The sequence below is a fragment of the Lepisma saccharinum genome, chromosome 20, assembly GCF_977018435.1.
Source record: "Lepisma saccharinum chromosome 20, izLepSacc3.1, whole genome shotgun sequence".
Classification (NCBI taxonomy): Eukaryota; Metazoa; Arthropoda; class Insecta; order Zygentoma; family Lepismatidae; genus Lepisma; species Lepisma saccharinum.
This window is the reverse complement of record NC_139248.1, coordinates 49,094,343-49,338,135: the sequence shown is the minus strand read 5'-3', so window position 1 is coordinate 49,338,135 and position 243,793 is coordinate 49,094,343. Positions and strand designations below refer to the sequence as shown.

Here is a 243,793-nt window from a genome sequence, read left to right as displayed (position 1 = left end):
TAACCTATGTAGTGCAAAATATGAATTTTCACATTCTTCACTTTATTTATAAAGCCTATTTAACTTTCTTTTCCATAATGCAATTTCAGTTTGTGTTCCATTTCTGTTACGCAAATTATGATCAAATATTTTTGTGCAGATAATAGAAAATACACTGAGAGGATTACATTAGTTGCACAGTACATATCTATACTTAGTGTATGTATAATTATTACAAGGAAATAATGTGTATAACCATGGGCGTATATAAGGGGCATTCAACGGGTCCATAGGCGCCGACTCCATGGAGCTTGGGGGGGCTCGAGCCCCCCCAATGTTAATGATGTGGGGGCAGAGCACCCCAAATAATTTTGCTTAAGAGGATCTAATGTATTATTTTGCTTCTCTTGTAAAGTTTACTCTGAATTGTGCCACATGAACTTAACTTTAAATACACATTTGAAATGTTCTAGACCATCAACTTTGGGGCTGAGACCGCTAAACCATCAACTTTGGCGGGGCTATGAACGGAGACAGAAAAACACATGACTTATTACTATATACTAAGTATATAATTATGAGTATTGTTAACATTTTTACTAAAAAGAGTTTCAAGATAACGAGGTGATGACAATTATACCAATATGTTGTTTAGTGAATTCTGAACAATTTGAGGTCGAATACACGACTTTCAGGCAATATTGATATGTACGATATTTAGTTATCCTCGAAATCTCTTCCTCTAGTCCAAAGAATAAGGGAAAAATAATTCTAAAGTCTTTGAGTTTATTCAACACTGGCTTGCAGTAAATTACGCAAGGAAAGCTTATGAAAAGTCTGTATTGCGAAAGCGGGAACGGCTATGATCAAATTCATTATTGCTAAAGCACGGCGTGCTATGTGTTTATTTATTATTGCAAAATTAAATTTAAAAAGTAAAATATTGTAGCAAGAACAAAAAAGTAAAACTATTTGCCTGCGATTTGTGTTAGCATTTATGTAAATAATTAAATAAAACTGTTAAACATTGTAAGTATTCGCTATTTTTATGGGTACGTCAACACTAAGGTTCTTTGCACCCGTCACATGTCCTTTCTTTACAAGTCTGTTGCGGACATTAAAACACACCCATGCCCTCGCCGGGACTCGATCCCGAGACCTCCGGATAAAAGCGAGTTGAGCCGACCACCCAACACGCTCGGCTACCGAGGCCGGCATAAAACTGTTATGTTGGCCTCCTAATGTAAATACATAGCCTAGTTTTAAATAAAAATATTAATTGTTATCTAAAAAACAAATGAGCAGACACACGTTTTTCATGTTACATTTCATTTGCATGACAAATATAATAGCTGCTTAAGAACTGCTATACGAAGACGTAATTTTTATTTTTAAAAAAGGGAGGGAGTGAGTCATTCATTCATTTATTTCAGTGATCAGAGCCCCCCAATAATTTTGACAAGTCGGCGCCCCTGAACGGGTCCGACCCCCCTCTTTTTTTGGTTCACTAAAATTACCAGTTTCCTTGTTCTATCCGCTTGTTCATAAAAAAAATTCCTTCGGACTTATTTCATTCTCTTAAATTAGAGACGTATAGGACGGGATACGGATGGGAAGGAAATTTCGTAATTCCACACACCAGATGGGACTGCAGACCAATATATGCAATTTCCTGATAGTTTCGTAATTTCTGCGATAAGAAACTACATTGAGACTGTCAAATCAGTTATTTTTTCCCCCTCGAATCATATTAAAGAAATTTGGTTCTTAAAAACGTAGTGACACAAGATGAACAGAAAAGTATCAATACTAATAAGTAGTGTGACTACTACATACACACAACTTTGTCGGGTCCAGCACCCCTCCCCCCCTGCTCCCCAACAAGCTTCCGGCCAGCAGTGTCCTGGATTTTCACTTACGAAATAAAGCAACACTATTCATACCAAAAGTTGATCCATCCCTCCCCCCGTGAACTATATATATGCCCATGTGTATAACAATATCCCATACTGAAATAGTACGATATAATTATTTTGAATTTTGTACTGCGAAAAAAGCCGCCTCATCTCGTTACCCCGAACGCATGAATTGGATGGTTCACAACTTCACCACTAAGGATCATATCGAGACGAGACATGGCAGCCTTGGTCTCGTTCTCGTTGAGAGTTGTAAATGTCTGTCTCGTGTTTATTTGTAAATGTCTCATTGACAGTCTCGTCTCGATTTATAAACATCCGTCTCGGTTTGGGAGGGCAATTCTCGTTCTCGTCTCAAGTCTCGAAAAATATAGAATTAACAACGTATGCAAAGGCTTATCATTATAAATACAAAAAAAAAACACATTCTTAATTTTTTTTTTTGACTCCTCGTTTTCAAGGTACGAGCCCTCGAAAACTGAATATTATCCTGCTTATATATGCAAACCAAACCGCAGATTCAGAATTACCAGGAAAGTACTGGCGTTGTAATTATTATACACAAAATTCATGATTTATCTGAGGAAGTCGCATGTTCCAGGTTTGACTCTCGACCTGGGCATGACTGTTTCCTTGTGAGTGACATTTCATTGACCTGGAAATTGTTACATGGGAGGATGTTTGCTAGAGACTTTGGAGATACCTAGGGGGTTGCTTTTATTGTTAATGTTAGTGTTGCTCACGAGACGAGACATTTTCCGTCTCGTCTCAGAAAAGGAGATGGGACAGGATAAGTGAATGTTTTCGAAATGAGATTGGGACAGAAGAAAACGTTCGTCTCGTATCGTGGCAGGTTGGGCGATACTTAGATTGTGCTTGTTGGTGGTGGTGGTAGTGTGTGTGTGTGTGTGAGGGGGGTGTCCTCCTGCACCCCGACTTCGAATACTGCTTGTAGTCATTCATCTTCATTGTAGCGATTAGCCAAAAGTGGGAAGAAATGTGATGTTAGAGATGATACATAATAAATTAACCATGCGTTTTCATCGTTGCGGTTAAACAAAGTGAACGGAAAAGCGACGTAAAAGTAGGCTAAATACAAAAATTTGCAATATATATTAACTGAAGAAAACTGTCATTTACTGCAGGAAATTTAAAAACTCACCGTACCTTTTTATATCGTATCAGCTCTTATATTGCAGAAATTGGCGTGTAAACCAGTGTGTTCTAAAAATATTATCTTAAAATTTGTGAAGAAAATATTATGACGAAAATAATTGTAATTCCAGAAAAGACATTCCTATAACATTAAGTTCTTGCCAGTCAGAACTAACCTATGTTTTCGCAATGATCAAGGCTGTTCACGTGTTCAGCCATTGACTGTTACAAGGTTTGCTTTGTCACCCTAATGGAAAAACCCTCTTCCGAGTGGCTGAATTATAGTAAATACTACTATACTGCTAGAGCATAAATCATCTCCAAGAAATGGAGCACAGATTTTTGCACTGGAAGTGGTAAGATACTTGTTTTACACAGTAGCAAGTGAATTTTCTGTCGCTTCCGCGGCTCATGCTAAGTTGACCGGACGAGCAGAAGACCCGCTTGCACGCATTTCTAAGTGATGACGTCAGAGGACCTCCTGTCTGTGGAGAGGACGTTTTGAAATCCGTGACGTAGTAGGTGAATTTCAGCGATGTTTGAAGGCGTGTTTCACGAGAACCGAAACAAATATCGTCGAGATATTTTGCACATCTCATGTTTGTGTCATTATCTGTAAAATGAATGGATTTAAAACGTTTTTCATGTCAAAGTGGAAATGTCCATCATGATATTAACATGGAAGTGTTGCTTGTTCCAAATAATAAATATTAAATATACACCGTAGTTTTGGAAAGTTGTGCAAGGGTGTGAAAATGAAAATTTCGACATTTTTGTTCACATCAACTATTCTTTTCAACCCCGAAATCTTGTCCACTAGACGCAGCCACATTGATCACAGATTATTCAAAGGCACTGATATTTTGATCAATGAGCAAACAGCGTCAAGTAAATGATCTGTCTGCTCAACGAGCGAAAATCTTGCTCAGCGAGCGTCGCTCATATAGTTGACGGGCCCCAGAACACTGCTCGTATCCGGAGCATGTGTGGTGGTCTCTTTATCGCACAACATTAGAGCAATGCTAGAGCAACCTTGCGTTTTATTAGCATAAATACACTGAAATGTATTATTTATGCTAAGAGAACCAAACCAACTAGCATAACCTAACAACATAGGCATTTTAGTGACGTCACAACGCAAAGTTGCTCTAGTGTTGTGCAAAAAGGGAGACCTAGCATTTGTGTTTTTTGCTCCATTTGTTCGTCCTCATAGGGATGCACGAACTCGAGAATCGATACTTGCTAATCGAGAGCGTTCTTACTTTATCGATTGTTGAGATCATAAATGGATTTAAATCTCTTTACACTATATTTCTAATAACCTTGTGTTTACGTGCTTAGTACAGTTAACACAGAGAGCAGGTTAAGATGTTCATGCTTATGATAATTTAAAATTACTTGCTTTGCTTCACAGAATGATTGCTTTGTAGGGTACAGTGCAAGGACTAGTTCGAAAATATGTATTAAGTTGAAATCTAAACTGTGTTCGTAAAGTGCGTTACGTCCCTCTGCTTTAAAGTTTTCAGTATCAGGACAGCTGTTAAATTAAAAGGTACTTAGTTTGTATGACTATATTGTAGAATGTAATTTTCTATTGTAGTTAATCGAGTACAGACAAACTTTTTCTGTATTAGAATATAATATGTTAGCTGTGGTTAATTCTGTTACCTGTTTGTTGCTCTTTGTTACTGGGCTCATCTGTATTTTCGATTCATTTCATTTTCAGTAATGATTTCATCATCATCGTAGATTTTTCGTTACTTGTTTACTATCCGTCGGACAGATTTCTTCATTTCTACAGAAGAAACTACTTACCGTAATAAGTTCCTGTAGTATTGTCTAACATCGGGAAGGTGTTTTGTGTGAAATTCAGGTAAGTTTTCCGTATCCTGGAATCGGATTTCTTCAAATTTAAAAAGTTTGGGGCTCATTTGGGGGCAGGTGACTCCAGCCAATTTCTAACATGCCTTTAACAGGGAGTCTATAGAAAAAGCCGGGGAGCCGGAGCGGAGGTGGGGCCACGTTAGCGGTTGGATGCGGTAGGTCAATTAAAAATTATTTTCGTTTGAAATTTTTGACTTAAATTTCCCACCGATTCCGGGCTCCGCCCCTGGGGTAATTAACCTACCGCCCCCAACTGCTAACGTGACCCCGCCTCCGCTCCACTCCGGCTCGCAGGCTGAATTTCACACAAAACACCTTCCTGATGTTAGACAGTACTACAGGAACTTATTACGGTAAGCAGTTTTTTTTTTGTTTTTTTTGTTTTTTTTGTACGCATTGCTTGCATGATACTGTTTTCTTATGCTTGTAATAACCGTAAACTACAGGAAAATAAGTAGTTTCTTGTGTAGAAATGAAGAAATCTGTCCGACGGATAGTAAACAAGTACCCGTCGAAACACCGGATACCCAATGAACATGAACAAAACACAATCACAATGCGTGATGATGCAGGAAGGTGTACGAGGAAAGTGTACGCGCAGCAAAGGCTATTCTCCGTCGGAGAATTAATTGTCAACAAACAACATGAGTTTCCGCTCTGAAACATTCCCACATACACAAAACACCTTGCAGATGTTAGACAATGCTACACGAACTTATTACCGTAAGTAGTTTCTTCTGTAAAAATTAAGAAATCTGTCCGAGGACTATCAGATTAGTACCATTGGGCATTTCTTGGGTTCCGAAGGTTGAAACACTGCATAACAAATGAAAATCGACAAAACACGAGCACGACGCGCAATTACCTAGAAAGGTGTACGTGCCATATTGTGTCTCAGGCAAGCGGAAAGACTACGAGGAAAAAGTACTCATAATGTGCAAAATTGCAATAACTTTCATCAAAAAAACGTGAATGCACCTTCAAGAATATTCCGCGAAGCAGATAGATAAGTACGAATGTCAAAAATTGACAAAACGAAAAAGTTATAGGTGTCCGGGGACTATCAGATTTCTACCATTCTCATAACACCATTATACACATGCGATTTGCACATGGATCTAATTCTGTACATGCTTATAAGCATATACTGCTTTTTTATTCTTTGGTAACAGTTCGTTATATTGGAGAGACATTGAAATCGGATATTTTGTGTTTCGCATGGTTTGTACTTACCAATTGTGTATTGTGGAACATAGTACAAGGTGCCGTTATGTTTTTTACACGAAAACAAACACAATTTTTCACATACAGAGTGATTTTTTTATTCCTTTCTTCGCTTCCGGAACACACAATATGGCAGGCACATCTTCTCTGAAGTTGTGGGTATGCAGTGTTTCAACCTTCTTCACCGTAAAACACCTCTATCGTGTTTGTCACCGGTGGAAATTATACATTATGCACGGGTAGCTGACGATAGCCCAGGTAGCTGACAGATAGCCCCACGAACCATTTCCATAAGGTTGGGTTAGGCAAGCATAGTAAAAAAAAAAAAAAAGGAGTTTGAAACACTGACAGTGGGTTACGTCCTCGAACGTGCAGAGCATTCAGTTCACGCATAGGAAGCATGGCAATTGTGTGTCGGTGGGATATTTCTCTTGAAGAATATATGATTTTCCAGTCAAATAGATTCCACGATGAAAGAAAATACCTCCACGCTTGGAAAGCTTGGAGAAACTCATTTCCATAAGTAGTTTCTTCTGTAAAAATGAAGAAATGTGTCTCCGATATAACGAACTGTTACCAATTCTTTAAGTGAATAACGATTTTTTAATACTGTTTTTATCTGCTTATTTAGTAGGTTAGTCAGGTCAGACTAAGTGCTCTTAACATTAAAATTACCCTATGTGCATATGGCGTTAACTATTCACATGTTTTAAGTAGGTTAGGATCGTTAGGTTAAATTGCCTTAGTATTTCAGCACTTTCCTTCAACTCTTCCGCAAGAAAAATGACACTTCAGACAACATACTACTTACAAACATATATTGGTCCAAATTCCTTTTGTTTTATTTCGATTTCATCATGCTACGAATGCAATTTTTACATGGTTCGATATCGATTTACGTCTGTTTTGTTCAACATATGTTTTCGTGGTTAGGTTTAAATGCACAAATTATTTTCTCTGATTCTCAAGCTTATTACCACAATAATTTGTACCTTTTGTTCACCTTGACAAGTTGAGTTTTAGAAGAGCTTAACTTAAAGATTGCAAATTCACATCTGTCATAAAAAGAAGGATGGCCCTCTTTAACATCAGTTGTGACTGGACCCAAGCTGCTGGGAGGCAATTTCATGAACACACAGACAACAGAAATTGATTCTTTCAATAAACAGATATATATATATATATATACATAACTACCCAAAAGGGCTTTAGATTACATTGATTTTGTAAATTCCCATGCAAAGATAACAAGTCATTTCGCATCACTTTAAACTGTAGGTTCAGTCCTAATTAGCTTATCTGCACATAAAGTGAACTAAACACAAAAACTCATGCTCAAGATTTCTCAAATAAGAGAATCTCCACAATTAATACAGACTGTTACTCTTCAAGGAATAATCACTAGGCCTATCACCAATGAATTAGCTTGAACATTGTATTTAAAATGAAAAGATAAAGGAGCCTTTAACCCACTGTACCCTCTTGAGAATTATGGTGAATTTTTTTTCAATCAACAGATTTCGATGTTTTACGTAATAAAAAATTGGTTTCAGCATGTGGAAAACACAAATAACGGTAATACTTGATCCCAAAATATGACCTGCATAAGTAAAAACCTGCCATCTCTGAGAACTTTCGATACTTTTTATTATTAAAAACCATTGAATGCACACTAAAATAGCGAAATAACATGTTAGAAGTTGCTATTGACTTCTAACCTAACGACATAACATTATAGCTGATGTTGTGGCATGCTGTGTTGGGTGCTATATTCACTTCTGCGAAGAATTCAGGCTGTTCTGCTTCATGATAAGGTAGCAGACTTACTTTATTTCACAATAACACATCTCCGCAAACTAAAAACAACAGAGAACATTCATAAACCATGCAAAATATTTCACTTTCTCGAGAGGGTCAAGGGTACCAAGTTATAAAATTTGCATGAAAAACATTTTAGTAGTTTTTGCGCTCCATTTTTCATGCCCATAAATATAAGTACTTCACAGCAACTTTATTATACTCATAAAATAATATACACATTTTGCTTTGAAATATTAAATTCATTTGAGACAATCAAAATATTAAAATATTTGTCACTTAATCACAAAGAATCACATTTGTTCTCAATTTAATTACACTTATATACTTTGCATAATTTTAAGTTTTCCTTATCACAAATTGTATTAAAAAAGTATTGGTAGAATTGCAAGAAAAGCAGGGTTTTATGAATTGATAACTTTTTCCGATAGAAAGTGACATTTTTGGAAAAAAATACTCCTTTTTTATTATTTTGGTAAATTGCAGCTAACCTATCTTACATGTAGTGCCAGTTAATAGTTGAGAGATTGTACCTGGTGTAGCAGCCAAGAGACAGATATTTGCCATTTCTTCTAGTTCCTAATTTGTTTTTTGCCATATGTGTGTTTGTGCCTACCCAATGGCACAGTGACAACACTGTTGTCTTGTAATCAAAGGGTGCCATGTTTGATCCTCTATGGAGACATGTTGCATAGTGATCCGAATTCCATTTTAAAACTGTAGGCCCAGTCCTGTTTAGCCATTCTGGCCATAACTGAACTTAAAACAAATTTTCACGTGCTTGTGCCGTTGATATCATAAAAAAATTAAGCAAATGTTAATATTAAACTATTAGATGTTTCAGGACAGTTAATGCCTTATTATTCACAACACTCAACAACGATGTGCAGTGAACCGTGGTATATGCTATGATTTGTAGTTTTAAGTCCACTTTATGCACAGAATGGCATAATCAGGACTGGACCTACAGTTTAAAGTGAGATCCGAACTACTGTGCCATGTGCCTCCACTGAGTATCGAACCCAGGACTCCTTGATTACAAGGTAACAATGGTGGTATATGCAGGCTGTTACTGCACCTGCGGTATTGCCACATTCAACGCACGTTGCTACTCTGTGTAAAAAATAACTTTTACAATGGAGTTTACAAGACCAAGATCATATTTCTAGGACTACACAGTACTAAGAAAAAGTTAATTCACAAAATTGGTATGAACTTTTATTGGGCCAAATAAAAAATATGTGAAAATTACAAATTGTACGCCTACTTGAAACCTCTGTACCCGCACCATATTTAAATTTCATCGTTATCGGACCACATGTTTTTTATTTATATAATTTCAAAGAGACTGGTTGTTTGGAAAACACCAATGAACTGGTACTTTTTGTTCTCAAGATGATAAATTTGAGTGCATACCTGAAAAAAAATGTGATTAACACAGAATTAAATAAGCTAAATTTTGATGTAACTCGTTTTCATTAAGGTGTACTGGTCAGTTTTTAATTTTAGTCCAAACTGAGTATCTGTAATTTTCAATCCGTAGGTTTTGTATTCCCCTCATTGTAGAATGATGCCAGCTGTAATCAAAACGAAGTGTTCACAACTTCTATGACATCACAGTTTTCAAGGAAACCCCCACCAGCAGGTAATTTTTAAGATTCAGGAAGACAAAAAATAACTTGGTGCTACATCTGGGATGTAGGAAACATGCCAAATGTTCTGTCTGTGTCAAATCTTGTGATGAGCTCTTATATTTCGACTGCATTGTGTGACCAGGCATTGCCTGCAACTTAATATCATGAGTAAGCAATCCATATGTCCTGGCTGGCACAAATGACATAGCTTACAATGAGGGGAAAGTATGTAGGATCCATTGACAGTTAAATAGTTTGACAATTACTTTTTATTTGTTATTTTCTGGATACACTTCATGCACATTATCTAACTAACTAACTCTCTAGCCTTCTTAAACCCGAAGGTTTATGGCTGCGGTAACACAAGCTTTCCATCTGTCCCTATCCTGAGCAAGATCAATTCAATCTTTACCATCCTTACCGATTTCCTTTAGATCCATCTCAACGTTATCCCTCCATCTTCGTCTTGGCCTTCCTACTGGTCTCTTACCATCAGGTTTCCCAACAAGAATCCTGTAAACTATTCTTTACTCTGTCATTTGTGCCACATGACCTGCCAACCTAAGTCTTCTTGATTTAATTATTCTAATAATATCTGAACATAAATACAAATTATGAAGTTCTAAATTATGTAACCTTCTCCACTCACCTGTCTCCCTATCCCCTTTTAGGTCCAAATATTTTTCTAAGGATTTTATTTTGAAATACTCTTAATTTGTGTTCCACTTTTAATGTAAGGGATCATTATCACCCATTATCAGATTATTTCATGTAAGCCTACTTGATTGATTTGTTTCAATTTACTTCTTCTTGACAGTATTGGATAATCATGAAGATGAGAATGAAAGGACAGTCTCAATTTGAGACTCTCAATCATGCATGGATTGAGATCATAGTCTGCCAATTGCATTCCAGCATGTACTACATGGAAGAGGGGTGCTTTCTGAAGGGGTCACCCTTTATACCCTGTAAGCCTACTTGCGAATTAATTTCTGATTTTAATTTCTTTCAGCACCATGGCACAGCCTTCTGTTGATTGCATACCTACTTCCCCAAGTTGGAAACGACCTGATGAGGTGATGAGACTACATGCACTGAAGAAGAGAAAGAGAGCCTTGCAAGCTCGCATGAGGGGAAATAAAGAAGATGCGTCCTCGTCAAACAAGACAAGTGATGATGCGGATAAATTTTCACCAAATTTTTTGGGGAATGGCAAAACTGTAAATCCATTCAAGTAAGTCTTATCATTTTTTTTATGCATAGATTGTTAACTCTTTGTACTTTCATCCATTAAAATATTATACTAATCAGTGTATTTTAGAGACACAGTCCAGTCCAGTCTGACTACAAGGGGGTGGGGGTAGAGGCAGCTGGATCCTGAAATTGAGAATGTGGGAGCTTTACTCCCACATCGCTCCATGTTGCAATGTGCAGGGTATAGCTTTATCTTTACCTTTTTAATAAGTATATATTTATTTAAGTGTAACATAAAAGTTGCAAAAACTAAACCTGATTTAGTTTAAACTTAAATTGGATTGTAGTTTAAGATGTAATGGACAGCTACCAAATTCATAAAAGTGAGTTATATATTCAGAGAATACAGCACATAAATTATAACAATGTGATAATTAAATCATATTTTGGGAAATGAGATTGCAGTTGTCAATAATTGCAGAGAACCTTAGTAGTACTTATGTTTTCCCGCAAAGCTGTTTTTAGTTTGTTCTATTAATTTCGGTGGCCACTGTCACTATCATCATTTGAGCTTGTTACTTTGTCACTTGGCACGTTTCTGATGTTCTTTATGTTCCTAGATTGGCCCTAGGTGCGCTGTTGCTGCCTATCTGCCTGCACCTATGTTGTCTGCCGTTCACTGGTGCTAATTGCTGCAGTAGGGGAATCCATGAGTGGTGTTTTTGTCCACTATCAATGTTCAGTTCTGGTTGGAAGTGCATGAAGGCATGCATTTAGTGTCTGTGAGGGTGTGCACATTGTGTTTGACATGTACTTTATCGATTTTATGGCAACCAGGTGTCTATGATGCAGAGTGTGAGTGCAAGGCTCATTACATTGGCAGATTCATCAGATCAATTAAATGAGAGAATTCCACAGTACCTAACAGATCTAAAGAAAGCTCAACCCACTGCTGGTCTTGCAAAACATGTAAAATACAACAGCCATAAAATCGAAAAAAATACATGCCACGCACAAAACGCACACTCATGGACACTAACATCAAGGAAATGCATGCCATCAGGCACTTCTAACCTGAACTGACCAGCACACCATGCATGGATTACCCTACTGCAGCAATTAGCACCGGTGAACGGCAACCGATGCAGGCACAGGCAGATAGGTGAAAACAAAGAACAACAGAAACGTGATAACCAACAAAGCAACAAGCTCCAACGAGGATGGTGGCAGTGGCCACCAAAATTGATAGAACAAACTAAAAACACCTTCTCGAAAAACATGAGTACTAAGTTTCAGTGTGATAATTAAGGGGCAGAAACACTGGCAACCTCAGGTGAATGACTCAGCCTGAGTCATAAATGTACAAATTTTGAAAAATACTGCTTACGTATTCAAAGAAAGTTATAATTCCATAGAAAAACCTATTTAAATTTTTCAAATATTCAGAAGTAGGATTCATCCGATTCCCACTGATACTTGAAAATTGTAAGAATTGAAAGTTATTCAAAATATTGATTAATGTGAGTGTGGAAGTATTCTACTCCATTAATATGCATCAATTTGCCAAGAATTTTGATTTAAAATATATGAAGAATTACATCAAAATATAAAAATACCTGTTATGTAATCACAGAATTCAGTATTTCATGCAAAAGTGGTGCAAAATAAAGAAAGTTTCAAGTTTTCAGGATAATTAGACTCCGCAAATTGTTGCAGCAAATTGTTGCATGGTATTTTTGCAACCCCGTGAAACACCAAAATGCCGGAAAATGGTTAACTGGTATCAGTAAATAAATTCCAACCATTGTCTTCCAATATCGACATCATTGATATTGGCCGGTACCAATGCATCGGTATCAGCTCACTCCTATTCAGAAGTCAAGGAGGAAGGAATTATGTTATTTTTGTACAATTTGAATCAATGTCATCTGTGTATAAATTTGGAAGAATTGTGAACTTTATTCTTTTAGTGAACATTATTTATTTGGAAAGTATTAATAAAATGAAACGTGCAAGAAAAGGCATTTGAAAATGAAAAGTGTTACAGAAACCTCAAAGTAACTGGTAGGGACAAGAATTTTTTATCAGCAGAGTACCTTACTGTACAGTACACATTTAAAAAAATGCATATTTTTTCCTCCAAAATCTTTTCTGTAACATTGATGTCCTCAGTAATTACTGATTATGACATTATCACATTGTAATCAAAAGTGCCCCAAATTTGATTTCTTACTGTGGCATATTTTGGTGAGTTCTGTTTCTCACAAGACTATAGTTCTTTGCACCTAAAATGAATTCTCAAGTAACGCTGAACAGCTTTCACCTTTTCCAAGTTTTATAATGACTTCTCACTCTTCATCACCTTCTGGTTTCTTCATTTTTGGTTGTTTGGCACTATTTGATTTCCTTTTGTTTTTTCTCTGGCATCACTTTGCTATTGGTGTATTTTTAATCCTGTATGTGGTGATTTATTTTCCTATTATTAACATATGTACAATCAGTTCTTAACTACCATTACAGAGTGCAGCGTGGCTACTCGCTGGGAATTCCTGGAATTATGCATCCATTATTGGCTTCGGGAATTATGCTTGAATTTTTCCCCGTAGACTTGAAAAATTGCAACTGAATCCCAATTCCATTGAATTTATACATATTTGTTAATGCCATGAGGCAAGATTTTCACAGTTTATCCTTTATTTTTATCAAGGAAGAAAAAGAAGAGAAAGCTGTGTGGACAATTAAACAGAATTCTCTCACTCTGTTTGCTTTGTAAGTGTCTTTTGCAGAACAATCTTTCTGACAGACTGAAGATTATTGCAAGATAAAATTTCTTGAAGTTGATTAGTTAAATGTGAGTTTGAAATTCTTACACAATTAACAATTTTCGTATATTACTATATCAAGTAACATTTGTGACTTGTGTTTGTGGATGTATATCTAGTCTGAGTATGTAAAATGAAAAATGTAATCTCCACACCTTGAATGAAATATATATATACCATTCAATTGAATTGAATTATTCATATAATTTTCGAATATATTGGAATTGCACAGATGCCTTATATTGTTAATATATCTGTGTGGGTGGTGATAGACGGTAGTACGTAAGTTTGAAATAGAGAAAACACCTGCTCGCACCATTGAATTTTTGGAAGGTTCGCCTTGAAAACCGGGAATTATAATCGAATTTCATCCTGGTACTAGAGTAGCCACCCTGAGAGTGATACTTTTGAGATTTCAGAAAAGTAAACTCTTATGTACAGAGATTACTGTACATATCTCTGAGCAGTTTGCTGTAATATAAGCAGAAGGGATGTAAGTTTCGAGTGAGTGGAAGTTTACAGACTTCAGCTGTGTAGTGGCACTAGAATGCATGGCTGACAATGATGCTGCATTTGATTGGTTAGATGCACACTAGCACTGCCACGTGGTTGAAGTTTGTAAACTTCCACTCACTTGAAACTTACATCCCTTCTGCTTATACAGCGTGTCCCGCTTATATGTATAATAAAATAAAAAATCACAACTTTTTTATTTACCAATATTTTTTGTCCAAACTTTGTACAAACATGAAACAACTCAGAAGTTTTTTTACAAATCAAGAAAACTAGCGCACTTCCACATGTGAACCGTTATTGGCACGGCAAATGTCAAACCGGTTGTCAGCCTCAAGCCACACGTTTTGAAGCATGTGCGGGGTAATGTTGCTTACTGCAACCACAATTCTGTCACGCAAGTCTTGCAAATCTCTAACCTGTGTACAGTAAACTTTATCCTTAACACACCTCCACAACAAAAAATCACACGCAGTGAGGTCTGGTGACTGTGGGGGCCATTCAATAAAATTCAAACCTCTTCCTATCCATTTTCCATTGAAATGCTCGTCCAGGAAGTCTCGAATGAAATTTGAGAAATGAACCAGTTTCGCGTAACTGTTTTTCCCATTTGTTTATTGAAATGTATGATGGAACTAGTACTTCTTTACCACCCAAACCATAACATGCACAGAATCGTCTCTGCACAAGTGTCACAGACTTCACTTCAGACAACGTTAAAACACAAAACACCTTTTCTTGTGGCGACCACATGATGAATGGCTACTGAGAAACTGATAATATCAGTTTTCAAGACATTCTGGCAACTGCGCATGCGCAACTACCACTGAATGTGTTGCTAAAAAAAATTCTGAGTCATTCTTTAAAATGAAACAACAATCACATCATTCTGACAGTTTGTTTAGAAGTTATGAATTTTTCTTTTATTATACGTATAAGCAGGACACGCTGTATTACAACAAACTGCTCAGAGATACGTACATTAACCTCTTGTATGTAAAGGTTTACTTTTGTGACATCTCAAACGGATAACCATGTATAATGTGGAAAACGTTAGAATCAAGAACTGTGAGAATTTTGTTTGAAAAATAATATGTAGGTTACCTGTTTAGTTCAAGATTTATTTCTTATGTGTATCATTTAAAATTGTACTTAAGCGTAAAATACATTTCACAATATTAGCTTAGGAACTAACTATTCTCAACTTTTTTTTTTCAGATGTAATTTAACCAAAAAATTTAAAGAAGATCCTGCAAATATATACGAACTTGATGCATCAATGGATGTAACTTTGTTCCAGCTATTAAATTCTCCAACAACAAATTCAGAAACTGCCAGTCAGACATCCTTTTCTAGTATTTTTAGTCAGATAACAAAGGATCATCCAGAGAAGGTATGCTCCTGCAGAGTTGTTTTTAATTATTATTATTATGGCTCTGCCAATATAACTTTAACGTCTAGATGCCAGACCTTTTGTAACTCTAGAACTAATTGTCGTAGACAGATGAAATTAGTTTTGTTTTCTTTCTTAAAAACAGGGCTTTTAGCAGAGGTAAAATTTATACATTGTGCCTCCCAATAATTAGTGTTAAGGGAAGAAGAAGAAGAAAGTTATTTTTTTAAAAAAAACAAGGGGAGGGTGCCTCCTTCAATAGACCGAACTGAATAAAAAAAAGTTGTAGTATTAGCGGTGGTACATTCCTACAACCATGCAAAATTTTGTTGAAATCAGACTGATACTTCTTGAGCAAAAAATAATAACATTGTATAAAGTGGCAGTGTTGCCAGCTTTGGGACAATGCCCGCAATTTTACTTCTAGCGTTAGCCCTATGGACGCTGGATATGAAGGGAAGCATACCAAAAAACCACTCTAAGAGGATATGTAATGCATGTGCTGCAACTGTGTATAAACCGGAAATTACGGGGCTCTGAAATTTTGCGTAATTACTGAACATTTCGAACTGTGGGCCTTTGCTTCCGCTTCCCTCCTAGATCCTTAATTGTCGGATGTTACTTAAAATGTTGCTTTTTACTCATTCTTACATTTAGAATTTAAATTGTTTTAAAAAATACAGTGGTTGAGAAGTTAACAGTGTTTTATCTTCAATGTATCGACAATCTGGCCTTTGACCACACGTCCCCATAAATCCATAATTGTCGGACGTTGCTTAAAATGTTGCTTTTTTACTCATTATTGCTTGTAGAATATGATTTTGGAAAGAGATGCAGCAGTTTAGATGTTATAACTAGCCACTTTTATAAATCTATCCCCAGTAACAAAGGGAAAAGAAGGACTTTTTCAAAATTCACTTGTTAATGGTAGTAACAATGGATATATTGTTTTGTAATTTGACTATGTCATACCTTCATGTGTATACTAAAGATAAAAAAAGACAGAATTGAAATATGATGTATAGTTTTCAAGAAATGGCATGTTAATTGCTGCTGGCCAAAATATCGACCATCCGTTCTCAATGGGTATACATGTGGCAGTCAAAATTTCGACCATTCGGATGCTAAAGATGCTACTGATTTGGGTTTGTGCTGATATGTGTACTTTTATATCATAGTGATTTGCAGTATTCTGAAATAGTTAAGGATGTGGTAATATGAGGGCATTTTGAAAGTTTTGTCTCCTACACAGTAACGTCAATAATATGTAAGATACTTACGTGAACTATATGTCTTCTTAAAGCTTCCACATAGTCACCATCTTTGTCCACACACAAATGCCAATGTCGGACAAGTTGTTGCATCCCATCGGCAAAGAAATGAGGCATCTTGTCCTAACATTAGTGATGCACATCTGCTTGCACCTCCGCATCACTGGTTTAATGGTGTCCCTTCAGGTGCTCTGTCAGTCTTGTAAAAAGGAAAAGTTGCAAGGTGCGAGATCTGAGCTGTACTGCGTGTGGGGTTAAATCTCTTGGAATTTGAGACACTGCAATGCATCCTGTGTTTGGCGACTTGTGTCTGGGGCGAGTATTGTCATGTTGAAGAATTGCATCCTTGCCAGGCCTAACTCGCAGTAATCATCCTTGGAGTTTCTCCAAAGCCTTCACTTACCGATCTGAGTTTACATTGGTTCTGTGCTCCAAAAATTCTGTGTGGACTATGCCGTCGCAGTCCCAAAAGATGGTCATCAACACTTTCCCTGTCTATCCGTGGCTGTTACGGGTCGTCCACCGTGGACCTGATCATGCAGGCTCTTTGTGGCTTGATTGTTGACTTTCAGATTGCTTGCCCACCTCCTGACATCCACACAAGAGTCGCCATAGACAGCACTCATTTCTCGATGAATGTTAATGGGCGCACAACCCGCTCCTGTGAGGAATTCAATAGCAGCACATTGTTTCAACTGCATGTCCATGTATGTTGCCATTTTACTCACTATTGTGCACATGTGTGATGTTGCAGGCTAACGCCACTAGATGTTGCAACAGTCAATGAATCAGCGATTATTCTCGCACCAATTTCACGTGTGTCTGAGCAGTGTTGCCAGAGTTATTGCATAGGAAGCAAAACTTTTCAAAAAGCCCTCATAGAAATATTAAAATTGCAACTATACTACATCAATGTATCAAGAGGTAATAAGAATATTTGAATAGTGGTCACTTAATCACAATTTTTGTCTTCAAGTTTTGCATAACCACAACTTGCAAATTATTAAATAAAAGCACAGGTTTTACTTACAATGTTTGGCATAAAATTAATTAACTTCAGTACACAATTTTTACCCTAGATGCCTGATGGCTTTAACGCTTAACCCATAAATAACATGGCTGTCCTGCTGATGTTTGCTCCAAGTATGTTTTGAGAGGAAAATTTAAAATTCAGCGAGGTTTTAAATATATTCTATAGCTTGGAAACTGCAGATTAGGCTACAAACCTATGGTTGAAAAACCCAATTTTTCTTTACCAAAGATTTCAATTAAAAAAAGAAACAAATTTTTTTTTTGAGGAATTTAAACTTTGTCGGGCCCCCACATTGGTATCACTGGTACATGAGTGTTCCAAATGGTAACTGAATATTGCCCGATATATGTTCATTTCATGGCTAAAATTTCATACTTGCTGCTGATACTTTCAGAGAAAAAATATTTTCCAATGTAAATATAAAAAGTCACAGCTGCACAAAAATACTTTTTTTCTTACCTTGACCCCCATTTGACTGCCATGTGATGGCACCAAATTCTGAATCTGTTTTTCATGCATCCAACTCCACGTCGATATCACATGTTGACAAACTAGGTCTTTTTGTCGTCTTGTGTACTTTACTCTTTGTGGAGGAGAAATGTACACCAATGAACCACACATGACTGAAAGTCTCGTACAGACATGCTACTGCCTGTCAGCAATTTCTTTCTTTATTGTTCAAGTGGCTAAATATAGAATAGCTAAGCCAGTTCCTCCTTCCCAGGGCAACTTCGAGAAGTCATTTGGCTTCTGGTGCCATGATTTCAAAGTGCAAGTCCAGCATTGTCAATCATTCTCTGCGGGAAACAGGACTTTTTCCTCCCCTCCCAATCTCCCTGCCCTCACCCCCATCCATTAGCACTCCCATGTGAAAAGGAAACCCAGAAGACCCTCACAGGACCTACCCTTCCTTGGAAAACTTGTTTCAATATCCAGAATTGAGAAAAGAATGATGTCAAAATTCATAATGGAAAAAGATGGCACATTATCTTCAGGACTTTTTGCCCAAAATATAGCCTAAATCATATTAAACTTTATTAATTCCTTATGTCATACCTCAAGGCTCATTTAGCACTCAAAACATGTATTTCTGAACATTACTGAGCCACAGTATATTCCAAAAGTTGCATACTACATGAAAACGTTCTTTGTGACACACAATGTCACAGCTCGGCATTTCTGGGTTAAGTGGCCAGCAATACATGCCTGTCATTTGTCCAAAACCAAAAATGATATTTCAGTTCTGTCTTTTTTGCTAATTTATATACATATGAGGGTCCAACATACTCAGAATCCAAAACAAAATTGTAATTGTTTGTACAGTGGAACCCTGATTTTACATTCCATTGTTTTATATTTTCCTGAATTATACATTCAATCTTGATGGTCACAATACATCAAAATGGTACAAAATTTTCTTCAATTTTACATTTTCCTGCATTTTAAGTTCTATCACCTGGGACTCCTGAAAAACATAAAATGGAAGTTCCACTGTATTTTTAAGAGATGCTTTTTAATGAAGTATATTTTTCAAAGAAAAAAAATATGCAATTGTATTTAAAGTGTAAAATATGAAAATTGAGTAGAATCATATCTAAATGTTGTACCTGATATAAGTCTTACTAAAAACATGCTGATAAATTCTTATCTTGCTTAAAATTTCTCTAAGTTTTTTATTGCATGGAATTTCCCGTATGTTATTTTAAAACATAATTTAATCTAAAATTTAATACAGGAAAATTTGCTGATGAAAGAATTAAGAAAGATTACCAAATTAAACTGTCAAATAGATTTGATGTTTTGCAGGATTTAAATGATGATGAAAATATAAATGAAACAGATGTAAATAAGAATTGGGAGCACATACGTAACGCAATAGAGTCAGCAGCTAAAGGAAGTATAGGATACCATAAACAAGAAAAAGTAAGCCATGGTTTGATAATGAATGTCATAATCTAATAGAAATAAGGAATCAGGCTAGACTTAGGTGGTTAAATAACTCTGATGATACAAATCTAAACAATTATAATAGAATAAAGCGAGAAGTTAACCGTACGTTTAGAAGTAAAAAAAAGAGATTACTTGAAAACCAAAATTAACGAAATTGAAACAAACAGCAAAACCAAAAATATCAGAGATTTATATAAAGGTGTAAATGAATTTAGAAAGGGGTGGCAACCTAAAGTAAACTTGATAAAAGATAAAGACTGTGATTTTCTAGCTGACCCAAGCGATATTCTAAATAGATGGAAGAACTACTTTAATGACCTTTTAAATGTTCATGTAGGAGATAAATCAGAAGTAAATGAAGTGCACACAGCAGAACCTTTAGTTCCAGAACCTAACTTGACTGAAGTTAAAGATGCTATTAAAAGGCTAAAGAATAACAAAGCACCTGGCATTGATTTAATACCAGCTGAGTTAATTAAATATGGTGGAAATTCGTTAATATGTCAAATTCATAAATGAATTTGTTTAATATGGAATACAGAAGAAATACCTCAACAGTGGAAAGAATCCATAATTGTTCCTGTGTTTAAAAAAGGTGATAAAATTAACTGCAATAATTACCGTGGAATTTCTCTACTCTCAACAACATATAAAATATTATCTAAAATCCTTTAACAAGACTAACCCCATATGCTAATGAAATTATAGGTGATTATCAATGTGGATTTAAACATAACAGATCAACAACAGATCAAATTTTTCACATCACACAGACACTTGAAGAAAAGTGGGAATATAATCAAAATGTCCATCAACTATTCATTGATTTAAAAAAAGCATATGATTCGGTCAGAAGAGATAAATTATATAATATATTAGTAGAGTTTGGAATACCTAAGAAGCTTGTTAGTATGATAAAAGTATGCACCAGTGAAACAGAAAGTAAAATTTGTGTGGGTATTAATGTGTCCGACAAATTTACAATTCATGATGGGTTAAAACAAGGAGATGCATTATCTCCATTGCTGTTTAATTTTGCCTTAGAATATGCTGTTAGGAAGGTAAAAGAAACTAACGAAGGACTAAAATTAAATGGTATGACTCAGTTGTTAGCATATGCAGATGATGTAGACTTATTAGGGGATAATATAAATACAATTAAGAATAATGCTAAAATATTTTTCAAAACTGCTAAAGAGATAGGTTTGGAAGTTAACAAAGAGAAAACTAAATATATGCTTACAGGCCGAAACCAAGTGTTAGGTAATAATCAAAATCTAATTATTGATGACAACTCGTTTGAACCAGTTTCCAAATTCAAATACTTAGGGGTAATATTAACAAATGAAAATTATATTAAAGAGAAAATAAAAAGTAGGCTTAATTCAGGAAATGCAGGTGGGCAGGCCATGTGGCACGAATGGGAGAGGAAAGAGGAGTTCACAGGATTCTTGTTGAGAAACCTGATGGTAAGAGGCCAAGACGAAGATGGAGGGACAACGTTGAGATGGACCTAAAGGAAATCAGTAGAGATGGAAAAGAGTATATAGATCTTGCTCTAGATATGGACAGGTGGAAGGCCTGTGTTGCTGCAGCCATGAACCTTCGGGTTTAAGAAGGCTAGAGAGTTAGTTAGTTATTTTAAACCACAGTAAAATGTTGTCGAAAGTAGGGCCCGGAACTTTATCCTATAAAACTGTAAAAGATGTATGTAATTATGTCAAAAAATTAAAAATATGTAAAAAATGCAGAAATATTCCCAGTAAAGGCAAAAGTATGCACAACGTTACTTTCGAATTTCTCATTATACGGGAAGTCAGTATCTTCCAGGGAAGATCGACTAGGGAGGGGGTTGGATATGAAATGAAGTCAGAATCCCTTTAACCAAAGAATGTAGTGGGAAAATGCGGAAAATATCTTGAATTTCACTGCAATTTTTCCAAAGTTCCGTTTACTACATCAGATTTATACCGTTGTGGAAAGTAAAGCATAATTGACAGCTCGCTACAGCTCTGGTAAATTTAGGCAATCAATACCCAAACAACTTTTTTTATGCAGATTTTAACTACAGTATGTAACATTGTTATTCGTACACATAGAATTTCCAAGGAAAAAAAATCATATCTACTAGTAAATATAATCATTTTCATATGTCCTGGAAATTATGTTAATGAAGGTTTCACCAACAAATGTCAATAAAAATGTATCTTCAAAGTGTATAAACAGAGCATATAATTCGTGTGAAAAGAGAAAAACACACTGTTTCATGCAACATTGTTATTCATACAGGCAAGAGTTTCAATCTTCCTCGCATACAGTGCCACCGCTATTCGGGCAATTTTGTGCAGTTTGCAACTTCGTAGCAAGTTTGAACATGCAGGAACACTCCCCATCAAGCGGAATGCTGGCGTAGGTATTGTTGTAGGCCTATCGTCTATCTATCAGCATGTTCGAAATGGGCAAGGTGAAGGAACTTGTTTCCGATCTGAAGGATGTTATTATAAATTTGACCCTTAGAGGATATTCGTTAAGAAAAATTGGACAAACAGTCAATAAATCACACTCCACAGTTTACACAGTAAACAAATTTAAAGAGGAAGGTTCAACACAGAATGTGCCAAGAAAACCAAACGAGAGACGGTTGAATAAACGTGATGAACGTTTTATTTTAAAAAGAGTGCGAGAAAACCCCCGACTAAGTGTTCCTCAGTTACGACCGTTAGTAGAAAATGTTGCTGGCAAGATGATGTCCGATCAAACTGTCCGACGTGCCTTGTGGAAGCATGGATATCATGGCAGAATACCACGAAAGAGGCCGTATGTAAATAATGTGAATAGCAGGAATAGACTTTCATTTGCGAAACAGCACATCCACGAGGTCCAGGAATTTTGGCATAGTGTTATATGGTCAGACGAGTCCAAGATTAATATATATGGGTCAGATGGGATAAATAGGGTCTGGAGAAAATCAAATAAAGACAATGATCACATTAACACAGTTCCAACAGTTAAACACGGTGGTGGGTCATTAATGATTTGGAGGTGTTTGTCGCCCAAAGGTGTTGGTACCATCCACTTTATTGATGGTATCATGGATGCATATGTCTATTTGGACATATTGAAGAAAATGTAAAGCAGAGTGCCCAAAAAATGGATATGCCACCTATCTACAGATTCCAACAAAACAATGACAGTAAACATAAGGCGCGAGTTACCATGAATTGGCTAATATGGAATGTGCCCAAACTACTACAAACACCAGCTCAAAGTCCAGACTTAAATCCCATTGAGCATTTTTGGCAATTTTGAAGAGGTAAGTCTGTAAAGCAGGCGTCAAGTTCAAACAAGAGTTGAAAACTGTTGTGCAAGCCTTAGCAAAGTAATTCCCCTCCAGTTTTTACAGTTAGTTGTATCTCCCTTTTTTGACAGCTTTACTATTAAACCTTCACTCCATTCTAATGGAACTTTTTCTTCATTCCATATTTTCTTTAACATCGGTTGTAATAGGTCAATGGAAGTTTCCACATTAGCTTTAATTAGTTTAATGTTATCCATTCTAGGAGACTTGCCATCCTTAATTTGCTTTATTGCTAGTCTAACTTCTGCTCTAGTTGGGGGCCCTAATTTAATTTTGGCATTTTTTCTATTTCCTTCTGTTCTTGTTTGATTACAAATTTCTTCTTTTCTTTTCCCCTCTCTATTCAATATGTCTGAAAAAATATTCTCTCCATCTTTCTATTTTACTCTTCCTGAATGTTTTTCTGAATAATTTGTTAGTTATGTCATATAACTGTTTTAAGTCGCCTCTCTTTTCTGCCTGTTCTGCATTTTGTGCTAAGTCCTCTACCCATTTCCTCTTATCTCTCGTCACACATTTCTTCACCTTTTTATCTATTTCCGAGTACTCTGTTTGCGCTGCTGCTTTCTGTAATCTTGTTCTGCTTTGGTTCATTTTTTGTTTTGCTTGTTTCCTATTTCTTATTACTTCCCAAGTGTCTTCAGACATCCAGTCTTTTTGTAGTTAATTTCTAATTCCAAGTACCTTCTCCAATTTTTAAGTAGATTCTCTTCACATTTTCCCAATTTGTTTCAATATCTGGTTCACGCTGTGTACTTTCCGAGAGAGCTTGGAATCTATTATTTATTTCTAATTTAAATTCTAATTTAAATTTCTCTGTCAATCTTTGAACATTAATTTTCTTTTTTCTTCCTTCAAACTTCTTGGATGTTGACATTATTTTTAGCTTAAATTTGGCTACCACTAGATGATGGTCACTGGCTACATCTGCTCCTCTTTTATTTCTTACATCCTTTAGCGATCTCCTAAACTTCCTGCTTATTGTTATATGGTCTATTTGGTTTTCTGTAATGCTATCTGGTGAAACCAAAGTTACTTTGTGACAGTTTTTATGAGGGAAGATTGTTCCTCCAATGACCAATTTGTGATATGCACATAGGTTTACCAATCTTTCTCCATTATTGTTTATGTCTCCCAAACCATGTCACCCATGAGGATCAAAATATATCTCTTCACATTTTTTATTGTGTCACTTAGTTGTTGGTAAAATTCATCTTTCCTCTCAATTTCTGTCGTCTCTGTGGGAGCATAACATTGTATTATAGTTATATTTCTAAAGAGGGTTCTAAACATAATTATATTATCTAAAGCGGGTTCTAAACCTAGCTGTAATAATTTTGTCGGAGATCGGTTTCCATTCTATTAGGCTCTTCTTTGCCAGTCTGTTTAGCAGTATCCCTACGCCATTCCTGTGTTCTGCATTATCTCCTATTTGTCCTGAATACAAAATTGTATTTCCTTCTTGTGTTGTTATTTCACCAAAGTCTATCCATCTCGCCTCACTCAACCCACGAATTTCTAGTTTGTATTTTTCATTTCTCTTTCCACTTGTTTTAGTTTTGAACTTTCTTCAGAGTTCTGATATTCCAACATCCTATATTTGTTTTCCTTTTAACATCAAAGGTTGTCGTCAAAGCATCCGTTCGGTTTCGTTTCACTTTAGTTTATTTAATAAGCAATTTAAGATGTGCAGGTTATTGGCCTACAGCACCCGAGCTTGGTGGTGGGGCTGCCACCTGAAGCATCCAAGCACGCTGTTTTCTGTCAGGGTTGTCTCCCTTAGCCTTCGAAGATCCCTCTTCACCACAAGGCAGTGGTTCCCTTTTTATTCAACCCCAGAAGGGAGGGTTGCCTCTTTCACCTTCTGCGCCATACCAAAGGACTCCTTCTCCACCTTATCAGCCGTTAAGGTCTTCGCCGTAACCCTGGCAAGGGGCCCTTACAAGGTGCTACCATCCGGAGCTAGATGGACCAAGGTTATTTAAAGAGATATTACTACTCTTGGTTTTCCGCCTCCTTCGCCATTGAGATGGTGATTCATCTTCTTCCGCCTTTGGAGCCGTTAGGTTGCTTCTTAGTCTGGCTCTTCCTTGCCAGCCTTCCCGGCATGGGTGACCCTACCAGTAGCAATGCTACTGCCGTTTTAGCCTGACAAATCACTAGAGCACACAAGCCCCACCATGAACTACAAGATCAATCAACCACTAGGTGGGGTTCTATCTCCGACAATATTTCTGCTAGTACTAGATGCAGTTATGAAGATGTGTTGCAGGAAAAGGGGAATACAATGGGAACTCAAAGATGGACTAGAAGATTTAGATTTTGCGGATGACATCTGCTTATTAGCTCAAAGACTTAGCAACATGAAGGAGAAACTAAAAAGACTACAGGAGGAAGCAAAGATAGCAGGACTCACTATTAATGTGAACAAGACTAAAGAAATGAGTCAATGCAAGAGGAAAAGAAAAATTGAATGTTTATCACGAGCTGGTTGAACAAGTAGAGTCATTACATACTTAGGAAGTGTCATAACAAGAGAAGGAGGTTCAGATGAAGACATACAAAATATAATCAACTGGCATTTATACAACTGTATCTCATTTGGAAAACCTGCAATGTTTCTAGAAAGACAAAAATAAGGATTTTCAATACAAATGTAAAATCAGTTTTACTGTATGCTTGCGAAACATGAAAAACCACACAGCTAACACGGAAAGGATACAAACCTTTATTAATCACTGTCTCAGGCATACCCTCAATATAAAATGGCCAGAAATAATATCAAATGAAGAACTATGGAGAGAAACTAAACAACAGCCAATTGCAACCCAAATAAAAAGAAGAAAATGGAGTTGGTTAGGACACACCTTAAGAAAACCAGCTGGAGCAATAGAGAAAGCAGCCTTGGACTGGAACCCCCAAGGAGCCCGGAAAATAGGACGTCCGAAGAGATATGGAAGAGAACAGCAGAAGAAGAAGCAGCAGCCGAGAAAGGAAAAACATGGAGAGAGGTCAAGGAGTTGGTACGTCACAGAGCCAAATGGAGGCGTTTCACTGAAGCCCTATTCTCCTGATGGAGCAAAAGGAATTAAGTCAAGCCAAGCCCATATGCTAATGAAATTTTAGGTGATTATCAATGTGGATTTAAACGTAACAGATCAACAACAGATCAAATTTTTCACATCAGACAAACACCTGAGAAAAAATGGGAATATAATCAAAATGTCCATCAGCTATTCCTTGATTTTAAAAAAGCATATGATTCAGTCAAAAGAGATAAATTACATAATATATTAGTCGAGTTTAAAATACCTAAGAAGCTTGTTAATATGATAAAAGTATGCACCAGTGAAACAGAAAGTAAAATTTGTGTGGGTATTAATGTGTCTGACAAATTTACAATTCATGATGGGTTAAAACTAGGAGATGCATTATCTCCATTGCTCTTTAATTTTGCCTTAGAATACGCTGTTAGGAAGGTAAAAGAAACTAAAGAAGGACTAAAATTAAACGGTGTGACTCAGCTGTTAGCATATGTAGACTTACTGGGGGATGATGTAAATACAATTAACAATAATGTTAAAATATTTTTCAAAGCAGCTACCGAGATAGGTTTGGAAGTCAGCAAAGAGAAAACTAAATATATGCTTACAGGCCGAAACCAAGTGTTAGGTAATAATCAAAATCTAATTATTGATAACAACATGTTTGAACCAGTTTCCAAATTCAAGTACTTAGGAGTTATACTAACAAATTAAAATATTAAAGAGGAAATAAAAAGCAGGCTTAATTCAGAAAATGCATGTTACTTTTCTCTTCATAAACTTTTGTCTTCTCATTTAATATCTAAGAAACTAAAAGTTAAAATATACAAAACCGTAATTTTGCCTGTAATATTATACGGATTCGAAACTTGGTCCCTTACATTGAAAGAGGAACATAAATTGAGAGTATTTGAAAATAAGATTCTTAGGAAAATATTTGGGCCTAAAAGGGATGAGGAGAGAGGTGAGTGGAGAAGGTTACATAATTTAGAAGTACATAATTTGTATTCATGACCAGATATTATTAGAATGATTAAATCAAGGAGACTTATGTGGGCAGGCCATGTGGCACGAATAGGAGAGGAAAGAAGAATTTACAGGATTCTTGTTGGGAAACCTGATGATAAGAGACCAGTAGGTAGACCAAGACGAAGCTGTAGGGATAATGTTGAGATGGACCTAAAGGAAATTGGTGAGGATGGAAAAGAGTATATACACTATGTTGCCATTCCTCACCGGACACCCCATACCAGTATGTTAATCCGGTCGCAGCACCACATCAGTATCGTGTAGGGCTACCTTTTGCCGCAATGACGTCCGCAACCCTTCGAGGAAAACTTTCCACCAATTTGCGATACGTGTCGATGGGAATCTTGCCCCATTCCTCCTGCAAAGCGGCAAACAGCTCAGTGGTGTTTTTTGGGTGGCATGGCCTGGCTCTCAAGTGGCACTCCAACTCGTCCCAAAGCTGTTCACTGTGGCTGGCCAATCAAGTTTTTGCACACCCATGTCCTCGAACCACATGTTGATAATGCCTGCCGTATGACATGGAGCATTGTCGTGCTGAAACAGGTATTGTTCCCACAATATCGGTAGCGCAGAATTGTCCAGAACTTTTTGGTACGCATTGGTATTCATGTATCCCCGAACTAAAAAAAGACCAAAACCATACCATGAAAAGCAGGACCACACCATGATACCACCTCCTCCGAATTTCACTGTGGGTGTGATACAGTCCTGTAAACTGCGTTCATTGTGCATATGCCACACCCACACATGTCCATCGGACCACCACATCTGGTAGCGCGATTCATCACTCCATAGGAAGGATTTCCATTGTTCGAGAGTCCAATGGTGGCGTTCCTTGCACCACTGTAACCGACTAGTCACCTTGCAGGCTGTGATATGCGGCTTGTGAACTGCTGCGCGACCATGAAAACAAAGTGCGACGATCTCCCGGCGCACAGTAAGCTCACTTGCAGCACTACTGGAAGCCGATCGAAACTCCTGTGCCACCATCTGTAACAACGCCTTCCAATTTGACTTCATCACACGTTTCAAACATCGACGGTCACGATCTGTTAATATTTTCGGTTTACTGGGTCTGGGTTGGCATGTCATGACCCCCTCTCGCTTCCACTTCACGATAACATCACTCACTGCCGACCAGGGTATCTGAAATTTGTTGGAAATTTCACGGGTTGAATGCCCAAACCTGTGGGCTCCAATGATCATCCCTCGTTCCGCCTCACTCAGTTCATGTCGTCTGTCCATATTGACTGCTGTAGGTGGTATGAGTTTGTTCTCAACTGGCAACGCCTTTTATAGGTTGTATGTGTACATACGATCCCAAGCACTTTTTGAGGGGTGTCCGGTGACGAATGGCAACATAGTGTAGATCTTGCTCAGTATAGGGACAGATGGAAGGCCTGTGTTGTGGCAGCCATGAACCTTCGGGTTTAAGAAGGCTAGAGAGGTAGTTAGTTAAAGTAGAAATGGTTAAGTGGAAGAAAAGGCTTGTGCCTTAACTTTGTCATCCAAAACAAGAAATAAATAAAATATGCAGACTCAGATAGAAGTCAAAAATGTTTTCAAATTGCGCTTGTTAATAATAGTAACAATAGATACATTGCTTTGTAATTCGAATATGTTATACCTTCTTATTTATATAAATGAAATACAGAAATGAAATATCATGTGTAGTTTTGAAGAAATGGCACATTAATTGCTGTCACGTGGGTCCAGAGGGCAATACATGCAGTGTGATACATATATCCCACCTGTCCGTTAAAGGTTAAAACAAGCTTTTGACAGTAAACATTATCATCACTTATATCTTATGCATGTCCTTGATCTTCTCCTTGAACACCTGTTGACCTCCCCGATGGTGCAGTGGTTGCGTTGTCGCCTTGTAATCAAGGGGCCCAAGTTTCAAAGCCGGTGGAGGCACATAGTGGTTCGGATCTCACTTTAAACTGTAGGTCCAGTCCCGATTAGCCTTACTGTGCATAAAGTGAACTTGGAACAACAAATCAATCAATCAATTGAACACCTGTATCCCAAGTATTGAGGATGGGGGTAAAGAATGGTAAAATTTTCCCATTACACCCTCCCATGAAGGTACATAGGAAGTGTGGAAGTAGGACTCCCAAACATTCTCAGTCTCCTCCATTAGGAAGTGATGTGACCAGCACCTCTTTCGCCCCTGCCATAGATGCCCAAGGTACTTATTTATGAGCAGTTATATGTGCCTTAGAACTGCTTATGAAAGAATATTTATTAATGACAGCATTGAAAAGCTGATAAAATATCACATTATAAGCCTGAAAATCTCTCATAAATGAGATACATTTTTATTATTTATAATAATGCATCACAGTTTGTAAAGCCATAAAATATATGCATAATGTGTTTTTAAAAATATATTCATTGCATATTCAATATTTTAATTCTCACATTAAATGTTTGAGTATTTTTCATTTTGCAAATACCAATAAATCTTCCTCTATATTTAAATCATTACATTTGCAAATTGTAATATTATTTCAAGTTTATCTTATTCAATCTGTACCCAACTATTGCTTTTAAAGTAGTAATGATTAACCTTCACTGTTGATTAAAATGAGAAATTAAAACCTTTGTTAAAAACAATTGATTTCAACCTTAGTTTAAATAACCAACCCTACTCTACACCTACTTTTAGTCATTTCTTGGCTGTAATTCAATGCGAAGTGCTGCCACACGACAGTTGAAGATCATGCTAATGTGTTCTAACACCTCCTTTTACACAATTCAAACTTGTGGAAAGATCCTTCCCATGTTACCTCCTGTAGGAAACTTTTGTTTAGAAATAATGTAAATTTAATATGTTTTATCTTTCTTAAGCGTAGAGTTTCCTTTTATTTTATATTTCTTATAACCAAGATATAGGTGTATTAGGTATTTATTCCATTATTGCCTAAGACAGAGACATCTGTTGGTTTGCTGTTGAACTAACGTATGTTTGTCTAGTCCCTCTATTTTGATTTGGACTGCAGAAACTATCTGCAAATGTTTAAGTTCGTTTTTCATGTTTGTGTTGTGAAATGAAAGTTTATATCTTTTATTTTGGCTTCTTGGATGAGTATATATCTGCCTCATGATACTTGGAACTAGACAAGAATATTTCAAAATTGGTATAAATTATTTGTACTAATGCAGTTTCATAATTTTCTGATAGGTACATGAAGCATCACGAACAAAGCAACCATTTGTAGCAATAGATTGGACACTAAAATCCAAAGTTCGATTTATTTCACCCAAGCCTTTTGCGTGGAACCAGAAACTAAAGGTAAGTAAAGATAAATGATGTTTAGTTAAAGCATGGCTAATGTGATTTCATTTCAGGATTTAACATAAGATCTCATAGTAATAGTCTGTCATTTCGGTAATTGTACATGTAGATGCACATATTTTTGGTAAATAGAAAAGCAACATTTCTATAAAAAAACAGAGCCAATTTTGGACTCAAAAGCGGTAAATAAATTTTTGGAGTTATAGTGGTGAAAAATCAGATCAAAAGCAGTATATTAAATGACATTTTGGTTTTTAAATTGTGAATATAATCCTAAATTTGATTTAGAATCTGCACTTATTACACAAAATAAACATATGCCTTTTAATAGCACATTCATGTAGTTACCAGAGTAATTAAGTTTATTCCTGTATAAAGGGATCCATTTTTCCTTCTCAAATATTTACAGCAGAATTAATCAATTTTCTGTGATTTGCATAACACACAATAATTCAAACTTCAGAAAGTGTCGCGTCGGTAAATAAACTCTTTAAGTTTCGCATTTTCCAGTTCATTTCGGATCATTTCGTGACAAAACTGGGTAGGAAAATGGATCTCACACCTCTCAAAAATATCAAAAATCAACATTGCAGCACGTTATTTCACATTTCTTGTTTTCGTCAAAAACAAAATATCCATTCCTCTATGCATATGCAATGCATGAACCAACCACCTGTCACATGACACACATTGAAGTGTCAATCAATTGCATCCCATACACTAGTGAGCACATCTGTGCCAATGTTAGTAATATCTAGGGACACCAATTGATGCTAAATAAAAACTGGGGAGAGTGTAATAAAATGTTAGATTGGCGGTATATACCAGCGGTGAATTCTTTTTTTTTTTTTTTGACACACTCTTTTGCACGGTGAGAGGAAACATCATACTTTTTGTTGTTGCTCTAAAATAAGTTTTGACAGGGTGGCGACAGACCTGGAAAACCTGGAAAACCGGGAAAAGTCAGGGAATTTGAGGTGTCAAAAAAAGTCAGGGAAATGTCAGGGAATATCATCTTCATTGACTTCGAACACACTTTTGACGAAAATCGTTATAACTTGGGCACTATGGGAGCAATCTACTTCAGATAACTTTTGTTTTGCAGCTAGAATATTAGCGCATACAACCGTGTACAATTTAGAACACCGGGCCGAGGAAGGGGGCTTGGGGGCATGGCCCCCAAATTTCAATAGAAAGAACAAAAATCTGAAGTTTGCCCCCTCTTCTCCCGTTATTTTGGGGAGAAGGCACAAACGTTAGTACTCTTTTCAAAGAATGGACATTTCTCAAGAGAGTGAAACATGTTTCATGTTCTTGGGTGCCATACAAGTTGAATAAAAAGCCAAAATGTGATTTTTTTTAACGAAAAATAGGTAATATGCATTTTTGGAGGAAAATTGTTATAACTCGGACACTATGGGAGCAATCTACTTATGATAAGTTTTGTTTTGCAGCTAAAACATCATAGCATGCAACCGTGTACAATTCAGAACGCCGTACCGAGGAAGGGGTTTGGGGGGCACGACCCCCGAATTTCAATGAAAAAAACCATAAAAATCTGGAGGTTGCCCCTCTTCTCCCGCTATTTGGAAAACAGGCGCGAACTTTAGTATTCTTTTCAAAGAATGGACATTTCTCAAGAGAATGAAACATGTTTCATGTTCTTGGGTGTCATACAAGTTGAATAATAAGCCAAAATGTGATTATTATTTTTTTTTACGAAAAATAGGTAATTAGCATTTTTGGAGGAAAATTGTTATAACTCGGGCACTATGGGAGCAATCTACTTCAGATAAATTTTGTTTTTCATCTAAAACATCGTAGCATGCAACCGTGTACATATCAGAACGCCGAACGATGAAAGGGGTCTGGGGGCGCGACCCCCGAATTTCAATGAAAAAAACATAAAAATCTGGAGTTTGCCCCCTCCTTTCCCGCTATTTGGGAAGAAGGCGCGAACTTTAGTATTCTTTTTAAAGAATGGACATTTCTGAAGAGAATGAAACATGTTTCATGTTCTTGGGTGTCATACAAGTTGAATAATAAACCAAAATGTGATTTTTTTTTACGAAAAATAGGTAATTAGCATTTTTGGAGGGAAATTGTTATAACTCGGGCACTAAGGGAGCAATCTACTTCGGATAAGTTTTGTTTTGCAGCTAAAACATCATAGCATGCAACCGTGTACAATTAAGATCACCGAACCGAGGAAGGGGGTTTGGGGGTGTAATGACCCCGAGTTTGCCATTACTTCGTGTTTTTATATTATTATTATTATATTTTATATTATTATTATTAGTATTATACAGCTGATGATTCATATATATATTCATAAATATATTAATGCCTTCAACCAATTTTCTAATATGGCCGCCTTTATAATCAAAATTATACACATATCTACAAGTATGAATAGCGGCAAATTTAAGCAATTTACATAGTTTCAACATTAATCATTTCATTTGCTTTTAAATGTTCTAAGGAGTGTTATAAGTTTCATTTTGATCAGTGAATTGAAGCCGAAGTTAATAATTTCTGAGTTAAATTCCTTATATCTATTTGTTGTTTCATGTTTCTGGCAAACGCCGTTCGTTTCTCTTATATTTTGAAAGCCATTGTTGATTTATTTAAACTCTTGTGGTGTGAGAAGATCACGTGCTTTTCATTGCATTGTTGCCACCACATACCTAAATTCACTGTGCCAGATTACTGTACATGTCTAATATATTACTGTTGGCTTTTATCGAACTTCCTAGTATTAAAAGGTTATTGTGTCTGGTAACACTGTGTAACTGAGGAGGTGTTTTCGCCTTCCAGGAAAACGGTTAGGAGTCGCGCGGAGAGATTTGAAGTAGCCAGAGGTGGTTCGCGTTACGGAAAAGATAGGCTTACGCATCTCGTGCTGTACCGTTCAAAAGTATTTGAATTGTAATTTTTAGTCTGACATGATATACGTGCGTGTCTAAAATAAACGTAAAGTTGAACATATTGCGGTTTTTCTTTATCTCGAAAGTGTATTTCGTACTTGTGGATACCTGCATCAGGAGGACAACCTCGTGGGTTGTCATTGGACTTCACCTGTGGATCCAAGGGGAAGGAACGCAGTATCTCAACCCGATCCCTGGGATTATCCAGCATGCTCTGCTGAGCTTATATAGTAAGTGTACTTGTGAAGTGCACCGCTACGCGGGACGTAGCAGGGGCATGACCACCGAATTTCAATGAAAAAAAAATCTGGAGTTTGCCCCCCCCCCCTTCTCTTGCTATTTTTGGGAGAAGGTTCAAATCTTAGTATTCTTTTCAAAGAATGGACGATTCCAAAGAGATTGAAACTTGTTTCATGTTCCTGGGTGCCATACAAGTTGAATAATGAGCCAAAATGTGAGACTATTCGGAAATGTGTCATGGATATGTTGCGGAGAGGTGGGGGGGGGGGGGAGGTTGGTCATCAATATGAATTTACCCAGGCTTGCTCCAGACCTGTGTCAGAGTTTCAACCCAAACAGAAGAGTTTGAGGGTCCAAAAAGACCTTTCATTTCGTGATCTGCACCATGATACCATATGGTTTCATAAGGCCAGAACGACCTTACTCTGATGATACCATATAATATCATCGGGGGAGTAAATGTTAAGCCTCTAAATATTACGTGGAAAATGCATTGTATTATAATTTTTTTCTTGTCCGTATGGGAGTAGTAAGGAGACAGAACTGTCAACAGATGGAGGGGATGGGAGCGGGTGGCGCCGTCCGATAGTTGTCGGATGTCGTAGTAAGCAAACTGAAGGAACATGGAAACAAATAGGTTCCATTAATACATACGATTGTGGTCGAATATCGCCACCCGACAAAGTATCTCACTACAACATGTGACAGAAATTGCATGCATGGGACTCTTATGATTTTTGTTCGATGTCTTCAGACTGCACATCCAACAAAAATTGTATGCATAAACAAGAAGAGCTTTAGACTGCAAATGTGCCTCTGGAATTTTATTACTCTTCTGGCTCACTTCACCTCATTTAATGTAGCAGTGCTTACAAAGGTTTTCTTTAATCATCCTGATGTATTACTGGTTTCGCACAAGTTAACATACGTTTACAATCACATTGCACTATTCTTAGATATCAAGAAGAATCCAACATAACTGGATATATATTGAATACTATCACGAAAAAGTGAAACATAAATCTGCATTGGTGAACGTTATAAGAATTGGCAAGTGCATGCTTCCAACCTCAAATTTACTGCAACACTAGTATTGTGATGCAATTAACACCATTCTCTGTCCTGTCTGTTTAAACTCGTGATAGATGGTCATTAATCTCTCACTGAGTAAGGTTAATGTCCAATATTATGAAATAAAATACTAATAATAAATACGTAAATATTTTAATATCATATTTACTCGAATCATTCAATCATAAAAGCAAATCACTTTCTTCAAGAATTGACTTTTCTCTGCCAGCCCTGCTAAATTTTCACTTTCCATCTACTGATTTATACGAGGGGTGGCCAGAAAGTAATTTCCGATTGATTTTTCGCAAACGCCAAAACTGTGAAAAATGGTAATTGCTGCGAAGTTATGTTTAGGAATGTGCAGTTATGTCTGGACACATTTTTCACCCTTTATAAATATAGAAATAATGCGAATTTGGCATAAAACGTCAATTGTTGGCGTTTTTGGCGATTTTTTTTAAAGAAATGACCTTTAACAACAAAAAAATCCATGAAATCCAACATTCTTGTCTTTTCTAGGCCATGTTTGTGTACATAAAACATGCAAGTTTTCCAACATTTTACTCAAGAGTAAACTATTGAGTTATACTTACATGGAATAATTCCGACAGGCACATTAAATCATGTATTTCCCACGATTTTTTCAACTTCTATCAAAACCATTTGCATCACAGAGCAAAATGGCAGGGTTCTAACAGGAGATCGAGTGCGTATCTACTGTCACACGGGATCCACATCCTCGTATTTGTCGCACGAGATATATTTTGAATGTCGATGTCGATCCCCTGCGGGGGAGAACCGGGATGTTTTCCACCTATTCAAACTGCTTTGGCACCCACCCAGCATCATATGAAGCTGGTACCTTGCGGAAACTTCGAGGGATAAAGGTAGCCAGGAGCATGGTGCTGGTCACATCACCCCCACCTTTAGCCATGATCAAGAAAGTGTGGGGTCCTAACTCCACACCCTTATACACCTTCATGGAAAAGTTCAGGTGAGCACTTTACTTTTACTTCCTCAAAAATCTGTTCCAACATATCAAACTGTCACGAAAATACATAGACCATGTGATCTACAATTTTAAATAATCGTTTAAAAGCACAATGGATTATTAAGTTTCGGAATATTTGGCCGATAAATGTTCTAAAACAAAAACGCGAATTTTGGGAAACATAATACTGTCAAGTCAAAAAAAGATAATGCCAATTTTTGGTGCCATAATATATCGGTATCTGTCACGTGAGATTGATTGATTTTAATTTTTTGGGTGCATTGCCACTTATGGTCATTCAGTATATATGGGGGAAATTCCATTATCTAAAATTCTTACCTTAAAATTAAAAAAAAGATGTATGGAAAATAACTTTCCCAAAATAACTTTCAAGATAATCAAACTCTCACGAAGAGGCGTAGGCCATGTGACTTACAATTTGAAACAGTAGTTTAAAAACACCATGAAGGAATAATTTCAGATATTTACCAGAAAATGCGCTAAAATGAAAATGTGAATTTTGAGAAAAATAACACCGTATAGTAAAAAATAAGAAATAAGAAAATACACCAATTTGAAAAAAAATAACAAAATATCAAGGTCCCTACCGATTAGGCATAAATAAAACAAGAATATCAGTTGTAATTTAATGCATTAGTAACAGTGAGTCTTAACCTAATTTTCGGCATAATCACCACCGTTATTCTGGCATTTGTAGTAGCATGCCACTACATTTTGTATGCCCATTGTATATGTGTCTTGACAGCAAAGACTGGAACTATCTCTACCGCAGTGTAGCTGTCAAATCCTTACCCTGCCAGAATCCTCTTCAGTTAAACAAAGAGATGAAAGTCGGTACATGCAAGGCCAGGGCTGTACAGGGAGTGGTCCAAGAACTCTCACCTGAAGTGAAGCGAAGGGCACGTGTGTACTCAGCTGTATGGGGTTGTGCACATTCGATTGGCCTTCCGTGAATTGTCTGCACCATCGTCTGACCATATGCGACGTCCTGTCTGACACCTCACGCAATTGCTGGTTGCTCTGTGCCAAATTCTGAGTGTGCATGGTAGGCTAGGCTCGGTGGAAGACTTTATGACAGCTGCAATCTTTAACCTAGAACTGTCCTAAAACGGCTGCATTGCAACTGTACCAGATTACTGCTACATGTCACTTCTTCCTGCCTGTATGGATGTGTGTCTATCTCTGACCACCAGTGATGCGTATAGGCACCATTGGAGCTTTTTTCAGGATGTCCCTCGTATATGAACTTTCAGAAGCTTTTATTATTAGAGTGTTCTTGTTTTAATGTGTGGTTAGCTAAATGAGGTACCTATACAATGCAATTCTATAAATTCTTCGCGTTAAATTTCTAATACCTACATACCCTTTTCGACATCATTAATGGTATAACTGCATGTTGTCAGTTTCACAGTACTTCACTTGGATATACTGTACTGAAGCAGAAATCCCATTGATAATGTAAGGAAATATTACACTTTATTTTGTTCGATTCAATTGTTTCACTTAACATGCAAGAGTTAAGTTGTTTGCTTTACAGAGAAGAGAGCTTTATGCATTGAAAAATGAGTCCGCATTCATGGTTCTTGCCAGCATTGGGTTCCAAACCTCACTGGAAATATCAACATATAGTACCGAGAATGTATAAGGAGACTGATAAATTACAAATTGTATTTCTTAAATCAATTACTCTAATTTCATTTAGTCGTAACTTTAAAAATAATCAAGTATTTTATTTTAAACTTACTGTGTATGACAAAATTCCGAAATCCTTCCCTAGCTTGTGAATTGTAATAATTTTCCAAATTCACTATTTTGCAGTTTGAATTCAAATCATAGAGAATAGAGAAATTGAGTCAATTTCATAGAAGATAATATTGGTACTTAACAAAACCATACGTGGATCTGTATGAGTTTATTATTTCCATTTGCAAAAACATCGATTTAGTTTAGTTTGTAATTGTCAGGGAAAAATGTAAATTTTGTCCTGGAAAACCTGGAAAAGTCAGGGAATTTCATTTCTCCTTGTTTGTAGCCACCCTGTTTGAAATCAGCACTTGCGTGTGCCTTATTAAATTTTCGAAGAAAATATTATTGCAAACTGGGGAGATGGCACAGGATGTTAGAGTGGCATACAAAGTTCTTATCTATTCAAGCCATACAATGAATCTATTCAAAATGGTGAACATGCTTAGTTGCATATAAGGGGGCTTTTAGACCCAAACGACAGGTGACACATGTATCTTGCAAGCAAACTTTTAGAAATAAATGCAACTTTTCGAACAGACAACACGACAAGTTGCATTTGTTGCTCGGGCTGGGTCATTTTCTCAATAAGGTAGTGCATCATTTCACTTTAGTCAGTTTGCGCATGCACAATGAATGTTTTGCTTTAGACTGAAGGGGCTCTTGTCGCTTGAGGATTTCACCAATCAAACTCAGGCCTTTGCAGCCTCCCATACAGTTACGGTGTTAAACGTTGTTGTTGATCGGTTCAATCTCAAGCGACATATGTCACTTGTTGACTCCTCGCCTTTTGTACTTTTAGCCACTTTTCTTTCCATTTTTAACTTTTTTACCTTTTAATGTGACTTCATTGGATAACCCTGAGGAAGGATCCGGAAATGGACGAATGGACCTGAAATGTCTGTTCTGGAAAGAACCTTATAAGCCACACAGACCTAAAAATCTGTATTTCTTCTTCTTCTTCCTCTTGCAGGTCTCTGTAATCGAAGCCCATTCTGTGACTACAAAAAATGATCATTCCATCAGGGATATGATCATCCTAAATTTATTTTTCCTTTTGGCTTAATTTAATAATTTTTAAGGCAAATAGCTATTAGCAGGGTTGGCAAGGTTGTTACTTGTTACGTTTTTGACGTAAATTATGCATAATTTACTAGTAATTTACTTTGTGTAGAAAACCAGTTTTTTACGCAGATGTAAATAACTAATTTTGTTTTGTAAATTAGTAATATAAGAACTACTTTAATTATATTATATTTTAAACTTTAATGTTCTTACGTATTTCAACACAAGATCTTTATTTTCTGAAGATTGTTTATGCAGCCACCTCACACCCTCACTAATAGATTTTTAAAAATAGAACTGTTCTTTCACATACAGAGAAACCTATTGATATATCTGTCTTGCACATAACATAACAATTAACAAGAGTTTATTTGTAATTGATTTTAAAGTTTCAGTAACAGCTTCAAATTCATTTTCCATGCATATTGAACACTTGCATATGCTAATTGTGATGTGAATGTAAATATAGTAGTTTAAAAATCCAATACAAGAGCACATACAAATTCGGAAGGAAAGTTTTTATAGGCTTTTTTTGTTTTCTGCCACTGCCAACTGTCATACATAACAATAACCATCGCAAAAAAATATTTTTTCTTTTAATTTTTATGTTTTATTCTAGTTTTTACGTATTACTTTTTTTTTACATATTTTACGTGTTTTTTACACGTAATTGCACATCTGGCATCCTCAGAACATGTTCATTCCACTTTAACTGATATTTTTGAATTTTTTTCACCATTACTTCTCCTTTAATTTAATAATTGGCAACAGTGGTTATGTGAACATTTAAGTAATTGCTCTTGTGAAATTGTGACAGAGCTAAATCATGCCAAAATATTGCTTCCTGTAATTTTAACGATCCACATTTTGAAGATAGTACAGTTGGCTCTTCAAAGAAAAAGGGTCATTTGTTAGTGGGGGCCATAAAATGGCACAAAAGGCATTGACTTTGGGCAAATCATATTCAGCATTCACTTAGGGAGGTTTGGTTCGCCCTGATGTATACATTGTGGCTATTGACCTTGCCACAGAAGAATAGAATGTCACTTCACTGCTGAAAACTAGGTGGGTAGGAATGGATTTTTTCTTTTTATCACCTGTCGTGTCAGCTTGTATCTTTATGTGAAACACTTCTGATACTGCTTGTCATTGGGCTAGAACTAATTGCAGCTTGTACAATATGGAAGTTAACCACTTCCATAGGACGTGCTAAACATTTGTCTGAAACATTTGCAACTCATAACTGACATGATAACAGGATTTCAGAGATCTCGGAGCGAAAGGTTCCAAAATTCAAGTGACACTCATCCGATTCATGTAGCCTACCAGTGTCTTCCTTTCGCACAGGCATTCATTCTATTCAAATATTTTGTTACAAATCCTTTACCATCCCTGGGCAAGGACCAAGTTGGGGATAAAAATTGTGTACAAAATTTGAGGTGTATCATGAACAGCGAGCGAATTTTAGGTAAAAATTATGATTTTTATTGTTATTATTATTTTTTGTTTGGAAGTTGGCCATACTCGGTAGGAATGCCAAAGGAATGCCAACCATATAGCTGCAATGTAATCTGCAAAGTCTTATTTCACATGCAAATGCATAATTTTCCTATAGCACATGAAACACACATTTCTAGAGAAATAACATAAATTACATATTTTAGACAGTCCAGGCAAAGTAAAGTTTCTAGATTCTTTATGTAAATGCATATTTTGGAGTTAATGCATAAAATAGACAAAATATGCAGTAAATTAGTAAATAACTATCGTATTTGGAACTCAACAACACACCAATCACTACTGCCCTGTACCGGAGTGCTACTGAAGTGTTCAAGCTTTGTCCGGTTAGTGGAATGTAAGATGCCAAAAATGAAAAGAAGTTCAAGTTCACGTCTTCAGGAATGCATCAGAGAGTTTCCGAGTGTGACATGGGGGTGATGGGAAGGTGGTGTTTTTGTCAACCATGGATCAAGGCAATTCATGCAGAGCAACATTCTCAAGTCACCCAACATTTGTCAGGAACTAACATTGCGATGCCTCTTTACATGTGCATTCACGACAAGTGCTAATAGGAGCCCCAATATGTTCAAATAAAGGACATTCTAAGTTTTTACAATATTATTTAGATTGAAATAGAACATTTGTTGCAGTGAACATTGCACCAAATAAAATAAACAATCTGCTTGTGAAACATTTCCTGTTACAATACATACAATTTGCACCATCTCGATGAATCCACTTTATGTAAACACTACTTTCCACAGTGTTACAAAGAAACTGTGCAAAATATTGGATCTGTGCATGAACATGAAAAAGTGTGGGTCAGTTTGTCATTTTGAATGAAAAAAATTGACTTTGTCAAATATGTCCGCTGATTTTAGAACATAAAAGAAAGAGATTTTTTGTTTTTTAACACTTACAAATCTGCTCCCTGGTCAAGACTTTGACGTGTATTCTCCCTTATGGACAAAATATGTAATTGTTATTGTTATCTTTAGGGTACAGTATCTGATAGCTGTACTTATTTATATAAGCTTTGGCCTAATTGTGATGCCGGAGAATGTTACATACTTAAATTATATACATTGTACTTTTCGGTTCCCATGGTAATTGTGGTAGGTTTCTATTATTAATGGAAATATGAGGGCAGTCTGAAAAGTTCTCGGCATCAACCATTGGTGACAATGCTATGAGCAAGATGTTTTCCTAAGTTGGTACATCTGTCAAAAGCATACATGTAAATTTGTAAGTCATTCTATCAAATACTTTCTTTAATGCAGCTGTCTGAAGTAGATGTGTTGTGTGTATTCCTTAAAATAGATAACATTGAATGTCAGGCGGTGATGATAATACCGGGTGTTCCGTTCAAATCTCCCTAATTTCAATTAATTACTGTGAACGAAGTACAATGAATTGTGAAATAACTGCAACACCAAATGAAAGGCCAGATCTTCAAGTTTTGTTTTCATGACTTGAAGTTGTCCGTTTGCTCACTTCGCAGTGCCACGGTCGCATAAATAGAAATGGCGACTGTTCAACAACGCGCGCAGGCAGTGGTGTAGTATGCTGAGACAAAATCTGTGATTGCAACGCAACGAAATTTCAGACGAGTGTACGGAGGAGTTGCACCTGATGCTAAATCAATTAGGCTGTGGTTTAGTAAGTTTCTAACAACCGGTAGTGTCCTAAAACAATCTGGTGGAGCTCGCCATCGTGTGCCAGAGGAAAAGGTGGAAGACATTCGAGCGGGTTTTTAGAGAAGCCCAAGTAAATTCATCCGCCAGGCATCTAGGCAATTCAATGTGCCTCCAACAACAATGCATGGAGTTCTGCACAAGCGGCTTCGGTTGTATCCGTATAAAGTGCAGATTGTGCAACAATTGAAGCCAGATGATAAGCCGCGTCGGAAAGAATTTGGTATGGAAACCCCGCTCGAAAAATTAATTTACACTTTCACTTACATTTGGCAACACTGCATGAACAACACTGCACCCCGTTTGTTGTTTCTATGTTTAAAAATATCTACTTGGACAGGGCTAACATTTGGTGTATGAATTATGTATGTACAGGTTTCGGTTACAAAGTAACGCCACTCTTAATTCTCAGTTGCACCGTTCGTGGGACACCCTGTATAAAGTAATGAATATGGATTAATGCTATGAAAATGTGGTATTACCTATGTCAAGTTTCGTGTTTCCGGGTTGCACAATTGGATAGTAGGTAATACTTGAACCACTTTTACCACGTCAATCATGAAAATATGATGTATTTTAATGTGAAAGGTAGCCCCTGTGCATGTGCACATATGCCATGAAGGTATATGGGGTGATGTGGAGGTATAGAGCTCCACATATTCTTGATCTCGGCCATAGGTGGAATTGATGTGAGAAGGGAGGTTGAATTCAAGAATTGCTCTGATAAGTATAGTGTGTTGTAGAAATCATCGTGCAATTAGTGCATTTCATGCACTTGTTTGCACTTTTGGATGTTTTTTATCTTATCTTTAGTGTCTACTGTTTTGGCCAAATTTTTGTGACAGTAAATCACATTTTTGAGAATGAAGCTGTTAGCTATCAAACTTATGAAAGACATTACACATCTTTTAGATGAAGTGATAATACTCTCCTCACAAAAAGTTCGGATTATTGTTATGTTAGACAATAGGTGTTAGACACGGCCTTGGAATGCAATAACACATGGTGTCTGTCTGGTGGACGTTCTCGTCTTTTCGCTAACCTATGTCACCATGCAAATCACCTATTGCCTAACATAATTATATTCCAAACTTGTTGTGCCTAATATAACAATATTCCAATCTTTTTTGTGAGGAATGTATATACTTATATTTTAAGATTACATATGAAATAAAATACTCACAGCTCAGCACAGCACAGTTAATTTTAAATAATTTTACTCCCAGAGAATTTGAGATTTCTTATTGAACTGTATCCAAGATGCCAGATTCAATCTAAGCCAAGTTACAACTTTTTATATATCAGTTACAAAGAAAATTTTTAAATAAAGTATGCTTATGTAATGTACTGGTTTGGTAACGTTTCACATTATGTGCTCCTTTGTCAGACTTATAATACAAAAATTATAAATAATAATTTGCATATGATATGAAGCACTACTAAATTCATATCATTTTGCTTGAAGAAATAATAGGTTAATGGCTATTTTCAAACCATAGAAGACATTCTCATCTCTGCAAAAGAATATATTTATGTATCTTTGTGCATGTATTGTAAAATTTTAGTTTGCCACATTAACTATGAAAAGCAATAATTCCCCAAGATGTTAGTTTTATATTGTTGTAAAAGTAACAATCATTGATTCTTGTTTCATTGTAGACTTCAGAAGAAGCATCAGGAATCACTGGATTTGTGCGTTGCCTGGAAATGGGTTTAAGTGATACGCAGTCACTTGATACAAGCCCCAATGCACGCTTCCATCAGTGTTGCTTAGTGTGGCAGCATCCCGTTCTTCCTTGGCTTAACCTCTTTCCCAGGTCAAGTGCTAGAGTTAGCAGTACAGTTGCTACAATATCAGCAGATAGTACAGTACAGGAATGTCTTCATAAAGACTGGTGAGTTTGACTAATGCTTATCATTATTTAATGTAGATTGCCTTTGCGTTAGTGATATGATGAAGCAGAAAATGACCGATTCCGGTGTACTCAGCGATAATTTTTTTGAAATGATACCAATACAAATATTTAAGTGGTCGATGGCCCAAGAAAATTTTTTATTCTGTGATAATATTTGCTTCAGCCAACAAATCAGCTTTTGTGCTGATGTAATCCTTATGTTCATATCCACATTTGTCATAATCTTTTATCTTTGTAATGCACAATTATTTTTAATGTTGTTTTATGTGCTATGCACACTACTGCAAAATGATTTTGCTCAGCACTAAACGTATGAACTTTACCATAAGCTGGATATATGACTTGTGAATCCAATTGCCCTTATTACATAACCACATAACATACTTTCATATTGTATGATTTCTGTTTGAAATACTTCTTCTATCAGAATTGCCTTTCTTTTAATTTGTTGCTTTCATTGGTTGGTTTGCCTTCAATTTGCAATTGCTTTATCAGTTCCAACTGAATCTTGGTTACCTTGAAGTAAATCTACATTTCGTCCTATTATCTCCAGATATGAATCCAATGCCCTGAGAATAAAAATCAACTGCTAGTAGATGCTGAGCTAATTCAGCTGTCTTATTAAATGTTTGATCCAAGTCTGATAACAATCTACAGGGTCCGTTCTGAAAGTATCCGAACTGTACGCAGCGCGGCGCGAGAATCGGTCGAGGGTTCAGGTAAGCTGCACCAGGTGGCAGTGGGGACCTTAACTTTCAAAACAAGGCCTCGCTCAGTTGCCTGAGAGCAGTGGTTGAGGTGCAATCGCTCGTGTTGTGTACACGGAAAAAACGTTGAGTCGAGAATTTGCGGTTGGTGGATTTGGTGAAAATGGAGCACACTTTGGAACAGCTTTACGCTGTGAAATTTTGTGTTAAATTGAAATAAAACTTTGCGGAGACTTTAACCATGCTATGGGAGGCTTACGGCGAGGAAGTAATGTCCCGCACACAAGTTTACGCATGCTACATGGCGTTCAAGGAAGGACGGGAGGTGGTCGAGGACGAATAACGTTCAGGGAGGCCGTCCACGTCAAAAACTGAGGAAAATGTGGCCCGTGTGAAAGCTCTGTTAGACAAAGACAGTCGTTTAAGTCTCCAGATGATTGCAGAGGCGAAAACGCAAGTATTTGAAATTGTTACCCAAAACTTGAACATGCGCAAAATCTGTGCAAAAATGGTTCTGAAGATTTTGACAGACGATCAAATGCAGTTTCGTGTGCAAATTGCCCGCGAAATTGTGGAATGTGTTGACGGTGACGAAACGTTTCTCGACAGAGTGATAACCGCGGATGAAACCTGGCTGTTCGAGTATGACCCTGAAAGCAAGAGACAAAGTTAAGAATGGCACACCCCCGTGTCCCCTCGTCAAAAGAAGGCCCGGATGTCAAAATCAAAGGTGAAGACAATGCTCCTTGTCTTTTTCCATGCGAAGGGGGTTGGTCGTGCACAAAGAGTTTGTACCTACTGGGACCACCGTGAATGCAGCTTACTACAAAACAGTGATTCAGCATCTTCAACTGAGGGTCCAGCGCTTCCAGTCTGACATCGCCGACAGGTGGGTGTTTCACCACGACAATGTGCCGGCTCACACAGCGCTGTTGGTAGGTGAGTTTTTGGCCAACGTATGCATGGCAACACTGCCTCATCCCCCTTACAGCCTGGACTTGGCACCAGCTGACTTCTTTTTGTTTCCCAAGGTCAAAAGGGTGCTCAAGGGGAAGCGTTTTGCGTCAGTTGAAGAGGTTCAACCACAACACGACCAGCCACGACCACAACATTAAAGAGGGTGTCAGTCAAGGACTTCCAGGACTGCTGTGAACAGTGGAAAAGTCGCTATACTAGCTGTATTGAGGCTGAAGGTGCCTACATTGAAGAATATTGACAGCAGTTGTAATTGTCATCAATAAATTGTTTGCAAATAAATAAGTTTGGATACTTTCAGAACGGACCCTGTATTTCATATTATGGCAGATTCAGTTCCCGAAACAAACACATGTCTACACAAACTTTACAAATTGCCATGCACAGGTTACTTCTGCATTTGAAAATCAGACAAAGACTGTGTTGTGTAGGTAAAGTTTTGCATTTCCATGCCCACAACAAAAACAGCATTGCAGAAATATGAACATTACCTTCACAATTCTTTAATTGCATTTACCACTTGCAACCATGAAAGACTGTTTGCTTTTGTTGTAAGTTGTAATTAAAATAATTTGTGTACTTCATTCTTCTTTGTTGAAAAAAATCAATATTATTAACCTCACCCAGAGACAATTAATTCATCCAACTTCTTTGGAGCAATGAAACTATGAAGTTGGATATATGTATCGACCATTAGCTAGTAAAACATGCCTTTCTTCTCTGACATCCTTTGCTTCCTAATAATGGATAAATCTCCAAATATTGTTCCATGTCTTCCACTGAAGATTTTTAACTACCAAAACTTTTATCACCTGTGATATTTACGTTTAGTACCTTCCATCTTCCTCCTCATTCCTTGCTGCATAACTAAATGCACGGCCATGAAAATAGGCAGCTGGGCAAAATTGCGCTGGTGTCACATATGGGAAAAGCAAAGCGAGAGTGGGACAGAAGTCGCTGGTTCCCATGCACTCTGTGGCAACGTCAACCGGGCTGCATTGCCTAGTTCGAGAATCAGACTGACGCCTCTCTGGAGCATACAGTTGCTATTCCTGACCTTTCAAGCAAATACTCTCTGGATTAAAAGGATCAACTCTACAATGAGATCTTTCATTTTCTTAAGCCAACGAACACATGTGGTTGTGCTCCAATGTGGCAACAGTGCAAACTTCTGCCACCCACCTAATTTCATGGCCGTGCGTTTAGTAGCAGATTAACATGAGTATAATTCAACACTAATCTTTGTTTACAAATATTTAATGAATATTAATTTGCAATATAACTTGCAGAGTAGGCTGAACAAGAATTAGTTTAACTGTACACATATCTAGCAATAATTATTCATCAGTCAATTGCATGTTACCATCCATTGCCATGATGTTCTAAACAAGGCTTGCTTCCAAACATTTATAATTTTGCTAATACATTACAACCTTTAAAGCATTCATTTGCCACTTCCTGTGGGACTGTGACATAGAGAGTTGCATGGGTGGATATGACTCACTGGAAGAAGGAAAGTCCACTTATCCGACCTGCCTCCTGTCAGGATCCAAGCTCTCGATGCGCAGCTCATTGTGGATGGATGCGGGCTGATGCCATCCCTCTTTGGTTCTTTGCTGGACAGAACCCATGTGCTTCCAACTGCGGTCGTGGGCTAGCAAGTCACGCCCATGCAGGAGCCAGTATTCACAGTTAATCTAGTGGAACTTTGAGCATGGGCTCCCTGGGGTAGACAGTACAATGGTACGGTAATCACTTCTTAATAACTGAGTAGGCGATTGAAAATCTCAATATGAAGCCTACATAATTAGATTCAGCGTTAAAAACCATGTGCTTGACATGAATTTTTCAAGCCTCTTTCCAGTGTAAAAGAAGCGCAAGTAGTACTGTGTTAAACGCACAGAGGCTACAAAGTAGAGACTTACTAAAACCACGCATTTCCAAAGTTGGCAAGATGGCTGACTAGTTAAGTTGTTGTCTTATAGTGTCTTAAGGGTCTTAAGTTTGAATCCTGCTTGGAGTTGTTACGTTTCAAAACTTTTTTTTCTATGTCTCATTGCATTTCTATATTTAATTCAAATGTATTGGTAAAATCAATAAAGAAACATCACCGATTTACTATTTTTATCAATTCAATTAAAACTTTTTAAAACTATCCTTCTGGTAAACGATTAAAATAATTGTTGGGTTAGAAGACATTGTTAGTTTTATCCCAGTTACATACAAATCGAGAACATTTTTGCTATGATGAAGACATTATGAATTTAAGAAGAAAAAAATATGTGTAAGGGTAGATCTGTATACAAGGTATGTTGTATACAGTTACAACTTAGGTTTTACATGTTGCACACACAAGAAATGCCAGTTATCAAACTTTTTTTTTTTTTTCAAAAATATGCAGAGTATTTTAAATTGTCTAAACAACATGTAGGTTCAAGAGCACCCTCAAGGGACACTTTTTCTCCCTCCCCACCTTCCCTGAGATATCTGGAAAAAGTTCATGTAATTATAAAGGTGAAATTGTAGCAATATTATATGAGGGTCACTATTGTTTCCTCCTTCCCTTATTTAATTATTTTTTTACCGGGGTGTAAGTAAGAAAAGGTACTAGCGAGAGGTTTAGTAACAAGGCTCAGACCATTCTATTTTCGGAAAGATGCCTCCGTCCTCCAGGTACATACCTGCGCTATCTTCCTCGATGTACACACACCAAAACCAAATCCAATACTCATCCTGAAATTCCCTTCCGATCTTCTCAGATCGGTTCGGTTGCTTCGCTATACAAATTCCAATACCTGTCGATTCATATCCGTCTGTCAGGCTGGTACCTTTCCACGGACGAGGCAAGTAATGGAATTTGTAAGGTCTGCATTCCAAACCGACGAGAACATCCTGTCTCCGTAATGTTTCGTTTCAAGTACACCTTCTAATATTTTACCTACAAGTCAACATACCTCCCTGTCAAGAAGCGTCATCTCCGATGGTCGCGTGTCTGAGTGTATCATTTATTGGTTCATACATGTTAGAAATTCCTTTGAAACGATATAGTAGTACATCAAGAAACTATCAAACCTGGTAAGCAGAAAAAAATTACCAGTACCCATCCATAATACATATTAGTATGCATAAATAATGCATAAACAACTAAATACCCATTAAGAACCAAAAAGCAGTAAGTTGATTAACTAAACATATGAACATGAAATTAGTATAGTTCATTATAATACATAACCATAACCATTACCAGCACAATAGTTTCTTTTTTTTTGTTTGTTTTACGATGTTTTTGTCCCTTAAATTGATTATTTTAATATTACGTTATCACTGGTGTTCTTGGCATCGACAATGAAAACTTAAATCATGATGCACCATACACTATAATACTCAAATAGTCAAATCCTTGAACCAAAGTTTATAATCATTCACAAATCTGAATGAAATAATATTCACTTTTGATAAGGCATAGTTTACACTGCATGCCATAATTACACTATGTAATCACTTAGAGAATATTCACTGTGTAAACACATTGTGTTCAAACCTTAAGGGTTCAATACGACATTATTTTGTATTATTGTGTTTATTTTCACTTAATCATTTTGTTTTATCATCTTGAGGGTACCAGTTTCTTCTAAAAGAATTCACGCAATGATTACAGATCAGTATCATTTCGATTTCTCCTGTGTTCTGAAATGTTCACGTTTGTCCATGCATAGAAATGTATCTGACTTCGTAGCACAATTGAGACGAACGTAGTTCCTGTACGTCATGTAGTCTATTGGGACTTCACTAGGGATTGGAGTGGTGAACTTGGCGTTTCCAGTTCTTCGAACTTCTTCATTTTCACACCTTGGTGCAACTTGTAATGATTGATGACATCCTGGGCAGCTGGGATGCTCTGGTGAATTGGCGTTGGGAACATGTAATGCTACTAATTGGACCTGCTGGGAAGGATTTCCAAGTTTGTGAAATACTTGCCTGCTATACTAAGGTGTTGTAAGCTGGGAATCAGATCACAGTGGGAGAATCACATGTTGTCCTAGGTGAGAAACGTCTTACACTTCTTTTCCAACTTCCGCAACTGGGACCGAAGGTTCGTCTTGGATGCATTGTCCTGTCTTAGCAGTATCTATTTGAATGTAATAGACACACATTCAATGAATGCTGTTCCTTCTTTGTCCTGTCCAAACAAAGTGTAGCCTCCGGAACATTCCTCTTGACTTGTCTTTCATCTTTCTATTCTCCAATACGGCAAGTCCATCGTCCATCAAAATCTGGGGGGGGGGGGGGGGGAGGGTTTGCTCCGAAGTTGGATTTAATCTGGAGGTGTATTCTGTAGAAGGTGGAAGACAATTTGGCGGCTTTGGTCCTCGAGTTTTCCTCTGTCGATCTTCAACGATGCTCTGGTGTTGTAGGTACCTGTTAGAGGTGGTCTGAGCCATTGAAAGGAAGGAGAAAGAGAAAATAAGGATAGGAATGTAGTAATTGGACATACACCAATCGACATGTACTCAGCCAATTGTAGGGCGGCTTTAGAAGTTCACTGTCTGCCTGCTGGACAGGGTGTCTAATCCATAGGCTAAGTGCAAGTCGGTGGTGATGTGCCTTAACAGATACTGTCAAAGTGATTTGATGGGATATCGATACAAGATTGTTTAGCCAGCGCTTTGGAAGAAGAAGGAATAGGGGGTGGTGCCGTTGATGGTCTGATATGTCTATTTTGTGCTATTCTTACAGGAATTATTTGTTCTTCATTTGTGACATTTATACCGCGAGCTTGAGGGGTAGGTTTTTGTCGACTGGTTGTTTGTTGTGCAAGGGGACGACAACAAAAACAGGATTTAATTTTACGAACAAAACATGCCGTAATTAATAAAAATAAGATAGTCCCTACAATTATTAAAGATATCGCTGTCGCTGTATGTGACGCAGTTTCGAAGGGCAGTGCATTATTATTATTATGATTATTATTGCAATGAAACGCAAGAATTATCAATCTTTATGAACATTAATTCATTTACTGTTCTCACTCATATGTATTATGAGGAATTCGTTATATATATATGGAATCACCAGAATTCCAGAAATTGTGTACTAAGGGATATCAGATACGCTCAAGTGCGCACTATACTTAAATGGCTATCTATGAAGATAAAACCTGTCCCTAGCATCATTAAACTTCACATAAGTGAAATATTATTATTGCGAGCATAAATTCATACATACTGTATATAAATATAACTTGTGCACTATTTCATTTAAATTATAACAGGAGTGTATACTCTGCAAAAAACGTATGTATATTGTGGTAGAGAATTTACACTAAATATCCTAATGCTCGTTATTCTCGTAATGTTCTAATTTCTATATTATATAAGTTTCTTGCATAATCGTGTTTCACTGTAATCTTCGAATGCAGATGATGTGAGTTTTGGAGAAACTGCTTACATGCGAAACTGCTGTCACTTCTGCTAGTTGCTTGTTGTTCATTTGATGTCACTTTCAGGATGACGTCACGCTACTTCGTTCCTTGGCCGCTGTAATAGGAGATGTATCTGTTTTGTTGATATCGCTCTCTTCCAAGTCGAGGAGGCGAGTGTTGCAATCTTCATGAAAAGAAACCAGTTTATTCAACGAATGACAGTTTGGCGTGGTTATCACGAAATTCTATTTTTGAAGAGGACAGTTCCTGTATATTTTGATAAGATTTAACAAAATAAATGCATTTTGGTTTTTATTAACATTGATGCTTTGTAGCGTCGCTTTTCTTCCACTTTGACTAATCGCGACGATGACGATGAAATGATGGAATGACAACGTTCTTTCCCATTTGACTTTCTGTGGAATTATGTCCCTTTGACTTCTGTCTCTTCGGCTTCTGACTGTTCTACAGACATTTCGTCGATGTTATCATTTTCATCTTGTATTTTCTCCTTTTCTTCGAAGAAGGGTTTGACTCTTGTTATGGAAAATGTGTCGATTTTATCCTTTCCTCGGCCGTCCTTGTAGCTTATTCGTACGCTGTTGGCATTTTCCATTTCCAGAACTGTACCATGTATTTTGAAGTAATTTGCGAAGTGCTTAGGTACATTTCGTTTCGGAACTGTGTCTAAAATTAGCACTTTTTGTCCAGGTTGAAATTCAATATGCCGTGTGTGTTGGTCTGAGTACTTTTTCTGTGTTTTGAATTTCTTCTGGAGATTTTCCTGTGCTTGTTCACGCATCGCTTGCAATATGTCTAGGCGTTCCTTGTTCGAGTGCTGCAACGAATTTGGATCTATTCCTAGCAATGAATCCATCGCATTCTTTGGTTCGTATCCGTACATAAGGTAATGTGGAGAATATCTTGTTCCTGTGTGTACTTCTGAATTTATCGCAAACGTTATGGCCGAGAGATACAGATACCACTGTGCACATTTTTTCATTACATACGGTCTCAGCCTTTGCTTTAATTTCTGAATGTGTCTTTCGGCGAGTCCAACTGTTTCGTGGAAGTCTGTGTTTGCGAATCTGAGTCTGACGTTCAATAATTGACTCAATTGTTCCATAATTTTTGAAGTGTGCGCTGGTGCACGATCAAGCGTGATGTTGTCTGGCACACCAAATCGCAAAATGATCTATAACTGAAGGTATAGATGTCGTTACCATGTACCTGGTCGCTTGATCAACGCAGATGAGAACGTAGCGATGTCCGTGGTTGGCTGTGGCCTGCAGTGGACCGCACGTGTCGATGACCCACTTCCTGGCTGGGGTGGCGATCGGTTCGAACGTCTGAAGGGTGAGCTTCTTTGGTCCGAAATCTCTCTTCGACATCTGGCATTCGAGGCAACTTTTTGATTTCATGTACACCCATCGTTTTAATCCTGGGAAGTAAAATCTTTTCCTGAAATTTTCATACGTGGAAGATGGTGAAGCGTGAGCTGCATTGTATTCACTGCAATGAATCTTCTCGAAAATTTCATCTTTTAATTTGTGTGGGATGCACAAGAGAAGTTCCTCTGTCTTGTTGTATCGATGACGTCTGTACAGTTTGTTGTCTTTGATGACGTAATACTGTGCTGCTCGTACTACTGGATCTTGCATCGGATCGTTGTTGATGACTTTAATGATAGGGCCGAATAATGGATCGTCTTCCTAATGTTGTCGAATGCTGAAGTTTTCGTCCTCTAGGTGGAAAATTAGTTCAGGCTTGTCTTCACTGTCGGCAGGAGCTTCCTCTGCTGGATAGCGGCTTAAAGTGTCTACAAGGGCATTTTCTGATGACTTGACATGTTTCACATCGAAGGAAAACTGCTGTAGTTCCAGAGCTCTTCGTGCCAATGGACCTGTCAAATTTGATGCTTGTCGTAAATATGATATGGAGTGATTATCAGTTATTAAAGTAAAATGGCTGTTTAGCAAATAATATCTAAACGCTTTTCCTCCATAGACCATTGCGAGAAATTCTAGTTCAAATATTGATTTCTTCTTCTCTGTGTCGGTTAATCTGCGGCTCGCGAAGGCAACTGGGTGGCGTGAGCTTCCGTCTTCCGAATCTTGCCAAATACTGGCTGCGAGGCCAACTGTAGACGCATCGGTGATGAGGTAGGTCTTCTTGTTTTGAGAATACGGTTTGAGAACGGGAGAACTGAGAATTTTATCCTTTAGTTCATCGAACTCTTTCTGGTGCTGCTCTGTCCACGTGAACGGAACGTTCTTTTTCAAAAGTTTATATATGTTATCCGCTAAAAATGAGAATCCGGACACATATTTTCTAATGTAAGAACAAAGTGCTAAGAAGCTCTTCACGTGTTTCTTATTGTTAGGTGTTGGAAAATTCTTGATTGAATTAATGATTTTGTCGGAAATTTTCATCCCTTTCGCAGAAAAAAGATGTCCCAAAACGATGGTTTCTGAAAATGCGAACTTACATTTCTTTATTCCAACCGTCATGTTTGCTTTCCTAATCCTATCAAATATTTGTTGAATTAGGGAGAAATTCTCTTCAAAAGTGGAAGTTGCTATGCACAAATCATCTAAATAGGTGGCTACTTGATTGTCGGGAAGACCACTAAATACTATGTCCATTAGTCTATTCATAAAACTACTGGATGTCTTCATGCCCATAGGTAAGCATTTATAACGGAATGAACCACAACCTGGAATTGCGAAGCTCGTAACTGGACGTGATTCTTCTGATATTGGAATTTGAAAATAAGCTTGAGCCATGTCCAATGTAGTGTAAAAAAATTTGCCCGCAAGACGTGCTAAAATGTCATTGCAATCTGGAGTGGGGTATGAAACATTGTATATTACTTTATTAATTTCTGAAAAGTCTGAAACTAGTCTGTAGGTTCCATTTGGTTTCTTAACTAAGAATATGCGATGACGAAATGGTGAGTTTTCACAAGGTTCAATGATCTGTTGTTCTTGAAGTCTTGTTATTTCATTTTTCATTTTTTCCCTTAAATTTATGGGTATGGGAATTTACCTAGCAAATGGAGGAACACATTCAGCAACATCTATGTGTGCTTCCATTGCGTTTGTTTTAGAAAAGCACTCAGGATTCCAATACATGATATCCGCATAATTGTAAATTAAATTTTGAATTTTGAGCTTTTGGTCCTCTGTTAGTTCGGGATTTATATCAATTTGTTTAACGTCATAAAATTTCCTATGTTTAGTGAGTCGTTTTAAAGTTTCCTGGTCTAAATTTTCGTCACCTTGCTCGAATGAATGATGTACTTTATGACCACTATTTGCATTCGCATTGACGTTCGTGTCATAAATTTCAGAAATTATTTGGTTACTTCCTGCTGAACCAATTGGAGTGTTTTTCTGTATTACTAACGGATGATTTTTTGTGTTTGTTAGCAAAATGTGGGGTTCTTCTTCATTAACCAATGCATAAGGTGCTAGAATATCTAATGAGTTCAACAATTCTTTATTCGGTTCAAATGTGTTATATTTAGTACCAATCTGGATGTTTTCTAGCCGTAGTTTTACATAAGTTGAGGATTTCGGTTGTAATGTTATTTTATGTTTTGTTACAAATGTTGAACTTTGATTTAAATCTAACATTTGAAATATTTGATCAGGAATGGTGTGTACTTTGCTTTCGTCACTGGAAAATTGCCATTTTGGTGAATACCCTAATCTCTGCAATGAGATCGTATTATCTCCTAACGATATGTTTGCTTTATGTAGATTTAAAAAATCTGTGCCCAAAATTGCATACTGGAATTTTGTATTAGCTATTCTGAACTGGTGACAGTAAAATTTCCCACCGATTCGGAATCGTATGAAGGCAATTTGTCTGACAGTTATGGAATTTCCACTTATTCCTGCTATGGTTGAATTTATGTTTATTCTTTTTGCATTTGTTGGAACCAAGTTGTCATTTATTATACTACAATTTGCACCTATGTCGACAAGTACTTTACAAGGTTTCCTATTTACTGTTGCTTCTAGAAAACTAAGATTATTCTGTTTAATTATGGGAACTGTATGCGAACTTTTCCCCTGACGACCGTTCCCACGTTCATAGGGTTTCAATAGTTTAAAGAGGCATTAGGTGATTGTTGTTCCGATGAACCTGTCTGATTGTAATATACTTGTTGATTATATTGCTGGGCTGTATTTTGTTCTCGTTGAGGGCAACAGTTTTGACAGGGTTGCCATCTCTGAGCTTGTTGAGGGTGTTGTCTCTGGAATGGCCTATAACCTCCTCTACGGTAATTTGAACGTCCCCTGTTCCCACGTTGGTAACCATTGTTTGAATTATTTGATCTATAATAATTGTTACTTCTTTGGGAATGTGAACTATTCCTACCGTTATATCTTTGGCGTGCAGGAAATCTATTATTAGTTCTAGTAGGCTGTGATCTATTTCTGAACGTTTGTGCACTATTCTGAAAATGATTAATTTGGAGTTCATTCATTTTAATTTCCAAATCTTTTAATTGATCTTGTGTTACAAAGTTTTTTTCTGTTTGCAGTTGACTGTTTATTTCCTGTTGATTATTTGAGCTAGTTTGAGGTTCTTTTATGGGAGGTTGGGTTACTATGTTTTGCAATCCTATCTGATTTGTTGATGCAACTAGACCTTGAGTGTATTTAAGCGCCGCTAATTCCCTAGCTTCTCTGTACGCTTGCTCGTCCAAAAGGGTTTGTGTTCTTTGCAAGTTGTTGATGAACCGTAGAAGTTCATTCACCGAATTAAAATTCTTGTCGGAAGCTACTTGAAGGTACTGCGTACGCAGTCCCCTCACAATGTAATAAATTACCTGATCCACGGATGCTTGGGGGAGATATTTCTGAATCAAGGCATGCTTACGCAAGATGTAAGCTTGCGGGGTTTCCTGAATTTGTTGGACTTGTTCCTTTAAGAAATCTTCAACCAGGAGAGGTTGACCAATGTCCCTAAAAGTGTTGGTAATTTCTGTTTTGAGCGTTTGATACTCCTTATTTGCATAATCTCGTTGAGATTTTATTCCCGTTATTAAATCTAAAGCGATTCCAGTGAAGAATAAAGGCAAGAAATCTTTTCTTTTTGCAGGGGTCCAAGTTAATGCATCCGCCATATTTTCAAAAGTTGTGAAAAATTGATCAACTTCTAAGGGTTTTGCCCCTGAAAACTTTTCAGGTTGAATAAAATTTGGTATGTTCAATGCCATGACTTCAGTATTCTTGACAACGGTGGAAGGAATAATGGCAACACAGTCCGTGGAATGTGCAGTGTTGGTGGAAAACTGCTGTATGTATCGCGACCTTGCCCTGGTGACTGGACGAGATGGTGAAATCGGAACTGTTTGTTCCGCCAGCTGTTGAATCCTCGTTAAAGATAAGTCGAATTCGTATTCATTTTTCCTTAGCATTCCTAACCCGCGTTTTGAAGCACATATTTCCTATAAGGAACTCGCACCTACAACTAAATGTTACAAAAAAGGCCCATACCTCTACCATGTTTCCTCCTTCCCTTATTTAATTATTTTTTTACCGGGGTGTAAGTAAGAAAAGGTACTAGCGAGAGGTTTAGTAACAAGGCTCAGACCATTCTATTTTCGGAAAGACGCCTCCGTCCTCCAGGTACATACCTGCACTATCTTCCTCGATGTACACACACCAAAACCAAATCCAATACTGATCCTGAAATTCCCTTCCGATCTTCTCAGATCGGTTCGGTTGCTTCGCTATACAAATTCCAATACCTGTCGATTCATATCCGTCTGTCAGGCTGGTACCTTTCCACGGACAAGGCAAGTAATGGAATTTGTAAGGTCTGCATTCCCAACCGACGAGAACATCCTGTCTCCGTAATGTTTCGTTTCAAGTACACCTTCTAATATTTTACCTACAAGTCAACACTATTTATATTTTGAGCCTTGGCAACACTGATTGAAGTTAGGAGCGATTTGACGTTTGCACGGAATCGTCTGGCATTATTGACCATAACGTACTTCAAATGTTTTGTCAATAGCTTCATTTGTGTTGTTTATGTTGCCTTGGAGATTGCGCGACAACAATGAAAAGGAATTAACTCGTGAACATTTTCGTGCGATGATTTTTTACGTTTTTCGACGTGGATTATCAAGACAAGAGTGCATCGATCAACTTACTTCCACATTTGGCGATGAAGCCCCATCCTTTGCCACTGTGAAACGCTGGTATAACAAATTTAATCGTGGCCGCCATTCGCTCACCGACGAGATTCGCGAAGGTCGTCCAAAATCAGTTGTTGTTCAAGAAAACATTGATGCTGTGCAAAACCTAATACTGCAAGATCGTCATGTGACATACTGTGAGATTGAGGCAACTATAGGCATTAGTTCCACCAGCATATATAAAATATTACATGATCATTTAGCTGTGAGAAAGGTATGTTCTCGTTGGATCCCACACAATTTGACAAAAACTGAAAAAGACGCTCGCGTCAATTGGTGTAAACAAATGCTCAATAAATACAATCGTGGTGCTTCAAAAGACGTACAAGTATATAAGATTGTAACAGGTGACGAATCATGGATATATGCATATGAGCCGGAACGTAAACAGCAGTCGACTGTATGAGTGTTTCAAGATGAACCCAATCCAACAAAAGTTGTTTGCGCTCGAAGCACATCGAAACAAATGGTCGCCTGTTTTTTCAGGAAAACTGGTCATGTGGCAACTGTGCCTTTAGAGGAACTTAGAACGGTCAACTCTGAATGGTACACAACAATTTGTTTGCCAGAGGTCTTCGGTCAAATACGGAAAACAAACAAACGCCGTCTGATCATTGTTCATCAAGACAATGCCAGCTGTCACTCATCTCGTCTAACAACCGACTTTACAACAGTCAAAAAATTGAATTGATGGGTCATCCGCCATACAGTCCTGATTTGGCACCCAATGACTTCTTCTTGTTCCCGAATGTCAAGAATAAATTGCGTGGACAACGATTTTCGTCGGCGGAAGATGCCGTTGATGCGTTCAAAAACCATATTATGGAGGTGTCTCAAGAAGATTGGAAAAACTGCTTTGACAAATGGTTCGAACGAATGCAAAAGTGTATTGACCATAAAGGAGAATACTTCGAAAAACAATAAAGCAGTTTTCAATGGCAAATTTCTGTTTTTTCATTGTTAGGCTCAAAATATAAATAGTGACCCTCGTATTACAAATTATATTGTTTTCTGCAATTTACAGGCCATCAGTTCCAGCAATTAACTGCCTTGTCCAACAATATAACTAGAGAACGTTTTCACAAGACAAATTAAAATCATGTTGACTGCCATTCCTAGGGTGCATGGGACGGAAAATGTTTGGTCGGTATAGGATTGAAAAGGAAATATTAATAATCTTGACAGTTGGGACAAAGAAAGAAACAACATTCCACCATTTTACGACCAGTTAGGAATTGTCCATTCATCCATTTAATCTAATCACCATTCATCCCCATATTCACCATTAGCTAAAATTGGCAGAAAAACTAAGTGAAATAAAACAAATCAATCAAGGCATAGTTAGTTACCAGTACCAATATCATACTACAGTATATTCCATGCACAAAAATAATTTGTCATTAAAATGCCCATCAAACAGAATGTCAATTGACCCTTGTTCCCATTTAAATATTTGAAATTCTTCCTATACGGCATCTTAGTATAGGCTGACTAAAGTTCGAAACACCACCTTTCGACTAAGTTCAAACGTTTTCATGCAATCGCATTCAAAATTCGAAACTGTATAATCCGTTTTAACAATATTAGCCTGTACATAACAAGTGTTCCAGTATGACTTGTCTGTCCCTGCTAGCAGTGCAGTAGATGCCTACAATCAGCGACTGTCCACCTGCAGCTGAACTACGCTGGGTAATGATGGATGCTGGAAAGCCTTCCCTTCAGGTGGGCAGGTCGGGTTGGTTCATGACAAAGCTGTGCAGGGTAGTAATGGGTGGGTACTTCTTTGCATTATGGCTGGTAGGTAATGGATTACATTTGCAGACCTCTACTGTGGCACCTTCATTCTGTGTAGGTCTTTATTTCCTTCTTTTGGTGAAAGTACATTAATCTCGTAATCATTTAATGGTGTTTATTAGGCTGTAAGATAGGAAACATGGGGTGAAGCTCATACGAAAGTAAATGTAATATGTAAACTGCAAACACACTTAAATTTCTCTGTATTTAGAATTCAATAATTTTTATAGGCAAAAAATAGGAAATATTTTGTGTAGACTAATATGCAAAATACTAATCACTAGAGCCTGGATTTTAGGCAAAATGCCTATTCGTTTCCGACACTGGTAGACAAAAATTGAACACATGTTGCCTTTTTTTGCCTATTTCACCTTACGCTGCCTTTTTCAAACACTTTTGCCTTTTTTGCCTCTTTTGTCATTCCGACGAGGCATTTTTTAAAATTATATTTCTCTTCTTATATTTGATTTCATTTTTCAATAACCCTTGTTATTCAAATTATTGTTTGTAAATACATTTTTAAAGATTTATGAAGAATTTAAGTCGTCCTCCTTCATTTTTTAATGCCTCTTCTTCAATTTTCACTGCATCTTTCTGAAACTTGACTGCCTTTTTTTCAATTTTTCGTTGCCTTTTTGCCTGCCATTTTTAATACTTTTCAGTGCCTGAACATCCGGGCTCTACTAATCATCTTAAACCGTAAATGGAGTCATTATCATTAACCCTTATCCGGGCAAGCTATTTTTGCAACGTGTTTGGACAAGCAGTGTCTGTTGGGCACTGCTTTGTTTTAAATGGATTTTGCCCTTCTAATGTGAGATTTTTATGTTTCATCGCTGTGGAAACAAGCGAGTGACATGATATTTAACCTAATCATTAGAGGCATGCATATTTCGTTTTTGACGAAAACACGAAATGTGAAATAACACATTCTAATGATAATTTTTTCATGTTTCTGAAAGGTGTAGATGCATTTTCCTACCCTGTTTGTCATGAAATGATGCGAAATGAACTGCAAAATGCGAAATAAGACTCTTAAACACGAAATTTACTGTTTATATACCGACGCGACACTTTCTGAAGTCTGAAGTATCCTGTGAGTTATGCATTTCACGGAAAAAAATATTAATTCTGCTGTAAAATTTTGATAAGCAAAAATGGACCCCTTTATATAGGAATAAACTCTATATTCTGGTAATGATTTAATGTGGTACGTATTAGAAGGGATATGTTTGTTTTGTGTAATAAATCAAATTTGGGATTATATTCACATATTTAAAAACCAAAACATAATTTTATATGATGCTTTTTCACCGCTATAACAGTGAAATTTCATTTTATTTACCGCTTTTGAACCCGAAATTGACTCTGTTTTTGTACTGATATTTTGCTTTTTATTTACTAAAATTATGTGCCTCTACTAATCATCATTGTTATGTCCATAATTCTTATATTCATCATCATCATCATCATTGTAATTGCATGTTGTTGTATTTTTTGCAGCATAGTATATGAAACATGTTAGGCCGAAAGGTAGTGTGAGGAAATAGTTTTATTTGCTCATATTTTTAATTTGTTCTATTTTAGAGTTAATAATATTTTATGTGATGTCTTATTAAATACTTTATTTTTTATTAAACATTTGTTATAGACTTCTTTACATATCAGTTGTACACTGTGTCCGACAGACACTGCTTGGTTGTTTACTTAAGTGAAATGGAAAATATTTTTTTAAGCTTGACCTTCTTTATTACACAAAGTCAAATATTGTTATATGAGAAAAAGAGAGAAACAAACAAAGTAAAAAAAATATCATGTTTGCAGGAAGTATTGTTTGGAGTATGTTAAAAAATATATAAGCAACAGTGTCTGATAGACACTGGTTGCCCGGTTAAGGGCTAAACTGTAAATGAACATGGCATCTGATATTTTGCAAAATATCATTAAAGAAATGGTCCAAATTCAGCTACAAAGTCCATAAATAATATATTAACAAACAATTATATAGTACTTCAATTTTTTTTCACTGGAAGAAAAGATACTGAATTTATTATAGTTTCATTAACACACTCAACAAACATCTCAATAGTATGTTCATATGTACTACATTATCAGAAAAAATTATATTTACACATAGTTTTTTACTTTCTTTAATCAAACTGTTCAGATATTTTACAGGGTTGTTTTCCAGAAATAGCCTTTTTGTAAAAAAAGACATGTATCTACATGTATGGTGTGAAAAACCATACAAGCAATTTTAATCATGTTTATTTTTTAAAAAAATCATAAAAATCATGATTTTTATCCTTTCTGGAATAGATACTGTATATGTGTTAGTGTAAGACCCAGATGCTTGTTCAGAGCACGGTGACTTGGCATCAGGTTACCATTGATATTGTGGAGAGCAAACATGTTTGGATTTGATTTAAATCTATTTTATGCTCAGATAGGTTAATTGGGACTAGAGTTAAGTGTGGAATTTTCTGAACAGATTTTCTGCTGGAAAATGTGAGTTTGTTAGCAGAATTCCGTTGAACAAAATTAACTGAAATAAAAAAATACCAGTGTTTGCCTGCCTTCTTTAATGCAGTAATTTTTTAATGGAATTGCTTTCATATTCCACAACAAATGTAAATAATCAAATATTGCACAAATACAATTATACAATAATACAATAATACATAGCATGCTGGCATGTATGTACTTCAGGATTATGCAGAATAATCTTTCTGGTGTGGAAATCCTTGAAACAAGTGCAACTCACTGTCCATGTCACACAAACTACGTTTTCGAGCCATATTTTGGTTTTCTATTATGTACATACAAACTCCACCACATGAGAGCAGACAACTTATATTCTCTTTTTTCTTCTTTTTCGATTTTTTTCCTCTTATTTTTTTTTGTCTTGTTTCTCTTCTGCTACTATTTTGTTTTTTTCTGGAGCTAAAACAATCTTGCCTAACATGTCTGGACGAATGTATATGCCACATGCACCCAAACCTCCCTTCCATGTAGTACACCTGGATTGCATTTTGCAGACTACTGAGGCTCTGGTATCTGGACTTGAAGCCAGTATAATCTACCATTTTGGATAAGATGATACTCAATACTTTTGCTTATATTTATTAGGAATGCTCTCATACATATGAAAATTTTACTGTGGTGCACTTGTGGGATCATAAACATTCTTCTTGAAGTAATTTATATATGACTCAAAACCTTACTTGTAAGCAGGTATCTTATTCTTGTTGGAAATATAATTATTTGCCACTTGAAATTGTTATTTAATAATTTCTGTACTTACATGTACATTTTATCTTCCAGGTGCGAGAGCTTTCGGTCCCTATTCCAATTAGTGAGAGCACTACAGTGCCCATATTTCTACTTATGTGCAGACAAATTCACATGTTTATTCAGAGCAGCAGGAATATGTGGGTTTTCTGAAACTCATGCATTACTCACACCAACAACAAAAGGATTTCGAGATGCTCTGAAGGACGAAGGTGAGAACATTTTATGACTGAAATTTTATTTTGGTACTTAGTAATGCTTTTGCCAACCTGCATAAGTAAAAATTAATGAAAGTGCATGAAATAAATTAATTTTGTATTTTGTAGTGAAAATTCAATATGGGTCTTGAACTTGCTCAGGTTATTGTGTATGTAAATGTCCATATTTCCACATAGTATTTTGTATTGGTTTTGTGATTAATTTGAAAGACACTGTCTAAAATGGAAATGGTAGCTGGCCACTTGTTTGTACCCAGTTGGTGCTAGTTCTTCATATTTAATAATATGAGAATAGAAAATACCAACTATCAACATAATTAATTGTAATATCACACAATATTTTGTGATAAAGCTGATTTGTTACTACTTAACCCTTTCAGGATGAGTGGCAGGTATAGCCAGTCATTCGCTATAAAATTCTATTGTGAATGTCGACGGGCTCTAATCGCACCGCACAAATTTTGTAACCACCTCTTCCAAATTCCAACTGCTACATGACATGTTTTCTTTATTGCTGAATTTTGCTCTTACTTGTGTTGAATTAGGTTGTACCTTTGTATATACTCTTGAAAATACAAAACATTTGCAAAGTGTGCATGTAGAAAATTTTTAGGAGTTTTCCGCTACAGATTTCACATTTAGTTATAATTTCGATCCCAAGAAGAAGTTTTTTTTGGGTTAGTTTTCGTTAATTATTTCTATATATTTTTTTTTACTTTCAAGAAGTTGTTACAGAAAAAAATCATAAATGTGAGAAAATTTATGTAAAATGTAGTATATTATATACAGGGTGTCATTTTAATTGCACCCACAGACCACAGAAACGTATAGAGGACATCAAAACAAACAATTTTTCTCGTTAGTGCGTCATTTTGGCACTACAGTCGTTCAAAGAAGGCCATTTTGCTGCCTGAATGCTGGCAACTTGCCAGGAACACACATATTCTGTGAAAAATGACATACCTACAATCAGTCACATTATGTACCGTAAAACAAAGTGAGAAAACACATTCTGTAACCCAACAGGAAGTGAATCAACGGTACGAAAAATGGTAGAAAAGCAACGTATTCAAAAGGAAGTGGTAATATCGAATTTTGTCTCAGCCTACATGTCCAATATTTGCAAATCTCGTTGCCAAGTTGACATACAGCTTAGTCTACCCACTTTGTCCTTCTGATACTCGTCTGTGACACACTGAACAATGTTGACAAAATAGAAATGAAAGAACTCAAAATTCCAAAGGTCACTGAATATAATGTATATTCACGGCATTATGTGGTAAGGGGCAAAAATTGTTGAATATAAACGGATATAAATAGTAGTAAAACAAACTGATGACTGTTTATCTACGCACCAGATACACATGCAATAGTTTGTAACTGTGAATATGTAACCGTGCTACACACTACACCAGGAAGCGATCCAAAAGTGTACCCATATACGCTAGCATGTAGCTAGCCGTAAACATGAACTCTAAGTATCTCAGGGCTTGCGGGGTTTAATAAGGAAAGGTTTAAAAAGGACAACCAGTAAAACGTTATTATTAGAGCCTGGAAGTTCAGGCATTTATTTTCGTTAAAATAGGCAGGCAAAAAGGCATTTATAATGTGGTAAATAGGCACTAAAAATGAAAAAAAAAGGCAAAATAAACCGAAAAAAGTCACATTTAGAAGTCGCTTACTTTTATCTATAATTTCTGGCAAAATGTTAAAATCTAAATTGGGAAGAGCATTTCAATTTTCTCCATCTTGATTGCACATAACTACAAGGTGCTTTTTAAGTTCTAAACATTCATTGATAGTCGTCTGTCAGAGAGAATGTTTTTCATAATAGAAAATGATCTTTCTACTTCGACAGAAGTTATTGGAGCATACATATAACAAGCTAATGTAGCTGGACTCATTTTGGTAACAGCATTTTCACCTTTTAGAATATTACAAATTGTTTTCAATTGTTTCAAGTCCTCATTTGCACTCACTACCCATTAGCACTTTTCCGCAACAGCTCACCCCTTTTCTCCTGGCACTTCCATCATCTGCTGCATAGATTCCTCGAAGATTTTCATGGATGCTATAATTGTAATTGTCTCTGGCAATGCACCATAATGTGCAAAAGTAAACTTGAATAGCACAGGAGTTTTTTCACTTCACGAATTGAAGCCGCTTCATTTTCTGGAAGAGCATTGATCACCTCACTGATTTTTTGAAGGTTGTTAGCATAATATATAGCTGCTGATATCCAGGTTCCCTATCTCGTCAAGACTGGTTGCTGAGGTAAACTAAGCTCAATCGCAACTTCCTGAAATTTTCGGGTTCGAGAGGGAGATTACAGAAATATTTTCTTTGTGTTCGAAATCAACCTGTCCACTTCAGCAGTCAATCATGCACAAGAAATGTTAACCGAAAGGCAATATCCTAACTCAGCATGAAGTACTTTTTTCTCACACTTTTCTCCTTCAGCAATGTTGAAACATGCGTGAGTTCAATATTACTTAAATAAGGCGAAAATCATTCACATAATAAACGGAAGAAAAATAAATGCCAACAACGTTTTTTGGGAGAAAAATAATTTATATACACATTTTTTTTAAAACAAATGTCAAATTTCATTGAAAAAGGCAAAAAAAGGCATTATAATTAAAAATAGGCAGTGGGGTCTCAAATAGGCAAAATAGGCAAAATGAAAAGGCTTCCAAAACATTCGAAACAGCATAAGAAATGTATATCCGGAAAAATTTTATCAATATATGCAGTAGATAAAAAGAGGCATTTTGCCAAACTTCCGGGCTCTAGTTATTATTCTTTAGGCACACCTGTAAATTACCTGTTTAGCACACTTACACCAGATGTCGTCACCACTCTGAAGGTCTAGAAGATAAGGGCAGACAGGGACCATTCATTTATTCCTCGCAGTGAGATACCTTGGGGGGTGTTAGGGACCTTATTTAATTTAGGGGCATCATTTAGTGCATGTATCCAATAGCAGCCTTTGTAGTAGTCACGTGCAGCGCCATCTGGGGACAACATGCGACAGCACCCAAGTCAAATGAGTGGGATGGCGTCGGCCCACGGGAGTCGTCCAAGCAATTGCGAGGGACGGGCCAGGGGGGCCTGCAGAATCGTAAAGGTGTTGGGAACAAAGGACGCCGCAGAGTTACTTGGACTACTGCAAGCGAACGGACGGGTAAGTTGGTATGTCCAGGCAGTAGCAAGAGATGGCGAGGTACAAAGGATGGATCTGGGAGCACCCAGGAGACTTGGGCTTAGGCTGCCGCGACCTAAGAGAGGCTCTCCAAGCTTGTATCGGGCAGACCCTCCTTCCTTCCTTCTTGGCTGCTTGGCTATGGGAACCTGGTTGGGGAGATTTCCTGACGAGCTGGGAACCAGGTGTTTCCGCAGTCGGCATCTGGCAGTCGACTGATTTCCGGGCCTCACTGCATCGTTTATATACTGTCTAATGGCTGCACTGAGGCGGGTGGAGAAGATCGGAACTAAGCTGGCTAGAGCGTTGCAAACTCCCTTCATATTACGATTTACAACCCACGCGCTATGAATTATCATGTTTTTACCTTGTTAAAATCACTAACATAAAAAGTTACTAAAAGCATGTGGTGATACAATCTTAACACTTGTGTGCTAAACTAAACACATTACAGTAATGAATTTACAATCTATGCACAAGACAAAGAGATTCAACAATACAAGTTACATAAATACGGAGAAACTAGTACTCACTTTTATCCGCGAAGTTTCTCCGTATTTATATACTACTGTGTCTCTTTTTTCACAATTATGAACAAGTTACATATTAAGCAACAATTACTGTGCATAAGATTAGACAAAAGATAAACTGAATGTGTATGTCTCGCAGGGCATTTAGCATGCTCTCATTAACCAAACCTTGTTAACAAAATATTTTAAATAATATGGCGACCATGCAGGGTCGTTACAATATCAACGAGATTTGCAAATATTTGACATGTAGCTGGGTGTAAACAGCCAGATGTAAACTGTAAGTCTAGTAAAATTTATTATTTATGATTATATTTGACATGTAGGCTGAGAGACAAAATTTGATATTGCAACTTCATTTTAAATTCATTGTTTTTCTACCATTTTTCGTATCGTTGGTTCACTTCCCCCTTCCCCTGGGATGACTGCTGGTCTTCTGGCTGGTAGGCTGTTTCTATAGATGTTCGGTCTACTGGATGCGTTCCTATCTTCGTTTTATAGGTCATAATGTGCTTCGTAGTCTGTCATTTTCCCCAAAATTTGTGTGTTCCTTGCAACACTGACGTACACTGTTTCGCAACGGGAAATGACATCACAGATGCAATCATATCTTGTGTGTGGTTGCCAGCATTCACGACTGTAGCACCCAAACGACGTACCAATGAGAAAAATGTTACTGAGAAAAGTTGTTTGTTTTGATGTCCTCTATACGTTTCTGTGGTCCGTATCACCATCAAAATAACACCCTGTATATCTGTGGAAAGAGGACTTGTAGATTTCATAACAAAAACTGTTAACTAATAAGTTAGCAACATATTTTCTCTATTTTTCTGAATAACAGCAAGAAACCCCTGTCTCCTGGAAAAACTTAGTATTTTCAGGTCTGTCTGGAAAGGGTTAAAACATTCTTTGTTATTGTTGCATTCAGTTAAATAATGGTAACTCTCAACATGAGTACTTTATTTTAGTGTAAGCACCTTTTCCATCGTTTTGTTTTTGTTAAAAGACCTTTTCCCTGCATTGTATGATGGGTGCAAATAACCTTTGTGTGAATGTGTCAAATGTTCATTGTGCGTACATTAATATTTTGTTACTTCTTTTACAGACATTATATTCTCAATGCCTTTGAAAAAGTCAGGTACAACCAAAAAGAGACTTTCTGGTGAGTTAAGTGACACGGGCTATGATACGTTGGACTCTGTGGTTGAAGATCACGGTTCGAAGCATGAAAGCAGCCAAGGAACTCAGGACATAGAAAGATCGCTTGCGGATGTTGATGAGGCTGGAGAGGAGGAGGAGGAAGAAGAAGAAGCATCTGATTGGCTCGAGAGCATGGGTGTTAAAGCTGCTGACATTCAGAGCATAAAGAAATCTCAAGCCAAATTGTATCCTTTGTAGCGAAATACATTTAATTAACTTCAATTGAGGCAGGCAAAAAACATTGCAGAAGATCAATATCTTGTTCTTTTTAGGTCTTCAAAATTTTTCATGATTGCTTACACTATTTCTAGGTTGACCATGATGATGGGACCACTTTGAAATCAGTATGTAAGTGGAAGAAATGGCAATGTAAGGTAGGTAAAACTTTCAGTCTTTGCTGATGGTAATGTTGTACCACTTGTCGATGTAGCTATATGAATTGAACTTTTACAGTACAACTTATACAGAGGGTACATAAAATAATATAGTAGTTTCAACAATTTTTTATTTCTCAAAGCAACGGTGTATGAGAACAAACGTTGCATTGGATGAAAGAAGAACTGTCCAAGTTTGTGCAACTTACATGACAAGTGTTTAGTGTGCGATCCCTTAGTGACACACCATACATCAGTCGGAAGTCAATTTTCTGTCACACTCGTATCGGCACGTCGGATGTGATGAACTGAATGGCTGAGACAATCCAGTTTCTCATTTCAGGCAGATCAGTCGGTAGTGGTGGCACGTAAATGTGGTCTTTCAGAAATCTCCAAAGGAAGAAATAACACATGGTGCCGACCGCATGTGGTGGCCACGGTAGATAAGCAGAATGCTTTCTGCTGTGGAGCTGCTATTTTTCAACAGTGGCATTACACGGGGCAATGAGTGAAAGTGCAAGTTTGCTGGTATGTTTAAGAAATCTTTCACAGTTCTTCTTTCATCCTATGTAACAGTTGTTCTCTCATACCCAGTCGCTACGAGAAATTAAAAAAAAAAATAAACTGCTATATTCTTCATGTACACCCTGTATTTATTTCTTGAACAGTATATAACAGTTCATTGTTAGAGTAATTTCATTATATTTGCAAATCTGCTGTCCTGTTTTGGTAGAATATCATTCCTGAAGAAAAGAATATGGAGCACTACTTCAGTAATTGTGTATCTAAATGTGCATATTAATTGTTTAGTGAGTCTTTCTTGAAGATAAACTGTAGACTTTTCAGCCAGGAAAACCAGTAGTTTTTATACACCAGAAAAATTATTGATATATGGTACTTTACATCTTTTGCTTATCCCATGAGAATTTTAATACAGTATCTTCCTGTGCTGTATCATAAAGTTAATAATATAGATGAGTTGTCATAATACATTCATCCTCACAATATATTGCACTGTATCCTTGAACAATATTAGTAAATTCACGGAATATTTTCTATTATTATTAGTAAAATTAGCGTATGAATTGATGAGTTAATTTATCAATTTATTACCAATTGTAGTAGTCCAAATCCACATAACCCATGGTTTGGATCCCAGATAAGGCAATTGTTCTATCACCATTTGCTTAATTTATTTAGTATTCACATTGATGTGATTGTCCCTCTACTGTTTAATAAACAAATCAACAAATCAAAACCAATCAACACCACAAGAAGTTCTCAAGTTTGGTGGCAGTGCACCAAAATAAATAGAACTTCATAAAAACCAGTTTCACAAATAAGTGAGCATTTCATTTCAGTAACAAAAACTTGATGGACCAAGATGAACATTTATTCTGATACCAATAAAATTTGGTCCTGGGTTTGATACCCGGTGGAAGCACATAGTGGTTCGGATCCCACTTTAAAACTAAGTTCAGTCCCAATAAGCCATACTGTGCATAAAGTGGACTTAAGACGCCAACTCAATCAAGAAATTAAACCACTGGCCCCCATAGTGGAGTCGTTAGCACATCGTGCAACGATGCCAGGGGTCACAGGTTCGAATCCTGGCCTGGGCATGAATGTTTTTGAGTGTCCATCAATTTCATCACTCGTCCTCATCTTCGCAAATTAGCCAAAAGTGGCACAAAAGTTGAAGTGAAATAAAGAAAATCAATCAATCAATCAAAGAAATCAAACCAATAAAATTTACCGATACTTGTAACCGATATACTATTGATCCAATATAATATTGCAACGCTTTATCTGTTGCATTTGAAACACTGTTGAGGTCGATGGTGTCTTGTCTCTCCCAGCATGCAGCTGTATACCGTGTTAGTCACATGGAAGGAGCAGATTTCAAAATATTTTTTTCAACAAACCATACACGACAGGAGCATAATCCACACATTGAATAGAGGAAGGTTCCAAGTTTGAAGTCCTATGGTCCTTGAGGAGTCATGCACTCAACATGAGCACCATGAGTTGCTCGACAAATATCGAAACTGTAGTCTATTTTTGCCACACACGAGTCAATATGTCCCTAGGTATAGACCTCACTGCTTAACAATTCGATGCTTCACATTTTCTCAGGCATAGATGAGACAAACACCTTTTCCTTTATAAAAATCGCAGGGGGGTAAGGTCTGGTGACCAGGGAGGCCATCGATGATAGACAAGATCTTGTTCTCCACATCATCCAATCCAAGTTCCTGGAATGGTAGCATTGAGATAATGCCTGACCTCCAAGTGAGGTGTGACACCATCTTGAATTTGCATGGAAATGATGTCATTCGAATCTGCCTGAAGTTGGAGAAACAACCAGTTTTCAAACACGTTCAGGTTTGAAATTCCTGTCACAGGTTGTTCTGCAAAAAAGAAAGGTCCATACACTTTGCTGACAGACGTGGTACAAAAGATATTTGCCTTCGGTGAGTTTCTTTCATGTTTGACGATGATGCACGGATTTTCATTGCCCCAAATTCTGACATTGTCGATTAATGTTACCAGATAGATGAAACGTTGATTCATAAAAAAAAAGAAAAATAAACAAAATAATAATAATAATAATAAATCTTGAAAAATTGTCCACTTCCATGTCCTCCTGCAGTGCAGTACAAAATTTGAACCTTCTCTCACGGTTGCCAGGGTACAATGCCTGCATTAACTGCAACTTGTACGGCTGCATAAGCAGACGGTGCTGAAGAACATGCCATACTGTTTTTTGAGAAATGTCCAGTTGTATACTTGCCTATGTTGTTGATTTTCTAATGCTCCGTGTAAATGCATCTTGGATACGCTCGACATTTTCATTGGACGTCCTTTGCATATGCAACCATCTTCGACAAATTTCTTATTCCACTCTTAAATTTGCTTATGACAAGGCAGCTGCTTGTTGAATCTATGGCAGAATTCACGTTGCACTTGCACAAGGGATTCACATTTCACAAATTGTAGCACACAAAACAACTTTTCCTGTGGTGTTGTCATTTACCTGCAACATGAGAAAATGTCATTGCTAGTGCACGAACAAAACCTTAATCTATCCAGTGATGTGCGGATTATGTTTCTGTTGTGTATTGTTTGCTGGAAATAACATTTTGAAATCTGTTCATTCTTTTAGACTCACCCTGTATTACCTTATAACTAGACACACCTAGGGGATGTACTATCTGAATGAATGAAGAGTGGATTGAGTGAATAGATAGATAAATAAACATAATGTAATATTCATGCCTTAACCAGAATTTGAAACTAAGGCCCTTGGCTTCTTAGCATGCTATACTAACTGCCCTACACAATGCCTAACTCCCACAGCTTAAATGATAACTGGAGCATAGTGCACTATAGCCAATATCATGTATGTACTTTGATTATGTAGTGTAATGTAGAAGGTAAATATATCTAGATTTTGTTCCAGCTTACATGAGCTTTTCTTTCAAAAAAAAAGAACGACTTCCGAAATGTCGTTCTGAAACATTCCTACTCACTCACGTAAGTTTTTTATATATTTTTATTTTAATTGATAGTGAGTAAAACGCACCATTGTAATATGTTACCAGAACTGGTCAAGAAATGTTCAAATGAGTATAAGTCTTTATAATTTGGTAGCCATGTGTAAACATAGGAATTTCAGTGAAAAATACAGGTTTGACCAGGACTGTAACGTGAGGGTCTGGTATACCGTGCTATCACTCTGCTGCTGGAGCTACTGAGCCAGCCCTGGTTTAGCCTGATATTTCATTTCCACTGTTTATTAGTGGATAAAGGGAAGGTGGACCACAATGGTTGAAAAACAAGTTAAAATTTGGTTGTGTATCTGGGGAGTGTTTTTCTCTTTCCTTTATTACATAAATAATAATAACACGTGGCACAACAGCCCATGAGAGCTAGGGCCTTCCTACCGACTGCCGGCCTAACCCCCACCTGCCGAGGTAGGAGATCATCAAACCAGTTATGGAGTGACATGTAGTCAGCATAACTAACCCGCTGTCATTGTTTTAGGTTTCCAGGACGATACTCATTTGCAGCTCCTCAATTTTCTCACAATGATGGGTAGCCACCGGTCCCATACACGTGCCAAAATCTCAGGAGAAAAGTTGTTACGCTTCCTCCAGGAGACTCAAACATGTATGCGTCCCGTAGCCAGAGCCCAAAGCATGATGCCTTAGACTGCACGGCCATAGTGTGGGACTCTTTTCTTTCTTACTTGTTATATACAGTATATAACAAATCCAATATATCTTGCCACAAACAGGCGATGTACCTGAATGAATGCATAAAGGATTGAGTGAATAGGTGGATGAATAAAGACGACAAGTCAAATTTTAAGGTAATATACAGCTCCACGCTGGAAGACACTAGGTTCCCTTGATATCAACAGTGTTTCAGAGGCAACAGATCCCATTGATAGGGGCATGCATATTTCGTTTTTGACGAAAACAGGAAATGTGAAATAACACATTGTAGTGCTAATTGTTCATGTTTTTGAAAAGTGAAAGGTGAATTTTTCTACCATGTTTTGTCACAAAATGGTGCAAAATGAACTGCACAATGTGAAATAAACTCTTAAACATGAAATTTAAGATTTATTTATCCACGCAACACCTTCTGAGGTCTGAATTATTCTGAGAGTTATGCAAATCATGGAAAACTGATTAATTTTGCTTTAAATATTTGAGAAGTAAAAATTGACTCCTTTACACAGGAATAAAATTAATACTCTGATAACTATATAAATGTGCTATTTCAGGTGAAATGTTAATTTTGTGTAATAAGTATAATTTTTAAATCAAATTTATGTTTTTAATCACCATTTTTACACCAAAATGCCATGCCTCCACAATGCCGCAAGTCTTTGCCTTGAAATCAAGGGGTCCCAGCCGGTGAAGGCACATAATGGTTCGGATCCCACTTTAAAACTGTAAATCTCGATCTGCCAGTAGAAGACTCTTAACCTTAAATTGTGGTTAGTTCATTTTTTAAATAATTGTTAAATAATACAATTTTGGAGGAAATAAATAAAGTGCAAAATTTAAAAAATGAAACATGAAATTTAAAATATTCATACATAAAAAATGATATTTTACAAATAAGCATGCACCAAACTCTGGTTACCTACCTTTGGTTCAAATTCTTGTCGCCAGTTCTATGGTATCATCTTAGTAGTCATAACAATACTTATAAAGCAAAGAAAAATATATTGTTTTGAACAACAATGAAAGATATGCAGTAATCTGGATAATATTACCATGAACATTTAAAAGACATAAAATGAGCAATATGTGTGTAGCACAACATCACTCTAAGTGACCCTACTAATCAAGTAGCAGATGACACAACTATTCATAGGATGGTAGCACTACAGTCCTGAGCTCTGCAGGTTCTAAAGTACATACTACTTACTTCAGATGATTAACTTTTTTCCCACTTGAGCTTGATATATTATTTTCAATGTAAGGAATAAAGGATATCCAACTCAAGTGTGAAACTATTGAACATCATATTTTATCAAATTTATATTAATAGTACTTTAATTTCATGAAAAAATTAGATAAATTAACCTGTAGAATAAATGTTCAATGTAAATATTCAGTAGAAAAAGTTACTAAACACTAGCTACTAGATGGTATTTCATGCCATCTGTTGACAACTTCAGATTTACTACATTATTATTGTAAGGAAGATTGAGGAGATATTTATACAGGGTAGTCACAAAGTGAGCGTGTCCCCCCCCCCTTTATTTTTGATGCTACGATGGTAATAGTCGGATTACTTGATATGAACATATACCTGTTTCATTGATTAACCACCTTTGGGACTTCTTGGAGGTCCTTCAGAACGTATTGAGGGGAACGTCACTGCCCGAGAAAGGTCTTATTCACACTTGCTACGAAAAAGACAGTCTCCATACCGATGTTCCGGACACTTAAACCATCAGGTATGTGTTTATATCAAGCATTCAACCATAACCATTGTAGTGTCGAAAATACCGGGGGGGGGGGGGGTATGCCCACTTTGTGACCTCCCTGTAGAATTAATGTAGCTAAAATATAACACATGAACACTGCTAAAACAACTATGAAGGAGAGGTCTAATAATCACTTTGGATACTTGTAAGTGATGAGAATAAATTGGCATAACATATACGTATTTTGCTTTTTATTCCTTGCACGATTGGTGCATTTCGGTGATGCATCTCACTAAAGCCCAACTATAATGTCACAAATATAAGATGTTTGTAGAATGACACTGAACTTATACTTCCTTCCACAAAGTATGTGTATCAGGCAAAGTCTGCAAAATCTGTGCAAATATGGTGTGGCAAATGAGGATTTTGTCATTAAATCAAATTAATTTATTCTGTTCGTTTCATGCATGAATTTTAAGCCAAACTTCAGTAGGTTTTCATAGTAGACCTTTAGATGCAATTGAATACTTATATGTTAACATTTACAATTACATCTTTACTTGCCACTACTGTGACACTCCAAACCACTCGTCACCAGTGTCATGGGTGCGAGTCTGGGTTGGCTACATTTTTCACTGGGTAACTATGATTGCCTGTGTTCACCAAAATATAATGTTCTTAAAGGTTCGCGTAACCACTTTTTATAGATGCAAAATAATCTGTTAAAGGAGTAAGGGAAGGTCCCTGCCACCAGAAGCAGGAGGAGAGGGAAGACCAGAAGAGTAAGTTACAGGATGGAGGGGAGGGGGAGAAACAGCCAGCTATGACACTTGCAGGCAAAACCAGTTTACCTAGGAGGAAATAAGGAGAGACAGTTATTTATTCCTTAGAAGTGTAGAGTGAGTAGCCATGTGAGGTTGTGTTATTGTAACTTAGTGTAGCATGAAAAGGTTTTGGGAAACCAGAACTAAATGTCGCAGATAAAATAAAAATAAAAACCACTAAAAAAACCATGTTAGATTATTTTGCAACCAAAATATAATGCAATGCATTGTTAGAATGTAATTTTTGGTGCAACTAGAAGTCTTATTCTGCTGTTAAATCTTAATGAATGTGCAATTCTCTAAGACTGTGTGCATTTTATAAGTGAAAGTTGAGAAGTTAAATCAAGGGTTTTCAAACTCTGTTGTTGTTCCCAGAAACATGATAATATTGTGTAGGAGAAATTTGCGAATCTGTTTCTGCATTTCAAATTTGATAATTTTTCCGGTTAATTTTGAAGATTCACTGAAGATACGGTGTCTTGGACGGAAACACAAAATTTTGCCTGCACAACCATGTTTACTGCATCCATCATGGAAATATGATAATGTATACCATGAAATGCAACATCCATACTACATTTTTTTTAAAGAATAAAATAAATCACTCAAACCTATGTCATACCAATTTTTTTTTTATAGAGTTCTGTAATTTTATTCTTATTTTGTATTTTCAAATTCAAAACAATATAAGCCAGTAATGTAAATAACTATTTTTTTCTTGTTTAAACTACACCAAATCAAATATGAGCAATTTTCTTTCTTTATATGTTAAGGACAGGAAAATGTGACATGAAGAGCAGCAAAAGTTTGGGAACCCCTTAATTAAATCTTTTCCAAGTCACATTTTTTTTTTGTCTGTTTTTTGGTTGAATTACGTGGTATATTTTGCATTTGTTTTGCTAAATTTTGGTAATGAAATGTGTTCCCAAGATCTGTTTAAACGTCTACATATTTTCCTTAATGCTTTGAAGAGATAAAAATCGTGAACAGGAAGTAGATAAGAGACCAGAATCTGTGATATATGTCCAGGGAGTTGAAGCTCAGGCACTGTTCAATTTTCTGATGAATTGCAAAAGTCTGATATCCACTGTTGGACCCCTAGCTGGTGTACCTCCAACTCTTCTGGCTCCTGTAGCTTTCAGTGGTGCTACACTAAGACCTTTGAAGGTAAGATAATAATAATAATTATAAGTTGATTTTGAGGCTGTGCCGTATTGTGGTGGAATCTGTCCAAATAGAGTGTACCATGGCCCGTGAATGAGTATGGTTGAAGATTGGTTTGAAAATATATCAGGTAGATAGAGAAATAAAACTTAAAATTCATAGCTGGGTCATCTCTGCTCACTTAGGTGACCCATAGTATACACTAATGCTCCATGTTCACTTCACATCTTATGCAGCTTAGTGGTAAGTTATTATAAAAGGAATGGTGTTAATATGTTTTCGGAATATTTAAATTTATACCTGTAATTTTTATAGAAAATTCCTTATGTTAACACTGAAGATTTCTGAAAGCATTATGTTTTCTAAGTGCATCAATCTTCAATCACAGTTGTTGACAGACATTTTACCATCTGTACGCCACTTGATTACAGTAACGTATAGGAAGATTATTTCAAAAAGAGTGATTACATGCTCATAACTGTTTAACTTTGTCCTCCACAGTCAGAGGCACAACCACAAATTTTTATCTGGGGGGGGGCAAGTACCAGACTAAATGTACCAATAATAATAATAATGTTAATAATAATGTTTTATTATAACATTATTATTATTGTTGTTGTAATTATTGATTTGCGAAGATGGGGATGAGTGATGACATGATGAAATTGATGAATGGACACTCACAAACGTCCATTCCCAACCTGGGACCAGCATTATTATTATTATTATTATTAGTAGTAGTAGTAGTAGTAGAATCGAAGATGTTGGTGCTAAAGCATTTGTGTTCGAACAAAAGATTTGAATTATTTTTTCAGCACGTTCAAAGAGAACAATGATAGATTGGATAAATTTTTGGATCCAATTTTTTTTGCAGGCTGAAATCAATATTGATTTAATAGGGTGCAAATAATTTCACGGGATGCCAATGCATTCTCTCTTTTTACAACTTTTGTGCCTCCCCGATGGTGTAGTGGTAACATCATCACCTTGTGATCAAGGGGTCCCGGGGTCGATACCCAGTGGAGGCACAGTGGTTTGGATCCCACTTTAAACTGTAGGTCCAGTCCCAATTAGCCTTTCTGTGCGTAAAGTGGACTTAAAACCACAACTCAATCAATAAATTTTAAAACTTATTTTCATTTAGATCATTTGGCTCCCAGGGCCAACTCCTGCTGCCCCTAGCTACAGTTCTGGATTTGATAAGACCAAGAAAACCAGGGAATGCGAGCGAAGCGAGCAAGAAAATTTTACAAAAAGTATTTTTATTTACATAAAATTTGAAGTTGTGGGGGGGTAATTGCCCCCTGCAAGTACACTGAGCCGTCAATATTTGCTCCCCCCTAGAACTAATTTCCATCGAAGGTTGCCCCCCTCCCATGTGGTTGCGCTACTGTCCACAATAAAATAAGTACTGTATTTTAATAGTCTCTGGCTGAGTATAGCACATTTTACAAATTTCTGGCAATTTTCTCATAACGTCTACAGAATCATTTTTTATGTATCACTGAGGGACCGCATTATGTCATGAGTGATCTTAACATGAATCTTTTAGCTTCCGAAACAAGTCATAGTCGCAAGGATTCATAGCCACACCATAGAGGCACTCTAGCACTTTGTGGTGTAGCACAAACAGGTGTTTCATCAAAGGCATTGGTCATTTCCAACTAATAGTGAACCAAGGTGATTCTCCAGAAAGTTACTACAATACTCATTGTTTATGGCAACTCCCTTCAGTGCTATGTGGTAAAGGAGAATGACCTTATAGGCAACAAGAAACGTCATTTCAATGTTGCTAGGTGCTTGTCGAAACTTTCATGGTCTTGACTAATCAGTAGGGTGACCACTGTTGGATATTGAAGTGCCTCATCACCACAAGGTTGCACAAGTTCTCTGTTTCACTTAATGGCATTTCATCCACGTGCAACTTGAGTTACACCACACCCCTATACGCCTTCATGGCATGGTGCTAAGCACAGGGGAGCTCTCTCTAGCCTTCTTAAACCCGAAGGTTCATGGCTGCAGCAACACAGGCCTTCCAACTGTCCCTAACTTGAGCAAGATCTATATACTCTTTCCCATCCCTACCGATTTCCTTTAGGTCCATCTCAACGTTGTCCCTCCATCTTCGTCTTGGCCTTCCTACAGGTCTCTTACCATCTGGTAAGCACAGGGGAGCACTTTACTTTTACTTTTGCAACTTGAATTTTGATGAATGCAATTTGTTCTTTTCATGAGAACATTATTTGGAGGCCCCTGCTCAAGAAGGCATAGTTAGTGTAGTGCTGCCACCATGCATCAATCTGTGGAACTATGATGTCACTTTTAGAGGCGAGAATAAAGCTATTTTCTGAATCCATGATTCATTGTTGCTGCGAGTGCCAAACCGTGGAAACATACATATTGTTGAGTAATCACTTTTTAAAAAATGATCCTTGTAGAAGAATTTTGTTCTAAAATATTTTTAGATCTATTTGTGTATTTATTGGAGTTTATATAAATTTAGTGCTGTTTATAAAGGTAAGATTTTTCATTTTATGTTTTGGTGCATAATTAATCAGTGTTCTCGCATAACTCACAATGTTATTAAGACTCCAGAAAATAAATCTGATTTTCCTATTATTATGTGACAAACTGTAGTTGGAAAATTTACCCCATATCTCCCCAAAACTCCAAAAGCGAACATTATCATTTGTAATCTCATATTTTGTTAAATTCCATCAAAAACAAATTGAATATCTTTAAACAATGCTCTAGTAACCGTGAGTACTAAGTTTCTCTGTAATTATTTACTACCACATCTCTCATTTCCCAAAATATGACTGCTCTCTTAGAATGCCATGGTTTGCATGCTGAATGCTTGCTAAAGAAAATACACATTTTTATCAGGAGATGATTGTTGCCAACAGATTCTGCATAGCAAGTAGTAGCATACCGCAGTGGCGGCTGGTGGTCTATGTCTATGTATGGGTGTGCACCTCAGCCTCGCAGAAGTGTTGTTACCTCCACCCGTTTCTGCTAATTATATTGGCAATCTAAGTTATGATATACACCTTTCACTGATAATGAGACGATAGCAGAATTATATTTCACGAAAATTTGTAAAAATTATATTTAAATATATAATAATAAATATTGGGCCTCCCTGATGACACAGTGGTAGTGTTGTCATCTTGTAATCAAGGGGGGCCAGGTTCGATACCAGGTGAAGGCACATATTGGTTCGGATCCCACTTTAAAGTGTAGGTCCAGTCTCAATTAGCCTTTCTGTTCATATAGTGGACTTATAAAACACAAACTCAAATAAGGTTTATTAAAATTCGAAATGCCCCAGTGATTTATTTATTTCGATCATGAGAGATGGTGTGTTGTTTGGTCTCTTTCGTGACCTGTAGAAAATTTAGCATTCGCTGACCTGAAAAAATCACTTCCAATGCCATACTGATAAACTACTCTGATTTGTAACTGATAATAATATTGCCAGTATTTTGTGTAATTACAACTTTTTAATAATGTATATTATATTTCTTCAATATAAATATGTCCCATCAGAAACCCAAGTTTAATGCCACTTCAGTTATTTACCATTTTTAGTGTACTTATTCAATTTAATCACTTTCATGAGTATCCTCGAAACCTTAATCAAATGCAACTAGTCGTTTTGCAAAAAAATTATCTCAAATCAGTGACTTACAGTATAAGTTACAGATTCTCCTATGCACTGAATAACGAAATGGATTCACAAGATTAAACTCTGACTATTTAAAATTGTCGTTGAACTTCCAAATACAAGTGACAACATCTAAATGACACTAATTCCTATGACATTTTAAAAGTATTTTTCCAGCACCTGTACCAATGTATTGCACTCATTGTGTCTGGCCTTGCATCATTGAATACTCTCATCACTACATGCCACAAATGAGCATATATCAAAACACTATGCTATTTGCAATCTCTTGATCCCACTCTCAAAAAACAGATTGGAACAATAACCTCTCTCTGCTCTTTTTCCGCCGTTGACGGCAAAATACCAAACTTTTGTTTCTTGAACAGTTTCTCTTTGTTCTCCTTTCACAACTTTCTTCCTCCCTTGCATATCTCCCTGGAAAAAAAATCATCAATTTGCAATGATGGGTGGGTTCATCTCGACTCCGTCACATGGCAAGGAATGGAAAGATTACAACACAGCTGCTACTGGCATACTGCACATTTCGAAATTATCTTTGGGTTTGCAAATTTTTTTTGTGGGTAAACTGCCAAACTTACCTTGGTGAAACCAGTCCCAAAACATAGAACTCAAGTGGGTTTTTCATGTGTGCGTTGGCTGCTACAAATGTGAAGAAATTGTTGGAATTCATGTTACTAGGTTCGTAATCACTGCCCAACATGCATTTTGTGCAGAGTTGTTTGTGCCCTTGTCCTTCAAACCATATTCATCTATTGCAACAACTATCACATAACGATCACAGTGATGTTTATAGTTTGAGGATGAACATTTTGTGGGGAAAGTAGTGTTCAGTGATGAAGCATTTTGGTGGAAAAGTAAACTGCCACATTGTCAGAATATACAAAACCGAAAAGACACATGAACACGATTCTCTGAACATTATTGTGTTCTGTTCCAGTGAACATATGTACGGGCCATTTTTTTACCTCGAGGAGACAAGAACAGGAATGACATATTGGTTGAGGAAAGTAATGCAATTTTTTGGCCATCTGAAGAACTAATTGCAACAGAAAGGAAACCAGTTTGGGACAATATGGACATTCTTTTCCAAATCTTTGACCTCCCAGAGGAACCTGTTTATTATTATGAGTTCTTGGCAGCATTGGGGGCCCTTCTGTTTGCCTTCCCCCAACCTGTACTTTTGTATGTAGATAATATTGCTGTGTATTATGCATTATGTAGACATGTGTGTCATGTACCTCATTTGTTGCCTTTGGCAGATTTTGTATTTCGACATTGTTCATACATTTGTAACTTTGTATACTCAGAATACAATAAAGTAGATGGCCCATTTTATATGATAAAAGGAAGGAGGGCCACAAGGGCTAAGTAAAAAATGAAAGAGGAGAGAGGAAACACTCACCAGACAAAGAAAGAAATCAAATTTTCATGATGGTATGTCACATCTTCAGGAGTAGAGAGAGAGACGTTGTATAACTAAGTGACTAGAGGGAAGAGTAAGCATGACCTGCAGTGTTGCCAGGTCCCGAAGGAAAAAAAGTGTTGACAGTACCACAAAAAAATGGTTCTTTCGCCAGGTTTGTCGAAAACTGTGAGTGGTGGTGGTGGGGGGGGGGGGCCTCGAGGTGTGGTTGCATTCATGGTCGATATGTAGGCCCTCTCTCATCTTCTACGTATTGAGGTGTTGCTGGATTGGGGCAAGGAGTCCATGACACTACATGATGCCTACTACATGCCCCAATCCACCAACACCTCAATACGTAGAAGATGGGAGAGGGCCTACATATCGACCATGAATGCAACCACACCTCGAGGCCTGAACAAGGCCACCCAGTAACGCCCCTCATCCCCTATCCTCACCCTCACCACCACCTTTTCCCAACCAACCCCCCCCCCCACCACCACCACTCACAGTTTTCGACAAACCTGGCGAAAGAACCATTTTTTTGTGGTACTGTTTTTTTCCTTTGGGACCTGGCAACACTGCAGGTCATGCTTACTCTTCCCCTCTAGTCACTTAGTTATACAAAGTCTCTCTCTCTACTCCTGAAGATGTGACACACACACATACATACATACATACATACATACATATATATATATATATATATATATATATATATATATATATATATATATATATATAAATAAATTGTGGAATCTGATTTTGAAGATTCTTCCACTGACCTGTAGGTTCACTGGCATCTTGAAAATATGACTCCAAAAATTCACCTTCAATCACCTATAATATCTTGAAAATGGTGCATTGTATGCAAAGAATAAAGATAACCGAAATGAAAGAGCAGAAAATTTGCTAAAATATAGTTTTTGTTTGATAGAACTACCATAAATCTTAATTGAATTAGGAAAATTCAAATATTTGCTTTACTTTTTAGAATTAGCTTAAAAGTTGGTTTACGACACAAATAACAGCAAATATGTAACAAACTATGTAATTACGACCTAAAGTCATTAGACCAAATTCATAGCTCATGATTTCCTCTAGAGAATGTTTTTTGTTTTGTTTATTTATTTATTTAAGAAATTCAATGCAACAGGTATATTACCCAGTTATTGTGTTCATTGGAGTTGAGGAGATATGTAGTTTAAAACAGAGTCACGTATTTCCCTATATTTGATGTTTTCAATTTCTTGTGATATTGGTGAGAGCGTAATGTAGTTTTTCTGCAATATTTCATTCACATGTGTTTGATATGTTGTTTTTGTTTTTAAATATATATGGGTGTCAAACCTTGGAGGGGGTGGGAGGCAAGTTTTACTTCCTCTTGGTAGCATTCAAAGGCGACAGTGCTGGGGCAAATACTTGGGAGTACGGCTTCCCCCTAATCCCAGTCACTGTTAATATGTTGAACTAATATGATACGTTAAAATATGTTTCTGTAACAAGATTAGTTACTTGACAGACAGCATAAACAATACACTTCGCCTGATATCGAGCATCCTAATGTACTTAAACCACAGATAGCAGTATCTTGTTGTCTTTCAGATTTGAACCAAATGTAGATAAAGATTTTTCCAGATTTTTCAGCACCTCGGAGCTTGAACTTACATTAGCTTCTACATACTTCTGAATTGAGCAGGCCAACAATTAATGAATGTCTCAGAAATATGTTCATTTGTAATGCACTTGCTACTTCAGGTGGCATGAAGAGTAGTGCATAAACTATTAAATGACCCCTTAGTGCCTCTGGCTATGGCTTTTCTGGATTGATTTGATTTAGTTGATTTTACATTTTTCTGCCAGTTTTGGCTAATCGGGAAGATAAGGATGGATGAAGGGACAATCACAAACATGCATGGATGATGCAGCACAAGTCCATCTGTGGCAAATAATAAAAAAGGTGATCATCCAGTTGTGATGTTCCTTTTGGGTGAGTGCCACTGGATTACTACGTCACGGTAGATACCCAATCTCCCTGTGTGGCAGAGTTATGAGACTCTCCTGTACATTATTGCTACACTGAGCATTCTCAGGATGTGCAATTAGCAAAATAAAGTAGCTTCTTGCCATTGTACAAGTTTAATAAAACCTTTTAACTTTAAACATTCACTGGAAAGTAACACAACTATACTTACAAATACAATCACATTATAATAAGATGCAGCTTTTCCTTTTATAACAGCGTTTTTCACAAAATTCACATTATCCCCTGAATCGAACAACATTCAATCTTCTGACATTTTGTTGTCTTGACTACAGATTCAATAAAAGATGAGACAGTTGTACAAATGTCTAGAAACCAGAAATGAATTCCGCTTCAGTTATCACTTTAATCACATATAAATCCAGAAACTATAAATTTGATAACATTAACAGAAAACAAATAAAACATATTCATGTTGAAAATAAGCAAGGCGTATCACAGTGAAACCTACGATTTCTTTACTTCCAGATATGCATTCACTGCACATTGCACATCATCATCACATTTGATCAACTATTGTTTCTGAAAGCACTCTGTATCATAGCCAATGAGAACTCAGATGTTTCATCTGAGTTCACACAGATCAGAGTTTCCTGAGATGTATTAGTTATCCAAGGAAAGATTCAAGCCTCCAACAAATCCTTGAGGTCATTTATGCACTTAATACTGTTAAACCTATGATAACCCAAAAAGCCCCTCACTTTAAAGTAGTACACCTTGGACAGCATTTTTGCTCTAACATCTGGACTCACAGTCAGTATAATCCTCTGTGGGGTTTGTGTTGTTGTCCATATGTGTTTGTGATTGTCCCTTCATCTCCTCAACTTATCACCATCCATCCTCATCTTCATGATTAACCAAAAGTGGCAGAAAAATGATGTAAAATGAACTAAATCAAATTAAATTAATCCGGGAAAGCCAGAGGCACTAGGAAGTCATTTAATAGTTTATGCAGCACTCTTCACGCTACCAGAAGAAGCAAAGTGCATTACAAATGAACATATTTCTGAAACACATTCAATAATTGTTGGCCTGCTCAATTCAGAAGTATGTAAATGATCTTCCTGATTTCAAAGTTTAATAACTCACGTTTATTTATCCACAATGACATGCAACTTATGTTAAATGAAAGAAAAACTCAAAAAGTTTTTTTTTTACATACATACGTGTTATGTTCCACGTCAAAGATGCTCAATATGAGTGCCTTTTGTAATTCGGCACACATCAATTCGATAGTCAAATTCTTGCCACACTCTTCCCAACATCTCAGAGTCAATGGACGCAACTGCTTCTTGGATGCATACTCAAAGTTCAGGTAAGTTGTTAGATAGGGATGGCTCATACACTTGGTTTTTAACATAACCCCACAAAAAAAAGTCGCACGGGGTGATATCTGACGAACGGGGGGCCAAGGAAGCAGAACCTGATCCTCACGACTAGCTCGTCCTATCCATTGATTTGGTAACCTTCTGTTGAGTTCCCTCCTGAATCCCGGTGCCAATGTGGGGGTGCCCCGTCCTGCTGGAAAATAAAATTTTCCATGTCCGCTTCCAGATGCGGGAAAAGCCATGTCTTCAACATATGAAGGTAGGAAAGTCCGTTTAAAGTGGGTCATACACCTTGTTACAGGTAACCGCACAAAACACGTTCATGTTGGGGGAATCACGGACTTCTTCTTCATAAACATGGGGATTCCAAAGCCCAGATCCTCACATTTTGTTTGTTTACTTTCCCCGAAAGGTGGAAGGTAGCTTCATCACTGAAGACAACCGACTCAATGAAACCATCCTTTTCCATAAGATTTTGCATAGCAATGCAGAACTCAAGTCTCTTATCCTTGTCTGTAGGTTTAAGCGCCTGAAACAATTTCAATTGGTAAGGTTGAAATTTTAAACGTTTTCGCAGAATCTTCCACACTGTTGTCTGCTTCAAGTTCAATTCTCTGCTTGCACGAACCGTTGATTTTTTGGAGCTTCTGATGAAAGTCGCACACACATGCTCAACTGTTTCATCACTAACTCCTGGCCGGCCTGTTGATTTCCTCTTGCAGATACACTCACTTTCTTTAAATTGTCTGTACCACTTCTGAATTGAGTGACCGCTTGGTGGATCTAACCCAAACTTCGTCCTAAAACTTCCTTGGACACAAATAACTGACTGTTGTACATGAAATTCCAGGACGCAAAATGCTCTCCTTTCTTTGTTTCCAGCCATCTTGATGCCTAGCATCTCTGCCCTAGCGCCAGAATGCGTAACTAAACATCAGCTTTGCCAGACACTAAAACTTTTTGAGTTTTTCTTTCATTTAACGTAAGTTGCATGTCATTGTGAATAAATAAAAGTGAGTTATTAAACTTTGAAATCGGGAAGATCATTTACAATAGCCCTGTATATTTTCAAACAACAAAAACAACATGTAAGAAATGCAAGTGAATAAAATACTGCAGAAAAAATACATTACATTCTCACAGGATTTTACATTTTCCTGCATTTTACATTCTTCCTTCATGGTCCAAATGGTATAATTTTTTTTCCACATCTTTTTTTTTTCTAACTTGGTCTGCTGAAAAACTTAGTCGAGGTTTCACTGTACACACAAAAAAAAAATACATGCTATTCAGAGATATATTGGATCAGTAACATTACCTAATTTTATCAATATACAATATCGCTATAATGGCCGATGCCTACAGAGTACAGTAAACCCTCATTAACACGAATCCCAAGGGACTGAAAACTCAAGAGTTCATGTTAAAAAAATTTGTGGTAACCGGGGACTCAAATTTTATTGTTGCAATAGAGTTCTTTCTACACATTAACCATTTACAATACGTATTATGTATTTAAGTATTGTAGATAATGTAGATTTGGCAATTCCATACTGTTGCTGAACATCATTTGTCGTTTTGTTCAATACACCATGGTCTACTTCCTCTAGGATTCTGTTTTGTTTGCAGATCTATACCTGTCTGCTTCCTCTTGGCCGTGACTTCCATCTTAATGCTTTCAACTTTATGTTTCTCGTACTGGCTACGTTTTATAAAGAATAGAATGTAAGAAATCCATAACTAAAACATTCAATGTATTACAATTACCTTTTACATTTTCAGGTTAGACAAAGTGTGGTTCACATGGAAGCTGAGGATTTTCATTCGATGGAACTTGTAGGACCGATCCTTCCTCATACCATACACAATCTGTGTGACATGCTGCAACAGTCTTCCGACACATTTTCAGCCACTTTCGTAAATTTGGACAATACGCGTGCTTTCTCCCAGGTCACTCCTGAAGAACCAACGGGAGGCACGTCTGCTTTCCTCAAAGAGAATCTCAGTGACTGTGGCTTGCGGCCAGAACTTCTGAGGCGATTCTGCCGCACCTCTAAGGAACATAGTGATGTTCATGTGTTGGAGGATTTGAAATATAAGGACAAAATCTACTCTTGGACAGTATAATAGCTGAAAGACTGACTGTGCTTTAACCATAGTGAAGTGCAACATGTTTTATTTGTAATGAAGTGCCTTTAATTTTATTACATTGTATTATTTTATCCATAGGATCCACATCTTCGGCTACTCTATTTCTGTTCATGGATGTACTGTACACTATAAAATCATGTTTTTTCTTATTAGCCTGTACGTTTCTATGTATGCATGGCAATGTGATTTAAAGTAGATAACCAATTATCAGGTAAATATTTTACTCTAGAAGTATGTAAATATTATATTTGATTATGTAAATATGTAAATATGAATTATCACCATACATAATTTGATACTGTGCTGTAGTTCATAAAAAAGACTACAAGCAATAATTGAATGTAGTAATTGTCTTTGAAAGTGAATTTGCCATGCATTATGTGTATACTGTGAGTATTCAATACATTTTATTAATAAATGCAGCACAATAACAAGACGTAGATATCATTGAAAAGAGACAATATAAAGTGGCTGTTGTCAATACTTTGTGTTTATAGTAGCATAAATTGCATAATTAAATGCACTTATACTGATGACTGTAGTTCTGTTTTCTACTGTAATACAGTACTTACATTTATTGAAGAGTGTGTGTTTGCAAGTGATAAAAATGTACAATTAATAGTTCATAGAGTTGTCGCTGGTTAAGAAAAACAGGAACGCTGCTTTCTACCTACCTGGTTTCTGAAATAACACACTCCCATTGCTCTCAGTGACGAGGCAAAACTTCAATCCAGTTGTGATCTATTTTCGTGTCGGAACAATATCTGTGATCATCCACCACATTCATATTTCTTCATAAAGTTTTTAAGGGCAATACATAAATACAAAGTAAATTATCGATGCTACAGATTAATAGGTACTCTATCGGTATCAGCCAATATGGGTATATCGGTTTATCTGTAAAATTACCAATAATTTTCCAATGCAATGTATCTATAAATAATTTAGTGCACAATTCTACCATTTTGTTGTAATTTTTATATATAATCTTCCTACTTTCTCCCATGCCCTACTTTCTAAAAAAAACCTTTCTTTTGCTCTGCAGTCACCTGGAAACAAACATTTATTAAGGAGGTCAATGAACTATTCAGGTTCTTCAAGGACCATTTGGAATTTTATATCAGATGGTGGAATATCGGTTCTAGGTATCAATAAATTTTATATTGGTACTTTATATGTACCTGCCAAAACTTCATATCAGACCGTCCCAAAAATAAATGATTTATTAGCCTTTCAACATTAAAATAATGATGATATAAAGTTCTACTCAAATATGTAGTCAAAATACTAATTAAGCATAAGCTGATCTTTTGGGTAATTTTCACACTACAAAATTCCAAGATACTGTAGTTCTTTTGCAGCATTGGCCTAGAGAAATTATTTTATTCGCTGTTGAATAAATTTTCAACAATATACTTTTTCGTGCTAGAACTTGCTGTTTGATTGATTTCTTTATTTTCCTTCGCTTTTCTGCCACCTGTGGCTAATTGCAAAGGTAAGAATAAATAGTGATAAGATGAAATGGATTAAATTAAAAGACAATCGCAAACATGCAAGGTCAGCAAACAACACGATTTGATTTAGTTTATTTTACTTCGCGTTTTGTGCCTCTTCGCTAATTTGCGAAGATGGGGATGAGTGATGAAATGATGAAATTGATGAATGGACATTCACAAACAACCAAGCCTGACCGGGATTCGAACCCGGGACCCTTGGCATCGCGATGTGCTAACCACTCGGCCACAGGGTCAGGCAGCAAACAACACGAGTCCCACGGAGTATTGTATGGTGGTGAGTCTAGATGCCAGAACCTCACAAGTCTGCAAAATACAGTCCAGGATGTACTACATGGAAGGGAGGTTGTTGGCATTTTGGTGTCTTTGTAAAGGGTCACCCCAGAAATTGCTGTTGATTGATACAGTAAGAAGAATGAAATTGGGAAAGGCTTTGTGTTTGTGCCATATTTTCCTCATTCATTTGTAATAGCAACAGTATTGGATAGTTGCACCTTAAACGTACTAACAAAAGAGTGAAGATAAATGTTTTCCCATTACTTGGCATGTTACCATGAAGACTCATAGGAAGTGCAGAGGTATGGCCTTGCACATTTTCAATCTCTGCCATAGAGGGTAACCATATATATCCCTTTTTGATCTGGACAGTCCCGTTTAGGAGATGGGATAAATCCTCAATTTGTCCAGTTTTATAAAAATATAGAAGTTACCTCGAAAATTTAATTTAATTTTGAGGTATTTCGTGCTTAGAAAACAATCAATGGATTTTTTAAACTAATGTCATGGAAACACTGTTTCAAGTTATTCATAGAAATTTGTTATTTTTTATGTTTCGCTTTTCTGCCACTTTTGGCTAATTGCACATAGCAATCCAAATTCTACAATTTCATCCAGAAGATTTGAGCTGTTTAAGTTAGCTCACGTCGTGGAATTTATTGCTTTGTGTTATTTCTAGAGCAGTGAATAAGTATGACCAAGAAGGGTGCGTACATGTAGTTTCAATGTGAGCCTGCACGAAGAATTTAAATTCCTGTGTCTCGACACAAAATCAAAAGACAATTCCTAATGAATTAGTGAATACTAACATATTTTCTAGTTCAGAAGACGAAGCAAAACTGTTCGATCTGTGGCAATTTGCAAGAGGAATCATAACACAACTTCAAAGGACTGAAAAGAAATTAAAAATATGGTTTCCTTGTCCGATAAATGGTATAGATTTTTTGGTAAGTTAGAAGTGGACCACATAATGTATGATGTCCTTCTAAATGCAGTAGAAATTGCATTACGCTTGCCTAGTACATCCACTCCCGTTGAGCGTGTTTGCTGAATACTCAACAATATGTAGACAGATGAACGATCTTCCTTACATGCTTCAACAATGAAGTCTATCTTGATATGAGTTAACTTTAGCGAGAATTGAGGGTGGGGGAGATTATGAACAGTTCGTCAGCTTTAGCGTAGGCCTAATGTCAAAGGCTGATCAGGAGAGAGCAGAAACACCATATAAGTCATACTGAGTTCACAATTTTCCTTTTGATAATAGAAGATCATATTTTATTTGTTGTTTATAATGTATTAGGTGCATTCAAATGAAAAGGTCTATTTCCTTGCAGAAACTTTATTACAGTAGTTGGCTACACATATTCATCGTATGAGGTAAGACACTGGTCCCACTTTGAAACAAGGTTATGAATTCCTTGGTAGAAGAAGTCCTTGTTCTGGGAATGAAACCATTCCCTGACAGCTTCCTGCAGCTCAGGACTCGAGGCAAAGCATCGTCCTCTGAGGTGTTTCTTCATAGGTCCGAAAATGTGAAAATCACATGGACTCAAGTCAGGACTGTATGCAAGGTGGTCTAGCACTTCCCAATGGAATGATTGCAACAGATCCTGTGTCTGTCTGGCTGTGTGGGGACGAGCATTGTCCTGGAATAAAATGATGCCTTTGCTGAGTTTTCCTCGATGGTTATTCTTGATTGATGTCTGTAGACGATGCAGTTTTTCACAGTACGTGTTTGCGTTAATTGTGAGTCCTCTGGAAGGAAATCCACTAGCAGTGGCCCTTGGTCATCAAAAAATACGGTCTTCATAAGTTTGCCGACTTATAGGTTGTGACTTGCTTTTCTTTGGTTTTGGTGATCCTGTATGCTTCCATTCCATACTGTCCCTCCTTGATTCTGGCTGGTAATATGGGCAGATGGATTCATCTCCAGCAATGATTTTGCTGATAAAGTCCTCACCTTCATTCCTGTATCGCATCAAATGAGCCAATGACATTCCCATTCTGCACATTTTTTGTTCCTCTGACAAACACTTTGGCACCCATTGTGCGCACACTTTCCTGTAACCCAGTCTGTGCCTCACAATGTCATGCACACTACCCAATAACACGTTCACTTGTTCGCTAATGGCTGCCAGGGATATTCGTCTGTCTTCTTGAATAAGGTTGTCAATAGCAGCAACTGTCCAATTAGGAATGCGATTTTTCAACTGTCCCGGCCGAGCATTGTCTTTCAATGTGTTTCGTCCACCACAAAGATGCCTTCACCATTTTCTCACTGTTTTGTCCGATACACATATTTCATACACAACTTTCAATCTCCTATGAATGTCCGCTGAATGTACTCATTCGGCATGAAGAAACCGAATGACACCCCACTGTTCTTCCTTGGACCCGTCCCTTAATGGCAGCTCCATTATTCAGCACAGCATTCCACCTGGGGGGAATAAAGTGAAGGTGATTAGATAACGGACAAGTGCTACCTGGACACACTTGTGCATGCGCAGATGCCTCATTACTAAAACGTCACATATACCTGTGGGTATACAAAACACATGAAATTACTGTCTCACATAAAACGTTTTTTCAGAAAAAATAAAATGGACCTTTTCATTTGAATGAACTAAGTACACTGCTCGCCATTAAAATTGCAACACCCAGAAGGAAATGAGATAGAAACACGAAACTTGGCAAATATGTAGTTAATAATAAGATAGAAAATGATTACAGTTAGGGCTCGGTGGTGTGACGTGATACGTAGAACATGGTTGCATAACCCCAAGGAGCTAGTAGCGTGTACAGCCTCCACGGGCGGCAATAACTGCTGCAACACGGCGAGGCATGGACAGAATGAGTCTATCGATGTCTGCTTGCGGTATGGCGTCCCAAACGGCTTCCACATGGTGCCAGAGGTCTTCAACATTACGTGCCGGAAACCTGAGTTGGGCCAGCCGGCGACCCACCATGGACCAGACATGTTCAATTGGCGACATATCCGGCGAACGTGCTGGCCAAGGAAGCAGGGGCACGTGGTTGGCTTCCATAAATGCGAGGACATTCCTTGCAACATGTGGGTGCACGTTATCCTGTTGAAAAGTGGCATTATGCAGTGCATGGATTAATGGGACAGCAACAGGGGTGAGAACCTGTGTGATGTACCGTTGGCTGTTCAATGTCCCTTGAATGCGTACGAGATGCGAAACAACACCTATGGCGATGGCACCCCATACCATGATACCCAATGAAGGCCCTGTGTGATGATGCAGGCATCATGAAGCCTAGTGCCACGGTGCCGCCACACGCGTGTACGTCCATCATGATGTATACAGAAGCGGGATTCATCAGAGAACACTACAGCATGCCACTCCGCCATCCATGCACGACGGTCTTGGCACCATCTCAGATGCAAACACCTATTCTCTAGTGTCAGAGGAATCCGCAACAGTGGGCGCCGGGAAAAAATTCCCCGGTTCGCCAAACGACGAAGCACGGTACGTGGGGACACTGGACGTTGTAAAACATCCCGTACTTCATGCGCAATCCTCGTTGACGTGGCCGTTCTGTCTGTAAGGACCATGCGTATCAGACGTCTGTCCTCTCGTTCCGTCGTCTGACGCAGACGTTGTGAACCTCTACAGTGCCTTCCTGGACCCACTGGTTCCATACACGGATCACTGTGGATGCATTCCGTCCTACACGGGCACCGATCTCACGGTAGGGTAATCCGCATTCACGGTATGCAACAATTCGGCTACGATCGAACTGGGAAACCTGCTGGAATCGCTGCCATATTCGACGACGAGGCATTGCTGACCGATTTTAACACACTACACTCACGACCATGCACTTTCACTGCTCTTCTGCACCTATCTGACCTGCTACAGGTACCACTTACCAGATGGCGTGGCAGGCGCACATGACGCATGATGGCCTTGAACACCTAATCATTTCCTTCTGCACCTCTCCTCTACACACTGTGCACATTTCGTCCGATTCTGATTACTCCTTCTGGGTGTTGCATTTTTAATGGCGAGCAGTTTATAATTTACGTGATACATACTTTAACTAATAATAATAATAATAATAATAATAATAACAGCTTTATAAAATTGCCGATTTTTGAGGAGGATGTAAACTTACTTCCTCGGGTCAAAATATTATGGTCACCCTATGCCATAGTGGAGGTGATGTGATAAGCACCATGCTTCCCTCCTCCATTGACTGCACCCCAGGTACCCATTGGTTAAAGGTTGAGCGAGCCCAGAGCCACTTTATGCAGGGATATTGTCGGAAGAATTCCCTCTTGAGATGACTCACGCTGGGTCTCCCTGTGTAGATGTCAGATTCACTATCTGCCATTCCATCAATAAAGGATCAGAAGTAATCACCATATTTGCCTGCATACAAGACACTTTTTACATTTAGAAATTGGTCTGGAAAACAGGATACAGCTTATATGCCGATACTCAGTTTTGGATTACTTTTAAAATGTTCTCTGTTCCTAGATAAACAATTTCTTTCTTGCTACCTTGTGATGTGTGAGAGAATTCCAGTCACATAGAGTTCATACACACGGATACACATGTGCTGTCAACGACTATCACCAGTATAAGGACTCCTATTCTGATTTAGAAGAGGTTTCAAGCAACTCTTCATTTAGCTCTAGCTCTGAGTTTTATGAAGAAGATTAACATGTATTGTTTCCTAGTTAGATTATGTAATTTATTTGTTGAAAGTAGACCTACATATTACTTTATATACTGTAAATTAATTATAATATTCAGTGACAAAGCTTTGTTCTCAATAGTGTCTCCTACAAATACGGTAATTATTTCCTGTTCCAAGTCATTTTTTTAAAAAAATTGCACCAAGGAGCACTTATGTACAGCTATACATCTTGCCATATATGATGGCCAATGGACCATCTGCCAGTCTGCATCACTGGTACTGAAGTGTTTCTATGGAAGACATGTTGACCAGAATTTCTAGCAATGTGACTAGTCTGTGTGGTCATTGGCCGTCATATACTGTGACATTTGTAAAAATCCTCCCAACTACCATAGGAATAAGCAAGATGTAGTTTTCTTATTATTTCAACTTCAACGTATCAGCAGTTCATTTATTATACATTACCTTAACAAACTTATTATGGGAATAATGGATATTGTAATTCCTATGGTTTCAATAATACAGTCAAGGTAACTGTTTCATCAGACTAACATCTCATTAGTCACTCCACAAAATAATATATTTATATTACACCTGAGCCGATGCTGGTGTATCGGTTGAATTTTGAACCAATACTGGCCAATACGTTTCTGGCATTTTAAACTCCAAAAATTCCATGCAACACTTTCACAGAGTCTGCAAAACGATGGCCCTGTAGCTTTGACTTGAGTGCAGGGAACAAAAAAGTCTCAGGGGGTTACGTCTGGGATATAAGGTGGATGTACACAGGTGATGTTGAATTTCGCCGAATACGCATGCCTTGACGTGATTTGTCACATGAGGTCATGTGTTGTCATGATGAAGTCGCGACCCATTCCAATGAAGTTGTGGTTGTTTCTTCGCAATGTGCCTCCTCAGTGTCGCAAACACTGGCGTGTAGTATTCTGCTGCAAAGGTAGTGTACGGGAGAACTGCCTGTTGGTACACCATTCCCTTACAGTCAAAGAAAGGGATCGCCATCACCTTACCTGCAGATGTAACAACCTTCGCCTTTTTTGGCATTGGAGACCCTGGCGATTTCCATCCTGTGCTAGCTTGTTTTCTTTCTGGGTCGTAGTGGTGCACCCACGACTCATCACTGGTGATAACTGATTCCAGAGGAACATCACCAAAGAGACATAGCACCTCACGACATATGTCTACTTAATTTGCGCATACTGCTCCTCACCTCCATTGCGTATTATGCAAAATGCACGCAGTGCCTAGAACAAGGAGCATTGCTGCCAAACAAAGGATGTGGTGGTACTGCCAACCCTGGGTATTATGTATGAAACCCCGCTCTTGTTCAATATGCACATTACAATTGTGTAAAGATACAGAATGCTGTGCAAAAATATCAGTCTCAGTCTTTGTTGATCAGCCCTCGTAGATGCTTATCATTGGAATGGAATATTCACTCACTAATATTAATCAATGTTTTGAACAACTTTTAATTGAAACAATTTTCAAGCATCGGTATTGGTAAGAGTATAGTCATTGATATGAACATCGGTTCAAAATTGTATCAGTTCATCCCCAATTTACGTATTGTAGGTCTTTCTGAGATACGTGCCAAGGATTACATTCAATCAATGTTCGTTGACCTGTTTGCTACCTCCTTTGGAAGGTCCGTTTATAAGGCCCATTTTGAGCAAACTGAGGTGGTTGTAAAACTGTGACGTGATAGACATGAAAGATCCCTGGGGAAAGTTTGGTATCTGCTAGCTTTAGCTTTTGTGTTATAGGGTATATGGAAGTGTAGAAATGGTTGATTTGTTTATGTGTGAGTGGACAGGAAGGATTGATTCACTTTGAAAATACACGTGAACCACTTGTGGGTCGTAGGATGTCAGCAAACTATGAAGCACATATGGTTCGTGTGTCTTGCCATTTTTGTATCATTTTTAATACAAAGAGTGAATCTACTATTATTTTGAAACAGTTTGAATATACTGTATATAACTAATATCTTAAGTGATCAGGAAGATACGTAACAAAAATGATGTTGTATTTAACAATATGCATCACATAGTTGTAGGATATTTTATATTCCACATGTGTAACTCTGAACTGACTGTTCCAAGGTATTTCCATGGCTCTAAATTATTTTTTTAATATGGTACAAGGAATACAAACAATTAAAGTTTTTACTTCTAAATTTTTATTACTATATATAATCTAGTGACCCATGGTACTATATACTGTCATATATAGTTCAGGTAGAAGAGTGCTGAAGAGAATTGCATCATATAATGATGGTCTTTGCGCAGTGTCGCTGAAGTCCTTCCTTCATGCCCTTGCCGTATTAGCTGCAATAAAATATCATTGATATTAATGAAGACATGCTGTAACATTACATTTGAATGGAGTAAAGAGTACACTTAATTTCAAAATTTAAATGTAGTATTTACAGTACTAGATATACAGTATGCAAGTAAAGAAGATCAAATCAGCACATTACAAGAATCCTTCATTGTAACAGCATAAGATGTTAAATTTTGAGTAAACTGTTGCTACTCTTTCCATTACTGCTAACGTTTCTTGTTCCTTAATAGATTCACAACAATTTTTTACGTGGTGATTCCAGGGGTCATAAATTTCTATTATGCAGCCTTTTGTATATAGTATGTGCATGTGTGTGTGTGTTTGTTGAAGCTCAACTCCGTTCTTTTGCTGGGGATCATTGGATTCACGATGGAAGCACCACAAAAAAATTGCGAAGCTGAGTTTTGACTCGTGCTGCTTGCCCCTGGCTGGGAGTGAGGAAGGTAGAGAGCATAAGTTCTCTCTCTGCACTTACCTGGCCAAAGCACAGTGGCTGGCTGCGCTACCATCCCAGCATGTTCCAAGTTGATGCCCTCGGTCGAGAGTCCGGTATGAGTTACAGGCTGCCCTTCGGCCCACACCGAGCTAGATGCATCTCTCACAGGCTTTTGCACACTGTCCATGATTTTCAATATTGGGACTTTTTACTACGAGGGTTGTTCAGAAAGTTCTAAGAATCGGTCAGAGATGGCGTTGAAATCAGAACAAAAGCATGTGCATTAGAAGGGCACATCTGTTCTGAACGTGCAGGGAAAATTTTATCGCCACTCTTCCACTAGTCTGGTTTCCATAGACACGTGAAGGAGCAAAAGTGCAAGTGACGTGGTGAAGCTTGGACGGGACAGCGTTGAAGATGACCCCCGCAATGGACGTCTGCCAACCGCCATCACACCAGAAACAATCGATAAAGTCCATGATATGGTGCTGGTTGACCAAAGATTGAAAGTGCGGGAGATAGCTCATGAAGTTGGCATCTCAGTGGACCGAGTACACCACATTCTCACTGAAGAGTTGAGCATGAGGAAGCTTTTGGCGAGATGGGCATCGTGCCTGCTCACACCGGAGCAAAAACACGTTCGCGGAGTGAGTTCCACTGAATGTTTGGCGCTTTTCCAGAGGAATCCCAGAGAGGTTCTGCGGTGTTACGTCACTATATGGACTAAACTTGGGTTCATCATTACATGCCTGAGACAAAAGAGCAGTCCAAGCAGTGGAAGCATGTAGATTTCCTGCCACCAAAGAAGGCAAAGGCTGTTGCGTAGGTATCAGTTTTTTGGGACGCGAAAGGAGTCATCTTGATAGACTTCCTAGAGAAGGGCAATACCATCACCGGAGACTACTATAGCAACCTCCTGGATCAAGTGAAGGCGGCAATCCAAGAGAATAGGCCTCACATGAAGAAAAAGAAAGTGCTGTTCCACCAGGACAATGCGCCCGCGCATTCAGCCATGGTCACAGGCCGGAAACTTGACGAACTTCGCTTCCAAGTGCTACCGCACCCTCGTACTCTACTGACCTTGCTCCCCGTGATTTCCACCTGTTCCCAAACCTGAAGAAATTCTTGGGTGGTAAGAAATTTCAGTCCAATGAAGAAGTCTTCTCCACAGTGACAGGCTATTTTGCAGACCTGAACGAATCCACATATTCTGCTGGTGTTAAGGCATTGGAAGGCCGTTGGCAGAAGTGCATTAACCTTCGAGGAGATTATGTTGAAAAATAAAACCTCAATCACTCTGATATTGTATTTCTTTATATCAGATTCTTAGAACGTTCCGGACATCCCTCGTATGATTGACATGTGCCACCTTTTAGTTGAGTGTGCAGTTTCTCACTGCCGGGTTTTTACCTCTGTCAGTGACAAAAGAATTTCCTTTCTTCGCCAGCTGCATGTTCCGTGTTGTATGCACGATTGGGTCAGCATATTGTATTTAGAGCTGCTGTATACCTATACTTTCAGAAGTTTGCCCAATCTCTCTCGTCATTCCCCCTACTGAGGCAGCATCCATCTATTGATGATTGCAGCTGGCACGAACAGGAAGCACGTTGATTTTCTTGTAAAATCGTGTAAAGGTTGACGATATATACAGGGTGGCTAAAAAAGTCACTTAACACCCCCGGTACAAGGCCACTGCAGCGAACAACATGGAAATGGTGATGACCAATCGTTATCAGGCCAAGGGGGAACCACATTGACGCCACTCGCGCGGTCGGCGGACATCTTGATGTCCGCCATCTTGAATTGAACTTCATAATTTTAAATGGGAAGGGGGTGATATGGTATATCAAATCAGGCTAGAATTTCAAGAGAAATGCAATGGTGAAGGTTTTTAGACGTATCTTTAACCAGTAAAAAGTTATGACAGAATTCTTGTACCAATTTGCTCCTTTTCGAGGTGTTAGAAAAATGCCTTAAAATTTGTTTAACGCATCGAGATCAAAGTGACGTCTACGGAGAGAAGTTCGCATGCAATTGCACATGATTTTAATCGGATACATCCACGAAGAGCTGCACATTATGAATGGTTGTTGCGAACAATTTACAGTGTGACGCTTCCATTGAATTAAAAGTCCTTCACAGTAACAAGGCTAATGTTTATGTTCATAAGGAAGTTCATAAACAGAATATGCGACCCTTGTCACCTGATAACTAACTTTGGACAGAAACTTCTTCACAACGTTTCCAAGTGTTCTGGTGTTCCTCCCTATTGAAAAAAACTGTAAAAAGTACCTTCTTCCATAAGCAAGGATGAAAAAACCTGTTTATTTAACAAATCCAAGTAGCCCTAAGCATTTAAGGTTCCGTTGATAGGAAATTGACTAACCAATCGTGTTCCACACAGCACGCCACACCATTAACTTACCAGCACTAACCATTTGATCTGTCAAAAATGGGTTATCAGATATTAGCATCGAATATTCTGTTTATGAACTTCCTTATGAACATAAATATTAGCCTTGTCACTGTGAAGGACTTTTCAATTAATGGAAGCGTCACACTGGTAATTGTTCGCGACAACCATTCATAATGCGCAGCTCTTCATGGATGTATCCGATTAAAATCTTGTGCAATGGCATGCGAACTTCTCTCCGTATACGTCACTTTGATCTCGATGCGTTACCGATGCCATAAACAAATTATAAGACATTTTTCTACCACTTCAAGAAGGAGCAAATTGGTACAAGAATTCAGTCATAACTTTTTACTGGTTAAAGATACGTCGAAAAAACCTTCACCATTGCATTTCTCGTGAAATTCTAGCCTGATTTGATATATCATATCACCCCCTTCCCATTTAAAATTATGAAGTTTAATTCAAGATGGCGGACATCAAGATGGCCGCCGACCGCGCGAGTGGCGTCAATGTGGCTCCCCCTTGGCCTGGCAACGATTGGTCATCACCATTTCCACGTTGCGCGCTGCAGTGGCCTTGTACCAAGGGTGTTAAGTGACTTTTTGAGCCACCCTGTATATACAATACTGTTTCTTTTCTTTACAAAATCCCTACTATCAAATTTATAAGAAACAGTCATGTTGCTTCTCTTGTCCTTTTTTTTTCCACCACAGTGCTTGCAGGTAAAATGTACCATTTCATGAATATGAGAATAATCGTTGTTGAGAGAAATCTAAAAATTGCATGCAAAACTACAAGAACTCCAAAGAAGATAGAACATGCCGTGTTGGATGTTACATATCACTATATACGAATTGTTGTTTCCACACTGCACTTGTATATATTGAGATTTTTTTTTTCAAGAGTTGTTTTCTGTTTTCACACACTATCCTTATGTAACGCGCACATCAGTACACTTTCAGGATTCACTGATACACACTGACAGAGTGATGATGTAGGCTGAACTCTGCGTTGTATGAGGGTCCGGTCCAAAGTTGTGGGATGAGGTGTCCAGTTGTGCAGCAGTCCTCCTGATGGGTCGTCCTCGGAAGCGGTGCCAGGCTCGTGCAGAGAGGAGAAGGAAGATGATGTAGGTGAGAGAGAAGAGTGCACCAGATCCGGGGAGTGGTAAGGGAATGCAATAACCATCCGTGGATCTGAAGTGAACATTATCTGAAGACTGGAGGGTTGGCAAGATTTGCGTGGGTGGTGGAGGCGGGTGTAGCTCTGGAGAGACGATCTGTGTGAAAGGTATGGGTTGCTGGAGGAGGTGGAACAGGAAGGTTTCCAGAACTTGAAATAGATGTGTATTGAACACAGGACGACGCTAAGTGCCATCAGAATAATAATAGCTACAAACAGTGTGAGGTGTGGGATCATCTTGTCCGTGATTCTGAAAGAGGGAGAAACGATGTCTGAGTTGCAATAGTTTGCTGGGTGGTGTACTAAACATTTCCTCCTAGTATTGTAAGTTAAGTTAAGTGTTTGTGTGTTTGTGCAAATTTCATGTTTAGTGTGTGTACAGGTGTTCATGCACTCCCTGACTTGGCCAACTGTTTTGTGGATGCCTTTTGTTTTTTGTGTAAGGACATTTAGGAGGGCGAGGGTGAATTAGTCTTTGGGGAAGTCTAGCTTCAGGGAAAAGGATTGAAGGTTTTGTTAGATGGGCAGTTCATGACTGTAACTGTGTGTTTGTTTATTTATCTGAGAGTGCACTTACGTTATGTTGTAACGTGTCGCAGCGAGTTAGTGGTCCAGATAGTTAGCGACAGCATGTGAGTGGGTGTGCAAATAGCAAATTTAGCCGAGCAGATATTTTTCAATTAAGAGGAAGACTTTGCGCAGGAGAATAGAATCATGCAAACAAGCACGTTGTGAAAAGAACAGCCAAGATATGGGCACAGTTGAGTTTGAGATCTGAAATATTAGGCGCATCCAGAAATAAGTTTCCCTGGTGTTGTGCACAAAAAGGAAACATTATTTCATTCAATAATTTATTGGCACAAATACAGCATTTGTCCAGTTACTTGTCAACATAATTCCCGCCGGAATTCAGGCACTTGTCATAGCGTGGGACAAACTTCTGTATACCTGCATCGCAGAAGTCCGCCGTCTGGGCGCCGAACCACTGTTTGATAGCCGTCTCCACCTCTTCGTCGCTGTGAAAATGTTGACTGGACAGGAACTTTTTCAGGTGCAAGAAGAGGTGCTAATCACTGGTAGCGAGATCCGGACTGTACGATGGATGATCGAACACCTCCCAACCGAACCTGTCCAGAAGGGCTGCATTGTCGTGCAGCAAGATCACCCCAGGCACTGATCTTACCGCGTCGCTTATTCTGAATGGCTCGTCGCAATCTCCCCAGTGTTTCACAGTAACGGTTAGCGTTCACAGTCTCACCTCTGGGCAGATACTCGATGAGCAGAATAACTTGTCTGTCCCAGAACACCGTGCACATCACTTTTCGCGCCGACACAGTCTGTTTGAACTTCGTCCTGCATGGAGATCCATTGTGACGCCAATGCATGGACTGCTGCTTGCTTTCTGGGGGTGCTGTGATGATCCGGTTGAGAAAATCGTCATCATGATGGTAACGCTGCAGAAATGTCAGCGCCGTGCCCATGCGTTTTCCTTTGTGTTCGGGCGTCAGTTGTTTCGGCACACACCGGGCGCACAATTTCCGGGAACAAGAGGCTTTTGGTAACAATGTCGTGCAACAACGACCGAGAAATCTGCGGGAAATGGCTGCTGAGTTCCGTGATCGTGGCGCGACGATCCTCCAATATGCACTGCTGCACCTGCTCCACAAGCTCGTCCATAACGGCCGATGGCCGCCCACTGCGCTCGTCATGCACATTTTGCCGGCCTTCAGTAGATGTCCTGCACCAACAACGCACCATATGCTTGCTCATGACGTCGAACCCATACATCTGGCACAGGTGACGATGAATTTCGATCGGCTGTATGTTTTGGGCGTTCAAGAACTTAATCACCGAACGAACCTCGCACCCAGCGGGAGATGGAATAAGAGCCTCCATGTTTCATCTCTGCCGCGACGCTACTGAGGACTTTCGGGAGGCTTCTTCTAGGATATTAACTAGCCAGGGCATGTGCCTCTCACGCATGCGCAAAACCGGTTTCAATACGCATGGCCTGCCACCTGTGAGCGAGTGGGAAACTTACTTTCTGGATGCGCTAATATTGATGCCACTAAATGATTCTGAATTTGCTGGACATTGTGTGAAGCTGAAAACGTTGGCAAAGCCAAGGAGTAATATTCGTGGCTTGGAATGACGGGAGATGTCACTGGAGAATGTTTGCTTTCCTTGTACCGTTTTCAAGGCAGATACGTCCTGCAAACAAGAATTCATGTCTAGTAAAGGGAAGACAAAGGCACTGAGACAACCATTTGAGAAGGCGACAGACGCTTTACAGTAGATGTTTCAGGATGACAGGGAAGAGATCTACGATTATGTAGAGATTATTAACTCGAGAATTGATGAGGCAACCAAGCTTGCAAATGGAAGTTCAAAAGCGAACGCGTGACGCGCAGAAGAGAGATTACGACAGCAGACGTAAGCCGTTCAAATTTCGCATTGGGGACAAGTTTCGGTGATATTAAACTTCTCTCGAGGCACCGTGGAAAAGGTACTATAGATCGAGAGAGATTAAAGGTAAAAGGACTGCTAAAGAAGTTTGAAGGTGGGTTCAAAACAAGTTGGAACTGCGTTCACTGTTATGCTCTGTGGTTACCGATCAGAAATGCTTTAACCAAGATAGGAAAAAGTACAAACTGGCCAATTACATTAGCTTATTTCAATAGTACTGTCGGTATACCAAACCTTTTTTATTGAATTCGCAATCCTCTCAGAGCAATAGATTCGAAATAAATGTACACTGATAAATTAAAATTATTTAGACGACCTCCGTGGCGGATAGGTCAATGAACCCAGGTTCGAATTCCTGCTTGGGCAGGGGTGTTCTTTGATTTTTTTTAAATTTTGGGTGCGTCAACACTAAGGCTATTTTGCACCCGTCCCTTACCTGAACTAAAATAGCATAACTGTAATGCCGTGTTGTAACTAAAATCTTTAAAATTTTCTGACTGGTTTAAAGCTGAGGCTGCAAAAAGAGGCACTCAGCACATATAGCGACAAAACACAGGACAACACACCCACTTATACTGGCCATAGTGCCAGTCGCAAGAGCCTCTTTCGTCTGCAAAACGCAGTTCAGGGTGTACTACGTAAGTGAAATTGACTTTTGGGCCCCTTAGCAGAAGTTACACACCCCATGTGTTCTTTGTGAGTATCCCATCATCAATTACATTATATCATCACCCATCTTCATCGTTGCGATTAGCCAAAATTGGAAGATAAGCGACGATAAATGGCAAAATCAAATCAAAAGTATGCACAACGCGTACATTTGTTTATTTATAGGGTTCCTCAAATTGCATGTTGGTTTCTTCAGTCATTAGCTACTGGCATACTTCCAATTCCACATTAATAATTTAAAGATATTTTGTATTTGTATTTTTGTAATTATACGTCAATTTTCTAAGAAATTTGGCTAATGGTGACGATGAGGATGAGTGATGATGGAATGGAATTGATGAAGGGACACAAAGAACACTCCTGCCCAGGCCAGGAGTCGAACACGGAAACTTCGGTGGTGAGATCGAATGTCGACCACTGATAATGCTCCGGCCAACTAGCCAGCGAATAATGTCAAAGATATCGTATCTTTACCCGGTAATGGTTTTTGATATTCAATGATTTTACTGTCATAAACGGACATAAGGACTAATCACAGTTATTTATGCCACATTAAACTAATACATGACTATATTCATAGCGTCACAAATGTATTTGTTAGTTTCCTATATATCGGCAGATCGCTGAAAATTGATTGTTGTGTGCCATAATCATATTGGTTGATCGAGAACATTGATTATTATTCGATTGGTCTATCAGTGCACCAAGTTTCGTCTTCGTAGCTCTATGATAGTTTCTGAGATTTCAATATTTGAAATGGACGTACCATTATGCAGGCAAACGGACATGAAATATTCATAACTGTTGTCGACTTTGGCTAATGTCCTAAAATGTTATTCCGTTTGTCAATTTACATTTTAACTAAAATATTTCGACTTAAATAGTGAAATTGTATTGTTTTAATTATAAATCACTAGAATAAATCAAAGTGCTTTGCTATAAAATATTTTTTCATAACAATATATTATTATACGTTTGGAAAATAGCTATTTCGTACCAGTGACGGACCCAGACATAGGCATCTAACTTTGAAGGGGCAGAATCGAACTTGGGACTTAACTTTGGGGTGGGCAACACTATTTTGCTAAATAACTGTTAAATTTGCGAAATCAGAAATATAGCTATTATTCATTCCTTTGCTCCCAAGAGGTTAACAAATACCTTTAATTTGCAAATTGTAATAAACCTGAATTTTTTTAAAAAGATAGCTCCAGCCAAGTTACGCCCATGGACAGGTTGGGAATGGATGAAACCTGCACGACCAGTTCGCCTACCACTCAAGGTAAACAAGAAAAAAATGATAATTAAATGTTGTTTTAACCCAAATATATGTATTTTCGTATACTGTATACTACGCTAGTATGAAATGTGACTGTCCCCCTTCTCTGCTTTGTCAACTCATATTTTCCGGTGCCACCATTGGTACGAAATTATAAATGTGAAAGATAATAATGTAAAAACAAAAGTTTTAGCTGTTTCATGGCCTCACCTGATCAATCTCTCGCAGAATCCTTCACACAATCACGACGATGAATGCTAGAAAAGCGAGGACTAGGAAGATCTGAAATGAATATAGATTTCATTTTTTTAGTGGAAAGTTCTTATTGTATTATATTAACAACTTTATTATTTATTTATTTATTAACGCCTTGTTTTAAATGGCGGAGTTAATGCCGTACAAAGCCTTTTCTTCCACTCAACCATACACATATAATTATACATTTTTATATTATACACAAAGTACATTAAGTTATTTCACATAGGTCCACACACGCGCGCATTATACTCATACACACAAGTCTTAACGCCCTGAATATAACACACAAAATACAAAATATATAATACACAAAATACGATATATGGATTGCAAAATTTAAAATTGTATATAAGTAATTACAAAGTATTTTAAGAATTAATGCACTTGCATATGCCCTTTGGTCTGCTTGACAGGGGAAGATCTAACGAGAATTCTGAAGAGAGTGGTGAACACGTCTGCTAAAGGAAGCGACGGAGCTTACTGTTCTAGTGCTTTCTGGCAACTGATTCCATAGTCTTACAGCCGATACGGAGAAAGAGTTGGAGAAGAAGTTTGATCTGTGGACGGGGATAGAGAGAGATGAGGAGCTGCGTGATCTGTTGTCGCGATCGTGAAGAAATTGGAAGCTAAGTATTCCAAGTATTATTATTTTTTAAAAAAAATGTAAGAAAGTATAACCACATATCATTTGGTTCAAATATTCATTTCCTTCTACATGTGTGCGAATTAACGGGGGGGAGGGGGTGGCTGGGATTCCCCCACATAAAACATCCTCGTCAAAAATTCTTTTTATCCCTGCCACCCCATCAAAGAAAATGAAATTGAAAGCATGTAGTATACATTTCTTAACTATGTTACAAACATAATTGAAAAAATCATTCTTGTCCATTTATGGTATAGTCATCAAAGACTTCCATAAAGAAAAGTATGCAGCCTTGTGGTTTAAAGAAAGACACCATTCTGGAACGGATCAATCTCCTGAACCGAGACAGCAGCAGGCTGTTCTGTTATCCACTTATGTTTTCATGGCACAGTGCTGATATTTACACGTATTAAAGTGTTCACAAGAAACCTGTAGTACAACGCCTTGAATTACGTAGTGTGGAAAACGGCGCTGTTCTGGGCTCTCTGGCTGGTTCCACTCGAATATGATACCGCTAGAGGCGCTGGTGTCGGTACAGCTGCATGGCATTCGTCTGCTTATAATGGAAGTAAATGGAGTTTTCGCTGCAACGTCTGATGGTTTTACATGAAGCATCTCTATGAATGTGATAATTGCTATGATATTTGGTACAGTGGTCGCGAAGATATTAATGCACATTCTAGACAGTCGACCACGCCCTGTTATCGTTATACTTTCATTAATAATACGGGAGAAAAAATACGCGTGGAATGCACTTGGTAACTAAATTTTTGTGTATGAATTAGTTTCATTATTATTATCATCAATCATTTCTTTTAAGCTGAAGCATTTGTATTTTTGATATTTACTGTCTCTTTTCTTCCGCTTTAAACTAATCGCGACGATGATGATAATGATGATTGCATGAAACGACAAGGGGAAACCCACAGAACTTCCTTAGTGCCATCGACATTAGTGTAAGAAAACTTTCAGACCAATGGGACAAGCGAGACGGGATGTTCACACTGATGTGACTAGTGACACAGACACTTCCAGACTGAAAAATAGCATTCATTGCACATGAGGGTCCAAACAGCAAACGACACGTTCATATGGCGTATTCGCGTGCTACTTGTTACTTCGGTCGGAAAGCTCCTTAAAGGAAGAGTGCTCAGACTGAAGCGACGCGCCACAGAAGAGTTCCCAACTAAGTGAAAAGCGACATGCTGCCTTCAGTCTATTAGCAAGCGTTTGCTGCCAATTGTGCGAACAACAGATCTAGGCGACACGATAAACCACACATTACAACCAGGGGTGCCCATCCCCCCAAGGCCAATGGCGCATCCCCCCAAAATCATGTCATGCGTCCTCCCCAAATCATATCATTCGCGCCCTGAAACCATATCGTAATCCCCACAACGTATTTAATTGCGACAGCGTGTCTAAGGAAAGTAACTTATTTCTTAGCTTAACTGAACACTATACTTGATCTGCCCCCTCCTTCCTAAACAGGGGTGCCCACCACTCAAGGCCACCCCTAAAATCGTTCATCATAATCGAGAATATTTTTATTTATTGTATTGTAATCTTGCTATAGTATATAAACTTCACATTCACCTCATTAAAGAGGCAAACACACATATCTTAGTAACACCATTCCGAGCGAAGCGAGCAAGAAAATTTTTACATCCATTTCTTTGCAGGCTTTCAAGAATATTATTTTAATGGGATGTCAATACTTTCTTATGGTCCCGAGATATTTAGTCTTTTCCAGCTTCCCCTTTGGCACATTCGGGGTCAAAAACGTGTGGATGCCATATCGCTAAATACAGTCGCCAAACTTTAATTTTCGAACACTCTCTCCACTATAGAAATCCCTTGACAATCTAAGATTTAACACTTTATCAAGAGCTTTCTATCTCCCCTCTTAAATTTAATACTCAATCCTACCACCAAAGTTTGCAGACCTATTTTAGACTTACTGTTGATATTGATGAGTGGATATTGCCTCCTCCAAAAAAACAATTCTCACTCTCTACACCAGAATTTCTGCAACAGTCTAAGACAATAGTAATACACAAGAATTGGATACCCCCTCAATTTAAGGCTCAATTCCCCTCTAACTAAAAGACCCGCAATAATCTAAGACCTAGAGTTAGATACTGTTCCCCCCAAAATTTAATTCCCCCAGAACCCACGTGTCAATTAAGGCCTAATATGTAAGATATTTCTCCCCCTTCCCCCCTTTGATAATACCCTTAAACACTTTATTTTTTCATCTAATGGATTAAATATGGTACATTTAAGGTGTGAAATTTTTACATATATTTTTGAAAAAGATAAATGTTGAATTTTATATCATTTGAAGGGGAAAAATCCCCCCCAAAAATCTCGATGGCGCAGCTTGCGCCATCATCTCCCCCTGTGGGCACTTCTGGTTACAACAACAGATCTAGGCGACACGATAAGCCACTTGTGTGTCGCTCAAACTGGGCCATTTCCACAATAGCTTGCAACATGTTGCAGTGGTTTGTTGTTCGCGTATGCGTGATGCAATAAGTGCCTTGCTTTAGGGAGATTGTGCACCAAAGCGGCACGCGACACTTATCGCTTGAGGATTTCAACAAACCAAACGCTGGCCTGTGCTGCCCGTCATGCCGCTACGATGTGAAATGTTGCTCTTGATCGGCTCGTTTCCAAGCGACATGTGTCGCGTGCCGCTTCGGTATGAAAGTTGCCTTGGAACGAAGGACCCGTCGCTTTGGTGCGAAATCCCCGTATCGTTTGTCGAGTGTCGCTTTGGTCTAAAATCTTGAGGAAACGTTGCAGTCAGAGCTTGTGTGCCTACGGTTCGAAAGGCTGCATTGGTTGATTACCGACTGCTCGCTTCCAAGCGACACTTGTGGTTTGTCGGCTCAGTATGAAATATCTCTCAGGATACTATTTATATTCTAATAACATAGAAAAATAAACTCTAGTACACAATCCAATACCTGACGTCCGGAATCACATTGCGATGTTTCTTCTTGTGTTACGCATGCTATTTATTTTTCTATTAATTCACGTAGCGCGTTTCAAGACAAACAAATCTACATAATACGATTCCAAATTTCGTATATTCCAAAAACTAACTAAGCCGCATTGCTTTCATAAGAAAATTAGCAGCCATACTGCCATCTATGTTAACATCCGTTTCGGGAACCAGTTTATTGGGTCGTTTTCAACGTTATTCAAGGCGCTGTACCTGTAGGTAGGTATAAATGGACATTAAAATTGAAGTTGGCAATATAAATTTGGTCAAATTTTCGGTGATATTAAATAGTTCGATAGCTCTTTTTATGTACGAGTTCGGGTTTTCTAAGAATGTAAATATAGTAAATGTTTCTAAATTACGTCTAAATCTTATTATAACATTTAATGACCTAGGAACTTAGAACCGCAAGGCAATAGTCGAGTTTACTAACTGGTAGTACGTATATATACAAATTTGCATATCCCAAAAAAGCTACCTCTTAAAATTATATCACAAATACACCACTGAATGAGCGTCCGCCCTCTACCCCCAATGCAAAAAGCTTAATTCGCACAGTACCTAAAATTGTGTTAGGGGAGTGTGTGGTAGCTTGGGAGAACACACCACTTCATAACTGACTGCCTGCGGAAAAACAAGGGGAGCTATACTGGGTAGCATAATTCTTTCGGGGACAAATGTGTTGTTCTAAGTATTGGTTGATTTATTCTTGGTCTTTCGTTGTTCTGATCGCGGAGCCGGTAAATGTTAGATGAATTTGTTGTTAAACTTTTGTTTGTTATTAGTATAGGAAATTTCTTCCGTTAAAGTTGTCTTGGGATATAAATAGCTATTGTTCTGAATTTTTAAGGTGTTTTTAGGTACTTATTTGAGAATTAATGTGTTGCCTAAAGCACGGAGGGCCGAAATTGTTACAATAAACCTCAATGCCATTGGATAGTGAATGTCAGCATCCCCGATGATGGTGCATAGTGGTTCGGATCCCACTTTAAACTGTAGGTCCAGTCCCGATTAGCCTTACTGTGCATAAAGCGAACTTAAAACACCAACTCAATGAAAGTGAATTTCAGGTTATTTCACTGTACCATTTACGGCCTATCTTGAAAAATGGCACTGCATTTGTCGACTAAAGTAGTTAAGTCAAGTCTGCCTAGGTTAAGGACTGCTTGAAGCTATACTAAGTAGTCATAAAAATTATATGCTTGGTTATACTCTACGTATTTTTCTATCATTTGATAATGTTTTCACATAGGTTGTTTTAAAGAGATGCAACTCCTAATCCACTGTAAAATTGTCTCAACTACCAAATTATTTTCTGAGAAGGTGTAGCGGATATGTTACATTTGAACTAAGAAACTTGATTATTCCTCCTGGTAATGAAAAAAATATGTTTCACATCAAAAGAGTAATGTAAATATTCGGGTTTTACTATCTCTTAGGTTGCCTTATGTTCTAAAAATATATATAAAATTTAATTCTGTGTTTTCTGAAACTTATTAACTACACTTAAAATAGTTGCACTTTTTTGGGCTTTCGAGAATAGTTTTATAATTCCTTTGTATTTACTTTAATACCAATTTTCTTCTGAAACATACATTTTCATTTTAAAATTTTAATAATTATATACGTGACTAATTAAAGATTACTACAAATTTATTTATTTATTACAGAAACATTACACAATTCTGTCTTTATAATCAGTGGCAAGCGTCCTATGAGGCCAGGAGGCCGGGCCTACCCACGCCATTACTCTTTTAAATGTGTATTTACTTATTTCGTCAAAACATATGTAATGCAATGGAAAAGTTTGGAATTTTCATTTATGATAATTACAAAAAGATTCTAACCCTGTCCAGTCAGTATACGAACTTTCCACGGAGTGAGGCACATTTGCTGGGGCCTCTTCTCTTCACATTCCGTCCTACGGTCGTATATGCGGGAAGCCTAATCTTACGAGTACTGTACGTATGCTTGTAACGTGCTCCTGAGGCCGGCCTCGCGGTGTTACCCACTAGGACGAACAGCATATCAGCAACACTGCATTTCCGCCAGGGTTGGAAATTTGTGGTGTACCGGCATTTTTTATAAACATTAGCTTGTGTTCGTGCAGAGAGACTTCTATTTCATTGTACATTCTCCATATTTTGTACGAAACTTAGGTTTTCCTTCCTTTCATCGACAAGTGTAAGTGAAATTGAAAATTACGGAGTACTGTAGTTCTGACTTCGTTTTCTGGTCAGAGTGCTTATTGTCTTGTCGATTCACCCAACACCGTAGCGTAAACAGAAAGTCCAAAGAACTTATATTTGTAAAGTAAGTCTTCATACCAAATTACGTAAATTAAAATGATAGTTACGCCTTATATTTACAAAGTAGTTTTACTTTCACTGGGAATAGAATAATTTATTTTTATCGTGAACTGGGATTCCGCTCTCGTTCACCCTCTGGGAAAACTTGCCTCCTGCTCACGACGCTAGAAGGGAGCTTGGCGCTTGGCTCGGAGCGCGAGGTTCGTGGCGGTAGAGCTTTCTTTGTGATTGGTGTCGTGTGCAGCGATCAGATTTATGCAAGAAGTGCTGGACTGAAATGCAAGAACAACAAGAACAATCGAGTTCTTAATTGAGTGAAGAAGTAATCATCGGTAAGGTAGGACCCACTTTTGGTCTTTCATGTTTCCTTCTTATAACAATCATTTCTAAAATGTTTTCAAGTATATTTTCCTTTGCAAGTAGCAGTGGCAAGTGACAGCAAAATATTTAAAAAAAATTCAAAGTTGTTGAAACGTTATTTAATGCGTTAACACTGTCGTTGAATAAATATTACAAGCAGATATTTTTTTATGCAGCCGACACAAGCGAAGAGGTAGGCAGTTTCGTTTACCCTGAAGGGATAACAAGAGCAGAGGGCGGCCAAATAAAGTACAATGCAAGGGAAGACTTTTTTTGGGTTTAGGACAAAGAGGGTTATTGCGCGGGCCATGTCTGTTTCAGGTCTGGCGGAACATGCCAGTGTTGTCACATTGGATTGGCAGAAAAGAGCTAAATTGCGCCTAAAATTGGGATTCTATTCTCTCAAGCAACTACATTTATTATAACCTGTTTATATGTTACATAGTAACCTGTCGTGTTGCCGGGTCCCAAACAAGGATCCTATGTTCTGTTATCACGTAAGGGTGTCTACTAACACAAGGGGTAGAACAAACTAGGATGCGAAGTATACACACTGAATGAGAGAGGTCACCTTTACTTATGTTTTTTTCTTCAAAGCCCCGTAGTCGTCATCCTAACACGTTACGAAGCCAGGTGACCTAATTGTGGTCATGTCAATGTTTCCTGGTCATCTTTAATTCATTCTCCATACATTCTCATCGTCACGATTAGCATAGATCAGAACAAATGAGACGAAAATATTCAAAATTTAAATTATGTTTACTTGCACATACAGGTGTCAGAAATTCATTTATCTAGAAAGCCAAGACTGGAATTAACTACAACCATTCCTTTAGTTAGACAACAGATAACAATGGTGTTTTCCTCGGTGCGAGGAAGTCTTGCTACAAAAACTAAGTTGGCAGCAATAGAACATACCAAACTGACAGTCGCTGAAAGTGAGGAATTCTGTCGTCTGCTCACGGCACAAACGTCAGACTGACCCGAAAATTATGGGGTTCTTCTAGCCCTTTTCACCTCAATTGCAAAATAAATAAATACATTTAGAAAAAAGTGATGAAGAATTGACAACAGGGCTCGAGCACTATTCGTTGGATTTTCGCGATGTCTCATGATTGGTAGTTCTTTCTGGAGTTGCGTGCATAAATCAGGGGTTGAAAAAATACAAACAAATAAAAAAACAGAAGTGAACAAAAATCTAGATCGATGACATCTGGTGGGTGGGGGAGAACGTCTAAGACATAATTATCGTGCTGATGGCCGGTAACAACACTTTTGAAAACGTCACGCCACTGGCAAGTAAAGAAGCGATCTGGAGAGACATTGAACCACTCTCGATGACATAACCCCCCCCCTCCCTTTCTTTTTACAGATTTAAGCAACTAATGGAAATTATCGCACTTCTGTGCCTACCCTGCTAGGAACTCTACGCTTCGCCACTGTTTATAATATTTCAAAATATTAGCTACGGAGTCTTTGGGTCAATGAATAACAGATATGATTGAATTATAGAACAGAACTAACCTTAGCAAGCATTATTTTCAGTTGTCACTACAGCTCGTTTCCTGCGAATTGAATTGCAAATCAGCCACGACTGTCTTTTGCTTTTATAATGAGTATCAGCCTTGAAACTTATAGTTTCAGAAATTTCTTAAAGTACTTCCTGTATGCACTTTCATTCTGATTCATTTGGTTGTTGGTGTTGATTCAGAGATAATTAGTTTACGTTCATGAATTAAACGAGGGTTTATCAGTCGTAATTAAAGCACATTTGAGGTGAGAATACGGATTATGATTCAATGAATCTCCAGACATTATTAGCAGGCTAAGTTATTTCGATGTTTCGCAATATGTACCCGTTTTAATTCCTAGTACAGTATATTTCGCATGCAAATTAATGGAGTAAGTAAGGAAAAAAACTGTAATTCATATCTTTATGCAATCTAATGTAAATTACAGACATCTTGAATAAATTGAACCTAGGGAAGGGCTAAACATATCAAAGTTGTTCAAAATAACGTCCATAGGTACCACTAATAGCAAGAAGTTATGGATATAATTTCTACGATCCAATGGAATTAATTGTCTAGCCATTGTTTTCAACAATGCTTTCTAATAATGGTTCAGGAATGCCAGTCAATATGAATAATGTAATGATATGGAAAAGTTCCCATGGTAGTTCCTCAAATTAATACGAATTTAGTTCCTTACACGCTCGAAATGTATCATAGTCAAGGTATTTCAAGAAAACTGCGTAGCAGTATAGTTCCCGCAACATGTGACAATTCTGTTTCTTTCGCCTTCTTGAAATTCGTTGTCTACATATGGTATCATATATTTAAAAAAGTAGCCAACATGGAGTTTTCAAAATATAAAAAAACCCAACCAAAAAGCGTATATATGTGTGTGAGTACACACACACACACACACCCACCCACACACACACACACACACTCCAAACACACACAGGTATATACGAGGGTTGGGGCAAAAGTCATTGCAACTATTTTTTTTCTTGCATATAACAGCCCGGTTGGGAAATGCGACATATACAGATGAAAGGACGAGGGGGGAACTACATGTGGGGACAGTTAAAACACGCGAACATTTTGCCTCACATATTTATTACGATACTGTACAGGACAATACTGGTTTGATCGTGCAAGACAAATACATACCTGTTCTACAGTTGACAGAACAAAACTGGGGCTAAAGGCCCTCAAAGTAGTCACCTGCCATGTGCACCACACGCTGCCAACGATGTGGGAGACTCTGAATACCATCTGCGTCACCATTGGCCGCACCATGTGTGAATTGGGTCATCTGTTGTTGCACAGCATTGGCAATGTCGTCTCGTGTCGCAAACCACCTTCCACGTAGTGGATCCTTAACCTTGGGTATGAGATGAAAGTCACAGGGCGAAATGTCAGGAGAGTACGGCGGGTGGTCCAATTCTTCCCATCCCCAGCGGTGCAGTTGCCGCCGTACACACTCTGCTTTATGTGGTCTAGCGTTGTCGTGCAGGATGATTGCACTGTCCAGAAGGTCCGGGCGTTTGTCCCGAACACCACGTCGTACCTGTCGCACGAGGAAGTTTTTGTAGTACTCTGCTGTCACTGTTCTGCCATGTGGAACGAAGTGGCACACAATGACACCCCTGACGTCATACGCGACGATCACCATCAATTTCACGGTGGAAGGATTCTGACGGAACTTCTTCGGCCTTGGTGATCTGGCATGTCGCCACTCCTCGGACCGACGTTTGAGTTCTGGTTCGTATGCCCTGGCCCAAAATTCATCGATGGCGATTATTCGTGACAGGAAGTGCTCGCCGTCCTGTTGCAAGCGTGCTAGGTGGTCGGAGTATGTTGCATATCGCATCCACCGTTGAATTTCCGTCAGTGCATGTGGTACCCACCGCGATGCGATTTTGCGCAGTTGGAGCTCTGTCTGCAATATCCTGTGGATGGTGCATTTCTCTTAGCCACTTGCCCTCTCTAACTCCAGTAGCGTCCATCGTCTGTCTTCCTCCAGGAGCTGCTCGATGACGGCACGTGCCACGTCGGTCCGCACACTGACAGGTCATCCCGAGCGTTGCTGATCACTGGTTGACACACGTCCTTGATGAAACTTTCGTACCCACCATGTTACTGTTCGGTATGGGAGAGCATTATCCCCAACGGCATCCACCAATTCACTGTGACAATCTCTCGCATTCAACCCTCGGCGAACGGCTAGTTTGATGTACGAGCGCTGCTCAACACGGGTTACGTCCATCTCGCACGACGCTCGCCACACAACTGATTTCAGAGCGCTCTCTGTGCTACTTCCTGCAATCACAGAGCCATCTGTTGATGTGCATACACACTATGCCTGCATGGCTTCCACGCGACACATAGCACTTTGTGCTGCGCTCACATATCTGCAAGAAAAAAAACAGTTGCAATGACTTTTGTCCCAACCCTCGTATATATATATAATACGAGGCGTATTCGGAAAGTAAGTACCGAAAGAGTGTAAAAAATAAAGTAAAATGGTTTCGTATCTTTTTTTATTTGCATTGCATTCTACAGGCCTTAAACTACTTTTCTACGTAGTTTCCACCATTGTTCAAGCATTTGTCGTAGCGTGGCACTAGTTTTTGTATCCCATCCTCATAGAATGTTCTCGCTGTGCCGAAAGCCATCCATGCATTGCTGCTTCGACGTCGTCATCCTCGTCGAAACGCTGACCAGCAATAAACTTCTTCTTCAGATGAAAAAATACATGGTAGTCACTTGGTGCCAAGTCAGGGCTGTTGGCGGATGAACAAATTGTTCCCAGCCGAATGACGTGATGACATTTTGAGTTTGTTGGGCCGTATGCGGACGAGCATTGTCGTGAAGCAACACAATGCCTTCGCTAAGCATTCCGCGTCTTTTGTTTTGAATTACACGACGCAGCCGGATTAATGTGTCACAGCAGGCATCTTTGTTGGTGGTCTGTCCTCTAGGCAAGAATTCAACCATTCTTGCATTGAGAAAACAAATCACAGACCGGACTTCACAGTCGGCGGGCCGATTGATTTTCTTGAACATTTCAAACCTTCAGAAAACTACGAAGAAAAAGCATGACCTGCTCCCACGCGTGCCTGTGGCTTACTAACGGATGAAGGACGTCAGCGAGAACTCGCACGGTCGCGACTGCATTGCTACAGCGGCAATATTTGCAAACGGTACTTACTTTACGAATACGCCTCGTATATATAAACAAAGCTGTCCTGCCCTGCCAAATCTTGCTATTTCTTTTGTTGTATAGACTAATGTAGTATTACTTATGTATCACAGTTTCTCTATGAAACTGTCCTGCTTAATTTTGATATCTCCTTTTTGCATAGACTAACAGTATTTCTTATCTATCGCAGTTTCTCTATAAACGTAACAATACTGCTAAATTTTGATATCTCATTTGTTGTAGACTAACATAGTATTACTTATCTATCGCAGTTTCTCTATAAACGTAACAATACTGCTAAATTTTGATATCTCTTTTGTTGCATAGACCAATGTAGTAATATTTATCTATCCACTGTGACCTATCTTTCAATACATTGGTGTGGCATGCATACCATTGTTTCTCTCCTGTCTTGTTAATCCTACTTGAGGCTTACATTCTATGTTGCATTTTTTTAGTGTCGTGTTGTTCCATCAAAATTATCTCTAACTCCACGACGCTTATACATTTTACGGTGTGACTTGAGTGCAATTGTTTTCCCACATATTCCTTGCTAGGTTATATAATTCATGTTTTCATTATTTACAAATTAGCTATAATGAAAGAAATAGTAGGTGATTCTTGTGAGGTCCCCTATGAGGTCCCTAAACCCTACATACTAATTCCTCATGTTTCTTAGGGCTAAGTACTAATAGTATTTGACTAGAACCTTATGGTATTTTAGAAGAAGAAACTTAAGGTATTTGACAAATATATAACAAAGAGTCCAAATATTGCAAAATAATTTGAACTGATGATGGAGAATATCACATGCCAGAATTAAACATGGCTTCAGTAGAACAATAAAGGTAGGATATGGAACAATGCACAGAGAGTGTGATCTAGACAAAGACCCTAAGTACATGGAAAGAGGCAAGGAAGGAAAGTAGAAGCTGTCCGATCTCCTTTTCAGGGGTTTGTAAATAGAAGGTGATCCTTTCCTCCGTGGCAGAGTGGTTAGCGTAGCATGCCACCTAGCTGTGGTTCTAGGTTCCAATTCTGTATAAAGCACAGACATTTCATCAATTCGCCATTCATTATCGTCTTCGCGATTATTCTAGAGAGGTATAAAAGGTGAGGCTTGGACGTTTCTTCTACCGTAAACTGGGGTGACTTTTTGACAGACGTTACGTTTTGCGATTTCTGGTTTCCCACGCTTATAGTGTTCATTCTGTTGAACGAGTGAGTCATTTGCGTGCCTGATTTGTGCAGCAATCTGTTCTTTCAGCTGCTTTGCCGAAAACAGCAGACAGCTGCTTTTTGTTGTCTGCACTGTGACCTTGCGAACTTTGTCTGCAAATCTTTGTTCGTGTACGCCCTCTGAAGCAAGGAGGAGAAAAACAGGGTGAGTTTTGTAGATACCGGAATAGTAGTGAATCATACGCTGCTGATGTGAAGTTTGTGGGACGTGGTGTGTGTGGATTGTACGGCTGATGTTGACCAATTTCGCTATCTTATGGGGTGACTTTGTGGCACGTTCTGTCTAACACGAAGGGCGCTCCGATGAATCTACTTCCGATGCTGTTCTTTTTCTTGCAGACGCGGAAGAATGTCACGCACCTACAAGAAGCGCATAGGATTTAGTTTTCAGAAATTATTGTGAAGAAGCGTTAAATGATTCCCCAACTGAAATGAGACCTAAACGGAAAACTCTTCGCGCTGCGGAGGAAAAGTACAATGAGGACCAAGTTTGCCCTAGCGTATCAAGGAAGTGCAAGAGATCGGCTTTATTCTAAGTGCAAGAAAAGAACTGGCAAACATTTTAAGTGTCCACAAAAGGCTAACTTCTTTACATTACTCAAGGAATGAAATATTGTCTAATATAGACAAGCCTAGGAAAATTGGCGGAGTGATTAGCATGCTGCGACGGAAGTGATCCCGAGTTCGAATCCCTGTGCTTTGGTAATTTTGAACGTCTGATCAATTTCTTCAACACCCACTGAGTACGAGCAGCGACCCAGTTTTCTTCTTCCTTGTCAAAATATTCCAATATGTTTCAGTTTGTGAATGACAACAGTATATCATGAGTAGCTGATCACAGCAATATATAGTATCTGTGACCTTTCTGTACTTTCACTCATATTTAGCTATACATTACAAACTGCACCCGAATGCATGGGATGATATTCTGACAACTGTTTGATTCATTATTTCAATTCTCACTAAATGTCTTGCAAAATAATTACCAGCATTCAAAACTTCATGTTTGAAATTCCTATTGTAGTTTCTTACTGAGATGCTGCAGTTTGATACTTTCTTGTGGTAAACAAAATCATGAAAAATGTCACAAAGTCACTATAGTTTACGATATTGCATCAATTCTCATCTAACCTCAAAGTCGCGACTAACTAATGAGGTAAAAAGTGACGGAAATTGGCAGTACGGAACTGACAGGTAAGCACGAGAATGGAAGAGGACAGGAACAGAAATAAAAACCCAAATGAAGAATAAGCAAACGACCATAGAATGTAAGATGTTCATTTAGACGAGCTGCGTAAAACAGCCAAATATAAAAAGTTCGAGAATTCCTAGAGACCTACTGGTAGACAACAAATAAAATGAACGTACTGTATATGCGGTGTAGTAATGGACACACACACACATATGCATGAACACTGAAATCTGTCCAAATAGGAACCGAGGTACAATGAAATAACCGGAGCAAATAACGAAACAAGAAACGGAATTAAAAAAGTGTGTATGGTATCCAGTGACTCATGGTGGGGCACATTCATTAGCCAGTAACTGCTAGATGCCTACGTTCTAAGTTCGAATCCTGGTTAAGGCACAGGTGCTGAGTTTGTTTCATCGTTTAATCATCATTTATTCATCATTCATCTGCATCGTAGCGATTAACGTAGACAGATTAAAAAAGCAACGTAAAAACAAGCAAGTACGTAATTTACCCCAGCATAGGTATTTAGTACAGAACCCTTAACTATATCTCTATATCTGTGTGTAAATCAGGGGCGTATGTTCTACGTTATCTCGGAAGACAGAGGCCCAGGGACTAGAATTCATATGCGAAGATTATAAAATCTGCATCAAATTCTTCAGATGACTGTGCTTCGGGAGTTGGCAACCTGACTTTTTAGGAGTTGGCAACCTAGTACGTTTGCTTCGATGAATTCACATGGCGAGGTAATACATGAAAAGGAATCCGAGCATTGAATGCGGCCAGTCTTCGCTCACCTATTGTGCAGTGTTGCAAACCCATTGTTCCCCGCATAGAATTTCCCCAGGAACGGGGAATTTTGGAGCCAAAAAGTACAGGAATGGGAGAAAGGGTGCCACACGACAGGTAAAATACCCTCTGGGCCATGAACATCACTGTTCAAAGAAACACTTGTAGATCAGTAGAATAAGAGGGCGTTGACCTCTTCAAACAACCAGTATTTTGTAGTATGATGTTGATTGACCTGCAAAGGTTTATGACTGCAGATAAAAATAAGAAAAGGAACAAAGGTCATGTTCCGAAATCTCGTCGGGCCTCGGGCGACATTCAGAGTACACTGATTATTTTTTTAATTTATTTATAGCAGATTCATGTTTGTATTGTTGAATTTGTTGTTTGTACTTATGTGCTGTGTTGTGAGTAATTAACGAGCTATTAGCAAAGACGCCATTTACCGAAGAATTAGTATTATTGTCAAAAACTGAGACGGCTGAAAGAAATTTCTGAGAGTCGCATAAGAATAAGTCCGGTTGGTTGTTATACCTATCAGGTAAAGGATTGTTCTGAAAATGAAAGAGTGTTGACAAGGAACATTTTTTCAATACGTGACCTAAAATTTGCCCAAAACAAGAGTAGAACTAAGTTCCTGTTCAAATGAAGTATTCAAGATTAGAAGTTAACAACATTATGTTCCATTTTATGTTCGTATGTAGGCCTACAAATATTTCACAATATAGTTCGCCAGTAATTATGTACGAGCATGAAATATTTGTACTTGAACACTGTTAGTCTTCCAATGATACACTTCCGTGATTATTATTAAGTAATGTCACACCACAGCACGAGAAGGAGCACTCCATTAGCAAATTATTGTTCATTTTAACATTATTGTATGGCGAGGTAGCCCAGGTTTTCAACCCAGTATACGCCACTGGTGTAACGCCTAACGTAACTGTGTAATGTGGCCAAAAATATGTGTGTTATTGAAAAAGTTATTGCGAGGTGCACTTGAACATATGAGAATTTATCTAGATGAAACTTAGAGGCAGCCTCAGATGGATTCAGAATATTTTAAACACATTTTATGGTAAAAAGAAGCGTTTAGAATTTTAACAACAGCTTATTGGAAAGTTTGCATAATGAAAACTGAGAGATAGATTTTGAAAGTATTAAAATATCGATGTGTTCAAGAAATGTATACATCTTTGGTGTGTAAGATTAGTAGCTGCAAGTATACAATGTGTTTCAAAGGATCAAACTGTTAGTAGTTCTGCTTTACATGAATATGTGTTTATAGACTTCATGTTTCACTGTGACATTCACAATATACTTTCTGAACATTAGAAACGCAAGGTTGCATGTGTTAATGTTCCAAAAAAACATAACTGCATAGTATAATGTGATACATGAGTAGAAGGGAGGCAGTTAGGAACATGGATCTGATTGCTCGATTTTTTCTGACGTCACTGTGGTCATAGCGGGGTAGAGCATGAGTAAACCTAACCATGGTGATGTCAGCTGGGAACGTGATCTGATTGGTCGAAATTTCTGATGTCACGTTGGTCATAGCGGGGTAGAGCATGAGAAAACCTAACCATGGTGACGTCAGCTGGGAACGTGATCTGATTGGTCGAAATTTCTGACGTCAGCTGGGAACGTGATCTGATTGGTCGAAATTTCTGACGTCACTATGGTTAAAGCGGGGAAGAGCGTGTACAAACCTAACCATGGTGACGTCACTGTGATGATAGCGGGGTAGAGCATGAATAAACCTAACCACCTCAGGATTGCAGTTGGGAAGAAGCAAATCTTGTGACGTCACTAGTGATGATAAGAGTAGCGTTCGAAATGTTACGCAAACCTACGATGACTGTGTGTCACAGTGCATAGTAGCAGGCTAAGGCATGAGTTAACCTAAGTCGCCATTTTGTTTTTGACGTCACATTGCTGATAAGAGTGCTAGGGGGAGCTCGATTCTTGTTTTGATGTACGGCGTCAAGCTGTCTGGCATCATTTTCGCTGACATGATCCAGTTGCTGAAACGTTGTGACGTCACATGGCGATGGAAAGTTTTAACGTAGTGCAATATGAGCATTCCGCGCCGCCATTTTCTTTCTGCTTGTGTTTTGGGAACAAGCTGTGATTGGTTGAAGTTACGTGACGTCATGGTGCTGCAGTCAGCTACTGTATGAACAAACCTGAGGCGTCAAGCTGTCTGCGACTTTCGATGCAGGTCCCAGCAAGTTCTGTGACGTAGATGGTGACATTGACATCTGAGAGGTCGCCATAGACAGATGACAAGTCCCAGCAAGTTCTGTGACGTAGATGATGATATTGGCATCTGAGAGGTCACCATACAAAGCTGCTTCCTTACAATTCGCAGAACAAGTTTGAAAACTCTTTCGTTTTGCGAACGCTCCAACAGAAAGTGTAAGACGGGCCCCACTTCGTATTTGCGTTAGTGGTCTGTCTGGCTGAGGATGAATTATTTTTATTTCATTATAATTAAATTCACTCTTCCAAATCAAAATTTCCTCCACCAATCGTTTGAAAATTATTTTTCAGCAACGTAATTTTTCAAAATAAAAAGTTATTTGATTTACTATATATTTATTGTCAATATGTAGTACAGAACATAAAATTAATAATAATACAGATCAGTATTTACTATCTTTACACAAAGTATATATTTCACTTACTATTCAAATGTAACAAAAATCAGTTTTGTTCACTGTACACACGAGAATACACTACGAAGTATTTGTCACATATCCAGTATCACTACTTACACTGAGTACAATCTCACTTAATATCCAAATATAGTAGAAATGTCGCTTTTTGTGATCACTGTGCATACGATAATGCCTTTCTGAATTCTGTGAAATTTGGTAAATTGCAGCTACTGTTGAGAAATAATGTGTTCCTAATTTGATTGCCAGTACAATTTTCTCCATCCGAGAGATTGACAGCTATCATTATATTCTCCTGAAAAGATAGAGTACTATTGTAAGTTAAAGAAGTTAATGTAAATTCAAGTCAACTATCTGCAGATAAAAGAAATATAAACGTACCTTGCATGACAACCCTGGAAATGGGTATATTCTGAATTGGAGAGTCTCATATTCTTGACGGGTGTTAGTAATGCCCACATACATCGCTGTTCAGTCCCTGTAGTTGAAAGGTATTGTGTGAAAATGATATTGTGTTGTTTTGAAGAAAGTTTCGCACAATAGCTGCATGTGGTGTCATTCCAAAACTATCAAAATATTCTCCTGTTCTTGAAACATCAATGTAGATAGCTACCCAATGTCTTCCTGCCTTGTAACTAGGGTCTGTGTTTACAATAATGGCTGCAGGTGTGGATACTGATGGCGGTAACATATCAAATGGATACACGCCTATATGATTATAGCTATGAAGCTTCTGCAGCGGTGCAAGTAACTGAAGGGTGTTCATATTTCCAGCGAGCAAGTCTATAAGCATTTGATAGTGAGCAAGAAAAAAGTAGACTGCCCATGTGCTGAATGAAAGCAACGAGGTGAAAGTTTATGCGAGAACAGGTTTAATGAAGGGCAACCGTACACCCTGAGATCCTGTACTTGTCTGCGAAGTAAATTAGATAAAAAAATTGACTTTTCTAATCCCTTAGAGAATATCGTGGAGTATGGGGTAAGGGGGTGTAGTAGAAGAGTTTGTAATAAGTCAAATTGGACAGTCCTCTCGAACCATGGTAAACCGTGATAATTTTTCTCTAACCATTTTGCGGATCGAAAATCTTTTTCAGAGAGATAATGCATTGGAAACGGTGGTTTTACCACCCAGTGATAGGATTGACTACTGTCACCACTGTAAATTCCATCCTCTTTTGGTATGAATTTGTTGTCTACATTAAATCCTTGAATATCAACTACTGCAGACCCCATCTCACTACTAAATGAAATAAAAATAAACACTCACCTTTTATGTCGTCAGCCTGTGTAGTCGACAATGATGTTCCTATCCTTGGCTACTTCTAGAAGGTTTTGAAATTCTGCATATACTACGCTGTTAACTGTCTCCGTTAAGGCTGTGTTGAAGTGCACCTCCAATCGAACAGTCCCATGTCGTAACAGATTCCAGTGGGTTGATGTATGGGCAGACATATCTGGATTTAAGTCGAAGGCGAACAAGGTGTATCCTTGACCGTAGTCTTCTCTAGAGAGTCCATTTCCATCATTAAGATACTGAATTCCTGTATTCTGGAATAATGTCTGGTATGATCGAACGAAAAGATTGTTTCTGAAGTCAGGTTGAAGTGGATTTGAGGGTGTCTGCTTACCATCCACGTACAGGCAGAGAAAGTTGATATTAAAATGATTAAAATTAAAAGGATTTTTATTATATTCTCCGTTGAACGATGCATTAGTTACAAATCCTAGTATAATGCGTTTTGGAATTTGCCCAAGGAATAGATTGTCTATGGTTGTGTTCAAAATTCCTCTTGGAAATGTGATTACTTTCATATGTACACGGTTTATCGGATATTTTGCAGTTGTTTTTTGAAGCACTTGAGAGTGTGCAATCTTAATATTTGGGCTTAGTGAAACCTTTCTGACAAATAATGTAGCATCTTCTATGTGAACTTTAAACGTGTTACTCTCAGCCATTAGACAGAAAGCATCTTTAGCACGTATCAACTTCACTCTTATTTCGATGCTATTAAGTACAAGACGTTCCAAGTTAAACACATCACAATGTAGATGACCGAATAGATCGATCGATTTATTACTTGTGATGAAACTTCTTATTTTCTCAAAACCCTTGTTTTCTTCACTGTTTAGAGAGTGTATACCATGGAGTATCCTGGTACCACAAGCATGAAGTCAAATGGGATTCTTTGGCAGCTGGACCATAATTTAGAAAATTTTCAATATATGCACGATATGGATATGTGTAAGACGGTGATGTCACAAGCTTTTGATTAAGAAATACATCAACCTGATTGAACATAGAGTGCATAAAATTATTGGTAGGTGCAACTTTATCCGTAGCACTTATTGTTGTATTGTCCGTTGAGTCAATTTTAACTTTTAGATAGAGGCATGTGTGTGGTAGATCCAGGTAATCTTCACCGTGTCCAGGAACTGTAAATTCTACGGGTGCATCATCTGTTAGGGATGCTAATGGTTTGTATGAAATCCACTGTCCTGACTGTATACTTGTTTGTGTGGGAGGAACAGAGAAGATCTCCAATTCTGAATTGGCACATTGACAAGAAAAGTTGCTTATAAACGACATGATGAATAGAACCTCTTCCTTCAACAAGCAATCTGATACTAAACTGTGTGAAGTAAGATTGCTGGTGAAATCTGTTATCCAAATATATCCAAGTCTATATTTTTTCTATTACTTTTTTTTTCTTTTTTTTTTTTTTTTCTTTTTCTTTTCGTTGTTGTGCGTTTGCGTTTTCTGGAATTAGTTTTATTTTGTGGTCTATTCAATGGAACCTTTCTTATCTTACCCGAACCAACCATTCTGTTAATCTTGTCTTCTGCCTTTCGTTTTAATCTTTCATCGGCCTCTGAAACTCTTACTTTAAATGATTCCTTCATTGGTTGATTCTGTGAAATATCACCAAGCACATTTATTCCTGTAGTGAGCATTTCTCTGCCTACTGTTTTTGCCCCTCTGGTTATAAGTGGAAGAACAGATCTAAACAGTCCTCCAAGGAAACTTCCAATACCATGTCCTTTCTGAAAGGGTGAACCTTGGTATACATTTGAAATACCTTTACCGGCAAGTATATGATAATGATGTGCATACGGGTTCATTATTCTTGGGAACGTCTGAAGTGAAGTTTAATGGACACTTCTCCAAATATAAATGGTACTTTTTGACCCGTGTGATCTCTAATATCTATCTCGATAGTATCAAATTGTTTTTTCATTAATGGGGTGTACTGTGGAGAATGAAAGTCGATATGTGCATCACTTCCGAAAACAAAGTGTCTAATATTTGTTCCTACTATCTTCAGAAGTGGTGCAAAACTGTCTCCTACAAATACATGTTCTAATATATCACAGTATATAAACATTTGTTGCGGGACACCAAGAGATAAGTTGGTGGGAGAAGAAGAGTGTACACGTTGGTTACCAACAAACTTGATTGTTTTAAAAGGGTCAAATCCTAATTGGGTTGCGAGTTTTGGTGAAAATCTCACCTCAATAAATATTCTTGATTCTTCCCCTTTTGCTGCTAACTGTTCATTGACTCTTAGTAGAATATGTTGATCATCCAGAAGCGAGATGAGGAAGGGTACACCACTATTCTGGATTGCAGCAACTACCTCCACCATGTTTCTGTAGTATCCAAGCTGTATTTTTACCTTTTTCCAATCATGATCTACCGGGTCAAGGTTATATTAGATAATATTCTGTCTCTATGTCACATTATACATGAAGGTGGGATAATGGATTTCAACCGCAGCAACTTCCCATTCTCCATGAAGTTCCATTTGTTTGGGGAGTTTAGTTGTATAGTTGGCGAGTGTATTATTAGGAAATATGTCCATCGAACTGCTGCTGGGTAATGTTATGTAGAAGGAAGATCTCATGTTAAATTTTTCAACCGTGAGTGTGGGATCCAAGTATTAAAAGATGCCGGATATCCTCTCCATTTAACAAACGACTTTCTTCTGCTGCCTTTACCACTAGTTTTTAGTATTTCTTCAATTTTGAACTGGGTTGGTAGTCGTACTTTCTGAATCTCTTCTTTGTAAAATTTACCATCGATAGTTTCCTGGTTTAAATCTTCAAGTTTGTACATTCTTGGGATATGTCTAATAACCTGTTTAATCTTAAAAATTTCTTGTGACCATTTTCCGATATAGCCTTTTTCGAAAGGCATAGTTTCCTTGCTGATTCTTACATAATCTCGTTCTCTAAAGTTTGGCATTTTTTTTCGTGTTGCTGTGGATGTTTTACTATGCATGTTTTTCCAAACTTGGACAATATTGTCAGGTTTCACCTCTACTGGAGCTATTTTAATTGTTCTATGCTTAGTGTTGTTATAGGCTTGTAAAATTTTAGGTAACACATGAATATAAGTATACTTGTTTGTTGCTGTGAAATACTTCCACATTTTCTCCTTGAGAGTTCTATTAAACCTTTCGATAATACTGGCTTTCACATCAGCATTTTTTGTTGTAAAATGACGGATGTTATTGTTCTTAACGAATGTTTGAAGTTTAGTATTAAGAAACTCTGATCCTTTGTCTGTTTGTATACCGATCGGTTTTCTTCCCTTTGACTGTTCCAAAATTTTCTCGAAGGCTTTAAGAATCTCTTTGCTTGTTTTACCGGACAGCAAGACTGCCCAGGCGAACTTAGAAAATGTATCTATAACTGTCAAAATATATTTTCTGCTTTCATTATGGTTACTTAAACTTCTCAAATCGACAAAATCTGCCTGCCACATATCATCAATATTATTCAGAATATATTTATTACGCTGAAAATTTTTTCGTGCTGGTTTGTGTAAGGTATATCTTTCCTGTGCTTGCAACCACCTTTCAACTTTTTCTTAGATACTTTCTATTGATACCTTCCCACAAGCGATGTACAGTGGAAAAACCGGATGGATTTGTAATATCGTAGTAAATATTTTTTAATGTGGAATTCATATTTCATAAGGAATATAAAATAAATGTGTCTAAAATTTCAATACTTCAACCATTTGCTCCGGTTTTCTTCTCTCTCAGTATCTACCTTCTGATAACCAGATTTTAATTTCTCTATCAATTTCCAACGTCGGTTATTAACAAGAACCTCTTGAGGAACATTCAGGTTTGCAAATAGTTCAGAGAAACGTTCGTAACCCGTGGGAGAACTGTGTTGGCGATTCCTTACAATATCTCCAACAAGGTCGATAATGTTACTTCCTGGGATAGTTTTGTTATATATACTAGTTTCACCTTGAGAATCCCACATGATATCATTGTTGTTCTTCAATCTTTTATATAATAGCTCTGCTTTTCCATGAAATCTTCTTGGTATGGTAGCCAATATTTCATCATAAATACGATCTTGCACTGGTTGTTTTTCTTCATCATCATCACCTTTGTTCTTCAAATTGTCTTCTTTCTGTGCTTCTACTTTTGAAACAATCGATAGTTCTATAGGCTTATTTAAATTACGTGCAAAATGAAGATACCTAGCTAGAACTTGCTGATATAAATCCCATTTCTCCAGGTCAGGTATGTTCTTCTTCAATATTTTATTCATTTCTATATCCAATTCTGATACCGGTGTTATATGTTGCTGGTGTTGGTGGTGAATTTTCTACAGAGTATCCTGAGGTACTAACACCATTTTCCTTTCATATTCCATTATTTGAAGAGACTTTAAAAAAATCCACCAATTAATGGTTCTATTAAATACGGTAGAAAACCACCACATTGCACAATAAATCGTTTCTTCTTCTTCCAAGATATTCCTCGTTTTACCAGTTTTCTTAACACATGTCTGTAACGGGTAAGTTTTTCCTCTGAGCTGGTTTGAGTAGCACATTGCCTTTTAAAGTGTTGTGAGCACACTCACAAATATCATGCACCAACGATGTATCTGCATTTTTGACAATGGCATTTCGCATCGATGGTTTACATTTTGAGAGAATGCGGAGTAAATCTGTGTTCCTAATTGGAGAAGACATAGTAGCTAAGTGATATAATTTTCAAAAGTAGGTGTTACTTATTTTGGGACGTAAAGATAATTATAAGGGTCGTCAGGAAATATACACGTTCGATATCTGAGATTATCTGGCTTAAACTGCTTTAGATCAATCAGAAAATATCCATAGAGAGGGTATATTGCGTCATTATATGCTTCCATCATAAATTTCTTATTTTCAGGACAAATTTGACATGAGAGATGTTTTATTTGCGCTTTATCCCTAGGATTTTTGAAGCAGATTAAATAATGACAATTGAGTGATATATCTCTTCGACCTTTGCCCTGGTGGAAAATGTTCTGTGTAAGAAAAATTGAGCTGATATTTCTGTGGTGGCAGCCTTTAGTAAAAAGATCCACAACTCTAGTGTCAGCTTCCCTCATTAAATCGTCCAGAATAAATAAATGTGGTCCTTCTTCTGGTAGATACGTGTCGGTGTCCGGTAAGCCTTTCTGAAATTCTACATTAGATAAAATTGTTTCGTATAAAGGTTGCCATTCGCTGGAACACCATGTAATCTTCTTAAAATCTACATTTACTAAATGTTCAAGATGTGTGAGTATTCTTGACACAAAATTGGATTTTCCACACCCAGAAGGACCAGCAAGGATCATGGAAAATGGATGTGTCAACATGTGTGCCATTGTTAACAATAATTATATTTGGTTGGAAGCACTTCATTTAGAGGGTACAAAATTTGAAGAAATCCAACTGTCTGAAGTCTATACAAGTTAAGGGTTTGATGTCGCTTAGACATTATTCACGTCGCTGTTTCTTATGTGGTTGGATATAACCATAAGGAACTGTATTGAAATTGTCAATAATTCTCCTTTTCGTGTAAACAACACGGAGAACCTTACTTTCGGGTCTGTTGATTACCCTGAAATCTTTCGTTCTGCAGATTTTTCTTTGGTGGTGAACTGTAATTGGTGGGGCGTCATAAACTACCAAATCCTTGAGTGAAGGCATGTTTATTTCTCTGCAATTTGCATAATTCAAAGTTATCCCTTTCACTTTACACACAGTATTTTCAACCCCTGTGACAGGATTTATTACATTATATGCATAAGATTTGGGGCCACTTGAAACAAATTCTGTGATGCAACTTCCTATCCCGTATATTTCCAATTCATCCGTCATCTCCCCAAGACATTCGCCCGTTTCAGGATTAACATCTACTGGTTCTGTCGTGTAAATAACACTGTCCGTGTCATAATACCGTACTCTATCCTTTAGCTGCTCCAGATATTGATAGAGATGCAATCTTGCTCCAGCTGTTGTAAAAGCAGCAATCACCACGTTCACATTTGGTAACTCACAGATCGAATCATTCACAAGCTGCCAATTTACAACTAAGGCATTTTCGTCAATCGGGAGTAGAGAATTCACACAGACAGATGGGTTGGAAAGTTTATCATACAATTCTGACGGTTGGGAAATGACTGTGGTTTTTGGAAGATTAGAGCGTTGCCCAAATTTGCCCCAGAAACTGTTCAACATAAGTTTAGCAAGACTCCGCTTTCCCGGATTTTTCTCAATTCTGCCATAATCTAGGGATACACCTTCTTTGTCGAAAAATTCGGAAATAAACTTTTCCCTGTCTTCTGTTGTTATACACCTAGATGCCCAACCACTTGCTTCAACCTTCATTTTCAGAAATTTATCAATATATTCAACAAATAACCCTCCTTCTCTGGTTTCTGGATTGTACACAGTTACATCATACTGCCATACCTCTATCATTTCGATTATCTGGTACCCTTCTTTTACTGCCTTTTTCAACTCGTCAGCAACCCAAGTTCCTATGGAAGTTCTTTCTTCATCACTATGGTTACAATCTCCTTGGTCGTTCTCCTCCACACAGGTTCTACATAGAGCAAAATATAATTTTCCATCCATTTTCACGGGAAGAACAGGGTGGTAAAGGTGATGCGGTGGGAGGATTGAACACTTTACCAAACCTTCCATTTTCTCTATAGGAGGGCAATCATTGGCTAGGTATATTTTAGGATGTCCTACTGGAAATTTTCCGTACTTGCATACATACGTATATAGGGAACACACATCGATGTAGTTAATTTTCTCACCATCAGTAACTTTGTGATGTAATCTTGTTGCATTCGTCCGTCCACCAGTTAGACTCATTCGCGGATCAAGAGGTTTATTACGAGTCATGGGGTGATTCCTTACATACTCCGAGATCGTGTCATTTTCTTTCTTCATCTTTTGCCAATCACATTCCCACATAATTTCAACCTTATTTCCTGTTCTTTCCAGACGTTCCTTCACTCTCCTAGTTCTCTCCCTCCTAGCATCCACCATGTCACATTTCTCATCAGTAACTTGTCCACTTTTACTTGATAAACATCTCTCGCAGGAATGAAAGTAGCAGCCATGATATTGAAGTATATGACCATCTCCGTTGTCATCTTCGTAGTACCCATCAACTTTCAGACCATCTATCTTTTTCTCCAAACCTGTCCCAGCATGTTGGATAACAACACCTCTCCGTTTCTCTTCATACACAAGCCATTCCACTGCTCCAATGGACTGCGTATCTGCCCAACGATAACCTGAAGAAGGTATCACACCGATAGTATTTTCCTTTATAAATTTTCTTCGGAAAAGTAAATTGCACACTCCAGAAATTGTGCCTCTCTCCATACATCAATTTCGCTTTCTTCCAAAAACGTTTCTCTAAACTTAAGACAGGCTAGTCGTAGAATTTCTACGTCGCTAATACAATAATCAGTTAGCTCTTGCTCTAGGTCAAAAATATTGTCTTTGTCTTGTCTTCGCCCCTCATACCATCTCAAAAATTTCTCTCGTTCCTCTGGCTTAATTTGATCTGGCAAGTAGTATTCACTACCAGTTAACTCGCCTTTGTATCTTCTGTTTGAAAAAGTATTGAATAAATGAGGAAACCAACCCTTTTTTTCTCAGGTGGTAGATCAAATGCTGATGGCAGACTGGACAGAGGCATCGGCAGAAAATTCAGTGAATCCAGAAATCTTATATGACCACACTGCATCAGTAAAATTTTCGACCCATTCATGATGAATTCCGGGTAGACCTTAAACTCAGTGATCATGAACCGTAGAAGAAAATGACTATCGTACCCTTTCATGTTATGACATATGCAATATATGTCAAACTTGTGAGGTATTTCTTTAATGTAGGACAATAGTTCCCGAACTGGTGATTTCCTAAATATATGTTGCCTAATTCCACAGGTGTCACAGGAGGTTGAAGCATCTAACTTGTTTACACAATCAGTACAAACTTGTTGCATAACACACAGATTAGGCTGATGCTCGGTTCTATCTGGATGATTATCGAAGGGAGTATCTTGGCTGCATTCCAGATCGTAGAATATCATTATAAATGTGTTTTTGTGTTCGGGTGCTGAAGATTTTTTCACATAACACTGGTGGCTACTGGAGAAATATTTTCTGCATATTTTGCAATAAACCCTCCCACAAACATGCTTAGATTTTCGATCATTCATAGCAATAACTTTAAGGCAAACAGTGCATTGATGATTTTTTTCATATATGATTTTACCACCTTTAGGCTTTCTTTTATGTTCTTGAAAACACTTGTCACCATTAAACTGCCTATTACAATCATTACAATCCCTAAGAACATTAACCATTTCGTGAGATTGTAAACAACTTCTGCACCTGTTTGCACAGTCTCTGTGTTTTGTTACTGACGAGAATCTTTTCTTGCAATGTTCGCAATAATACGAACAACTGAAGGCTGAAGTCAAGGAGGTTATAACATTGTAATGGTGATCAGTGTGTAACAGATATAATGGTCTTCTTGTCATGTCTTTACTGCCTTCAAACATGATGTTGCTACCGGTGAGATCAGCATGTACAACAATTCTGTACTGTGGCAGAACATTTTGAAATTTTTCAAGTTCTAAAATACCACACCCTTTTCTAGTAATCTGCACACCAGCGTCTTTACACAATTGTTCTACCTCTGTTTTTACAATTGGACGTCCCATCCTATATTTACTTCTTTCATTGTGTCCTTTCAAAATTGTATAAGCTCTCGCCACAACAAGTGCGCGTGGAAGACACAGATAATCCCTATTTTTAATTGTTATAATACCAGAGCGCCTTTTACATACTTCATCCATATCTTCTAACCCAATCTTGAATCTCCCAGTTGGACCTGTCCCACTTGGTACTCTGACACGATGTATGTTACCCTGCCCCCGAGTCAGGGCAACAGTGTTTTTTTCTCTTATTGAAATATTTATTAATATGTTAATTAATTGGGTAATCAAGTGTATAAACATATATATGTGTGATTAGTGTAAATCAATTTATTATGCATTTTTAGGTTCGTATTATTCCATGTATAAATATCATGTAGCTCTCTGTTCTTGCTTCGTGTTTCGAGCGTTCAAAAGAAAGGCGGGCAGTTTAGCTGTTAAAGATTAAAAATTTTGAAAGAAGGGCGGTTGGCAACAGACGCCAACCAAACATATATAAACTCCCAGATGAGAGTAGGGGAGGTCGGCTGTTGGAACTGAGACTTGGAAGGGAGAGGCTGTTTTTGCTTCGGTTAGCTAGGACCGGAGGACAGGTCTCCCGAAACGGATGCTGTAAGAGATTGGATTGCCGGGCAAGCTAGTGCCTTGGTATCCAGTTTACAGGTAAAAAGGTAGTTTGTACTGGATGTTATTTTGAAGTAATTACGGTGCGCCGGGCAGCCTAGTGCCTTGTCACCGTGGAGGTTGAGAAATGTACACGTCGGGCGGCCTAGCGCCTGTTAAGACGTTTCTTGGAGTAACGCGAGTCTACCTTGTGACAAGCGTACTTCAGATGTAATTCATAAAATGTAAAGTATCCAGGTACAAACAATAGAGATTCCAACATCAAAATTAGAGTTTTGGCCCGATAATTAATTACAGAAATGAACGTTCGGAAACGACTTATATATACTTCAAATTTTACGTTAATTAAACTTATAGAAAATACCAAAAATTTCCTTTTTTTAATTTCACACATGCTGGACAAGGTATTTTATCCCCCTGATCATAAAGGTTTCGCAAAGGTTATCCGTTGTCTCTTGTAGTTAATTATATAATTATGTTGACTTGTAGCTACCCACGTGCATTGTCGTACAAAGAAAGATACCCCTAGACAAATCTGAGCCGAGTACGAAGTGCACCGAACCTCGAGTGCGGAGGTAAAGTGTGGGGGGCCAGGCTAGTAACATATTTATTTGGGGGCTCTGTCCGCGATTGAACTTAGTTATTTGAGGTCTTGTCGCAGGATATTGAACGAGATTTTTGATTTGTAAGTTAAGGAGAGAAACGGACGAGGATCGAACCGATGATCTTGCGAAACAGAAAAGGGGAAGTTACAAGAATGTCGCTTGGTAACTCGAGCAGGTCCAGCCCGACCGGGTCAGAACTTTCTGTTGTTGAGGAACAAAGGTGCGTTCCAAGAGTGACAATGGAGGAAATTCGTTTGCCGCTTCCGACATTTGAGGGAAATGTAGGGAAGGAAGATGCTTTCTCGTATCTGGATAGGATTCAAGATTACGCGAGAACGCTGAAAATTGCTGAAGATGATCTTCTGAAGCAGTTTATTCCTCTTTCGTTGCGAAATGAAGCGAGGGAGTGGTTTTTGTTCACGGAACCGTTCGGTGATTTTTCACAATTCAGGCATAAATTCTTGCAGACTTTTCATGGATTGGATTATCAGAGAGAAGCAGAGTTATTTTTGTCTCAGAGGTTTCAACTTGCTAACGAGGGATTGGCGGAATACGTTCGCAAAGTTGACAGGCATTTTAGCAGGATAAGGAATTCGGCTTCTGCACAGGAGAGAATTGACTTTGTGAAGTCGCACTGCAATCCGGTATTTAGGGATTATTTGTACAACAAGACATTCACTTCTATGAGAGAAATGAGCGAGTACTCGCTAGAATTGCAATCGGAGTTTTTGGAAAGGCAGAGATTCAAGTCTTTCGTTTCTGAAGACGAAATTCGCAGCTGGTCGCTGAGGCAGGAATTCGAAGAGGAGAGGGGGAGAAAGAAATCTGATATTTTCTTGGACCCTGTGAGCATTGGTTTTGACCGCCCGAAAGTCGAGCGCTTGAGGGCTGAACATGTGGTTTCACGCCCTCCACCCTCGCGGCTTGCGGTGAGGGATGAAAACAAACAGAACCGCTTTTCCAAGGAAGATTGCCAGAGAAATAAATTATGCTACACTTGTGGACAGAAAGGTTGCAGAGCTTCAAATCACAAATCAAATCAAAACAAGATTAATGAACGTGGGAAGGAAGCAACAAAAAACTCGTAGAGTCGCCACGAATTTGTCAAGTTCGTGGCGTGGAAACTGCAAATTTTACACAGAAGGAAAATTTTTCATCTCACAATGTAAATGTAAAAGATGTAAGGGAACCTATCGTTTTATGCAACGTGGCTAACGTGGAAGTACACGCATGTATTGATACGGCATCGTCCAATAACTTTGTGTCTTTGGAGGTTTTCGAGAAAATGAAGACAAATGGAGTAAAATTGAAGGGTTGCAAAACAAAAGTAATACTTGCGGAAGGAAATGTAGAATCTTTGGGGAGCGCTTACGTGAATATTATGTTTCACGGACACAAGGCTCGGGATCAGATATTTGTGTTATCTAATGCTAATCATGAAATGTTAATGGGAAGGACATTAATGGCTAAGCTGGGACTTATACCCATGATTCATCGTAACGGGTGGGCAATTGAGCCTGATCTTTCGAAAATCGTGCCTTTTGATTCGCCGTCGACACGTGACAGCGTTGATGCTGTTGGTTCAAGGGGACTGGATTCGACCACGGATGGAGTCGAAGGAGTCCGAGAGAACGTTTCTGCCTGCGGAGCGGAGACACGTAGCAGCGACATCAAAGAGGAGGGGGTTGACGAGGAGAGAAGGATTGCCATGCTGATGGAGGGTACCGATATCTCAGAGGAAAACAAGCCGAAATTGATTGCCATATTAAGAAGGCATATTGATGTTTTTCAAGATAAACCGGGATTAGCAAAGGATTACGAGGTTCGTTTGGATGTGAATAACGAGAAGCCGTTCCGAGCGAAACCTAGGCCACTTTCTGAGCAAAAGAGGAAATTAATGAATCAGGCTGTTGAGCAGATGCTTGAAGACGGGATCATTGAAAGGGGTGATACAGATTACCTTTCACCGCCTATCCTTCATGTGAAGAGAGATAACACATGTAAAGTGATCATCGACAGCAAAGGCTTGAATAAGAGATTGGAGGCTAGACGTAGAGAAATACCTGATATTAGGTCGACAATATGTAAGCTTTCTGGGGGAACTATATTTACAGTTCTTGATATTCCGTTTGCATTTGCAAATATGCAGATTTCTGAAGATACAAGAAAATATGCAGGTTTCTTGACAGAAATGGGAACGTTTAGATACAAAAGGTTATTTTATGGCTGTCGTAGTGGACCTTTTCACCTTGCAGAACTGATGCAGAAGACGCTAGGAGAGCATTATCAAACTGATGCAATATGTTATTATGATGACGTAGTGATTGCAAACGCTACCGAGGAAGAACAACTGAGAGTGTTGGATTCTGTCCTGGGAAAGATGAAAGACAAAGGACTGACGATTAGTTACCGAAAGTCGCGTCTGTTCAGAAAGAAAATGGATTTTCTTGGGTTTACAATCTCAGAAAATACGATATCTTGTGCAGAAAGTAAGAGGAAACAGGCAGAGCAATTGCAGCGTCCCAGAAATATCAAGCAAGTTAGGAGACTAGTAGGTTTCTTAAATTTTCTGTCGGATTTCATAAAGGACCAAGCAAAGATATCCAAACCGATCACAGACTTGTTACAAGGAAATAGGAAATTTTCTTGGGGAAAAGAACAAGAAGAGAGTTTGCAGAAGTTGAAGGATGCAATTGTAAATAGCCCTGATCTCAAGATTCCTGACGTTTCGAAACCGTTTCACTTGTTTGTAGACTGCTCTGACATAGCGCTTGGCTATATCGTCGCTCAGGAGGACAACAAAACGAGAAAATTGCAGACTGTTGCATTTGGGAGTAAGAAGCTGTCTGACACTCAGCGTTCTTATTCTGTCACAGCGAAAGAGTTATTTGCGTTGACCATGGGTCTGGAGAAATTTGAATATTACTTTCTGCAAGCACCGGAAGTGATAGCTTACACTGACCATTCTGCGCTCGTGGACATCTTGAAATCTTCTCACATTCCGAGCCACATAAACAGAATGATAAACAGGGTGACCAGGTTTCCAGTTACCGTAAAATACATTGCCGGTAGAAATAACACAGCGGTTGACTACCTGTCGAGGATCGAAGCAGGATTCTCTGAGAGGGAGAATTACATTGGATCTTCGGATGCAGAAGAGAATTATCCGATAGAGGACATCAAGCCTGAAGGATATTTCAGATTAGAGATGCCTGATGGGACGATAATGGAACATCATGATATTCCTAAAGTCGAAGGCAAAGTGTGTCAGAAATTCGACCGGAAACAGAAAAGGAAAACGGAAGCGATGTTTACAGATGCAGCTGGCAACACTGTAAAAGGAAGACAGACGGACGGACAGACAGAAACTTCGCCGCCCGTAGATCTTAACGATAAAGAAATGTGGAAAGGAGAACAACAGAGTGATCCTTACTTGTCGAAATTAATTGGATGTTTAAAAGGAGAAGAAGTTGAAATAAAGGATGCTCGAGAGAAGAGAAAATTTGACTTTTATCTGCGACATTCCTGTCTCGACGATGATGGACTGCTTTACCGTTTCGTTGACGAAAACACTGGACTTTATCCACCGTTTAGCTCCAGATTGAAGCTGTGGGTACCAGAGAAGTTGAAGAGTGAAGTACTTAAATCTTCGCATGATGATTTATTATCTGCGCACTTAGGACATGGAAAGACATTGTTTAAGGTCCTAGAGAATTATACTTGGGACGGAGTAGTCAAAGATGTCAGTAACTATTGCAAAAGTTGTATCACTTGTCTTCAGTATAATCCTGACAACAGCAGAAAGATGGGCTTTATGAACTCGAGGAAAGCTACTGCGCCTGGATACAAAGTGTTTCTGGACATTTTTGGACCACTGCCTACAAGTACGAAGGGGAGATACAAGTACTGTTTAGTCATTCAAGACGAGTTCTCAAGGCACATTAGTTTGACACCGCTTAGAACTACAACGGCGAGGACGATCTCGCAAGCATTCTTGAAGTACTGTTTTCAATCAGGATTCCCGAAATACGTTGTCAGTGACAACCAGAGTGTATTTCGAAGCAAACTGTATTCACAAACGTTGCGTTCTGTGAATTGCAAGCCTGTCTATATTACGCCGTATAGACCGAAGGGAAATAAATCAGAAGCAGCGATTAAGATAATCAAGCAAGCACTTGGAAAGTTCTGCAAGGAACACTCGTCGTGGGCTGAAAATTTGGACGCGATAAGTTTTGCCATTAATAATGCAACGAATTCGATGACTGGATTGAAGCCGTCATTCTTGTTCTTTGGACGTGATTTGTACACACCGCATGACACTCGGAAAATGGAGCTTCAGAGGGAAGATGGAACCGGGGAGGACTTCACGGCGGAGAGACAGATGGATTACGTCATACAGTTAAAGGAAAGAATGGGCGCGGCTTTCGAAATTGCAAGAGAAAAAGAGGAAAAGACGAGGCAAAAGGCGTCAAAGGCCTACAATAAGGGTAGAAGAAAGGTTAATCTTCGTGTCGGAGATCGAGTACTGGTTCAAGAGCATAGAATTTCGTCTGCTTTTAACAAGCAAACTGCGTGCTTTTTCCCGAAATTCAAAGGGATCTACAGAATTCTGAATTTCACTACTCCAAATAATGTTGTTTTGGGAAAGGAAGGTGAGGGGAAGAGAGTTCTGGCTAACGTTGACCAGCTGAAGGTCATTCCGAGAAGAAATTTGAGAAGTGTGAGGGAAAGCACTCGTCCCTAAATTCTACCCTGAGAATCCATCTCAAGGGGAGGGGGTAGAAGGACTGTGAAAAATGATGAAAAGGGAGCCGAGTAGAAGACTGCTAGTTTGTATGTACAGTAGTAATTAAGTTCCTGATTTATTGTCGCTACACATTAGTGTCCTGGTAAAGTCATTTCATGTGAATGTAAGATTTAAAATTATGGACTGTTGTATTTTATGTTATGTCAACCTTTTGCCGATAAAGGGTGTTAACAATTGTCAACAAGAAGACATGAGATTTTCATCGCTAAGAGAATGCTGAGGATGGCAGTTTGATGCCCGGAAAAGGAAGGGAAAGAAAGTTTTCTTATAAATGAAAAATGAGAAAGCCATTTTAAAGTCGGGTCGTGTGATCGAACGATAGAACTTTTGAAAGCATTTGAAGCTGAAAATCGGCAGGTGTCGAACCAAGTACCGCAGAAGTCCCAGACGCAAGGACTAGGGGACTAAGGAGCCGGGGGATCTTCGGATGGACCGAGGAGGAGGCTGAGTCGACCCTAGAGCGGGAGCCGGACATGTTCGTTGGAAGGTGGAGGAGCTGTCTGCAGCTGGGAGCAGTCCTGATGACCAGATGACCGAGATGTCCAGGAGGTTCCAGGATTCCCGGAGGAAGAAACCGTGTGGAAATAGGCTATTTAGTGCAGTGAAATCGAGACTCTTCTTTTCAGAAAGACGGTTGTGATGTGTAGTGAAAATAACTTTTTCAGTGAACATTTTCTTCTTTTCAGTTACAGTGCTTAACTTTTCTCAGTAACTTTAAGACAATTCACATAGACTGAAATTTTAATTTCAGATTGAATTGTAACGCTGGGGAGGGGGAATCTGTTACCCTGCCCCCGAGTCAGGGCAACAGTGTTTTTTTCTCTTATTGAAATATTTATTAATATGTTAATTAATTGGGTAATCAAGTGTATAAACATATATATGTGTGATTAGTGTAAATCAATTTATTATGCATTTTTAGGTTCGTATTATTCCATGTATAAATATCATGTAGCTCTCTGTTCTTGCTTCGTGTTTCGAGCGTTCAAAAGAAAGGCGGGCAGTTTAGCTGTTAAAGATTAAAAATTTTGAAAGAAGGGCGGTTGGCAACAGACGCCAACCAAACATATATAAACTCCCAGATGAGAGTAGGGGAGGTCGGCTGTTGGAACTGAGACTTGGAAGGGAGAGGCTGTTTTTGCTTCGGTTAGCTAGGACCGGAGGACAGGTCTCCCGAAACGGATGCTGTAAGAGATTGGATTGCCGGGCAAGCTAGTGCCTTGGTATCCAGTTTACAGGTAAAAAGGTAGTTTGTACTGGATGTTATTTTGAAGTAATTACGGTGCGCCGGGCAGCCTAGTGCCTTGTCACCGTGGAGGTTGAGAAATGTACACGTCGGGCGGCCTAGCGCCTGTTAAGACGTTTCTTGGAGTAACGCGAGTCTACCTTGTGACAAGCGTACTTCAGATGTAATTCATGAAATGTAAAGCATCCAGGTACAAACAATAGAGATTCCAACATCAAAATTAGAGTTTTGGCCCGATAATTAATTAGAGAAATGAACGTTCGGAAACGACTTGTATATACTTCAAATTTTACGTTAATTAAACTTATAGAAAATACCAAAAATTTCCTTTTTTTAATTTCACACATGCTGGACAAGGTATTTTATCCCCCTGATCATAAAGGTTTCGCAAAGGTTATCCGTTGTCTCTTGTAGTTAATTATATAATTATGTTGACTTGTAGCTACCCACGTGCATTGTCGTACAAAGAAAGATACCCCTAGACAAATCTGAGCCGAGTACGAAGTGCACCGAACCTCGAGTGCGGAGGTAAAGTGTGGGGGGCCAGGCTAGTAACATGTAAATGAAAAATCAATTCGTCCGATGCAAGAAAACTGGAGTTACTTTGCATAACATTTTCTAGAGACTCCCAAATAATCTCAGCATTCAACTCGCTTGCTAGGCGAAAGCTAACCAAAAATGGGTCTCTTGAGGAATGTACATTTCTAATGGTTAAACCAACATGGTCTCGAGCATCAGAATCTTCTGTAAGGGTGTCGATAATCTGGTCTAATCCTGTACGAATCCAGTTAAGGGGATTAACGTTATCTGGAACAGGCTGAAGGCGTACATTCATTTAACGACCTTCCAAATTAAATTTCTTGTACTTTCGGGTAAAGTCCCCCCCCCACACTATGAATTTTTTATCATTATCACTCGAGGAGATACTTTCAGATGCTTCCCCCTTTGAACCACAACCATGTTGCACTATTACAGGTAGCATTGACCCTAACATTTGCAGGTTATTTTTTAGCAAAATCACTTCCTTATTTATGGGGGTTCTAAGTGCACAACTTAAAAATTTTTCCATGCCTTCCTCTTCATTTCTTCTTGGAACATCAGAAATTACATCTAAAATCATTTCATCCACAACTTCGTCCAAAATAACATCCTCATTTTCTTCTTCAGATTTCTCTATGTCATTGTTACTATCTGATATCATGTGCACTACATGCCGCAGAGACCTGCCTAAATCTTTATTATTTTTGTTTTCCGAAATTTGTATTTGAGAAATCAAATCTGGATTGGAATCTGTAGATCCGATATATGCATCGATCTCGTGAAGAATATTTTGGGTAGATAAAACTGTACCTATCTCCCCTTCTGATGTATTAACTATTTTAGGTTCGTGGACAAAACTATCAGGTTGACAACTACTACTAGATAACAATATGGGATTCAATGTTTCTCCTTCTGAACCATTAAGAAAATTATCTATATCTCCAACAACTCGCTGTGTCGGAACCACATCTACATCATTGCACCCGGTAAATTCTTCAATCTCTTGAATTAAATTCTGTGTTGAATCCACAACACCTATGGCATCTGAAAACAGAAATTATACTACTTGTAGTGTTTGCCTGTAAACTATTAAAACTAATATTTACGTAAACTGATACTATTTCTACATACTTGTAGCAGTTAATTGTGTTCTTCCCTATCTTTATACAGCCAGTTCACTACTTATTCTCATCGTCACGATTGTACGGTATTTGATAGCCGGTGGAGAGTGGTTCGGACCCCAATTTAAACTGTTGGTCCACTCCAGATTAGCTTTCCTGTGCATAACGTGGACTTGAAACACCAACGCAAACAAACAAAATAAGAACCTCATTGTCACTATTAACAGTAGGAAACAGAAACCAAGTAAAATAAATCTGAATTTAAACTCCACTTTAAGTATATAAGTTAATCTGATTGGAATTACAGTTTAGAGCGGGATCCAAATCACTATATACCTCCACAAGGTATCAAACCAGGACCCCTTGATTACAAGACGATAACGTTACCAACATATTTGAAGCTATCAACTCTTCATCTATGATCCTTGTCAAGTGGTCAACATTTTTATTTCAATTTTATTATTTAGCGCCGCTTTTTTTAACTTTTAGCTAATGGCGATGATGAGGATAAGTGATAACATGATGAAATTAATGATAGAACACCCTTAAAAAATACCCATGCGCAGTGCGGGATTCGAACCCATACCCGCCGCATCGTAGCGCTCTAAGTGGTCAGCATCAAATATTACAGAGACAGATGTTCTAGGTCCTTATCCTCATTAGACGATAATGTAGCAGTTTGATCAAATCACTATTGAATCAATTCATTATTCATCTTCATCGTCGCGGTTAGCCCGAGAAATAGAAAACGACTTAAAATAACCCAAAAAGTAAAAACTATTTTTAAAGCGTCAATATATCTACCAACAGTTTATCCTACATCCTCAGCGTTGCGATTAATGCATAAAGTACAAAAGCAATACCTGGATACAATATTTTTCTTAAATCACATTACTCAGTGGTGCTGTTAGTCTTCTACATATTTAGAATTACATACATTAATACCAATTCAATATGGAAAGTTACTTACCCATCGTTGACTCCAAAAAGATAGGGATACAGCTCACAGATATATCTAACTTCCAATTGTATTGTAGATAATCACTTTCAAACACAGAACAACAGTTTCCAATAAACACACACACACTCAAACCACCATGCGAATCGTTTTCAAAACGTACAGAAGAGCTATAAAGCAAATGTACTCTCGAATGTCTCAAATCCGAATGATTCTGAAAAACAAGAGGTCATAGCTTGACTGGCTACCTTGAGACTTTGACTGGTGACTCATTTTCAGATAACAGGTCGCAAGAACCTATTTCTCAGGAAAGCAATCATGTGTGTAGAATATAGAGGTTTAAAAACTTTTAGAAAATGAGGTTAAAATACCAATTTTTTCATCTACCCATTACCAAATATTCGTAAATAAATTAAACTGTTCACGCAAATACGAAGTGGGCCGCGCCTTGCAATTTCTAGCGAAACTCTCGCATACAGATGCCATTGTCAATATGCTAAAGCCACTCTAGAAAATACCGTCGCCACTACATATATGAGCCAACAACAAAAAAATTAAAATCGAGTCAACAACAGAAAACACAAAATCTTTCACAATTACAATTTATTTACTTCTAAATCAGTTATTTCACAAAATATCACAGTCGCTTCTTACTTGAAGTTTAAAAAGAAATCTGGTGTCTCAATTGTTCTAGCACTTGATAGTAACATGGGAGCCAACATCTCGATGGTCTACTGCTCGTAAAAACATTCCACCTCTAGTAAGAGTCGATCGCCGTCTATTCCAACACAATCTTCCCCGACAGTTTCCTAACATCGCCCTTTATGTTCTTCGATGAAATCAGGTTCAAGGCATCTATGAACAGAGGAATCGTTGCAGCAAGCATCACATTTCTCACTAACATTTTGAGAACATTTTGATAGGTATCTGCCGTACCACTCCGATACATATTTCTCATTTCTCTGTAGTCGAATTAATGCATAATCAACACAACTACTTACGTTAAGCAAACCTTTCCAACCCTTTCTGGCAAGACATACGCATAAATTGTAGTCAACATTACAAACAGGTTCTAAACTCACCACTTTGGTGCATGGAAACGCCAGAAACGAACGTTCAAATTGAATCCAAGTTTTATAGCTGGTGAAGGACGTTTTACACTGTCGTTCTCAAAATAATCATCTATAACCACCTGCAAGTTCATCAAAGTTTTCCATTCATCGACAGAAAATATTGCGCCTTGTTGGCCAGCTTTGAATACAAGTACAAATGTAGCAAAGTTTTTCAAAGGATCCATGCCGACAATAATCTTCTTCGATGCACTCTCGTTCAAATTATAGCACACTTCCAACAAACCTTGGCGAATGGGCTCACGTAGAGTCTTCACACTCTCCTCCTCTCTTCCCTCTGTATCCTCTTCTGTTTTTGTTTCTTCGTCCTCCGCTGTCTGCTTTCGTCCCATCTTCTTCTTCGCTTGCTTTGCGCGCTTGTCGTCTTTTTGCGGACGCTTCACTCCAGCTTTCTTTGGAACAGTTTTCACCGATGCAGAATTCATAGCTAAACTCGCAGATAATGCACAACTTACAAGAGAACAACTGACTCCTTCTGCAGCTTGTAAAGAACTAAGGCTCTTCCTTATCTATGGTGACCTCTCAGATGCCAATATCACCATCTACGTCACAGAACTTGCTGGGAGTTGTCATCTGTCTATGGCGACCTCTCAGATGTCAATGTCACCATCTACGTCACAGAACTTGCTGGGACTTGCATCGAAAGTCGCAGACAGCTTGACACCTCAGGTTTGTTCATACAGTAGCTGACTGCAGCACCATGACGTCACGTAACTTCAACCAATCACAGCTTGTTCCCAAAACACAAGCAGAAAGAAAATGGCGGCGCGGAATGCTCATATTGCACTACGTTAAAACTTTCCATCGCCATGTGACGTCACAACGTTTCAGCAAGCTGGATCATGTCAGCGGAAATGCCAGACAGCTTGACGCCGTACATCAAAACAAGAATCGAGCTCCCCCTAGCACTCTTATCAGCAATGTGACGTCAAAAACAAAATGGCGACTTAGGTTAACTCATGCCTTAGCCTGCTACTATGCACTGTGACACACAGTCATCGTAGGTTTGCGTAACATTTCGAACGCTACTCTTATCATCACTAGTGACGTCACAAGATTTGCTTCTTCCCAACTGCAATCCTGAGGTGGTTAGGTTTATTCATGCTCTACCCCGCTATCATCACAGTGACGTCACCGTGGTTAGGTTTGTACACGCTCTTCCCCGCTTTAACCATAGTGACGTCAGAAATTTCGACCAATCAGATCACGTTCCCAGCTGACGTCAGAAATTTCGACCAATGAGATCACGTTCCCAGCTGACGTCACCATGGTTAGGTTTACTCATGCTCTACCCCGCTATGACCACAGTGAAGTTAGAAATTTCTACCAATCAGATCACGTTCCCAGCTGACGTCACCATGGTTAGGTTTACTCATGCTCTACCGCGCTATGACCACAGTGACGTCAGAAAAAATCGAGCAATCAGATCCATGTTCACAACTGCCTCCCTTCTACTAGGCTCACAGTTTGAAATGCTTAGTGGAAAGCACTGTGAAGCCTGGGATACGTTTTAATATTCATCCCCATTGTCGCGATACACCTAGAGACGTACAAAACGACGTAAAATAGTCTAAAGAGAATGTAATCTGAGAATGTTCCATACTTTTCGATAGCTGTTCTAATTGTGGCACCCTGAGTCACTGGAGGAATACTGGAAAACAATCTGGAAAAAAACGGAAAGGACATCGAACTGCTTCTAGGCGACAGAAGACCGAGCGGTGTGGAGTGTAGAGGAGCAAGTCGTGCGAGTTTCCATGCAAGCATTACATCCCCTACAACCCTTCCCCTACACAACTAAGGAGTCAAAAGGGACGGCCTCCCCCGCCTCTCACGAACACCGACAGAGGCGAGCATTCACCCACGCCCCCTACGCCATCACACCACCCCGATACCGAGACCAGGATCCCCAAGGAGCCCATTCAGACAGGGCTCGTCAAAGGGTGGAAGTATGGAGTTTTCACCAACGACTGCTTTTTCAGCAAACCGCTGGTGCCTACGTCCCTATTGGCCTGGGTTACATCCCCCACGGACCATTCACCCCTCCGCAGTGCTTGTTCTCCCCCCTCTGTACCCTCCCTTGCCCCACCCCTTTCCCCCTGAAGTTGAAGGAACTCTTAAAAATGAACCCCCAGTTTTTCCACTGGCCCAAGATAGGCCTTCTTTTTCGAGGAGAGGGTTAAGGCAAAGATTTTTTTGTTTGGACAAATTATTAATTTATTGGAACCTGTAAGAGAAAGTATTTGTTTTAGTGTTACTTACCGGTGATCTAGAAAATAATGAAAAACAATAACACTTAACTAACAATTTATTCACAAGAACAATATGTCAGTATAGGATAGATATTTTCCTCACAAAAACGATCATTGGAATATTTGATGTTTTTTATCGTTACGGATATGAAGAGAATAAAATTTAAAGTTGGAGATCTGGCTCCCTACTTGAAAGCGGAGGAAAATAAAACGTGTAACGGAAATTTTGTTTGCACCGGTTTTTTTCTGCTAAAGTTTTCAAATAGGGGGCACATCCCAAATTGGAATTTTAATTTCAAAACCATATCGATGCTTTTCTTTACGAAAAATGATATGATGCAAACTTCAAACACTCCAACGTCATTCTGTTTCTGACGTCACAGAACTTTGGTGGAAAAGGCTGTGTGAAATTGCCCCCCCTTTTTTTTAACTAGTTTACTTGAGAAACTTATTGGTATAAACTAAATATAAAAATGGTACATTACAAGACAAGCAAAGAGCAATCAAATGATCAGTGGAGCACATTGTGATTCAGAGGCCCCGTCTAGTTTGCTGAACGTTTTGACACCAGGAGCAGTTCAGTTGTATCCCGGTGTCAGGCTGCTGCAAGGAAATTGTGTTCAACCAAGCAGACACTGTAGACAAGAACAGCGGTGTTGAAGTTCAGAAATTTGAACAAATACCTCCTGCATGTTGCTTCATCCGTTCATTTGATTGGTTAGCACGCATCACGTAATCATACTGTACACCGCACCACAACGTAGTGCAAACGGTGTAGACACCAAATCGACGACGTAGATGGCTCGGTGTTGCACCTTGTAACCAACTGGAGGCGTGAGTGCGAAGAGAGTCAAAAGGGACAGCGAGTTAAAAGAAAAGCGGAAAGCAGTGGCGTAAATTTTCGAAAGCAGAGGGGAGGGGAAATTCGTATACTTTTTTTAGTAGTCTGCTTTCATTTTCCTTTCACGTTCTTTTCTCTTGGAAATACTGGGCCAAAGGAAAGGGTGTTATGTCCCCCACCAAAACCCCTTGTGCACGCCACTGGGCGGAAGCTATACCGGGCTTGTTCCAACTCGTCACCTTTTCCGCGCTAGGGATCACTAGACAGTTTCTGCCAATCACAGACGAGGTAAATGCCGTCTGCTAGAGAGCGAAGGGCGAATGGGGAGCAGAGAAGCAGAGATTATGCACGCGGTGTTGCCACTTCCTACTTTATTCCTCACTTTATGTAATTCAAGAAGTTCATTTTGCCCAATTATCGTGGTATTGGCAAGTGTACTGTATGAACATTTGTAAAGTTGAAGTTCTGATTCGAATGCCAGTTCGGTATCTTTGACAGCTCGAGAGGATGCCGATCGGATGCGTATCTGGATTCGAGCAGCACCTATTTTTCTGAGAAGCGCTGTTGTCACGTTTACCTGCAGTGTTTAGACATCGAACCCGACGTTAAACTCCCAAGGTCTCTACATTGTGTATATAAAAAAGAATAGCACAACTCTACAACACAATCTAGCAAAGATAACCGCAATTTCACGTTGTGAAATCTCTACAGAAACTGAATTTGCAACATCTCATTTACTCCACGTGGACTTTACAATTACTGCCAGCTTCTGAAATGAACGCTATTGGTGGGAAAGGTTTTAGGGTAGGATATACTGGGTTCCACGTGGACTTGACATATGGTTGTCAGAGAGAAACTGAACTTTCTAAAGTAAAGTGGCATTCGAATCAGGACTTGAACTATGCATTTTCGTGTAGCTTGTATGCGGCCTGGCTTCTCCAAACAGAGAGCAGTTGACAGTAGAGAGTGACAACACCGCGCAGTTTCTGCCAGAAACTTCAATGCGGTGTAGGAGACATCCACCCACCCCTTAATTTTTCAAATGTATAACAACTTTCATAAAATATTTGATACTATTTGCGGGAATAAATACCTCGCTTGTAAGTCCGACCACGTACCCGCCCCCCCCTTTCATACTGCGTTAGTGGTTTTGGGTTAAATTTCATAAGCGTTATGAATTTCTAGTGTGATCTTCTTCATTGTTGCTTATTCCACCCTTAAGCTGAAACCAATTACGAGATGTAACCATTTCAAGTAATTTTTAAGCAAAAAGAAGTTCCCCAACTATATTCTTGCATTCCGCTTAAAACATCTGCACTGATGGAGTGGTTAGCATAGCGCGCTACGACTCCAGGCGCATCGGTTTTGAATCCCAGCCTGGGCGTGGGTGTTCTTCGTGACAATCTCTTCATCATTTTCAACATATCATCATTCATCGTCATCTTCGCGATTAGCCACAAGTGACAGAAAAGCTAAGCAAAATGTATCAAATTGATTAATATATCAATGAAAACTCCTGTTCCTTTGCAATCATACGGTCTCAACATATGCTCACAAATCAGCTAGGACATTGATTGATTGAATTTGAAATTAGCTAAAACAAGCACAAAATCAATCAGTGGCACACGCAGACTTAGTAAGGGGAACGTGATATTTTGGAACAGTACTTCATGTGTTTATTTAGTTTATTTTTGGAATGTTAAACCAAAATATCTATCCCCGTTGGCACGTCACTGCACGCATAAATAATAGAGTCGATTACATAATGTAGAAATAGTGTGAGAGAATTCATGAGGCGTAATTAATTTTGTTTTCGATAATAACAAAGCTATCAAAATTATACCCCATTTGAAATTATCATAAAATTATATTATTTGCTCGATGAATAAAATAACATTAAATACAACTTTAAAAAATCAAGCAAAAGAGATAATTTTTCCGCTGACTTTCACCACACGACATTAGATATTTTGTTTTTCTTCAAGCTATTGAAAGCTTGGTATTCGGGAGTTGAACCTTTATCTGCTTTAGCACAAAACAGCAATAAATTAACCTTGAAAATGACGATAGGGTTTTATGACTGAAAACTACTGCGAAAATGTACGAGATATAATCCTCGATATAAAGAATGGATGTTCTTTGAAGAATAACAAGGTGAGAAATGTGTTAAGATATTTATGTCAACAGCAAGTACAGAGTATGAAATCAATGGTACTTACCAATTAGTTGTGATTGTTCCGCTTCTACTTTGCAGCATTTTGATTTTGTTGTCCCTGGATGACTGAGTTGCCTCTGAAAGTTACAAGATAAGCACAAATAAACCCAATGCTGAGATATTATTAATTAATAATTAAAAGCAATGCAACTGGAATTTTTAACAGTGTGTTAAAAGTAAAAACCTCAGACTGTCAAGAAAGAAGCAAGCATTGTGAACTTTTCTGGCATGGGTCAATCTACAGGTTGCATAAAAAAAATATAGGTAGACCAGGGCATTACGGATCAATTTTTCTTTACAACAGTTTTTATTGGCCAAGGAATTAGGCTAGCAACACAAAACTCTACCAAAAAATTAATTATAGTTTCTACTACATGTGCATAGCATTGAAAGAACCAGAAGTTGAAAATACAATTCAGAAAAAAATATTTTGTGAGACACTGCAATTGATCCGTATTGCCCTGATAGCAGGGGTAAAACGGATCACTAACGGGGCAATATGGATCAGTTTAATTTTATGTATATAACATAAGATTAAAAACATAAAAAACATAAAAAACAATTACCGTATACTGTATTACAGTTTTGGGATCTGACATATACCGCACACAAATTGTTTTCTTCCGACAGCATTTACGCAACGCTCATGATACCATTTACGACAGGACTGACATTGAATCCAATCTCCCATCTCTTTCTCTGCAAACTTGAAAACGTATCTTCGCACAGCTTTGGGTGTTAGCCCGAATCCTCTTCGAGCTAAATCACACAATCTCGAAGAAAGAGCCTGCTCAAACTCATCACTAAACATTTCCTTTACACCAGGACGACCAACGTCATCTGATCCACCAGATGTTCTTCGTTGCAATGAAGTATATGGCACACCACAAAGTTCCGCAGCTTGCCGAATAGTCTTTTCTCCGGATGTCACCAAACGCACAAACGCACAGCTTCACACATTCCTACTACAGACCACGAATTTCTGGTGGACATCTTTTGATAATCGCGAACCATCTGGAAATTGAAAGCGTCGTGTTAGAAGAGATACTGTTAAGTAAAAGTACGTAAAACGTACTGAAAGTGGGAGATCCGTTTTGCCCCGTTTTGGCCGATCCGTAATGCCCTGATTTGCATATTCTCGACATATGTCCATTTAAATAATAACAAATAGGGTTAGTCATATCAAATACTGGCACATCGCAAAAACACACCCTACCTTATCACATGTTAAATTGTAGAGCACTTAAACCCCTACATTCTACAATGCAACCTTACCAAACGTCGAACAAAACTTACAATGGGTACTTTTCCTGCACCGTCTCCACCAACTTGCTTACAACAATCACTTGTCACAGACGCGCGCCAACTGCCACAGCGAACAAAGACAGGCAGCGAGTAAGCGGGCAGATGGCAGCATGATCGGCTATATTTTTCAAGTTCGTACCTGCAACAGTTTTCTTTGCAGGTCACGTGAACCTTACGTTGATCCATAATGCCCTGTGATCCGTAATGCCCTGGTCTACCCTTTAGAACTGGGTAAAAGTACTCTCCGAAAGTATTTTCATATCCAGAATATCTATTCGAGCTACATAACTTCGTATAAGAACAAACGGGTCGTTATTAACAACATGTAAAGATTATAAAAACAATCATTTTCTAAGTTCTATAGTCAGCAAATATAATGATTTTCACCGATCGTAAAGATCAATTGTATTTTAATGTTTTCATCAGGTACATTTTAATGTATATTTTAATGTACTTTTAAATGTGTTTAGTATTTCTCTTATATATTTACATTTTTGTCATCAAATCTTGTATAATAAATTTCTCTCCTATATATTTTTAAATGTATATATGTACTGCTGCACTAAGGCTCGTCAGTTTTTTCAGTAGGATAATATCAGCATAAATAAATAAATATGCCTTTCAATACACTTGTGAGATTTTACTGACTTTGAACGAGAGCAAAATGGAACAATCTTGTCTAAACATTTCTTCAAGTTTGAAAGGCTTTTATTTCTTGCTTTCAATTTGTTTCGTTACAAAACTGATAACCATGCAGTAATTAAAGCCTAGAACTAGAAGACCCGCTAAGTAATTCGATATTTAAAAGATCGTCTTGATACAATCTGTAGATTTATCAGAACCAATATTGAAATGAGCTTTTAAATTCTTCATTTGTTTTGTCAACAGTGTTTCTTTGCACTCACAGCTATTGACCAGAGGCATACAGAGATATTTTTTGTTGGTGTCACATTTGGAATAATAAGCAAAATTATGTACACGTATGAAAAATAATGAAACTGAATCCTCACTTACTGCTTTTACAGCACTGCTCTTGGTAGATGCTGTAGCCTGGATGCTGTCTTCCATCGCACTAGCTTTTCAGAAGACGTGAAGGCCTTGGTGTTCAGTCCGTCGGTTTAACTTGACTATCATCAGGCAATCTGGGCTTGGTGGCGTCTTTCGACTTCCCAAAGTTCTATGTTGATACACTTTTCTGAGAAAGAAAAATCTATTCTTTGTACTATTCAATTCTAACTACAACTTTCCGTACAATAACTAACGGTGAACCAAATGTGCAAAATGTAAGGTCCCTTGGGGTAATAACGCCACACGGGGTAATAACGCCAAGTTCTCGTAAAGAGCGTATTTTGGAAGAAATAATCAGAGATATGACATATACAGTACCTTGCTTAAAGGTTCTGAAGCCAAGAAAGCAAGAAACCGTTCTGGAATATTCTCTGTGGCACCAGTATTTCTCTATGTTGTGCAAAAGGCGGTTGATTTCCGGCCTGTTGTAAAACAACCAAGGTAAGTTCGTTGCATGCGAGACTGTATTTTAAATGTTTGTCAATTACACTGCACACATATTACTAGTATATTTAATCTATTATCGTTATGTACTAAGTGATCGTGAATGTGTTTAAGAACGAGCTCGTAATGGACATAGAACGTGTAACAAGTGAGCCGGGGGAATAGCGCCACGCACTGTTTCTTTCAGTTTATGAAATCAGGAGCCTGCGATCAGCGTTGTTTTGTTATTTTAGATATCAGTGATCTACAAAAATAAAATATACATACTGCATGTCCGAAAAGGTGATGGAAGTTATCGATAGTTTTGGCACAATTCTAACGACTGATATCTTCCCAAAAAAGAAGAAGGTATTGGAAGTACATCTTCATCAACTTCTACTGGAAGCTACTCAAAATCAACAGAACCCAAAAGAAGAAAAACAGTTCATAATAAAAACTAAGAAATATCATCGAAGGAAACTGGTGGCGGCACCATCATCGTTGTGTCCCTAGAGAATTTTGTTCATTTTCTTGTCCTAAACTTTACATTGGAGCATGATGGAGTGGCTATGCAAATGTTACTTTTACCGAATGTAAAAGTTTCTCGCATAAATCGATAATAAATATGTGTTTAGTAAACCTTCCTGATCATGTAGCAAGTAACAAGCTTCCGAAAATTACATTTTCGTGAACATAAGAAGTAATATTAAAGTGCAACGGCAGGGTGGCCCGAACAAACCAAATATGGTATGTTTGTGTACAAAGAGCACTAAACTTGGCATTATTTGGGTCGTTCCTAGCTGCCGTGGGTTCGACATTACACACATTTATATTTTACACTGGGCTTTATGTTTTCTCTGGTCGCGAGTATGTGTAATTCAACGGCGGGTGTAGGAATCGGAGAAACTCACCAAACAATCCAGAAAAAATATTATGTGAGTATGCGCATGATATTTATTATTATATAATTACACTATCCAATATTTTAATGTTAACGTATGCTTTCTTTTCATACAGTAGACATTTTCCCCTTGCACTTCCGTTCTCTATTTTTTGTTACAATACTTTCAAAATTATAATTCCCGTAAATACAAACGCCATAGGGGTTGGTAGACGTGAAACAGAAGATAATATTGTTTTGTAATAACTACTCTTCTCGATAAATGTGCTACATATAAAGTAGAGCATCATATTTACTAGTAGAAGTGTCAATTATAACAACAAATAAGAAAATAAAAGTGCAGTCGTGCGGAATTATTATGTATTATTCTTTAGCAATATATATATATATATATATATATATATATATATATATATATATATATATATATATTTATTGTGAAAGCTACAAGTAACAAAACAAAATACTGTGCACATTTGAAGTTTATTTTTAGTTCAGATATCTTTTTCTATTGTTAACGATCATCCATTTTTATAATCATAGTATTACAGCACTGAAAAATCATCTATCGTCTTTCGGCATAACTTCTGAGGTTAAGATCAAATTAAACTTGCAATTTATCCCTGTGTACTTAAATGGGAGAACAGTTGTCCGTCTGAAGTGAAAGGACAAAACTATCGTGTCGCCACCTAGAATTAGCTTTCGTTGAGCACATAAACACGATCATTTAGAATTTTCCGAATGCTCGGGATCCCGAAAAGTGGGAAAGTAATTTCTCTAAGTCGGGCTAGAAACTCGATTCTTTCCTTATTTTAGTACTTATTTGTCCGGATTCAGAACACACCTACTGGGTCAGATTCATTTTGTGTTCCTGTACACAAATTTATGATGAATACTACGAGTTCTTAAGATTTAAATGGCCGAAAAATGTATATTTATATTATTAAAAAAATACGTATCTTCCTTACCTTTTTGTTCTTTCCATTGAATTTTGGTCTCTTATTAGTTTCTTATGTCACATTTGCATTTGCTTTCTTTCTAAAATAAATCTATGGGAACATATAAGTATTATTGAGCTAAAATATTGTTGCAAGCCAGCAATGCAATTTGTTCTATTTACTATTTATTGTTAAAGCTCGGGTTTTTGTGACGTCATATTTCATTTTTGCCTCTTTTTCGATGCTTTAGTTCATTTAGCTTTTGTGGACACGTTGATGCTGGTTTTATTAGTCATGTAAATATATGTGTTAACTATATTTTATCTTTTGTCATATTTTGGCTAAAACATGATTTTAAAAAGCATATTTTAAAAAGCGCATTTAGAGTGCTTCAAACGCATACCGAGAACTCAAATTTTGTTTGCCCCCTTCATTTGTGTAAAATATATTACGATGAAGCTAAGGGAGAAAACAGGATTGTTTTAAAGTGTGATCCGAACCACTATGTGTCTCCACTGGGTAACGAACAACAACCCCTTGATTACAGTATCGAGACAGACGAGACTTTGCAACATCGATTTCTCACATGTAGTCCAACACTCCCGCAGCAGCCACTGAAATCCTTCACAAAATCAAATTTATGGTAATTTTGGCTCTAAGTTTACCCTTACACCCCCAAACTACAAACTTATATTCGCCCAGGTGGAAATATGTGGATAAGCCTCTGCTTTGCTTTTATCAGTTTCGTCTGCAGTTGTATGCCTCTCATTCTCGATTATGTCTTGAAATATAAACAACTGTCTCGTTTTCATCTCCAGCCTTGTTCTGTTTGACCCTTCATTTTGACGATACGAACACTCGAAAAACGAAACTTTATGCTGAATATTAGGATCCACGTATTACAGGCTGACAATTGCCACGAATGGATTGACTTTGTAACCGCTATAAACAAAATATGAATTATCTCTAAATGCACAATATAGATCGGCTTCGTATATTTGAGTAACTCACATAGTAAAGTAAATTGGATTTAGGTAAATTTTTCAATTCTCAAAGGAGACCGAGAGTCCAGGAAACTAAAATTTCGTTCTCGCCTCGATTTTTTTACGAGGATGTATCGGTCTCGCCTCGTCTCGCCTCGATATCAACACCAACATCAATATATTTTTATTTCTTTGAAACACACAAGGAATGAGAGGAAAGCAATTGATTACATGGTACTTACCCAATCTGTCAATCTGGAAAGAAAAAAAATCAATGTTAAAGTTTAGCACCTTCCAAAATGGGTGGGGGGCGATTTTTTAAAGGAGCACAATTAAATGATCAAATTAACACTGTAGTCCCATTTTATTCGGCAATAGTATCTCACAAAGGAGGGGCTCTGTCCCTCGTAAGCCCCATTTGATCACGCCCCTGGCATAGCGGTGATGCTCATTCCGATAGAAAAGCATATAATATTATTAAGAAAAAACTAGAGAAAGAAATACAGAATAGCTAGCTACCTCGGAGACAATGTTAGGGTCACCTTGGCTTCTATTTAGTAACATTTACAGACTGTAATATAGGATATTGTATCTTGTATCACGTTTAGAAGTTATGAATCTAATGAATGATCTAATGAATTACATCTAATGTTACGCTGGCGTTTATTTTGCATACAGATGATGCTTCAATTCCTTCAGGACATAATAACGTATTGACTCACTTCAATAATTCTATACAGGAAATAAATTATTATGATTCATAGTGGCATATGGTGTACAAGGAAAATAAAATGCTCGTTCGCAGATATTCACACAAAAATGAAGGGGATGATAGTAGTAAGGAAGATGCTTAAAAGTACTATATAAAGGGGCGAACTGATACATTGAACTGACATACTTCTTTCTAGTAACGATTCAATCTGCACAGATATATGTCACTTTTCCACATGATTGAATCAAAAGTTGTAGCCGATTCGGTGGCCAGGTGCGTTGAAGTGGACAACTATCGATCTCACCACTGAAGTTCCTGGGTTCGAGTCCTGCCTGGGCATGGGTATTCTTCGAAAATGTCCCTTTATTGGTTTCATCTGATCATGATTATCATCTTGGTCTTAATTATACAAAAGCGGACTAAACGAAGTACAAACACACCAAAAGGTGTGTATCTCACTATAGCATTAACTGAAAATAGCTGCAGTTTGAGTTGTGCCACCTTTCTAAATGATGTTCTATTATAGAACTTTTATGATATTTTATCAATTGTGCAACAGCAAGATTCTGTTATTCTTTATTATTGTATCTGATTCGAAGTAATAATGATCATAAGATATTAAATTGCTTATTTTATATGATAAAATACGACATACTTGCGTCAGTATCAACACACCTCAATCGAAGCAAATTCTATCTATATATGTACATACTCCTTATCCTAGAAGTTAAACATTGAGGATTAATGATACACGCTGTAAGTTTTTAGATTTAGAATGTTTATTGTGACTGCATACATCAGCATCTATCGAGGCTTCAATTGTTCCCTTGGACTGTAGTACACTGCTGTTGTCTCCACCTGCAGAGGTTTTATCTTGACCCTGAAAGAAAGAAATAAATAAATTTAAAAAAAATAGTAAGGAATGCAAGCAGAAAGAAGTACGTTCACTAGGGTTCGACTTCGAATAATTATGACCTAAAACCTTTATGATGTAATAATATACCCTAAAACGTACCAAATATAATCAAATATCTCAAAATATAAACTAACAATACTGCTAACAAATAATAACAAGGTAGCTATTAATGTTATTAAGCATTTCCCAAAGTCGTTATTTTCTTTTGGAGGAGAATGTCCAACAAATACTTTGTTGACCTTATATAAATATTATCCACTGGGGTGGAAAAAGAGAAACTGGAAATATGTTATTTATAAAAACATAATTACATGTCAAAAAGTCATATCTTAACTTTAGACTTCATTTTATAGGTTGTGCTCGAAGATTACATTTATTTTCAATTTGAAGCCTGTACAAGCATTATATCTGTTGAATGGTTTAAAATGATTTTTATGCTTATGCTTCTTATGCCACATTTTGGACAAAATATGACCTGAAGCTAAAATATGGTTTTAAAAACTAATGCATTTAATATAAAGGACCAAAAAAGGTCACTTAGACATGGGGAAGCAGGACAAGCTAGAAATGTGATGTCATAAAAATTTGAACGTTAGTAACGCTGTTCTAGTGGTCGATGGCGAAAATTATGTACAGTCGTAACCTTGTGTAGTCAGTAGCTATTGTATTCCGAACATTTCGGGCTAAGGACGACACAAGTGGCATCACGTTATGCTCTCTTTACACAGAACCATATACCACTTGCCTCGTACCCAGTTTTAAACTTGAGAATATATATGCATCTCACTGTAGCAAAGAGACAGCATTCGATGAGTCGATTTTTCAGGGATTCATCTCTTGTGCGCATGTTAAACTGAACAACCATGCAACGTTTCTCTACAATGTGACTGAAACATATGTGTGCGGGCGTGTCTGTAGAGTCTGGTATAGGGTGGTCTCCTCCAGATTTTTTTTTTCTTTTTAGAAATTCTTATCTCCTCGTTAACACTTAGTGTTTTAAGGTGATATCAAAAGTTCCTAGAGCACGGAAACGTATTTAGAATGTATTTTTAAAAAGTTTTCTCAATGATAATGTTAATGTTTTTCTAAATTAAACTTTCGCGCTACTCATTCATTGTTACTGATTCTTCATTGTTACATGTAGACAACCATTAAACTTATTTGCCCAACCTACATATAAATCATAGTATTATTTGACAGTTTATTTTTCGTTTCTTATCGTAACCATTGCGCAAAGAAATTTCTTCCACTAATTAAATTTTGTCAAGAGAGAAAATATCACCACATTTTGAGAAATCGGTGTAGGACGTATGATCCATCAATAGTTATAAGAAACTACGTGAGGAAAATTTAGAAAATTAACATTTAAGCACTTATTGTTTTATGCTATATATATAGTAGCATTTCTCTGTCTCTCTTTTTTTACGCGCGCGCATGTGTGTGCGTGTTTGTTTCTGTGTGTGCTGGTACGTTTGTAATTTTAATGAAATGTCTTCTAAATGTTGTACCCTTTTCAAGTTATACGCACTTTATACTCTGCTACACAAAATATCAACACTTACTTGTACATGCTGCCTTGAACTGGACTTCAAAATAATTTGTCGCAGATCCTTGCCTTTCCCATTTCTTTCCTTTACCGTGCTGACTCGAACTGGAGTTCCACTATCTGATACGTCCTTCAACTTTAGATGCTTTGGTGAGTTTTTCACTCACCAGTGGCCCACCTCCCTCCCTGGGCCCTGAGAGCATCATGAACCCTTTAAGGCCCAACTTGCCTCTTAAGGCCCTCTTTAACCATTTCAGGGCTCCTTAGGGCCCCTTTGAGGACACCCTGGAACCCCCTTGACACCCCATTTTCCCTCTAGGGGAAAACCAACACTGCCGAGGAGATCGTGGACAATGGGGGAGCCCAGGTCGGATGGGACGTGGGGTACCTCCATGCCTTCCGCCCTCCTTCCCACCGAATCCCCCCTCCCCGTGGGAATGAGCCCCCCAGCGTTCCCGGACGCCGTAGTGATGGTGCAGCAGAAGAAGATCTAGGGATCAACCATCCGTAGTGAGTGCCGAAAGGGACGAGAGAGGCCCACGCACGCTTACATGCACACACACACTCACACACATACAAACACACACACACACACACAAAGAAAAAAGAAAGCTATAACTTAGTAACTAAGAACTAAGAGGGAATTGGAGGGTGAACTACCTTATGGTGAATCCAGCCGCCATACAGCAGCCGGATGTCACCCTTACTAACTATTCGGTCTCCAGCCGCTCGAACGGCCGGAGACCACCACTAAGTCACTACGGAGACACCAGCCGCCATACAGCAGCCGGATGTCACCCTTACAAACTATGGGGTCTCTAGTCGCTCGAACGACCGGAGACCACCCTTACTCACTAAACATGAATAAATACCCATATGCTACCTCAGAAATAGCGGTAGCACAGAAACTCTCTGGTGTGTGGCGATTGTTTTATTGTAAGATCATCTTTAGGCCCAGCCTCTTTGCCATTCCCACTTGCCTCGCTTCTTGTTATCGGTGCTTATCTTTAACCAAGATGAGGTTCTGAAGAGGATCAAAGCTGAGGCCATGGACGCCTGCAGGAGGGGAATCCCTAAGCAGACTTTGGATTGACGTTAGCATTATGTCGACTAAATTAATGGCAGAGCACGGTATCAAGCATATCAGCTTATTTAACACATTTCTGGTTCTTTTACGAGTGAGAAGCTAGAATTTAATAGTTCTGATTATACGCAATGTTTTAAATCAAGATTACCCTTTTTACAGAAAGTTAATATTTGCACAGAATATATAATTATTTTGTACTTTGTTGTAACATGAAATGGAAGATATTTAAGACATTCCAATTTAGTTAAATAACACAAAGATTATACTTTACATATTCTTAGAGTTACTTATTTTTCCCGTTCATGTCCTATATTTTAGCTTTATGACCGGCATCCAACAAGATTTTGAATAAAAAACTTAAATGTCCTAATTTTGAGGTTTGTACTGATGGAATCAATCACAGAGCTTTGAAGGTATTTCTCATTCCGTTCCAATGTTTTCATTGTAAAGCAGGAAATATACAGAAAAAAGTTATGGAAGTAAAAATCACCCCAAATGAAACTTCTTGAATCATTTCAATTTATGTCAATGGTGTATGTTTCATATTATTTCAAGTTATGCTAATTGCTGAATATTTGTTTGACAATCCAGGTCATAATGCAAATGTCGATAGATTATTTTCACTAATATCAGTACAATGGATTGATGAGAGAATTACATTTCTCGTAGAGTTTGTAAAAGATTTGATAATGATACAGTATAATTGCAAAAACATTTTGACAAAAGATAAAAGTTGACTGTTCAAAGTTCGCATATTTTGACTAAACTTGAAATGTTGAAAGAAAAAAAAATGGCTCTTCTGAGGAGTACGTCTTAAAACACAGAAGTGTATTGTTTGGTATTAATTACAAGTTTGGGAATTTTGTATTTAATAAATAGCTACAAAATCATATTTCTTAAAGTTTAAAATGTGTCAATTTTATATTATTTGCTAACATGCTTTAGTAATATGTATTATTTAATACAAATGATATGTGTCCTACATTATGACAAAGTCATTCAATTTGGGACAGCATGCCCTACGTTTCCCTTTGAGTGATCTGGTAACCTTATTTATTCTACAAGGATATGCTAATGCTCTGTGCTGTAACACTGTATTTTCATAACATTATATTTATATCTTTTGGCTCCACTTCTGTTTCACTTGTCAAGGTTAACATAAAAGCGGAGACCGTTCAGGCGTCCATCCCAGAGCCATACGATGACACCGAAAAGTGGCAAATCGAGAAAGGAGAAATTGATAAACTGATAATAATGATGATGACGTAAATGCCGATAGAATGGATGATACATCACAAACTTCTTGATTGATTTCAGTCCTAACATAATTTATAACTTATGTAAATTAATATAAACTTAATCTAAATATTCTTGTACATGTGCGACAAGAAAACTCTTTCTGCTCCAATCTGAAACTATTTTCTTTCGTAGTTGTAAAAGTATATTATAAACCTAACATTAGCTATGTGTTTCTCCTGCTAAATCTTAATAATAATTATATATAAATCCTATCCAATATTCTTTCAGGTTGTCGTGCTTAATCTTGATATCTCCTTTGTTTGATTTGATTATATAGTAATAATTATATAAACCCTATCCTAATTTTCTTTTAGGTTGTCGTGCTTAATCTTGATATCTCCTTTGTTTGATTTCATTATATAGTAATAATTATATATAAATCCTATTCTAATTTTCTTTCAGGTTGTCGTGCTTAATCTTGATATCTCCTTTGTTTGATTTTATGATATAGTAATAATTTTATATAAATCCTATTCTAATTTTCTTTCAGGTTGTCGTGCTTAATCTTGATATCTCCTTTGTTTGATTTCATTATATAGTAATAATTATATAAACCCTATCCTAATTTTCTTTTAGGTTGTCGTGCTTAATCTTGATATCTCCTTTGTTTGATTTCATTATATAGTAATAATTATATATAAATCCTATTCTAATTTTCTATAAAGTTGTCGTGCTGAATGTTGATATATCCTCTGTTTAACGTTCCATTGTTGTAATAATTATCTATCCACTGTGGCCTATCCTCCAAGATATCTATGTATTTTTGGTATGGCATACACCATTGTCTTTGCTCCTATATTCCTAACTTATGTGAGGCTTACATTCTATCTTTTATTTTTTTAAATGTCATGTTGATCCATGAAGCATTTTAGTACATTTAGTACATTTTACCATGTGGTTCATACACCATGTCTATCTTCTTTTTCTGTGCTACATTCCATAATTCATGTTTTTATTATTTACACATTAGCTATAATGAAAGAAATAGTAGGTGATTCTTGTTACATCAGGGCGGTTCCCTGTAAGGTGCCTAAACCCTATGTATACTAATTCGTCATGTTTCTTAGGGCTAAGTACTAATAGTATTTGACTAGAACCATAAAATAACATAAGGTATTTTAGAGGAAGAAAGTTAAGGTATCTGACAAATATATAACAAAGAGTCCAAATATTGAATATTTGAACTGAGGATGGAGAAGAAAGATCACGCCACAATTAAACATGGCTTCAGTAGAACAATAAACGTAGGATATGGAACAATGCACAGAGACTGTCATCTAGATAAAGACCCTAAGTTCAGAGAAAGAGGCAAGGAAGGAAAATAGAGGCTGTCCGATCTCCTTTTCAGGGGTTTTAAAAAGAAGGTGACCCTACCCTCCGTGGCAGAGTGGTTAGCGTAGCATGCCACCTAGCTGTGGTCCTAGGTTCCAATTCTAGATAAAACACTGACATTTCATCAATTCACCATTATCGTCTTCGTGATTATTCTAGAGAGGTATAAAGGATAAGGCATGGACGTTTCTTCTACCGTAAACTAGGGTGACTTTGTGACAGAGGATGCGTTATTCGGATTCTGGTATCCCACTCTAATGACTTCTGTTCTGTTGCCGAATGAGTGAGTCTTTTGCGTGCCTGACTTGTGCAGCAATCTGTTCTTCCAGATGCTTTGCCGAAAACAGCAGACAGTTGCTTTTCGTTGTCTGCACTGTGACCTTGCGAACATTGTCTGGAAATCTTTGTTCGTGTACGCCCTCTGAATCAAGAATGGGGAAGGTACTGTGAGTTTTGTAAATACCGGAACAGTAGCGAATCATACGCTGCTGATGTGAAGTTTGTGGGACATGGTGTGTGGATAGTACAGGTCATGTTGACAAATTTCGTACTTTGATGAAGATTCTGTCCAACACGAAGGGCGCTCCGATAAATCTACTTCAGTTTCTAAAGTCAGTTTCTGTTCTTGCAGAGGCTGAAGAATGTCACACACGTACAATAGGCGCATAGAATCCCGTATACGTATACATAAATTATTGTGAAGATTAAATGATGCCCTAACTGAAATGAGATATAAACCTCGCGTTGTGGAAGAAAAGTACTGCGAGGGACAACTTTTCCCCTCAGCGTATCAAGGAAGTGCAAAAGTGCGGCTTTGTTGTAATTGCAATGGAAAGAACTGTCAACACTGGAAGTTTCCGCAGAAGGCTAACATCTTTATTCAAGGGATGAAATATTGTCTAAAATAGATCACCCTATGAAAATTGGACGTCGAAATATATTTATGGTTTCTGAAATCTCAAATGAATGGCAGGATTTACCGACCTCCGTGGTCGAGTGGTTAGCACAGCGTGATACGACGCCGAGGGTCCCGAGTTCGATTCCTGGCCTGAGCTTTGGTGTTTGTAAGTGTCTCTTCATAAATTTCATCATATCATCACTCATCCTTACCGTCGCGATTAGACAAAATTGGCAGAACGGCGACAATCAATCAATTAATTGTTGGACTGAATAAAGGTTTTGCGTGAGCATAACATGGGCATATACCAGCACTTGCAGCGGCCCAGTGGGTATTGTTATCTTCTTCCTTGTCAAAATGTTCCAATATATTACAGCTTGTGAAGTACAGCAACATATCATGAGTAGCTAACCACAAGAAAGAATCGTATCTGTGGCTGTATCTTATTTAGCTATACATTGCAAATTGCACTGCCACAAAGTCACCCGAATCCATGGGTTGATATTCTAACAACCATTGTTTCATTATTTTAATTCTCACTAAATGTCTTGCAAAATAATTATCAGCATTCAAAAGTTCAAGTTTGAAATTCCTATTGTAGTTTCTTACCGAGAAGCTGCAGTTTGATACTTTCTTGTGGTAAACAAAAAGTAATAATAAAAGTATCACAAAATCACCAGAGCTTACGGAATTTCATCAATTCTTTTTTATCCTCGTCGGCGTGACTAATCTCATGGAGTAAAGAGTGACGGAAATTAGCCAAAGGCAAACACAAAGATGAAAGTAGGGAAGAAGTGACAGTAAGCACCAGAATGCAAGAGGGCAGAAGCAGATATAAGAACCCAAATAAAATGAAGAATGAACAAAATATTATTAATGTAAGATGTTCATATAGACGAGCTGGGTAAAACCGCCAATACAAAAAGTTCGAGAATTCCTAAAGTTCTACTGGTAGATAACAAATAAAATTACCCTACTGGATACGGAGGGGGGGGGGGGTAATGGTAACACACACATATATGAAATAGTGTGTGGGGTCCAGTGACTCATGGTGGGACACGTTCAATAGCCAAGAACTGCTAGATGCCTACGATCTAGGTTCGAATCTTGGTTAAGAAATAGATGTTGCGTTTGTATCATCGTTTAATCATAATATATTCACCATTCATCTTCATCGTAGCGATTTGCTGGGAAGTCCGAGGCCCAGGGACTAAAACCCAGAAGAGAAGATTAGAAAATCTAAATAAAATCCTTCAGATGATTCAGCTTTGGAAGTTGGCAACCTGATTTTCTATGAGTTGGCAAGAATATTTCATAGGAGTTTGCACGAGGGACGTGCGTTGAACGCAGTCAGTCTTCTCACACCCATTGTACGGTGTTGCCAACCGAGCATAGAATTTTCCCAGAAACGGGCAATTTTGGAGACGAAAATTTACAGCAAAAAAAGGGGGGGATGGCATATGACGTAAAAATTTCCCTCTGGGACAAGAACATCACTGTTCCAAGGAACACTCGTAGAACACTAGAAAAGAGTGTATTGTCCTCTTTAAACAACTCGGATAGGTGCGTGATAACGGTGATGAGAAATTTTTGGATCCGTAGCTAGGACGAGAAGGTTTATGAATGCAGTTCAAAAATAACAAAAAGCAGAAAGAACAGGGGTCGAAATCTCATCGGGTCTCGGGCGGCGTTCAGTGTCTGGAATATTTATATACATGTAGCAAGGTCGTGCGTGTAGTGTTGTGAGTGAAAGAACTATATTTCTGTGAATTATACTATGTCCTGTATTGTGAGCAGTGAACTAAAAATGGTTTACATGATTAACGAACTATTATTGACAATGACACTATTTACTCGTAAGGTTATTGAAGAATTAGTATTAACATTTCCATCTACAATTTCGACGATTGAGGCAAGTTTCTCTGCTCTTAAGAAAATTAAATCATTTCAGAACCGCATCTGGACAAGTCCGGTGGAGTAATTTCGTTGTTACCAGGATAAGGATTGTTCTGGAGATAAAAAGATTGGCGAGACAGAACTTGTTGTGCATACGTGACCCTGAAATTTGCGCAAAAGGATAGAAAAATGGAGTTCCTGTTGAAATGAAGTATTCAAGGTAAGAAATGTATTCCTATGTTATATTTTATGCTCGCATGTAGGCCTACATAAAATATTCCACAATATAGAGAACTAGTTGTTATAAATAATCATAAAGTACTTGAAATCCTTTCGTTACTGTTATTTTTTTAATGATACTATTTCGTAATTACTTGGGAGATGTGTATATATAATCACAATGTCCCATCACTTCAAATTAAAAAAAATGAACAAGCAAATTACTGTCCATTTGAACATTATGGCATGCAGAGATTATCCCAGGTTTTGAACGCAGTGTATGCCACTGGTGTAAAGGTAAATGCACCAATCCAGCAGTGTCATCTGGCCCAAAATATCTGTGGTATTGCAAAAGTTCTTTATAGGTGTATTTGAACACAATGTGTGTAGATTTACATAGATGGAACTTAGCGATAGATGAAAATGATTGCAGAAACTTTGTTCAACACACTTATGGGTAAGGAATGTTTAGAATATTAACACTTTTTTTGTGAAGTTTGCAAAATCAAAACTTAGAGATGAACATTAGGAGTATTGAACTATCATAGTGTTCAAGAAATGTACATAAAAATGACAGAAAATGTTAGTTTGTTTTCAATGTGTAAGATTGGTGGCTGCATTACAATGTTTCTAGCTAACAGAAGTATTTCAACGGAATATTCAAACTGTTAGAAGTTTCTCTCTGCAACATGAATATGTGTTCATAGAATTCATGTTTTTCTGTAACAATAAATATGTTTTCTGAACTCATCTGAGAATATTATAAAGTTATGTTATTGGTGCTGCTGATCCGAAATAAACAGTAGTGAATACTACAGTGCGTCCATTTCGATCTGCAGCCGAGAGATCGGGAGAAACGTGGCGGGCGGCGCTGACGGAGATGCCGACATTTGAGGCCTGTAATGCCCGCTTATTTTTGTGGACATCTTGCAAAACGAGCACTAACCTGTGTTATAACACGCAAAAGTTCTTCTGTAATTCTTCCAAGTTCCACCCTTATATACACAAATAAATACGCTTTAGAAATGATGTTAAGAGCCACAGATAATACTCTGTAAAACATTTTAATCATAGTTTTGACCAGTAACGTCCTGCTTAAGTTTATATCCTTCAAAGAGTTTTGTGTCGATGGGGATCGTTTGGAGGTTTCGAATGTGCAACACTGTATCAAGATTACGCGCAGACGAACCGTTAAAAGCTAATGGTGTTCGTGAGCTTCCTTGCAATCCGAAATCTCCTAGCTCAAGTTTTTTGTTCCTTCGCGACTACAGAGCTGTGAATATAGTGGCAGGCAGATGTAAACCAAGAGCGTGTTAATTTCGTACTGTGCGTAAGAGTGTTATTCTTGGTTACTTGCCGTTACTTCTTTGTGTTATTGCAGTGTGTATGTATGTGTTGTGTCAGTCAGACGATTGGAATGCCAGCCGCAAGGTTCACGTTAGAACAAAGAATTTTTATGTATGACACTTACGTGAAAACAGACTCGTGTCGAGACGTGTGTAGGCAATTTGTACAGAAATTCCCAGGCGTTTCACCTCCACATAGAGATACGGTTAGACGTCTTGTCCTTAAATTACGAGAAACTGGATCGTTAAATTTTAAAACACCTAAGCAAAAACGACGGATTCTAACCGAAGCAAAACTCGATGAAATTGGTGCAGCGTTAGAAAGTTCTCCAAACAAACCTCTACGCCATGTTTCACAGGAGATGGGCGTGTCAAAATCATCAGCACATACAGTCACTAAGCTACTAAAATTAAAACCGTACAGAGTTTGTATAGTGCAAGAATTACGGCCCCCTGACAACGTAAGTAGAGTAAATTTCTGTAATTGGGTTTTGCAGAATATTGTAGATGGTATTGTTGATCCACAGTTAATAATTTTTTCGGATGAGGCATGGTTTCACTTGCGTGGTCATGTTTGTTCACAGAACAATAGATACTGGAGCACTGAAAATCCTCGAATAATACACGAAGTTCCGTTACACGATGCAAAAATTGGTGTGTGGTGTGCTGTAAGTGCCAAAAGAATAATAGGGCCTATATTTTTTGAAGACACAATAAATTCAGAGAGGTACCGCACACAAATACTCGCGCCGTTTTTTCAGTTGTTATCAGATAATGAGAGACAATATGGGTATTTTCAACAAGATTCGGCCACAGCCCATACCGCCGCTGATTCTTTGGACGCTATAAGGGAGGTGTTTGATGACAGAATAATTTCAATAGGTATATGGCCTTCACGTTCGCCAGATCTTACCGTATGTGACTATTATTTGTGGGGAACCTTGAAAAATAGAATCTACCGAAATAACCCTCATAGCATCGACGAACTAAAAGACAATATAAGGGCAGAACTAGGAAGAATTACGGAAGAAGAACTTTTGCGTGTGAATCAAAATTTCATCAAACTATGTCAGGAATGTGTGAATGTAGGTGGACATCACTTTGAACAACTCTTATAACACAGGTTAGTGCTAGTTTTGCAATATTTATATAAATGTCTGCATATGTCCATAAAAATATGCGGGCATTACAGGCCGCAAATGTCGGCACCTCCGTCAGCGCCGCCCGCCACGCTTCTCCCGATCTCTCGGCTGCAGATCGAAATGGACGCACGGTAGAACTGAGAGAAGTTCTGTGTGTCATTAAAGCAACGGATACCCGTACCCCATACCGATACTTATACCGATGCTTGAAAATTGTAAAACACTCCAATTATAAGCACTAATTTACCAGAGTTTTACTTTAAAGCGGCTTTAGAATTATATCAGAATCCTATTCTGTTATGTATGCACAACATACAGTATTTTCCACATAATATTTGTACAAAAAGAATGAAAACTTTGAATTTCTCCCCGCGAACGATCGTAACGACGGAACCTTATCGGCTGGTATGGGTGAATAGAGTCCAACGGATACTTTCCGATACCGATACCGATGCCATAGTTAAACGCCCTAAACTGACCTTAAGGCTCACAGTTTGAAATGTTTAGTGAAACGCACTGTGTAGCCAGGGGTCTGTTCTATTATTCATCCCCAATGTCGTGATGCACACAGAGACGTACAAAAACGATATAAAATAGTCCAAATAGAATGTGATTTGAGAATGTTCCAAACTTTTCGATAGCTGTTCTGAATGTGGCACCATGAGTCACTGGAGAAATTCTAGAAAAAATGGAAAAGAGATCGAACTGCTTCCAGGTGACAGAAGACCGAGCGGTGTGGAGTGTAGAGGAGCGAGTCGTGAGAGTTTCCATGCAACCACTACATCCCCTACAACCCTTCCCCTACACAACTAAGGAGGGAAAAGGGACGGCCTCCCTCGCCTCTCACGAACACCGACAGAGGCGAGCATTCACCCACGCCCCCTACGCCATCACACCACCCCGATACCGAGACCAGGATCCCCGAGGAGCCCATTCAGACAGGGCTCGTCAAAGGGTGGAAGTATGGAGTTTTCACCAACGACTGCTTTTCAGCAACCCGCTGGTGCCTACGTCCCTCCGGCCTGGGTTACATCCCCCACGGCCCATTCACCCCTCCGCAGTGCTGGTTCTCCCCCTCTGTCCCCACCCCTTTCCCCCTGAAGTTGAAGGAACTCTTAAAAATGGACCCCCAGTTTTTCCACTGGCCCAAGATGGCCTTCTTTTTCGAGGGGAGGGTTAAGGCAAAGATCTGCCTTTTTTTTTGACAAATTATTAATTTACTGGAACCTGTAAGAGAAAGTATTTGTTTTAGTGTTACTTACCGGTGATCTAGAAAATAATGACAAACAATACACTTAACTAAGAATTTATTCAGAAGAACAACCTGTCAGTATAGGATAGACATTTTCCTCACAAAAACGATCATTGTAATATTTAATGTTTATATCGCTACGGTTCTTGAAAGCGGAAAAAAATGTGTAATGGAAATTTCCTTTGCATCGGTTTTGTACTACTGAAGTTTTCAAACAGAGGGTACCTCCCAAATTGGAATTTTAATTTCAAAACCACATCGATACATTTTTTTTTGGAACTGACAATGGAGAATACACGGTTCCTCCTGTTCCTGTTGCTGAACGTTTTGACACCAGGTGCAGTTCAGTTGTATCCCGGTGTCAGGCTGCTGCAAGGAAATTGTGTTCAACCAAGCAGACGCTGTACACAAGATAAGCGGTGTTGAAGTTCAGAAATTTGAACAAATGCCTCCTGCATGCTGCTTCATCCGTTCATTTGATTGGTTAGCACGCATCACGTAACCATACTGTACACCGCACCACAACGTAGTGCAAACGGCGTAGACACCAAATCGACGACGGAGATGGCTCGGTGTTGCACCTTGAAACCAACTGGAGGCGTGACTGTCAAAAGACTCACGTCAAAGAGAGTCAAAAGGGACAGCGAGTTAGAAGAAAAGGGGAAAGCAGTGGCGTGGATTTTCGAAAGGAGGGGGTGGGGTTCGTCTACTTTTCTTTAGTAGTCTGCCCTCATTTTGCCATGTTTTCATCTCTTTCACGATTTTTTCTTAGAAATACTGGGCCAAAGAAAGGGGGGGGGGTATGATCCCCAGCACCACTCCCCCTTGAGCACCCCACTGAGCGGAAACTGTACCATGCTTCTTGAAACTTGTCACCATTCCCGCGCTAGCGATTACTCGACAGTTTCTGTGCCAATCACAAACTAGGGACATGCCGTCTGCGAAGGGCGAATGAGGAACACGCGGTGTTGCCACTTCCTCCTGTATTACTAGCTTTTTTATGTCATTCAAGAAGTTCATTTAGCACAGTTATCGTGGTGGTGTTTAGTGTGCTGCACAAACATTTGTGCATTCTCTTGTAGCTTATTGGCGGCCTGGCTTCTCCCACCAGAGGGCAGTTGACAGTAGGTAGCGACAACACTGCGCGGTTTATTGCTATGGGGAGCTCAGAAATGATGACAGCTTATTCCAAACGCGGTGTAGGAGACATCCACCCACACCTTAATTTTACACATGTAGAACAACTTTTGTAAATTATTTGCTACTATTTGCGGGAATAGACACCTCGATGGCAAATGCATTTGAGTTCCTGACGCACAGGCTGACCGCCTAACCCCCAATCCCAGATTGGTGTAGTGTGTGGTTTTGGGTTATATTTCATAAGTGTTATGCATTTCTAGGTGTACCTGTTCAATCAGTTTGCGTCATTGTTGCTTATTCCACATTTAGCCTGAAACCAATTATTCAATTTGTTGTTTACAGGATTCATTGTGATGATTTTTCTTTTCTATGTAAACTGTATTTGAACCATTTCACCCAATTTTTAAGCAGAAAGAAGTTCCCCAATCATATTGTCGCATTCATCTCGTAACATTTACGCGAAAACTCCTGCCTACCTCCATGCTGGAGTGGTTAGCATAGTGCTCTACGACGCCAGGCATCCTGGGTTCTGATCTCGGCCTGAGCATGGTTGTTCTTCGTGAGTTTCTCTTCATCAATTTCCTCACATCATCATTCATCATCATCTTCGCGATTAGCAAAAATGTTTCAGAAAAGCGAGGCAAAATAAATCAAATCACAGTATAAATTAAAAGTCCTGTTCCTTTGCAATCATATGGGATGAACATATGCTCACATATCAAGTAAAGAAAGCATTCCACAAAATCAATCAGTGGCACACGCAGAGTTCTTAAGGAAGACATGTGTTCAATTAATTTATTTTTGGAAAATTTTATCAAAAGGGGGATTATAACTTCTATCCCCATGGGCACGCCACTGCACGCATAAATAATAAAGTTGATTACATAATGTAGAAAAAGTGTTAAATAATTCATGAGACGTATGATTTTGCTTTCGGTAATATGAAAACCGTCCATTTTAAATTATCATACAATTAAACTATTACCTCTGTGAACAAAATAACATTAAGTACAACTTTAAAAAAAATTGCAAAAGAGAAATAATTCTTCCGCTGACTTTCATCACATGACATTAGTTGTCTTGATGTTCTCGAAGCAATTGAAAACTTGGTACTCGGGAGTTGAAATTTCGTTACTTTTGCTGCAAAATCAGCCAAAAATTAACTTTGACATTGACGATAGGGTTTTAGGACTGGCTGAAAGCTATTGCGAAAATGTACGAGTTGTAATCCTCGATTTAAAGTGAACAGAATGGCTCTAGTTTCAAGAATAACATTGTGAGAAATTTGTAAATATATATTTATGTCAACAGCAAGTACAGAATATGGAGCCAATGGTACTTACCAGTTAGTTGTGATTGTTCCGCTTCTACTTTGCAGCATTTTGATTTTGTCGTCCCTGGATAAGCGAGTTGCCTCTGAAAGGTACAAGATAAACACGAATAAACACAATGCTGAGATATACATTCATTATCAACTAAAGACAAGTTATAACCTTGTTATTAAGATTGTCAAGAATGAAGCAATCAGTATGAACTTTCCTGGCATGGGTCAATCTACAAGTTGTGTAATAATAAAAATATGGAACCGGTCAAAAGTGCCCTCCTAAAGAGTCTTTTCATTTGCTTCTCAACACACTTGTGAGATTTTACTGACTTCGAACGACAGAAAAATGGAACAATCTTGTCTAAAGCTTTCTTCAAGTTTGAAAGGTTTTGTTGCCTTAAATTTGTTCATTCTAAAACTGATAACCATGCAGTAATGAACCCCTACAAATAGAGACCCGCTAAGTAATTTGATATTTGCTTTAAATCGGTGCAGGCTTCATCCTACATTCGTTCGGATGAGCCGGAGTTCCCGAGCCCATATGATATGAACTTTTAATTCTTGCTTGATCCACATTTGCTTTGTGGACAGAGTCCCTTTGCACCCCAAACTATTGACCAGAGGCACATAGATACCTTTTTTTGTTTGGAATAATAAGCGAAATTAATTATATACAGGATGTAAAATTCTCACCTGCTGTTTTAGAGTCCTCCTCTTGGTAGATGCTGTTGCCTGGATCATCGTGATCACCGTCCTCTGCCCATGCTTCTCAGAAGACGTGAAGGCCTTGGTGTTCAGTTTGTCTTGAATTTGGCTGTCATCAGGCAATGTGGGTTTGGTGGCGTCTTTCCACTTTCCAAAGGATCTTCAGACACTTTTCTGAAAAATACAAATGCGTTCTTTTGTACTTTTAAATTCTTACTACAACTTTCCGTATAAAAACTAACGCTGAACAAATAGACAGATAGACTTCTTACTAGATTTTACTAGATCGCCTTTCTAATCGCTGAGGCTAAAAGGTCTTCTAATAAGAATTCTACCTCCATGCGAAACGAGCTTAAATGTTATTTACGCAGTTTCTAAATTTTGTAAAATATAAACGTTGCGTTTGATTCGATATTCTCTTTCAACATTAGCTCGCTTATAATAATAATATTAACTCAGTTTAATCTTACCTATGGAATTGTGCTTGATGATTTAGACGATATCCTATGGTTTTAAATTCTTTCCATTCTAATAAAGTGTATGTTTCAGGTAAATGTTTCATGTAATTATAACAATAAGTACAGCTGTTTGTAAGGAATTTATCTTATGTGATCTTTGAATTTTACATTAAAGAAGAGGATTTGAACATCAAACCTTTCCAATTATTTTTCAAGATCCGTAGAAAATAACTTTTGTGATTTTGTATAGCACTAATCAAGCTAGACAGCAAAGTTAAAACAGTTAAAACAATAAGCGACATTGTGATTCAGAGGAAGTAAAGGTAGCCTACTAGATATGCTATTATTACTTTTATGACAATGTGTGGCATTTCTGTTACTGTACGAATCCATATTTTCACAATAAATTCAAAGTATTGATACACGAACAACGGAGGACATTCTCATATCTACTAATGATGAGCAATTTTATGTGCAATCTTGAATCGGGAATATTTGCTTCTCTTGTGTGATTATTAAGGATGTGCAGGATCGAATGTTTTTGGTAGGGACTGGACGGTACAGGATTTTTTTTAAATTTCGTGTGGCAAATGTTCGAAATTTTCCAAAACTGAAAAATCTCAAATTCTGGACAATATTTTTCCATTAAGTAATCGTTTTTGCAATTCTGAAATAAAAATGTGTTCAAGTCATAAGCTTCCGAAACCTAACATGCCTAGTGATTGTTATTCATTTCATGATCTCATACACAAATTTATAATGATACTGCGAGTTCTTAAGTTCTGAGTGACCGAAAAATGTATGTTTTTGTTATTGTACAAATGTCCTCCTTACCTTTTCGCTTCTTTCATTCTATTCTTGTCTCTTATTAGTTTTGCATGTCTTCTTCTTCTTCTTCTTCTTCATGCCCCTCACCGCTTGTATGGTAGCAGTCTTGGGCAACGGTCTGAAAACATTGAGGGCTGGAAATTCGCGCACTAGTATAAACAGCACAATATTTTGTTCCACTTCACTTCACTGTCACTATAACACTGCAATGATGAGGGATGATATCAAAACCGAAGTTCACACTGTCGAGCAAATCCATAGAGAATCCACATAATAGAGGGGGAAGGTGATGAAAGTAAAGAGGGCAAGGAGAGAGGAAATGGAACCTTTTTTCGAAGGAGTCTGTGAAAGAGTGCCTGACGTTGTGTATTCCATAGCGGGCATTGAAAAAATAAATGGGTGGGGGTTTGTTTATGTTCTCCACAGGTACAATTGGGAGAGGGAGTTTGGTGAATTCTTGCCAGATGATCGTTTGTGGTCACGTGTCCCGTTCTAAGGCGTAGGATACAAGTGATCACTTCACGAGGCATTTTTAGGTGATGAAACCAGGGTCGAATAAGGAGTTTATCGTTGAACCATTTATAAGTAGTGGTTTTTGCCACTGCGGCATGAGCCCAATTTTCCCACTGGGAATGAATTTTTTTTTTGACCCGAGGTAAAAGATCAGTATAGGCAAGTCGGATAGGAGAGGGGGAAGGAACGTCCACAGCTGTTTTGGCATAAATATCCACTAGGTCTTGATAAGGATTAAGATTGCTATGCGCTTTGACATAAGTGAACTGTACTCGTTGGTCGTTGTGGTGGAGGTGAAAGTACTCCTGTAAAATTAAGGTGGGAAAGAGTTGCAAACGATAAGCTGCCTTACCACAACGAGCGATCGTAAATAATACACTGAGGGCATCTGTGAGAATTAAAGTTTGCGTGTAGTGTGCTTCACGAGCGTGGAGCAAAGCCTGATAAATGGCATAGCACTCTGCCGAGTAAATAGACGCTTCTGACGATAAGGAAAATTGACGTACAACATTGTATCGAGGGACATAAAAGGCACATCCAACGCGGTCGGCATCTTTGGAACCGTCTGTGTAAATAAAAGTGTAGTCGGGCCATAATTCTTTGTAGTATTCGTGTCGACCGAAATCGGTATAATTAATATTAGGGAGAGGGGCGGTAAGTATCGGTAAAGTGTAAATCAAAGGAGATGTAAATGTGAAGCTGAGATGGTAGGCGTCTCGATCAATATTATAACAAGACAAAAAGAAAAGCCGAGGGCGAAAGCGATCGAGGGTTAAAGTTTCGTTCAGTTGTCGTTGAATAGCGAATACGGTATTGAAGGGGTGAGGGTGTCGTTCCCATGTTTTCAATATGTATTTCATGGTAGAGTATTGGTATCTGAAGGAGAGAGGCGGTTCAGTACTCTCTCCATAAACGCTAACATTGGGACTAGAGGCCATTAAGCCGAGGCAAAGGCGGAGTGCCTGACGTTGTAAAATATCCATTTTTTGTAGCCAGCGATCAGACATCCCGCCCAATACGGGAGCCGAATAATCAAAAAGTGAACGAAAACAATTCTTATAAAACAATAACATAATGGAGGGGTGGCCCCCCCATTTGGTAGTGGCAAGCCCTTTCAAAATGTTTAACAATTTTTTCCCTCTTGTGAGCAAATATGTAAGATGTGGTTGCCAAGTTAATTTACGGTCAAAATGAATCCCTAAGTATTTACAGGTTTGAACCACCGGAATTTGATGTAAATGAGTTAAATTGTTAGGATAACGAGTAAGCATATACTGATTGAAAATAATGATCTGAGATTTCTCCGGGGAAAATGATAAACCGCGTAGCGATAATTGATCTCGTAATTGAATGATAAAGTTGCGTAAGTCTAAGATGCCTCGAGTGGCATCTGATGTACTATTATAGAAACAAAAATCGTCAGCATATTGAAGGATATGATGATTAGAATTTAGTGTTTGATGTAAGTATTGTGTATATATATTAAAAAGAATTGGACTGAGTGGGGAGCCTTGTGGGACACCACTCCGGATTAATCGTGGTCCCGTGACATTATGGGGAAACCAAAAAACCAGTATGCGTTCTTGATATAAATGCCATATTAATTGTGCTACCACCGGATGAATATGAAGAGTATCAAGAATTTGGTATAATATTGGAATTTGAACCGAATCGTAGGCATGAGCAATATCTATGAATAAACTAAAGCAATATTGTCGCAATATTTGGCTATTCTGAAGTGCCACTGTAAGGGTACATATAGCATCTTGACTGCCAAGCCCGGTGCGAAAACCCATTTGGGAGGGAGGAAAAAAATTGCGTTTCTCTAAATTCCAAGATATTCGGTGTTGTAAAGTTCTTTCAAATAGTTTAGCCATAACTGGTATGAGAACAATAGGGCGGTAAGACGTAGCATGTATAGCTGGTTTATTTGGTTTTAATATCGGAATAACAACATGTTGGGTCCAACCTCGCGGGATTTTACCCCTACGATAAACAGAGTTAAAAATCGCAGTGAGAATATTAAGTCCTTGTTCTGGTAAATGTTTGAGGATGTCATAAGTGATACCATCATATCCTGGGGCAGTAGATGGAATGTTCTCTAGAATATGTTGAAGTTCCGGTATTGTAACAGCAGGGAAATCTGCTGTGAATGTAATGTTTGTCTGGTCTATAAAGGGGGGAGGTAAGGTGACTGTAGGAGGTGTGAGGAGATCCATAAATTCAACTTCCCAGGCAGTATTAATCGGTCGGGGACGAGGAACATGGGGGTGTCGTAAAGAGTTGAATTTGCGCCAAATGACTCCGATTGGGAGATTCACATCAAGGGACTGACAGAAGAGTTTCCATGCCTGTCGTTTTGCTTTGGTATATGTATTTTTTGCGATAGTCTGAATGTTGTGTAGTACTAGCCAGGTTTCGGGCGTGGGGTGTTTGGCATAAAGTTTTGTGAGTGCTTTTTTTCTGTTTTTGATGGCGGCACATTGAGTGTTCCACCAATGAATCTTGGGAAATCGATCGATGGTAAAAAATTTTTGGCGAGTGCCGCTCCGATCAAGAGCTAACGTAATCATGTGAAGGAATTTGGTATATGCCATAGTCCGTTGGGAGGATATAGTATCCGTATAATATAATTTAAGAAAATAAGATCGGAAGGTGGTCCAGTTAATAGAGTTACGTGTCCATCGACGGACAGGAATGTCAGTCACGCCTGTATTCGAGAAATTATTCGGTAAACAAAGAAAGATCGGAGTGTGATCACTCCCTCGTAAGTCAAAATCATTGATCCAATTGATATGAGAGAAAAGGTTAGGGGATACTAATGTGAGATCGATACTGGTCGGGCGGGAACCATTGTGTGGATAGTGGGTGGGGGTACCGTCATTCATGATAATAAAATCATTCTCAATGATCCAGTTTTCAATGGTGTAACCTAATCGATCTGTTAGGACATTGCCCCACAGCTGGTGATGGCTGTTAAAATCACCGGTTATTAAATAGGGTCCTGGGAGGAAAGTAAGAAGTTCATTGAGGGTGGATAACGGGATGGTCTGCGAAAAGTGGTGGGGAGGAATATAAAGGGATATGAGTGTGAATAAGTGATGATGGAATTGAATGCGGACAGCAACAATTTCTACGTTATAATATTGAACCAAAGGGAGAGAGGGGGGGAGAGAAAGAAGAGAGTGTGGAATATTTTCATGTACGTAGATAGCAACACCTCGTTGTGTTGGGGGGAAAGGAGGACCGTAGGAAAGAAAATGTGGTAATCTGTAGTTCTCATATCGTGTGCCTTTCACCTCTTGTAGGCTAAGAATGTGGGGTTTATAATCCGCCATAAGTCGCTGTAATTCACATTTTCTGGCCGAAAAACTGCGGACGTTCCATTGAAAAATGACAGGAAATAACATGGGGGGAGGAAAGAGAGAGAGAGAGAGAACAAAAAGAACACATGAAGGCGGTCTATACCGGGACATTCTAACGGCCTGATATAATAGAAAGTAAATGTGTCGTAAGATCTTGAATTTTGCGAATTAATTGTTCTTGTTCTGTGAAGTCGTGAAGTTTAATAGCCGAATTCCAAAGGTGCGGGATAAGGTCCAGGAGAGAGTGATATAGAGATTGGTGGTCGCTAGATAATGTCTGATAGTCAGAATGACTGCGATGGACGTCTTGAGACTGGAGACTTGTTCCTGGCATAGCGTTTTTTAGCGGAAGCTGAAGGTTCCGCGGCCGTGGAGATACCGGGGGAATTGCCCGTTTTCCTACGGGTAAGGAAGGACAAATTTCATCCTTTCCTATCGATTGAGAGGGATGTGCTACCACAGTTATGTCGTTATCAGTGTCCGAACTGGAACTGGAGGCATGCCGACAATCCAAGTGTTCAGCACCCGGACGCCTAACCTTTGTTATCAAACTTCTGTGTGGCCGATGGCGGGGTCTGGAAAATTTGTTGTGCTTGGCGAGACCCACTGAGGTGTGGGTGACACTGGGGCCTGCTTCCGGGTGTAAAAGACTAGGTTCTTCTGTTGTCAACGCTGTGAAAGGATTTTCCCAAGCGCTACTGAGTGGCCCAAGTTGACTAGGAGTCGTATTGAGTTTGCTAGGTTTGAGGGGTGGAAAGTCCCGTTTATTATAAATCGGGTTTAGGATCGCTTCCCTGGAAGGAGGGGCCGAATATGTTCCCAAGATTTTTTGTCTTGCGTCATGGTAGGATAAATTTTCCATGGCCATTTTATTTTGGATTTGTGATTCCTGGCGCCAAATTTCACAGGTGCGATCAAGGGCACCATGACCTTGCTTACAGTTAATACAAAAGGGGGGCTTGTTACAAGGGGTATCATGGCTTTCAGATCCGCAATTACTGCAGATAGGTTTTGACCTGCATTGGGCCCTGCCGTGCGAGTATCTCATACAAACGGAACACTGCAACACTGCCCTGACACGGGGTTTGACTACCAAGACTTCACTGTTGATAAGCACCTTTTCCGGAAGAAATTTTCCATGGAAGGTGAGACATACTAATTTGGTATCAACTAATCTAGCTGTTCCATCGTCATTCCAAAGTTTTTTCTTAAGACGTTTCGCACTGATAACTGGAAAGGGTGAAGCTATTCCGTCAAGGACATCCTGTTCTGTTACATCCAACTCTATGCCATAAACTAAACCTTCTCGTTGAACTAAACTTTGTGGAATTTTTGCCCGGACTTCAAGAAGGTCGAGGAAGGGGGCATTTTTGACAAAAGCGTTGGCATGTTCTGCGGAATTAAATGTCACACGCACTCGGTTTTTTCCACTTTGTTCTATCAAATAGACAGGAATATCGGCCTTTCTCAGCCTATTGCCAAGACTGCCGGCAGAAAGTTTGCCAATATTTCGATTCAATCCCTCTAATAACACGACATAGGGTCCAGGGATATCTGAAGAGTACCAGTAAACTAAGGGACTGCGTGGATCCTGTGTGGGCCGCGAAATTTTTTCTTGCACTGTAGGCTCCTCACTTTCCTCATGTGTCCGTTTACCTGGGCCTTTTGTTAATTCAAGCATGGATATATCTTCTGTGTCGAGGTGGGGGTTGGTGTGGCCGACTTGTGCCAATTCTACAAGTCCGGCAGCCGCAGACCGTTCCTGTTCGTCCATCATGGTTGGTAGTTAAATGAGGCCGGCAATTGCCGGCTTCCTCACGACACGAATTTAAATTCCCGCAAGATGCACAGAAATAACACTGAAACACGTATCAACGGGATATGACTTATAGTAATGGGATTGATCCTATCTCACACACAAAGCTACAGTTTCAGCGCACTCGATCACTATTTGATCCTATCACTGTGAACGCCGATTTCACTTTTTTTCGTGTATAGAATCAAAAATCGCTGTTGGTTTCGCATGTCACATTTACATTGACTTATTTTTATAAGATAAGTTCTATGGGAACATATAAGCATTATTGAGATAAAATATTGTTGCAAGCCATCAGTGCAATTTGCTCCTGACATTTATTATTAGAGCCCGGATTTTTGTGACGTCATATTTCATTATCGCCTGTTTCTCGATGCTTTAGTTAATTTAGACAAGTTTGTAACTTTTGCGAATACGATTATTCTGCTTTTATTGGTGATGTAACACTACATGTGTTTACTATATTTTATCTTTAGGTCATATTTTGTCTAAGGCATGGTTTTGAAAGCATATTTAAGGTCTCATTTAGAGTGTTTTAAATGGATACCGGTAATCCCAATTTTGTTAATACCATCCACTAGTAAAATTATATTACTATGAAGCGAAGGTTGAAAACAGGATTGACAAACAATGGCAACATTTGCTTAAAGGCCAGGTAAGAAAATCGTGGAAGGACCTACATTTTAAAGTGGAATCCCAAACACTGTGCAATGTGCCAACACTGGAAAACCAACCCCCAGACTGTTTTACTTCAAGTCACTGCACCGTTGCGGAGGCCAAAATAAAATGATTTCTCAGGAATGAAACAAATCACGCGAGTGAAAGGTTGTTCTTTCTTTTTGATCCCAAAACGAGGCTGCTCCATGAAACGAGTCTGTGTTGCTGGTAAAAGTTGTAGTTCGATAAAGAAACGCCAGAGCCCGTGGTAAATCAGTAAGGTTAAATTTAAAATTTTCTCTCGTATTCTTACAGAACATGAGTTTATTTTCACTTTTTAATTGAAAAATTTAACTGAATAGAACTGAATACCTGATTAGTGATTAAAGTGATAATTCAATTTCTTATTAACCAATTTGTATAAGGGTCTTTAAATGGAGTGAATGGTTTTAAGTGTAAAGGAAACGATAATTTAGATTATTATTAGCTCGATAGAGATTCATCTGATAGAGGACATTTGGTGGTAAATTTAAAAAATACATATTTTGTAGATTTAGAATATGCATGAATATTTCTTAGTTATTTGGTAGCATTTATTATGTTAAGGCTCGGTTGGTCAAACTTCTTATTTTGGCCCAAGCATAGTGGTATTCTACATTCAACAATAATTAAATCTATTAAGAATTTCTGCTAGAGAACTCAGGATGAACTTCTCCGTTGTCTTGATATTCGATATACTTTCCTTACGCTGTATACCTATATTTTCTATTTTAGACAACAGCGAATGTTCTAGCAGGAATACTAAACCGATTTATTTTTTGCAGAATTTAGAATGAAAAATCATTTATTTCCAAGGCGTTGCGTATGGCATGACATTTTTTGTAGGACGTTCTTATGTACGAGGGACGTTCCGAAAATAAGTTTCGTCATTTTTTTCACAGGAAAGCTTTACAAGAAACAGAAGAATACAATGTCATAACAAAATACAATATTTTGGCTATTTTTTAACATAGTCGCCACCGACATTTATACAATTTAACTACTTAGAGAGCTACCTGACACATTTCACGTTTACCAAATTATAAAGCATGCCACATTTCACAGTTTAACGTGAAAAACGGTGCTTGAATTATTGTGGCACTTACAGCGTTTACCAATTTTAGTCTTCAATTGTCGTACCGTTAAATCTATTTTAAAAAAAAACTCCTGGTAAAAATCGGTGCCTAGCGATTTCAGGAAGTTCTTCACAGCCTCTTGCACCTCTTCGTTACTTCCGAAGTGACGTCCCGATAGTGCTGACTTCAACGCAGGAAAAGTGTGGAGGTCTGAAGGGGCAAGATCGGGGCTGTAGGCCGGGTGATTCAATCTCTCCCATCCCAGACGACGAATGTGTTCTGCAATTACCATTGCTGTGTTGGGCCTTGCATTGTCGTTCAAGAACAAAACCCCTCGACTCAAGAGCCATGGTCTCTTGCATCGAATGGCGGACTTCAGTTTGCTTAGTGTGTGGTAATAGCGTGCCGCATTGACGGTCCCTGTAGTGAGGTAATCAAACAAAATTATACTCTTCGCGTCCCAGAACACTGTCAGCATAATTTTCCCTGCGGACTGCGACACTTTGATTTTTCCGGGACGGGTGAGCTGGGATGTTTCCATGTCATTGAGGTGGACTTGGTCTCTGGGGTAACGTTGTACCCCCAATCCAAATAGCTAAAATCTCTAGAGGAGAGGCAAGAGTGCAAGTTCCTTCTTGTCCCGGCATTGTGGCTGCCAACTCCCGGCTGGGAACGTGTTTTTTTCTATACCATGCCAAAGTAATACTTTGCTGAGGTGACAGTTTTCAACTATTCAACACTTTCCTAGGCATCATAGTTAAGGTCGAACTTCCTGTTGCTTTTAACACTCCGCATCTATGATGTCCTTCCAGTTTTCACTATTCACTTGTTTAGCGGTGTTGCGAACTCTAAGGAAATGCCATGTTTACTCTTTCCCCGATGTTCACTCGTGCCCTGGTTTTCCATACTGCTTATAAACCTTTCATTTACTACAGCACAAAAATGAAAAATAATACTTTATTTTTTTCTTATATTTTATTGCAATACATAACGTGGTGAACCATGATACTATATATTATCCATATAGAGTACAGGTAGACCAGCTAACACAGTTCCACCATGTGATCATGCCATCTACTCGGTGTTGACAAAGTCCATCCTTCCGGTTCTCACAATATTAGCTGGAACATAATAACATATGTAAATAGACATTTGTAACATTATATTCCAAACGAGTGAAATATACACTATAGCTAAAGTTGTTGTTTGCAGTGCTAGGGATAAGCAAATAATTAGTAACTTATTAGCGCGTTACAAGAACGCTTTGGGTAACTATAATGTCAATTGTTACTTATTGAAGTTATTGTTATTTTCCATTACTTCTGGCTGGTCTTCTTTGTTAGATTTGCAACTAGACATTATTTCACGCGACTCAAATCATTGCGAACATTCAGTACGATGCCAGAAAATAATGCACATGCAATTGCATGCTTGTGTTCAAAATATTATTAATTCATTCAGGTTTACTTGTTTGTTGGAGGGATGCGTACTTCCTGCTCCTCCCTGTGATGTCACTGCGAACACAGTAACCGAAAGAATCGGAGATTCTAGGTTTAAAATACCGAAAGGCCAATATCCACTTCTATGGAGAACTTTTCACGAAAAGATGATCTAGCATAATTACTTCCCTATGACTAATGAAGTAATAGAAAGAAAGTGACAAGGAAATGGAGGAGAGAGTTCTTGACCTTCGATAATGAATTATCCGAGCATTTGTCTAACTCGGGGGTTCTCAAACTTTTTCGTTTCACAGCGCCTTTACTGTTTTAAGAATGTAGTCAGGATGTAGGCCTATTTAACACTTGCAACGCTCAGTTAGTGTGGTTAGGTTGCTTTCCTTAAGTAATAAACACGTATTTCAAATTCAGAAACATCTTATGTGTAAAAAGTACTAAATAAGCACATATTTGTAATAAGTTTCATTTCAGTGAAAATATTGGAACATTTCGCGGCGTCCCATCTGCCCCTACCCTGGGCAAGATCAATCCCATCTTTTCCATCCTTATCGATTTCCTCTATTAACGTCATTCCTCCATCTCCGTATTAGCCTTTCCGAGCATTTGTCTAAGGCAGTAGTTCCCGTGGCTGGCTTACAGGGGCGCCTGGAAATGCGAAATGTGTTCCACTAATTACAATTGCATATTCAATAAATTATATTATTGTTCCAAATATGTGCTTTGCAAGTGTTAGATAGGCCTACATTCTGACTTGGACGCCGCGGAAAAATCTTGGAACACAGGGCGCCGTGAAACGAAAAAGTTTTGGGAACTCCTGGTCTGTGAAGAACCTTAATCCGATACCTACCCGCAGGTTTGACAACTCATTAGATTGTTAGGTACTTTCACTGTATATACTCTCAACAATTAAAATTTATATTTTAATAGGTGCTGTGGCAGTTCCACTTTCCCACAACATAGTGCATGAATTAAACGTAGTTCCATGAAATATTTTTCAAATCGGGATCATTATTTATGTTAACCCTGTATTTTTCCTTGCGTTTTTCCCATCAGCTGCTGCATCGGTTCGTAGTCATACATGTACATGAAAATAACTTCATTACTACAATTTACTACAACAGTCCATTCAAATTATAAATGTCTTAAAATAAATAGATTGGTGTAATTTAACAGTAAGAATCCTTTACTTATCCAGAGCCTAACCTCGTCAATCTCTCGCATAATACTTTAGACGATCACGGCTATAAATGCTAGGACTGCGAGAACCAGGAAGACCTGAAACGAGTATAAATTACATTTTGTATTTTTAGCTATTTTAGTTCGTTTTGGGGGGAAATATTTTAAAGTGAAAACTGAGACTTTTTTTTGCTGATATTTGAAAATGAAATTTTCCAAGAATTATTTTTCAAATATAAAATAATATATGAGAAAATATATTTAATAATGTTTCACATAGGTTAGATTTAAAGCTTTGCCACACCTAGGTTGGTGAAAAAATGCCGCCCTCCCACGATATTTTTCAAAAGGTGTTTTGAATTGTGGATACTATGTTACATTAGCAATAAGATAAGTATTTCTCCTCCCATTAATATAAACACATATATAATTCTAATGTTTGGAATTATATTTTACGCTACTTGATTTTTATTAAATCCATACTGTAAATATTAAGACTTCACTATATATTAGGTTGTCTTATGCAAGCAAAACAAAAATATTAGTAATTGCACTTACAGAGCTGTACAGTACTTAAAACTACAGTGCTTTCCACGGCCGAGTTGTCCGTGGAGCGGTGACCTACGCGCCGGGCAGTGAGAGCTCATATGCCAGCATTTAGATCCACAGCTGTACGCTGACCTTGGCATTATACGTGTCAGTGATTCAGTATCCAGATAGCTGGTGTCCAGTTTGAACTACACTGCTCGCCATTAAAATTGCAACACCCAGAAGGAAATGAGATAGAAACACGAAACTTGGCAAATATGTAGTTCATAATAAGATAAGAAAATGATTACAGTTAGAGCTCGGTGGTGTGACATGTGACACGTAGAGCATGGTTGCATAACCCCAAGGAGCTAGTAGCGTGTACAGCCTCCACGGGCGGCAATAACTGCTGCAATACGGCGAGGCATGGACAGAATGAGTCTATCGATGTCTGCTTGCGGTATGGTGTCCAAAGCGGCTTCCACACGGTGCCAGAGGTCTTCAACATTACGTGCCGGAAACCTGAGTTGGGCCAGCCGGCGACCCACCATGGACCAGACATGTTCAATTGGCAACATATCCGGCGAACGTGCTGGCCAAGGAAGCAGGGGCACGTGGTTGGCTTCCATAAATGCGAGGACATTCCTTGCAACATGGGGGCGCACGTTATCCTGTTTTTTTTTTATTTACGACTCTAATGTAATTACGAATTCTTTGAGGGAAGTTAGAAGGCGTTTTGCAGAACAATTCTCAGATGTTCCTGGTCCACACAGAGACAGAGTTCGAAAACTTGAGAACAAATTGAGAGAAAGAGGATCTGTTGTTGATAAGAAGCGAAGGGTGAAGCGGTGTGAGGAGAAGCTAGAAGCTACTTCTCAAAAATCCCCTCGGCGCACTGCAAATGGAATAGACATTTCCATGATGTCTGCTTGGCGATTTGCCGACTTTAAACCTGAAGCCATACATTAGAAGAATTGAAAGGAAAGATCAGGAGAGAAATTTAAGCAATTTCAGAAGAGGAACTAATGCATCCTAAAGAAAATTTCCAAAAAAAGATGGCGCAAATGTGTGGATGCAGGAGGACATAATTTCCAACACCTCTTGTAACAAGGTACGTGCTCATTTTAATTGTAACTGTCAATGTATTGTACGAGCTTATTTCATTACATAGCTAACGGTTCCAGCTACGCGGATGTTGCATGCAGTTTGCCGGCAGACGACTCGACCGTGAAAAGCACTCTATATGAAATATCCCACTTGATTTTTGTGTTACCTGACAAGATTATACACAATTCTTTCTTATAGCTCATTATCAGTTTTCTTGTAATGAGAACAGAAATTTTCTACATAATTAAATTTACATAATACATAACTAACGAAGGAAGTTTATTGTCACTTTCAATGGTTGAAATTAACTTTGAACAAATCTTTTCTATCCTAGAATACGATTTTCTTGTATTATTTCAAATATAATTATTGAGTCGATGAATAATACAGTTGAATTTTAGAAGAAGAACTGTGTGTTTGAATACTAACCTTAGCAAGCATTATATTCAGCTGACAGCCCAACTCGTTTCCTGTGAATTTGACTGTAAATTAATCACATCGGTTCTTTGCTTTTATAACAAGTATCAGCCTTGGAGCTTATGACGTCTGAAATTTCTTAAAGTACTTCCTGTATGTGATTTCATTGTGGTTCATTTGGCTGTTGACAATAATTCAGATGGTAATTAGCCTCACAACTTGAAGACGATTAAGCACTCATAATTAACATACCATTGAGGCAAGACAACTGATTATGATTCAACGACTCTCTAGAAATTACTAATAAGTTAATTCGATATTAGGCAATATGAACATGTTTATTATTTAACGCGAAATTAATGATATCATCTAATAAGGGAAACTTCAATTCGTAACTTATGCAATCAACTATACATTACAGGTATTTTGAATAAATCGAATCTAGAGGAGGGTTAGACCTGTCCAAATCTTTTTCAGGAAAAAGATATGATACATTATTCATTGTTCGAAATAAAGTTAGTGAATGGAAGTTCATATGAGAATATTTTTCATTGCAATTTTTAAATATCTATTTGTTAAATCTGAAGCCACAAGAACGATACCAAATCCCATTCAAAATAATATACCAGCGACCATGAATATTGGGAAAACTTGGTTCATAGTAGAATTATAGCTCATACGTTCAGTTAAAATATATAAATGTTATATACTTCCTGACTAATTGCATGTACCAAAAATTTCAAATGATTTCCTGCATAAAAAAAAACATAATCCAATTTTGTGTTAAAATGTTATGTCTAAAATGGGAAAACGAACTGTGTGGTCTAGTTAAAATTTCTCGCGATTAACAAATATATAAGAAATTGCTTGATATGAAATTATACAACCAAATCAGAGGATCCTAAGGCTATAATTAATAATTACAGCTTATTATTGCAAATTGCGTGAGACGCTTTATTAACAGAGAGGATCAAGCCTGCGTGCGAACACTCTTCAAATTTTCAAGGATGGATACCTGAGTGGGATTCTGAATTGAATAAGACTTTAGATACAAAACAGTAATTTTGCCTGTAGTATTATATGGATGTGAAACTTGGTCCCTTACATTGAAAGAGGAACATAAATTGAGAGTATTTGAAAATAAGATCCTTAGGAAAATCTTTGGACCTAAAAGGGATGAGGAGACAGGTGAGTGGAAAAGGTTACATAATTTAGAACTACATAATTTGTATTCATGTCCAGATATTATCAGAATAATTAAATCAAGAAGACTTAGGTGGGCAGGCCATGTGGCACGAATGGGAGAGGAAAGAGGAGTTTACAGGATTTTTGTTGGGAAACCAGATGGTAAGAGACCTGTAGGAAGGCCAAGACGAAGATGGAGGGACAACGTTGATATGGACCTAAAGGAAATCGGTAGGGATGGAAAAGAGTATATAGATCTTGCTCAAGATAGGGACAGATGGAAGGCCTGTGTTGCTGCAGCCATGAACCTTCGGGTTTAAGAAGGCTAGAGAGTTAGTTTTTAGTTAGTTTAGATACTCAGTTTTACATGTCAATGATCTGAACAAAATTGATGATTTCGTAAATTGGACGTAAATTATTGAATTCTCTGCAGTAACGACATTTTTCTCTTTACTATGTTTTTCACACTTAGATATTTTTACGTTGCTTTACTGTCACTTTGGTTAATCGCAAGGATGAGGGCAAATTGTTAACTTGTAATTTACATTCTCTTGCGGCGCTTTTTTGCCAATATTGACTAATCGTGATAATGAGGATAATAATTGTTTGAAGTTGGGGTGCAGGGGACACTATCCCCGGCAGGATTCTTACAGAAACAAAAGTATAATTCATTTTATATTTTGGAGTGCAGAATTCCAAAATGACATCAACATTTTTTCATCGGCTTTTGTTCTCATAGTATGCATGAAAATATAACTTAAATTACACGGAAATATTGTATTGTGGTCTCTGGATGTAGGAGCCTTTTTTCGCAAGGAAAAGCGTTACTTTTTATTTGAAATTATTTATAAAGAGATAAAACAAATAAGTCTTGAACTCATTTTGTAGGGATACCACTCTAAGTTGCAAAAATAACCAAATTAATATTTCATGTTAATTAGTCTTTAGTGTTTCTCGCAATTACAAGAGTTTATTCTTACTACTCTTAGTGTCAGAAGTAAGCTGGTAGAACATATACAGGGTGTCCATAAAGTCTCACCCCACCCTGGGTATTGTGAAAACGGCTGTAAATAGGAAGAAATGGCGAAACACGTATTCCATGATGTTCAGGGGGAAACGTTTTGAGGCCAACCATTCCCTACCCGGATCCCCACAAGGGGATAGGCTGGGGTCGACTCAATTTTTTCAAATAGCAAGGGAGGTCGAAGAATATGTCGTTTGAAAGGTATTATCATAACAACAATAATACAGCAAATCCGAGGTCTCTACGTAGCTCCAATTGACAATGGCGTGAAATCAAATGTGGAACATGACCAGCATTGGACAAGACTCCAACTCCTACAGTAGTAATCCTAGGCAACAGTGGGAGCTGGAAAAATGTTCCTACACTGTAGCATGATTCGGAGATATCCTAGCAGTGTGTACAAATACATACACCCACCACCCCCAAGAGATGGCAAGCGTCCGTACACAAAACCACATATCATCGCGCCCCCTGAGATTGCTACCAGGAGGACACGGACCGATATGCACAATCACAACTCAAGGCAAATGGTGAAGGATGCAAGTAGTTACATGTACAATGTCAACTGAAGGCAAATGGGTGGGGGGGGGGTTTACAAGATGTTACAACACGTACACCACTAAAAGTCAAATTGAGCTTACGTACTATTTACAGAAGATGTTCGAAATGAACCCCATTCACTTGTTTGAAGGAGAATGCAGACTGGTGGCCCACCACTCAAGATCATAAGTTCCGTTTCCATTAATGTATTTGTGCATAAATTGAAATAAAAAACTTTCTTAGAAATTTACGTGAGCTCGGAAGAACCCTTGAAAGGCAAAAGTAAAATGACGTGGAAGTTGTGACTGGTTTTTACATCACTCGCGCTAATGCGGACCCCCGAACTCAATTTCTGAAGTTATTCTCTTCGAGATTTTTTTCTCGTTGGTTCAACCACCATAGGTAAGTCCAAAAAGAGGATTCTGACACCCATAACCATCCCCTCCCCGTTCAGTGTGCTTATGCCTGTCACGCTTGTCTTTTCCCACTGCATCCTATTTGCACCCATTACACTTTTTTTTTCATTTTGCAATAACGCTTTCGGCATTTTTTCTTCAAAGTTATTCTTTTTATTTTTAAATTTTTGGCGACATCTGTTTTGGAAAAAGTTCCACGAAGTTTGTTCTAAGTGTAAATGCATCTCGACATGCAGTGTAGAGTGGGATTCGAACAACAAATATGAGCTTCCGTCGCGAATCGAACCAGCGCTCCTTTGATTATGTTTTCTTTCCACGTTTATTAAAATTTGCTTCCTTCAGCCTACTTCCGATTGTCGTATATTTCAATTCGTATTAGTTCTTGTCCCGTTTTTTTTCCATTTGCATTGTTCGAGCCGTGATAACTTTCTCTCTTAATCTGGTTATTCGAATATTTTTATACTTTTTTTTTCCTTTTCTCGAATTTCCCTGCGCACTCATTACAGATTTCGGTATCGCGCTTTTCCATATTTTCAGTCATTTAATTATCTTGTGTATAATTCCTTTGACTGTTTTTAATTTGCCCTTAGTCCGAATCAAGAAAATATGTTAGGAAATGTTTCCCGTGTAAATCTTATTGTATGGTGGTGTAAAATTGATGCCAGCTTTTTCTTGCGATAATGGTCTTGAAAGTGCAAGGGTCTAATTTATTAACCAAAGTGGGAAGGGGGGGGGGGGCGGAGGAGTGCCAAAAACCTTCTAGACGGAATATGCTTGAGACGAAAAGTAGGTGCAGCATTTGACCGTACTCTTCCATCAGCAGGTGGGGTGCTGAGAAGGCTACCTGCGAGCGAGGGGGAGGGGGTGGCGAGCAACGCCACAGCGAGTCGCTGTAAAGGATTTTATCGTCTGTGCTGGGTGAAACCGGTTCTTGGTGCTCCTATACTTTTCCGATACATTTCTGCCAGCCTTTTTAGCGAAGCGAGGTCATATGTTCCAGATTGGAACTCTGGTCAGGCATGATTGTATCACTGAGTTTGTCCCTTCACAATTTTATAAATTGATAATTCATCCGTATTATCGCGATTAACGCAAGAGGCAGAACAGTGATGTAAAATAACCGAAATAGTGCCTGGTGCTAGTGTAACGACGAAGTTAACTCTTTATAAATGATGAAATAGGTAGCCCTTGCACTCAAATACACTTATACCTTGGCGAAAAAAAAATCCAACTTATCGCTGATCTCTTACTACACTTGGAATACAGCCAACAGCGATGTAAAGCAATGCAATTATATTGTGAATGTTTCACATCCTATAGTCTTTCTTTTTCTCGTAGCGGGGGTTCATTCATTACAAATATATATAGGATAGGATTTAGCAGCAATCCGTGATATACTTAAATACCATAACATGCTGCGTAGCCAGGGTTCTTGGGTCCTAGCCTCTGATAATTATGAGTTTTTCTTTTTCGTTGTTTCTTCAATCTTCATCAATTTCCCTGAAGCATCATTCATCCTCTGCCGCCATTGGCTATATGTAAACGTTGACATAAAATGAGTAAAATTCGAAAGGAAAACACAAGGGTCTACTTTTTTCATAGCTCACCAAACATGCACATTTCCGTATTTTATACTTTCAGCGCTATCATTATTCTTGGCAGGCAATTGAATTGAAGCAACTCTCACAACTAACGTAAACTACATGTCACTCAGGCATGACAATTCTGGCGGGCAAAGTGGATTTCTTTTGTATTGGCACATGGTAGCGCAATAACTATCTTCTGGCCTCCTAGATTTAAATCTGTAGTTTTTATTCCAGTTGAGAGATTGACTTGCAATTTCGCCATTGAAGATTTGGGTTGTATTTGGGTTATACGTATTGTGTTTTTGGTGCGCTAGGAAGAAGCAATCCCAAAGGTTCGCACTGAACAGAAAATTGTGTGCTTTCCCCCCTCTCTCTCTCTTTCAACTCAGTCGCTATCTCTCACCCCACGTCCCCACTATTTAGGTAAACTGTTGTTAGAAACATATTTTCCGAACAATATCCACATTGAAAATAATATTCCCCAATTGTTTTGATAGGGCATTTCTATTGCTCCGAACGAATTATCTCCGTAAGAGGACTAGGGCCTCCCCGATGGCGCAGTGGTTGAGTCGTCACCTTTTAATCAAGGGTTCGATACCCGGTGGAGTCACATAGTGGTTCGGAACCCACTATAAACTGTAGGTCCAGTCCCAATTAGCCTTTCTGTGCACAAAGTGGACTTAAAAAACAACAATTCAATTCAATTCAATTGAATCCTCTTATCAATATTTTTAAATCTGCATGCACCTGCTTGATTTAATAGATTAAACATTTATATTCATTGCGGGCAGAAATGTGGGAGAAAACAATGCATTTTTTTCAGGGAATGTATGAGTCAATAATAATGTATATTTTACGGTATATACTCTATTATATTGCATTGATTCAATAGTATACTTATTTCCTAAAGCAAGCCTGAGTTTCTCTACACACACCACGCAGGCCATGCTTGACGTCAATATCAGATGCAGTAACTTCACGGTTGACTTTTGCCACCACGCTTTGGCTTTAATTCGAGCCCCGGTGGATGCTTCGTTCGAGATCCTGCAGCAGTTTTACTCGTATCTATGCCTTGAGCATGTCACTTGCAACGGAACCAATAAAATGAAACTTTCTGCACCGGAATGGGCGTGAAACTCTACATGCACCAATGATAAGGTGTTTCGAAGAGGCATGTGCCACGAGCAGCATGTCCCTTCGGTCCGAATGTTCTTTTACGATATCATTTCATCATGCCTTACACTTCGGAATTTACAAGAGAGAAGATAGTCCGCATGTTCTTGTGCGGCGGATCTGCTGCACTACAGATTGCTACGACCCTTGGTGTGGACGATTCATGCGTCAGGCGTTGGATTCGGTGTTACGAGGAAGAAGGGGACCAATGAGTGAAGTCAAGACCCAACAAAGGCCGGCCGAGGAAGACAACCAGGGAAGAAGATGCAGGCATCATTGAGATGAGCGAGGGCAATCCTTCATGGCTGCAACGAAGATTCGCCAAGAGTTGAAACTGGAGTGCCATGCTGCAACAGTTCGACACCGTCGAGCGGCAAAGAAAGAAGCAATGATGCATTTCCATCACGAAGCACGGATCAGTTTTGCTTTACAATATTCACCAGCTCCTCAAGAATTTTGGCAGAACGTAATTTTGAGCAACGAGAAAGTATTTTCGTCTGACGAAAATGGTCAGGTTTATGTTTGGAGGCAACAACACTCGCTACGGCCCCGAGAACATTTCTACCCATGCTAGGAGTGGCAGGATATACGTGGCGGTGTGGGGATGGATCAGTTCGTCTGGAGTAGAGGGATTGGTGGAAGTGTCCTCGAGAATGAATTCGAAGGAATACGTCGCAGTGCTGGAAAACCACATACTCAGCGTGCGAGAGAGACACCTTGAAGATGAGATTCCGCACGTGCCTTTCGATCAAGACAACAGCAGCGTCCATACATCGAAAGCGGCCACTCCTGGTTTAATCAGCACCCAAGAATTTCAAGAGTAGATTAGCCAGCGAAGTCTCCCAATCGAAAACATTTGGGCGTTGATGGTGAGAGAGTGGAAACCTAGACAGCTGAGAACAATGGAAGCTCTACTGTCTCACGTGTTTCATGTTTGGGAGAGTTTAAGGAGAAAACCAAACATCTGTTCGTGGAAACCTTGCCTCGCCGACTAGATGCAGTACTTGAATCCAACGGCGGGAGGACAAAGTATTGAAACCCCGCACGGTTTAACCGATGTTCTTTGCTACATCCCAGAACAAAACTAATTACACACATCTCCATATGCAACTTATCTTTCCAATTCTTTCTTATTGATACCTTGGTGCTCATGGTTACATTTTCATACACCTTCACCATTATATTATATTCTATAATATTAATATTCACATTATTGACAGATTTGAATCACATGAAATTCAAATGCGCAGCACACATGCACACATTCCTAATATTTAACTATTAGTTACATTACACCTATCACGTTGTCACAGTTCTAAATCAGGGGTGCCCAGGGAGAGGGGCATTATGGCGCGGACTGTGATGGAAATTTGACTGAGTAAACAGGGCACACGTTGAATTACGTTATCAATTAGCCATTGATGTTTTGCAAATAGTAATTTGTATATTGTCAGGGGAATTGTTACGGGTAATAAGTAATATTGGTGGGGGAGGGGCGATTTCCAACTCTTACATATTAGGCCTTAGATTGATAGGGAAATTATGGTGGGCAATTAATGAAGTTAGTGGGATTTTCAGGTAGCTGGATTGGTAATTATTTTGGAGGCAGGCAATTCCAACTCTTGTGTATTAGTATTACGTTCTAGATTGCTTTTTCGGAGGGAACAATATCAACAGGAAGTCTAAAATTAGCATGGAAATTCTGTTGGGAAGATTGAGTATTAAATTTGAGGTGATGGGGAGGGGAATGAAGTTTTGATAAAGTGTTATGTCTTAGATTGTGAAAGGATTTCTGACGATTAAGAAATTGACAAAGGTCCGGGCGGGACTCGAACCCGGAACATTCGGTGTCTGGATCATTAGTCCACCACTAACTGCGCTTGGCCGCAGAGCCGGTGCTCTTTGGTGGCCAAGCGCGTTAAGTGGTCCACTTCCGATACCACGAAATTTCCGGGTTCGAGCCCCAGCTTTAGTATTGGTATCAATTTAATCTAATCGTCACTCACCCTCATTAGCCGAAAGTGGCAGAAGAGCGACTTAAAATAACACTAGTAATTTCTGATCAATAGATGCGTATTAGCTTTGATTGTTGACTCTTTAATGATAAGCTTACGATTATTATTGTTAATATGAATTGCCGTCGATCAACAGAAGGGCGGACCAATCGATCATTTAATTCATGTCGCTTTTTTTCGTATTTGTTGTCCCTTCGGATCAGCTTCGAAACCTAAGGAAATTCTTAGATGTTTGTCTGAAGTTAGTGACAATAGTTCTTTAAATTCCCTTCGCTCTTTCAGCCGGCGAGGGAACCACCTATGGCAGTGATCTTTTGTTGCCGCGTTTACCTACGAAGGACCTCGTGGTCAATCAACCAATTAGGTCTACCGCTTGGGCAAGAAACGATAACTTTACAAAGCCCTCTTCTCCGAAGCAGCCATCAGGGAAACAGGATTTTGTCAAAATAACTCTTCTGCTCTGTGAATGAACACCGGTTCTAACAGCGTTTCTACTTAATTGGACATTATCCATTGTTTTTCTTTTTGATTGACCATATATTCTATCTATATATTTCGAGACATTTCAAGAGATCACCTCTTCTCTCATCTTCAGGCGAACAATTTTGCTATGTCTGTAGTGTGATTGGAACTATGACAGTCCGTGATTTTGCTCTAAATCCGGTCCGCTAAGCAACCAGTCTTAGATGCCCATTCGAAATCGACAGCTATAGAGCAAAATATGTTTGAAGTGAAGAGTCTTATTGAATGAAACATAGCTCGACTCCACCTCACATTTGAATTTTTTTTAGATAACTTGCGTGCACTTCGTATAGAAGGCGCCACGAGACTGAAAATTCACACTATTTGGCATGGCAAATAGACCTTATTCCAGCTTCGCTGAAAGTTCGATGTATATAATAATTGTCAGTCATTAAGTTCAACGCCCTCTGCGCGTGTGTTGTGATGGGTTACCGTGTTCCAATTTTGTTTTAATTCCATTTCATGCTCAGAAAGGCTACCCGAAGTGGGACCTACAGTTGAAAGTGGAATCCGAACCACTAGGTAGTTGTGTCAACACCAGGAATCGAACCTGGGACTCCGTGATTATAGGAGGTTAACGCTTTAATGGCTTTACAGTTTCGTGAATTCAAGGAAGCCAAGGTGAGAAATATGTGAAGAAATGTCTTCTACACGGAACTAACTATGTGTGTGTGTGTATGTAAAACTATCTGGCACATCCATTTTCCTACCTTCATTTTATTATCATTACGAGGGTCACTATTTATATTTTGAGCCTAACAATGAAAAAACAGGAATTTGGCACTGAAAACTGCTTTATTGTTTTTCGAAGTATTCTCCTTTATGGTCAATACACTTTTGCATTCGTTCGAACCATTTGTCAAAGCAGTTTTTTCAATATTCTTGAGACACCTCCATAATATGGTTTTTGAACGCATCAACGGCGTCTTCCGCCGACGAAAATCGTTGTCCACGCAATTTATTCTTGACATTCGGGAACAAGAAGAAGTCATTGGTTGCCAAATCAGGACTGTACGGCGGATGACCCATCAATTCGATTTTTTGACTGTTCATAAAGTCGGTTGTTAGACGAGATGTGTGACAGCTGGCATTGTCTTGATGAAGAATGATCCGACGGAGTTTGTTTGTTTTCCGTATTTGACCGAAGACCTCTGGCAAACAAATTGTTGTGAACCATTCAGCGTTGACCGTTCTACGTTCCTCTAAAGGCACAGTTGCCACATGACCAGTTTTCCCGAAAAAACAGGCGACCATTTGTTTCGATGTGTTTCGAGCGCGAACAACTTTTGTTGGATTGGGTTCATCTTGAAACACCCATACAGTCGACTGCTGTTTACGTTCCGGCTCATATGCATATATCCATGATTCGTCACCTGTTTCAATCTTATGTACGTCTTTTGAAGCACCACGATTGTATTTATTGGGCATTTGTTTGCACCAATTGACGCGAGCGTCTTTTTGAGTTTTTGTTAAATTGTGTGGGATCCAACGAGAACATACCTTTCTCACAGCTAAATGATCATGTAATATTTTATATATGCTGGTGGAACTAATGCCTATGGTTTCCTCAATCTCACAGTATGTCACATGACGATCTTGCAGTATTAGGTTTTGCACAGCATCAATGTTTTCTTGAACAACAACTGATTTTTTACGACCTTCGCGAATCTCGTCGGTGAGCGAATGGCGGCCACGATTGAATTCGTTATACCAGCGTTTCACAGTGGCAAAGGATGGGGCTTCATCGCCAAATGTGGAAGTAAGTTGATCGATGCACTCTTGTCTTGATAATCCACGTCAAAAATCGTAAAAAATCATCGCATGAAAATGTTCACGAGTTAATTCCATTTTCTTGTTGTCGTGCAGTCTCCAAGGCAACATAAACAACACAAATGAAGCTATTGACAAAACATTTGAAGTACGTTATGGTCAATAATGCCAGACGATTCCGTGCAAACGTCAAATCGCGCCTAACTTCAATCAGTGTTGCCAAGGCTCAAAATATAAATAGTGGCCCTCGTACGTTGAATTTTGCACCAGTGATTTTTCACTACGTTCGAGGTCACGTCACTTTGAGTCGTAAAGTATTGTCTGTAATTCAGTTTTAGTATAGTTTGTACTTTCTTACCCAATAATTTTTAAGGTGGGAGAAGGGAGGTGGGGCTCAACTTCTGGAAAAAATTGTGCGAGTTCAATTGAGAATACGAAAATGGAACGGAATGATTATATTGCTACAATATCTTCAGGAAAGTAAAGCGTAAAATTGAATTCTGCCTCTGAGTGAGTCCATGATATCGTTTATGTTTGAAGGTAATATATTAAACATGACTATCAGCATAACCGAACGCATATAATGAGATGATTTATTAGTGTTACCAAGCTAAAGGTGTGGAGTGCGGCCTGTTGCCTCTTTCATTACGAAATTCCACATGTAAAAATTGATCAGCTATTATTGCGAGTAACCATTATAGGCTTAGACCAAATTCTGGCGTTTATATTTCAATACACTTCCTCAACAAATCCTTTCTCGGTTGACTAGATTTTAAGTGGAGCGTCATTCGGTTGTCTGTGAGTTATCATTTTGCAGAAGCAACAGCAGCTCGCTCGCGCCCACAGTGGCCCGCCCACTCGACGAGACGGGTTGTCTGTGCAGTGCAGAACAGTGACAGTGTTGCCTCTCTATTTGATCTTTGTATTCTCTTTTGCCTGCCACTACACACACATTTCAGACAATTCTTCCCATACAACAAATGGAAAAGCAATCAGGCAACTGTTAAATGGCTCTTTTTGTAGATTTTTGTATTAACACTTTCCACGGTCAAGATATGTTAACTTGGTTCTGTTTCGTATTCCCACAATTTGGCTTCGTGCAGTAGGGGTTTATACTGCAAGCTAAAAAAAAGTAGGTAGGTATTTTAACATTTTAATTTTCATCCGTTTCATGATTGTATGAAAGAATATGGTGGGAAAATACACTACTTGAGACATTATCACTAATACTAATTGGCCGCCGCTGTGCCCGAGCGTGGTAAGCCGTCAGGTTTTGATCTCGCTGCCGAAATTCCCGGGTTCGAGTCCCGGCCTGGGTATGATTGTTTATTAGTGTTCCTTCATGAATTTTATCATACACTAATCCTCGTCGTTACGATTAGCCAAAAGTAAAGTAAAAAAAAGAAATATAATAATAATAGTAATAATAATAATATGAATCTAGCCCCCCATGGTTCCTTTATGACTGTCCTTTTATCAATTTCATCGAGTCATCATTCATCCTCATTGTTGCGATTAGCCAAAAAATGGTAGAGAAGCTGCGAAAAATAAGATGTAAAATAATAACAGAATTTTCTCCGCAGAAGAAAAAATAAATGGTCCAGAAAACGTGCAATACAGGAAAAGAGTGTCCTGTAATGTGAGTCTGTAAACCAAATGTAACTCACGAATGAAGAAGTTTACGTTAAGGTCATGGGCGTCAAGAAGGGGAAGAAGGGGGGCCGTGACCTCCCCTGAAAAATGAATGTCAACCAAAAAGTATGTATTTCACACATACAATTTCATATTAGCCACAATAATATGTTTTAATTATTACACGATCACCATAAATTCAAATTTAAGCAATGTTTTTTAGGGAATAACACTATTTTTGGAGAAAATGTGCCTTGCTTGCCCCCACCCTGGAAAAAAATACCTTCCTTGCCCCTCCCTGGAAAACATCCTGTGGACTTTCATGGTGAAGGTTTCGTCTTCTGCGAAGCAATACAGGCTTGAAAGGCGCAGTGGTAGCGTCGTCGCCTTGTAACCAAGGGGTCCCGGTGGATGCACAAAGTGGTTCGGATCTCACTTTAAACTGTAGGTCCAGTTCATTGTGGACTTAAAACACCAAATCAACAACCAACCAACCAATACAGGGTTGGAAAAACTACTGTTATAGGTTTGGAAACACTGCTCCTCTCGGGAACTACCCTACCAGGCGAAACTAGATGATATAAAATTCCGGGTTGCATAACCGTAAGGGAGGGCGTTTCTTTCGATTTCCTGTGTACGTGAGTACTTGAACGAACATTATCCCAATAGGTGGATAGGCCGTCGTGGTACCATCGAATGGCCTGCCAGTTCGCCTGATTTTACTCCGAACGATTTTTCCTTTGGGGACAAGTTACAATAGAGAACCTAGTGGTCTTGCTGCTCAATTTGACTTTTAGTGGTGTACGTGTTGTAACATCTTGTAACCTTTGCCTTCAGTTGACATTGTACATGTAACTACGTGCATCCTTCACCATTTGCCTTGAGTTGTGATTGTGCATGTCGGTCCGTGTCCTCCTGGTAGCAATCACAGGGGGCGCGATGATATGCGGTTTTGTGTACGGACGCTTGCCATCTCTTGGGGGGGGGGGGGTAGGTATTTGTACACACTGCTAGGATATCTCCGAATCATGCTACAGTGTAGGAACATTTTTCCAGCTCCCACTGTTGTCTAGGATTACTACTGTAGGAGTTGGAGTCCTGTCCAATGCTGGTCATGTTCCACATTTGATTTCACGCCATTGTCAATTGGAGCTACGTAGAGACCCCGAATTTGCTGTATTATTGTTGCCATGACAATACCTTTCAAACGACATATTCTTCGACCCCAGCCTACCCCTTGTGGGGGCCCGGGTAGGGAATGGTTGGCCTGAACATCATGGAATATTTGTTTTGCCATTTCTTCCTATTTACAGGCGTTCTCACAATACCCAGTGTGGGGTGAGACTTTATGGACACCCTGTATATTTGTATACATTTGAAACTAAAATATTAGATGTCAAGTAATTTTACATAAAATATGTTCTAATACCAGTGCATGTAATTTAATAAGTATACATTCGTTACAGTATATCATCCTCACATCTGAAAGGTATAAACATACAACAATACACAGGATGAACAGTAGGTAAATGTAAAGAAATTGCAAACAAGTGTCTGATTTAATTTAATATCAATTTTTTAAAAAAAGGTTTAATTTAAAGAAAAGTCATAAGGTTGATTTCGATCTTCATATTGCAGAATATACAATGGTAGTAAAATCAATACTTCTTCACAATCTATTATCTAAAATCTGTGTATATACCTTCTTTTTCACAGTCACTACAATACAAATAGACGTGTGTACATTGCTATGTAATATTCATATATTTATATTATTCTTTTGTTACGTTAATATGTTAGTGTTTGATGGGACTTATAGCAATTAATTAGGATTTTGATTGTATTTAACTTAATTTAATTTTGTATCATAGTAATAATAATAATAATAATAATTGTGTGTATATGCCAGTGAAAGATTTGCAGTGTACGTACATTATGTTTTTCAGTAACATATTGTACTTTTTTAGCCATTATACTTATATTCTATTGCCAAGTAAATTACTATTTTTTCTCTGTTGCTGGCAAATAAATATATGTGAGCATTTCTTGTTGAAAACCCTACGAAGAATCATATATTTTCTACAATGAGAGTTCATTGTATTGGGCAACTTGGAAATATAGGTATTTTATGAATGCAGTAGTTACAATTGATATAAATATTACTATGGATACAAGCTGTTGTTTCAGTACTACTTTCCCGTGTTGAAAGTTGGTCGCACTAAAAAGAAACCTCTGCCTAAAGTATAGCTGGGTATGAATAAAAACAAAAACAATTTGATTCAATTGTCAGCTACGATGTAGTCACTTATGATACATAGAACTCGCAATTTTTAGGCAAATTAACATTTTGTCAGTGTTCAATATTCAGTTCCAAGCTTTGAGGACACGATATCTACATCGAGTTTAAATTCGATTTTTTAAAAATTTTACGTGAAGAATCACATATTTGCAAACTTTTAATATGAAAGAAAGATTTCTTAATGATTATAAACAGAGGCTCTAATTTTGGGCCGTTACATTTGCCTCTTTCCCCCCGAAACTTCTCATGAGGGCTGATTCTTAAAATATACTATGTTATTGATTTAATTATTCATTAATATGCCCCGAAAATATAGAAGGTGTAGAAAATGCTTGTAATTTCGCCTTTTTTGTGAAAAAAACTAATAAAGTTACATACTATATTTTGTTATTATTTCTATATATTTGTCAAAGGAAACCAAATTATTAATTTGAAAATTCCAGTGAACTGACAATTTACTTATTTTGGATAGAAGATCAACAATGCTGTTATAATCTAAGCAATGTGTAGTGTGTGTGTGAGTGTGTATGTGTGTTTGTGAGCGTTTAGATATACAGGCTGTCTCAAAAGTAATAGATCAAACTGACACAGGTGAAAGTACACGATAGTAGAAGCAAAAATTTCAGTAAACATGGATCCGCAAACGAGCCGTTTTCGAGATAATCGCGAATGTGTGATTACAAGCTGCCACTTACGTCATTATTTGTAAAAGTCGTCCTAGTTGGTAAAATGCTAATAATGTGTGCGAATGTGTGGGTACAAGCCGTCATGCATTTTGTAAACACCGAGTGCTTTACTCCTTGCGCGGTCCGAGGTTTGCTCTTTGCTTACAAAACAGAAGATTTTTGAGAGGTGGCGTTGTAATCAAACAGGATGGATACAATCAGTACACAGTCTACTGTGGGAGTCACTTTTCTTACTGTATTATAAGCATTTTACCAACTAGGACGACGTTTACAAACAATGAAGTCAGTGGCGGCTTGTAATCACACATTCGCGATTATCTCGAAAGCGGCTCGTTTGCAGACCCATGTTTACTGAGACTTTTTTGCTTCTATTATCGTGTACTTTCACCTGTGTTAGTTTGCACTATTACTTATGAGACACCCTGTATATAGGACAGATTCTAGTTGTTATTGTTGAGTTGTTGTTTTAAGTCCAGTATTTGCACAGGTGCGTATGGACCTACAATTTAAATTTGGATCCGAACCACTATGGGACTCCTTCGGGTATCGAACCCGAGACCTCTTAATTAGAACGCCACAGGGGAGTGCCCGCCAGATTCACGTTTGAAAAGAATTTTTAGTATTACGTTTCTTATTGAACATTAAAAAAGTCGAGAGCCAAATCGCATCATGTAATGTTGTTTGCTATCGGTGTTGCTGACACAAGTGTAGAAAACTACAATAAAACATTCATGCAGTGTCTAAACCAATATCTCTAGGTACCGATTTTACAAGCCCCTCGAAGGATGACTACGGAAGATAATTTAATGAATGGCAACACTGCTTCTTCACCTAAGGCGGAGGTACAGCTACCCCTGTACATTGATTTGATTGATTGATTGATTTTTTTGATTACTTAACGTCGGTTTTCTGCCACTTTTGGCTAATTGCGTAAAGGAAGATCAAATTGATGAAGCGATACTCATGATCAGGCCCGGATTAGAAACCCGGAAACACTTTTGTTGACTTGTTACCAACTGTTTGTGAAATTTGAAAGGAGAAAATATGTTTATTTGAACAGACTTTAGTTAATTATTGAACAAAAATAATAAAAATATGAGATCAAACCCATTGATCAACTTAGAAAGTATGAACATTCTTTCTCATTTATGTTTCAACGAGAATTATATTTTTCGAGTAATCCCTTGTTACTTTGCCTCAAATGAGCCAGAAAATACATTGACCTAAGAAACGATATCGTATTACAGAAGATTACAAAGTTTACATGTATTCTGTATTACTTGCTTTATCATAACATAGCTTGCAGAAATTGATCTGGTTAAAAAATTACACACGTTTTCGATTTGATATAAAATTCGACTTTTTCTGATTAAATGTTTTCTGAAAATGATGCGATTTCAAGGTGCTGAAACAATCCACTTGAAGGTTGACTTATAACAATTATGTTTCTTCGTAGGATTCTCAATTACGTGCTTCGTCATTTTGAAGGATAACAATAATTCTCCATGATCAAGGGCGCCTGCAGGATCTTTCTCAGGGGGAGGGGGCAGAGTAAGATTTCATATCTCGCCATTCAGTTATTTAAACTGTTATTATTATTATTATTATTATTACTGCCATTACTAATACTACTACTACTTTACAAATCATAAAATTCAATGAACGAAGCAGCCGATGCTGCCGCTAAGCCTGCGATGTAGACGGCGACGTTGTCGTCCACCTTCTGCTATCATTGTTCCGTTCTTGGCCATCAAGCCTATCACTGGCGCTTGGTGTTTCTTGTCCCGTCCCTACATCCGAGATTAACCCTAGGAGTACCACAGAAAAAATATAGCATCTGGTACCATCTGAGTCTCTCAGACCCAGTATTAAAAATTGTGGTATTTTCCTGGGAGAAGTATATCAATAAACAGATTTTGATTTGATCCTGTGATTATGTTTTGATTTATTCATTTATTGCACTTTATTACGTTTTGTTACAATTACAGTTCTACTATATTCTGTTTTATTACATTATTATTAGTTATTTTATTTATTTCCGTTTCGTTACATACATATTCATATGTTTTATTACACTTTATTCAGTTTTGTAACATTATTCTTTTGTTTATTACAATTTTAGATTTTATTTTATTTGTTTCTGGTTTTATTACACTGATACAGTCACGGACACTGCTGGGTTGTAACGATTCCATTGAAAGTCAATTCATTCATTACAACCCAGAACTGTCCGTGACTCTACAAGAACTACTGCACATTAGGCAATTTATTTATAAATCTATGCACTTCCCACGAACAAAATGTAAATGTTGCATGCATACGGGTTTATTATATGTTGTGCAGATATGATTGGTTTTCCTATCTGCCTTCCACTCGCAAATAGAGCATCTCCTTCGAATCTTGTCTAGTGCTGGAGTGGAATAGGATTCGGATCAGCCGAGGATGAAGCACAAGCGATGTCAGCAAGCTGTTTCCCTAGTTCCATAAGGAACAGTCAACGCTTGTGTGATTTTCCACTGCAGTAGTCCTCATTCAGTGACATCAACACAACAAAAGCGTCCAGGGCACTGATATCTATCATATTGTAGAAGATCACCATTGGCCATCTTCTTGTGATTCTCTTCACAGAATAGCAACGAGCCATTTGGTCCATTGTATCGACTCCTGCCTTGGTGCTATTGTAGGATTACCTCTGGCTTTCTCAATGAGTTGCTCTCATCGATGTTGCCTTTGGAGTGCATGGTGCTGAGAACAACAACTACGCGTACTTTGCCCTTTTTGGGACAGTAGGATGCAAGCATTGCGTCATTCTGAAACCCGAATACTGTGGTATTGGAGTCACGTCCTTTTGTTGCGACGAACTCTCTAGGAATCTCACTTTTATTGTGTCTGATCGTACCCAGGAGAGTAAGATTTTTCTTCAGAAGATTCCTGGCCAGGGCAAGACTAGTAAAATAATTGTCGCACGTGATGTTCCTCCCAGAATTATCCAGCTAATGTGTCATATTCGTCATCACTTTTTTCCCCTTTGTGCACCTTGCTCCTTTCCTTTATATACCGTATATATCCATCTTCCAAACGTAACTTGTGGTTGAATCGCAGATTGCCCAGATCTTGATTCCATATTTTCCGGGTTTCGACGGGATGTACTGTCGAAACTGACAACGACCTCTGAACGTGACGAGTTGCTCATCTACTGCCATTGTAGCTCCAAGGATGTACGCGTCACGAAGCCAGGTGTTCCACATTTCAAAGCAATTTCTTATCGGTGCCAGCTTGCCTGGGGATCTGTGGGCTCTGCGGGATGCAGCATCATCAAATGGAAGGATACTAGTCAGCTGTTGGAAACGGTTACGACTCATATTTCGATTGAAAAAGGGCCTGCCATGTTCTCGGCTCCAAAGTTGTTTTATGTTTTCATTCTTCGCCAACGAGAATAAGAAATCCAATGAATTTCTTCAGTTCTTGCTGGTGCATCTCCTTCCAGTTGTCCTGGGAGACTAGTCTTTCTTCTTGAATAGTCCACTTTCATATTTCCTCTAGCAGTTGACGTCGGAAGAACAGCAAGAAAGAGGAACTTTCACTATTGCATTCTCTGTTGGAAAATCGGGTCGGTCTTGGTGGGTTCTTGATAACATTGCATCTGCTGGCCGGAAGGACCTAAATAACGTTATGCCAACCAAACTTCTTCGCAATTTTTTGAATTTAAGTTTCTTTTTTATTGTTTTCAGTAATTGCATGATGTATACAGTTTCAAAACACACCTTTTTGAAACTGAAACACTAGCAGTGTTGCCAATGCACAGTCTTAATTTCTAAAAACAACGATTTTCCTAGTTCTCCCTTAAAGACGCCTCATCCGATTGGCTATAGGTAGAAATGAACATTTCTTTTTTCACTGTCATAGACGCCGAGCTAATCCACCTAACCAAACTAACAATTACCGACGGCATGTCCGTACATGTGTTTTATGTGCTATTTTTTATGCTCTGTAAAAAAAATATTTACACTTTCCGTTAATCTGGCAACACTGCGTGGACACTAATAAAATCCAATCATTGTTCCCTGGTTTAAAAATGTATGCAAAAATATGGCTTCAATTTGGTATAGGGATTATGTGTGTACCACTTCCGGTTCAAAAGTTGTACGTACTATCCCCAGCTCCGGGTTGCGTTGTAAATGGAACACCCTGTAGTACCTTGCGTCCATTTCCTTGCGAGGCTGAGAGATCGGGAGAAGTTTGGCGGACGGCGTCAGCGGAGATGCAGACATTTTCAACGAGTAACGTCCCGCTTGCTACGTCCCCGGCTAGTAGTATGAGCACTCTTCTACACTCAGGGCTTGTGGGTTTAAGTAATAGTCTTAATATCGCATAATTAACAATTTATTAACAGCAATAGGTTTACTAGCAACTAGTTAACAAAACACGTGACTTCACATGTTTAAAAGACACTTCCACGAATATACTTAGTTTACACAAAACTTACAGAGGTAAATCTTTTAATTAAATTCCAGCTCTGCTTTTTTCAACAGATTATAAGCCAAAAAATAGTCACAATATTATCACAAAAGGACTTTTTTTTTTTATAAAATATTTATTGGTTGTGGACAAATCCATGCACCAGTTAACAATTTATCAATTGGTATTATATACATGTATGCACATAATATTTACTCACAATTATTCCTTTCATAATAAATAGTTTCCAAATTTCATTACACTTTTACAGAATTATATTAGACTTATTAAGATATTTTGTAAGAATATAGATTACCGAGGATGAAGGTGAAGTCAGTAAACAAGGCAGTGTCAGTGGCGCTTGATGTCCACTCCTGTACAATTCCTGTAAAAATGGTTCTCTGTAAGTTTCATAAAGTTTGCATTGAAATATAATGTGGTTTGGAGTTGCAGTATATTCATTGCACAAACAAACTGGTGAAGTCACTAAATTCTTCTTGTACAGATGAGCTGCGGCGATAGTGTGATTTAACCTGCAGCGCATTATAGTTGTGAGGGAACTCCGGGAGAGTTGAATCTGTTTAAACCAACATTCCTTTGGAATTCTTTCTTGTATTGAATAGTAGGCCTTACCGCATTGAGTTCCACTATTTGTCCACAAGTTTTGCCAGTCAGTAAATAGTATATTTCTAGTGTGTGATTCCAAAACTACGGACGGAATCTTTATTGAAAGCGGCCGTTGGATTGTTTGATTCGCTGCATATTTTGCCAAAGTATCTGCTATATTATTCCCTTCTATTAAAGAATGTCCAGGTGTCCAAATAAAGTTGATATCATATCCCAATCTCGTTAATTTCAGTGTGAGTATTCTTATGTTAACAATGTACCATTCCGTATGACATGGTCATGATGCAAACTGTAAAGAATTTAGCACAGAGACTGAATCGGTTGCAATTAGAACTGAATTTAACTTCTTCTTTTGTACATAAAGCAATGCCTGTCGTATTGCAAAAGCTTCTGCAGTGTATATTGACAGATACGATGGCAAAGGAAAAATTTTGAATTCTGCAGAATTATCACAGTAAAATGCTGCTCCTGTTTTTCCAGACGTTGATTTTGAAGCATCTGTATATATGTGATATTCACATTGTAATTTTGAATGTATGTAGTCTTGATATATATTATTTGAAATTGTAGGGATTGTCTTCCTGAAAACTCTACTTGGGTAGGCAGGAAAATGAATCCTCATGGGAGATATCATATTAAAGTAGTCTGTCATGAAGCATGGTGCATTAGGTAAACGAATAATATTAGCTTGAAATTTATGTCCTTATAAGCATAATATAGTATAGGTAATCTGGATTTATATTTTGCTGTACGTCTGTTGAGCATCAAAGAGTCTAACAATTGAAGTTTTGGTATGATCGGAGATGCCGTGTTGGCAATTTTCTTAAGTAAAAATTTGCTCGCAAGATATTTAACTCTAAGTTTGTATGGTGGATCTCCCACTTCTACGAAAGTTGCTTGTTTTGGAGTTCCTTTCCAAAGGCCATAAATCCTGGATAAACTGCTATATTGGATAGAAGATAGCGTGTTAAAAGCCCAACTTAAATTATCATTGTACATAAAGGAACCATACTCTAGTCTTGAGTTTAGCATCTGTTTATGGATCTGATGTAATAATTTAGGATCAGCACCCCACTTTTTCTTAACTGTCAACATTTTTATTATGTTAAACACTTGAGATCCCTTACATTGTGCCAGTTCTACTTGTGACTTCCATTTAAGTTTTTCATCTAATATAAGTCCCAAAAATTTATGACTTCTTTGTTGACTAATAGTTTTTCCGTTTATATTTATTGATATCTTGAATGAGATCTCTTCTTATTAAAAACTACCACCGAAGACTTATCTGGATTTACTTCAATTCCATTGATATCACACCATGATGATAATTCATCCAGAGATTTTTGAATTTTTTGAGCCCCTTCTTGAATATTTTTACTACTAGTGTATATAACAATATCATCTGCATATTGTAATAGACGAGTGTGTTGAAGAATTTGTGAGCCTAAATCTGCCGTGTACATATTAAATAGCATGGGACTCAGCACTGCGCCTTGTGGTAGACCTTTATGTGTATAACGTGCGGTGGATAACTGTCTTTCATATCGAATGTACAACTTACGTGCTAATAATAATCCAAAAATACTTTTTATAAAATTACGTGGAACGTTCATTTTCTCCAATTTTTGTAACAGTATATTTGGAAGGACATAATCATAGGCGCTACTTAGATCGAGAAAAACTACGATACAAAATTCTCGCCGTATGAAAGATAGCCATATATCTAAAATTAGTGTCGCTAATACATCTACTGTTCCAGTTCCTTTCCTAAATCCCATCTGATGTTTCGGTAATTTCTGATTATATTCGACCCACCATGTGAGTCTGTTGAGTATTAAATGTTCATATAATTTAGCAAGGCATGATGACATTGCAATAGGTCTATAGTTCGTATGTATTCCTGATTGTTTACCTGGTTTTAATATGGGTATTATCACCACTTCTTTCCACTGTGATGGAATTTCTCCACTATTCCATATTGAATTGTATGTATTTAGTAAAATTTCATATCCATTCAAAGGCCAGTGTTGAATACATTCCTATGTAATACCATCTAAACCCGGAGATGTTTTCTTTCGTTTATGAACAACATATTCTAATTCATCCATAGTGAATAGCGATTCTAACGTGGATGTTTCTGGATATTTCATAGAGTTTAACAATTGACAAAGATTAGTTTCAACCGTATCTGGTGTCAACTTGTGGTGAAATTCTTTTATCCAGGCTGAATTGATATCTCCTCCAAAATAATGACATGTATTATTATTGGACATACTTCTTATTATTTTCCAAGTCACTGAAATAGAAGAATCTTTAGTTAATGTAGAGCAAAATGACTTCCAAAAGTATGATTTTGATTTCTTTAGGAACCTCTGAGTTTTTGCTGCAATTTCTTTATATCTAATAAAATGATTGATGGTAGGATTCTCCTTATAATTTATGTATGCTTTTTGTCGTTCGTTTACCCCTTTCTGGCACTCCGTTGTCCACCACGGAGTCACTTTTCTTCTAGATCCAAAATTAGATACTATTGCATTTATTTGTTCTTGTCGAATGAGAGACACCAATGTGTCATACGATACTACTTGTTTCAACAATTCATTCTTTATTGCATTGTTTACATTTCCGGAGAATTTCTGCCATTCAACCCTTCTTGATATATATTGACTATTGTTTTGTTCAGAGCGCATAGTAAACCACGTTATATTTTTATTATGTTGAAAGGTTATCATAATTGGCATGTGATTACTGTTGTAACACTTTTCTAATACACTCCAATGGATTTTTGAAGCTATATCATTTGAGGTAATAGTTATGTCTGGAGCACTCGGCTGTTCATTAGGTCTTGAGATTATTGTAGGTGTTCCGTCGTTGAGTAATACAGCTGAGGAATCTTGCAAGTAATTATACAAATCTTTACCTGATCGATCAGTTAGAGAACAGCCCCACATAGGGTGGTGTGCATTAATGTCCCCTGCCAGCACAAATGAAGTGTTTGGTGGAAGCTGCCCAACGATATTCTGCCACACTGTAACAGGGAGGTGCACTGTGGGAGGGTAGTAAATTGATACATAAGACGTATCAGCAATCCGAACACCTGTAATCTGAATTTGACTGTATATATTTTGAAACAAAATAATGTCATACTGTATATTTCTTTTAACACCTATAGCTGAACCACCGTATCCATCTAAACGATCATCTCTTATCCAATTGTAACCTTTAAACTTCAATGTTGAGTCAGTTTTCAACCACGTTTCTTGTATAAGAAGGACATCTGCAGAAAAATAAGATAAAATATGTTGTAAATTATGTCTATTAGGAATTAAACTTCGTATATTCCATTGTAATATTTTCAAGACTGTCTGGCATGCTGGTTGTTGAAATAAGTATTGCAAAATACTTGTAGCAATGCAAGTCCAGTCCTGGTTAACGTTCAATGTCGAAGTCCCTGCTAGGCTACATAATTGTTCTATAAATAATGAAAAATTATTTAGGAATTTTGTAGAATTTTGTTCTTGTGCCCGATTTGGCTGGATAGCTTGAGCCGCCTCTGCAAGAACAAATAAATTATTTTGTTGGCATGTTGTCGACAAATCCGGAGCATTGTCTTTTCGAGATCCTGACAAAGAATAATCAGGGCTTGTCATTCTCTTTTTATATTCATTTTGTCCAAATGGTTTCAATGTTTGAGAAGATTTCTGGCGTTTTCCTTGAGAAGACTCAGTCTCTTCCAAATATTTTCCAGCTTTCTTTGAACTGGCCTTTTATTAGATACACTGTATTGATCTTGTATTATATTATTATGATATGAGGTGCTACTCGAATTGTTAGATATCGAAGCATATGTAAATGGCATTACTGTCTTTTCTATTTCCTGAACATGGCCAGTAGATATCTGTTCATATCCATACATATAATTAATTTTTGGGACTTTCTTCATAGCTTCGTTAAACGTAACATTCTGAACTGTCATAATTTTGATTATTTCCTTTTGGCGTTGTTTTTCAGGACAGTTTTTGTCAATTGCAGTGTGCTCCTGATTACAATGGAAACACTTGATCTTATTTGTGCAAGAGGACGATTCGTGATTCTCACCACAGCGTTTGCATTTTAATTTACTTTTGCAATTAGCCCTGAAGTGCCCATAATAAAAACAATTAGTGCACTGTTTAATCAAGGGAATGTACCTATCAATATCAAACTTTTTGTAAAACAGTGTGACATATTGTGGTAAGGATTGCGAGTCGAATGTTACAATTACCGTTCGAGTTGGAACAGCAACGCGAGTACCCTCCTCGTACTTATACTTCACAATGCGTTTTACCTTTATTACTTTGGCTGTTGATGAATTTATATTTTGCAAAATTTCATCTTCACTTATTGACTGATGTACATCTTTCATAATTCCCATTCTTCGTACTCGGTGTGATGGAACAAAACCTTCCCAATTATTCTGTAACAGTAATGGATTCGAAAGGAAATCATTTGCATAATTAGATGTCGTAAATGTAAGTCTAGCTAGATTTTTCCCAAGACTATCTATCTCTTTCAAACCTCTAATATTTTCTTTGCTGACTATTTGGCCTAATTTTAAAATGTGAAGTTGACCAATGTTTCCTTTGCCATTTCCACCTGAGGCATCCTGATGTTTGGATTTCACAAATATTTCATACGGACCTAAATGATTACTTCTGTACTTCAATACCTGTTGCTCATAAACTTTTTTGGAACTTGATTTACTAATTTGTTGGGTGTAATCTATATTATTACACTGAGAATTCAACTTATTAACTTCTTCTACCGAAGTTATGATTTCCACGTTGCTGGAAAGTTCCATGGCACTAATGTCCGTGTCCATGTTGGATTCAGCTGGTTTTGTACCAGCAAATTTGGCTTTACGGCCTTTAGATTTTTTCATGAATTAATGTTCACATTGTCGCACATATATTTAGAACGACACTAATATTCAAACAGTAAACTATAAAGTCTCAAATTCTAACTTAGAACACAAAATTATCTTTGCAACAAATCACTTACACAATCACATTTGTAACCACCTTCCAGGGAACTTGAGATTCAAACTAACAAGTTAACTACCACAAAAGGACTTGCAATAACACAAACTTCAACTTACATTCATGTCATCTTTCCTTTGTTTGATAACTTCTCCCCAAGGAAAAAAAAATCTCTAACTTTTCCCATCGTTAACAACTCGCTTAATTTTGCGGAGTTGCCAACCTCACACAGAAAATTATCATATGACCATACAGGCCCTCCTATACGAGTGATAACACTAGAAATCTACTTTAACCATACATGCCGTGTTATATAATGAACGAATGACATTTGGTTAAATGAACATAAACAGAACTAATAAGTCTTTTTCTACGACAAAACTTGGGTCATTGCAAATCTATACAAGACCGGACACTGCACTCAGGTTTGTAGATTCGGCAGTTACGACAATATCACATTCTACATCCTTCATGGTACATGGTTTCTCAGAAAATGTCTGCTGATAGTTCCTTAACACGGATAACAACTCCACTCGTTGAGAATCAGATATGTCAACTGCAGCGACCTTCCCTCTAAGGTCCAATGGGGTACACATCCATTCATCATATTCTTCCTTTTCTTGGATTCTCTGGATGTACCGGACAATGTTAACACATAAAGCATTCCCTTCATTAGCATTTGGAGTCTTACCAAAGTGTAACTTTACTACATTCTTCCGGAAACTAATCTCGGCTTCGTGCTGCTGTAAAAATGGCATTCCTAATAAAAGATCGGTACCAAAACCTTTGAGTATAAAAACTTTAGTGTTGAAGTTCATTCCTCCTATTTCTATCTCAACAGATCGGCTACCACACACCCTCTTCTTTAGACTGCCCGAGAAGTCAACAAGTCTTACATCTGTCTCTGTTATTTGAAAATGTATTTGTATTTACTGGATATCTGTAATTGTATGGTAGGGTCGCTCCTCTAAAGTCCCTTGCCCAAACGGAACGAAGCATCCAGACAAGGTTTTAGTTTGTCTGAGATGACTGTGACCTTTGCCTCTGATGGAATTCTCGAGCAGTAGTTACAGCTTGTTTTTGTTCAGAAGTTAAATCGTTCACTCCGGTTTCAGCAGGCTCCTCTAATCTCGATCTATTTCGAGGCGAGTATCTTCTATATGAGCTCGGGCTGCTCCCTCTGGAATCTCTATCACTTCTATTTCGGGTTTCTCTATTCCGATATCTATTCCTATTGAAGTTCATCCTATCTTCTTCATCCCTAGCTCGTTCAACCCTTTGATCTTGTCTTGTGTTATTAAATCTATTTCGTCTAGGAAATCCACCACCAGATCTAGGGTTTTGGTTCTGAACATTTCTCACCTTGAAGTTCTTCTGATCATTGGCATATTTCCTTTTAAATTCTTCTCTTCCCTTCCAAGCGTCTGGATCCTCATACATATCAAAATCCTTCAGAAAGTGAGCCAAATCGTCAATGGAGTTAAGAGCATGAGCTAAACACAGACTTCTAATTATGTAGGGTAACTGCCCTATTATCAGGTTTATAACTTCATCTTCATTGCAGTTGTCAGACAGATTTCTATATGCAGCATATACACTGCAGGCGTAACTTTCCATGTTTTCATGTACTTGCCGATAGTATAGTCTATTTCTGACTGCAGCTAACTGCCTTTGCACTGCCTTTCTTGACTCAGCGTAATCTATAAAGTTGTCAATGTTTCCTGACAGCCAATGTTCAGCTTTGCCTTTGAAAACGCGTGGCAATAACTCTAAGCGATAGTTCTGACGGACTTGTAACAATTCGAAACCACCATTCAACTCCCGAAGATATTTTTCCGCAGACTGGGCTTCAATATCCCCATTGAATTTTGGAATGTGAGCTATGTCGGCTAGGCGAGGCATTTTAAATCCCTGACTTCTTCTAGGTGGTGATTCATCAGAGCTTCCTTCCTCACGGCTTCTCTTTCTTCCCTCAATAATAACTGGATCTTTATGGTCAGAATGTTTTCTAGTGGGAGAAGGTAATTAAAAAATACCCGCTTCTGGATTCAAAACTTGCAATTCAGGAAAAACTCTTGTAGAACCCTCAGGTATTACAACATCGGTTTGAATTTGTAAACTATGGAATTGCATCTCCAAATCGTTAACTCTTTGGACGAACAAGCCGGTCTGTTCCTTGATTTCTTGTCTTAGAGAAACCTCTAATTTTCTAGTGTCACTTAGAGTCTTTTCTACTATTTCCCTCTGATGCTGCACTGCTTTCTCAATCCCTTTTGTTTGTTCGTTCGAAGTCTGAATAGCAGCCTGTAATTCTTGTCCAAAAGCGTCTACCGTGGTCTCTAACGTTGTCAACTTTTCGGACTGGAATTCAACTGGTCCTGCCTTACTTGTAACTGTCTGGATTAATTCAAGACAAGTATTTAAGTTTTTTTCCACTTGCTCCTTCTAGTCAGCCAGAGGTTGTAACTGTTTTTGAACAGTCTGTCGAACTTTCTCATCGACTCTCTCGGTTACCTTTTCTAATTCTTGCTGGCTACTTACTTTAATTTTCTGAAGCTCTTCTCTCAGTCCTTCAACTCGGTCTTCCTTAAATTGTAAATAGGGAGCTCTAAGTTCATTCACATCCGCCTTACGTTTCTCTTCATCTTCTTCTTTCTCCTTCCTTCTCTTTGTTCTTGTGTCTGTATCAAGGACTCAAGTTCTCGCTTTCTTTGAGTTTCATCTTTAGCTTTCTCCTTTACCTTTTCACTCTTTCTTTCTTCTTTTTCTTTCCTTTGCTCTCCTTTTTTCCTCTTGAGCCACTCAGGGATCAACCGTTCAGAAGGTGAAAGCGTAGGCAGGATTACCTCTGGCTCAATATATTTGTGAACAGTGATCCACCTCTTGTCCATCATAATTAAAATGCTTATATTTCAAACACTGGGAACACTGGAAGTACTCCATTTCGTCAGTCAGATCTTCACAGCAACCAAATTCCAATTCGGGACCCATGGTCTTCCTGGACTAGCTCCTCAGACTCATGCCACTATTCATATTAACACTCCACCTATATACTTTCGTGATTCTCGTAAGGACGAATTATCTTCACTCGGAACATCAACACTGTATCCTTCACACTAACACTATCACAATTAGATCACTTGTGCTTTTAAATCTATTAGGTTCCTTTTCCGTTTCAAACCTTATTGTTATCGAGCTCCGCCTTGGGCGCCAAAATTTTTGCTACGTCCCCCGGCTAGGAGTATGAGCACTCTTCTACACCCAGAACTTGTTGGGTTTAAGTGATAGTCTTAATATTGCATAATTAACAATTTATTAACAGCAAAAGCTATACTAGCAACTAGTTAATATCACACGTGATTTCACACGTTTAAAAGACACTTCCACGTAGATACTTAGTTTACACAAACCTTACAGAGGCCAATCTTGTAATTAAATTCCAGCTCTGCTATTTCCAACAGATTATAAGCCATAAAATAGTCACAATATTATCACAAAAGGACTTGCAATAATACAAACTTCAACTTACATTCATGTCTTTGATTGATTTGGTGTTTTAAGTCCACTTTATGCACAGTAAGGCTAATCGGGACTGGACCTACAGTTTAAAGTGGGATCCGAACCACTTGTGCCTCCACAAGGTATCGAACCCAGGACCCCTTGATTACAAGCCGACGACGCTACCACTGCGCCATCGGGGAGGCACCTACATTCATGTCATCTTTCCTTTGTTTCATAACTTCTCCCCAAGGAAAAATATATCTAACTTTTCCCATCGTTACCAACTCGCTTATTTTTGCGGAGTTGCCAACCTCGCACAGAAAATTATCATATGACCATACAGGCAGGCCCTCCTATACAAGTGATAACACTAGAAATCTACTTTAACCATACATGCCGTGTTATACAATGAACGAATAACATTTGGTTAAATGAACATTAACAGAATTGATGAGTCTTTTTCTACGACAAAACTTGGGTCGTTGCACGCTTAAGTTTACCCTCGAAAGCGTTTTGCTTCGCTCGGAATCATTTGGAGGTTTCGAATGTGCAACACTGTATAAAGATTACGTTGCAGACTAAACCGTTAAAAGCCAATGGTTTTCGTGAGAAATGTTTGTAATCTGAAAGCTCCGAGCTTGAGTTGTTCTTTCCTTCGCGACTACAGGTTCCCTGGACAGAGCTGCGAATGGAGTGAGGAACAGACTTTGAACCAAGAGCGTGTTAATTTCGTACTGTGTGGTTTTTGGTTAGTATCGACGAACTTATATAAGTCCAGAACTCGGAAGATTTACGGAAGAAGAACTTTTGCGTGTGAATCAAAATTTCATCAAACTGCCAGATATGTGCGAATGTAGGTGAACATGACTTTGAACAACTCTTGTAACACAGGTTAGTGCTCGTTTTGCAATATTAATATAAATATCTGCATGCTAAAGATATGTCAGTAAAAATAAGCGGGACGTTACTGGTCGAAAATGTCGGCATCTGCGGTAGCGCCGCCCTCCACACTTCTCCCGATCTCTCGGCCTCACAAGGAAATGGACGCACGGTATAATTGACGTTCGTTCACATAGAGATGCTAACTGTGCCAGTTACCATTATTTAGTAATTGCTAAATTAAGACTCTCAGTGGTAAATCATGAGCAACAAAATCTAAAAGTTCTAAAATTTAATACAGGAAAATTTGCTGATGAAAGAACTAAGAAAGATTAGCAAATAAAACTTTGAAATAGATTTGATATTTTCCAGGATTTAAATGATGATGGAAATATAAATGAAACAGACGTAAATAAAAATTTATACTAACATATAATTAGATAATTATAAATATAACCTTATTAACGCAGTGCTCGCGCGGACAGCTTAACGCTGGACAGAACCAGGGTTGTTAAAGGTCCAGGAATTTTAAATATATTCAATTCCGGTCCTGGAGAGAAAATCAGCAAGTATAAATGATTTCTGGATCGTAAAGAATTTTCTATATCTGTAAGGTATTTCAATTCGGTCCATAAACCTTTTTTCTGGATCAATTTAAATACGATCCAGGAACTTTTTTCGGCTGAATTTAAATACGGTCGAGGAACCTTTTTCTGGACTGAATTTAAATTCAGTCCGGGAACCTTTTTTTTCCGGATCATTTCCTGGCTGAATTTAAATACGGTCGAGGAACCTTTTTCTGGACTGAATTTAAATTCAGTCCGGGAACCTTTTTTTCCCGAATCATTTCCTGGCTGAATTTAAATACGGTCGAGGAACTTACTTTCCGGATCAATTTAAGTACGGTCCAAGAACCTTTTTTCAATGAAACAATTCGCAACTTGTACCGAATTTAAAGTGTGCGAGAAGAGGTTACGGTCCTGCAGCGGATCCAAATAGAACCCATTAGAATTTATGGGTTCCTGGATCTTTAACAACCGTGGACAGATCTAATTGTGATATTATTCACGTTTTTGTTGGATGAATGAGTCCTTACAGAAATCCTCTTGCACAAACACCATCTCCAACTCCTCACAATGCCTAATTGCCTTGACCTGTGCTGTCGGAGTTTTTGTGCATGTGCCTCCACGCCGCCCGCTCGTGAATTGTTGTTTTTGTTTTGGGACGTGCAGTGCCGAGGTTTCCCGTCCGAGTTGTTGCTGTGAAAATGGATTGCGAGGCGGAGCAGAGGCGAATTTTGGACCTGATAAACGAGCTGTGACCAAGCAAACTAATAATAATCACATAGGCATTGCTGAAAATTAATATTTTTTTAACAAAATATTTCAGTGAGCGCAGCGACGCCTGTGCGTGTAATAGCGTTACTGAAAAGCCGTCACGGTTCTACAAAACCACGCAATATTCATTTCGTGAACAAAACAAAGGTAATTATTACAAAAATATAAAGCAATCATTACAGATGTTTAGCCGAATGTTCAATTGTGTGTAAAATGACAAAATAAAATATTGTTGCTGCAACATTAATACATTATTTGTGATTATATGTAAGTGAGCGCAACACCGCCCGCGTGTGTAATTACTAGGGCTAGGATTTTGATGACCTAAAAATTCGTAAAAAATGCCCTTAAAAAGATGCATTTATGACCTAAAAATTGAAAAAAAAAGACTTTAAAAATGACCTAAAAACCGTTAAAAATTCCAAAGTAAAATTTTATTTCCACTTCAAATTACAGCAACTCTAGTATGCAACTTTTGACAAATTATGAGAGGTTACTGTTCAGTTTTGAGTTGCAGTGTGTAACGAATATTTTCTGTAAATTTTCAAAAAGAAATGAATGACGATTGTCAGCTAGCACACTTTTATACATAGAAAAGCTCCTTTCAACATCAACAGAGGTAATAGGGGCATATTTAAAACATACAATGTCGCTTGGTTCTAATTCGGTTTCAGAGTCTGGCAATGAAAACGTTTTCCCACACAATACGTTACGAATAGAACATATTATTGTGTATCCTGCAATTTTCCCTAGCACTTTCTGCATCTTTTCTCTCACTTCTATTCCAACAGTACCTGGAACTGCTTCCAAATTATCAGAACTTTGTTAAGGACATTAGCTTGATCAACCAATGTAGCTCCAGATGTCTCGAGTGAAGTTATGGCAGAAGGTAGGAAGCCGAAGTTGGACTTTATATAGCATAATTTTCCCTCCATTTCTGAATCAGCCAAGAGTTCCTGTGCTTGTCTTATACACAATGCTTCACTGCTGTCGAACGAGGTTACAACTTCTTTCACAACTTTATAATTTTCACAATAGTAACCACAAGCCTCTAACCATGTACCCCATCTAGTAAGAATAGGAGCTGGTGGCAAAGGCACATCAGGTGCATGAGACCTAAAAGCTAACACTCGTGATGGGGACTTGGAAAATCTTCTTAATGTTTGCACTCAGTTGGTCTACATCAGGAAAGTGACTTCGCAGTTCTTCAGCAATACGGTGACACGCATGTGCAAGACATGTTACATGTACCATTTTCGAGTACAGACCTTTCAGAGAATTCCCTGCTTTAACCATGTACGGTGCCGCATCTGTTACGAAAAGCAACACCTTGTCATATTGAATGCCGTCGGGCCACAATAACTGCATCGCGTTATTGAAAACTTCGCTGATCGTTGAATAATTCACTTTTTCTAGACATTCACAATTTATTAGAAACACTTGAGTAGACTCGGATTCCTGCATCGTACCAATCACTACATTTGCAATGTACCGTCCGAGTGAGTCGGTACTTTCGTCAATTGACACCCATATTTTTTTACCATGAATTTTCTGCCGAATTTGATCCATTGTTTGGTTGTAGCATTTCTTGACATAATTTTTCCTTAGCGTGGAAGAATCTGGTATCGATTTCCCAGTATGTTTTTCCAAAAATGCTCGAAGTTTAGGATTATTTAGTTTACTTAGAGGAATGTCAGCAGAAATAAAAGTGTCGCACAGTTCTTCAGAAATAACAGAGGATTCGGAGGTTAAATTAATAATTGCACCAACGTCCTCTTCTGATCTTGAATTTGCTTCAGAGCTGCCTTGTGTTTCTCGCGGTTGACATGTTGCTCCACCGTGAATTTCTTTTCCGCAGCAACTCTTACACCACAAAGCTGACAGAATAATACTGATCCGTCCGTACTGAACGTATTTTCACCATACTGGGACACAAACTGTTTTAATTTGTACTGTGTACTTTGCTTGGTTTTTGGCATCTTGTCCAATGCTTCGAAAACCTGCTCTACTGAACATTGCACCAAAGTAAATTCTCGCAATAAACAGGAACTTCGACAATGGCCAGATCACACGTTCCATCCATTCACTTTCAAGGAACACAACAATTGGTCTGAGCAGATTAGAAGATAAGATTAGGCAGGGCAACGACTTTCTTCTCCTGGGGCAAAATTGCGAGCTGTTTTGAACTTCTAACAATTGAATTTCATTGTAAGGAAATCGTTATATTCGTGTTGTTTATTTTCTTCTGAGACGGATGGAAGGTAGCTGCGGTTTCATATATTTTAAATTGTCTAGGGAAGATATGAAAAAATAGGATATTTATTCATCTTAATCCTTTCACGTTAATGCTGCCCATGCACTCGCAGCGTACAAGTGCTCTGGAAAACTAAGAAAATAAAAAAAATGACCAAAAAATGACTTAAAATGCCAAAAAATGACTTTGCCATAATGGCAAAAAATGCAAAAAAATGCCCCAACAAATAGTGCTTAAAAGTTTCAGCACGACATGAAACATATAAATATTAAAAGATTTGGGTTTCTTATTCACCAGAAAAAAAGATGCAATTTCATCAAAATCCTAGCCCTAGTAATTACGTTTACGAATAGAGCGCGTGCACTTCCGTGTTACAATGGCATTTTCCCTTTGGTAAAGTCATTAACAACTGATCTTAAAAAAAAGATTCCTTGACATGTACAGGGTGATCCGTTGGAAATATCAGAAAAATAAACCAATATAGAGCTACAAAGAGGCTAATGTACGTATCTCTCAGACGTTTGCTGTAATGTAAACAGAAAGGATGTAAGTTTTGGAGTGAGTGGAAGTTTACAGATTTCAGCTACGTGTAATACTCGAACATTTCGTATAACACACTGTGTGCGCTCTTGCGGCATTACCACCATCCTTGTCTACCATGCCTCTCTTCTACGTATATGACACTTTATTTTTCAACATCTCAAGAGGATCACCCTATAGAGTAAACGGTGTACTTTTTAAAATGTGTCTCTCTATTAAAACACATTTGAAACATAACTAAATGTTGCATTTAAATTTACATTTGGTAGCCTTGGAGCATGCGAATTCTTCGCGAACTTGTCACTTTAAAATTATAATTCACGCCAAAAATCTCTGCACTAGTGCTTATAAATATTTCGTTTACTACAGTATAAAAATAAAAGAAGAATACTTTTATATTTCTTAGTTATCTTATATTGCATTAAATACCGTGGTAAACCATGGTACTATATACTATCCATATAGAGTACAGGTAGACCAGCTAACAGAGATACACCATGTGATGATGCCATCTACTTTGTGTTGCTAAGGTCCATCCTTCCAGTTCTCACAATATTAGCTGAAAAGAAAAAAAGGCTTTTAATAGACATTTTGTAGTATTATATTCCAATCGAGAGAAATATACACTATAGCTAAAGTTGTTATTTGCAGTGCTAGGGTTAAGAAAATAATGAGTAACTAATTAATGCTTTACAATAACACTTCCTACGCAACTACATTTTTTTTACAAATCTTTTGCAAACATCCAGTAATGATGTGTGGGGAGGCATAGTTGCTACCGGAATATTTACTATGACGGTATTCACATTTTATATACCCCTAAAATATGCGAAAAACGCATGTATGTGTTCTAAATTAGATTTACTTGTTTGTTGGAGGGATATCCACTTCCTACCCTTTCCTCTGACAGCAAACATTGTGGAACGTTAATTTGTATCCAGAGACGCAACCACGAATTTTTGTGTGGCAAGGGGGAGCAAGTACCATGTCACGTATACAAACTGTCACGTACACAAACTGCATTGTTGTTGTTTGAGGTAGAGGATCATAGATGGCAGCATGCAAAGAAAACGACGCTTATATTTGATGATGCATAATGCAGTTTAGAAAGTGGGCTAGAGATGGCAGCACTCAAGAAAATGGCTACCATTGTAAAAATAAAAAAAGGAAAGCGCTGATGTGGTGAAATAATGATTGTAGATATTAATACTAATTATAATGAAAGAAATAAATGAACTTAGCACAATAACAGGATATAAATAAGGTGGAAAGGGTAATTAATATTCAGTAATAGCATAAGTGATCATTATATAAAAGTAAAGAAGTCTAATTGTAATTACGATTCTGAGTCTATTACGGTTCCCACGAACTAAGAGTTTCGTGCGGCTTTTGGGTTGTTTTCCCAGGTGTAGCGCCATTTCACGGCAGGCACCCAAGCACTTTTGGTAGGCGCATCTATTGCAGCTCCAAGTTAAGGTTAGCGCCGGCCAGGCGGCGATCTTTAACTAACCCCTTTCTCTTTGTATATCTGGGACATAGATTTTCTTAATATTTCCGTCAATTTCTATAAGGTGATGCCAAAGAAACGAGGAAAGAGAGGAGGCAGGAAAACGAGAGAATCTATTTTGGCAAGACGAAAATGGGAAGGAGCAGAAATCATAGAACCTCCAATCATCAACTATGATCCACCGGGTCTATTGCACGACGTTTCCAAACAAGAAAGTGCATATAAGCTGCAGAACCTAGATATGCGACCGTTCCAGGAAGTATATACAAATATACAAAGAGAAGCGTATATAATGATCCACGTACAAGTAAAAATCAATCCAGCCAGGATCTAAAAGGCTTATTAGCAGACCAATAAACGAACCAAAAGATGTAAATAAAGAATAAGGAAAGGATGATGTTACATAGATGAAGAAACTTAAGTAGCATCAGGAATTTCTAAATAAGGATGTAAATATACAGTATGTAATTATAAGAAGAAGATGCTTTAGTAATAATAATAAGAAGAAGCCTTAGTAATTACAAGAAGAAGAAGCCCAAAGAAGAAGATGCTTTAGTAATTATAAGAAGAAGAAGCCTTATTAATTACAAGAAGAAGAAGCCCAAAGAAGAAGATGCTTTAGTAATTATAAGAATAAGAAGCCTTATTAATTACAAGAAGAAGAAGCCCAAAGAAGAAGATTGGCTGCAATTAATAAGAAATAAAATAGAAGAAAAAATATTGCATGAAAAGATCTCCAAAGTTATCTAGTATTTGTACATGTTTTTCAAGAATATATTACAAATTGTACCTTCCGTAGTGGGTTACATCTATTGTTTCTTTCCATATATTCGTAGTGTTAGTCACCCTGATCTGTACCCAGAGATATCTCATTGTTTCTACCCTGTGCTAAGCTGGCAGATGCTCACGTGAGAGGACGTGCCAAGCAGGAGGATAAATATAATAATAATAATAATAATAATAATAATAATAATAATAATTGATTATCAATGTGGATTTAAAAGTAACAGATCAACTACAGATCAAAGTTTTCACATTAGACAGACACTTGAAAAAAAGTGGGAATATAATCAAAATGTCCATCAGCTATTCATTGATTTCATAAAAGCATATGATTTGGTCAAAAGAGATAAATTATATAATATATTAGTCGAGTTTGGAATACCTAAGAAGCTTGTTAGTATGATAAAAGCATGCACCAGTGAAACAGAAAGTAAAATTCGTGTGGGTATTAATGTGTCTGACAAATTTACAATTCATGATGGGTTAAAACAAGGAGATGCATTATCTCCATTGCTCTTTAATTTTGCCTTAGAATACGCTGTTAGGAAGGTAAAAGAAACTAAGGAAGGACTAAAATTAAATGGTGTGACTCAGTTGTTAGCATATGCAGATGATGTAGACTTATTAGGGGATGATATAAATACAATTAAGAATAATGCTAAAATATTTTTCAATATTTGAACCAGTTTCCAAATTCAAATACTTAGGAGTAATATTAACAAGTGAAAATTATATTAAAGAGGAAATAAAAAGCAGGCTTAATTCAGAAAATGCATGTTATTTTTCTCTTCACAAACTTTTGTCTTCTCGTTTAATATCTAAGAAACTAAAAGTTGAAATATACAAAACAGTAATTTTGCCTGTAGTATTATATGGATGTGAAACTTGGTCTCTTACATTGAAAGAGGAACATAAATTGAGAGTATTTGAAAATAAGATCCTTAGGAAAATCTTTGGACCTAAAAGGGATGAGGAGACAGGTGAGTGGAGAAGGTTACATAATTTAGAAGTACATAATTTGTATTCATGTCCAGATATTATTAGAATAATTAAATCAAGAAGACTTAGGTGGGCAGGCCATGTGGCACGAATGGGAGAGGAAAGAGGAGTTTACAGGATTCTTGTTGGGAAACCTGCTGGTAAGAGACCTGTAGGAAGGCCAAGGCGAAGATGGAGGGACAACGTTGAAATGGACCTAAAGGAAATCGGTAGAGATGGAAAAGAGTATATAGATCTTGCTGAAGATTGGGACGGATGGAAGGTCTGTGTTGCTGCAGCCATGAACCTTCGGGTTTAAGAAGGCTAGAGTGTTAGTTAGTTAGTTAATAATAATAATAATAATAATGCCAGTGGAGAATAAATATGGTAGGCCTCCAGCCCTCCATATACAAAGGGATGTGGGGTTAGGACCCGACACATTCTTCGATGTCGGTCATTTTAGAGGTGATGTGATCAGCAGGAGCGTCGAAACCCCCCTAGGAGGGCCCCTAAGTTCTCGCTTGGGTCCCCTATAAGTGGCTTAATGAATAACTTTCAACACGATTTCATTTTGTACATAGTATTATTTGTGTGATGGAAATTTCATAAATTATTTGAGGACTTTGTTGGAAATTGCGCAGGATTCTGTTCTGAAATGGTCATGTTACTCTATCTCTGTATTTCTCTTTCCAAATACACAATTAAGGAAGACGCATGATATATTATGATCATGTGCGAGAATAGAGGAAGAAACATGGTTATATTGTAGTCCTCATGTTCTTGAGTGAGTCAGTCCATCGAAAAATAGATAGTTCGCTTTGTTTCCCACACGAACGTAAGCTTCCTTTTTCGGCGTCTTTTGTTGATGTATCGGTAACCTCCCTTATGAACTTATGAGGAGCAAAACTTACGCTTTGCCTATCACTTGCATTCAAAAGGGACAAATAAAGGAATGAAAAACCAATCGATCGCATTTGTACATAGCAGTGAATTGTGGTTGGTGGATGTTGTTAAGCTCAGGGTTGAGATAGGAGAATGGAAGAAAAACTGGAACGCTGGCTATTTCAAGAAGAAATCCAAAAATGTAAGTAGTGACTTGGTTTTCAAACTCTTACGTAAAACTTAATTGCTTATTAGGCACATTGATATTATCAACCTATTAAACTTTATTATTATCATTATTACGAGTATACCTACATGTAAAACGCTTGTCTCGGATCCATCCCGAAATATACTAATGGTTCTGTATACGTGCCTAGGATGGGAAGTATAACTGCAATAAAAAATATGCTATCTTTGTCCTGGGTGACAAGCAGCATGGTTTCGTGTCTGCAAACGGCATTAAAGTAGGCTAATCCTGTCCGTATCTCAGAGAATTAAAAATACTTTGTGGAAATACCGATGTGATAAGAATTTGATGGAACAATAATTATCTATATTGAAAATGAATAACAAAACATATAATATCAGTTTTGGATTTATTATGATATTATCCTCATTAGTCAGTTAATAATGATCTGTAAAAGATAATCTTTAGATATTCCATGTTGTGCTCAGCGCTTGTTTCTGCATAGTTAAGACAACTATTTAAGAAAAGCAGGTAGACTAGTGTGCTTGCTCTTGACGCTATATTCTTCTTGCGAGGCTGAAAGTAAGTTTGTGCTTTGCATCTACTCAATAACTATTTACGAGGTACGATGACCCAAAAGCGTCTTAACTCTGTGTCAAGCATATAATTAAAAACTGGATAATATTGACACTTAAGGGACCATGAAATATTTCATTGAATGTTGTTTCCCTTCGTAAAGGTCGAGTAGAAGTTGAAAATATTCTACGTATTTTGCAATATGCCACTGTTCTATTTAATCAGGATTAGTATTTTTTTCTTTTACCTGTAAACATACGCATGTGCGTTACTTCATACTGCATTGTACATATTTATACTATGCGTAACCAACGTTAGGAAAATACATTTGTGTGTGTGTATGTGTGAGCAGGTGTGAAGATATTAAACTATTAAAAAATTGAGCTTAAAAGTACAAACATAATCAAATTCTCAATCAAAAATTACATTTAAAACATTATGTTACATAATATAAGGCTCATTCAATATATAACCGGAAATATGTTGTAAATGGAAATATGTTAAAAGCAACAAAAGAAATACGGTACTATGTTTCAACATAGTCCCTTCCCCTAGTTCAATGCACCTACACCAGCGCTTGATAAGGGCACTGATTCCACAGGGAAAAAAATCTTTTGGACGCGTGCGTAACCACTCATGCACCGCTGACTGGACTTCTCGTCATTCTAGAACCTCGATCCACTTAGTGGATCTTTCAGTGGGCCAAAGGTGTGGAAATCAGAAGACGAGAGATCGGGCTAACATGGAGGGTGGGGTAAGGACTAAAACTTTAGGTCCTCGATGGTAGACAATGTGACTTGGGCAGTGTGTGGTCTCGCATTGTCATGGAACAAAAGCACACCAGTAGATACCAGACCACGTCCTCTCTGCAAAGCGGCTGGTTTCAGTTTTTCGCGCAAAAGGTTGGAGTATATGGTACTGTTTACAATATGACCTCTGGGCATGTAATGTTCAAGAATTGGCCCCTTGTGCTCCCAAAACAAAGTTAACATGACCTTTCCGGCACTCCGTTAAGCACGCAGTGACAGACGCGACCTGGACGCGGAGAATCCTCAACACTGGTAATGCCCTGTTTGAACTTCTCAGCCCACTCGAACACTTCTGATCAACTAATACAATTGTCACCGTACTGAACTGTCATGCGACGATGAATTTCTATCGGTTTCACGCCTTCACTCAACAAAAATCTCACGATTCTTCGCTGCTCCAGCTTGGAGCACTCCTGTAAGGGTGCCGCCATCTTGTGTAACTGTTTCCCAGCGTCCCGTGCGCGAGGCACGCGTGGCAGCCCCAGCTATGAATAGCTTACAGATGCATTCACAAAATAACAAACATATAACAATCACGGTCGTATTTTAGATTTTTGTATACTACTTTTCCGGTTATTTATTGAATACACCTTGTATATTATGATTTTTTATGTCCAGCTCATCAAGTTCGATGTCTTGATAGCGCATATTTTTGCTGTCCGAGCTAGTAATTGTAATTACAAGTTTTCAAAGGTTAACTCAAGTGTGTACATTCTTAAGTTTCTACTAATGATTAAGAAGAAAAACTGTTCCCCCCTCCCCCTGTAAACGGAAAGAAATCTGTCATTATGCTTTGCTTAGCTTTGGGCTCTCCCAAGTATCTCAAGAAATCGGCGCTTATGGTGATCAGATCAGCACCACCAGGGTTGCTGCTAGGTACCCATTGATTTGAGGCTGGGTGAGCCCCAAAACCGATTTATGGGGTGACAAGACCGGAAAAATTTCTAATTTAGATCACCTACACCAGGAATCGAACCGGGTTCTACAGTCAGATACAAAGTGTACGGTGAACGTTGAACCCTGGGAAAGTTGGGTGTATTTATTGTAGTGTTTTCTCATCCATTTCGTCACTTCAACAGTGACCTTCATCGTCGCTATTACCCCAATACGTAGAAAAACGATGTAAAACATCCCAAATACAAATAAAAAATAGAATAAGTATATTGCATAAAATTGATGATTAACAGCCTTATAAAATTCATCACATTTCATATTTGAAACTTGAATAGTTTTATAGTTATTACAACGTTAAAACATAATCTGCTGTTTACTTTAGATTGTGTTACTGTGAAACGCAGACGGATGACGGATGGGTTAATCAAATAATATTTAAAAATATGTATTGTATGTATGCATTAATATTATCAGTGGTGTGGGAAGGCGCTGCAAATATTTGAGAGAGGTACAATTCTCCCTAAATTATTTGATTCAATTTGTACCACTCAAAAGTAATTTAACAGACAAGGAAGGGGCTGCTTACAAAGAATCTAGTTTTTAGTTGCTAAATGCAAAATGATTCTACAATTTGAAAAAACAACAGTTCATTAAGAATTAAAAAAATATTAAAAATATAGCTAGCTATCTGCGTATTGCAACAATAAGAAACATTTCCTTATCTATAGCCTCACCTACCTCGTTAATCTCTCGCTCTAGACGATCACGGCTATAAACGCTGGGGCAGCGAGAACCAGGAAGACCTGGAATAAATATAAATTACATTTAGTACGTATTTTAGCTATTTTAATTGGTTCTTTGGTGGTAGAAATTTAGAAAGTATACTTTGACATTATTTTGCTGATATTGGAAAATGAAATATTCCAGTGCTACATAAGATAAAGTATACTTTAAATATTTTTTCTATTATATTTAATAATATTTCACTTTGGTTAGATTTAAAACGTTGTCACACTAGATGCCACACATTCTTAGAATGTGTTTTGGATTGTGGATATAGCAGTAAGAGATGTACATACTCCTCCCCTTTATATAAATACACTAACTCATTACTCGGCGTTGCCCGGGTGTTTAATGAATTCTAACTATAGCGCAATATGTAACTGATTTTATTTACAGGTATTTAAAACTAAAAGTACAGTATACAAATTATAAAGTAATATATTTTACATATTCACTATAATAGGCTATAAATTTAACAACATTTTTAGTTCCACCTCCAAGAGCAAGAATAAATAAATTGAACGGCATTGGGAATATCACTATTCATCTTAGCGACCCAGAAAACTATGGATTTCACACTAATATCGGTCGTTTCACATGTCACCCCCACCCCTAGGGGTGCCAGAGGTGTCTTGGAGTTGAACGGCATTGGGAGTGTCCCTATTCATCTTATCGAACCCGAAAACTATGGATTCCACACTAATATCGGTCGTTTTCCATTATTTTTACGTCAGTCCCTTCCCACCCCAACCCTCTAACGGTGCCAGAGGTGTCTTGGAGTTTAATGGCATTGGGGTTGTCACTATTCATCTTATCGACCCCGAAAACTATGGATTCCACACTAATGTCGGTCGTTTTACATGTCACCCCATTTCCACCCGCACCCCCAGGGGCGCCAGGGCTGTCTTGGAGTTAAACGGCATTGGGAGTGTCCCTATTCATCCAATCGACCCCGAAAACTATGGATTCCACACTAATATCGGTCGTTTTCCATTATTTTTACATGTCACCCCCTCCCACCCCTTCCCATCCCCACCCCTAGGGGTGCCAGGGGTGTCTTGGAATTGAACGGCATTGGGAGTGCCACTATTTCTCTTAGCGACCCCGAAAACTATTGATTCCTCACTAATATCGGTCGTTTTCCATTATTTTTACATGTCAGTCCCTTCCCACCCCAACCCTCTAACGGTGCCAGAGGTGTTTTGGAGTTTAATGGCATTGGGGGTGTCACTATTCATCTTATCGACCCCGAAAACTATGGATTCCACACTAATGTCGGTCGTTTTACATGTCACCTCATTCCCACCCCCACCCCCAAGGGCTCCAGGGCTGTCTTGGAGTTAAACGGCATTGGGAGTGTCCCTATTCATCCAATCGACCCCAGAAACTATGGATTCCATACTAATATTGGTCGTTTTTTATTATTTCTACATGCCACCCCCTTCACACCTCTCTCCTAGGGGTGCCAGGGGGTGTCTTGGAGTTGAACGGCATTAAGAGTGTCCCTATTCATCTAATCGACCCCGAAAACTATGAATTCCACACTAATATCGGTCGTTTTCGATTATTTTTACATGTCACCCCCTTCCCACCCCATCCCTAGGGGTGCCAGAGATGTCTTACCCCCCCCGTATTTCTTTCCAGATTGTAAGTCACATGTGTACCAAGTCATTGTGAATGTCACCAATATGCTTAGGGACTCCAAAAACTATGCATTCGACAGTAATTTTGGTCATTTTTGACATTTTAATTTTCACCCCCTCTCAACCCCCATCCCGATAGGTGATGAACTTGGAGTTGAACGGCATTTGCTAGTGTCACTAATCATCTTAGCAACCCCGAAAACTGGATTCCACATTAATATCGGTCGTTTTTGATTATTTTTGCATGTCTCCCCCTCCCACCCCCACCCCCAGGGGTGCCAGGGGTGTCTTACCCCCACAGTATTTCTTTCCAGGTTGCAAGTGATACGTGTTCCAAATTTGGTTGAAATCGCTCCAGGCGTTCGAGAGTTATGCCGGAACAAACACACACACACACACACATACACACACATACATCCATTTTTTATATTAGTTATAATACGAGTAGTTATTGGAATTATAAGCTACTTGATTTATATTATATTAAAATTATGCTGTAAATATTGTACCTTCACTACATTATAGGTCGTTTTATGCAAGCAAAACAAAATTGTTTGTGATTGCAATTGCAGTACTGTACAGTACTTAAAAATAAAAAAATAACATAATTTGTGCTACCTGACACGATTATCCATAATTGTTTCTTATACCTTAATATCAGTTTTCTTCTAATGAGAATAGAAATCTCTACGGCAGAATGGAACTTTGAACAAATCTTTTCTTTACCAAAATACGATTTTCAATTAATTCTTGTCGAATTATTTCAAATAAAGTTATTGAGCCAATGAATAATGTAGTTCAATTTTATAGAATAAAAACTGATTGTGTGTTTTGAATACTAACCTTAGCAAGCAACCATTATTCTCAGCTGACAGTCCAACTCGCTTCGTGTGAATTGGATTGTAAATCATTGACGTCGCTTCTTTGCTTTTATAACGAGTGTCAACCTTGAAGCTTATGATATCAGAAATTTCTTAAAGTACTTCCTATATGTAATTTCATTCTGGTTCATTTGGCTGTTGATATTAATTCAGATGGTATGCTCACGAGTTAGTCACAATATATCATTATGGCGAGAAAACGGATTATGATTCAACGACTCTCTCGAAATTACTAATGTTATTTTGATGTTAGGTAATGCGTGCCTGATTTAATTAATTGGAAAATGTCACATAAGAATTTATTAGTTTATCTAAGAAGAAAAACTTCGCCGAACTCCGTAGCGCAGTGGCGAGGATAGCGCGCTACGCTACAGAGCTGACATAGGTGTTCTATGTGAGCTTCCCTTCATCAATTTCATTTCATTGCTCATTCTCATCTTCGCGATTAGGCAAAATTGACATAAAAGCGAAATAAAATACACCAAATCAACCAATCAAAGAAGGAAAACTTCAATTAGTACCTAATGCAATCAAACATACATCGCAGGTATTTTGAAACAATTAAATTTAGAGGAGGGTTATACCTGTCTACATGATGCATTATGTGTTGTAAAAAATGAAATTAATGAATGTAACTTGATATCAGAATAGTTTATATCGCAATTTATGGTTAAATGCTACTCCAAACTATAACGACCGTCCCGCAGCTACAAAACCAAAATATGTATAATTGAAAATATTGTAACAGTGACCATTGATATTGGAAAAAAACTTGTTTCATACAAGAATTATATCTTATGCATACGTTCCGTTAAATTACATAAATCTTTTTTTTATTATTTCTGGCTAACTGTAGGTACCAAAATACACCACGTAGAAAAAATCCAATTTGGTATTTTTTTTTTAAAAAAAAATCTGAGATAGGAAAAATAACTACACGTCGTACACTGCCCTAGATCAACAGCACTATTTGCAAATAAAATTAACTTTAACTCACATTCAGATGTTATTTAAATATCACGCAAGGAAGGAAATTTGCTTTAGGTGAAAATTAACAGAAACGAATTAATTAAGTGCAATTCTTGAACTTATTGGAACTGGTGTGATTCCCTTATCCACTTTAATACAGGATTCAATAAAATTGAAACCCTGCTAGTGTCAAATCTATAACGTTAATTAATGACTTCGCAACCTTACAGTGCGGCGAAAACTGCTCCCAAAATTAACATTTTCCGAAAAACTAAAGGTTGATTCAACACCAATAGCAACAAAAATACGTGAAATACATATGTAATTTTAAAACTGGTAGAATGCTAATAGAGTGGCCATTCTAATCTGACTCTGACATCTTAAAGGTTTCTCTTTTCGTACCCAGAAAACAGTAAGAACACCAACCTTCGCGACTCAACTCGGCTTTTCATATGGCCCTTTTAACATTCGACCAACAAACTGGAATTTCCCATCCTTTAGGCTTTGAAAAGTACTGGCCTCTACGGCTTATTTCTACGGTCAGTAACGTAAGGCGTATTCGTATTTTTGTTATTTAGCGTTGCTTTTCTGCCTTCTTTCGTTAAATTACAATGAGTGATGAGTGATGATGAGAACACCATGCCCAGGCCGGACTCGAACCCGAGGACTTTGGTGGCGAGATCAAAACTGAATTGGTAAAACATGCATGCACATTAGAAAATCGATGCAACTCCCGTATGACAAGGTAATAATAAGAAGGATCATGTTATTAGATTGAGACTTATTGTCAGTCATCATGTCTGTCAAGAAGTAAGCTAGTTTGATTTAGTTTATATAATGTCGCTTTTCGGCCACTTTTGGCTAATGTGGACGAATGTGATAATATTACTAACGTATATGGAGGATAGTTTGACATACAGAAACTACATGATAAAAGTAAGCTGCAAGAATTTAAGCTAGAATTTAGAAACTGTTTTCAAGCACTCTCCACTTTCACAGAAGATGAAACAGCAGTAGCTAGCGATATTGAAGGAACTTGGGATGCCATTAGAGATGGTTATCTCGAAACTAGTGAAAAGGAGCTCGGATTTAAGAATTATCAACGGAAAGAATGGATGTCAGAAAATACGTGGGACGAAATAGAAGCTAAGAAACAAGTTAAGAACAAGATAAATCAAAGCAGAACGTGTCAGCCGAAGGCAATAGCACATACAGAATGTACAGAAATAGATAAAAGAGTAAAAAAAGTGTTAGAAGAAACAAAATAAAGTGGGTAGATAATCAAGTACAGATAGCTGAAGAAGCAGAAATAAAAGGCAATCTAAAAGAAGTGTATTATAATATTACTAAGAAATTGTCAGGGAAAGGATTTAGAAGGAGTAAACCCATAATAAATAAATAGGGAAAAATTTTATCCACTCAAGAACAACAATTAGAAAGGCGGAAAGAATATTTTTCAGAAATTCTAAATAAGCAGCATTTATTGGGAGGGTATGAAGAAGAAATTTCAAGGGAAGATAACCCAAGAATAGGCTAAGCCTATACCTACCATCACGTGTAGAAGTGAGAACAGCCCTCAAACAGAAAATGGCAAAGCACCGTGCAGAAATTGAAATCACCATTGACGTGCTACATCCATTGATAGAGAAAAAAACAGAATGGAAAGAAGGGTTAATTGTTAAAATACCGAAGAAAGGTGACATCGCCAACTGTAATAATTGGAGAGGAATAACACTCTTAAGTGTACCAAGGAATTTCCTTTCCAGGATAACTTTAAATAGAATCAAGAAAGTTGTGGAGACTCGTCTCCGCAAAGAACAGGCTGGTTTTCGCCAACATCGTATCCTTGAACAGAACGCAGAGTGATACCCATTACCTGGTATTTATTGATTTTGAAAAGGCATTCGACTCATTGAAGAGAAAATTTATTGTGAATGTTCGTCTGAAGAAGACCCTGTTAGAGGGTGGAAACGTTACGTTTTTAGTGTATATTTGTATACTATAAATTTCTCCTTTGTCAGCATTTGGGTGTTTTAAGAAAATTTATGTGGAAATCACTAGAACAATGTGGTACCTGAGGAAGATTCTGGCACTTATCAAAGACATGTATGATGGCTTCACATGTCGGGTTATACATGAAATGAAAATTACAGAACATATAGAAGTGAACTCTGGAGTACAGCAAGGTTGCATTCTCTCACCAACCTGGTATTTATTGATTTTGAAAAGGCATTCGACAAAAGGAAGAAGAAGAGGTATCCAATAGTTGATAGGTAAGAGGACTTGGAATTTGCTGATGATATTTGCCTCCCAGACCAAAAATTCAAAGACATGGATGAAAAACTAAAACAACTTGAAGAGGAAGCAAGAAGAGCTGGATTACACTTCAATGTAAACAAAGCAAAGGAGATGAGGGTATATAACAAAAATAAAGAAAGGCTAAAACTCTACAACATTGAGATAGAACATATCGACTCATTTGTATACCTGGGAAGTGTAGTCACAAAATATGGTGGAGCAGATAATGATGTCCAAAGTCGAATTAAAAAAGCAAATGGAGCCTTTTTACAACTATACTCAACCCTTAACCCACACACCTAAAAAGAGTTACACGTAAGACACACCTGGGTCCCATGTGACCCAGATTTTTATTATATTCTCTATGCACATAAAAAATTGGAAATACACAATATTTGTTCATGCTGCCTTGAAATATATTTATTGCTAGTTGAAACAGCAGTATGTTCATATGATAGAAAAATATATTCACACTATAGCAAATATATATCTTTTGATATATATATATTTACATCATGACAAAATATACACATATAGAAATCAGTGTATATAAAGAACTATCTGCGTCATTCTCTCCAATCTTCATATGTGATATACTCTAATGTGCCAGTAATTAAATAATAATTACATTAATTATAAAACATAGAAATAATAAAAATAACACAACTAAAGTTTGACCAAAACCTCACGGCGAGAGCGCTGGTATAGTACCTTTCTCTAGGTGATTTTTCTCACTTTTCAAAACAATTTAGGCAACGTATGTATGTTTTTACCATAAAACAAATTCAATTTATCAGTCTTACTGCCCTATTCAGCTTCTTCTACATTGGCAGATTCACCATCATTACCATCTTTTTCTACGCTTTCCCCTCTATATCATTCATGTTCACCAACCTCTTATTCACTTTCAGCACCACTGACGTTCGTCAATATCTGTTAGGGGACCATTCAAGATTGCAAGGATGTCCTTTTCGTTCGCAATTCTCGATTTAGCTTGGTCGATGTAAAAATCACGTTAACACAAAAAGTAATACTATACGATACACCTGGTCACATTTAGTGCCCTCACAACGACTACTGCGCCAGTCACGTTATTAATGCCAACCACTTCGTAATGAAAGGCTAAATAACTTTCCGTCGGGTCCCTAAGACCCAGGTGTGTCGTTTAAGGATCAATGTGGAAAAAATAAAAATATCTCAAGAAATACTAAAATCCGCATTTTTAGTACAAATGTTAAGTCTGTCCTGCTTTATTCATGCGAGACATGGAGAGTGATCCAGCAGATTATACACAGGCTGCAAACTTTTGTTAATAGGTGCCGACGGCGGATAATGACGAATGAAGACCTATGGGAAGTCACCAACCAACAACCAATTGATATCCAGATAAAAAAAGGAAGTGGAAGTGGATTGGACATTCTCTTCGGAAACCATCTGGATTCATTGAGAAATCTGCATTAGACTGGAATCCTCAGGGAAGCCGAAGACGTGGCTGACCTAGGAAGATCTGGAAGAATCAATCGAAGAAGAAGCCTTGGAACTGGGAAAATCATGGAATGAAATAAAGAAAATGGCTGTCAACAGGACTAGATGGAGAAGTTTCACAAATGCTCCAAAAGGAGCAACAGGAATTAAGTATTCAAGTCATATGGAGGACACAACACATGTTCCACAGATGATTATTCTGGCTGTGAATCAGGCGCCAGAGCCTCGATAACCAGCAGAAAACGTCAGTCAGTGTGTATTACGTGGTAGAGAGGTTAACATTTGGGTGCGTTCTGAAAAGGTGTTAACGTCTCCAGTATAGTTTGCCATTTATCGGCAAATATTGTAACTCATTGTCTAGCGTCAGGAAAGAGACCATCGAAGCTGAGAGCACGCCGAGTTATTTGTCACACTTTGAACTTTTGTAGGGGTTTCTATTGACGAAAGAACAGCAGTAAAGTAAAGATACGCTACAACAAATTTATTATTTATGGTATCAGTGCTTGAAGTGAAAATTCTTAGCTGGGGGGATGCTCTGGGGTGAAAATCAATAGGTGGTGGGGATGCACAGCTTGTTCGCAAATTTTGCAAATTTCCGTTTTCTATTTTTTTTAGTGTGAAGTAAGTCTACGGCTATAAGTGGATTTTAATAGAAAACATACAATGGCAACTTATACCATCCCCATAGAGTTAGGCAATACACACAACGTCTTGTAGGCAAGCGATTATTTCAGGAAATAGGTGTCCCACTATTATTGCCGGTGACTCTGCATAGGAATATTAAAATCAACACCGATGATGTCATTTTTCATTTTGTAGCAATGAGGATACTAATTACAGAATTGTACTTCTTATTGAAAGTTGAGGTGGAAATAGCTTTTTAAAAGTATTTTTTCTGTTCATTTTATGTAAGAAAGTTAGAACTTTCTAGATAGATGTAATGTAATAAAATTGTAGCCTTCCATATGGTGGCAGATTGGATTTCGATACCCTGATCATAACAATAGTTGATCGTAGCACGATCTGCCGTATCGTTTGGGAAAAAAACTAGTCCATTCATAACAGGTTAATTGTGAAAGTAGTTTGTTTCTAGAGAGAAGTTCGTTTTTTTGCATTACAATTGTAATAAAACGTCCCATTAAACCTAGATAAGAGCTAATACTTCATAAGGTATTATCAGGCATGAAGAATGATGGAAAATTGACTGTTGTCATCCTAATGGGTATGTTTTGCACCTTGTCTGGATACAAATTTCTTCCCGTATGAAAACTTCCCTTACTCAAAATGTACATAACTACACCACTTTCAGCTGCTCTGAAGTGCGACTTGGTGAAAGGGAAGTAGGAATAGAGGACGAAGGATTCGTGTCCATTCCCTTCGCTTTTGAGAGAGACGGGTTTACAATATGTGGGGCAGCAATTACATACTCACCAAGAGATGGGTCTGTGCTAGTAGTGGGGTTTGTGGTATTATTGGCGCGATAAAGTATGAACCCCCCTCAGGCAGATTTGGCTACACTTAAAACTAGCTCAACACGCCCATATGAGCTTTTTGCTCAAGTGTGGTACTCTGTCTAATACAAGATTTTTGTAAAAATGCCCTCGGGAATTTCCCGGGAAAGTATGACCCCCCTCAGATTGATTTGCCTACACTTATAAAAGGCACTTCTGTGAGATTGTTGTCCATAAATTTGTTAAAAATATGCCCCTCTTGATATTTTTTTTGGATACACTTAAAACTAAGCCAAGATTCTCATAAGAGCCACCCTCACCACCCACACCCACCCACATACACACATATTTACTTCCGGTCCACTTCCGGTTTAAGTTCAATTGGGCACCAGGCTCAACTTGTATATCTAGTATTAAGATAATGTAATTCTTCTAGAATTGCTCTGTGACTCTCTCATTTCTTACATCATAAACATATGATTTTTCACCTATAAGAATAACACTACATATAGTGTCATCAGGGAGTGTATCGTGGAATTCACAGATAATTTTAATGTTTGTCCTCTCATTAACCACAACTTGTTTCCTTTTTGAGGTGTTGATGACAAACATGGGTCTCTGTGCTTTGAATTCATCTGGTGTGTAATACATGTCAGTATTGCCAGTAGTGACCCTTTTGTATGCTGTAAATGCTTCATATAATTTCAGAAAATCATCCTTGGACATTTCTAAATTATAATTTTCTCTGGGGAACACCTCATTTCTGCCATTTTTAAGATAAATGTTCTTGATGTTGCAGTTATCAAATTTACTTGAATTTTTTTCCTGATTATTGTGTCTTCCAGTCTGAAACAGTACCACCACAAAATCTTGCATGTCATATTGTATACTAGAGAATGAGTTTGTAGCATCATATTCATAATAGGCACCAGTGGCAGGCTTCTGTACACATTGATATGTATAAAATTGTAAAGGTACCTGTGGATTTTTTATTATATCAGCTTTGTATTTAAGAGCATAACTGGCTTCATATTCAACAATTGGCATTCTTAGCTCCATAGTCTGAATAAGGCACTTGCCTTCATCAGGTAGGGTATTAGGCAGAGCTGTCCCTGTAGAGTTTAATGTACTGTACCTCATCAAAGCATTATTATCATTGGCAGCTCTTCTAAATGTAATTCTTAAACCACCCTTCCACATAATATCTTTGTAATCTGAGAAGAATCCTGGCAACAGGCGCATGGGGAACAGCACTGTGTGGCTTTTGGATAATATTTTATCACCAGCCTCAAATCCACCTATTTTGTAGTAAGAAGCCTCGGTTTTGGATAATTTTAGTGTGGCCAAAGCTGTAGAGGTAATGCCAGGGTAATCCACTCTGTTTATAACAACACCATGTTTTCTGATCTCAATTTCAGAGAACAGATGTGGCACAAAATTATCCACCAATCTTATGTTTGAATTTGCCGGATAATCTGTACCATCGAGCTTTAGAACATCAAATTTGATGTATAGATCTGCTCTGTGGGGGTGTATAAAGCCATCCCCTACATCAAGATCAAACTCAATCTCTGTGTTGGGTTGATTTAAATTTGCAAATGTCCTCCTGTTTGGGGGGAATGATTGTAGCTCATAACTCTCAATATTTTCCATTTTTTTTGTATGTATTTTTATTTAAATATTAATCTCTATGATAGCAGTTGATGTGGCTCCAGCAAAATCAACTAATTCTTTTTTTTCATTAGTAACCATCAACTCAATATTATCTATTCTATTATGGCACACAGGAAAATATAATGTTGGGGATGGAGTGTAGATGATCGGCTCCATGAATTGAGAGTTAGGTTTGAATGTTGCAATGATGCCAGTTTGTTTGTGAGTGCCTATGCCATTTGATTTGGTGATCATACCCTCGGCCACATTACAGTGAATATTCAGAGTCTCTATGGCTAAGAATTTAGGTATATTAATAGCAGTGTGTTTGATGGCTGGTTCAAGTTTTGTGTTGTTCTCAAAGCCTAACAGCTCTCCTATAGTACCCAGATCCACTGTTTCTGTAGCAGACACAATCTCTACTCTGTGAGTGACAGAATTTTGAGTTAATACTATACCTCTGGGTAACTGAGCACTTAAAGTGGACAGATTATACTGCCCTGGAGTGATGACAATTTTTTGATCCCCTACTGCAATTGTGTTGTTGTGGTGTGTAATATTAGGGATCAAGTACATGCCATAAAATGCTCTGAGAGCTATTGTTTTGGGATACACTATATCATCATGTAATCTAAGTTTCAATATTGAATTTTGGCTGGTGAGATGGAATACCTCCATGATGTTTTAAATACCACAGGGCTTTTTGAAAATCTTCAATTGATGGTTTATTTATTTGAGACAGATATCTAAGAACAGATAAACACAGATGTCCACAATTAACATCTTTGAAATTTTGAACACGGGCATTATTGTAATAAAGATTAGTTGATTTTAGATATTTTACTAAATTTTCAGGTGGAACACCTCCAAATGAATCAAACACAAATGCCTCATTTTTTAAATATTTAAGATAACAGATCCAGTGAGTGCCCTGATTTTTGTACTTATCCAAATTAACTATGCCACACTCTTTGTTGAGTGCTTGTTCTGGTAAAGAATCAGACATGTACACACCTCTAAAATTTTTGATGCCCAGTGGCTTGATTAAAGCTTCAATATCTTGGTTTGTAAGCGGCTCTTGTTTTTTTTAAACTTATTCATGGCTCTCTTAACACCTTTGCCTTGTTTCTCCATGGCCAGATTATGGCGCTTTATTTCATCTAATTCTGCCTTATTCTTCTTGGCATCTATTACTGTTTTTGCTATAGCAGCTGATCCCCCAGCCAAGCTACCCACAGCCCCAATTGCTGCTAAGATAGCCGGGATAGTAAATATAAATCCACCCACATGTGATTTTTTTCTAGATTGCTGTAATTTTTTTAATTGGGGGGTGCTAAGCAACAATTTCATACCATGGCCCTTGGCAAGACAAGAATTTTTTTTCTTGCGCTGCTTTTTGGTTAAAAGACTATCAATAGTTTTAAGAGATGTAAGACCTGCATAAGGTATCTGATACATAACACCCTTGGCCTTCATCCTAGGTTTATTATATACATATTCACAACCCCCACCCCAGTTTTTGTTTGGTGTTCATAGCTATGGTGGTCCCCAATGCTGCTATTCTCTCACTCAAAAAAGCATCTTTGCTTACAAATCTACCAAATGCAGCCTCTTCTAATTTCTTGTCTGCAACATGTCTCTTGTCAAGATCAGAATGTGTGTTGTATGCTATGTCATGGTCTCTACAAGCAGCATCTAGGGGATTAACACCAGGATCACCTCTGTTTAATCTATGGTCCAATTTTGTACCTGGACCACAATACTGATAGCCTGGAATGTGTAGTTCAAATGGCAGCTTGTTTATGATGTCATTAACCAACCCCCGACCCTCAGAAATATTCCAAAATTTGGGTGGTAGAGTATTAATAATTTTTATAAGATATCCAATGCCCTTAGTGTCATTCACTATAAAATTAGACAATTTTGTGCTTATCATGTCCATAATTCCAACCTTTTCATTGTAAAAATTGTGGTTGCCAGCATTTTCCTCCCCAGCTATCACCAGCAACCTATCTACAAGTTTCCTGACATCATCAACCCACACAAATTCTTTAGGCAGGGTGTTGTATTGTTTGATCCCACTACCTGTCTTGATCTGTGTCCATATGGGCTTGATTAAGTTGTTGTATTTTGCTCCACTGCTAGATTTGACTCTTTTTTGTGTGGGATCATTGTTCTAGCATAGAGCATCTGATTTTATTAATATTTCTTTGTAATGCTCATAATCTTGATCTGTATAGCTGCCAGGCCTTTTCCGAGTCATCAGTTCCCACAATCCAGGTGTTCCAGGATATTTAACAAAACCACCTCTTTCTCCAAGATGAGATTCTGAATATACAATCAGATCATCTCCCATAAATGTTACTCTGAAATTGCCAATTCTATGTATGATGCTACAATCACGCTCTGTGTCAGCATATAAGCCAAAGACCTCATCTTTGTTGTCTTTAGGTGTGCTTAAATATTTTTGAGCAAGAAGACCCAATTCAATAGGATCCTGAGTAGCTTCAATTATTCAAGGAGCAACAGGACTAGGTGTATGAATACTAGAAAGTGGGTGACTGGATAATCTAATATGTTCCTAGCAGCTACAGGTACAAGCTCTGTGATCAAATTTTGATTTTGCTCTGTAACAGTTTTGATATTTTTACCTAATTCACTAATAGCATCAATAATAGGTTGTTCTGTTTGCTTGTGTTTTTCATAGATTCCTCGGTTCTCTGATTTCCATCCTTTAAATCTTTTTACAAGATAATCTCTTAATTTAAGATCATCAATAATTGGCCTTTTCATGGTTATTTATATATGTTTCAATGTCTAGAAAATTGTTGATTTTATTTCTGTATTTACCACTATTGGGTTTCCTTGTCATATCAATTGTGACAAACCCATAACTGTCCTGGTTCCAGCACCTACTGCAAAACTTGGAAAAATAATTGTAGCTCAAGTCCCCACCTACATATTCATCATGTATGTGTTTGAGGTTGGTATGATCTTGATGAAACACACATATAAAATTGCTGTTGTCTCGGATCAGCTGCTTCGGTATTTTAGAAAAAGTCTGTGCCAGGTAAGAGCAATCACTGTTTTTGTGTCGGCCCTGTGTAAAGAAATTTCTAACCTTGTTTTGATTATCCAATATAATGTCATCGAACACAACAACAGAGTTATCAAGACATTCATGGAGTGGCTTAGCATCTGATTCAAAAGTGGCTATATCCAGTCCATCATATAGCTTCATCAACTGCTGATATTTTAATTGTTCTAAGCTCTTAGAGAAGACATACAAGTGCCTGTTTTTCCAGTCTAACCAGTTGGGTGCCAATAAAAAATTATCAATCATTAGTGTAGTTTTACCACAAGCCGATGGCCCAACAATAAGACATCTAATATTATCAGGCAGCAGCATTCCATTTCTCTTATTCTGCTGTTCAGGCTCTGGCAGCCTCTTTATAACATCCCAGGTGCTCATAGTATCACTTTGTCTGCATCGATCCAGCTGTGTTCTGGAAGTCCTAGCCATTTGACAAATAACTTGTTGCCTTTTCTGCGGATGATTTTTTCTATGAGATATGTGTCAGGCTGTTTAGTTTTGCTGAGTTCTTCTTCATAGAATCTGCCTTTGAGAATTTCTCCTCGGTGATCTTTTATTATATATGTGTATCGGGTCCCAGATTTAACTTGAGCCACTGTAAATAATTCAGTGCTCCAGTTTCTTGTAAAGCCTCTTTTGAATAAGTGCTTATATTTGCTGATTCTTACTTGATCACCCATCTTGTATTTGGCTTTTCTTGTTGTTTGCTGGTATCTAGGATAATAAACAGTCCTGATCAATTTTTGCTCATCAGATGAAGTTACTTCAGAGGCTTTCATGTTGATTGTGGAATGGACAGAGTTGTTATATTTATGTAGAAGTTCTGGAAGAATATTAAGCCATTTATAATTACCTTGAAGTGTGAATTGTTTATACATAAGATTTTTTAGGGTTTTGTTGAATCTCTCTACAATTGAGGCCTTGAGATCACTGTAACTCGAGTAATGTTGTATTGACTGGCTTTTAATAAATTGTTGGAACACAGAATTATAAAATTCTTTGCCATTATCTGTTTGCAAATAGCGCGGGGATCTTCCACTCTGATTGATGATTGTCCTGAAGGCTTCTGTAACACATTTTCCAGTCTTGGATTTGAGTGGCACAGCCCAGGCAAATTTTGAAAATGTATCTATGACAGTGAGTAGATACTTGTAGCTCTTGTTGATTTTGTCTAAGTTTTTCAGCTGTCCACTTGCCATCTCAATCAAGTCGCTCTGCCATAAATTATCTATGCCCTTTGTAACCACAGGCAGTCTCTTATAATTATGTCTGGCTTGTCTGTGTAATTCATCAACAATAATTTGTCTAGACATGGTATGAAAACAAGAATATTGCAACTATAGGATGTTCAGCAGCTGATACTACAGGATTTTCTAAATATAATTTGTCTCCTATTTGTATATTAAATTCAAGAGAACCATCATCTTCAGCATAAGATGTTTCTAATGTATTGGGATCTGTAAAATCCTCTAACTCAACACTGGTGATTTTTGCTTTGTTATCAGCATTTGTTATTGATAAGGTGGGGTAGTGGTGTGTCTGTGGTTGAAGCCAATATTTGATCTTGATTGGTCTAAGTGTGCCCCCAACAAAAAACTGGTAATAAAATTGTGCAGGGGACAGCATATATATTTTGCCACCTGGTGTAAATGGTGAATCATATTCTTTGTTGGGGATACTGTACAATTCAAGAATTATTGTATGTTTAGGATTCTCGATTAGGCCAGTTATTTCTTTTTCTGCTGTAAGCAATCTACTTCTTACAGATTGAAGGTGCTCATTGATAGTCCTAACAACATCATCATGGCCTGGCTTGATCTTTATGTCCACAACAAGTTTCTTGTATTGTTGCACAATCTCTTGTAGCTGGGTGGCAAAAACAGACAGAGCATTTGCTTGATTGGATTCCATGGTCCCTAGCTGTTGCTTGATATTAGCTACAATTTGCTGTAAATTTTCTGCAACTGCCAATTTTGAATTTTGAGCAGTAAGATCATAGACTTGTTTTCTGATATCCTCAAACAGGGCATGCAGTTCATTAATATGTTGATTAGTTGGTAGAGTGACCACTGTCTGAGTAAGTTGTTTGATCTCTGTCTGGATATTCTTGATATCTTCTGATTTCAATATGCGATTCACAGCTCTCTTAATATTTTTAAATTCCTGTGATGTAGGCAGATTTGATACATTATTCTGCAAACATTCAAGTGCCAATTTCACATCATTTAATTCAGAAGCATCAGCCACACCACGCATAGCATCTTGGAGCAGGGTTATGTCTGCCTGAGTGGGTGTTGATTATTGTAAAATTTCAAGCTTTGTTTGGATATCATCGATCAAGTGATGAAAATGAGATAGCTCAGATTCAGTGTTGAGGTTTTCAAGTTTTGTGATCTGTTGCTGGACACTGACAAGGGTATCTACAATACCAGGCAAGCGGGATTCTAGAGATTCTTGTACATTTGTCAAATCATTTTGCACTGCTGCTATTGTACCCTCAAGATGGGTTATGGTACTTTGAATTTTTCCAAAATCTTCATATGTTTCAAGTTGCAGCTTAATGTTGGCAACACTCCGAGTTATTGCACTCAAAGCATCAGAAGATGGCAAGTTGTTCATAAAATTTTCAAGTGTCTCAATTTTTTCTTTAACCTCAGCTATGGCATTGTTTAGAGGGCCCAAATTAGGAATCTCCAGTGATTGAATCTGTTCTTTTAGAGTGGAAATCACTAGATCAAAATCTTCTTGTGATTTTATGCTTTTGACAATTGTTTGGAGCTGTGTTTGGACATTATTTATCTGCTCTTCCAATTGTCGTTTCAATTGCTCAGAGTTGGTGGCCTGGGTCTTAAATTTGGCTTGAAGAGCTGCTACAGCCTCCTCTAAATTTTGAAAATTATCCAATGTAGCCAAGTCAGTATATTTCTGAAGCAATAATTTAAGTTCAGAATCAATTTTAAGAAGAGGGTCCATGCATTGTGATTGTAAATTTGTAATTTCTAGTTGAAGACTGGCATTGAGTGTGGTTTGTAAAGCTTGTAAATCACTTCTTAATTTTTTGACTCTGACATCAAGCATAAGAATCTCATCACTGTGATCTTCATGTCTTGTATGGCCAAATATATCATTAGGCATTTTGATTTAGTGGTTATTTATTATTGAATAACTAATTCTTAATTCTATAAAAAAAGGTATAAGCTTGTCATAGGATCCAGGGACCTCAATATATAAGCAGTCACCAGCAGAAACAGTATATACAGTGCCAGAAATCATGTTTGAGTGCTTAATTCTATAAATATTTCTCCCTCTTGACATTACCCTCGGGGGTTGTATTAAATTGTAATTGACCACCTACAGGTAATTGGTAATGATTTAAATTATTGTTAAATATGTACAATATTTTACCTGTTTCATCATCAACATCTGTAAGTATGCTGTTCAGATGAATAATTAACAAAGCACTTAGTTTAGATATTATATCAGAAGAGGGTGCTGGTGTTGGCAGGTCCATAATAGCCTGTTTTTTGAACCCAAATAAGTTAATAGGCATGTTTATTTATTTCAAATCATGCTCTGTAATTGGGCATTGATTGCCATTTTTCAAATCACAATGACCCCATGGTAGAGTATGTATGCCACATGATAAAATACATCTCTTATCATCATGTGGGTCCAGAGCCACTTTTCTTACAACATTTGTAGTCAACAAGTGATCCACACTCTGAATTCTGCATTCTGATGTTCTGATTGTGCTACATGATTTGAGACAATTTTTGAAATCTTCAAATTCAAGCTCTTTGTCAACAGTTACTCTGCAAATGCCCTTGGCCTTTTTGGCAACAACACCACTACATGTTTCAAAACTGTACATCTTGGCCCTTAACCCAGCAAATGCCACAATAACATCACCAAGTGTCTCATCTTTTAACTTGCCAGGCACCTTTTTGTTGTGGGGTTGAATCTTTGTATGTTCACTGGTATCAAAATATTCAAGCAATTCAGGCTGTGACATATCTTGATAAACATCTTCTGTCTGAATATCAAGAATAAAACTATCTGTGTCCATGTACATCAGTTTTACACGATCCTTATAAAAAGGCTTGAGCACATCATAATACAATTTTAACATGTGTAATTTGGCCAATTCCAATATCACAGCCCCTTCATAAATAGGCTTATCAAACTTAATCTTTGTTTTTTCATGTTGAAGAGTGCCATATTTTCATCATAAATTCTTCTATAATTGAAATTAGGCTTTGCAATCAATTTTTTGCTCCGGCTGGGGTCAGTAATTATTTTAACATCAGTATGTTTTCTGACATTTTCTATGGTTTTGCCATACACTGAATTTACCATCAATTTAAACAAAGATTTATCAAATTGGCTCATTGCAGATGTTCGAAGCTCTGTGTTTGTATCAATATATGGCTTCAACCATCTTGAGTGCCTGAACCTCAAAACTTTGCCAACTTTGGTCACTCGAACACCATGATGCATCAGGAACTGGAGGTTTTTGTAATATATGACATAGCCCTGTTTTGGCTCTAGAGTCATCATCAATTTCTTCTGTTTAGAGCCAGGTGAGCATTCAACCTCAGGAATTGGGGGCAGATCAGAAAATTTGTTGTGTAAATCATCAGGAATTGTCAGATCAACCTCTAAGAACAGGCCATAGTTACTGTCATCAAAATCCTTAAGATCTTCAATATTGAAATCTTCAACCCACTCAAGCCCTGCATATGGCAGTTTATCCATCATAGCATAACCATACAGGCTGTTTGCATCCACATACAGTATATAATTTGATGACAGTGCTGGATCATAATTGAGAATATATTTGTTATTTGCTCTGGCATGTCTCTGAGAACATTGCACCATGCCTCCTCTTAGACATTGTTCCATAAACAGATACATATCTTGATCTTGGATCAGATCCAATTGCATTTTAGTGTTTAAAAACATTGCAGACCATGCTAGGCCTCGTGCACTGTAAAAATACATTGGGTCCAGCTTATAATTTTGCATGGAAGATTTTCTAAATGCCTGAAGTATATCAGCCAAGAGAGCCACATCAAGTTTTAAATATGCCTTGTGATAATCACCAAATGTCTGGCATTTTAAATTGTTCCACATCAACTGGGCATGGTGATAATCTTCATCAGTAATTCCAGATCCTCTGAGTTTGCTGTAGAACTGTTGTTGTGGTGGCAGAGAACACTCATCAAATTTAGAAAAATCTGTAATATAATCATATGGGTATACACCCTTCCGCCTAATTAATTTCAGGTCCTGATTTGGAAACAAAGCACATGTGATTTTGAATTGATCATCAGATAATTGAGTGGCCAGTGTAGCCAGGCTAGCAGACAGAATTCTGTAGGAATCAAGAAATCTTAAGTGAATGGGAACACCATTAACTTTAATTATCTTGCTAATGGCAATATATTTCTCATTATTTTCAGCTAAAATATTTAAATTCTGCTTGTCAAACCCCTCGTACCTGATCAGATGATGGAAATCATAATTGGATGCACCATGGCAAAATATAGGGATAAATTTTGGTCTCTGGATCTTAATATTACAGCTATTACACAGGGCCATTAAGAATTTACCATCTGTATGGGAATGGTGATGTACCTTGATATTTGTATCTGAAAATTCAGAATCACATACCGGGCATTTTTCTGCATTGTTGAAATCTTCAATCTGATCCTCTGTTAAAGGCAACATAGGTTTTGATTTTAATAAGATATTTGATGCTATGTCATGGCACTCATTTTCTATTCTATGTGCAAATTTTTTGATGGCATCTGGTCCCATGTATAAATATTCTTCACTAACAACACCATCCTGTACAACAACATAATAAAAACTAGAAGGTTGATGTAGCTGGTATGATGTACTTGAAGATTCATCAGGATCTGGGCTGCAGAATGCAAGAGGTTTGAGGTTTGATTCAAAATCACAGACTATATATGCTGGGTGTTCCAACAAGGCTTCAAATGTTTTGAATTTGGCATTTTCACTTGGATTAGGCATCACCATATGAACAGGTTTATGGTTGCCACAGTATTTCAGATGCTCAATTAACTTGTTTTTAGCAATTTCTGCATTCTCTTCACAAACACCATTCACCATTTTTCTACCATGAAATACAGTTAAACATCTTCTGCACAACTTGAATATTGTATTGGATTTGTCTAGTTGTTTTCTGACTAAAGCTTGAAGATTATGTATCAAAGTGTAATGGTATGTGTCATCCCCTTCAATTAAGAGCAGATCAATCGGAACAGCAGAATCATCATCAAGTGTACTGATTCTGAGAGGTGCTATCAAGCAATTGCCACGGCCAGTAGAACAAATAAAAACATTAATAGATAATTGTTTACCATTGATATCCCTGGCCTTTTTTTCAAATTTATCAATATTCTGAACAGACATTGGATATTCTAAGCCCTCTATTGCCTCATCAAAATTGTGTTCATATTGTTTATAATAACTTATTCTCTCAGGATCCCTTAAAACTGGATACAAAGCAGCTAAAATACACCACAAAAAGCATTTCTCATCATTATTTTCTAT

General features: G+C 38.0%; 1 protein-coding gene and 2 long non-coding RNA genes across 3 annotated transcripts; 1 reads left to right on the top strand and 2 right to left on the bottom strand.

The window, feature by feature from the left end:
* Window positions 1-4,319: 4,319 nt before the first annotated feature.
* hd (humpty dumpty) lies at window positions 4,320-86,681 on the top strand. The gene is made up of 9 exons (XM_083141454.1): window positions 4,320-4,602; window positions 10,623-10,844; window positions 15,358-15,532; window positions 30,408-30,518; window positions 43,433-43,668; window positions 62,132-62,310; window positions 67,154-67,433; window positions 75,371-75,566; window positions 85,808-86,681. The coding sequence occupies exons 2-9, from the start codon at window positions 10,627-10,629 to the stop codon at window positions 86,150-86,152; spliced, it is 1,740 nt and encodes a 579-aa protein (XP_082997580.1). The 5' UTR covers window positions 4,320-4,602; window positions 10,623-10,626; the 3' UTR covers window positions 86,153-86,681.
* An 8,133-nt stretch (window positions 86,682-94,814) lies between these two features.
* Window positions 94,815-151,742, bottom strand: LOC146003737 (uncharacterized). Its single transcript, XR_014443855.1, has 5 exons — window positions 151,673-151,742; window positions 149,327-149,507; window positions 147,012-147,084; window positions 103,660-103,731; window positions 94,815-94,985 (listed from the first exon to the last, which is right to left on the bottom strand). It is a non-coding gene; the product is annotated as an uncharacterized LOC146003737 (long non-coding RNA).
* A 27,425-nt stretch (window positions 151,743-179,167) lies between these two features.
* Window positions 179,168-182,929, bottom strand: LOC146003518 (uncharacterized). The gene is made up of 3 exons (XR_014443826.1): window positions 182,889-182,929; window positions 180,852-180,923; window positions 179,168-179,312 (listed from the first exon to the last, which is right to left on the bottom strand). It is a non-coding gene; the product is annotated as an uncharacterized LOC146003518 (long non-coding RNA).
* Between the last annotated feature and the right edge of the window lie 60,864 nt (window positions 182,930-243,793).

Coding starts and splice junctions, on each gene's coding strand:
- hd (XM_083141454.1), top strand. CDS start 10,627: ATGGCACAGCCTTCTGTTGATTGCATACCTACTTCCCCAAGTTGGAAA. Junction 43,669..62,131: donor GAATGTCTTCATAAAGACTG/GTGAGTTTGACT, acceptor TTTATCTTCCAG/GTGCGAGAGCTTTCGGTCCC. Junction 75,567..85,807: donor CTACACTAAGACCTTTGAAG/GTAAGATAATAA, acceptor TTACATTTTCAG/GTTAGACAAAGTGTGGTTCA.